Source organism: Abramis brama, assembly GCF_963993115.1.
Source record: "Abramis brama genome assembly, chromosome: 21".
In the NCBI taxonomy this organism is placed as follows: domain Eukaryota; kingdom Metazoa; phylum Chordata; class Actinopteri; order Cypriniformes; family Leuciscidae; genus Abramis; species Abramis brama.
Genome location: NC_139983.1, coordinates 8,690,781 through 8,979,138, shown reverse-complemented (window position 1 = coordinate 8,979,138; position 288,358 = coordinate 8,690,781). Strand labels below are relative to the sequence as shown.

At 36.8% G+C, this 288,358-nt stretch overlaps 6 protein-coding genes across 9 annotated transcripts; 3 read left to right on the top strand and 3 right to left on the bottom strand.

Annotated features, from left to right (window-relative positions):
• Nucleotides 1–1,682: 1,682 nt before the first annotated feature.
• Nucleotides 1,683–25,561, top strand: xkr6a (XK, Kell blood group complex subunit-related family, member 6a; the record flags this gene model as incomplete). Its single annotated transcript, XM_084097305.1, has 3 exons — nucleotides 1,683–2,395; nucleotides 20,626–20,822; nucleotides 24,594–25,561. Exons 1-3 carry the CDS (start codon nucleotides 1,812–1,814, stop codon nucleotides 25,559–25,561), a joined length of 1,749 nt encoding a protein of 582 aa, XP_083953431.1. The 5' UTR covers nucleotides 1,683–1,811.
• Nucleotides 25,562–41,685: 16,124 nt separating this feature from the next.
• Nucleotides 41,686–45,566, bottom strand: LOC311072017 (ras-related protein Rab-39B). Its single transcript, XM_084096709.1, has 2 exons — nucleotides 45,203–45,566; nucleotides 41,686–42,944 (listed from the first exon to the last, which is right to left on the bottom strand). The coding sequence occupies exons 1-2, from the start codon at nucleotides 45,421–45,423 to the stop codon at nucleotides 42,521–42,523; spliced, it is 645 nt and encodes a 214-aa protein (XP_083952835.1). The 5' UTR covers nucleotides 45,424–45,566; the 3' UTR covers nucleotides 41,686–42,520.
• A 168-nt stretch (nucleotides 45,567–45,734) lies between these two features.
• Nucleotides 45,735–53,437, bottom strand: fam167aa (family with sequence similarity 167 member Aa). Its single transcript, XM_084096711.1, has 5 exons — nucleotides 53,341–53,437; nucleotides 53,147–53,182; nucleotides 49,653–49,793; nucleotides 48,845–49,529; nucleotides 45,735–47,764 (listed from the first exon to the last, which is right to left on the bottom strand). The coding sequence occupies exons 4-5, from the start codon at nucleotides 49,235–49,237 to the stop codon at nucleotides 47,504–47,506; spliced, it is 654 nt and encodes a 217-aa protein (XP_083952837.1). The 5' UTR covers nucleotides 49,238–49,529; nucleotides 49,653–49,793; nucleotides 53,147–53,182; nucleotides 53,341–53,437; the 3' UTR covers nucleotides 45,735–47,503.
• A 682-nt stretch (nucleotides 53,438–54,119) lies between these two features.
• LOC311071883 (chloride intracellular channel protein 5-like) lies at nucleotides 54,120–78,072 on the top strand. 2 transcript variants are annotated; one of them, XM_084096460.1, is made up of 9 exons: nucleotides 54,120–54,261; nucleotides 56,124–56,983; nucleotides 59,165–59,335; nucleotides 61,132–61,355; nucleotides 71,177–71,286; nucleotides 75,795–75,920; nucleotides 76,005–76,111; nucleotides 76,335–76,513; nucleotides 77,301–77,611. In XM_084096460.1, the coding sequence occupies exons 2-9, from the start codon at nucleotides 56,158–56,160 to the stop codon at nucleotides 77,463–77,465; spliced, it is 1,908 nt and encodes a 635-aa protein (XP_083952586.1). In that variant the 5' UTR covers nucleotides 54,120–54,261; nucleotides 56,124–56,157; the 3' UTR covers nucleotides 77,466–77,611. The 2 variants fall into 2 exon arrangements, with proteins under 2 accessions (XP_083952586.1, XP_083952585.1); XM_084096459.1 differs by lacking the exons at nucleotides 54,120–54,261; nucleotides 56,124–56,983; nucleotides 59,165–59,335; nucleotides 61,132–61,355 and adding an exon at nucleotides 68,594–68,827 and having other exon boundaries at nucleotides 77,301–78,072.
• An 18,368-nt stretch (nucleotides 78,073–96,440) lies between these two features.
• runx2a (RUNX family transcription factor 2a) lies at nucleotides 96,441–164,453 on the bottom strand. 2 transcript variants are annotated; one of them, XM_084097642.1, is made up of 8 exons: nucleotides 164,345–164,453; nucleotides 164,074–164,188; nucleotides 140,518–140,765; nucleotides 138,757–138,913; nucleotides 131,476–131,580; nucleotides 113,318–113,494; nucleotides 110,578–110,739; nucleotides 96,444–101,134 (listed from the first exon to the last, which is right to left on the bottom strand). In XM_084097642.1, exons 2-8 carry the CDS (start codon nucleotides 164,129–164,131, stop codon nucleotides 100,638–100,640), a joined length of 1,404 nt encoding a protein of 467 aa, XP_083953768.1. In that variant the 5' UTR covers nucleotides 164,132–164,188; nucleotides 164,345–164,453; the 3' UTR covers nucleotides 96,444–100,637. The 2 variants fall into 2 exon arrangements, with proteins under 2 accessions (XP_083953769.1, XP_083953768.1); XM_084097643.1 differs by lacking the exons at nucleotides 113,318–113,494; nucleotides 164,345–164,453 and having other exon boundaries at nucleotides 96,441–101,134; nucleotides 164,074–164,342.
• On the top strand, nucleotides 140,660–264,840 carry supt3h (SPT3 homolog, SAGA and STAGA complex component). 2 transcript variants are annotated; one of them, XM_084097647.1, is made up of 12 exons: nucleotides 140,660–140,800; nucleotides 147,562–147,671; nucleotides 202,076–202,160; nucleotides 225,051–225,137; nucleotides 225,663–225,756; nucleotides 229,754–229,881; nucleotides 239,702–239,777; nucleotides 242,461–242,573; nucleotides 242,875–242,985; nucleotides 244,491–244,658; nucleotides 246,275–246,385; nucleotides 264,374–264,840. In XM_084097647.1, the coding sequence occupies exons 1-12, from the start codon at nucleotides 140,774–140,776 to the stop codon at nucleotides 264,413–264,415; spliced, it is 1,152 nt and encodes a 383-aa protein (XP_083953773.1). In that variant the 5' UTR covers nucleotides 140,660–140,773; the 3' UTR covers nucleotides 264,416–264,840. The 2 variants fall into 2 exon arrangements, with proteins under 2 accessions (XP_083953773.1, XP_083953774.1); XM_084097648.1 differs by lacking the exon at nucleotides 140,660–140,800 and adding an exon at nucleotides 142,357–142,467.
• Nucleotides 264,841–288,358: the final 23,518 nt, after the last annotated feature.

Here is a 288,358-nt window from a genome sequence, read left to right as displayed (position 1 = left end):
ATAAACATTTGTTCTGTTAATATTTTCTTTTCTTTTGTGGTTTAATAATTCATTAAATATAGTCATGCATCACACGTTTTGGTGCTTCTTCCTGTTACTGAAAATGAGGTTTCCACATCTACTCCTCTCATGTTATCATGACAGTTTAATTAGAGAAGAGCGGTTAAGCCGCCCAGTATCTCTGTCAGATGCGGCGCAGTGTCTGTTTGAAGATTTGGACTCTCTCCATTGGGAAGGAACTAAAGACGGGGGCTTTTGTCATATTCCTGTGGCAGAGGGTTTTGCATGTGCTGTGCTAATCTAGGAAATTCCCCATGCTGAAAGCAACTGCAGTGGATTTTATAGAGCTCACGGATTGTGTTCAAGGAGGCTGGTTTTTATCAGTGTTCTGTGTTTAACCTATATGGTTTAAAGGGATATTCACCCAAAAATTGTTCCAAACCTGTATGAATTTCTTTCTTTTGCTGAACACAAAAGAAGATATTTTTGAAGAATATGGGTAACCAAACAGCTGATGGGCTCCACTGACTTCTATAAAAAAAATACTATGGAAGTCAATGGGGTCCATCAACTGTCTGGTTCCCAACATTCTCCAAAATATATATATTTTTTTGTGTTCAACAGAAGAAATACATGTATACAGGTTTGAAACAACTTGAGGGTGAGTAAATGATAACAGCAGTTTTATTTTTGGGTGAACTATCCCTTCAAATACTGTATCAATACAAATGCACAGGAACTCTACAATATGCTGTGCAAAATATGTATACCAGGATCTGTCTTAAGATCAAAATAAACATTAAATGATTGCTTTGTGTTTCATACTTGTTTTACTGTTTAAATTTTCCTGAAAACCCAATAACAGGCAGTTTAATGGCATGTTTCCATTGACATAAAAGGTCAACATGTTAAATGAACGGTATGTTTTTTCAGTTATTTATTTATTTAATAAATAAATAAATACATAAACCCACCTTGAGAAATATTTATTGTGACAAATAAACTGTATGGCTTTTCCTGGACAATAATGGCGGAAACAAACTTCAATTATTTTATTGTATTTATGTTAATATATAAAATGGATACAATATTTATTTATTTAATTAGTTAGTTAGTAAGTATAAGATCCTTAAATGTTTGTGTACAGAAATTCAAAACATAAACTCACCTTGAGCAATATTCACAAAATGTTAAAAGTGTGACAAATGGCAACATTATACATTTGGTATTTGATATTGTCTTAAAATCATTATCTATTATTAAGTCACTACATAACATATAAATGGCTAGTGTATTTTTGTCACTACGTGACTACATATTTCCAACTACAATTGCAAAATGTGAAAGTAGCAATAACAATGCGTCCAGACCTTTAACTGGTAATTTATTCATGAGTCCTATAGACAATTCAGCATTGTCACACACACACACACACTTACGCACACATGTTCGCTATATTTGTGGGGACTCTCCATAGACGTAATGATTTTTATACTGAACAAACTGTATATTCTCTCCCCTTACACTAACCCTACCCCTAAACCTACCCATCACAGAAAACTTTCTGCATTGTACATTTTGAAAAAAACGAATTTATGATTTATAAGCTTGTTTCCTCATGGGGACCTCAATATAGGTCCCCACAGTGACCCCAGTCCCCATGAGTCAGTGTGCATCCAAGTTGATTTCCCAACGGGATAGAAAAAAAAGCACACACACACACACACACACACACACACACAGGTATCACGGAAGTGGCGTCACGGAGCACGGGAGGAGGGGGTTTGGGATGAAGCGTTTCAGAGAGCAAGATGGCAGCAAAATCCGATGGCGCGGGGGTCGTTACCGGTTTCGCGCAGCTGCACAACCTGGACGAGGCGCTCGGCGACGACGATGGGCTGGACAGCGCGGCCATACACATCTGCCACTGCTGCAACACCTCGTCGTGTTACTGGGGCTGCAGGAGCGCGTGTCTGCAGACGCTCCTGGGCGAACGCGACGCTGGAGAGCGCGGGCGGCCGACGCATCAGCAGCAGCCGCCGGAGGAGCGCCTGTGGCTGGACTGCCTCTGGATCGTCCTCGCGCTGCTCGTCTTCTTCTGGGACGTCGGGACGGACTTGTGGCTGGCTATTGACTACTACTCCAAACGGGACTATCTGTGGTTCGGGCTCACCCTGTTCTTCGTGCTGGTGCCATCGGTGCTGGTCCAGATTCTGAGCTTCAGGTGGTTCGTCCAGGACTGCACGGGCGGTGGGCTCGGGGCCGCGGAGGGGCTCAGCAGGAAAGCCACGGCCGATCTCAGCTCGCGCATCTACGGCAGGGACAGGTGCTGTGTGATCTCCATATGGATATGGCATGCCTGTGTGCACATCCTTCAGATGGGACAAGTGTGGAGGTAAGACGCTGACGTGATGATGATGATAGAAAGTCCATTGAAATGCTTTTAGGATGATGCACACACCCAGAAATATGAGATGATTTATACAGGGGATAACCTGCTTGTTTTGATCAGATGCACAGGATGGTTGTTTTGACTGGTGCATGACATCACATCACTGTGCACACACTCCAGAGATGATGCACATTGAACACACACATCAACAGAGCTATTGCATGCAGATGCATCAGATGATGCCTTTTAGCATCATCTCAGAGGCAGTGCTCGGTTGAAACACTAATGTTTTTCTTTCTCTTGCTTTATGGCTGGCTCTGTGTCCTCTAACCATCTGTGTAACGATGGCAAACAGTTCATTTCAGCAGAATGACGGGCTCACTTCGGGCTTGAGAGTGTGGAATCAATAGAGCTTGTAATTAATTTACTTGAATGACCTCTGCTGAGGAAAACAAACCTCGGTCTGGTTGGGTTGTTTCGGCTGCATCCCGTTTGGGCTTGATCGTTTAGGATGTTGCTTGTACATTCAGTCTTGTATAGCAGGCTTGTCTTCAGGATGTTGTTAATATTTTAGGTTCCAAGGTCACATTTTATGCTGATTGAGAAGCTTGTGTGTTCTGGTGAGGGGTTTGCATTAGCCTGATGTGGGGACACTGATGTGACACTGATCCATGAGAGGCTGTTTGTTCACTCTCGAGTTTGTGAGAAGCATGAAACTAAGATTTGCATTCAGATGCTTTTAAATGCAGAACAACTTTAACATGTCATCAAGACAGCATGAGGAGGGAAATAATATTGGTTGTTATTCTCTTAAAACAACTGTGTACTTACTTTTTTTTTTATTTTTTTATTTTTTTTTACAAAAGTAAAATATTCAACAACAACAAAAAAATCACAATTTACATTACTTTAGTTTATTTTACATTAATTTACAAATTGTCATTACTTATTCTCATTGCTTGTCCAAATTTTTCGGTAACACTTTACAATAAGGGTTCATTAACATTAGATAACTACATTAGTTAGCATGAACTAAGAATGAACAATACTTCTACAGCAATTATTGATCTTAGTTAATGTTAATTTCAATATTTACAAATACATTATTAAAATCAAATGTTGTGTTTTTTTAACATAAGTTAACAAACAAAGAACAACTGAATTTTTATTAACTAACATTAACAAAGATTAATAAATATTGTAACAAATGTATTGCTCATGTTACAGTAACTAAAGTTCACAAACAAGACCTTATTATAAAGTGTTGCCAATTATTCTTACTCTAATATGATCATTTTAAAGTACAATCAGATTCATGTAAATACAGTAAAATTATACTATCAAAATGTATAAATACTTTACAGTTTTACATTTTTATTTCTTGGAATAAAATAATGAGAATTAAATTATTGTGGGGATTTTATGTGCTTTATTTGTCATTAAATAAGTATCACAATGTTAATAATTATAATAACTATTAATACTAAATATAGGCTTCTGTTTATTTAATGAAGACTTTATGGTTTAACCATCCACATAAAGCAGTACATTCATTTTAAATAGCAATTTCATAGATATTTACTTATTCTCATTGCTTCTCTTTACATTTTTCGGTAACACTTTACAATAAAGTTTCATAACATTAGTTAACTAGGTATCATGAAATAAGAATGAACAATACTTCTACAGCATTTATTAATCTTAGTTCATGTTAATTTCAGCATTCACTAGTACATTATACAAATTTGTATTTGTTAACATTAGTTAATGCACTGTGAACTAACATGAACAAACAATGAACAGCTGTATTTTTTTAAACTAACATTAACAAAGATGAATAAATACAGTAACAAATGTATTGCTCATTGTTAGTTCATGTTTGTTAATACATTAACTAATTTTGACAAATTAAACCTTAAGGTAATAATTCATGCTGTTATGTTCAGTATCTATAAATGCCTGTGATGAGTTCCATACAGCGCTGTAACCTGTTTACTGAGAGTATCCAGTGGGAAGAATAGATTGTTGTTGATGCTTTGTTGCTTCAGCAGGGAGACAGAAAGGCAGTCAGTGTCTCCAGGCCTGAATAAGACAATTAGTTGACTGTCATGCCGGTTAAGATCATCTGTCGAGCTCAGGGGTGACCAGAAGCTGGCAAGCGCAGGCAGAAAATGTGTTTCCCGCCGCCAGCGCCCGCTCACACTCTCTGGATGCACATATGCTTCCCCTGGCAGAGATCTAACACTGATGAGGGCTGATTGCAGTGTTAAGAGTGTAAGACCCCAGCTTGACTCAGAGTTCTCACAGCATGGAAAACCTTTCAGCCCTTCCTTGCTTTTAGTTTACAAATGCAGATCATGTCCAGTTGTTATTCCGTGACATTTGGGCTTGTAGGATCAAGCAAATTACCAAGAGGTTTTTTGGACCCCATTGACAACATAAGACTTTTATAAAAATGTATAACATTATAGAAATAAATGTAGATGTTTTCATAGAGTTGTTGTTGATAAATGTGTGAGGGATAAGTATGCTGTCATGGTAATGAATCTCGTATCACCCTGAAGGGGGCTGTTTTGTGATTAATGACTGACTTTTTCCTAATATATTTTGGTGTTTTCATAGAGAATTTAATTGGTGCTGTTTTGTAAGGCATGATTATGGAAGCTTGTTTCTGCCACAGAATAAAAAATAAAAAAGGTAATGCGAGTTATGAAGTCAGAATTGCGTGTTATAAACTCCCGATTGCGAGAAATAAACTCTCAATTCTGCCTTTTTTTCTCAGAATTGCATATCTCGCAATTCTGACTTATAACACGCAACTGGGAGATATAAAGTCAGAATTGCATTATATAAAGTTGCAATTGCATGTTATTACGTCAGAATTGTGAGATATAAACTCGCAATCCTGAGGAATTTTTTTTTTCCCTTAGACTTTGACTTTATAACACTCAATTGCGAGTTTATATTTCTTAATTCTGACTTTATATCTCGCAATTCTGAGAAATTAAGCAATTGTGATATTAAAAGTTGCAATTATCTTTTAAAATGTTTTAGTCTTATTTTCTTGTAAAACATACTCCACTAATCTTTATTTTATTTACAACTTAGTGATAGTGTTAGTGATTTGAACAAACCTTGGGCCCAGAATTCGTCCTTTACTGAATTTTTTTTTTTTCTTACCCGGTATGTTTATCTTGTTTTCCAGTACAAATATGTAAACATTCTTAAATCAAAATTGCGAAGCAAAATTACATAAGATATGTCAATTTAAGAATTTTTTTTTTTTCTTAAAACAAGAAGATAATCTTGTTTTCCCTTTGCATTAGCAGATATTTTTTCTTGGTACATTGATAAAAATAAAATAAAAATTCTTTCAGAAAACAAGACTTTTTGCTTCTCAAGTTAATGTATCTTAATTTAAGAATGTTTACATATTTGTATCATATACAAAACAAGACTTGTGCAGTGAGATGCAGGCAGACCAGCAATGATTATGTCAGAGATCAAATTTAAATAAGGAATAACAAATTTATTAAGTAAAAAGTCAAATTATAAAGACAACAAATTAAATAAATCTGAAGTAAGGTATTTTCAGAATAAAAGGAGAGATAGAAGAGAAGAAGCAGAAGAAAATAAGAGCATAGAATATATATGCAGGAAACGTACAGAAAAACTCTGTACATCCTCCTACACTTGTGTTTTGGTCTGATAGGAAAAGGTCAAACAGACTTAGCCTGTCTATTATGTCATAGTTGGTGTAACCGGTTGGAGTGAACGATCAAATGCTATACGGTTGCAAAGATAGACGATTCAGATGGGTACATCACGTTATCAATTCTGATGTAAAATACACCCACTCGGTCTTACAGCACAGAAGAGACACCAAAGATCTCACATTTGGAAATAGTCAAACATATCAGAGCATATTGTAGAAAATAAATAAATGATTATTGTAATCAAGAACATGTAAAAGAATAATAACGCAACAAAGAATGTAACGATTTATTAATGATGATTAAATTAATACATAGCTATCAATGACTAGAATGCATGAGGAAGAGATTAATAAGATTCGTAAAAAGGAATAATTAATAAAAGAAATAAATAAAATACAATAATCAAAATAATAAATTTGAATACGGATAATTTCGTATACACCAAAGACAAAAATTCAGAGTAAGAAAATATATATATTTTTTGTGCGATTTTGTTGGACAGGCATGAATGTTTCCTCAAATCATGTGGCTTGTTATTGAGCGTTAACGCGACTCACTTAATCTGAATGGTGACGTTATGCTTTGCCGTACTGAATTGTGGGTTCCGTTGCGTCACTGGCATTGCTTGCGACAGAAGTTTTTCAACTTTCAAATGTTCAACTTTTCAAACACCAACGCAGGCGTCAGCCAATCAGGGGTGCGTTTCCCGTACAACGAACGTAACTCGCTGCTTAACTACCATAGTACGATGCATCGATGAAGAAATCAATTAGCTAGTCACGACTGTTTCCCCAAAACCATAGTCGAAAATGTATTGTTCAACCACGTTGGTTAATGATGTCACGCACGGGGTGGAGTAATAACTTCTTTTAATGAATCTGTTTGAGATCGAATTAATGCTAGATGTTTTGCTATAAATTACGGACATGGCATCTGCGGACTAATTCTAATTTTTAATTATTAATTTTTTTCTAATCATAGGCTCGTTCTTCCGTACTAGAGCATGTTCGCACATGTGCACTCTTCAAACAAACTAAAACTAAACAACGTAAATGACATTTGTATGTATTCCAAACATTGGAATACTTGCTTATTTTGCTCAAGATAAGGATTTATTGAGTCCACATGTCATGCAAACAAGAAACTATGCTTCTAACCACAGGTCGAGAGCTGTCGTTCCAAACACACAACTTTGCGATGCTGTTTGCGAAAAGTTCGTTGGGACTATGGTTTCGGGAAACACAGACTCGTTGAAGTATGCTGATAACAACAGAACTTGAGAGCATAGTTGGCTAACAATGCTTTTGGGAAACGCACACCTGATCGTCTTATGCAAATACCCTAGCGCATACGCAAGCCAATTGCGTTCATGCAACATCGGAAAGTAATGTGATTGGATGTTCTCACTATGATGGTCGCGTCAGCAGACTCAGCACCAAGCTCCAGACGCCGCGACGCCCCGTGTGAATGCAGCGTAAGAAACCACCTAGCAACCTTAAATTGACTTATTAAGAAAATGCAAAAATCTAATTTGCATTCAAGCATCTGTTATTAAAGCCGCTGGGCAACATCCTTATGAAAACAGTGAGCTCTGGGTTCATCCTGTTATGCAAGCATGATCTCTAAAGCGCAGCACAGACCAGGAGTTGGTGTGGCTGTAGATGTTGGCATTGACACACTGACCTGAATTCTCCTCTATCTGTTCAGTGCACTTTCAGTAACCCCGAGCCCCAGAGCTCACACCTTTCATCGGCACGTTACAGGGCTTTTACCGCCTCCACTTAACCGCAGCACCTGGGATGCGAATCCTTCTCTCAAGCCTCCACCCACTCATGCAAACTTAACCTTGTTTGTGTTTCGCATTTATTTAGCTTGAGCTCTGTCTGTAGAATGACTTGAGAAATACAACTCTCCAATATCAGTCCCAAATGGAAAATTGCATTGCTCTATTTTAGTTGATGTGTGTAATGTTTTCCTTGCCCTATCCCAGTTTACATTTACATTCATGCATTTAGCAGACACTTTTATCCAAAATAACTTACAATAGAGGAACATAAGCAACTCATCACTGATGCAAGCAATTTTCACAATATAGTGTAGTGTACAGTGTCAGGTTTATTAAGAAAGCTAGAGCAGAGGTCAAATCCAAAGAAGAGGAGGATTTTTTAATATGAAGTAACCATTTGTATTGTATTATTATTGGCATACTATTAAAGTTTTTTATTAATAGTTTGATTTAGGTGTTATTTTTTATAAATATATATATTTTTTGGTTTTATTTATATTTTTGTTATATATATTTATTTTTTTTCATTTTGTTGACATTGTTTATAGTTTTTTTTTTTTTAGATGTCTGTATAGTTTTTGTTCATTTTTATTTCAGTTTTAGTTTTACTTAGACTAAATGAAAATTAGAAATGTTGCCTTGGTAACTAGCTGAAATAAAATACGTTTAATTGGTTAGTTCACCCAAAAATGAAAATTATGTTATTATATACTTCAAAACACAAATGAAAATATTTTTAATCTGAATAAATCTGAAATCTGAGAGATCTCTGTCCCTCCATTGACAGCAACTACCACTTTGACTCTTCAAAAACATCATAAAGAGATTAAAACTAATCCATTTGTATTGAGTGGTTTAGTCCAAATTTTCTAAAGAGACCAGATTGCTTTATGTGATGAGCAGATTTAATTAAGTCTTTAATTCACAAATAAACATTCATGAACTCGCACATTAGTTGTGGTAAACATGTTCGCTTGACGTGCGAGAACCAATGTGGTTCATTCTTGTGTTACGCAGCATGTTTGAGCTTCTGCATGAACCAATGAGGTTCATTCTCGTGTTACGCTGCATGTTTGAGCTTCTGCATGAACCAATGAGGTTCATTCTCGTGTTACGCAGCACGTTTGAGCTTCTGCAAGAACCAATGAGGTTCATTCTGGTGTTATGCAGAACATTTGAGCTTCTGCATGAACCAATGAGGTTCATTCTCGTGTTACGCTGCACGTTTGAGCTTCCGCAAGAACCAATGAGGTTCATTCTGGTGTTATGCAGAACATTTGAGCTTCCGCATGAACCAATGAGGTTCATTCTCGTGTTACACTGCATGTTTGAGCTTCTGCAAGGACCAATGAGGTTAATTCTCGTGTTACGCAGCATGTTTGAGCTTCTGTTAAAAAACAATGATGTTCATTATCGTGTTACGCAGCACGTTTGAGCTTCTGCAAGAACCAATGAGGTTCATTCTCGTGTTATGCAGAACATTTGAGCTTCTGCATGAACCAATGAGGTTCATTCTCGTGTTACGCAGCACGTTTGAGCTTCCGCAAGAACCAATGAGGTTCATTCTGGTGTTATGCAGAACATTTGAGCTTCCGCATGAACCAATGAGGTTCATTCTCGTGTTACACTGCATGTTTGAGCTTCTGCAAGGACCAATGAGGTTAATTCTCGTGTTACGCAGCATGTTTGAGCTTCTGTTAAAAAACAATGATGTTCATTCTCGTGTTATGCAGCGCGTTTGAGCTTCAGCAAGAACCAATGAGGTTCATTCTGGTTTTACGCTGCATGTTTGAGCTTCCGCAAGAACCAATGAGGTTCATTCTTGTGTTACGCTGCATGTTTGAGCTTCCGCAAGCACCAATGAGGTTCATTCTTGTGTTACGCTGCATGTTTGAGCTTCAGCAAGAACCAATGAGGTTCATTCTTGTGTTTCGCAGAACATTTGAGCTTCCGCATGAACCAATGAGGTTCATTCTCGTGTTACGCTGCATGTTTGAGCTTCCGCAAGAACCATTGAGGTTCATTCCGGTGTTACGCAGCACGTTTGAGTTTCTGCATGAACCAATGAGGTTCATTCTGGTGTTACGCTGCATGTTTGAGCTTCAGAAAGAACCAATGAGGTTCATTCTTGTGTTACACAACACGTTTGAGCTTTAGCAAGAACCAATGTGGTTCATTCTGGTGTTCTGCTGCATGTTTGAGCTTCAGCAAGAACCAGTGGATTCATTCTGGTGTTACACAACACGTTTGAGCTTCCGCAAGAACCAATGAGGTTCATTCTTGTGTTACACAACACGTTTGAGCTTCCGCAAGAACCAATGAGGTTCATTCTGGTTTTACGCTGCATGTTTGAGCTTTAGCAAGAACCAATGAGGTTTATTCTGGTGTTACGCAGCACGTTTGAGCTTTAGCAAGAACCAGTGAGGTTCATTCTCGTGTTACGCAGCACGTTTGAGCTTCAGCAAGAACCACTGAGGTTCATTCTCGTGTTACGCTGCGTGTTTGAGCTTGTGTAAGATCCAATGAGGTTTGTTCTCGCACGTCAAGCAAGTAAGGTTGAGCTTCAGTTTATGAACGTTTCGAAGTCAAAGTGTCAGTTGTGCAGCTGTCAATGGAGAGACCGAAATTTTCTTTAAAATATCTTAATTTGTGAACGGATTTGGAACGACATAAGGGTGAGTAATTAATGTAGTACTCATAATGTTTTTTGTTTTTTTTTTACAAGCAACAAAAATGTTTCTTTTATGATTTGATATTTAGTTTTAGTTAAAGGGGGGGTGAAATGCTATTTCATGCATACTAAGTTTTTTACACTGTTAAAGAGTTGGATTCCCATGCTAAACATGGACAAAGTTTCAAAAATTAAGTTGTACGTTTGATGGAGTATTTCTGTACCAAAAATACTCCTTCCGGTTTGTCACAAGTTTTGGAAAGTTTTTTCCGAGTATGGGCATGTGTGACGTCAGATGGGGCGGAATTTCCTTATACGGGTCCTAAGGGCACTTCTCCTGGAAGGGCGCGCGCGCGCACCCGTAGACCAGAGCGAGAGAGCGAAAGCAGTACGCCCATCAAAGCGCTGTGCTCGACTTTAGGGAAGTATTTGCCGGATTTGCAGATCTAATGCTTAAGGATGGAGCAGTCCCAACGATAAAGGTTCACGGTCGTGCGTTACCGCAGGCGGTGAGTAAAACTGCTTCAAATGTCCGTAAGCACAGCAAGTAAACAACATGATCACGTATAGTTAATGTATCTATGGAGCATGCGATGTATGGTGTGTGTGTGTGTTTAAATACATTTGTTTAGCTGGCCACTGTAGGTGTCTGTTTGTTTATTGTAAAACCACTCCAAACAACAATACACAATCCCCCATTTCACTGCCCATCTCACGTTTTTCTAAGCAAAAGCGCGTTCTGTATATGTATGCTCGTGATTCTTTAGCTCCGCCCACACGGCATGCCTCCAGCCGCTCGTTTTTTTCCGGAAAGACTCGGTACAGCCTATCTTTCTTTTATAAATATAATAAAACTAAAGACTTTTTGGAGATATGAAGGATGCATTACTACTCTATAGGTACTCAAGATTAATATGAGATTGACTGAAACTGAGTGTTTCACCCCCCCTTTAACAATAATAACCCTGGCACTAACTAAGTAAACCGTATTTCCCTAAATAAGTTAAAATCTTGATGTTTATTTGAGTCTATTATCTGATTATGTTCTTATTCAGCAGACAGTTGTATCATGCAGCAGGAATTAATTCAGTGTGAACTGGTCAATATGTACAGGGATATTTCTTATTTAATAATGTATTTATCTTCTAAACCTGAGTAGCTCTTACCTCTACTTAGCCATATAATCCTCCAGGATCCGTTTAACCTTTCAGATAACTGACTACTGAATTAGCCTTAACTGTTGTTTCTTGTATTTTGGGAATTAGATTTATTTGACTTTCAGTGAAGATCCGCTGCTATAGTTTTCAGCCTTTGCATTTATCACTGTTAATAAGGATTATGATTTTTGAACAGCTGTGACTAAAATTTGAAATGGGATTTGCTGGATAGTGAATAACTTTCAGGGATTGACATAAGCTAGACAGAAAGTACTTTACATTGAGAATGATATAGTGAGGCTGTTTGCCCTTTTTAAAGCAGTCATATAATGCATTTTTTAAAAATGATATTTTGAGGTTTTTGTGTGTAAACTGTTGGAATTAAACAGGCTGTTTTTGTTTATATTGAGACTTTAATGTATTAATATGCTCTGAAATTTACTGTCGGTTTTCATAATACATCAAACTGCTTTGTGTCCATCCACTTTACCTAATCTTTTGATGTTTTTATGTTTGTGGCCCTGAGAAAAAAAAAAAAAGCAGTCTAAAGTCTGTTTTCACAGGTTTTAGTGCTAAGTGCTCAATATCTGTTCAGTTGTTAAAGCTTTTATGGAGTTAACCCCGACTATTTCCTTACAAAAGATTCTGCCTCAGTGTTAAAGTTGTGTTCAATTATTGATTGCAGGCACAATCTGTGAAAGTTTCAGGGTAAAAGCATAAAGGCTGTGAACTGAATCTATCCTCCCTGTGGGAGTTTCAGTAACGGCTGAGAGAGAAAGTTTACAGTGTCTCAGCAGGATCTTTCTCTTAGTCATGATGTACTTGCTAGAAATAGCACCTGAAATCTTCATCTAGGGGTCAAATGGAGGAGCAACCGTGAAAATTTTCTTCTTTCAAAAATTTCCAGACAGTTTATAGCATCAACCAGACTAAGATTAATATCTTAAAGTCGGCATGAAATCCGTGAAACGGCTTCTTGAACTAGAAAAAAATGTAGGGCAGGACTTGATTTTTTCCATCGGGAATTGATTGGATGGTTGTGGTTTGCTATTGGTGGAACTCATGTGAGTGACAGGTTGCCCCGCCCTCACGCAGTATACATGTCATCAGAGAAGAGAAGAGATGATGCTGCAAGAGGGAGGGGAAGTTATTTTGATTTAAGATTGATGGCACATGAATAAAAAAATGAGAAAGGATAAATCATGTATAATAAATGTGGCAATATTCCATAAAAAAATAATAAAAGAAGAAATGTCAGTATTAGGGGTGTAACAATATATCATGTCACAATATATCGCAATAGAAAAATGCATCAATATGTATCGTGGATAGTGACAATATGTATTGTATATAATAGTATATAGTTTTAGTGTCAGTACTACATTAAACTACTATATATAATGTTGAATATAATGTATAATAATGCAATGGGGGAATATTTGTGGGTCCTGATAATGCCAGTTGTCTTATGTTACCAGTAAAAAATGGCCTACATTATTTGAAATATATCTAGTCAGTGGCAGAGTGCAAGCATATTCGTCTAAAATAATTCTGTATTTTCAGCTTCAGAATCATCAATATTTTTATTCTGGTGTCACCATTGTCTTGTGCATTGGGTTACCAGCATCAAGTCCAAGCCTCACAGTAATTAAATCAACAGTAATTTTTTTGTTAACCTTTTACCATATGTCTTGGAGTATCGTAATAATATCGTATCGTGAGTTCAGTATCGTGATATGTATCGAATCGTGAAATGAGGGTATCGTGACTTTAAAGAAATGTTCTGGGTTGAAAATAGCTTCATTGTTGAAATACTTTCTTGTATGCATCCCAGTTTTAATGTGCAGAGTCAAACTGTAAGTTGCATTCCTGTAGTTTTTGCATTTTCTGGGATGCACCCGAGTGTAAGAAAAAGGAGTATGAAGGTGTTTTTTTTCCCGCTGACATTTACAGCACACACTCGTCTCTGTATGTGGGAAAACTCTCTGTTGTTTGTCAGCATACATAATTGAAATGTTACTTTCCTCTTTTTTAAATTTTGACTGTGACATACTAGAAGACAGATGAAATAAATATCCAACACAAAAGTGCCTTTAAATAATGTATGACATATCAGGACACAATAAATGCTCTGCTGGAATATATTTGATAAATAATTTGCTGGTCCCTGTGTTGAATTATGCAAGTCTCTACTGGAATCTGTCACCATGAATTTGAATGTATTTACGGTTTTCAAATGTCTTCTTTGTATTCAGTGTTTTTCCAGCTGATATTTTATGCAATATTTGTACAACTCTGTAGACCTAGATGATAATCCATTTGCAGGGGCATTTTTGTGTGTGCATTTTACATTCAGATAGATTTGTCACTTTCAGTGGGATTTTTTTCTTCATGATTTTTTTCTGCTTGCAATATTTGCTTTAGCGGAGTTCTTTTTTATCATATAAACTATATCAATTATATTATATCAATCATTTGATTCTTATTTTGTTGTTATGTACAGTCTCATATCTCATATCACCATAAATGGGTTTGTGTCGTGATTAATGACTGACTGTCATATTTTATGTGATATTCGTATAGCATAAGTCATTTGAATAGAGTTCAGCACATTGTTTGCCTTCCGGACTCATTGGAAAAACATGCCTGTGGCGACATTTCTGCAAAATTATATTATGTTGGTTCTTGCGAAATTAATGGAGCTAAAAGCATGTTCAGTTTTATCTAAAACACATTTGAATCTGGCAATGTTGTATGTATTGCGGTAGATTGGAAATTAAATGTCTGTTTCTTTTTAGCTTGCTTCTACAAGTCTTTATTAATCAATAATCTACCCCTGTAATCATAAATTATGTGAAAAGAATAAACATTGTTGGTGTTTTACTGCCACTAGTGTTCATTTCAGCTGGAAACTGCAGTGAATTTTATTTATAGGTTTTTGTGGAGTGCAAAAATGCATAAGGGCCTATGTTGCATTTTTTTCACTTTCAGAGCCCGGGTTATTTTCATGATGTTTATTTACTCCTGTGGAGCTCTATAGCCATTGTATCATCATATCAAACTATTCATATTTAGTTTTATGATGAATATATGCATACATGTATGCATATATTTACCTTCAGGTGTGCTAGTTGTTCATAAGAAACAGAACAGCCTAAAGATTTCAGGCTTAGTATTCAGGTTCAGAATTCAGTTATTTTTCCGTACAGCACGCCTGTCCTTCAGCTTTACAAGTTTCTAATTTATGCCTTTTTATCTTTGGAGTCATTTTACCCATTTTCATTTGATGTCTGCTCGATCCCATAATTCTGTTGCAGTCTGGTTGTTGTGTGTTCTACCCCTCACCCCATTCTCATTTCATGACTCCATTTTGTTCTGTTTGTTTTGCTTTAGTTTCCCTGATGGACTGATGATCTAGACAGAAGCAGTTTGGTTTGGGACAGGGAGGTTTACTCGCACACATAGCGGAGGGCAAGAGAGACAGAAAGAGGCTTCTGGAACGGGCCCAGACGATTGTAAGTCTACCTCTCTGTCTATACACTCCTCTGTATTTCCCTTTTCTCTTTCCATCTGTTTCCGTATTATTAGAGCGACAACATGTTTCACCGCTTCTAACAGCTTACTTTAAAAAATTGACTCTGGAAGTGCTGCGAAGTGAGACTAAATGAGAATAAATTCTCTTTTTTAGTTTTATATAGACTTCACAGACGCATGCGTAATGTTCCCAGTCATTTTCCCATTGTCTCTCTCCATATGTTTGTCGGGTGTTATGAAACAGTGGAAATCCTTTTTTTTCAAAGAAGGATTTTGCTGGAAAACTCCAGAGCTCCTCACAGGATTTTACAGGCGTGCAGATCTTTCATCTGAGATTTCACACATCTAGTTAGAGAATAGAGAGCAAATCTCTGTAACTCTATTTCAGTTATAATTCTGTTCTGGAAAAGATTGTGCCAACATGTTTATTTTCATTCATAGTTTTGTTGCCCGTATCATGGCGTCTGAGAGATTGTAGATCGATGCAGTGGAAGGTTGCATGAATATGGAACATCTGTATTCTCTCTCCATTCTAGAGCCGTTGCTGTGTTTATTCTAGTGTTTCTTTTTTCATGATGACTCCATCTTGAGCTTGGGGTCAGTGAGATTTTTTTTGAAAGAAATCTTTATCAATTTTTATTCAGCAAAGATGCACCAAATTGATCAAATATGACAGGAAAGACTAATTCAAATAAATGCTGTTAATTTTATTTCAGGATTCTTTGATGAAAAGATGAAAAGCAAATGTTTTTTGAGCATCAAATCATCATATTAGAATGATTTCTTAAGGATCACACTGAAGACTGGAGTGATGATGCTGAAAATCCAGCTTTGCAGGAATAAATTACATTTGAAAATATATTCAAATAGAAAATGGTTATTTTGAATTGTAATAATATTTTCACTGTATTTTTGATCAAATAAATTAAGCCTTGGTGAGCAGAAGAGACTTCTTTAAAAAAAACTGCAGAACACATGTATATACATCAATCATATATAGCTGAATATATTGTATACATTTTGGTTAAAATGACTTTGTCTGTCTTTTGAAGTCCCGGTGTTACTTAAACATTTAATTGTATGTCACAGTACATCTTCTGAATTTGTGTGGCTAAATTTATCAGATTTATTCTGGGGGATTTTTGTGCATGCACTCCATGCTTTTAAGGCGGTATTGATTAACAAGGGAAACAGCTTGGGTGACATGAAACCGAACATTACTGTAACCCGCACCCATTCCCATCCCATCCGGGTCGATATCTGTGGCACAGCTGCGTACAGTGACTCATTCAGCTGGAAACATAAAGCAAATAAAGGCCGCTCACTGAGTGACTTCCTGCGTTACTGTTAGAGAGATTTGAGATATGACTCTGTCTGACATATGAAGCCTACTGGATGGCACAGAATATCCCGGTTCAGGCAGTGCAGCTTCCACTGGTTATATATCAACATAAAGAGGGTTGTCCATGTGTTTGCACACAGTCAATATCGGCCATTAATCATTATATCGCAGAAACATCCTACACTGACTGTAAATGGATGCTGTGTTATTATGTAAACTGTGAAATATGAATGTGATATACTGTGATATCTCACGCCGCTTGTCTGTGTTCACAGCTTTCCACGGAGTATGTAAGCGCTGCAAGGCTTTTATGGTTACATAAATATAAAACCATTAAAAAGCATTTTTTTTACTTGAAATCAAATAAATGTTGACTGAAATTCAATTAAAAATTAAAAGATTAAATTAATTGTTTTTATTTTATTTGCAACTGTGCAAAGCAACATTTCTTCTATTCATTTAGTTTACTTGATGTACTAAAATAACAAAACAAAAAACACTTAAATAAAAATTAATAAAGGCTTTATAGACCTATTTAAAAAAATACAAAATAAAATTAAAATGGAAAATAAAAACTAATTCAGAATATTAAAATTAACTATAATTGTAGCATCTCAATGGTACTAAAATAACACTTGTGCAGTGATACTTTCTTGTCAACCATATTTTGTCACAATGTGATTATTGCATTTCTATATTTTATTGGGTTTGCAAAAAAGGAGTGCCGTTTTGGGGGTCCTCCAGAAACAGGTTTGAGAAACATTGATGTAATAAGTCTGCCCTTGATGGGAAACTCCTGCTGCCATGTGCTCGAGCTCATTTTATAGACATGAATAATTCACACTCACGTCCTCAGAGTTGCCGTGCCTCAGGCAGCCTGTGAAAATGATAGGCTACAATTTATTGCACATCTTTTTGAAATGAATGGGTTTCCAAAGTTGTTTTTGGCCTATTTGCATGAATGCATGCATTTATTTATGTATGTATGTATGTATGTATGTATCTGTCTGTCCCATCCATCCATCCATCCATCCATCCATCCATAGTTTTGAGGGACCTTTAATGCTTTATAACTGTGCCCATGGTGAAATGCATTGATGGGAAGTCAGATAATGATGCTCTTTTTTTCTCATTCCCAGTGCACAATTGGATAAATAGATGCTAAATTGCTTGTTACTGGGTGCAGCACCACATATAATGCAGATTTATTGGACATTAATCTAAATTAAATGCTAACCTAATGTACAATAATGCTAATGTACAATAATGCTAATGTACAATAATGTGACTTGATTTTTGAAATGGAAACCAGAGACATTTTCAAGTTCAGTTCAGTTGTCAAAATATCAATGAAATCTCACTTGTTGTTATCTATGAGTTTAATTACTATTAAAAGTAATAATTATTATGACGTTTGCGAGTCAAATGGACCCTTACTGATTTTAATACAATTCGCCAAAAAAATCACAGTTTGAAAAATAGTTGTAGATAACCATTGCAAACAGATCAAAACAGTATTTTAACACATTATAACATTATAAACAATTATGACTTTACAAAATAAATAAATATGATACATAAAAATACAATGTTCTGTCATGAAATTCTAGATGGCACAGGTTAATAGGTCCTAACTCAACCTGCTTGTAATCACATCATTATCTATAGGGCACGGCTGATTGGTCCCTATCAATAGCCAATGAGCTCTCTGCTCAACCCTGAAGTACTTGGGTAGCAAAACCCTCCACCTTCCCCAGCTCCACCTGTATAGATCTGCTACTGGTAATTAGTGCTGCACGATTAATCGTATCGCAATCGCAATCGCGATGTCAAGCCTACACGATTATATGACGCAAAATGCTGCGATTTTATATTAAATAAACAAATTAGCGCTGTTAACGCAATTAACGCAGCATCTGTTAATTTTTGGCATCCTTTGGCTAGTGTTACATGATCCCGCTCTTATTCATGCAAATGTTTTTAAACCATTCATTCGCGATAAGACAAAAAAGAACGCGCTGTCAGTGAATGTCCTCCTGACACACACACACATACACACGACCCACAAACAAATAGACGCGCGCCAGTATCAAGTTCTCTTTCGCTGTAGAACGAACAACACACATGTATGCCAAAATTAACGCACTGCTTGTGAATGTCCTGACTGTGACGCACAGAAAGACTCGCGCTAATATCGTGCGTGCGCACAAAACAGCATGCCAGAATACAGTTCTCTTTCGAGCTTGAACGAACAATAACACACACAATTATGCCAAAATGTCTTTTTGTCGAGTATCTTCATAACATAAGAGTAGTCTTATGATGAACGTGAAGAGTTGTGACTCTTGAATGAGGCGCGTGTGAGATCCGCGTCTCTGACAGCAGCGGCTGGTCTTAAAGGGACAGTACACAGTAGCCAGTAGCCACTAATTATATCTGTCGCTAAAGTTAATCAAAGAACAAAGGGAACAGAGAAAAACACTCACTGCTCTTGACTAAAGAACTTTATTCTTTAGGCAGATTATCACTAATTTGTGTGTGCATTTATTTTCCTTGAGAACCAAGCAAGTTGACTAATGAAACCATTTGTTTATTATATCGCATATCACAATCGCAATCGCAATATTGACCTCTATTATCGCAATATGACATTTTCCCCAAATCGTGCAGCCCTACTGGTAATTCATGTACGCTATATTGTACAGCAGCAGCATGTCTTACTTGCTCACAGCAGCGTGTCGTGTATGTAGCAGCAGCGTAGCAGATCTATTCCTCCAAGACCAAACATATCAACATTGTCATATCCATAACCATGCAAAACACTCCGAGAGTTGTCATGACAGAACTGTATTTAAAAAAAAAAGTTTTTTTTACATTTAATGTATATAATGTTTTCATTTTCACTAACTGAATATACAGCATACAATAGTTATAACTTAAAAAAAGGAAACGTTTTAAATGTTATTTTATAGTTGTGCTTTTGGAATATTTTCAATTGGAAAAGTATTTATACTAAATATATACCAATTTATACCAATATACCAGAAGTATTTGGATTACTTTTATTTTTTATTTTTCATACATATCAGGATGTACGGTCTCACCCACATCGTATATATAGTGAAGATATGTGTGTGGGTGTTACTGCATTGTGACAGTGGAACTTTTGGGAGTGTTTACAATACTGTCAAGTCAAGTCACATTTATTTATATAATGCTTTTTACAATACAGATTGTTTCAAAGCAGCTTTACAGAGATAACAGGAAAATGCAACAAAGTTTGTTTCCAGAAGAAAATAGCATCACAGTCCAGCTTAATTAAGTTCAGTGATGTTTCATTTTGTTGTAAAAAAGTTATTAATTTAGTTCATATATAGCCGTTCTGGAGAAAACTGTGATGTCATCGTCCAGCTCAGTTCAGTTCTCATATAATGGTGTCAATGCAGGCAGATCAATAATATTGTTGAATATTAAATTAAATGTTAAATTTAATGTCCCCTACTAAGCAAGCCAAAAGGCAATGGCAACAAAGGTGAAAAAAGGCGAAAAAGGCGACAGTGGCAAGGAACCAAAAGTCCATCAGGTGACAGAATGGAGAAAAAAACCTTGGGAGAACCCAGGCTCAGTCGGGGGCCAGTTCTCCTCTGGGCAACGAACGAACAGTGTATGATTATGATTCAGGCAGCATTACAGGTCAGAAGTCAGATTGGATTGTGAATTGTGATTGTGAATTGAATTGTGTGCAAATTAGGCTGTTTATGGTATCAGATTGTTTTGTGCATTACATTATGTATCCCTGTGATTTCTGTGTAACATGGGATCGTGACATTGAAATAAAACAAATTAATTTACAAGAACATTTTGTCCAGAGATGCATGTTTATTAGCTATGCGTCTCATAGATAAGAGTCATGGGAACATTTCAGATGAGATAATTCATTAAGCAAATAATAGTGCTGGCTTTTATAGCAGTAATTGCTGGTTTAGTATATATTTTTTTGTAGTAATGTTTATAATCTTCTGAACAGGTATATCCGCACGCTGTACCTGGGCATCCAGAGTCGGCGACAGAAGGAACACAGGCGGCGCTTCTACTGGGCGATGATGTACGAGTATGCTGACGTCAACATGCTCCGTCTGCTGGAGACGTTTTTGGAGAGTGCCCCCCAACTGGTGCTACAACTCTGTATAATGATCCAGAAGAACCAGGCCGAGACACTGCAGTGTGAGTGTGAACCATTCATTAGTGGAGTTAGTTAAATCAGCTAAACTTTCAGGATGCACCATAAATGCTAGCTAAATAGATTCCTGTAAGTCACCTAGACATCTATAGAGTGCTGCAGGATTGAGTCCTGAGATTTAGAAATGAGTTGGCATTTTTGCACATCATCCCAAAGTCAAAGGTCTTTTTGAATGGGAAACATTCTTCATTCTTTCAAGCAGATATATTTATTTGTATACATTAAATGTAAATTAATCCTTATTAAAGCTTTTAAAGTTATTCAGTCAAGAACATTGAGTGATTTTCTCTTTTTCTTTTGTTGTTTGATTATTGACGGACAGCAGCATGTTATTAGACCCTTATCATTTTAAGGCCGAATGCACGGATCCAATACACTGACACACATCCCATATTCTCCCAACTGTTTGCGTTCACTTAAGACATAACTCGACTGTATTTACGTGAATACTCGCCAAAACGGACATTTTTACATAATTTTGTGTGTATTTGTCCATTCCAGCGTGGAAAGACATGAGAGAACTCAATTCAGTACTCGTGCGTTGACGTCTGAGAGGCGGCTTTCTGTGTTTATCCAGATGTCTTCTCTTTCTCCCAGACAATTACTTGTTTGAACGTTTTATGCTGCAAGTGTATGGCAGCTTATGTCCCTCCGGGTAGATAAGCACGTTACAATTCAAATGTGCTCATCTACCGCGCAGGACGTCAATTCAGTTCTGACTGGATCTCTTCCCAAATCATCCCTCCCTAAGGTTTTCATCTCATTTTTATTTGTTGACGAAAATGTCAATAGGTTTTTGTCATAGTTTTTGTTATAAAAAACTTTTTTTAGTTATCCCTTTCATTTTCGTCAGTGAAAAAATGTTGTTGTCAAAAATTTACAAATTAACTCTCAAGCTTTTTTCTTATGCTGATTTTGTGTACGCTTCAATATTCATAAGTTGTGTTAATTTATTTTGATGAACAAAATGTGTAACACTGTGTCCTAACCAGACGCGATGCGATAAGATTCCAGCGACAAATAATTTGTCTGTCCACACTAGACGTGACGCGACTCTGACATGCGCCAAAATCAATCAAAACCCACAGCCAATCAGAACAGCGTGTGGGCGGAGTCTCGCGGCAAGAGAGTAATCTTGACGGCACTCGCAAGAAAATGGATAAGTAGGCTACATAATCAAATTCACAAATATTACACCATTTAAACATTATTAGAAATACATAGGCTACTGAGTTACAAAAACAATCTTTGTCAAAGAATACACTTGTTTGTTCACAGTTTGAACGTTCTTGTTTCCATTTGTTTAATTTCAAGATCTGAGGTGAATTATCCATTGTTGCTTTTACGGCTACAAAGCTGGGAGCACTAAATGATATTCAAAGTCACATTGCATGCTTTTAACATTAAAGGGACACTGTGGAGAAATTGTGTTTTTGTCAAACAGCGACCCCTAGAGTCGCTGTGGAATACTTGCACTGTCGTAAATACTAGACATATGTGGAAATTATTGGACTGGTCTAATTATCAGCAATGGATGAATGAACAGCATGTAAAAAAAAATGACATACTACAAGCAAGCGCAACAACATACAACATAGAATGCAAACAAGTTTACAAATAAGAGATTTATTTACTGGCCACTTCGTGCGTTTTCTCAGATCGGATAGCTATCAGATTTATCAAAACGATTCTATTTACACCTAGTCACATAAATGTGTTTTTGCGAAACGGATTTAAATCCGATCTTCAATTCTCGCGCTATATGCAGATTTAATGGAGTGCACGTCACCGAAAGCAACAGATATGAACTGCATTTTATTGATCATCAGCTAAAATTTCAAAATCAAAGACAGCAATAAGAGAGAGCAGCAACAGCCCTGGTAAGATCATTTTGTTTCTTTACTTTTAATGATGATGATGATTGTGTGTTAAGCATCTGCGACTTACTTTCACTTTGATTTGTGATAGTTTGCACGTTGGCTTGATGATCTGATGCTCAGCTTCTCATCTGCGGTGATGCGTGTTCCAGCGCGTCGTCATATCTGGCAATAACATATAGCCTATAACACGCTCTCACACGTTTTTTTTATTATTTATTTTTTAGCATTTTTGGGAGGAGTACAATTTACATATGTGGTTTAAACAACCAGATGCATTTACACTTGTTCAGTTTCGTCTGGAATGCGTCTCAGACCTCCTCCTGAAGTGGTTTGAGCGTCTTGAATGCGTTTCGGAGGGCATTTACACCTGGTTTTTTCACGATCGGATAGCTATCCGATCTGAGAAAACGCATGAAGTGGTCAGGTCTAAACACAACAGCCCCCATGACAAAAACATATGCACGAAAGCCGAAAACAAACGCTGGTTGGCATCTCACGTCCATAGACAGTATAAACGCTCACGTCCGAATTTGAGGAAGTGGTGGGGGAAGTGACGTATGCCGTAAAGCAGTCGAATTTTGTAGTTCTTTTTGTGCTCTGGTTACTACCCGAACCCCGAAGTTACATAGTGCCAGTAAAAGCGATACAGACCCCGTCAGGCTATGGCAGACGTGTCATTCAACCTATTGTAAGTCGATGTACCATCACAAGGGTCTTTGAAATATATTATGAAGGTTGAAAAGTTACACGGTGTGGCTTTAAATAAAGCACATAAACAGTAACTGAGATTATCATTGCCACACTTTGTGTTTGTTGTTCCAGCTGCGACGTCGCAGAAAAATAGAAACCGTTTCTAAAATAGAATCGTTGCGTGACGCCATTTTGTCCTAACCTGCAAATGGTGTACTTAGGACACGGGGTAAGAATCATAAACTTTTGTTGGTCACAGAGCTTATTTTCTGCCAGTTTACAAAAGCCAATGGAACAAACACTACTTAACTTTTTGCCGAGGGAACCAAGGTGATGTCAACTTACTGGTTGGCCTACAGAAATTACGTCATCCCTGCAGCACTCTATTGAATGTGTGTTTTAGGTAAAAGATGTCACTTTGAGAGTCCATCTGCAATATGTCTCTTAAACCTTTCCAGTAAACATTCTACATGTTTCTGTGATGTTTGTGATTTTAAAATGTACGTTATTAAAGCAATAAGTCACTAAAGGCCATGCTTTATGCTCATTGCATGTAAGGTATGATCTGAAATGGCTTGTAAAGATGTTTCCGGGTCCAAGCCTCTACTCCGTCAAGTTTGAATTCTCTATTTATAGCACACCTTTAAGCAAATTTTTCAAAAACTCAAGTGTACAATACAGTCTCCGGGCTCACGGTGTCCCATACACAAATTTATTAAATGATTCAGAAAAGATTAATTGCTGTCAGCTGAGCCAGCTGTGATTTCGGTTTGGAGCTAAAGTTAAGGATCATTTTTTTGGGTAGTTTTACAGCAAACCGTGACAGTATTTTAACACCTTTTAGTGCTTTTCACTCTTTTGACTTGTTAACCCTTGGTCATTCCAAACCCTGCATAAAAGCAGAGCTAACCCTGTTCTGGTTTCATAACCCTGGGTAAAATCAGTGCAAAACCCGCTTCTAAATTACAGGTGTGAAACAGTCCTCTAAAAGTGAGATTCAGAATGATGATAATCTGGGGTTAAATGCAGTGTGAAAATTGCCATTGTCTGCTTTTAGGATCTAATAGAGTGTTTGAACCTGGAAACTATGAGGCATTACCGACTTATCATATTGCTCTTGCCACCTTTTTACAAAGCAATCTGGTTAAGTCCTGAAGAACGTCTCTCGTCATGAATACCTCACAGGTGTCTCCTCCGTGGCCTCCCTGCTCTCGCTGGCCTGGGTCCTGGCTTCTTACCACAAGCTCTTGCGCGATTCCAGAGATGACAAAAAGAGCATGAGCTACAGGGGCGCGCTGATCCACATCTTCTGGAGGCTTTTCACAATAACCTCTCGGGTGCTCTCCTTCGCCCTCTTCGCTTCCATCTTCCACATCTACTTCGGCATCTTCGTGGTTGTGCACTGGTGCGCCATGGCGTTCTGGATTGTGCACGGAGGCACTGATTTTTGCATGTCCAAATGGGAAGAGGTGCTCTTCAACATGGTGGTGGGCATCGTCTACATCTTCTGCTGGTTCAACGTGAAGGAGGGCCGAACCCGGTACCGCATGGTGATCTACTACTTTGTGGTGCTTGCCGAAAATACGGTGCTTACTTGCCTGTGGTACGCCTACCGAGACCCAGTCAGCACTGACTCCTATGCAGTGCCGGTGCTCTGCGGAGTTTACCTAACCTTCGCCTCAGGGGTGGTTTTCATGGGCATCTACTATGGGTTCCTTCATCCGATGGGACCTAAAATAAGGGTGCTAGCTAGCTCCTGTTGTGCTGATCTTCTTTGGGGACTTCCGTTACCCCCGGAGGCCGAGCCCATGGCACCCACTCCTGGTCCGCGAGCGTCCCAGCCCACTCCCACTCGGGCTTCCACGGGGGCCTTTGGCCAACGGGATGATACCACGGCAGACACCTGCCTGCCCGTGTTTCAGGTGCGCTCGCCCGAGCCCACCACTCCCTTGGGCCGTTACAGGCCGGAGGGACCTCTGATCAAGATCGACATGCCCAGGAAACGCTACCCGGCCTGGGACGCGCACTTCGTGGACAGGCGCTTGAGAAGGACGATAAACATCCTGCAGTTCATCACGCCCGCGACCGTCGGGATCAGGTACAGGGACGGGCCGCTGCTGTACGAGCTCCTGCAGTACGAGTCGTCCCTGTGATGGCTGGCTCTCCCCTCCATTTAGTTTCAGATCTGCCACATTTCTCAAAATGCATGCCATTTTGGTTTCCGTATAAATTATATAAATGTGTGTAAAAGAGGAACTGCAAGTGTAAGCATCAAGCATTGCACTTTTTCTTTTACGTGAATAGCCTCCTGAAGATGTGTATATATTTTATATGTATATACTGTCTCTTTTTTACAATATCTGTGTCCCCATGAAGGGATATATATTTATGCGTCATGGTGTTTACAGCCAGCGGAAACCATTACATTGGAAAAATGGAGATCGATTGACCACATCAACACCGCCTTGTGTTTTTAACAACTTTTATCAATCTATACTAGCTTATCTGATATTTCAGAGCTTATTTTCACACTTACATTGATCAGAATACTCAAGTTGATGTTTATATACAGAAAGCACCTGCTATAACTTAGAATTTTCCTCTTGACAGTGATTTGCATCGACAATGCAAGAGAAAGTCGCCTACTAGCAAACTACAGATGAGCGGTTTGGCGACCTCTAGTGAAGTCTCTTTAGACTCTCTTTAGAGCACATGCCTCTTTAGACTGATCTCTGCAGGCAAGAATCTACTTCCTGTCAGACAAAATCCAAGTGGCATTCATTGTCTGTTTGCCTTAAAATCTGTATTTAGCTTGTTAAAGTGTCTTTATTTTTGGCTATTAAAGAAATACCTCATTGACTCTGTATAGCACAGTTCAGATCCATTTAACCCTTTGCACAATATGATTAATATGAACCTTGCACTGAGAATCATGTTAGATCTGTATAGTTTAGTGGGATTTAATAATTATTAAAGCACATAACTCGTGGTTTTGAAGGAACAGTTCTGTACAGCGAGTAGCACATTGAATTGGTGAGTTTTAAAATATTTGTTCTTGGTTATTGGGATGTTTTTGCTTTCTGGCTATGTTCTCACTGCAAGCCAAAATCCAAAATCAGCTCAAGCTCTTTTTATTTTTTTAAAAATAATATTTATTTTAAATAAATATTATTTTAAAAAAAAAGTTTGAGTTGAAATATAATTTATTTATTCTAATTCATTTATTTATTACAATTTGATATTATATTAACATTTATTTGTATTTATTTGTAATTTACTCTGTAAATTACTCTTGTAATTATACAATATGTATATATTCGATTGGTCGGCACTGTTCAAAAATCGGACTTGGCCTAGATTCAGCTGCGGTGTGAACGTAGCCCATGTTCCTTCTGTTTTATCTCAGCAGAAATAAGCACAGAAAACCCTCGACAAGGTGGCGTTGTATGAACGGTCCTCTCCATTATTTCAACCTCTTTTCTAGCATTTAGACTGCATAGTGTATACGGTTACTGCTCTCATCTGTTTGTCTAGTGTCGTCATCTAAAATTCCAAGTAATAAACTTGTGAGGTGCAGAAATGTGGCTGTGGTTCTCTGAGGAACCCTGGCACACATATTTTTCCTATGTGTAATGACTTAATTGACAGTTTTTTAACATTTATTTTATTCTAAGGTGCAAAAAGATGCTAAGCTAATGGCATTTGAAGTTATCTTTGCCTGAATATACCTGAGTGTATTTACACAAGTAACCGTGGCAGAGTCTCACCATAAGAGGATTTTTGCAGTTGTCTGAGAAGAGGATAATAATTGCCTCAACACACAGGGCTTGCTGCTGCCCGCAGCGCGAAACAAAGCCAAATCACATCCTCTACTGTAACAATCTCTGTCTGCTATTGGTGCACCCAGCCGCCTGTCACGGTCATCCTCCTTGCTGATTGGTGCTTGTAGGGAAGCATTTATTTCTTAATAACTAAGCATGCAGTTTGTTTTTTGGTGCTATATATTTTATTTTATTTTATTTTATTTTATTTTATTTTTTTGCCATGTGAAAACAGAAATGTCGAATTATTAAAGTTGCACTAAGTTTTTTTTTTTACTGAAACCTTTTACCCATAAATAAATAAACTGCACTAAACTGCATTTTAAACAGTTAAATGTTTAAAATGGTGCAAAGAAACAGTGCTCCTGTTGCAAAATGCATGGGATGTCAACTGATTTCACTAGATCTTGACATTGTTACATGTTGTAATTATGGAAGCGTGTTTTCACCACAGAATAAAACATTTTAAAAGATGACTGCAACTTTTTATCTCACAATTGCGAGTTTACATCTTGCAATTCTGACTCTATTTCTCAGAATTGCGAGATATAAAGTCAGAATTGCATGATATAGAGTCAGAATTGCGTGGTATAAAGTCGCGATTGTGTGTAATAAAGTCAGAATTGCGAGTTATAAAGTCACAATTGCGAGAAATAGACTTTATAACACGCAATTGCGACTTTATATTACGCAATTCTGAATTTACGAGTTTACATCTTGCAATTGTGAGAAAAAAAGTAAGAATTGTGAGATAAAAAGTCGCAATTAATGAATTTTTATTCTGTGGCGGAAACAAGCTACCATATGTAATAGCCTAATTTAAATATAAAAATAAATAGCTCTCTCAAATATTAGGTAAAATAGTACTCATTTTTAATGAGTCTGAACTTTTTTAACCAATGCATTTTGTTAGTGAATTAATTTTAAGTATATTTACAATCAGCATTTGCTGTCTTGAATGAATGTTTTCACTGAGCTTATTTGAGCTTATTAGTTGCAGTGCATCAAATGGCGCCTTTGAATTTGTTGAATTTTACCAAAAAAGACATTAGCTGTGTCCCAATTCAGAGGCTGCATCCTTCGAAGGAATACAAGTTTTGAAAGTTATATTCAACTATCTGAAATCAAATTGCTCACCTTGGTCCATTTATGTACATAATAAAGAGTATAAACTATTTACAAAATCACATATTGATATGTCAACATTTAAACCGCTTTAAAGTGTTTAAAAAAAAAAAAAAGCAGTTGTATTGTTAGATATTTGAGTAAGTTGAAACCCAACAATACTTACATGTACTTAATACAGTACAATTGTAACTTACAATACTTAAGTGTAATCCGGAATTTTTTCTCTCAAAAAAATCCAATTTTCACCAGTGAAATGGTTTGTAGGTCGCATTCAAAGGATCCTTTGAATTAGGACAGCTTTCGCCGCGCTGCTGTGGTGCAGTCAGCCTTCGAATGCAGACTTCAAATGATGCAGTCTCTGAATTTGGATGCAGCTATTATCTTAGAAGGCACCAAGATTTATATTCCAAATGACTTACATTTTGACGATTATGTTTTTGTCAATGCAGCATTAAAAAAATATATTGTATTATAGAGTTGTCAAAAAGTACCGACTTCAGAACCAAGTTGGTACTGAAATTTAAAAATGTGACGATACCAGCATTTCCCTTATGCATTTTGAGCGCTGTTGAACAGTTCCTTAAACTCCTCTGATTGGCTATTGTGTTCATGCACTCAACATAGATGTCTGTGATTGGCTACAATGATCAACAATGACATGTTGAGCACCTCAACACAATGGCCAATCAGAGGTATTTAAGAATCCGTTCAACAGCGCTCAAAATGCAAGAGAGAAATGAAAGCTTTAGCGTAAGTTCTGCCAGGAAGACTCAATCGTTTCGTCACTTATTACCTTCACATCTAACCAATAGTGTTCTAATACTTGTAGTATAAAAGATCGGTACTTGCACATGTTTTAGTTCGCAGATGCTGACGCCATCAATTACCTCCATCCTCCCCACCACCACCAGGACGGTCCCTGTCCATACCTTTGCCTTCAGGCAGGAAATGCAGATTCCGTTACCCTCGGCTTGCGAGCTACGGACGGGGCCTACGCCAAAGAACTTTATAAATGCTTGCTGGGCTGTTAATAAATGTATGCTTTGTTTTGCCTCTCGAGTCTTTCTGGTAGAAATGCTGGATTCGTCACATTTTTTAAATTTCAGTATCGACTTGGTACCGAAGTCGGTGCTTTTGACAACTCTATTGTATTATAGTAGATCAGCATCTGTTTTTGTGGCTGCATTGGCCTGTGAAACATAAACACACAAAAAAAATTACTTGGTGCAACTGTAAATTGTCTCCAATGTCATGGCACTTGCTTTTCACACTAATCCATTGCAATTCTGAGTTTCCAAATAAGAGCAAACCTAAAGCAGCGCTGGCTCGGTGCACCACATACATGCACAGGAGATCACTTATGTCCTTGACTCCATTGTGCCTGCTTTGATCCCAACAACCAGATGCCATACAGGTGCATCCAGCAGGTGAAAAGGGTTCTTGCCAGGTTGGAAAAAGAGCTTGAGAATAATCACTAATTGGCGTGCTTTTTCCCCTAAAGTTGTCATTGGATTGCTGATAGCTCTTTTTTACGCTGCTTCTCTAGACTCGGCTTCCTCCCTGGTTGCTGCTAGCCCTTCCCTCACATCAACGTGTGGCTCAGGTGTATTCTGGTGCAGATATTTATGTTTTAGATTTCTTATCAAGTATAAATCTATAGTAATAGGCCATTCTGAGGTATTCTAGGACAGTCCTCCTCCAGCGTTCATTTCATGATTGTGTGCGTGCATGTTTTGCTATGATTTCGCTCATCCTCAGCATTCTGGACCACTGTTGTTTGCTGGAGAAACCTGCATCTTTTCATGGTTAGTTTGTGGTTTTTTTTTTTTTTTTTTACGTTTTTGATGTGGCGTATGTCCATTGGTGCAGCTTCACTCACGCACATCTGTGCTGTAAATATTAGTCACCTATTGGCCTCCTCTGAGCGCTAATACACTGTGATTAGTTCTCCTTCTAACCAAGCAGTAAACATTCAAATGCATTCAGCTTGTTAATGTTGAGTCCACGGTTTAGAAACAAGCTTCCACTGCTGAGGACTGACTTTTGAAATATAACCACGCTGAAAACACCTCAAATATTACTGTTGTCCTGTTAAACAGTATCTGCAATGATATGAAGTCAAAATCAACTTTTTGTTTACTCAGGCTTTGTTTTTTCTTCCTCTGACAGACTGAAATATTCATCAGCTGTCGTCAGAAAATGCAAGGGCTTCCTTGATATGGACAGAAAATGAACAGCGTTGCAGCGTTCAGTTAATAATATAGATGTATATTATAATGAAAGATTCATTATTATACATCGTATTATTACAATGAAGCATTCGGTTAATACCGCCATGTTAAACTATAGCCTATGGGATTTTCACAGACATCTTAAAGATGGCATCCATAATGATGTTATCATTAGGATGTGATGTTGTTAGGAATAGAAATGTGCATTTGCCATTATTTCATTTCTCACCCATTTATTTTACCCTGTGGTGCCTTATCTAACCGCCAAGGCAACCAGTTCAGCAAACAACAATGCCAGTATATTTCTATTTTCTTTTCTTTCAAATGTGCCAATGCAGTAAATGGAACTGTACATAAACACATGTAACATTGCAACATGACAGAACGATGATGTAAACATTCCAGCGCGAGCGCTTCTGGTTCTGGGGTGTGACTGCATTGGAATAGACAGTTCACAGATGGCGGTGAAGCAATACTAGACGTCGGCCTTATGAAAAACGACAGAATAAACATAATTGTTGGTCCATTGTGAGAGGCAAATGTTAGGGCTAAAGTTGATTTCTGTATGTGATGTCCAGTACTGCTTCACCATTGTTGAGAACAATATCTTTCAAGGTGCTAAAACTGAACCATATTTTGTATATTATGTTTTAAATGTATAGATTTTTTCTTGTAAAGCCTTACCTTGTACTGATCGGCGTATCAGACTGTTCATCCAAAAAAATTACAGAAATGACTTGTACAGTAGAAATACCTTTTTGTTATGTACAGACAAAAGTTATTTTTAATCTGTATCGTTTTGTTTTCGTGATTTGGAGGGAACTGCTTGATGAATAAGACATTACAGTGTTGCTTTTGTATAGAATGTTTCTGGTAACCCTGTAATGCTACATTAGCAGTTAGAATAGGCATCAAAATGTTTGTTTTCTTTTCGTTTTCAACTCTCGTTGGCACTGAAATATTAGAGGATTTGTTGTTCACCTCATGTAAGACTTTGTATTAATTTGATCTTTTCTTTCTCAATTTGAAAGTGTTTCACAATGTGTTTTACAAACATGCTATACAAAACAGCATTTGAAAGCACATTTATGCGGTCAGATCGATATATACAGATTATATATATATATAAAACAGGTTCAATGCTCAACAATAGTAAATTAATACAAATTCAACAATCAAAATGCAGTTCCTCAATTCCAGACTATGCAATTTCAAAAGGATCTGAACTATTTTAAGTTTGATTTACTAACCTTTTGTTCTCGTTAGGCCAAGGCATTAAAATCTTGTTTGGCAGGTGATTTTAAGTTTCTGAATTTTTGAGTTTTGGATATTTCTGGTTTATGATTATTTCATTTTCTTTAGACATTAACACAATATGTTGAACAATTATAGTGCATTTTGAAAAGTTTCTTAAATGTTTTTATTAGTACAGCTGGTGGAACAGTAACAGTTTAACTCAAGCACAGAAGCTACAGTGTAGTTCTTATTTGATCCATTTTTATTAGATTAGTTGATCTTTATAGTTACTAGCAAACTAACATGTATTGTTTTCCTTTTTGTGAAACTTTTCAATGTAGAATGCAAAGCAAGCTAAGCTGTTCGGTATATACTCCGCTTCAGTATACGTTTGAACATTGATCCAGATATGAAACTCCTCCTGTAGTGTTATAAAGACCTCAGTTTTCACATCTGATGACAAACCAAAGTGTCAGATGATAAATATTACCCTTTTTGTGGTGATGAATTCACCTGTGGAAATGCTTTTCTACTAATCATGTCAAACACAAGAACGTATTCTTTGGTATCCAAACAGTACAAAGAGTGAAGTTGCTTTGAGAAATAATGTCACTTTTATTTTTATTCCACACAGTATGATTTATTCACGTAAAGTATAAAAACTTGTTATATATATATATAATCACAGTGCAATATATTTTGCCAATACTGAACATTTCTTATGACGGCAAATTTGTACATTCGGAATATCTCGTTCATGATAAACTTTTAGTTATGTACTGTACATTTCAAAATAATTCCATGTCAGTTTTGAGTATATAATGAAAATGCATAAACTGAATATTATGTTTGTCATAAAACTGATTCACTTGCATCAAAAGTTAGAATAGAAATTGATGGGACAAAAGAACGGCACAATAATGGCAGGTTCCTGCTATAGATTTGAAAATACAGCAGGCGAACTGCATGTTGAGTTCATTCCCACATATGGATTTGTTGAAATTTGTCATGATGAATGTTTATTTATTTAAATTGTTGATTGCCCTCGACAAACAGAAGTGTGATATACTGTAGTGCATGAACATCGCGATTTCATGGTAGCCTTTGAATTATATTGGGACTTGCGTAAATAATAAATTGTGTTTGTAATATCTAAATAGCGTCGAGCAGAACTACAGGTTATGTTTGGATATTGAATATAAAGTGTTTTAGCTCTCTTATGGCCTCAAACAATTATTCAGGTTCTTTGGTAAGACGTGGATTATTGTTTTCACGTTTTCACTCAGTAAAATCTCAACATACATCACAATGTAATATATAAGACTTTTATTTCATGCAACACGTGTAACTCGGACAGTGTAGTCGTTTCAAGAAGGAGTCTGAATTGTCTGTTGTCAAAAGTGTGGTGTGTAAAAGACATCTCTGTTGTATGTATTAATGAATCCTAGGTTTTGCTATTTGCATCCTTGTGGAATGTGAAATTGAATGTTTTGTGTGTTTATCAATCGGTCTGTATTGAAAGTGAAGCACATCTAAACTCCCGGCTGTTGACACATGCAGGGAATGCCGCTTGATAAATTTGCATCTGTTTCTTGTTGCATTTTTATTTTGCATCAAAAATCAAGAAACTTTGTCAAATATGTTAAGAGAGAAATATGTTAAGAGAAATTACACGTTCAAAACAATTTAATCTCTATGGAGAGGAAGTGTGGTATGTTGTCAATTAAAGAAAATGATTGAAACTCATCTCAGTTTGTAAAAACGACAATGCATTTACAATGGAAGTCAATGGGGCAAGACATTCTGGAGACTTTAAAATCAGTCATAAAGTTACAGTGAGGAAAATAAGTATTTGAACACCCTGCTATTTTGCAAGTTCTCCTACTTAGAAATCATGGAGGGGTCTGAAATTGTCATCGTAGGTGCATGTCCACTGTGAGAGACATAATCTAAAAAAAAAAATCCAGAAATCACAATGTATGATTTTTTAACTATTTATTTGTATGATACAGCTGCAAATAAGTATTTGAACACCTGAGAAAATCAATGTTAATATTTGGTACAGTAGCCTTTGTTTGCAATTACAGAGGTCAAACGTTTCCTGTAGTTTTTCACCAGGTTTGCACACACTGCAGGAGGGATTTTGGCCCACTCCTCCACACAGATCTTCTCTAGATCAGTCAGGTTTCTGGGCTGTCGCTGAGAAACACGGAGTTTGAGCTCCCTCCAAAGATTCTCTATTGGGTTTAGGTCTGGAGACTGGCTAGGCCACGCCAGAACCTTGATATGCTTCTTACAGAGCCACTCCTTGGTTATCCTGGCTGTGTGCTTCGGGTCATTGTCATGTTGGAAGACCCAGCCTCGACCCATCTTCAATGCTCTAACTGAGGGAAGGAGGTTGTTCCCCAAAATCTCGCAATACATGGCCCCGGTCATCCTCTCCTTAATACAGTGCAGTCGCCCTGTCCCATGTGCAGAAAAACACCCCCAAAGCATGATGCTACCACCCCCATGCTTCACAGTAGGGATGGTGTTCTTGGGATGGTACTCATCATTCTTCTTCCTCCAAACACGTTTAGTGGAATTATGACCAAAAAGTTCTATTTTGGTCTCATCTGACCACATGACTTTCTCCCATGACTCCTCTGGATCATCCAAATGGTCATTGGCAAACTTAAGACGGGCCTTGACATGTGCTGGTTTAAGCAGGGGAACCTTCCGTGCCATGCATGATTTCAAACCATGACGTCTTAGTGTATTACCAACAGTAACCTTGGAAACGGTGGTCCCAGCTCTTTTCAGGTCATTGACCAGCTCCTCCCGTGTAGTTCTGGGCTGATTTCTCACCTTTCTTAGGATCATTGAGACCCCACGAGGTGAGATCTTGCATGGAGCCCCAGTCCGAGGGAGATTGACAGTCATGTTTAGCTTCTTCCATTTTCTAATGATGTCTCCAACAGTGGACCTTTTTTCACCAAGCTGCTTGGCAATTTCCCCGTAGCCCTTTCCAGCCTTGTGGAGGTGTACAATTTTGTCTCTAGTGTCTTTGGACAGCTCTTTGGTCTTGGCCATGTTAGTAGTTGGATTCTTACTGATTGTATGGGGTGAACAGGTGTCTTTATGCAGCTAACGACCTCAAACAGGTGCATCTAATTTAGGATAATAAATGGAGTGGAGGTGGACATTACAGGAGACCTAACAGGTCTTTGAGGGTCAGAATTCTAGCTGATAGACAGGAGTTCAAATACTTATTTGCAGCTGTATCATACAAATAAATAGTTAAAAAATCATATATTGTGATTTCTGGATTTTTTTTTTTAGATTATGTCTCTCACAGTGGACACCTACGATGACAATTTCAGACCCCTCCATGATTTCCAAGTGGGAGAACTTGCAAAATAGCAGGGTGTTCAAATACTTATTTTCCTCACTGTATGTCATCAGATTACTTTTTTCGAGTAAAGTAACGAATTACTTTTAAATTACAACAAAATATCTGAGTTACTTTTTCAGATGAGTTACATTATTTTCCCATTTATCGACTGACACTTCATAAGTAAGGCGCAGAGGCGTTGTGTGAACATGATGGTTATTGTAGTTCTAAATGTGAGCAGGCATGCACTCATCGCACTTGCACAAAAACAGATTCAGTATTGCTCAGAATGAATAAAAACAGTGAAAGGCAAACTCAGAATTTTATACAAACCTGCAATAATTAAATGTTAAAGGGGTCCTTGATTATGATTTCACTTTTTTAACTTTAATTAGTGTGTAATGTTACTGTTTGAGCATAACCAACATCTGCAAAGTTACGACGCTCAAAGTTCAAAGCAAAGGGAGACTACAACGAGCTTCTTCCTGGGTTGGTGACATCACTAACCCTAAAATTTACATAAACCCCGCCCCCAGTAACACGCAATAAAGGGGTTGAGGCCATGTTAGGCTGCTTTAGAGAAGAGGAAGAGTTGTTGTTTCTCTTTTTTACACTCCGGAAAAAGTTTGTCCTAAGGCTGACAAACTTAGAGAGGTTAAAATATTTTTTTAACACTGTTCTTAAACATTATAACCTCAACGTTTGTCTGTGCGCTGCACATTTTAAAGAGAACAGCTTCCAGAAGAGAGTACAAGGCAGGCTATATGCACAAAAGCTTCTCCTGAAAGATGTAGCTATTCCCATTTTGTTGGGACAATCTGCTGTTTATGGATCACAACTTGTAAGTATGTCTTATTAATTTGTAGTTGTGTTTTCTATTAACAGTTCCAATTATAAGCTGTATGTAGTTGCTATGGTAGCTATGATGTAATTGAAGGGCAAAGCTTTGCCTCCGCTAGCCTGCTAACTAACATTACAGAATTGATGTAGTGTTTACTTTAGCTTTTGTAAGACTATTCAATGCCCCTTAGGAAAATTATCCATGATTTTGCGATTGATTAAATGGTGAAAAAAAAAACATGCCATTCTGAAACGTCCTGTGAAATACGTGCTTGAAATCTGTTCAGCACAATCCTCTTGTTCGTTAACATTGTCAGGGTCTGAATCGGGCTCGAAATGGTTTGAAATTGGTTTGACGCCATCGTTAATATTTACATCTGAGTAGAGCTTGCGGTTATGAAGTGACGGGACATTCCCCGCTTAAGTGCTGCCAATCACAACGAACTGGGCCAACTAACCAATCACAGCACATTCGTATTTCGAAAGGAGGGGCTTCATCGAAAACGACGCGGATTTGAATTTGCATTTATATATGTTTATATCTCACAATTATGACTTTTTTTTCCCTCAAAACTGGACTTTACTGCAAGTTATAAAGTCAGAATTGTAAGATATAAACAATCAATTGTGTGAAAAAAGTAAATGTTGCGAGATATAACCACGCAATAAAATAAACTTATGTGCACAGACAAGATTACTAAGCAGTTTTCTCAGACATAGTCTTGTTAACACAGGTAGTCTTGTGCTTTCCAAACAATGTGTAATTTAATCAGTGCAATGTGTCATCTCATTGACATCCATTCTAAGTGCATTACTGTACACATGATTTTTCTTGTGAATTCAAATCATTTTCTAATGAGTTTCTGATGCTGTCAGAAGGACTTCAACTTGTTTTGAACATGGAACATTCCTCAAAAATACGATGTAGTTGGTTTGGTTTTGTTCATAATGTGATTTGAAGTTTGTTAATTTGTCACCACTGAAATTATAAATACCTTCTAAGGACAAACAGTTTATCACTTTTGTGAGACCAAATATAAGACATTTTAATATATATATTTTTTAAACCATGTATTAACAAAGCTGTACAGGGCGACCCCAAGCAAAAGTACGTGTACGTACAGAAGACATTTGACCACATTTGATTTGTCAGTAAGGGGTGATTGTATTTACCCATAAATGTGTTTGTAAGAATATTCTCTTACTTGAAAGGTAGTTTAGAAATTAGTTGTCTGGTCAGGGTTTTTATTCTAAAGTATGTGTTTGGAAAGTTTTGTAGTTTATGTTTTTAGAGAAAAGGCTGTTTTTTACTTGTCAAACTGATTATAGTTTATTTTTGATTGGATCTATGGATTGTATTAATGTCATTGCATTTATTCGAATGTTAAAATGGATTCAAGAATCTAGGTATGAATTTATTTTTTAATTTTGTGATGTGTCGTCTAAACGTACTGAATCCGAAAAGGTATATTATGCTTTAGATATCTGACTGTTTCATTTGGCTGTATCTTTGATATGAAAAATGTCTGTGTTTCAGTAGCTTTTACGGTTTTATATTTAAAAAAAAAGAGAGAGAAGCCCAAAAAATGATATTAAAAAAACAAAAATTGTCTGTGTAATTTTGCATGGGTTTGCCATAGTTGATGATTTAGCAGCATATAGGGTATTATGAAGATTCGGGTATATTTCGTTTTGTTATCCATCCTTTTTTGTAATCAGGTGTTGGTCTTATTTTGTCTGGTGTTTTCGTAATTTAGATGATTTATTGTTTTGTTTATCATGTCAGATTGTGAATTATTTTCCGTGTTCTCGACTCCTCGTCGTCTCATATGGTGAAAGTATCTGGTTTCATGGCTGCTCTTCAATAATCACCAGCAAAACAAAATCGATGTAATTTTATTGTTTTCAATTTGACGCAGGTCTTCTGATACTGAAACTCAAATAGAGTTGAAAGATAACTGTTTTTGTTTTGTTTTGCAATATTCCTACATCTCAATCTTAACCTCAAACTGTATTTTAACGGACTAACATCAGCTGGCCGATACACACCGTGTTCATTGTGTGTACAAGGCAGATCAGGGTAAATAACAGCATAGTTCATGTGTTTTATTTTGTAACTCACATAAAATAGAGTACAGTTGTCTCAGGGGCAAATGTGTCCTGCAGTGAGATGTACAGATATTTATTTTTTACACCGTGTTTATGGATTAAGGGAATGTGCCAGATTTTCAAGCATTGCTTTTTCTTTTTGCTTTTTTTAGATACATGCCAATATGAGTTCAAATCTCTTTATCGCTGTTCTGTTGTTTAAAATGTTATGCAACATCTAAAGTTTTGTTATGAAAATGATACAAATCTTATATGTATTGTACAGATTCCACTGATGAACAAGATACAGATGTACACATGGACAGATGCTTAAATTTTGTATCTTTGTCATTTTAATACAATAAAATGTGACTGAAACGAAAACTGTCACTGTTTTCTACTTGCTTAGTTGCTTTATATGCTTTCTAAACAATTAAAGTTTATTACTTGAACACAGAATTTAGCCTAAATGGAACTGTAACTTTTTTGTTCAAAATTAACAAAATTTAAATGAGTCAGTACATCATCAATTCTTTTTCCATCGTCTGTCTTAAAAATCAAGTGGTGAAAATCAAGTTTTTAATGTTGTTTATATGTCTATGTGGTGTTTTTAATATGCTTTAAGACAAACCATGTGCAAATTCATAAGTCAACACCATTGCTGAGTATTTTCTCTTAAAAACTGCAGTGAACTAAAGACAGTCTCAAAAACACGGTTTGAATTCGCTGGTGTTTCTGACGTCACAAACTACATTGTAACCAATCACGTCAACGTGCCGGCGGGCTTTAGCATATCATTAACAGCCCAGTATTTTTTTCTTGTTGATCTGAAAAATCGGGTAGATTTAGTGGATTATAGTGATTAGTGTATAATGTATATTAAGATGTTATGATGAACTATATGCCTTTCTCCACTGACGTTCTGAGTTGTTCAAAGCGTTTCTGATGATTTTTAGAAGGCATCTGTCCGACTCTGAGATGCAAACAGGAACAGGTTTGTGTAACATTAGCAACACATTATTAGCTGTTCGATAATGTAGTTAAGCAAAAGGATAATCATATTAATTACCATTATGTGTCATTAAGATGACCGAGTAAATCTGTGAGCTGGTGTGAGTGAGTGGAGGCAGGGCTAATTAGCATATTCATGGATCCGCATATACTAAATGAAGCACGGGTGTTGAGTTACATTCAAGCTATTTTAAGGCATGAAGACATTTTTTACTACAGGGGACTTTAACCTGATTCACTATGGTAATTAGTGTTATTATAAGGGTTATTATAAGTGTTTATATTTTAGACCTGGCAGGATGGTTTTCGCTGCATGGAAATTGCGTACTTGCGTCACTCGCCCGTGCGTGTCTCGTCATATCAATAAATAGAGAAAAATTGCTCCGGTTACTTTAACACAAAATTATAATGAGGGAGTGGTACAGGTTAGTTGTCACAACGAGTGAGAAAGGTTGACATGGAGCAGCTAAATCTCCAACTTCCGGGGAATCACCCTTTTTGTAGAAAAAAACAACTCAGAGGAGCGTCTGCTGACAAAAAAAGAAACGACAGAGCTCGTAATAAAACAAGAATCAACATCGGCTTGGCTTTTCGGAGATGGCAAGAACTGAGGGATTTGAAATGTTGTAAAAGTGACCTGGAGATGGTGTTTTTATTTCTCAACAGGTGAGTAAGGTATTTTATAGAACAGATAAATTACCATAATTATGTAGATGTCTAACAGAGCTCATTTCATTATAGTTGTAGCTCTGTGCTGGAATTTATTTGCAAGGAAGTACACTCAAAAAATGTATTAATGACCCTTAATTTAATTGAAGAACGTTTTTACACAATTTGATTTAATTTATAAAAAAAAGAAAAAAAAGTTTAATTGAGTCAACAGAATTTAGTTGGTTTAGGTCATATTATTTTATTATAGTATGTTTAACTTAACTTTTGTTTATTAAATTTTACAAGATTTAATTTTCATACATTCATACATTATTATACCCAATGTATATATTGAATAAATAAGAAAAGATAGTTATCAATATTGACATTAGTATTGATCACTGAGTGTCCACAGCCTAATCAAAAGTGCCAGTCTTCTGCATAATGGTAACCACAACATTCAAAAACAGAAACTCCTCTAAATGTCCAACATAACTGCACATAAAACACTAATATAATCTACAACATCTTTCCCTTCACTGAAACATAAAACACATAAAATAACACTTACTCCTTACAATCACTCTCCTAATGTCCCCTGTTGTAAGTCCCCTTGCAAAGCATGCTGGGAACTACAGATCCACTGCCCAGTTAGTAGTCAACAAAAAAGATTCATGTAGTTTTAACCCAAATGAATTAAGTAAATTACATTTAGCACATTTTAATTGATTAACCTCAACAAAATAATTTTATGAGTGTACTGTTCTATTAATGGGTAATGCTACAGTAACGTCTTCAGCTAGTGGACTTGAGATCCTTTCCGTCAAGTAGTGAATATTTTATGAACAGTAGTGAAATCTCTCTCTCTCTCTCTCTAGTAATGAGAAAAAAACATATTCATCCGCACAGTCACAGCCGAAGCACAACCAAAACAATGTTCTTCTGCAAAATGCATGCAGTTTTGTTTTTCAACCACTAGAGGGCCCTAGTTACCTTGCTTTGAGAACCGTCATTCAATGGTCATTTAGTCATAGTTATATCAGTTTTATTATCACCAAATGCATCATAAAAAGAGTTAGTGCAAGTTAAAAACCACAATACAGTTCAAGGGGGGAACTGCTTAACAGTGCTGATAAAATACAAACAACTTTATTCAAACAAATTTGTCATTGCTATTTTGATTAATGTGAAAAGATAAATCGTTCTGTATGAAATTAAACTATTACAGTGTAAAAAAAATATTTTTTGGTTTAACTTTAAAAAGTAAGTAACCTGGTTGCCTTTATTTTAAGTTCATTGAAAAAAAAAAAGTTAATACAATGAAGCAGATTGATTTAATCAACAGAAACTCAAAATATTATGTTATCTGAACCACATAAATTATCGAAGTTGATTTGAAAAAGAAAAAATGTTGTGAAAACAAATCATGAATTTTTTTTTACAGTGTACAATTTAAAGTTGCTTATCATGACCTCCATAATGGTGCAATATTATTTGAGACCTTTTTCTATGGAAACAGTATTTGTGAAAAGCCATCATCAGTATACAAAGCATTAACATTGACATGTGGTTTTCTGAGCATGCTTTCGCCTGTGCAAATGAAAGCTGAAAACAACTGAAAACACATGATAATGTCTGCACCTGATGCTGTTTTGTCAAACCAAAATACTATAAAAATCTGACTGGAGTCAGTTTTAGTTCCTCTGAACAGGTTTGTAGTTGTCACTTCCTCTTTCTAAATCACAAACTGAACCACAAACACACACACATGCACAAAGAAAGAGCCTTGTGACATATTCACAGAAACTTAAAGGACTCAAATCATATTTTTAGAGTTTTATTTTATTTTTCACTATGCACATTTTTTTTTGCACCAAGAATAGTGTTCATTTTGCTTTTCATTTTGCTTAAAGGGATTGTTCACCCAAAAATGAAAATTAGCCCATGATTTACTCACCCTCAAGTCATCTGAGTTATATTAAAAAATGTCCTGGCTCTTCCAAGCTTTATAATGGGAGTCAGTGGGTATATTTTTTGGGAAGTCCATCAAAGCGCATCCATCCATGATAAAAGTGCTTGAAGCGTTAGTGTCAGCAAGTGTTACTCTTTTGGCGTAAGTCGACTTGCCTACCGCCGTCTGCCGGAAGCTAACTTATTTTAGTCGATAAAGTTTCAAATATGGATATTTTCCTTACACGGACACATCGTTTCACTTCAGAAGGCCTTCATTAACCCCCACAGAGCCGTTTCGAGCACTTTAATCATGGATGGATGCGCTTTGATAGACTTCCAAAAAAATATACCCATTGACTCCCATTGTAAAGCTTGGAAGAGCCAAGACATTTTTAATATAACTTCGATTGTATTCGTCTTAAAGAAGAATGTCATATACACATATGGCTTCAGGGTGAGTAAATCATGGGCTAATTTTCATTTTTGAGTGAACTATCCCTTTAAGCAAAATATAAAGTATTGTTTTCTGAAAAATATATCAAAATTAAGTTTATGCTTAAAACAAGAAAAATATCTGAAAAAATGAGTCTTATGCCATTTTGCTTCTCTAGTAAATGTATCTTGATTTCAGCATGTTTAGATATTTGTTCTGATAGATATATTCTAAGTAAAATTGTATTCCCCATGATATGAGCCCTTTGTGCAGTTCAGTGCTATTTTAGTATAACATTATTTTTAAATAAAATACTTCAGGTCAGTTGAGTCTTAAACACACTAAATTCATCCATAGTTGCAGCAGGCAGATTTTTTTGTCTCTGGTGTCTCTTTTTTAATGGGGGCCCCAACGACTAACCCATGCCAGTCATTTCGGGTGGGTATTTTTCCTTTCAGGAAGAGGTTATATATGCCTCTGGCCAAGGTCTCAAACGCTTCGCTGACATTTATATTCTCCTTTGTAGACACTTCAAGATAAGCCACCATGTTGAGTTTTTTAGCCAGCGCTTCTCCTTCACTCTTCCTGACCTGTCGTCCCACAGCCAGGTCACACTTATGACCCACAAGCAAGAAGAACATGGGGTTTGGTTTCACATAGTCCAGGACTTCCTGATGCCAGCTGCAAACACGATCAAACGTCTGTCGCTGCGAGACATCAAACATCAGAATGCAGCCCACAGAATTCCTCATGTAAGACTTACAGATGGACCTGCAGCAAAAAATGGTCAAAGTCATGTATGTTGAAGTTGCTGTCACTTGAACTCAAGGGAATATTTTTCAGGGCGGGTTTATTTTTTTATAGTTCAGTTTCCACATCGACACAAAATTTAAAATCTTCACTACAACAAACTATTGAACATGTTCACAGTTATTTGTAGGAAAAAAAGATATAGATAATTTAACCATGTAAAGCCTGACTTATTTAATAATAGTTCATAAAAAATAAATTCAGAAAAAAATATTGGCAACACTTAAATACAGTGATGGAGTTTTTGCTCTGATAAAATATGACAACAGACATGTTAGAAGGGTGTTTTTCTAACGTGATACTTCAGCAAAAGATGTAAAGATCTCCAATGGCAGCTGCAGAAAGTTTTTAATTTCATTTTGAAAAAATAAAATATAATATACAGTAAGTAAGGGATAATGTACATCCAGCCGGTTGTTATCTCAGAATAAACCCCTGACAGGGTGATGAGGTCTTGCATCAGCCTGCTGGATGTACATTATCCCGCTTATTACACGAATCCCGCCACATAAGTAAATATTGATCTGAGTTGAAATATTTTATTAGGTCTTTAAACGCAAAGATTTCACGGAGAGAGTAGTCGCAAGTTCAAACTAGGCAGACATTTAAGAGATACGGTATACAGTCATACAGCTTATTACAGCATTTCCCCACGTAAATAATTATGGAGATAAGAGATACTGATTTCAAATTAAACTCTTTTAAAATCGTACCTGTTTGTATCTTATAATCCAACAGTGTATAAAAAAAATATCTTGTATGAAACAAGAGAGAACGAGTCCACGATACTGGATGGCATAATTAAATAACTACACAAAATATTGATTTGATTGAGTTTTAATATTTTATTAGCTCGCCAAAAACAAAACTTCCACGAAGAAAAAACGTTCACAATGTAAACCCTAACTCTCAAAATAATTAATTGGTTTGAGTAGGACAAACTTAAATTAAACTAATCAGTTCAGTCAAATTAACTTTTATGAGTATGAGCAGTTTATTTTTCTTTTAAGTTCACAGAACTGATATATTTTAAGTAAACTGAACTGTTTAACTGTTTTGAGTTTTATGAAATTATTTATTTTAATTTGATGAACTTAAGTTTAACTGAAACGGCTGAGATTTCTATTTCCCAGCATGCTTTGCCCATGACACTCGAAAGGGAGAGTAAATGCTAAAATTAAGTGTAATAATGTTTTTTTTTTTGTGTGCAAGATTAATGTTAAGTGGGAGATTTTATTGATTAATGTTTTGTTATGCTAATTTAGAAGAATTTTTGTTAATGTTGGTTTTAGGATAGTTACCATCATGATGACAAGTGGTGCTTGGTTTGAGAGCAAGTATGATAAAAACTTTATTTTGCTGCACTCAATACAGCAAGTGCTATAACATTCTATTGTTAACATGTTAGCTAATCAGCGAGTTAGCATTTATTGAACTAGCTTGATATAGCTAGCTATGTTTATACTAATAAAAATGTTCACATTGCGGTTACATGAACATATTTAAATGTATGAATTAGTGTACTCAAACATTTCAAGTTGAGAACAAGTAAAATTTAGGCAACTGATTGCCTTAAAAAAATTTGAGCTTTGCCAACTTATTCGGGTTTACAGTGTAGCAAGCGTATAGCGCTGCTGACTTCAGTAACCAGGAGTGAGCCTGCGTTATCTGTTTTCAGAGGTTGTTATCTGTGAATAACACACCGCTGGATGGTGTGATTGACCAATCAGAATCAAGTATTCCACAGAGAGAGCCATGTAATTAACTTATAAATAAAATGAATGTAGCATGTATATATATATATAAACATATATGTTTTTATTTAAGGAAACCCTGAAAGGAAACAAAGTTATTAAACTAATAGAAAAGTTAAGAACTGCATAAAATATATTGACAACATATATTGACATGATTTCTCTCAACATGGGGACAGGAGATCTGTCAGTCAATACATAGGAAATGGGAAAACAAAGTAACTTGCGTTACTTAACTCAGATATTTTGTTGTAAATTTAAAAGTAATGCATTACTTTACTAGTTACTTAAAAAGTAATCTGATTACCTAACCTATAATGTGACCCCCAACACTTGTTCAGAGTGCACAGTTCACACTTTATTTTCTACTCTACCATGTCTTAAAAAAAAAAGTTAATTTAATTAGTGAGCAGAAATCAACTATCCCTGTATAATATTGGGTGCGTTTAGTTGACAAAAACTCACCGAAATCTTTCCTGGCCCGCAGTGTCCCACAGAAGGAGTTTGATCACAACTTCAGGGTCAAAGTTCATGTTATGCACCTTAAAATCAATTCCCAGAGGAGACTGAGAGGATTCGTCAAATGTTCCTTCAGTGAAGCGATGCAGAAGAGACGATTTCCCAACAGCTGAGTCTCCAAGAATGACTATCCCAAATCTCAAGTTCCACGGTATTGTTTCTTGCATTGTGAATGGCTTTGTTACGATGACAAGTAGCTCTGTTAGTGTTAGAACTAGTGCTAAAACTCTTTACTATAAGTCTTTACTAGAGGCCTTGCCCTCTGGTGACTGAACAAACAGGTTAAAAAGCACAAAGAGGGAGAGGTTTGCAGTATAATAGATACACACCCATTCCACAACAATAGTGGCCTGTGAAAACATGGCATTACAAACTGAAATCTCATACTGTTGCACAATAAGATAGCCTACAGTATATCAGTGAGAGAATTTGATATGTACATGGCAAAAAAGATTTTCTTACTAAACATTCTTAAGTCAAGACATCTTTATTTGAGAAGCAAACTGACATGATATTAAGTCTTGCTTTCTGAAAAAAATTATCAAACAGGGTAAGAAAAATAATCTTGTTTTCCCTTTGAATTAAGTTTATTCTTTTGACCCCATTGACATTTTTTTTCGTGTTTTAAGCATAAACTCACTAAATTGATTTCTGTTTTGAACTAATTGTTCTGTTTTATAGATTTAAAATCTACGTTTTCCCAAAAATTCTTAGGAGTATGTCATAATATCAAACACAAATTATAACTACATGATTAAAATGTTTTTAAAGTCAACTTGAAATCATGTTGGCTGTAAGGCAATAAAAGCACAACATCAGAAACATTTAAAAAATACCTTTATCCTAATAATGTTCTATGATCCATAAAAACACTCACAATTGTTCACTTAAAGGTGTCATAACATGAAAAATCTAATTTGCGTTGATCTTTTGACATCTTTGTCAAATCGATCTTTTTACCATTAAAACATCCTGCAACTTTAATAGCTTAAAATATCCTCCTCATTATAAACAAAGCATTTATTTGATCAAGCTGCAAAAATGTATTTACATATGCCTGCATCCAGAGCAAAACAAATATTTTTGCATCGTCGCACCAGAGTAAATTGAAGCGCAGAGGAACGTTCACTTTGAAGAGTCGTGTTTAAACAGCTCATTTGCTCATTTCTGCAGAGACTTCAGAAGGATACCAGTGTCAGGAACAAGTAAATGGTTTATTTTTAATGGCGTACCAGATTGCCTCAGAGGATTATATGCAGGGCTTGACATCAACACCCGCCAACTCGCAAAATGTGGGTGGATTTCAGCAGTGGCGTGTAATGCAGTCACCTAACCACTTTGGCGGGTTGAATTTTATATATAATATACACATTTTTCAATTGTAGTCTTTTATAAAAACCATCTTAAATAAACTAGTGCAATGTAGTGTTGTCAAAAATATAGATTTTTCGATAGATACCGATACTGAATTATCTGAAATGCTTCCAATAATAATTTTCTGCAGAATAGATACACGATACCAGCGTCTCTTTCTCGCTCTCTCATCTCTCCGACAGCGAGCTGATGAGATGTTTTAAGTGAACGTAAACAGTTGAGAAAGAAAACGCATGTGTAACAGTATAATGGATCTGTGCGTCAGGTCTTAAAGTGACAGTAGCCTAATTTATCTGCTGCCAAATTAAGAGATAATATTAAAAATATCTATATGGCAGTTTTTCCCCATGTTATCAATGTCAAAATAGCAATCAGTGAAAATGCTGAGTGGCTAGTAACTGGAAAACCAAAAGCCACAGTGGCTGGTGAGCAAAAAAGTTAATGTCAAGCCCTGATTATATGTTTGTCCGGAGCATTTGACTGCGAGGCACAGTGTAATGGAGTTTGCAAAGAAACTTATTAAAAGATGAAGCAGCAAACTGTATTGGATCTGCATCACAAACCGTAAGTAAATGATTTAATAATGCTTTGTCTGTAAATGACGGTTTTATATGGATAATGTTTTCAAAACACTTACGTGCAATAGCGAGTGGGCGTTGATACTGTTTCCTATGCAATGACGTTTGACAATCATAACAGTGGCTGTTTACTTAAAAGCCTTAAAGTAGCCGTCCCTTAAAAGGTCAGAATGAAGGTTGAAAATAATAATTTTTTTGTGCCTAAAAAATTAACATTATAAGTGAACCTCAATTCATGTCATGATTCATGTCATGACCCCTTTAAGTTAAAAAGACTGTCCCGTGTGTCCTGCTGTTAGCACAGGGAGAACCGCCGGGAGTTGATGTTCATCTTGGTGACCCCGATGACCTTGAGTGTCGAGGACAGGCCTAATCCAGGAGACATGGGAACGTCACATAAATCTGACATGTCGTCTCGCTCCTCCAGCTCAAACGTGGCATCGTTCAGCATCTTGCGATGTTGGCTGCACGTCTGCACGATTCTCTGGTTGTTAATATCAGTGCGCAGGTGCATCAGCTGACGTGCGAGCTGCTGGTCCTGTAAACGCATCTCTGCCTGCAATAAAAGGGATAAAAAAGGTAAACAGTTACTTAAGCTTGAATACACATTAGAGAAACACTGTTAAAACATTCCCTGGCGCTTTAAGTCAAGTCACCTTTATTTATATAGCGCTTTTTACAATACAGATTGTTTCAAAGCATCTTTACAGAGATTACAGGAAAATAATGCAACAAAGTTTGTTTCTGCTGTACAGCAGATCTATATTGATCTTTACATTGTTTACACCAGTTGGTGGCAACAAAAGTCTATAAATCAGTGATTCCCTCACCGAACTGATTAATCCAGACTAACAGCAATGAAACTAAAAGTTGTGAAAACAGTAAATCAAAAAGAATGCTTCAGATTTATGATATGTATAAATTATGTCCTTTGAATTGCTGATTTGGTGCTCAAGAAACATTTTTTATTGTGCTGCTTAATATTTTTGTGTGTATATTATATATATATATATATATATATATATATATATATATATATATATATATATATATATATACATATATAGAGAGAGACATTACATTGATTATTTACATAAAGTGGCAGTAAAGGCATTTATAATGTTACATTTTTTTTCTATTTCAAATAAATGATGTTCTTTTGAACTTTCTATTTATCAAAGAATCCTGAAAGAATGTATCATCGTTTCCACAGCACAACTGGTTTCAACATTGATAATAAGAAATGTTTCTTCAGCAGCAAATCATGATTTCTGAAGGATCATGTGACACTGAAGACTGGAGTAATGATGCTGAAAATTCAGCTTTGCCATTAAGAATAAATTATACTTTAAAATATATTCAAATAGAAAACAGTTCTGTTGAATTGTAATAATATTTCACTATATTACTGTTCCACTTTATTTTTGATCAAATATATGTAAACCTTGGTGAGCAGAAGAGACTTCTCAATTAACTTTTGACTGGTAATGTACTGTATATACACACACTTTTATGTATTTGTTTTATATGTTTATATATTGTTTAATATGTTTTTTTTCCTGCCACAAATACAACAAAGCAGTTTTATTTACCCGTTTATAATTCATTTAAACAAAAACCAAGGTGAAAAACTCACCAGCTCTTTCTTGAGCCACTCCAATGCTTGGTCTATACTTCCAAATCCCAGTCTGTTCCCTGATGGTTGCCTCCCTTCCCGGATCACACCAGCTTCCAGTGACGGCTTGGCCCACTTAAGAGGACCTGATGGTTTTTGTTTGTCTGTGTTACCCGGTGTCTCTGAGACTCTGTGGCTCTGGGAGAGCATCTCCTCCAGCTGAGCTCTCCAGTCCAGGGTGGACGGCTTTCTGGTCTCGAGCTTCAGCTTCTCAGTCAAAGCCTTCAGACTGGAGAGGTGGTCGTCCTGCGCTGCAGCAAGGCTTTCTGGGCTTTTTAAGGGCTTATCTGCATGTGACACTGCCATTGGCTTTAGGGACATTTCCTCTACACTTGCAGGGAAACTAAAAATCATTCACTGGAAAAGTGGGAAGAGTTGGCAGACCAACATCACTGTTGGATTGTTCAAGAGACCTGGATGGCTCCAGCAATTGTCCCGGATTTAAAGCCAAAATATGCACAGATTTCATGGAAGTTCAAAAATGCAAATATCTTTTGTTTCAGAGAACTTTCATAACACACACATTAGTTATGATTTATTATTAAAGACGATATGTTTAAAAAATGCTGTCGATGTTCTTTAGCAGCTCTCCAAACAAGAACTGCAGATGTTTCAGTCCCGAGACTCTTGAAATTTTGATTATGATCTGAAATATAATAGAAAAACAAATTCATCATACCATGCAAAAAGTGAATACTGAAATCTACCGCATGCTTAAATGTGATAAACTATCTTATAATCTACAAATCGTCTTGTAAAAGAAACATACCTGTGCAGTTCTGTAATGAGGACAGTTTATCAACAAGTTCACTCACACTTGTTTTACTAGTTAGTCTTCTTTCATTATATCTACTTCCTTGTAACATTGTTCTTGATTCATCATCGACTTGAGAAATGACAAGCACTAATCCTGGATCAGAGAAAGCAAACAGACACCAAGAAAATGGGTCGATATATCTTAGAAACAAACAGTTGTGTAAAGTATTTGAGTAAATGTAATCAGTGTTGATACTGGAGTATATTTTTGGCTGCTTTGTAGTTTGACTGAGTATCAAGGATATTAACAACTTGTACTCTTAAGTTGACTACATTTTTGAATATTAAAGCAATTACTGGTAACATTTTGCATGGCACTTAACTTTCTGCAGCAGTTTATTTCTGCCACAAAAGAAGTGATATCGCCATCTTCAGGGCATTGAGGGTACTATATCTTGTGCGTTTTGCCCTCACTCACCCAAACTTGTCAACAAGGGTCCTTTAAGTGAACGCGAGTGCATTATTATCAGGTAGTTGAGAATCACAGGTGTTTTATATATGAGATGAGGACATGACCACAGCCACTGATGAGGCCGAAACCAGCATGTACAGTGCAAGAAGACTTTGACTTTAATTTTTCCTAACATTATTTTATTTATTTGTTATATTGAAGAGACCTTTTTGAATGACATTGATATATTTAAGCCCTTTTGAGCACTTGAGCTTTACTGAGTGTTTGTAGACGTTTAAGAGGCTGTTCTGTCAACCTTGATTTATTGCAGTTTTGAGGTGTTCAGTTTTATTTTGACTTTATCCACTGGCATGTCTCTTAGGTGTTGAGGACTAGTGCATCTTTAAACCTACGTTCAGTACAAGCAAGATTTTACTCAAGTGGTATTGAAATTGGTGACTTGTAACTTGCAATGGAGTAAATTTCACTGTAAGGTGTCTGTACTTTTCCAAAAGAATGGTTTTCTGGTGCTCTTTACACTTCTACAAACAAACATGCATTTGTTCTAGATGCATTGGACAGAAGAAACCCAAATTGCCATCATATGACGCAACATGAATGAACAGCTTTTTGTATAAGTAGATGAACCGATTCATTGTAAACTGCACAAAATATTTCATATGTATTGATTGAATATATGTGTTGAAAAATTTGCTTTTTACACAGGTGATTTGAACAATTATATTGTGCAATCACTTCATTATGATCAGGAGATTCCAACATACACTAATATATATCTTACTCAGTATTTTTTGTCTTGTTTTCCAGTACAAGCATCTTCATTCTAAAATCAAGGGATAGTTCACCCAAATATTAAAATTCTGTCATCATTTACTTACCCCTAAGTTGTTCCAAACCTCTATGAGTTTCTTTCTTCTGTTGAGCATAAAAAATATATGTTTTGAAGAACGTGGGTAACCAAAGAGTTGATGGACCTCCATTGACTTCCATAGTACGGGGGAAAACAAATACTATAGAAGTCCATCAACTGTTTGGTTTGGTAATCATAGAGATTTGAAACAACTTGAGGGTGAGTAAATGATGACAGAATTTTCATTTTTGGGTGAACAATCTCTTTAACTTGAGAAGCAAAATTACATATTAAGTCTTGTTTTCTGAAATAATCTTGTTTTTCCTTTGAATTAAGTTTAGTTTTCAGATATTTCTTCTTGATTTAAGAAAAAAAAATTTTTTTTTCAGAAAAACAAGACTTAATATCTCAAGTAATTTTTCTTCTAAATATATCTTGCCATTTGTTTGTAATTATTTGTAAAAATGTACTAATTTCTGAGTGAAAATTGTTTCGAAGTAAATCCTACCATTTTTATTCAGTGCACTTCTAGTGACAGTATCACTTAAGGGTCATTTTAGGATTGGTTCCAAATAATGATTTTTAAAAAAAAAAATTTAAAAAAATTTTAATTAATTTTTATTTTATTTTTATTAAATCTAAATAAGATTTAATTTTCAAATTAAATAAGCATTTTTTGACAAGCAAAATGGTTTGTCCTAGATTTAGGGACTGAAGTTTTAATTATCACATCATAAAAGATCTAATACTTCACATATGTCATGTATAAGCAGATTGTTTACGTGTGATATCAGTCTGAGTCTGCTGGACTCCATATTCCTGTGGTTGAGGTTGAGCAGTGGAACTAGGACACAGCAGCTGATGCCTGCTAAACTGGGAACCCCTCGAGTCCGGCCGTCTCTGTGCAGTTCTAGTTCTCGTCATCAACCAGAGCACGCAGACTTCACCAAACAAACTCCTAATCTGGCCCTTAAGCTTTTATCATATCATATTATCACATTGTGTACATTCTGTCCTGGTCCTTTAATAGTGACAGACTGTTCACAAAGCTGTGTGAGTTTATGGAACTCACTATATTAGGAATTCATGAAGCTTGGAGGAACAACTGGTGAAAAAGTTGGCTAACTAAATGTGGAAAATGTAATGGACGGAATGGCCACAGAACGTTTCCCGCTGCTCAGTGTTTTTCCGATGTCCTGATTCATTGAAAAGTCACCATTACACTGAGCAACGGGATGCTGTCCATCAAAAAGAAGATCTGTGTTTTGGCGTGAATATAATGAGAACATGCTGAGTATGTGTTGACACTTTTCATGATGCCAAAACACTCAGATGAGGGAATCTCACAGAAACTGCCAAGGACATGTCTAGTTCACAATTCATACCAAATTATTATTTTTTTATATAAATATTAAAATATTATTTGTATATAATACATACATTTATACAATAAATAAATTATTAATTCGGTAACACTTTATTTTACAGTGTCATTGTTACATGTTACATTTAGTTACTATAGTAATAACTATAAATTATGCATAATTACATGCAACTAACCCTAAACCAAACCAGTACATTTAGTTACTAAATATTACTCAGTACCTGAATGTATAAATTCAGTGTAACAAAGACACCTTAAAACAAAGTGTAACCATTATTTTTTTTTAAAGGTAAATTTGAATATTTAAAATATAAAAATAACTTAATAGTACTATTTTATAATATTTTAATAATTATTTCACTAATATTTTATTAAAAAAAAATTATTTTCATAAAAATACGTCAATCCAGAGTATGACAGTGGCATTATAAATGGAAAAAATATTTTAAATATCATAAGTGTGCTATGTAAATATTATTTATGTTTAAATATTAACATTTCATTTTAATAATATTGTATTATTCATATAATTTTAATAATAAAACATTTTTTAAAACAATATTTTTCATTTAAAAAAAACACAAATAATACGGAGTGCATATGACTGACATTATATGGAAGACTGTTTCTCGCTCTGTCTGGGTTCCTTTGATCCAAGCCAGGTGGAAAGAATAACTAACCTGCACCTGATCTCTATGTGCGTAGTTCAGGAAGACATTTCACGAAAGATCATTTTAGTTCAAAAAGCAGCCTTAATTCATACACAGATCTCTCTAAAAACTTAAACCCATATTTACTTACAGGTTGAAAAGCTCAAATGCAGCCGTGACGACATTTCTACAAATCCAGTAACAGAGGAAATATTGAGGGGAGAAAAAAAACAAGACAAAATTAGAACTGCGTTTCAATAACAGAGCTCGTGAAGACCACCTAGTGATCCCTCGTTAGATTATTATGGAGATATGAGTAACAAAAATGTTTGAATAACAACCTACCTTCACCAAACCGCGTTTAGTGAGTGAGTCAAACCCCATCTACTGCAAATGAACGCGAACGCGCCGCGTCGCGTAAACGAGATCTTTCATTGGTCCACAGGGTGCTGATGTCAGTTCAGACAGACGCGTCGCGCTTCGTTTATTATAATACGAGCGCTCTGATTGGTCGACGTCGGGTTTCCATAGCTTGCAGTGTGAGCGTCGCGTCACACAGGAACGTTTTGTGCGTCAAACGCAGGGCGTTCATACAGATAAGAAATTAATGTTCCTATGTTTTTGCGTCCTGAAACACAATGTAAACGCAATCACCACTTTAAAGCGGTTCAACACGAATTTCTGTCTGCGAACGCGGCTTATGTTTTTACCATAGACAGTAGTGCTACAGTTTTTACAGGACGCGTTTTTAAAAAAGTGCGCAATTGTCAGATCTAGAGTAACACAAGTTGCCAATAAAGCGCTAGATTTGTTTTGAAAGTCAAATGTTGCTTAGACACAAACTTTTAAGATTTCAGTGTGTTTTTTTATTGTGTTACCGTTATCCAAAAGCTAAAAATATGACAATTTTACTTTTGAAGGAGAAAAATGATTATGAATTGTTCCAATTTAAGACCGTTCTGAAATGGATGCATAATGTTCACGTTATTTGTGCTCAAAACAGTGTCGTATGTAAAAAACAAAACAAAACAAAACAAAAAACACCCAAGGTACCGAGAGCGAAGAGCACCTGCAGTGGGACGTCCCTCGCTCTCATTGGCTGATGGATCTGTCAGTCATGCAATGACGTCATGTGGGCATTGTGTTTGAGGAAGCGCAAGAAAGAAACTGCATCAAGTCCAGAATATATAAAACACCTCGACATCATCGAAAAGTTTAATGTGACTGGAGTTAATATAAACGCTTTCCAACGTCCCGAGTCGAAAGGTACGTTATTGTTTCGTCCTTTTCGGCTTTTCTGAATTCCTTGATGGCTAAGTTTGGCCAAAAAAACGTAATGTGGCCAAAAATCAGTAATGTGATCAGCGGTATTCAGTGCTAGACTCAATTTTTTTCCTTGTTGTTTGCTCTTTTTGTAGTTTATTTTTTACTATTTTCCATCGAAAGGACCGATAGACGTTATACAGATTTTCATTATAATATAAATGAGTTTTAATCCTGTATTGATTATTGATCAGCTCCAGTAAGTGTGATCCAGGACTCTGTATGTATGTTAAGCACCTGCTCAACATTAATATATTTATTTTTAGAACCACGTTTTGTCCTCTGGCGCTTCCTGTATCACTTCCTTGTTACATAAAACACATCTTTAACACTGAAATTATCTAGAAGTTCTACATATACTCTCATGATTTACATAAGCGTCTGCACTTTTACATATTTGCACACCTATCATATATAACGTTATACACTAATATATTTCTCATACATGTAAATATTGTGAATTTATTCTTATTTTATTTTATGCTTTTAATTTACTCTTTGTATGTGTACCTGCATTTGGATTTACTGCTGTAGAATGCCTGAGCCTCACAATAAGCATTTCTATGTACAAACTGTCACTGACATATGGTGCATGTTACAAATAAACTTGAAACTTGTAAACTTATTATATATTCATTTATTTTACTTATAATTATAATTTATATGTTATTTATTCTTTTTTAAAGTCCCCCTGTGGTGAAAATCAAGTTTTTAATGTGGTTCATATGTCTATGTGGTGTTTTTAATATGCTTTAAGACAATCCATGTACAAATTCACAAGTCAACACCATTGCTGAGTATTTTCTCCTTTAAAACTGCAGTGAACCAAAGACAGTCTCAAAAACACGGTTGGTGTAGAGTTACATTCAAGCTATTTTAATGCATGACAAAAAAATGTCAAGGAAAAAACATTTAAATATGTCATTTTGGTGATCAAATGTTAGTTTTAAGGGATAAACTGATTGACAACAGGGGGACTTTAAGTTAAAGTATGGAAAGTGTTATTAACATAACATTTATTAGGTGAAAAATCCACTGAACAACCCAGTATTGACTAACAAGTGTAGTTCCTTGTGTTTAGAGCTGATTTCTGATTCTTATATATATTTTTTTCAAATAAAAGCACTTTTGACTGCTGGAAATTGTGAAAAGTGAAATCACACGTCCAGAAATAAAGTAGGTTTTAATATAGATTGTGTGATGGTTTGACAACACTAGACTTGAACACAACTGTAGGCTAGTCAATTAACTTTGGATGTAAAAAAGAAAAAAAAGAAATGGTTTAATTATGATTATTTTGTTAATCGATTAATATGTTGGTTATTTCTTCGATTAATCAATAAATCAGATGAAAAATAAAAATGTATTAAAAATAATATTTTTTGAAAATAACTAATTTGAATAAATGTACGAAATTATACCAAAACCTGTCCTTTGTTGTCCTCCAAACAGCGTGCAATTTAAAGGCAACAAATATAGTGAATGTATCTATGTAGGCTAGACTATGCGCAATTAAACATGATGTTCAATTATTTTCATTATCAATTTTATTGATTAGTTGTTGCAGCACTATTACTAACCCTAACATGCTTTTTTTTTTTGGAGATTATGTGCACGTGTTGCATGCGCTGTATATGTGCAGTCAGTAAAGTTCAGGGTGGGTTGGTAATGGTTTGTAACAGCACTGTAGGACCGCTGAAAAGAGCGTTTGTTGGAGGGAGGGCTTGTGGGGAAAAATTCATGTAATTATGAGACTTTCACAAAAGACAGTCTGTCTGTTATAACTTCCTTTTGTATTTTCACAGTGCCGAAAGTGACTTCCACATTCACTGCCACAGGATGCAGATCAGCGTTTATCTGTGCGCTCTCATCGCCTGTAGTGGATTAACCCTTTCAGCACTAGAGCATGGCAGTGATGCGCCGGCACTCCTCCTGGTGTCTTTTGATGGCTTTCGAGCAGACTATCTAAACAAGTACTCATTTCCCAATCTCGAAAGGTTCTTCTCCGATGGTGTCCTTGTACGTGAGCTAACCAATGTGTTCACGACCAAAACCTTTCCCAATCATTACAGTCTCGTCACAGGGCTGTACGCGGAGAGCCATGGGATGCTTGCCAGTATTATGTATGACCCAGTGTCGAAAAAGCATTTCTCTATTCAAAATGACAGTGACCCTTTCTGGTGGGACGAAGCCATTCCCATCTGGGTGTCGGTGGAGGAGAATGGCTACAGGGCGGCATCTGCTATGTGGCCGGGAACAGATGTACGTATTCATAACCACACATTAAAATACACATTTAAATACGACTCAAAGGTGAGCTTCCAAGCAAGGCTGGGAAACCTCACACAGTGGATGACGGAGGACAGATCTGTCAAGTTTGCCGCTCTGTACTGGGAAGAACCCGACAGGAGCGGCCACAAGTATGGCCCGGAGAACACCACTGAGATGGCCAAGGCTTTGAAGGAGGTGGATAGTCACATAGGTTTTCTGATGGAGCAGCTCAACAAAACGGGATTATGGGGGAAAATAAATGTTATCATCACTAGCGATCATGGTATGACCCAGTGTTCTCAAGAGCGTCTTATTGAACTGGATAAATGCATCAGTCCGAGCAGCTATATAGTAGTGGATCTCACTCCTGTGGCTGCCATCATTCCTTTGGAAGGTAATGTTTGTCATTGATACTGCATTTAAATACATTTTTAATTAAAAAAGTCTGACACCATGAACTGTGATGTATATAAATATGCACTGCCCAGTCAAAAAAATCTGTTTAAATAGGCAAATGCTTCTTAAGAGTCTATGACTGGATCATTATTGCAGTGATTATTATGTTTCTATCATGTTATATGTTTGGCAGCAGTTCTTCTAGCCCTAATTGATGGAGTTTGTAGCTTTTCATTTCTTAAACAACCATGTAGGAAGACACATCATGACCATATTCCAGGATGATAATGTCAAGATTCATCAGACTCAAACTGTGAAAGAATGGTTGGGAGGAGCATGAAGAATCATTTTCACACATGAATTGGTGGAAATAAATGTTGTGAAAATTACGTTGTCAAAACAATTCCAGTTCACATGGCTACGCGGAAGCGATAAATAATTCTGTATAATACACTTTTAAGGCCAGACAAGTAATTTGTTGAGGTCAATTTGTAAAGAAAGACTACACGCCTGCCCACATATATATTCAAACATGCATATCTATAGACTAAACATGTAATATGCATTTGCACGCCATCAGCGTTTTCAGAGGTTTGCGTTTTTGAAGTTTGCGCAGAGAGAACTATTTTTTTTTTTCTTCTTTTTCAAGATTTGCGTTCTCGAGCCACCAGGCACTGTTGTTGTGCGAATGAGCGGCCGGATCATGTCAAGGGTTTTCTGGTGTAGCGGCCCCTAAATTAATAACTGATGATCTTTGCAACGGAAGTGAGTCAATCAAAACTAACTTTAGCTGGACAATAGCTTTATTCTAGAGCTGCTGTAAAGCCAAAACAATCTCTTTTACTGTAATTTCCTATTATCACTGTAAAGCTGCTTTGAAACCATCTGTAATGTTAAAAGCGCTATATAAATGAAGGTGACTTTACTTGATATTTTTCCATCAGGATTTTTGGTCAAGATCTTGTATTGAGAATGCAAGAGTCCAGGACTCTGTAAAGTCTCCTCCAGCACATCCCAAAGACTTTCAATGAATTTAAGGTCTGGACTAAGAGGTGCCGATTCATGTGTGAAAATGATTCTTCATGCTCCTCCCAACCATTCTTTCACAGTTTGAGCCTGATGAATCTTCGCTTTGTCAGCTACACACTTCATTAATCTTGACATTGTTATCCTGGAATTTGGCCATGATTTGTCTTCCTACATGGTTGTTTAAGAAATTAAAAGCGACACACTCCATGTCTACAAAAAACCTTCCTTCCTTCTGTATGGAGGTCAATCCGTGTCAAATCAACCAAATTTTTGAAAACTTCCTTGGCTCAAATTTTTGACGTTGTTAATATTTTTTTCTCTGAAGAAAGGCAAACATAATTAGTGGTTAAAGTCAAAATACTAAATGTTACGGATGGATATTTACTTTAAAAAAAATGGCAGCATCATTATTCAATTTTTACACAGAGATTGGTAGGTCTACTAGTACTGTTGACTAGCTATCCTTGTTGCATTATATGCCAATGTTGATTGTGTTTTTTCCCCCCCAAAGTTTGCATGCCTGTAACCCAAGAAGAATTAAAGATATCTTAATACCATTTTAGATTTTGCTTCCTAAACTTTTATTTTGGTACAGTATCTAAGGCCCTATATGGTTCAATCCCAGAGATATGGGAATTTCTGTGTGGCTGTAAGAGTAAATTGTGCACATTTTCAGTGGTCAAAAAACAAATGTGGGCCACTTTGCACACAGCTGATACTTTTTCTCTTAAAGGGGAATGCCTGAGGAACAGATAATGTTGAAACTAGAAATGTATCTCATTTCCTTGTCAAAACAATTGCAGAACATACCAGTCTGAGTTCCAAAAATACTCTTTTTTTTTTTTTTTCAAAGTTTGCGTTTAAAAAAAAGGGAACAAAATTAATGTTTAAGCCGGGGACCTCTATAGGAATACCACTTTATTTTAATTTAATTTAATTTTAACTTTTTTATTTATGCTAATTGGATTACTTTTGCTATTCATTTTCCCATTCATACACACACACACACACACACACACACACACACCCACCCATCCATCCATCCTCAGAATCCTCCCTTCCAAAATCAGCACAGAAAATGTGAAAAGGTCTACAGATTCCACCTGGATTTGCATTTTTCCCTCTTATTTATTTTTTCATTTATTTACAGATAATTCCACCGTATACAAAAACCTGTCCCTTTGTCACGATCACATGAAGGTGTACCTGAAGGATGATGTTCCTGACAGGTTGCACTATAAAAACAACGAAAGGATTCAGCCAATCATTTTGGTGGCAGATGAAGGCTGGACGATTGTCAAAGATGGCAAACTCCCACGACGTAAGTGTTCCTTGAAAGCAGTTAGTAATTTTTAAGGTTACATCTGCCTTGAAAGTCGATTTAATTCTTTAAAAAATAATGAATTAATGTGTTTTGCAAAGGCAAGCATCACTTATTGCATTGTTATTGTGGCAAGTTTGCGTTGACACCCTAATATGCCTTTTTTTTTTTTAAATGTTTCTAATTTTGTTTCGGAGGTCTCCTACAATAGGTTTCCAAGGTAAAAAAAACACTTTCATTTGCAAAAATACTGGGCATCACCTCTTTTCTCACAGTGTCTGAAACGGTCGATAGGATCCAGAAACCTGAAAAGGATCCAGTCTCTCTAAACCCCTCCTTTCCGAGAGCCTCCTCTGCTCTGATTGGTCAGACGGCCCAGTCTGTTGTGACTGGTCTACCGCTTACCGGACGTGTCGGAAATGAAAAACACTTTACCTTATCTGAATTTTAGCTCTTCCTCAGCACTTGTATCCACAATGATATGAAAAGTAACAAAGGTGTCGGTTTTAACGTATAAATTTGAGCGCGAGTCCTCATCCTTTGGAAGTGCATCAAAGTGGATTTGCTTTCGCAGGCCAGAACACAGCGTGGTGTAGTCGACAACACAAAACAAACTCTTCCAGTTTCAGCTACAACTCAAAATAGACATTGTTCGAGGGCAGCCACTGAATACCATAGACTGGCATTATGCAAATTTGTTACAATCCTATGTAGGTTCGAGCAGGAAGCAAGACTATAATTGCTGACGACTCGTTTCAGACAGTTCAGAATCGGTTCTTTCTTTTGAGAGACAATGGCTGTGTTGTTAATCACCCCCTATACTCTCACTCTCAATTCCCTACATTACTCCACTAATATAGTGCACTTGAAGGAGGGAATGAAAACAAGTGATCGATTTCGGACACTGAGTGCGCCGGAAGGACTGCCGCTTTTGCATAGTTTGTGCTGTTTAATACTGTAATCATTTGAAACTTAGCAAACTGGCAGCTCCAGTATTAATGAAAAGATCTATCTTGAACTCTGTCATGGAAACTAGCATGTTTAAACCTTAAGTAAACAATTTAATAATCAATTTCAGAGGAATTTTTACCTGAATGATATTACGCTGTAGCCACATTGGACCAGCGGTTTGGAAAGTGGGTAACACTTTACAGTAAGTTTCATTAGTTAACTACCTTAGTTAACAATACATCTACAGCATTTATTAATCTTAGTTAATATTAATGTGAACATTAGTTAATGCACTGTGAACTAACATGAAAAAAACAATGAACAGCTGTATTTTTATTAACTAACATTAACAAAGATTAATAAATACTATAACAAATGTTTTGCTCATTGTTAGTTCATGTTAGTTAATGCATTAACTAATGTTAACTAATGAACCTTATTGTAAAGTGTTACCGGAAATTGGATGGATAGATGATTCAGGGAATTTATTCTGTGCGACCATCACATTGCATTATGGGTATTCTCTAGACGTTGAGCGTACATCAGTTGTACACTCGTTATTGCGGTGCATTGTGGGATTGAATGAGTGCACTCGATAATGTCCACTATGGCTTCGGACACCACTACAAATGGCCGTCCCCTCAAATAGTGCCGGTATTTAAGGGTATGGGGCTGATTTCGGACACAGCCAATAACTCCATTTATTGTGCACTCTGATCTTTGAAACTTTGCAGACCTTTTACATTCACAAACTGCTATATTACACACTAGATAAAAGTTAATATCTGAAAAAAGCACAATAGGGGCACTTTAAGTGTTTTTCATCTGTTTCTTGTCTTTTGCAGTGGGCGATCATGGCTATGACAATACGCTTCCCAGCATGCACCCCTTCCTGGCCGCCCATGGGCCCGCGTTCCGTAAAGGCTACAAGATGTCGAGCTTTAACAGCGTGGATCTCTACCCACTCATGTGCCACCTCGTTGGCATCTCTCCAAAGGCCAACAACGGCAGCTTCGCTCACGTGCGCTGTGCGCTAGTCAACGAGCAGTGCGGGGAGCTAGCATTAGCGGTGGGCATCGTCATTGGTGTTTTAATAATCCTGACCATCTTCACCTGCCTATTCAAGCTGATGAAGAACAGAGATGCCTCGTCTTCACGTCCATTCGCCCGCTTGGAGTTAGATGACGACGACGCTGATGATGAACCTTTACTTGAATGAAGTGCTAAATGCAAAATGTTAAAGGAACAGTTCACCCAAACATGGAAAAAGTCTGACAGGTTTAGGAAAACATGAGGTTGAGTAAATGATGACTGCCTTTTTTATTTTCAGGTGAACTGTTCCTTTAAATGCTGAAATTGTGCAGAGATGACAATCATATCGAAACTGTAGGGAGAAATGTAACTCTTGTAGAACCTGTAAAATACACTGTAGGCACAATGAGTAGTCATCATTAGTACTAAACAACATGACAAAACATGTCTTTAACATCAGCTGTTGAGCTAGAAATACTTTAGTTTTAAAGTGTTTAGTGCTTCATTCTTAACCAGGTTATGAGATCTCTGGCCAACACCAATATTTACAAAAAAACAAATCAACTAAATATATTTCGAATGTGTTAGATCATTTCCTAACCTAACACGCACAAGCATGCTGTCGTCACGTTTAACACAGATTTCGGAATGATTCAATAGTGCAACTTCCAATAATGCTTTTTTTGCATTATCTTAAGCATATAAATGTTGCTTTATAACTATGCATATTATATGTTACCAGTCAGGTTACTGAGGTACACCATGGTTTATACTCTTGAACTGGTCTGCACTTCCCAAAAGCATCGTAAGCCTACAGTAAGTAGACCATAGGGTGTAATGCAGTGGTTTCTGTGATCTCCTTAGGCTTACCATGCTTTTAAGAAACGCAGAACATAAGCAATAATAATTATGAACTAGCTATGGTCTGTCTATGTTTTTTTGTGTGTGTTTAAAGGGATAGTTCACCCAAAAATGTACTCACCCTCAAGTTGTCCCAAATCTGCACAAGTTTCTATCTTCTGTTGAACACAAAAGAAGATATTTTGAAGAATGATGGTGACCAGACAGTTGACGGTAGCAAGTCAAAGGAGTCCATCAACTGTCCGGTCACCAACGTTCTTTAAAATATCTTCTTTTGTGTTCAACAGAAGAAAGAAACTCATAAAGGTTTGGAACAACATAAGGGTGAGTAAATGATGACAGAATTGTCATTTTTGGGTGAACTATCCTTTTAAGGTTTGTAAACAAGATACTGAGGTTACTTGAAAATGCCCGTACTGATATTGCTGATATTGAAACTTTATTTATTAAGTCAAGTAAGTTACATCTGTTTTCGCATGCCAGGGATTACACAACCAGCTCAATTTGAATATTTATTTCTTTTTTTTAGAGGTTGCTTTGTGTTTTTTTCTTTGCATAAGAGACACATATAGTCAAATGCAACTAGATCTCAGTGTTGCTCCGTCTATAAAGGAATGATCAGTCTCACATTTGTTCATGAATCCCTACTGAGGAATATTTCTGTAGGGTTTAAGAGGGCTTTTTACCTGAAGATCGAATGTTTTCTTGTAATGTAGAATAATCTTGAGCGTTGTTGAATCTTTCTCAGAGATTGTTGTATGTGTAAATACACTGTAAAGTTAGTTTTGCTTGTTGCACTATAATCTGTGTGTTCAGATTTGGGGGAAGGGAATCTGCTGCTGATGGGAAAAAACTAAAAATGAAAAATTATTTCATGCTTCAAATTGAGTGAGTTTATTTAAGAGATTTTATTTTTCCTGTTTAGGTAGTTGTTCCTTTTTAAATGGCGTTGCTCATCTTAGTGGAAAATAGCAAAAGGATATTGCTTTTTAATTTGTGATTTTGACTTTTAATGCTGGCTTTAATACTGTTGTCTTAAAATTACATTGAAAAGCTGCACAAATCAGAGTTTTTTTTGTTTTGTTTTTCAAGGCTTGTCATTTCATAAAAGTATTTTGTGCTGTTTTGTCTGTACAAAAAATTATTTTGCACCAGTCTTTAGTTACTGAAAAGGAAGGTTACTGAAACAAAGGAAATCAACATTGCTTGTGCTGTATTTGGCTGTCAAATATGTGTGGTCATATGTTCAGAGTTTTCTGAATCTTTGTGAATCTATGCAAAGCAAGAACTAAATGGAACCTTTTCTCACTCTCACAATGACGACATTTGTCATCAACATCAAATAAAATATCTATTTCAGATATTTAAAGAGTGTTTTAGTGTGACTTATGGTGATCAGGTATGAGCAATTCTTTGTAGATGTCAAGCAACCACTAGAGGTCTCACTTCATGTTATTGTACAACTACAGGATACTGTACTCACTGTATATCATGACACTATTGTGAAGACAATCAGTTGACGTTTCAAGGTTTTTATGTACAGATTTGACAATTAATCAGCTGATACTTGCCTATTGGTAGATTATCAGCAATAATTATCAGTAATGCACTATCACCCTATATACTATATATAAACACTACCATTCACAACTTTGGGGTCTGTTTTAAAAAAAAAAAATGTTTTTGAAGGAATCTGTTATGCTCATCAAGGCTACATTGATTTTTTTTTTTAAATCAAAAATACAGTAAAAACTGTAATATTGTGAAATATTATTATGGTTTAAAAGAACTGTTTTTTCTACATCTAGCAAACTGTTTGCAGGCTTTCTTGTAAGCCAGCTTCAGAAGAGGCTTCATTCTGGGACAACGGCCATGCGACGGCCGTTGCAGTGTGTGGCGTATGGTCTGAGCACTGACAAGCCGACCTTCCGCTTCTGCAACCTCTAAAGCAATGCTGGCAGGACTCATGAGTCTGTTTTTTGAAGCCAGCTTCTGCACCTGACGCACAGCACAAGGACTCAACTTCTTTGATTGACCCTTTGCGAGGCCTGTTCAGAGTGGAACCCGTCTTGGAAAACCTCTGTGTGACCCTGGCCACTGTAACTCAGTTTCAGGGTGTTACCAATCTTATAGCCTAGGCCATCTTTGTGGAGAGCAACCATTCTAATTCTCAAATCCTTAGAGAGTTCTTTGCCATGTTGAACATCCAGTGGTCAATATGAGAGAATTGTACTCAAAGCACAAATTTTAACTGCTCTAATACAAGATACACAAATTTGTATGGTCCTGTCAAGCAGACAAAAACATGAACATGATGAATAGGACATGTGGCTTTGCATGGTTAAATGACGAACAGCTATTATCACTTAGGGTGTACTCACTTTTGTTGCCAGCTATTGGCAGTAATGGCTGTATGTTGAGTTATTACAGAGGACAGTAAATATATACTGCTATACTATGGGGCGCCGTTTGTAAAGCGGCTCACGCTGAAAATAACAGCAACATTTTGTCACATTTAGCTTCAAACAATGTTTAAAAAACTGGTATGAATTTTTGACGGTTACTTTTTACCACATTTACAATAATATTTGTCAACTTAGAAATATTTTAAATAGTTAAATCTAAATATTAAATGTTACACCTAAATGTTAAATAAATGTTAAATATAAATATAAATGTTAAATCTAAATCTAAATGTTTCGGGTGAAACTAAATATTTAACTAATATGCAAATTCCAAATGCCGGTAACCGGAAGTGCCAAAATAAAAGCTCGAGGAAGTCAGTGTGTGTTTATAGCATGGTTTATAGTGTCAAATAACGAATAAAAACCATCTCATAATAATAACTATAATATAATGATAATAACTACCTAAAATAATAAACACGTTTGGAGAAACTGTAGAGTTTCGTGATGAGAGTGATGACAGAGTGATGACATGATATTCAGTCAAAGTGAGCCCCCTCGTGGCTATTATGGCTACAGGTCATAAGTCCCGCACTTTTCATAAAAGTGACACTAGCCTACTCTTCAAATACAGTTTCTCCAAACGTGTTTATTATTTTAGGTAGTTATTATCACGATAATCCATGTCCAAAAGTCCATTTCCTCGGATGAGATGTTTTTTTATTCGTTATTTGACACTATAAACCATGCTATAAACCACTATTAACACACAGGCCCTGTCCCAAATGGCGCAATTCATGCGGACTTTCGGTCTCGTGGACTTGAATTGCGCGTGCTCGCTGAGTCTACGAGACCGTAGGCCGTCCCATTCAGCATTTTACCGCTATGAAGTGTGCTCAGCAGCGCCCCCTTTGTACCCTTGAAGCGGTCTTCCGCGAAGCCCGCATAGAAGCAGGCTCCACGCACTTTAACTACCCAGGAATCCTTGCGAAAGGCCAATCAGACAACGGATGGGAGGAGATTTCACTCACGGATAATTGTTGACATGGCTGAGAAGAAAATATTACGGTTTTTATTACCTAAATGTACATTTTACCAGTTGTTACCTACAGTTTATACAAACATTATGGTCATCGACCAGTGGTTGATGTCTCAAACATAATAATAGCACGTTTAATAATACGATCGCATTATGATTCATTAAATAAATAGAACCGAATGTCAGGGCTTTACTGAGTCATAAATATGTAAACATAGTATGAATATTGAAACCTGTAAATTGAAAAAATTATGTTTAAATTATGTTTTAAAATTGTAATCTTAGTTCAAATGGAACATTATGTAGCCTATTATTATATACAACTACATCATTTAAATAAGCATGATATATCTATTGTTTAATGCCCAGGTGATATGCACAATATCAAAATATAGAACTGTAAAATTAGGATGTATAGTTGACATGCAGATAAGACGTAGGAGCGCAAAAATGTGATTTCTCCTGGCCAACAACAACCAGGCCGTTATTTCCGGCGTGCCGATCGAGTCTGTCCCAAAAATACCTCTCAATGCGCCCTCGTGGACTCGCGCCAAGGGCCCTATAGGTCTGCACTACATGACGTCACCAAAGTGTGGACTCTGAGGAAGTCCACAAGTCCGGAGTGTGCCATTTGGGACAGGGCCACACTGACCTCCTCGAGCTTTTATTTTGACACTTCCGGTTACTGGCATTTTTAATTTGCATATTAGTTAAATATTTAGTTTCACTCGAAACATTTAGATTCAACATTTAGATTTAGATTTAACATTTAGATTTAGATTCAACATTTAGATTTAGATTTAGATTTAACATTTAGATTTAACATTTAGATTTAACATTTAGATTTAACATTTAGATTTAGATTTAATATTTATATTTAACATTTATATTTAGATTTAGATTTAACATTTAGATTTAACATTTAGATTTAGATTTAGATTTAAGATTTAGATTTAGCATTTAGATTTAACATTTAACATTTTAGGTGTAACATTTAATATTTAGATTTAACTATTTAAAATATCTCTAAGTTGACAAATATTGTTGTAAATGTGGTAAAAAGTGACCGTCAAAAATTCATACCAGTTTTTTAAACATTGTTTGAAGCTAAATGTGACAAAATGTTGCTGTTATTTTCAGCGTGAGCCGCTTTACAAACGGCGCCCCATACTATACAAGCAGCGCATTGACTACTCTAAAATATATCCAAGTTTCATTTCTATAGTATTGTCCCTTGAGAAGATATACTAAAATGGTTGCTTTTGTTAGATCCTGTAACATAATAATCACTGCAATAACTATCCAATCATAGACTCTTAAGCATTTAAATCCAAACAGCAACTTTTTTTTATTTTTGGCCAGGCAGTGTATGTAGTGTGTAATAGTGTGTATATATAGTCTTGTTAGAATTTTATAATCTGCGTAGTCTAATATGATGACCACAAATACTTATCTGGTTAGTTGGTGTTGAATACAGAGCAACAGTTTAGTGTGTGACTGTTACTGTACAGTCCTGAGGTCAGTAATCATGTGTAAATGAGTGTTCAGGGAGGTTACAGCTCTATATTTAGAGAGAACTTACTGGAATGTTTTACCCATAACCCAGCCACACTAAACACCATCCGTTAAGAACCGCCAGTTGATTATGAGCATTACTGGGGTCTGAGAGACAGGGACTGACCCCTTAAAAATTACTAGGACACTTGTATGCCACAGTTAAAAATTTAAGAATGCCATTGCAGTGTGTTTGTCACCTAAACACCAGCTGATTCAAAGACACTGAGAAAAAAGTTATAAGGAACAAAAAAAATTGTGTGGAGAAAACATTTTGTCTTAAAAGTATTGGGTTTTCCCACAGAATTGGGCCTCTTTGCTGAGGGTTGATTTTTACCCCCACGAGTAAAAGGTTTGACATTGCAGAAATGATATTTCACTAAAATGCTTGTATTGATATTTTACATTCTACCAGTGATAAAACTGTGCTAGATGTTAAGTTTTGTGAAGGAGGGTCGCTGGGAGGGAGCCTTTAAGCTCTGTTTATGATCAGTGGTTTTCAATGTGCATAACAGTCACTGTAAAATATGTATTTTAGGAATGGGAGTGCCATATTTTGAGTTTTGATATTTGCTCTATGTGCGATTGGTCAATTTTTGGGCTATTTTTGATTGGCCATTGGGCTAGTTTTGTTACACAAACCTGGCAACCCTAACCAGAGGTCCCTAAAATTAACATTAAAATTTAACAATGTATTCACGGAGTCTCATTGAGATCCTCATTTCTCTGGAATTGAACAGGGTCATAAAAATGCAGACTCCAAAAGAAAATCTAAAAAGGTACTTCTTGAGTTACAGGCATACAAACTTGAGGAAAAAGTGCTTTTTCCAATTTTTGAACTGTCTCCATGCATACCCAATGCAACAAGGATGGCTAAAGTCAACAGATTTTACCAACAGACCGACCAATCTCTGTGTAAAAATAAAGTGGTGATGCTGCCATCTTGCTAAAGTCATTTTCTTCCACCTGTAATCTGGTTCCAGATCACATATGAAAATAGGCCTAGTCATTTTGATCCCTCTACACAATAGTTTATTACCAAGTAAATATTCATCCATGGCATTTAATATATTGGCTTTCATCGCTATTTATATTTGTCTTTCATCAGAAAAAAACGCAACAAAATCAAACATTTTAAAAGTTCCTGAAATGTGGTTGATTTGACAGAATGTTCTGAAGCCCTGTTTGGATTTTCACACCAGCGCTGCGAGAGGTCAGCATTTCGTGACTCAAGTTTTGAAAGGAAGGTGCGGAATATGATTCATCATATTTCTATAAAGGACCCGAGCTACAGTGAGTTGGAAACCAGATGATGGTGTAGGTGACACTGAACTCCTCCCCTTTTGCTCCTACACCGCGTGGAGGCTATTTTTGTCCCTCCTGTGACCGTTGGAGCGTCTCTCACTGACAGCTGACCACAGGGGCCAAATCAAAACAACGACAGCACAGCCACCAACCTGTTACAGCGCTGAGACCATATCACAACACCCTGCTGGACACATACAAGACTCTTTCCTGAAAGCAAACTCACATCCAAGGAAAAGGAGGTTTCATATTCACCATTCTGTCAGACTCTGAATCTGAGTGAGCTTAAGCGATATGACCTCAAATGAGGAGGACAAAGATCCTGATATTGAGCTTTTTGTGAAGGTAAGCATGAAGATAACCTTTAATGAGCTCTCTTACTGTGTTTTGTGCACTTAATCAATAGTCAGATGTCAGGAATCAATGGCAGCATTACCTTTGAAAACCAGTTGTAAGCAATCTGACAAGTTTCTTGGCAACGGTTGAGGTTAAGATGGGCGTTTGGCCCCGGATAGGACTCAAAAAGGGGGCAGGTAACATTTCAAAGCAGAAACTCTGGGCTCTTCTTGAATTATTTCTTTCTTTCTATCAACACCTCATGCTCTTATTCCTCTGAAGGGCTGAAGGGAACTTCTGCTGCTTGATTTGTTTTGCATTACGTTTTGCAGATGTGGTGACATTCAGAGAACATTTGAAATTGCTGAAAGAGTGAAAAGAATACAAAAGTTGAGAAAGACATTATTAAAAGCATTTATAAATATAAATCAAAGAACCATCATAAGGTCAGATACTGTATTTATTCCATGTGGCGTCTCATTGCATGAGTCAAAGTTATAAATAGAGCTAATAGTGACAGAAAAACTTTGACTGGCATGTGTTTACTGCTTGATTGAGTTGCTGAATATTGTCCTTATTTGTGATGTTTGCCAAGTTGCTTATTTGCTTAGTGAATTGACAAACCCCCTAACTCTTAGTTTTAAACTTTCACATACTGTGTTACAGAAATTAATGATTCCTTAAATCATGTGTCTTTTTGTTGTGTCCTGTTACTTTACTGTGATCTAGACAATAAATCAAGCACAAAAATGTTACTGATCACAGAGATTTAGAAGTGCTCTTTTTAACTGAGCCAGTAAGTAACCACCTAGAACATTCTTTTAACAACATATAGCAACATGCAAACAAGCACTCTAAACACCATAGCAACAGCATAGAAATGCCCTGGTAACCAGCTTTAACTACGGACACATTAAAATGTTCATAGAAGAGCCAGGCCAATCAGAAATTCAATAACTTATTTTAATATTAAAATTATATTTAGTCCTTGCAGACGATCTTTTATCTAAGGGGAAGTTATAAAGTTGGGTGGATTGAGTAATGTCAGAATCAAAAAAAAAACTTCCCAGTCACATACAGTAAATGTCTCGTGTGTGAGCATAACCACAGGTACATCAGCAATACGTTGGATATTCGATCTGAGCCATTCAAGCGTTGAGCGTTTAACTCAGAAGGGTGTTTGAAAACTAATCTCTTTGCATTTTATCCTAGCAAGTGATAAACACATTAATTTAGGCGGCTAGGACGATGTCTAACCAACTTCTGTTGACAGGTACAGTATGACCCAAAACCCCTTTGCTGTGGGCTAATGGGGCAGGTAATGGAATTTCCATGTATAATTCAGCTCGAGCACCGATCTGATGTCCGGCTCAGGTTACTGGCCCAGTTTAAGGACGCTATTGGATAGCTTGATCTTCTAATTTCAGATATGGAAAATTGGCACCGAATCGCATTGGTTCTTTGTATTGTGTACTATTGTTTTGAAGATTACAAATCATGTACTGAAAGGTGAATGACTTTCAGGGGTTTAATAATCTCACACTTGCCCTAATTATTGAAGTATAAATAGAATTTTCCAGTTCAATATATTCTTCCATATTTTTGTGACTTGGAAATATCCACTATTCGCTCCTTTCTTCCTTTATTCTGCTACAAGAAACTGGAACCTTCCAAAAATGTAAAGATTCTTCTAAACTAAAGGCACACTTCTACACTTCTTCTCCTTGTATGTGATTGCTGAAATCTCACTAGGTTATTGGTCCAGCCTTGTTCTTCTGTAAGGTTGTATCACTTATCTTGTGCGACATTATAAACTGCTACTGAAAAAAATATAAAAAAGTATCAAGTTGAGTTGTTTGCTCAAACAGCTTCCCCCTCTCTCTGTCCCTCATACCAAGATGTGGATTGTTCTAGTAAACAGTTCTAGAAAGTTCTAGAAAGTTCCAGAAAGTTCTAAACAGTTCTAGAAAGTGCTACTTATAAGCAGTAACGTTTGTTATATGGTTGTTCCAATTTTTTATCTGTGGTGACCTTTTTTAAACTTAGAGGAATTAGGGCCTTTTTCATTGTTTTTAAGCAAAAGTTCATCGATTTATAGTAAATATTTTATTTTAAAAATAACTTATAACCCTAATATATACATTTAAAAATGTATATTTTATACACAATTTTTAGACATAAATCATTGCAAGAATTTTTATATTGCTGATTTGCAAAAAAAACTTTTTTCAAAAATGTATCCTGCCTGCAAAAATACTGGTACAGGACTATTGTTCTTTGTTATGTGTCGTGATTATTATATTCATACATCTTACTGTATATGATGTGAATGTATTGAGTCTGGTTTGTGTTCCTCAGGCTGGCAGTGATGGTGAAAGTATCGGAAACTGTCCTTTCTCTCAAAGGCTTTTTATGATCCTGTGGCTAAAGGGAGTCGTGTTTAACGTCACCACTGTCGATCTGAAAAGGTAATGAAATATCAATTGTTTTTTAAAATAGTTTTTTTAGTGCTGGGCAAAAAAAAAGATTTGTTCAATTATACGTTTTTTAAAATGCAGTCGATTCGATATCCTCAAAAGCCTTGAATAGATATTTTTTCCGTATTTATTTGTGCAAACACTGAACATAATATATCAGATTAATGTGAATCTATTTACTAGTCTTCTCCACAAGATGTCACCCTCTTTTACAATGTCATTTACATTGTGCGATGTTACAGTGGGGAGCCTTCATTCAGTGCTTAACATGACAGATGCAGGTGCGCCTTTCAGCGTGACAGACGTTCCGGACAGATGGAACTGTCACTGTCCCGATCAGTGACAGATTATCATTTGCACCATGTTTTAAGCCTTGCCAATCTGAACAATGCGCCCAGAAAGCAGCTTCGTTCTCAGACAGTGCGTGAATACCTATTGTCTTTCTCGTCTTCTTGCACTTGAACGGACAAATTCATGCAAAATGATATCAAAATAAAATTAATTTATTCAGAATATGCAGCGTTGTCTTACATTTGATTACTTTATTAAATTTCTGTAGGCCTACCTGAAAACTACTGTTAGATCTAGTAAAACCTGAAAAGCACTGTTTATTTAATTTGTATCTTTGTTCTATTGTATTTTTGTGTGTGTGTGTGTGTGTGTGTGTGTGTGCATTTGCTTGCAGTTTGATTATTTGTTCTTATTTTATTAATGACGGTTTACTTGTCTTTAATATTTCAAATTTATATTAGTTAGATACAGTGGTGTAACTTTGTTTTAATATATTATATATATATATTTTTACAAAATAACGTGCTCTTGTAACAAATTAATACATTTCTGTCACAATATCGCTTCTATCACAAAACAATCAACAAATATTGAATCTTAAATAATATACACTCGATATGTGTTTTGTCAAGATTAAAAAACATTAAAATCAATTTTGACACATTATGACACTGCCCACTAGGGGGAGGGGCCCATTAAAAGTATAATTTCCATGGTAACACAATCTCCTATATTCATGATTTAAAAAAGTTTGACGTTGTCAGGTTTCCAGTAACGAAGGACCCAAAAGTACAGAGATGCTCAGTAAAAACAATCTTTATTAATTAAGCTCAAAAACTGGTACCGAACAGTAGAGCTCAGGGCCGGGCTCAACCCAATAGAAGAGAGAATAAATCGCAGACCAGGCAATAGTCAAAAACAAGATAATCAGTCCATAAAGCATCTGTTCCAAGGGAGGAGAAGGAGAATCAGGCCGGCGAGAAGTCAACCCCAGGCGAACGGCGAGCAAACAAAGAATGAATCCAGGTCTGTGATAAGTGACAGGCAGTGGTAGTTAACAAAGATCAGCAACCAAAGCAGGGGAGAATTCCAGAAGTACAAGTCACTAATTGATTCTTAAAGTCGAGACTGGGATGGGCAGTCCGTTGATCAAGGAGTTCAAACAGTCCGAGAATCCTAAAGGAACAACTGGGTAAATGACAGAGACACAAAAGAGAAAGCTCTCGTGAAAGAAACTCATGAGCAGGATAGAGTGAGCTGATTGCAGAGCGCGATCAGCTGAGAACAGCCGCCACGTGCAGGAAGAAAACAAAAACAAAGAGTAGTGCCAGAGAAAAGGGACTGATCAAACCCGAGTCCTGACAGTTCCCACCTCCTAGGGATGCCACTAGACGCACCCCTGGTCAGAGGAGAATGCTGGTGATAGAATTCTGTGATGAGCGAGCGGTCCAGAATGTCTCGAGCTGGGACCCAACATCTCTTTCGGGCCGTATTCCTCCCAGTCCACTAGATACTGGAAGCCCCGTCCACGGCATCTGGAATCGAGAATCCGCCTGACAATGAGAAAACATTGTCTTTACACAAGAAACATAAAAGACAGGGTGGACACGACAGAGAGGGTGCACTGAAGCTGCACTGTCACCAGACTCATGACCTTAAAGATGGGGTATGGCCCAATGAACCTGGGTGGCAGCTTAAGTGCTTGGTGAAAAGCCACACCTTCTGCCCACAGATATACCTGAGTGCTACAGTTTCGGCAGTGGTCGGCAGCTCTTTTAGTAGCCCCTTGGACTGGACCAACTGGTCCTCCTCCAGGTATGACACACTGCTGGATAAATGCCCGGACCAAGTGGACAGCAGCATCTGCACCCTGGGAAGGAAACAGAGGAGGCTGATAACTGAGACAAGACATGAATGGGGGAAACCCAGTAGAGGACACCGGCAAGGAGTTATGGGCACGCTCAGCCCAAGTAAGCTGCTGACTCCAGGTAGAGGGGTTTTGGGTGGCCAGACATCGGAGCATCTGCTTGAGATCCTGGTTTGCACGTTTGGTCTGGCCGTTCATCTGTGGATGGAACCCTGAGGACAGACTGGCGGAGGCAACCAGCTGCTGACAGAACTCCCTCCAAAAGTGGGACACGAACTGGGCCTCCGGAAGGCAGTGAATCCGGAAGACATGGTCAGCGACCACCCGGGCTGTCTCCCTAGCCGAGGGGAGTTTGGGAAGGGGAATGAAGTGGACCGTTTTAGAAAAGCGATCAATCACGGTAAGGATCATAGTACTGCTGCTGGATGGAGACTGGTATCAAAATCCAGGGCAATATGTGACCGGGGCGGGAAGGAATGGGAAGGGTGCAGCAGACCAATGGTAGGTTGATGGGAAGACTTGTTTTGAGCACAAAACTTTGCAAGCACCCACGAACCGATGGATGTCCTCAGGCATGGCCTGGCACCAAAACGGATGGCTACCAGCGATCTCCTCACACCAGGGTGGCACGTTCGTTTGGAGTAGTGATCCCACTGCAAGACGACACAAAAAACAGACCCGCCGGACACCCCTCAGGCACCTTGACTCCAGCTAGGGACCTGACCTGGCCCTCGACAACCCAGGCGACGGCCCCCACCACTCGCCCTGAAGGCAGAATAGTATCGGGAAGAGCCACATCACTTTTGAGTTAAGTAGCCGACTAAAAAAATTTCCGCGGGTTGATTTACACCCCTGTAAGTATGATAAGAGGCGTGGGGTATCTGTTCTTAATGTCCGTTCAGGAGCAGACAAGGAGAAAAGGTGTCCGTGAGGAGGAGAGGTGCTGGGAAGGAGGTAAATAGCGCAGTCATACGGCCGATGAGGAGGAAGAGAGGCAGCTCAATACCCACTGAAGACTGCTCCGTGGAGCAGAGATCCATCTGACATGCTCTATACAATCTTTATTAATTAAGCTAAAATAACTGGCGACGAGCCGTAGAGCTCAGGGCCGGGCTAAACCCAATAGAAGAGAGAATAGACCGCAGGCCATGCAATAGTCAAAAACCAGATAAGTCTGTAAAGCGTCTGGTCCAAGGGGAACTCAAGGAGGAGAATCAGGCAGGCGAGAAGTCGAAACCCAGGCGAACAGCGAGCAAGTGATAGTGTCCATATTTTAAAGCTTTATACTCTGCGTCTAAATGTTGCTCCTCTCATCTTTTCCTCACTCTACATATTAAATAGGTCGTATACCTTCCTTTCTGCTCTTTCTTTAATTCCTTCCATCTATGACTTTAATAGTGTGACTACACACTCATTTCTGTTTCTAAAAAAGAAATTATACTAACTATAAAATAACCAGTGAATGTAAATGTATTTGATGAATTTTAGTATAATAACTGAAGGTTGAAGGTCACCCACTTTACCCGAATCACACTGCCCCACTTTATCTAACACATTCAGCCAAAGAGGGCCAGCATTATTTATACACCTTTCAAGAAAACTAAAACAATTTCTTTCTTTGCATTTCATTCCTTGTTAACTGTAGCAACAAACAAAAACAGAAACTGTCACAATCATATTTGATTACATTTAGTGAGCAACCTTATAAGTTAGAAATGAAAATCTTATGTCAAAGGGTTTTCTGTTTCACCTTGGCCACACCCAAAAGTGTCATATTGTATCAACCAAAACTATTTTATCAAATCAAATCAAATCAAGTATATTTGTATAGCGCTTTTCACAATACAGATTGTATCAAAGCAGCTTCACAGTATTAAATTAAAATAAAATAATACAACAAGGTTTGTTTCTAGTGGAATTTATTGATTGATAAAATAAAATTAAATATCCCCAAAATATCCCCATTTTATCATTTAAAGAAGTAGTGTCTCTTTAATGAAAGACCATTGTATGTGTAAACCTATACGTTATATTGAGCACAGTACAATATCTTGAATTTAGTTATTTTATAGCTTATATTATTTGCTTGTTTTATCTTATTTTAAATCGTTATAAGTCATCTTGAGGCCCCCATGGAAGTTTGTTGAGGCCCGCTTGTGGGCCCTGGGTGAGAACCTTTGCTTTACATGTTTGTCCAACCAAAATATCCTGTTTTAATGAGAAATACATTAACATTGTGAAAAAAAGTGTTTTTTTAGTTGGTCTGCAGAAATGACATTCTTTTCTACATTGTGTAATGATCAAAATCAGAAAAATCTAAAGTTTTTCATTATTCTTCAAGGAAACCAGCTGATCTTCATAATCTCGCTCCTGGAACTCCCCCACCATTCCTTACCTTCAATGGAGAGGTGCGGACAGACATCAACAAAATCGAGGAATACTTGGAAGAGATGCTAGCACCTCCCAAGTAGGTTGACAGGATGCTGATAGATGGATTGATTGTTTATGTAATGTGAACAGCGTTGTTATTTATTTTCTTTCTCTTCCAAAGGTATCCAAAACTGGTTGCAAAGAACAAGGAGTCAAATACAGCAGGAAATGACATCTTTGCAAAGTTCTCAGCCTACATCAAGAACACAAAGCCAGAAGCCAACGCAAGTGAGTTTAACGTCTGCTCTGTAACTTATTAGACAGGTTGAAGGAATATCTACAGCTCTTTATGCATGCTCTGCTGTCAACGGAAAAATATGGAGCCACATGTTATCCAAAGCTCATTCACATTCCGCTAGGCCTTTACAGGGATTGTCTTGACTTAAAGTCACTATATTTCTTCAGATAAAAACATTCAGCTCAAGCACATATCAAACTTTTGGCTGTGTAGGTCTGGAGAAGGCGCTACTGAAAGCTCTGAAGAAACTGGACAACTTCCTTAACTCCCCTCTTCCGGATGAGATTGATGCCGATGGTACGGGGGAGAAGTTCTCCAACCGAAAGTACTTGGACGGCAATGAATTAACGCTCTCAGACTGCAACCTCCTCCCTAAACTGCACGTAGTGAAGGTGACGTACCGCTGGGACATCTGGTGTAATTGATCACTTAGTGCAAGATAAAATACTGGTGATTCCTGAAACGTTCTAGGAGTGTATTTTTATTGAACTGAATCCAATTTTTTGAAAGTTAAAAGTCTTTTGAACATTCCCACCATTATTGACAGGAATAAAAGATACAGTGGGGCAAGCTGTCACACATTTCGTATACTGTATGGGGTAAGTTGTCACAATGGGATCCTTACCGTCTAAATTAAAGCAGTCATCTTCCACACTGTATTTTTGACAATAAAATATCTAAAGATTCTTAAATCAAGATAGAAGCGAAATAAAGTTGTGTTTTCTATCTGCCAATGAAGTAAGAAAAATGTACTTAATTCTTAGGGAAAACAATTTTATTTTTCTGACCCCATCTGGCAGACATTGTTTTCTTGTTTTAAGCATAAACTCACTTAATTTTCATACTTTCTCAGAAAACAAGACTTAATATATCTTAAGTTATTTTGCTCCACAAGTAAATGTATCTTGATTTAAGAATGTTTAGGTATTTGTAGAAAGTAGAAAATTCATATCTACACATAAAATTCTATTTAATGGATAAATTAAAACAATTCGTGAAGCAAAGCAACATGCAAAGATATACAGCAATTGATGATTTCCATAAAATTACAACATATAACTTAAACACATGTGACAACTTGCCCAAACCTGATATTTATTAAAATACTTTTAGGATGAATATAAACTAGCAGTGTCAGTTGTTTGGTTTCATCATTATTTTCTTCCCACATTCATGCAGGTGGTTTCTAAGAAATTCCGTAACTTTGAGATTCCATCAGAGTTGACTGGATTTTGGAGGTACATGCAGAACGCCTATGCACGTGATGAATTCACCAACACCTGTGCGGCAGACAGAGAGATTGAACTGGCCTATCAGGACGTGGCCAAGCGGCCTGGCAAATGAACACGCACCAAGCAATGACTCTAATAATCATATGCAAAACTAGTGAAAGAGAAAATGTTTTTCCTTCAGCAGTTCTTGAGCAGAATTTGCCATATTGGCTCAGTCCTGTGATATTCTAAACTGTTACTTGCCCTCGTTATGCTTGTGAGTACTTCCAATGCTATCTCACGGCCAATTCGTACGAGTGAGGTCGTATGAATTCGTACGAATTAGCCACCTCGTAATAATACGTACGAATTGCCGTGAGATCGGGTTGGTACTTCCATTACTTTTGCCATTATGTTTACTGACTGTAAGTGACATAAACTGCTCTATTAGTGTCGCTATCTATGACGGTCTAGAAAAAACACTGTGCCACTGTTTCTACAACTTTTCAGGGTGGGATGGTGATTCTGTTCATTTAAAGCCCTTTGCGTTTTTGTGTTGCATAAATTATTTTTGCTAGCTTTTGAAACAGTAGCCTGATATAAATTTGTGCTTTATCTGAGAGTACTATATGTAACCTTAGTATTTATTATCAAGTCAAGTCACCTTTATTTATATAGTGCTTTTTACAATTCAGATTGTTTCAAAGCTGCATATTGTGGTTTGTAAATTTCTGAAGGAGAAAAAAAGTGAACATGAAAGAATTACATTTCTTTAGAATTGGCTTGAAAACAATTCTATTTAGGCACACAGCCCCACCTAGTGGTGAAATTAATTAAACTGAGCTATTTAAATTGGCCTAATTCTGCAGATGATATACTGTACACTGCTCGGCCAAAAAAAAGTTGTTGTTTGGTTTTAAATAGGCAAATGCTTCATTATTGCAGTGGATATTATGTTTCTAGCATGTTATATGTTTGGCAGCAGTTCTTCTAAACCTAACTGATGGAGTGTGTAGCTTTTCATTTCTCAAGCAACCCTGTAGGAAGACACATCATGGCCATATTCCAGGATGATAATGTCAAGATTCATCAGACTCAAACTGTGAAAGAATGGTTGGGAGGAGCATGAAGAATCATTTTCACACATGAATCGGCACCTCTGAATCCAGACCTTAAATTCATTGAAATTCTTTGGGATGTGCTGGAGGAGTCTTTACAGAGTCCTGGACTCTTGTATTCTCAATACAAGATCTTGGCCAAAGATTGATGCACCTCTTGACGGAAACAACATTTATTTCCATCAAGAGGTTCCATCAACATTATTTCCACTAATTCATTTGTGAAAATGATTCTTCATGCTCTGTCTTCCTGGAATATGGTCATGATGTGTCTTCCTACAGGGTTGTTTAAGAAATGAAAAGCTACACACTCCAACAATTAGGTTTAGAAGAACTGCTGCCAAACATATAACATGATAGAAACATACGATTAATCTGTTTCTATTATCAAATTAAAGCCATCACACAAAATAGGCACATGTTTAGGCCCTGCCTGGAATTGTCATATATTTGAACTCATGGTCTCTTATAAGAAATATATATATATTTTTATAAAGCTTGTGAAGCCTCTTTTGTTTGGTCACACACGTGTTTTACTGCAATATTTCAAGGTGAAAAAAACTCAAGACATGTCGTCGATTACCACAGGCATTCGACTACGATGGAATTCAAATAAGAAAATAGTTTCTATTTTCAATACAAAAAAATGTGTATCATGTGATCTGTAAAGTTAACCGAACTCGTCCTTGTAGCTGCGGAACTGCTTTTCTAGTCGGATATTCGCGTTTAATGAAGCTCCTGTCTTTGTATCCTCCCCCGTTTTGTGAGACAGTTACCATGTTTATCGACAGGAAATACAGCTTAGCAAATCATTCTAGAGGTGCATTTTTATTGTTGTGTAGCTCTACGTTCAAAACCATTTTTGTGCTTTGTGTATTGCCCCATAGACTTTCATTGTAAGAAAACGTGATTTTTTTTGTTTTATCTGAGTTAGTCACCATTTATCTTCAGTGGCATGGATATGTTACATGTTCTGTAGAGTTTATTTTGTATTGAACCAGCCTAAAACCTGTTGTTCTGTCAAGATGACTGTTTTTAGAGATGTTTTGGCCACTTGTCAGGCTGGGCGATCATATAACTAGCTAAACCAGTCGAACACAAGCCTTGCCAGGTTAAAACTAAACCACATAAAAACATGTTAAGTTGATTTAAGGTTTTTGTTGTTGCTGTTGGGATTTTCCCCCAGCTGGATAAAAAATAATATTAATTAATATTCATTTACACACCTTACCTTGAATAACGCTGCAGTTGGTAACATATACATATGGCATAAATAACTTGGCGTGGTTACAACCGAACATCTGCTGAGTTCCAACAACTGGATACAATATGAGACGCTTAAGATAATATTTCATGAAAACCAAATGGTCACCCTCTATCAAACTGTCAAATACGTGTGAAAAAAGCTGTCATTCCATCTGATTTCCAGCACATGCGATGTCTGGATGTCAGGTTTAGCTGGCAGCAGTATAATATTGCTTCAGTATTAAACAAGCATGGAGATCAGATTGGAACCCATGCCGAAACAGGAGAGGTTTTCCTCTGGTAGCTCAGGGCTGCTCGGCCTCATGGGTTTTAATTACCCTACGTCCTGTTGTGAAAGCCCTTTCACCATCTTCGAGCCGTCCAACACATTTCTTTCACTGCAAATTTAAACCATCTGCATTAATGTCTGCAGTCTTTATTTGGGCAGTGGGGCAAAGGGCCGGTCAAACATGCGCTTTGCTCCTTAAATGCTTCATTAAATTTTGCACCTATCTCGATGAAATGTCCTGCAGTCATAAAGGTCGGGTCGACTCGCTCACATCCCAAGCATCAACGCACCAAACACCCAATCATCTGTCCTCAGATGGAAATCCTTCTCCAACACACTTTTATTTCCCCAAAAAACAGTATTCTCTGTGAGGAAAACAACATACGTTTCAAAATCGGTGTTTTTCCAAATTTATTTTTCATTTTTCTGACTTGCAGTTTCCAATAGACTTGCATTGGCTTATTTTTAGTCACTTCGTTCAACTTGATTGATGAGATTGCATTCAACCGGGTATCCTTATTACATGTACTCATGGCTACAGTATACATCTGTATATATATAGCCAGAAAAATTGACTTTACCATGATGATGCTCATGCCAATTTACAATTAATGTTGGAGTTTTGCAGTTTTTCCATCCAAATATCTCATTCATGATTGCTTTTCCATGTGTAGATTGAGGTTTCCAAACTTCTGCATGTTAAAGTGACTACTATTTTTATTTATTTTTTTAAATGGACAAAATTTAAAGAGGTCATGAATTGAGAAATCAAATATTTCCATTGATCATTTGACATAACACGTCAATGTACTCTAAAAAATATCCTGTAAGTTTCAGAACTCAAGAATTCCTTGTTAGTCCAAAAACACCTATTATTGAAATCAATCTGCCCAAATGTCTCGTTTTGGATTGTGTCACATTATGACGTAATAGTGCGACAAAAGACAGCCTCTGCAGAAGAAAATCTATGCCTACATCTACATCGTCTCTTTAGCCCCACCCACCGATGTGTGCATGTCATGTAGTAGTAAATACGAGAGAGATGCAAACACAGGATTACTTAAGCAACAAGAGCATAGAGATGCCTCTGAGGATTACAAGATGCTTTGAAAAGCCTTGTTGTGGAAAAACACAGTCTTTGCATTGGCTTACTAGTGATCCTAACATTAAGAAAGCGTGGATGAACTTTATTTTTTAACGCAGTTCCAGATCACGTCAGTTAGACACTTTTCGATTGTTCAATTGACTGTGGATTCATTTTTAAACAAGACACCATTTGGCCCAGGCTTTTTAGGGTGTATTCACACTTGGCACATTTGGTTTGATTAAAACGTACTCAGGGGTGATTGCTCTATTAGTGCGGTTCATTTGAATAAGTGTGAACGCTGCCACCAAACCCTGATATAAGCCACCAAATAAGTGGGCCGAGACCGCTAAAAAGATGGGTCTCGCTCCGCTTCCCAACGAATTCTGGTGTGGTTCGGATGAAATATGAATGCAACACGGACCAATGACGTATACGAACCAAAAAAGGGACTAAAAAGGACATAATGCTCAAGCATACCTATTTTTCTCGTCATAGTCGCGATGTCATCAGAACTCAGAACTCTCCTCGCAGCAGATCTTACTTTGTGTGTGTGACGGAGGGATTCTTTCCGCTGTTTTGACTCCTTTACACATTTTATAAGCTCATCACGAGTTCTCAGCTCCATCATATGCCATCATATGTAGGCTACGCACATAAAACGAGTGCATTTAGCCCGGCACACAGCATTGTTTTGGATGTTCGGTAAGTTCCGCCGTGAAATATAGGTAGTAAAAGCCAACCAACCAGGTAGTGAACATATCCCTATGCCTTTAGGTTCGGTGTTAAAATGCGCTAAGGTCCTGACCAAGTGAACCGAACTACAAGTGTGATCACACCCTTAGAGAGAGTGAAAATAAAAGATGATGCAGAGCTGACTATATTGGATCCAACAGTTATGTTTCAACACAAGTGTGAGGAACAATGTTTTTACTATGTGTCACTATTGCTTTGTTTGTTACAGATCGTTTGATATGTATTGATTATTCATACTGTTGCTCCCCAGTCAAACTGTGAATATCCTAGTTGTGAATGTGATAGTTGTGATTTGCTGTTCTTTCTTTTGCTTCTGCATTAATGTGGTTAATGCATTGGATTGATCAGATACGGATGAAAGCACATAGAGAATGCTGCTTTTGTTATTGTTTCCATCTAAGCCTTTCTCTGTTATCCTGAATAAAAGCTTCAGTGAGCAACATCTTCTGTTTTTTCATAAGTAAGACATTACAACATGTTTCATTTTATTTAAAACACAACACTGCAAATCACAATGTATACTTTTTTCACTTTATCAAAAAGGATGGACGATGAATAGCCTATAAGAACGACAGTGAGTGCGACAAACGATGGTATATTCATTCATAATTCATTTTACACAAAACACTGTAAGTATCATGTAAACTATACTTCCAAGTACTACTCATAAAGAATGTGTGGTGTGTAACAAGATATTTTTCAACATTAGAAATGTTCAAAACAATTCTACACGTGTAATGGCGGGGAAGATGAAAATTATTTTAAAATGCAACTTACCCAATCATAGCAGTCTTGAATGCAGCATGTCTATCAAAACAGAGTGTATGAAAAAAGAGGGTCAAAAACAGAATAGAAAATAGCCTATTACTTCTAAAGTAGGATGTTTTTTTAATATAAAAATCTTGACAACATTATAATTGGACCTCAGAAAGCATTATAAAAAGGCAGTTTATAACCCCTTTAAACAAATAAGTGAGTTTATCATAAATCAATCTTCCAAACTGTGGTTTTGCCTTACCCTAAATTACAATGGTAAGCCTATAATAATTATTTATAATTTGGGATGAATTTTTCCCGGGAAACTGCACACTTTTGTCATTCGGTTGAGAGTCAGAGTTTGTCATACCCATCAATAAAGGAATGAAGATCAGGTAATACTATATTCTGTGGAAGGTGTCGCAATACTGTAGCTCAAAACTACAACAGATGAACCTTGTTTGCAAGCGAGTTTGCAAGAAAAAAGGGAAAGCGGCAGTAAACAAAATAAAACACAAATTAGCATTGTTTACATATAGCATCACTTTAAATAGCCTAGCCAAGCTATAACAGTTTACACCATTAGAGGGGTGTTTGATTATGATTTCACTTTTTTAACTTTAGTTAGTGTGTAATGTTGCTGTTTGAGCATAAACAACATCTGCAAAGTTACAATACTCAAAGTTCAAAGCAAAGGGAGATATTTGCTTTTGCAGAAGTTGCTTTTTAAGGACTACAACAAATCATGACACAATCGTGTCACAATCTTCACGAGTTAGTGACATCACTAACCCTAAAATTTACATAAACCCTGACTCCGGGAACACGATTTATTGATTATCATGACAGAATATGCTAATCAATGACTAGAAGATAGTTAACTCCACATCAGCTACATAAATTCATCAACTAACCATTTAGAAATGTCCTGTTGCTTCTACATGTTGTCACTTCTTCCTGAATCTCGCCATCTTTGCCCAGCTAAAAGTTTTTGAAATTTTCAGTGCGGGTCTGTGTGAGGTAATCAAAGATGCTAACATATGAGCATTTGAAGCTCCGCCCTCTGTGCCGGGATTAGCAGCTCATTTGCATTTAAAGGGTCACACACAAAACCGTTTCCCCTCAAAAAATGACCATTTTAACATGCTATAAAAATATCTGTGGGGTATTTTGAGCTAAAACTTCACATACACACTCTGGGGACATCAGAGACTTATTTTACATCTTGTGAAAAGGGCAGTATAGGACCCCTTTAACTTATCAGATATAAATAGCAATAGGGAGAGTAAGGTTTAATATGTGGCCTGAATAAAGTGTGCATTTAAATTTGGCCGAGAACATTTCATCTCACATTTACACTTGGTCCAGGTGTAGATAATTGTCTGATATGTTAAATGCATGAAGTGTATGCTTAAATACCACCATAGAGACTTTTGGGTGGGCTCTTTTACCTCGGACTAGTAAGCAACCACCTAGCAACCGCACAGCAACGTGCTGACAACCACTCAGAACACCTCTGCAACCACATTGCGAAGCCCTGGCAGATGCTCTAGCATCACATAAGTGAGTTTATCCCTCACATGTTCTTCAGGAAATATAAAAAAATCAAAATTTTAAAATGATTTTACAGTGTTTACAATAACTGGAGTATATTTTATTTTGACAGAAACTCCAGTAACTGTGTTTGGTTGGAAGAAAGCAAGAATGATACCATTACAGTACTGGAAGAATCACATTATATGTCCTAAAACCGGCAATTACGTGTGAGAAAATGAGTCTTTTCCTGAATGCTTCTACCTTTCTTGAAGGGTGTCAAAGCAGCGGTAGACGCCGACCTCATTACTCACTTCCCACCTGATTTAACTTACGCTGAAGTGGCAATTGCATTTTCATAGCTCAAAACCAAAAAGTAATCTAAAGCAGAGCCCACTCCATGGACACTGCCAACACGCCACGCAAGAGGCATGCGATTCCTCCACAACTCGGCTTGGATCGCCAACATCAGAGGATTTCAGGGCAGTAAAGTCAAGGCAACCTGTAGTTCACTCAGACCGTTTTATCAAAACAAGCGTTTGCTTGAGTCTTATAATTATAGGTTAACGCACAGAGTTGGATTCAAGCATCGCTGCGCAGTAATATCCTTTGAGATCTTGTTGGATTTGTGACTGTGAATCGGTCTTGCATCAGTGACATCGCCTGGGCTCTAAATGATACCAAATGTTGAAGTTTGCCCCTATTTCAAACAGCAGGGTAATTGTGGGTATGCATCAGTCAGATCTTGATTTAGACTTCAATGCTGTCTGTCTGCACCTCATGAAGAGATCCAAGAGGTTTCACATTTTATGGTGGAAAATTAAAAAGTCTGCATGCTGAGAGTGTATGAAATGCTGTTTGGTATTGTTTGCTTTGGTAGAAATATGTTTTTTGTCCATCGCCAACTTGCCTTTGGGATTTTGGGATACGAAATTGCTGCATACCCATTCTTCTGTCTACTTAAAGTTTCCATCTCGCTTTATATACAGTATATACGTTATGCTTTCATGTGTTCCCCATCTGTCCATCTCAGTGTTTAGATCTGCATCCCAATATAATTCTTTTTTTTTTTTTTCAGTGGAAAGCTTGAAAGGCATGGTTCACCCCAAAATTTAAATTCTGTCAACATTTACTTTAGTCTAATGTTGAGCCAAACTTGTATGACTTTCTGATTTCTATATAGGAATGCAAAAGGAGATATTTTGTGAAATGTTCAAGCCTCTGTTTTCTTTATCAGTTAACACTAAAATCATATAAAAAGTTACTTGAAATAAAAAAAAATATATATATATAGCCTATTTAAAAATTTATAAAATGTGTAAAAAAAGACTAAAACTAATGGTAACACTTTACAATAAAGTTTTATTTGTCAACATTAGTTGATGTATTAACTAACATGAACTAACAATGAGCTAAAATGATAATGAATTCAAAATACTAATAAAAAATATATAACAATGACACAAAAAACCGAAAGCATATAGTAAACGAGACAAAAAGCTCAATAACAGTAGTTCATACAATTTGTGTGCTATATTTCTAGTCATTAGATAGCATTGCTTAAGAAATCGACTGACATATAAGTAAATTTCCCTTATAAGGAGTCAGAAGACTTGAAATAAAGCACAAATATACTTTTATGGTGCTTTTTATGTCCTTTCTGATGTGAAACCAAAACATTCCATCAATGTTTGTGATATCATCTTAACACCTCGATCTTCATCATCTTTTTCAGTTAGTGTAAACAGCTGCCACCTACTCTCAGTACGTCACTGTATCGCTGTGAAGAGCGTGGATGACCCCTCTGTGGTTTTAATCTGAGCCGTCCTGCTCTGAGCGCAGGGTTCCAGCGGTGTCAGGCCCCGCTGCATGCTGGGAAGATTGAGAGGGTGAGAGTGATGAGGTGGAACAGCGTCACTCACACACGTGTGTTTGTTTAGGGTTTGGCACTCTGCAGCTTCTAGCCAAGGTGTCAGAATGAGCCTCACTTCTGTTTCACACGTCCTTTTTCTGAAACTAGAGTCCATGTCAAGCAGGGCTCGAGAATAATGATGAAAGTGTTGATGCAGGTTCTTACGTTAAACTTTAGTCAATAGTCAATACCAGTAAAATGTCATTATTCCAACTAATATGACCACGATAAAGGTAATGATCATGGTTTTTTTAAATAGAAAATGTACACAAAAAAAACAAACAATATATATATATATATATATATATATATATATATATATATATATATGAAGAGTTCAGATGCAAAGCCTCTAAGTGCCATCTGAAATTTTCTTCTAGAATGATCATTTTTATCAAGCTTGTATATTTAAGTTCAGTAATTTCACTTAAATGACAATTAATAGGTAATCTTCATTGCCATTTAAGTGAAATTACTGAACTTAAATATACAAGCTTGATAAAAATTATCATTCTAGAAGAAAATTTCAGATGGCACTTAGAGGCTTTTGCATCTGAACTCTTCATATATATATAAAAAATGTGTCAAAGTAAATAATATTTGCTATCGTCCACCAGACCGGTATCGGCCTATATATGATTATTTTTAATACTATCGTTATCGGCCTGAAAATTTGACTGATATATTAAAGCCGATAAATAATGTATTTTTCCTTCAGCTGAGACACTTCAGATGCGCACCTTTCGTTATGATGGTTTTAAATTGTTTGAAAGATGATTGAAAATCACTTCAAAAAGGAAAATACAGTTCAGTGCAACATGCAGCGCAAGTCTGTCATACATAAAATGATAATGAGGACATTATAATTGTGTTTTGGTTATGGCTTTTAATGGTGAGACTTGTAATCACGCTCTCAAAAAATATATAAAAATTTGGATTTAGATTTATCGGCCAATATATCGGTTATCAGCTTTTAAATATAAAGAATTATCGGCTATGGGTAGGCCAAAATTTTCATATCCGTGCATATTTGCGTTGAATTTGTTTCAATTAAAAGGACGTATTGCTCAATTTCATGTTTGAAATTAAGAGGGATGTGCAAAGCATGCACATTAGTTGTGAAATTGATTCTATAATTAATTAGAATTATAATGTACGCTTTATATGATAGTTTTGTCCTAAACCCGTTGCTTCATATACCAACCGACTAGATGATTCTCGAGTGAATTAAGCAAAGTGAGTTCATATTGAGATCTTAGACTTTTGTTTCTGACTTGAGATAAATAATTAAGATAATAAATCTAATTTGTGTCTCTCTTCTTCAGAAGTTTACTTCATTCTCCAAATGACTGATTTAGAAACCAGAGACTGTGATTAAAGACATCCATAACCAGACACAGATTAAGATTTATGCCTGCGCATCAGAAAATTGCTATTTCATGGTTTCTGAGGGCTTCTGTCCACCGTCTCTGACTCATGGCAGTATTTATGGAGACTGAATGACTGAGCTTTGGCTCCTTGCACTCATATCTCCTCTTCACCTCCTCTATCCATCCTTGCCTCTCCTTAGCTGAAGGGAATCCCAAGTCTACCATGGCGTATGGTTTCCATCTAAACACCATATACAGGGTGGCCACCACGAACACCATTGCAACTTCATGTCAACTTCTTTTATTTATCTTTATTTTTCATGCTTACTACTGTTGTAATGCAAGTTTTAGTGAAATATTTTCTTAAAGGAGCTCAAAATTGCGATGCTGCAACTCTTTTAATTTTTATGCTGTGTTTTTGTTGCGGTCCCAGTGTTATCTGCTGTTTAAACATGTTTTTAACAGGAAGTTGGAAGGAAGATTACCCACAGGAGGGCAGTGTTTCTTAAAATTTGCCCATGGCTCGGCACAGACATGACCTTAAAAGAGGACTGGGAATGAGGTGATGCTGCATTTGAGGTCTTCACACACACAAACACGCACACACACGCACACACATATACTGTATATATATATATATATATATATATATATATATATATATGATAATGCCAAATGTCTTATGCATTAGGTTAAGACATTTGCATAAGGTTAAGACTTATGCATTAGGTTTCCAGCACCAAGTCCAATCGTATTAATTTATGTCATATTATGATATGTATCGAATCATGACATGAGAATCGTTACACCCCATATATATATATATATATATATATATATATATATATATATATATATATATGGGGTGTAACGATCCTCATGTCATGATTCGATACATATCATAATACTGAACTCACGATACAATATTATTGCTATACTCCAAGACTTATGGCATATGACATAAGTTAATACGATTGGACTTGGTGCTGGAAACCTAATGCACAGAACAATGGTGACACCAGAATAAAAATGTTCATGACTCTGAAGCTGAAAATACAGATTTACTTGCACTCTGTGAGAAATATACTCTGACTAAATATATTTAAAATAATGTAGGCCACTTTTTACTGGTAAAATAAGACATTTGGCATTATCAGGACCACAAATATTCCCCCATTGTGTTATTATACATTATATTCAACATTTTATATAGTAGTTGTAGTACTCTGTAAACTTGATTTTTTACTCATACATACCTGTATTGTCACTATCCACGATACATATTGTTGAATTTTTTATTGCAATATATTGTGACACGATTTATTGTTACACCCCTAATTTATATATATATATATAAATTAGGGGTGTAACAATAAATCGTGTCACAATATATTGCAATACAAAATGTGTGTGCATGTGTGTTTTTGTTTGTTATACCACTTAATTGTGTATGAATGTATTATTTTTCCCCCTCTAATAAATTCAATTTGGGTTAGGGTTATGCTTAACACTGTTTGTTTGACAGCATTTGTTGATCATGACCAAAAGACGCTGATCCAAGAGCACAACCCACTTGGCAACTTCACGGTCACATATTTTTTTAACAAAGAACAGAGGATGAATCATGATCTTACAGGTGTGATCAGCTTTAGATAACATCTCTATACATCAGTTCCACCTTCCTCTTATAAAGTGTCTCGTTGACTGGAGGTGTTTAAAGATTGCGTGTTCCTGTGAGCTTCACACTTCATTTGTACGGAAACCTCCCAGCGGCAGCAAATACTTCACGAGCGCTGCCAGCATAAATCATCAGGCCCGACAAGCCAGTCTGCAACCTTCAGACAGCCATGGGACACTAAGGGTCTCTATTTTCAGATGTCCCGCAGGTTTCACCCTGTTAAAGGCGTCGGGGCATTGTCCTTGGCACACCTCCAGCCAAACTGGGACAGCACTATGCAGATTTGATTGCTTGTGAAGTGATTTGGAGCAACCAGGGGCTTAACTGTATGAGAAATGAGTGACCCTTACAACACGCTGTGAAACCAGAAGCCTCCTATTTCATCCAAAGAGGACTATAGGAAATGATGCGTAAATCAGTGTTCCTCAAAGAAAGACTTCTGTTCAGTTCTTGCATTAAAAAAAAAAAAAAAAGTTCAATAAACTTAATTCAATTAAATTGATGAAAAGGTTTACCTAATGAAATTATGTTGTTTTTTTTGTTTTTTTTCAACTCTGGTGCTTTTCGCGTGTCAGTCAAAAATTACCTTTTTTTTTTTTTTTTTTTTTTCAATGAAATGAATGTAGTATATTTTAGTTCAATATTATTTTTTATTTAATATTTTGTATTTTTAGGGGATTTTATGGTACTGAATTATATTTACGCTGTATTTATAATCCATTTATTCACATTTTGAGCATAGACCTGAAAATTAAATTTCCAATTTAAACTGTCATGAATTTTGAATGCTTCAGAGCACAGACTTAAGTTTGATCTCTTTTCAAACACTTGTCAGATTATTTGCTGAAGCGAAAAAAAGTTGTAAAAACTTTTTAAAAGTGAAAAATGTTACAGAATTTTACGTTTATTGTTATGAAAAATTTGCAAAAATACTATTTTCAATTTTTATATGAACACTGTAAACCCGAAGTTGGCAAAACTCCAAATATTTAAGGCAATCAGTTTCCTCAAATTTTTTTAAGTTAAAAAATGCAAAGTTTAAGTAAGCAGAACTGGCAGATTTTTATTTTGTACTTACACATTTTTAAATTTTCTTAACTTGAAATGTTTATACATTAGTACACTAATTCATGCATTTAACTTAAAACTTTCATGTAATCTCAATGTGAACACTTTTATTAGTATAAACTTAGCTAGCTTTAACAAGCTAGCTTGCTAACATCATTTGTTAACATGTTAACATTATACAGTAGCACTTGCTGTTTGAGTGCAGCAATATAAAGTGTTATTTGCTCTCAAATCAAGCTGCATGCACCACTTGTCACCATGATGGTAACTATCCTAAAACCAACATTAACAGAAATTCTTCTAAATAAGCATAACAAAAAAATTAATCACTACTAAATCTCCCACTTAACATTAATCTTGCACACACACACACACACACAAAACCCCCCCCATTATATTACACTTAATTTTAGCATTTACTCTCCCTTTCGAGTGCCATCGGCAAAGCATGCTGGGAAATAGACATCCCAGCCGTTTCAGTTAAACTTAAGCTCGTCTAAATTAAAAGAAATAATTTTACAAAACTCAAAACAATGAAACAGTTCAGTTTACTTAAAATATATCAGTTCTGTGAACTTGAAAGAAAAAGAAAGGGCTAAATACTCATAAAAGTTAATTTGACTGAACTAATTAGTTTAATTTAAGTTTGTAGGTTGACAATGTAGGTTGTCTACAAACCGGAAGGTTGGTGGTTCAATCCCCGGTTCCACCTGACCAAGTGTCGAGGTGTCCATGAGCAAGACACCTAACCCCAGCTGCTCCCGACGAGCTGGATGGCGCCTTGCATGGCTGACACCGCCGTTGGTGTATGAATGAGTGAGTGAATGGGTGAATGTGAGGCTATATGTAAAGCGCTTTGGTGGCCATAGGTCTGTGAAAGCGCTATATAAATGCAGTCTATTTACCATTTACCAAACCAATTAATTATTTTGAGCGTTAGGGTTTACAGTGAAATATATATTTTCAAAAACATGTTTTACTCCAAAACTGTGAGATCAAGATGTGATGAGCTTTCAGTAAGATTGCGTTTGGCCACAGTACCAAAAGTTTCCACTAGATGAAATTCGTCTCCCATTCATTTCCTATGCGGTCATTCAAAAAAGTGTGACTATTTTTTTCAGGACCATTTAACCTGTTCTAATCATGTCCATGATGTGTGTGTGTGTGTGTGTGTGTGTGTGTGTGTGTGTGTGTGTTCACATAGAAAGTGCCAAAACCTTTACCAAGTTTTGTACCATTCCGATGAAGAAAAAAAATTCTAAAAACAAAAACAAATGTAAAACAAAGTCTTGAATGAACATTAAAAATAAAAAAATTAAATGATTTTGCTGCCTACCTCAATGAAATTGAAACCCATTTCAAAACTATTTTAACTTGAAGTTCTGGGGTTTTTTTTAACTTGAAGTTCTGGTTTTATTCATGCAAATTGATTCAGTAAACATCAATGTTACAAATTAAAATACAATGAAATTATGTTCATTTCAGTAACATTCACGCCTCAGTGTAAAAAAAACAATGAGATAATTGTATGTCATGTGACTTTATTTCTTATTTTAAACTTGATCTCACATTTACCTGTTTTAGTTTTTACTCTGAGGTTGAAAATTGTGTTACAACAAGAAACTGTAAGTTCCATTTATCAGTATCCACTCTCGAGTTTTGTCTTAAAAAGGCCAGAGATGATTCCTTATTCTTAGATCTTCTCAGTGTTTGGCTTATGCACTATCACGACTTATTTATTTGAACTCAAAACCATCAGGCAACATGCCAACCCACAAATGAAAACAGAATCAGAGAACTTTTATCAATTAGCCTTGATAAAGATGACAGAACATTGAGTACGATGTTCATTTTCAAAAGGAAACACACGTGTTTTGTCTTAAAACAATGTAATAGTGTCGAGCCCGCTCTAAGTAGCGCTAAATAAGCCCATTGAGTCGTTTCCTGGCTGAGGTGATCCAAACCAAACATTGATCCAAGCTGAACTCATGGATGTTTGCGTTCATTGATAGGGCCGTTTAAAGACCCTCAGTGCAGGTTTAGACAAACAGTTGGCATCGTGTTTGAACAGCTCACAGCATTAAGCGATCTGTTTCATCTGACACATTAACGTGCATTAATCATCACATGCTGAATAATAGAGCATTTGTCTGTCTTGAAGTGTATGTTATGAAAGTCTTTGGCGGAAATTTAGAGTATAGTCAGGAAAAGTGACAGGAAATCATATAAAATCTCATGGAGATTTGGAACTACATATTCTGGCAAGATATGCACAGATAAGGCCCGTTCAACAAACTGACTCGAAGAAGTTTAAACATTGCTATGCTCTTCAAGTTAAAGTGCCATTGCACAATGCACCAGGGACGAAAACCTCTCGTGGATTATCTCAGGTTTTCATCAGAGCTGTTCAGAAAGCCCTATTTGTTTTCAGCGTGTATGGCGGGGAAGTGTAAAATGCAGACCAGCTATTATCTTTCATTCTTTGCAAAGATTGAGTGCAAACTCATAGAACCCAGACAACCACAGTACAACCGTAGTCCTTTTTAGTGTCAGTCCAGTTAACTAATTAGGGCTAAATTTAAAAAGAATTCTTCTTATATATTTATATTTACATCAGTTCAATTCAGCTACAGTTCAATTCTGTTTGGTTCAATGTAGTTAAGTTCAACAAAACTGTTGGCAAATGTCATTTCTTACTGAAGCAGATGTTCCATTGTGTTTTCATCGATTAGATTCACTTCAACACAGTTCAGTTATGGTGTGTTCATACTTGTAGATCAGTTTGCATGGTTATTTGGTCCGGACCAAAAAAAAAAAAGCATTTAGTCCCGGTCCACTTAAAAGCATTCACACTGACTTTTTAACACCGAACCTAAAGGCGTAGGGATATGTTCACAACCTGATTGGTCAGCTTTTATGACGTATATTTCGTGACAGAACTTACCAATCTTCCAAAACAGTGCTGTGTGCCGGGCTAACTGTACCGAACTTTGACGAGAAAAAACAGGTATGCTTGAGCATTCTGTCCTTTTTAGGGTCGCATCTTGTGACATCATGTCCCGTTTTGGTTCGTTTGTTGTGTTCATATTTCATTCGAATTGCACCAGAGTTCGTTTGGGAGCGGAGCGAGTATGTTTGGTTCGATTAAAACGGACCCTGGTGCGATTGCTTTGTTGGCGCGGTTTGAATGATATATTAGTCCAGTCATTTTATGAAAAAAGGTTGAACAAATTGCAACAGAAGCAAACTCAACTGATTTTGTATCCTCAATATGTCCTGAGTAAGGGAAAAAAAGTCCAGAAGAATCCCATTAGGGGAAAGTTTAGAAAAAGACCCAAATATAGCCTATTCATACGCCTATTCATTCTTTTTCTCACGTGAATAGGGTAACAATTTTAACCTTTAGATATCACCATGAAAATGACTGAGTTGATTACTTACATCAAGACAAACAAAAAATGTATTACAAGTTTTTTGAAATTGTTTGTTAACATGGACAAACGGTGCATAATCTAATTATGTATGTGCTAATTTGCATAAATAAAGAAGTATGAAGTCCGCACACTGAAAATTGCTGCTCCAAAAGAGTTTATTTAAGCTAAGCAACGTTTCGACCTTATTTTGTCTATATTATTTAGTTGTCCTGCACCTGCACCCAATCTGGGTGTTTGGGATGTGCACACCATTTTTGTGTTTTCTAATTTGCATAAATACCACAACAGATCTAAAACATTGGGTCTAGCCAGGTGAAAATGTCTTGTTGAATCTTGTTGACATATAATATTAAAATACTTCAGGTCTGTTCAGGTCTGAATGGAACCCATTACGGCTACCCATGAGCATTAATACATAGAGGCAGGAAGAAGTACTTTAGAAACCAGACTTTATTCGTTTTTAAGAGATTGGGTTTGGGGCTGGGTCTGTGGGACTGTTTCTAGAGGACGAGTCTGAGGGAAGAACAGGAGACAATGGTAAGGAGAATGCAGAAGACAAAAGGTAAATAAAATAAAAAGTAAATCCCCAGAAACAGTCCCACGGACCCAGCCCCAAACCCCATCTCTGCAATAATAATTAATAAAGTCTGGTTTCTAAAGTACTTCTTCCTGCCTCTATGTATTAATGTTCATGGGTAGCCTAAATAGGTTCCATTCAGACCTTAACATCAAGTATTTTACTGTTATGTGTCAACAAGATTCAACAAGACATTTTCACCTGGCTATACCCAATGTTTAGATCTGTTGTGGTATTTATGCAAATTAGCACATACATAATTAGATTATGCACCATTTGTCCATGTTAACAAACAATTTTAAAAAACTTGTAATACGTCTTGATGTAAGTAATCAACTCAGTAATTTTCATGGTGATATCTAAAGGTTAAAAATTTTACCCTATCCACGTGAGAAAAAGAATGAATAGGCGTATGAATAGGCTATATTTGGGTCTTTTTCGAAACTTTCCCCTAATGGGATTCTTCAGGACTTTTTTTTCCTTACTCAGGACATATTGAGGATACAAAATCAGTTGAGTTTGCTTCTGTTGCAATTTGTTCAAGGTTGACCCCCATTTTGGCTTAAAATGACTGGACTAATATGTATGAATGCAACACGAACCAAAAACAGGAAGTTGAGACACTAAAAAGGACAGAATGCTTAACGCATATCGTTTTTTCTCGTCATAGTCGCAAATTTGCCCTTCACAGTTCAGTACAGGCATCCCAGACAGCAACATAGTGTCGGCCAGATCAACCAGATCTGGCCCACATGTGTACCAGAACTCGTTTGTGTGTGTGATGGAGGGATTCCTGCCGTTGTTTTGACTCCTTTACACATTTTATAAGCTCAGCTTGTTTTCAGCTGTCAAAATAGTATACCATCATATATCGACTATGCTCATACAATGAGTGCATTTAGCCGGCACACAGCATAGTTTTGGATGTTCAAAATAGGCAATACGTCATATAATCTGACCAGTCAGGTTGCGAACATATCCCTATGCCTTTAGGTTCGGTATCTTTTGGTTTGGGGATAAAAATGCTAATCTGAACACTTATCGAACCAGGACTAATTGATTATTTTTTGGTCCGGACCAAAACGAACCAGGCGAACCGAACTACATGTGAACACAACCATTTAAATGAACCGCACTAACAAAGCAATCGCAGCAGAGTTTGTTTTAATTGAACCAAACATGACAAGTGTGAACACAGCACGCAGTTCAGTTAAGTTCAGTTCAGTTCATTTTAGTAAACTGAAGGCCAAATGTAATTTCTTTCCTGTTTTATTTAGTTCAGCAATGTTAAGTTAAATTCAGTTTAAGTTAAGTTCAGTTAATTTTAACTCAGCTAAGTTTAAATAAATTCAGTTCGGTTAAGCATGGTTCTAATGATAATACTAAACAAATGTAAGTTAGTCATTTTTTACTGAAGCAGTTGTTTTCATTTCCAGTCAGTTCAGCTATATGTGAAGTTCAATTTTGTTCAGCTAAATTCAGTTCAGTTCATATGGTCAGTTCACTTCAACAAAACTGCTCATGTATAGCTGGTTTTCTCTATTTTTATATATTTAGTTCATTTCAGCTATGTTCAGTTCAATTTGATTCAATTCGAAGTTCAATTAATTTCAATTCCACTCAGTTTGGTTAAGACAATTTCAGTTTACCTCAGCTAAGTTTAGTTCCCTTAAACTGAATTAAAACATTCTGCTCAGTTTAATTCAATTCAGTATGGTTGAGTTGAGTTCAGCTCAGTTTAATTTAGTTCTATGAAAGTGTTGGCTGCCGAACAGCATTTTTAAATGTAACAGATTGTGAACATGTTTCAGTGACTCAGATACAGACGTTTAATGAAGTACTTCCTTGATGATTAGCTCTCCTTGGTCGAGGGGGTTTTCCATTGCAGCCATATAATACAGAGAACTGTCAAACCAGCAGTGCCTCGGGTTGTTTTTTAACTTCAGCGTAGTGAAAGAAGTTTTTCTTGCTCCCCTTGGTGCTTCCAACACAAGTTCAAGTTTTCTAGGAAGCACCTGCTCTCGTGTGTTTTTAATAAAGTCAATCATGATGGCAAGACTTTTTATTATTTAAAAGGGGTGGAAAGTAAATTTACATTAACTTTTATGCATAATAAAATATTTGGCTTATATCATTAACTTTTTCATGCATAATGTCTCGAGAATAGGACACATTTGATGTATTCCTTCAAACTTCATAAATGCATAAAGTTTCAAAACTGCACATTTGTGTTTATCAAACTCTTCATTCCATTAATGAAATGGAAAAAAGAAGGAAAGCGACAAGTTATAACAAAAAGCCATTTTTATTCTCGAAGACAAATGATACAATCATCAGAAACGCTCAAAAATCTCACAATATTTTTTACTGGATTGTTTGTCCCATACAAACAGGTTAAAGTTTCACAAACAGAACTGTTGAAACTGAAACATCTGTACAGTATGTGCAAGGAAGTCGTTTACAAACAAAGCATTGTGATGAATCAAAATAATGCATATTTCAATAGTATTGTGTTTCCAGGGTCCAGAAACGAAAATAACAAAGCGCAAAAAATATGTTGCAGAAGCATTTGGTTTTCTTCATATTTAAAATTGACCTTGCGTACTGGCAATATAAATGAAATTTGCAAATAGATATTCCATATGAGGATCCCAAAACTCTCTGAATGTCTGTAAAAATGACAAAACGTTTGTAAATGAAATCTCAATGCTTGTTTTAATATATAGAACAGATATAAATAGTCTTATGGAAGGAATCTCAGCTACTTGACCCAGAAGTTGTAAGACTCTTGCAAGGGTATACATAAAAAAAGGGTGAATGAAAAACATAGTAAAACGCCCAAAAGCATATCAATATTTTGGCCCTGTGACATGTTTGATTAAGACAGACCAATGTTGTTCTTGTGTTATCAGGCATGTTGAAGCAATTAAACATGGATTCATAAAAAGTTAACAGTGCAGAGGTTCTTTACATTAGCAGTTCCCTGCTTGCAGTTTTTGTAAACATTCTGTAAACATAAACGCTCTCCTCACTACCAGAAGACACCATGGTAAAGAAAAGGCAAACTCAAATAGTGGGGCAGTCAAGGACAGCAGTGTAAGTGAACTCAAAGAAATGCTGTTTAATACTGTACAGAACAAATAGCCGGGGGTGACAAACACATACAGGCTTGTTTTAAGCTCAGATTAGTTGTTTCTACAAATATGCATATTAATATTTATTAAAAAGTATTTTGTGGTTAACATTGTACTGGATTTAATTGAAGCTGATTTACTGTGTCCAAACAGAAAGGTTAGTCTGGGGAGAACATTTTCTTAATTGTCATAATGCAAACTTTTCTTCATGCAAAATATAACTTCTTGAGTAAAATATAACCCAGACACTGATTGATGTTCTTTATATCTGGCATTTAGGCTTCATTTGTTTTTACATCCCTTTAAAAGAAGTGCTTTGTTCTACACAAAAACAGAAATAAAAAAGACAAGTGACATTTGTTTCAGAAGGGCGCTGCCAGCAGCCTGTTAACTTACATTTGGACAAACATTTTATCAAGTACCACTTGTTGTTGAATCAAGATATACATTAATCATGAAAGATGCCAACTACAAAATGTAAAGAAAAATCACATCATTACAGATATAATCGTTTCAAAATTGGTAATGTGTTCTCGTCAGTGATGATTTTATCCCATCTCGTTATGGTTTGTTGACCAATAAATAAATTCTAGAAATTGAGATGATGAGCTTTTCCGGTAAATAATTACATTTGATTGTCTGTTCAGTATAATGTTTGCCGATCTCATCTTAAACAGTTCGTTTGCCAGCTATCAGAGATTTCCTTGTTTGCATGTGTTGTCTAAAATGCAAGTAATATTAAAGTATTTCGATTATATTGTACCTCAAGAACATTAGCACACAGCAGAGACATTTCAGAGTTTGATTGTTGTAGTACAGTTTGCATAGTGTTTAACCAACCTACAAAGTGCAGATAACCATCCAGTTATAGAAGAGAAGGCTGATGATTGTATTGATTATGATTTCATATCTGCACAAGGAAACTGACTGTTTTGCAAGTGCATGCGTGAGATTTTATCATGTCTGTATCTGAAGATGCAGAGATTTAGGCCGCTGCTGCAAGAGTTTGGTCGTTCTTGTAGTCACCAAAAACATTAAATAAAAATTACATCTAAAATAAATTAACTTGCTAAACATTGGATACCAAAATAAAACAAGTGGAGAGTGCAGGACCTCTCGTAACATATCTTTGTACATTTATTGATTGTTTTTGTTATAGATGTTACTCAGATTTACTCAGTCTAGAACATTTCTGGATGCCTTAATGCTCGCTACTTCATGTTATTAATATGAAACATTTCAGACTGAGATATTATTCTGAGAAAAATAATCTTACAATGAAATATCCTTCCTTCATTGCTTTGCGTACCATTGGATTTTCTTTTTGGTTGCTTTACAATTATAACAATAATAATAACAAAACATTTAAATTACAAAACGAGTAAATATTTCATTAAGTTATTAATAGATGTCCCAAAAATAATATTCAAACATCTTAAATTTTGTCCCTCTAAACACATTGCATAATTTAAAGTTTGTATGGCTTATATTGCTTCTCAATCAGTACCGTTTGCTACCATTTCATACATAAATTAAAATAATCAGAGGGAATTTCAATAAGCTGACTTCTAACACGCATAAATAAAAAAAAATTGCTTTCAGTGTTAAGAAATGCTAAATTAGACCGAGTTAGTATAAAAATATTCTGAGCCAAAAGTGTGTATGCATTCCCATTGCAATGAAAGTTTACTCTAGGACAGGCAGAGGGATAGTTCATCCAAAAATGTATGTTCTGCCAACATTTACTCTTAAATATTGGTCTGTTCTTTACACAAAGCTACTGAATGCCTTCAGAGTAATTAGAATATATAGCGCAAAATCTGCCATTTTTTGGTGGTGAAAGCCCCATGATCAGCTGTCAAGCTTCAAAAACCATATCAAATAGGATTTTAGAGCTTTGTTTTGGAGCTTTATGCTTTCATTGTGTTTAAATGTGCAGCATTAACATTGTGCTAAACATCTAATTTTGTGATCGTCAAAAGAAAGAATGTCAAAACTTTCTTAAATCAAGATACATTTACTTGAGAAGCAAAATGACATGATAATATAGTCTTATTGATCTGAAAAATTCATACAATTAAGTGACTGATCATATACCTATATATATATATATCCCTCCCTATTCCTATAACTCACTTAATTTTGATAATTTTTAAGGAAATAAGACATTATACCTCAAGTAATTTAGCTTCTCAAGTAAATGTATCTTTATTTACAGGGTTAGTTCACCCAAAAGTGAAAAATGTCATAATTTACTCACCCTAATGTCGTTCCAAACCCGCAAGACTTTCGTTCATCTTCGGAACACAAATGAAGATCTTCTTGATGAAATCTGAGAGCTTTCTGACCCTCCATTGACCTCTCTGACGCTTCAAAAAGTTCATAAAGAGATTGTAAATCTAATCCAAATGAATTGAGCATGAGAAGAAACATGAGAATGAACCTCATTGGTTCTTACAGAAGCTCAAACGTGCTGCGTAACCCGAGAATGAACCTCATTGGTTCTTACAGAAGCTCAAACGTGCTGCGTAACACGAGAATGAACCTCATTGGTTCTTACAGAAGCTCAAACGTGCTGCGTAACACGAGAATGAACCTCATTGGTTCTTACAGAAGCTCAAACGTGCTGCGTAACCCGAGAATGAACCTCATTGGTTCTTACAGAAGCTCAAACGTGCTGCGTAACACGAGAATGAACTGTTGTGTGAGTTGATGAATGTTTATATGTGAATAAAAGTCTAAATTCAATCTGTTCAACATATATAAAGCGATCGTGTCTCTTCTTGGAGTCAAATTTGGACTAAACCGCTCAATTCATATGGATTAGTTTTATGATCTCTTTATTAACTCTTTGAAGGGACAAAGTAGTAGTTGCGTAGCTGACAACGGAGGGACAGGAATTTCATCAAAAAGATCATGAGGGTGAGTAATTAATGACAGGATTTAAAATTTTGGGTGAACAATCTCTTTAAGAACTTTGTATTATCTAAAGTTGTACTAAAAATCCTTTTAAAACGATATGAGGCAGTACATTTTCATTTTTTTGAGTGAACTATTCCTTTTATTTTCAGTGACCGGCGTTTGTTATATCACCGATAGCCGATGTGGAATGTCAGATGAATCAGACTAATGCCATAAATCGTCATCTGTATTAGAAAATCAAAACAACATCAGTGTAGTCATAAAATACACTGCAACCATTCAACAATGAGTACCAACGAGTTTGTGCTTCAAATCCGATCATGCCTAAATGCAACTATCTCTCGCACTCTGTCTTTAAGGCTAACAGTGCTGCGTTGAGGTCTCTATTGGACCCTATTGAGCCTATTGAGACGGTTCGACCAGGCCGCCTCAATAGGGTCGCCAAACGGACTCGTCCATCCTGCCACTGGAGTTGAGCACGGTGGGCGAGCTGCTGTGACTGCCGTCCGCTTCGCCCCCGTCCGCCTGGTTGGGCAGGTTTGGGTTGATGAGGGAGCTGCCGGTGGACGCGCTAGTGCAAGGCGGAAGCATCCTGGAAGGGGACCGGTCTCCCCCCGGCACCATGGAGAACTGGTACGACCCGGACGAGGCGCCGTAGTAGAGATAGGGCGTGCTGCTGGTCTGGAAGGGCCCGCTCTGGTTCTGGGTGGAGCCGGGGTACGGTGGAGGCAAGTAGGTGTGGTAGTGGGTGTTGGTGGAGATGCCCAAAGACATGCCGGAGGTGACCGGAGTGGGGGTGTACGTGAACGTCGTAGGATAGTGCATTCTGGGACTGGGGAAACGGCTTTCTGTGAGCGTGGACAGACCGGGAAACTGACGTTCAAACTGCCGAGGGTCGGCCGAGAACGGACTGAGATCCGACGTACCTGGTGGAGAGAAAAGGACAGTTTTTCAGTGACTTTTAATTCGGAAATTGTGTTCTCTCAGTGGGGTGCAAAAATCTGGGGGCACTAGGGAAAATGCTATTATTGTAATTATTATACTTTTTTCAATACAATTTCCATTATATTCATTGTAGTGTGCTTTTTAACTTAATTTTACAAATTTATGTACTAGATACAGTCAAACTGTATCTAAAATTTATTCAGACACCTGCAACATTTCTCACATTATCACAGTTTATTTGCTATAAATTAGAAAATGGTAATAAAATATGACAAGAACTCAGTTGATATTTCACTGGTTTTGGCCATTCTTCTGTCTCACGAATGAATTAGGTTGAATATCTGTCAGCTGTTAAATTTAACTACACAATTAGATAATACCAATTTCGGTCAACCAATTACCAACAATGCTTAATTTTGATCAGTCTGTGGTGTAAAACGGTCACATTAGCAATTAAAGAAAAAACACTTCAGAAAAACATGGTCAGGTCAAAGTGTCTGAATCATTTTTGGTCCCACATTTTTATAAATTTTACTGTAGTCACTGTATGAAGAATTGTTGGGTTTAATATGTCACAGTTTACTTTATTTTGCTATCCTCACTTACATAAATGAATTAATGAATTTGACTGTAAATACTCTGATTATAAAAGTAAATAAAACAATCTGATATTTATAGATTTGTATACATTTTTCATCAAAGTTTCCATAATTTTTATTATATTGTGCCTTTAAAAAAAACGATTTTACTCATCTGATTGTCACATAGGAAAAGTGCAGAATCTGAAATATTTTCTTCTTATTTTGTTTAATTTTTTTAATCCTAAAAAAAAAATCCAGATTTTTGATGTGATGTCTGACTTTTAGACCCCATTGCGTGTAGAAGTCATTTCTATTCATTTTGGCAGTTCAGGAAATAGATCAGTTCCAAAACGTATTCACTAATTTCTTTCAGTTTCTGTGGGTCATTTAATACTTTTTCTTTTTTTCTTGTCTTTTTTTTTTTGCAGCTAAATAAATAATTCTACTATGCGTAACTTTAACTCTTTTCAACTATTTAGTGTAAATTCATTAGCTCACCTTTGACATCCTATTTTAAGTATTCGTCTTTGTACCAGATAAATATCCTGATTACAAAACAAATTATATACTTTTATATTTGTAGATTTGTAAAGATACAGCCCCTTTAAATAGTTAGCTTCTTTTTGTTTGTAGTTTGTATCAGACTATTTTAACTGTAACCACTTTGAAACTCAGGATTAAAGCTACTCATAATTTAAGATTCACCCACACCAATTTAGACTGAAATGAACAAAGGGACATTGTTAAAACAGACAGAAGAGGGCGCTGTCAAACTTAATTTACACACAACTCAAAGTAACTAGCCTAACACAAAACTCCCCTTTATAAACTGGATTTCTCTTTCCTTCAAAATGATGAAACAGTCAATAATTAATGGAAGTAATAATGCAGAGGCTTTCCCAAACAATTTGAATAGAGTGAAACAACTTTGTCTTTGTTATTATAAATAACCAGATTCAGTGTTTGAGAAATGCTAAGGTATGAAAGTGTCATATCTTTGTAAAATGACTCTTCACAGAGCAAGAAAAAAGTTCACATAGGCCACGTGCACACAGTAAACCGTATTTAAATACGGGAGCGAATCCCCTAAATTATTGTTCCGTGTTTGTACGGACGACGACTCCATCCTGAAATTGCAATTGACAAAAGCCACTTAAAGCAAATCCTCCAAGGTTAGCAAACAAAACGTAACTGCCCCCCCACCCCCCACAACCTAATGGCTAATGTTTGCCATTAAGCATTATTTTTGGATTGATCCATTTTTAAAGCTTACATTGAAAAAATATATATATTTTATAAAATAAGTCAAGGACAGTTTTTGCCTCAGGTAGGAGTCAGTTTACAGCACTTCTCCTTCATTTCTATTGTATCAGCAAACAGCGATTGACTGTTGTGCAATTCTGAAAGAAACTCAATGACACCAGGCTGTAATGTGATTGGTTATCAAGGCACACGTGATCAAAGTTAGACGTTACGCTTTCGACCCTCGTATCTCCCAATAATAAGTTAATATTACAGAAACCAAAGACTCAACATGTTCTGCGGTTTTAAACCCTCTTCTACAGAGGCGTCGTGTTTTGTTTCGGTTAAAGTATAAAGTAAAATAAAGTTGCAATATTTTGGTCGTTTTCAATATAAATCATTTGGATTCATCTCAGTTTATTATGGGCTTGTTCTTGTTCACTGGTTTTCAAGGCTCGTACCTCTTTCTCAGTGATTTTTTTCTTTTTTTGCACAACACATACACAGACACGGGTAAGTGTAGATATAGCCTACATCCCTAATGCATATTTCAGTTCGTCATTAACAACTAGTTGTACCTGCATTTTTTGGGAGTTAATTTGGTTGTACTAAAATGTGTGTGAACAGAACAGGATTAAACACTAAAAGGTGAACTGATTTGTAACTGCACATTTGCACAACTGCACTGGATTCTCTGAACAAGTGCTCAGTCTTAGGAATTGTAATCAAGGAAAAGACATATTGACCAACAGACCAATATAACTGACCAACAGAAGAAACTGGCCCATCTTGTTTGTCAGGCTTTTAATTACCTTAGCAAAACATAAACATGAATTAAATGTTTAGTTGCAACCTGAATTACACAATGCTTGGGTTGATTCAAGGTCAAGGTGAAGACTAATGCTGCAAAAATGTCACCGGGCCAATAACATCAATATGCAAACTAACTGTCAACCGGTGCTGACATGCTTCTTAAATGCTTTGAGTTTCACTGTTGGCTGTTTGTTTCTTCACTGAAGGTTGTCTAGGGGTTTGTATGTGAATGCGTCGTGTGCGCTCACGCTCACATGCACAAACACACGCATCCTCGCATTTATATGAATATCAAAGAGAAATGTCGGAATAAACTGGGAGCGCACATGGAAACGCTTAGAGGAAAAAACAGTTTCCACAGGATGCATAATGAGCAGTCTCAGATGTGGTGGCATGTCTGCGATTAGCCAAAGAGAAGGGCCGATCTTCTCTCTTAGAACCACAAGATGTTTTTAAATTATAAACCACTAATGGGCTGTGACTCCCAGAACCCCAGGAGAGAGAATCCCAGAGGAACATCTTATCATCTCCTCATCTCCACATCTGTCTATTTCTGCACTGTGGACTCATCATGATCTGCTTTTCAAATGGAGCCGCCTGCTAAATTAAAGGGTATAAATAAACAATCCTAAACTCCTCTCCTATTTTCTTTCCACTCCATTTCCCCTTTCTTTTATTTTCCTTTCCTTTCCTTTCCTTTCCTTTCCTTTCCTTTCCTTTCCTTTCCTTTCCTTTCCTTTCCTTTCCTTTCCTTTCCTTCCTTATTTCAATTTCACCTTTTCTTACCTTTCTATTTTCCATTTCTTTCCCCATTTCCCCTTTCCTTTACACATTAAAATATTTTCCTTTGTTTCCCTTTTTTTTCAAACAAACTAAAATATAAAGCTTTATATTTCACATTTGCATTCCCATTTCCTTTTATTTCCTTTACTTAAAACAATCCAAAATCTTTTCCTTTCAGTTTCCCATTTCACCATTTCCCTTTTCCCTTTTTTCCATTTACTTCAAACAAACCTAAAAATATTTTCCATTTCCCCTTTCCTTTCCTTTCCTTTCCTTTCCTTTCCTTTCCTTTCCTTTCCTTTCCTTTCCTTTCCTTTCCTTTCCTTTCCCATTTCAGTTTCCCCTTTTCTTACCTTTCTATTTTCCATTTCTTTTACCATTTCCCCTTTCCTTTACACATTCAAATATTTCCTTTGTTTCCCTTTTTCTTTGCTTTATTTCAAACAAACTAAAATATAATATTCCAATATCAGTTTCCCCTTTTTTCCTTTACTTCAAAAGCAAACCGAAATCCTTTCCTTTCCTTTCCTTTCCTTTCCTTTCCTTTCCTTTCCTTTCCTTTCCTTTCCTTTCCTTTCCTTTCCTTTCCTTTCCCATTTAAAAAAAACAAGATATTTTACTTTCATTTTCCTCTGCAAAACTCTTTTTACCAAAATGTTTTTCTTTCCGTTTCTCCCTGTCTTTCCTGTTATTTCCCCTTTCCAATTTCCCCTTTTCATTCCCATTTCCATTGCTAGCTAATTTTCTTTCCGTCAAACACTCTCTCATCTAATCTAATCTAATCTCATCTCTCCTCTCAGCGTGTTGCTGAGGTAAAGTACTCTATTATGGCGATAAATCCAGCGGCGTCTTTCGCGTCAGAGGATCTGCTGGATTAGGAGCAGTCGCATGTCCTTTATGAGTGACAGCTCGGCAAACTTTATAGAACATGTGTGGCCAATTATGAGCAGATTGCCCCTCCACATTATCAACTCTTGACATTTCAAACCAAACAAAAAAGACACTTCAGGCAGACAGTGCAGAAGAGAGGAGACCCTAGTCACTTTTCCAAAACAATGACAGAAATTCACATATACAACCTTCAATCACCATTACAGTCCCTCTTCGCTGCAGACATTCACGAGAATGAACCCATTATGCTATCAGCTCTTGCCAGACCCTTTTTGGCTAAACTTAATACAACATCAATCACTTTGTATTACAGGGATGGTGTGGTCTAGCTGAAGCTCAAGGCTGGTAACCAAGAGGACCATGTGGGTTCAAACTGTGAACTATCACCAGTGCGATCTTCTGACCTATGACCTCAGGTTGCTTCAGGGTTGCCTGCTTACTTTGAGAAGACACATTAAGGGGCCATTCACACAGAACGTGTTTTTCCACTTTTCCACTTTTCCATTGTTTTTCTATGCAAACGCGCTAGACATGTACAACCGCTGCGCTCGCGTCTTGTGTCTTTAGCAGCGTCTCGCACATGACACAGTGTTCTAAAAACGCGGAGCTCAAGTTAAAATCTGGGGCCGGTTGCTTAAACTGCTTAGACTGGTCTTAAAAGTTAGTCATTAAGTTAGATCCTAACTTAAGTTACATAAAAGGTAGATCGTTCTAATTTGAATGGGAAAAGTAACTATCTGCTAGTTGGTCAAACTAGTTCTTAAGACATGGTCTTAACATAGTGGCTAAGTTTATGCAACTGGCCCCCAGTCTCGAGACCTTGCGTTTTTTGCCCATTCCACAGCCATTCGCGTTTTTCAAAGCAAAAGCACATTCTGTGTGAACGAGCCCTAAGAAGCCACTAACAAAAATGTATATGGTATTTTGTTTGTTTTTGTACATGTACACTACTGTTCAATAGTTTATGGTCAATAATACTTTTTTTAAAAGAAATTAATTCTTTAATTTAGCAAGGATGCATTAAATTGATCAAAAGTGGCAATATAATGTTAAAAAAAGATTTCCATTTAAGATAAATGCTTTTGAACTTTCTATTCATCAAAGATTCCTGAAAAAAAGTATCGGCTTCCACAAAAATATTAAACTGTTCTCAACATAATATTCATAATAATCAGAAATGTTTCTTGAGCAGCAAATCAGCATATTAGAATGATTTCTGAAGGATCATGTGACACTGAAGACTGGAGTAATGATGCTGAAAAATCAGCTTTGCATCACAGGAATAAATTATTTTAAAAAATATATATTCGAATAGAAAACAGATATTTTAAATGTTAATAATATTTCACAATATTACTGTTTTTACTGTATTTTTGATTCAATAAATTCAACCTTGGTGAGCAATAGAGATATCTTTCTAAATACTTTTATATTCAGATGCTTTTATCCAAAGCCACTTTCTTTTTTAATCAAGGTATATATTTGATCTGTATATGCATTCTGTGTCATTGCATATTTCAAAGTACTGTACTTTTAAATCACCCTCCTTAAACATACTTTCACAACTGGGGAATATCAAAGTTCTTTACGGTCCTCCAGTGTCCTGTGATCCCAATCTGATAATTCATCGCTTCATCTGCGTCCTTATCAGTCACCAGTTCTCTCTGGCTGAAAGGTGTAACACGAGCCCACGATAGAGAAGAATAGCCCCGCAGAGCAGCTGCAGAGGGTGCGATGCGTTCGGGACGTGTCTTCTCCAAGCTGAGCCATTCAGCGGCGCTCAGAGGAAGAATAGGGGGCGTTAGGACCAAGAGGTGCGTGTGTCTCTTTGAGGAAAGAACAAAGGCCGACATCTCCAAGATGAAAGCCGGGTGAAATCTAAACTAATCAAACCCAACGAGGCAGCTGGCCGGGGTTCAAAAAGCAGCCACACCAAGAAGTCATTTAAACTTTCACATTCGCTTCAGGCTCAAAGAAATCAGTTAGGGTGGGGAGCCAAAAAAAAGAGTTCAAAAACCAACCTGGCTTAGAGTCAAACAGGTGTATTAAAGAAAACGTCCACGCTGTGTGTTTGTTTCAAAATGAACCCCCAAAGGGTGGGTGGACCACAATCTGGTGCCTATTTCATTAATAAAGGCACAGTCACAGCAAACTCTTCCAAAGGTTTGGACTCAAGAGCGTTTGTGGAGCTGACGTGAAATATTTTCCCCATCTAAAACTGTTATGAACTCATATGTATTGAAATGCAATTTTGAAACAATGAAACAAAATTTTTTGGCTTTCCTAGATCTTTTAACCCTCTGGTGCTCTTCACGTGGCGGTCAAAAATGACAGAATTATTATTATTTTTATTTCAATGAAAGAAATTGACTATATTTTAGATTGATAATGTTTTTATTTAATATTTTGTATTTTTAGGGGATTTTATGGCACTACATTATATTTACGCAGTAGCTATAATCCATTTATTCACGCATAGACCTGAAAATTAAAATTCCAACTTAAACTGTCATAAATCTTGAATGTTTTAAAGCACAGACTTAAGATTGATCTCTTTTTAAAGACGGCACTTGGCAAATTATTGCCAAGTCAAAGCCATAAATCTAAACAAGTCGTGTTACAAATTTGAGCTTGATATCTCAAAATATTCGCTTTCAGTAAGATTTTGTTTGGCCGTAGTACCAAAAGATTTCACTAGATGAAATTAGTCATTTTTGACCCCGAGGAGCACAAGTGTGACTATTTTTTTCAGGACCATTTAACCTTTTCAAATCATGTCAATGATTTTTTTGTGTGTTCACTTAGAAAGTGCCAAAACATTTACCAAGTTTCGTACCATTCCGATGAAGTAAAAAATAATAATAATAAAAAACGTAAAATCTTTCGGTCAAAAATGACTGAAGAGCACCATAATCCTGAAAAAGCATTTTTTTTAAAGCATTTCACCACAGGATCAGAGAATTTATGACATACGCTTTCCCTGCATTCATATAAATTTGAACCTAAAATCCCAAAGTCCATGGACACATTATGTATACACACTTACCTTTTGAGTTCCATGAGTCAGAAACTCTTGTTCCTTTTAAAGGCATTTCAAAAGGGAGTTGAGTTCAAAGACTCCATTGGAGAGGACGGGGGTTAGAGGAGATATTCTTTCAAATGCTCTCTATTTTTAAAGGTGCTATTGCTTGGAAGACATTTGCCCACAGGCGACGTAACAACCGCTTACAAAGCAGAAAGTTAACGCTGGAAAAATGCTTTGATTTGACTTCAGTGGAGAAAGAAGCGAATGAGTGTTTGGACAAATGTTCACGGCTAACACGATCAGCTGAGAAAGTAAATACAGACACATTGAGACACTATTTCCCACATTTCTCAAATGAGAGGTTGGCTGAGAAAGTGATAAGGCCCTCAGGAGAATTATATTTTTCCGAGGGTGCTCTTTATCAGTTATGATTCATGTAGCGTCAACAAGTGAAACGCCATTTCACTTCACTACTGTCATCTGACGTGTATCTGTGTGAAACAGGATATTCAATGCTAAAAAGGTAGGGTTGGGGCTTGTTTTTTATCCTATCTGATAAAAATCTCTAGCTGATTGGGTAATAAAAATGAGTCTATATTATATTGATGTTCGCAGGTACAGGCTGAAAAACTACATTTTGACTTTAAATATCAATTTGGACTCAAATGTTTGTCATACAATACCTTTATAAGGAACAAAAATTGACACTCTTGTAATACCCTAAGAGTGTATATAAAGAGAGCTATAAAGTATGGAAGCCTGTTCCCACCACAGAATAAAACATTTTAAAAGATAATTGCGACTTTTTATCTCACAATTGCGAGATATAAAATCAGAATTGCATGATGTAAAGTCGCAATTGTGTGTTATAAAGTCGGATTTGCGAGATATAAACATAAACTCGCAATTCTGACTTTATAACACGCAATTGCGAGTTTATATCATGCAATTCTGACATCTTTTCTCAGAATTATGAGATATAAAGTCGCAATTGCGAGTTATAAAGTCCAATTGTAATGAAAAAAGACTGACTCAAAATTCTGACATCATAACACGCAATTGCTACTTTATATCATGCAATTCTGACTTTATATCTCCCAATTGCGTGTTATAAAGTCAGAATTGTGAGATATAAACATGCAATTCTGAGAAAAAAAGTCAGAATTCCGAGTTTATTTCTCGCAATTGCGAATTTATATCTCACAATTCTGACTTTATAACACATAATTGTGACTTTATATCACGCAATTCTGACTTTATAACACGCAATTGCGAGTTTATATCATGCAATTCTGACATCTTTTCTCAGAATTATGAGATATAAAGTCGTAATTGCGAGTTAGACTGACTCAAAATTCTGACATCATAACACGCAATTGCTACTTTATATCATGCCATTCTGACTTTATATCTCCCAATTGCGTGTTATAAAGTCAGAATTGCGAGATATAAACATGCAATTCTGAGAAAAAAATTTCGAGTTTATTTCTCGCAATTGCGAATTTATATCTCACAATTCTGACTTTATAACACGCAATTGCGTCTTTTTAATATCAATTCTGACTTTATAACACATAATTGTGACTTTATATCACGCAATTCTGACTTTATAACACGCAATTGCGAGTTTATATCTCACAATTCTGACTTTATAACACACTATTGTGACTTTATATAATCAGTTCTGACTTTATAACACAATTGCGACTTTATATCACGCGATTCAGAGATAAAAAGTCAGAATTGCGAGATGTAAACTCGCAATTGTGAGGAAAAAAAGTCAGAATTGTGAGATAAAAAGTCGTAATTACATTTTTTATTTTTATTTTGAGGCTAAAACAAGCTTCCATAATAAAGTCTATGTCAAGCAGCTCAGATTATTTGATCTTGTTGAGAAATGCTTGAGTTTATAGCTGACTTTGACAGGCTTTGGCATCTGAGCACAGTTTGAGACATTGTTGAGATCTGTTCTGAAATTCAGGTGGAAACTTAAGCAGAAGTCTCCATTTGTTCTGCTATTAATCTCACTGCCGTCTAAAAGAAGCAGTTGAGATAATGAAGGTCTTATTAGTGATTTATGTTTGTGTACCTGAGAGGCGTCTTGGCACGTCGCTGATGGTGGGCAGGCCCGTGGCGCGGGTGGAGGACAGCGGGGTGGTGGAGTGGATGGAGGGAGATGTCATTTGGCTCAGGTAAGGAGTGTACGGCTGCTCGTAGGACCAGGGCGGAGAGGATTGTGCCTGCCGCGGATCTGTGAAGATGATAAATGAGACGACACCAGTCAGAGACAGAGCCACGATCTGCATGCACTAGCATCAAAGATGCTGTTTTGTGTGAGTGTGATTAATATGGCTGTCGATTTAACGCGTTCATTTAATTAATTAGCTGAGGGGGAAAATAACATTAAAATTATGCTTTTAACGCACCCAGGACCATCAGACAGTTGATTGGTGACAACCATGAAGCAGGCCAACAACTCATGCCCCTGCATATTTATATCATCATATAGTTAAGCAATATGACACGAGTAACAAGCGTGCACAAGTTCAAATGTCATATTGATTTTATACAACAGTTCAATAAATAAGAAGATAATATTGTGTCATATTTTAGACACAATATTGTCTGCTTTTGCATTCTTTTGCCAGCGAAAATATTACCTATAAAGCCAGGGCAGAACTTTTGTGAGTCTCCGAGCAACACACAACAGTGCTTCCTTTCTGAATGAATCCGCGGTTTGAGCGAATCAATCGGGTGAACCAATGATTCAATGGCCCATTCATAAAGAGAGACATTGGGTGTTTCTCAAACGGTAGGCTGCATCCTATGAAGTCATCAAACGTCGCTGAAGGCCGTCTCAGTTTGAAGGATCCTTGGAAGGCAGCCTTCGTTTCGGGTCCTTCATTCAGCTCATTTTGAAGGATGCATCGGATGTATCCTTCGCGGCTTTAAATCGCCCACAATCCTTTTCACATATTCCAATTCACGAAAGTAAACTGACGGAAAATGAGTTGGTACTGAGCTTGTCTGAGTTTATGATGAAATGCAAGACAAAAATAATCTTTTCGGACATGAAATAATAGATGTAATCTTTTGTTGTGCTATAAATTAATCGCTAACACTAAACTGAGAATAATGTAAGCCACTGGGAGACGCCGACGGATGTCATTCACTGTATTGCATTAATAAAAAATAAGTTTATAAAGATTTGTAATACAAAGTATTTTTCCAAAATTAAGCTTTAATAGTATTTTCATGCTGTGACTGCGGGGATGGGAACATGTGTGATGTAGTATATATATATATATATATTAAATTAATAAATAAATAATTAAAAGCAGTATATATATATATATATATATATATATATATACTGCTTTTAATTATTTATTTATTAATTTAATTAATCAATTCATAATTAATTATTAATACATTTTATTATAATTTGCTTATTAAATATAGAATATATAATTTTTTATATAATAATGTAATATAATATAGCATATTCATCATTCAAAACAATTGAAATTCAATACATATTATTTAAATTATAATGTAATTTTACTGCATATTTTTATTGACTTTAATGTTTTATATATACTTTAATTTACATATAATTAATACATTTCTTATATTTTGGGGTAACTAGGACATGTTTTTGAGGTTCACCCTTAGAAGAGTCCTTCTTTATGAGCCACATTTAAAAAGACTCATTGTGCACACAAAGTGGGTGACCTTTCTTTTTATAACAATATGAAGACCAAGACCGAGCTGACTAGTATAAAAGGCCATGGTATGTAAATAGCTTAATCACATTCAGAGCCAAGAACGGTTTCCTGTTTGCTTTCTACAGTATTCTAGTAAACACAGCGTCTGCTCCGACAGGAGTGGGACTGGAGACCATCCAAGAGAATGGCAAACATTATGCAAACTCTAAAGCTGAGCGCATATGTGAAATAAAAATAAAAAAATACCCCAAGCTCCAATATGCCAAAAGTGAAGCAGGAACTAATGAAAATATTTGGACAAATGTAATGGAATTAAAGCAATAGTTCACCCAAAAAAGAAAACCTGTCATTATTTACTCACTCTCATGTCGTTCCAAACCCGTAAGCTGTTATTTTTTCCGTGGAACAAAAAAAAAAGAAAAAAAAGGAGAGGAATCTTCATTAATCTTCGCCAGAACCTGTTGTGTGTGATTTGAGAGCTACAACGGAGGGGAAGATTTAAAATTGGTTCTGTTCCTCACTTAAAACTGTCATGTGATTTCTGAAGCCTTGAAATATGTTGTAAATATCATTCTTTTATGCTGCTTTGTTGTTGTCTGGCCAAGAGAAGCATAAAAAATCTTCAAAACATCTTTTGTGTTCCATGGAAGAAAGAAACTCGGGTTTTGGGATGACATGAGGGTGAGTAAATAATGACTTTTCGTTTCTGGGTGAACTATCCCTTTAAGGTGATGTAAGCAGCCAATCCCAAACAAAGATAATGCCTCGTTCCAGTAAAAGTAGACAAAGGGATCTGAGACTGTCAGGCCTGGCACGTCCATCAGTATCTCCTGTTTAAATCTGATTCACTCTGAAAACAACTGTATGACATTTCTATTTCTTGCATCATGTAGCTTGTCTCTCACCCACTCTTTTTTTATCTCTGCAGGCTTATCTTCGGTAAATCCCTTGAATAAACCTACCTGTTCTCCAAATACAGATGTTTGTACAGTACACAAACCAAGCGACTCGCCATTAAAGATCACGCCAGAGGAAGGCCGACGGCCAGACAGACTAAAATATCTGCGTTAAAGGGAAAGGAAAATGTCTGGGCCGGTTTACCTGAGATCTGAGTTTGCCCCTGTGGATTGAAGGAGTTCGGCGTGGCGTTGAGAGACGACCGGGGACTCTGGGTTTGCACGGCAACTCTCATGGTGGTCTGGCGTAAACGCTCTAACTCGCTCAGGCGCTCGGAGAACAGCGGCGGTTTTGGGGGGTCTTCCATTTTCTGTCTGTGTCCTACCGAACAATATCAGACAGAAATTGCAGTTAATACACCTACTGCTCGATTCTGACCAACTTTAAAGGGATGTTTTGCCCAAGAATGAAAAGCCTATCATCATTTACACACCCTCGTGTCGTTCCAAACCTGTATGTTTTTCTTGTTATCTTTTTTTCAAGAAACTCAAAAAGAGATGTTATGCAAAATGTTCACGCTGCTCTTTAATATACAGTGAAAGTGAATGGGGATGTAGAATTAAAAAAAAGCACTGTAAAAGTACTGTAAAACTAGTCCATGCTCCATTTTTAAAGTCTTTTTGAAGTGATATGAACGTTTTGTGTGACGGACAGATATAAACTCAAATAAAAACGTACATTTTGGAAAAGAGCAAGTTTGTAGATTCCCCAAAATATCCTACAATGACGTTAGAGTGAATAAATGATGACAGAACTATCATTTTGGAGCAAGTTTCATTTTTAAAGGGATAGTTTATCAAATTTTGAACATTCTGTCATCATTTACTCACCCTCATGTTGTTGCAAACATATGTTTTTTCTTTTTTTATACAATGAAAGTGAATGTGGATACTGGTGTCACAAAAAGGCACCGTAAAAGCACTGTAAAACTAGTTCATGCTCTATATTTCTTAAGTCTTCTGAAGTCATACAATAGTTTTGTGTGACGAACAGATGCAAATGAACCAATGAGATTTCAGAGCTCAAATAAGAACAAACATTTTGATACATCTATTGTATTATTGAGTATTTTTATGGTAGTTTTATGGTGTTTGATCACTGTTTACTTTCATTGTATGGAAAAGTGAAGTTTAAAGATTCTCCAAAATGTCTTGGAATGGCATTAGGATGAATAAATGTTATATTATTATGCTTATGTTATATATATTAAGTCTTTGAAGAGATGCAAATGAGTCATTGAGATTTCAGAAGTCAAATAACAGCTTAAATTTCCAACATAAAGCAATCGTGTGGCTTCATATGTGAAGTATGGACTATTTCTGTGGTACTTTTATTAGTTTTGTACACTGTTTACATTCATTGTCTGAAAAAGATCAGTTTGTGGATTACCCAAAATATATTAAGAGAATAAATGATGACAGAACCGTCATTTTTGGGTGAACTACACTCTTAAAGGGACAGTTCACCAAATAATGAACATTCAGTCATCATCTACACAACCTCAAATTCATTAAACCTGATAGATTTGTGAAAGGAACAGACCAAAAATTCATTAGAAATCAATATTTACTCTTCTGCCTTTTGAAGTGTAAGTGAGATCTGAGATCTACAGCCGAAGGCAAGATTAAAATTGTATTGTATGACATCAGAAGACATGACATAAAGCACACAAGTTGAATAAAAGACATTATTATGCTTTTATCATAAATGTTATGGTACATCCATAGAAGAAAATGTTTAGAACGACATGAGGGTGAGTAAATGTTTCCCATTTTGGTTAACTGTCCCTTTAATGGAAAACCAACAATTAAACTTCATTGTTTACCAAACAACACAGCAAAAGAAATGTGCAGATCAGTGTGTGGGTCAGATGCATCAGCGATCTCTGCATCTCTAATCACAGAGATCTCAGTTTTCACAATAGCGACCAGCACACAAAAGGAGGGGAAGTAAATCGACTTTCTACCTGCCCGTACATGTTGTTGTTTTACACCGTGGCATCCATCCAAAAGAATTCACAGTCAAATTACAAAACTGCTTTATTTCCCTATTATACCTATCATGCTTGAAAGTATGTCTGTGAGTCACGACAAAAGAATGACCTGCCAATGTTTATTCATTCATTTCCCATAAAAGAGGACAGACTCAATCCTCTATCCTGCAATAAAGAGTACGAGTCACGCCATGCCCCCACGTCCACCCCCTTCCCGGCTCGGACCGATCACACATGAACCACCCTTTCCAGTCCGTACCGAGCTCAACATCCCTACTAATTTCATTGGAACCTCACTGTTGTGTCAATACCTGAGATGAATATGTGTTAAAGAGGGACTTTGTGAGTCTTTTTTTCCGTGCTTGTCTGTCTAGGCCTGGTTGGTTGCCCTGAATAGCTTGTAAAGTAAATATCGCACAGAAGAAAAGAGCAACTCCTGCAAAAGCTTGGCCGCTCTCCAGTTGGTTCGAGACAGAGCTACCTCCGATCTCGCAAAACCTGATTGTGCTCTGGAGTTCAGTTGAGCAAACACAGCTCCTCATTCACAGGCCAATGTTAGCTGCACTCAAGAGCACTTTGCGTCGGGAGTGTGATTAATTCCCTGAAAGTATTCCCTCTCACTACGCTATAAAAGAAACAATCAATAAAAGGGAACCGGTTTCATTTAGTTTAAGGGGCCGACATGAATCTGGCCTCTGTGTGTGTGTGTGTGTGCATGAAGGTGAGCTGCTCGCACATTATTTATGTTATTATGAGTGACCAGATCTGCCAATATTTTCCCCAAATTAAAATGTACGAGAGATATGAAGGCGCGGTTTCACAGACGAGGCTTATGGTGCTTTTCCACTTCATGGTTGCTCGGTACGGCTCACTTTAATAGAACCACCTCGGTTGAGGTACCGATACTAAAATGTGACATGTAAACACATGTAAAATCTGCAGCAGTCAGGTGGTACAACTAGAGCTCTTTAAGTTGTTCATCATTACTGTAATGTTATGTGCTTTGAGACATGAGGTAATTCTTTAAATTAACATTTTAAAGTCTTTCCAACACATTCTCATACCCAACTCGTCACTTTCTGACATTCGTCAATATCTGACGCACAAAGCACCCTTTAGCGTCCATATGAGACGCTTCGGTTATGGGTAGGTTTAGGCGTCATGTAACTGACGCTTTCGAAAGTTCGTCAATATTCAACGCACAAAGCACCCTTGGCGTCAATATGAGACGCTTTGGTTATGGGTAGGTTTAGGTCTGTGGTAGGGTTATGCGTCTCATATGGACGCTAAAGGGTGCTTTGTGCGTCGGATATTGACGAATGTCAGAAAGTGACGAGAAAGTGATGATTTGGGTATGAGAATGCACTGGTCTTTCGTGACGCTTTGCAGACTCTGCTGTGTGAGTTCATGTGTTTTGAAGGAGGCTTGGCTTTGGAGATGCTTTGAAGAAAAGGGTGGGATCACATGCTTTCAAAGCTAGCTTGCTATTGCTAGCCTCTCTGAAATTGCCTACCCTACCTTTAAGTAGCTTTTATAAACGTGCCTTAGAAAAACATTACTGGTGTGCATCTTGAGACAAAACAATGGCAGTGACATATAAGATATAAGATTTGAGTTAAGACAGCTCAAACATGCATTTTAGTCTGGGACTACTGTCTGTGAAACTGGGAAAAGGTCATGTTGCTGTGGCTGTAAAATTCAGCAAGGCTTACATAATGCAAACCGCTGATGTAAATACATCAGTACTTAATGAAAAGGTATTTGTGAGTCTACACACTCAAGTCAAGTCATGTCATCTTTTTCTACAGCGCTTTATACTGACTGTGGTTCTCAACTCTGGTCCTGGTGGCCCTCCAACACTGTACAATTTGGGTGTCTCCTTTGTCTGACAGACCCATCTCAGGTCTTGGATTGAGCCGATGACCTGAGTCAGGTGTGTGTCATTATTTGGGGGCAGGACCAGGGTTTAGAACCATTGCAATACTGTTTGGCTGCATTCAAAATCACATACTCTCTTGAGTAGGTAAGAAATTACTTCCTGACCACTAATAAAAAGTATGTTCTATTACTACATCAGCCCTGTTGCCCTTATCATGTGACCTATCAGCGTCAGATACGTCATTTCATTGTCATTCATAAATCCTCTCCTGTGGCCTCATGGGATAGTAAAGTGTCTGTATCATATCCATGTGCTTTTTGCCTACTCTTTTATGAGGACTGTGAATACGGACATACTTCTTTTGTCACTGTTTTTCGGCTGCAAATTCTGCTGTAAAACAGCCCTAAAAAGACAATATTGTCATTATTCAGCTCAAGTCAGTTCAATTCAGAGTGTATTGCTCTTTAATAACCTAATGCAGACCACTGAAGATGATTTATTGGGAAAAGACATTGTCATACAGTAAGAGCATGGAATTTTTTAAGAGAGCTCTTTTTAAGATTTAATGAGAAATGTCCATCATGAGATTTCGGTAACACTTTACAATTAGGCCTCATTTGTTAATATTAGTTAATGTATTAACTAACATTAACTAACATTGGGCAATATATTTGTTAGAGTATTTATTAATCTTTCTTAACATATGTTAATAAAAATACAGTTCTTCATTGTTTGTTCATGTCAGTTCAAAGTGACTAATTAACTAATTTTAACAAATACAACTTTTGATTTTAATAATGTATTAGTAAATGATGAAATTAACATTCACATTAACAAGATTAATAAATGTTGTATCTTAGTTCATGTAAACTAATGTAACCATATTGTAAAGCGTTATCGAGATTTCTGACATTGGTTATTCTGAAACTCTGGGGACACATATAGAAATGTTTGATAACCCAAATATTTACATTTATGGCATTTATCAGACGCTTTTATCCAACACAGCTTACAGAAATGGAAATCACTTTCATCACTGTCTAGTGTGTCTTATGAACATGTTCTGAGCACCGTTGAAGAGGACAGAAGCAAAAGACTTTAGGATTTGAAGTCCAATGCAAAATTTCCAGGATGAAAAAAAAGGGATGTGAATGATTCAGCTTGAACGAGAGGAAAATCCCTAATGCTCATATCCTATGAGACATGCAGAATCCCCTTATGTTTACATCAGTGCTAAAACATCTCTCAACGGTAGAGCTCAAATATTCAAATAAACACATCTCCATTAAAGTAAAAAGATCCTGTTATGGCAAAAATGTTGAATATTTCATTTAAGGCTGAGAAACAAAACTGCTTCGGGAGGGGAAAAAAATAAAGTAGTCTCATTTCTTTGTTTTCATGCACAAAAACGCCTTGATAAATAATACGGGTATAGACACCGTGTGCCAGCTATGCTATGTTAAATTGGCATATGATAGTGGCGTGACTCACAATAACACCCTGTGCTCATTAAACACCAGCACGCTTTCAACATCAAATATCAGTCAGAGAGCATCAATCACGCCTCGGCGACACAGGGAATAAAACGCATGGAAGAAGAAAGGGAAACATACATCCGTCTAGATTTCATTTCTTTAATTGCTGTGCCGCGGAGGGCCGACTCCTCTGAAGAGTGAAACAATGGGTTATTTCACATGGCAGATCTCGCGAAATTAGCAAAGGGGGGAAAAAGGATTTTTAAGGACAGGACGAGGCCGAACGCCCGCTCAGTCGAAGGATCAGAAGTAGACGGAGAGGGGGAGAGAAATGGAGAAAGCTGACGGCAGCCAAGCAGAGCTGGAGTTTTGCCAGTCGCCTGTGTGGTCCGTGTGTTTCGAGCTCCAGGAAGTGAACTACGCCAAGAAGGGGCACACATGCTACTAGAGCTTTAGAAATCGATGGGCCGACTGCAACAATCAGACACCATGCAACCGTACTACTCCCAAACAACCAAACTTTTATTTCAGGGCCAACACGTATTTGTTTGAGGGGTGATCCGGGGCCAGAACGGCTCAGTGCGTAATGTAATTGGATGCAAACTAACAAAAAAATCCTCTATTTGCCTCATGTGTCTCATAAATACAACATGCGCATTAGGGCCAGAATCCTGGCGTGGCTCTACTACTGAAGATGATCTATGCATCTATCTAGTCAGATTAGTTGCTATGGTCCCTAAAAATCACATTTTAGAGGAGATCAGAGTGCTTCTGTTTTGTTGTGATGACACAACTGGAGTTAATGCACAAGGGTCGGTATGTGTGTGTGTGTGTGTGTGAGCTACTGTTGAAAAGTTTGTTTTTTTAAAGAAATTAACTCTTCAGCAAGGATGCATTAAATTGACTAAATTCACCAAGGAATCCTGATTTTTTTTTTTTTATCATGGTTTCTACAAAAATATAAAGCAGCAAAACTGTTCTCAACACTGATCAAATATAATGTTTCTTGAGTAGAAAATGCTTATTAGAATGATTTCTGAAGAATCATGTGACACTAAAGTCTGGATTAATGATGCTGAAAATTCAGCTTTCATCACGGGAATAAATTACATTTTAAAGTATATTCAAATAAAAAACATTTTTCTTAAATTGTAATAATATTTCACATTTTTACTATTTAACTATTTTTGTCTGGAGGGGATATATGTTTTCAATGACTCTAAGTTTGATTAAACCATCAAACTGTTAGGAAAATATTGGTAACACTTTATTTTAAGGTTACACGTTACTACATGTACTTACTATAGTAATAACAGTAAATGATGTATGATTACAAGTAACTAACCATAAACCAAACCATAACCATAACTCTATAGTAAGTACATGTAAATTATCACTCAGTACTTATTTGAGTAAGTACAATGTAACTACATCACCTTAAATTAAAATGTAATCAAAATATTTTATATATTTTTTTAAATACAAGGGAAGAACAAATTATATTTTATTTTAATTTAAAAAAGGTTTTTTATTTGACAAAACTAAAGCTAAAGATTTTCTTTTACTATGCAGAAAAAAATACAAGCTCACAGGAAAAAGCAAATGACTACAACATAATCAGTTATTAATATTTTGTTGGTTCCCTCATTTTTTTTTGCATGTGTTCATAATTTCTTTGTATGACTGCCTGGCCAAAAATGATGTTAGCACAATTTGGCATGTTTCATTGCTTAATCACAAATAAAACAGTTGACTACAAGTACAACTATGCAATATGCATACAAAATCTACACAAAGGTGAGTAAATGATGACAAATAATTTTCATTCTTGGGCGAACTGTTCCTTTAAAGGTGGGGTAGGTAATTTCAGAGAGGCTACCAATAGCAAGCTAGCTTTGAAAGCATGAGATCCCACCCTCCCTTCAGAGCGTCTCCAAAGCCACGCCTCCTTCAAAACACATGAACGCGTACAGCCAGAGAAAACAAAAACGTCACGAGAGACGGCGTTAAAATACCTCATGTCTCAAAGCACATAACATTACAATAATAATGAACATAAACAGCTTAAAGAGCTTTAGTTGTACCACCTGACTGCTGCAGATTCATTTCGGCGTTGATAGAAACATAGACATAGAAACGCATATATCCGAGTCTGAGGATGTGAACAGCTCCGGGTAGAACGTCACGGGTTGTAATCTTGTAATTACGGTTATGATACGGCGTGAACGCAGCATATGCTCATTGTTTTGGCTCAGGAGGAACTGTAAAAGGCGACTGCTGTTTGTTTGTCTGCCATTTTTGTTTGGAACCAATGCAGTGATTGGACGAACATTTTTTGGTCTTGAGACTTCCAGAGAAGATATATGTGCATATTTTGATATTTAGACCAGTTTCAACCAGTATGACAGAAAGTGTTTATAAAAATATTGCCTACCCTACCTTTAATGCTTGCTTAGAGACATCGTTTGAGGCTCTGTCCCTAAAAATGTTGATATTCATCATCTAGTGATAAATGCAGCATATTGCTGTTGGTAGAAACACTTTATGGCTTCTATCAAAAACACTGGTTTATACAGAAGTTTCTTTTCACTTCAAAGGCTAGGCAGTAGACAGCATGGCTGTTCTGGAACAGAGCAAAAACTGTTGTAATTACAGTTTGATATTAGCACAAAATTCCTTAAAAATAGCTGAGCATGTTTAATCCTAAAACAGCCAATTATATTGTTAGTCATGTGTAACCATCTATTGCTGATAGAGAACATCAAGATTCTGTGCCAACACTAACAGTCACATACTTGTCTTATATCACTTCATTTGAAAGTGTTCTTGAGGAAAGTACAAGCAGATCTTTCTTATGCAAGCCATCCTTATATAGGTTTATTTTCAATGGCCTGTGTTGGCTTTTGTCTGAGAGGCCTACCGTATGTGTTTTGTGTGCATTTACCTGTATGGGCTCGCAGAGCGACGTTCAAAGAGAGAGAGAAACATCACAGGTTCACGGCTAATGCTCATTTCAGCATCGAGCAATTAGAGCGGCTCCGCGCAAACCGCAACGTAAACAATCTGGCTCAATGGAAGATTTTATGTGCAACATATTGATTGTCAGAAGCTGTTGTGCAAACAATACACTGAAACATGTGTCGGCACAACACTGAGGCTGCAAAAGGAAGATTTCTTACAGTATAGGGGAAAACAGTGCTACAAACCTGCATAAGCGAAATGTTACTTATTTATTTATTTATTTATAAAAATTAGTAGTATTTTGTGGTATTAAAGTGTTTTTTTTGGTTGTTATGTGAGTAAAAGTGCAATCAAAAGTGCCTTTTACCACAGGATCCTTTAGCCTAGTACCACAAAGTAAATGAGGAAAAAAAAAGTGTGAGATAAAATGAAAACGAAGTGTGAAAATTAGATTGTGGCGGACAGACTCCATCTGAAGAACATTTACACCGTTTACCGTCCTGCTCTATGAAACGTGTTTGGCTGAGTTCTGCATGAGACAATAGCTCTTTTCCAGCCGTCTTCATGGCAGTCAAAACACAGCGTCACGGATCATCTTGGCAAATACCTTTTTAAAAACAAGCCATGTTTTCCATCTCCCCAATGCGAGGTGGCATTAATTAACAGAGCCAACTCAGGCAAAGCAGGGAACTTTAGTGTGCACTTTTCACATGCACTAACTGCATGGATTTACCTTTATAAATACAGTCTAGATTGTGCGACTTAAAATGCTTTCTTATTTTTCAGTGACGTTCCAGTGACACCACATCACAGCACTGGAACAAAAGATCTTCAATACAGTCTAAAGAATGATTCTGTATATATTTTTGAAGAAAATTGTTTTATAATTAAGAAAAAAATTGTGGGTGTGGGTTGCTATGCTGTTCTAATCATTTTTGGCACATTTGTAGGTGGTTGCTTAATTTGTTATTTTTTTTTAATATTTCATATTTAATATTCTGGTGTCTAGATAACTATGCTGTTCTAATCATTTTTGGCACATTTCTAGGTGGTTGATTAATTTTTTTTTTATTTTTTATATTTCATATTTAATATTCTGGTGTCTAGATAACTATGTGTAACAACATCATGTTAACACTAAAATGTCTATAAAACACGTCAAAACTCCACAAAGTACAACAAGCGTATGGGTGAGAAGAACACTTGTTTAAACAGCATTCACACTGGGACATTTGACTGCAAATCACATTTCTAACATTATTGATTCTGCTTGCAATCGTAATGCAAAGGATCGGTATGGCGCATTAATTAAGCCTTTAAATAAAAGGGTTATTGAGCTATTTACACTGTAATATACACTAAAAAAGCTTGCACAGCGACACTACCTTACTCAACACCAATGATGCACGGACTTGAGCGCTCAGGAGTAGAGCGGATTAATTCTTTAACAGTCACAATATGAAGTCACACTCTGCGCGTATGTTTAAAAAAACAAAACAATTTAACATATAAATAAAAAAATGTAATAGCACACTTAAAGTGTTTATTACAAATAAATGACTAAATGCTAAAAATGAATGTATGTAAATGAACAAAATTTGCACTGCATTTACAATTCTGTGAAAACAGGGGGGCTGCAGCACCCCTGATAAAGAGTGTAGAAAGAGAGATGGCAGAGAGACACTACAAAAGAGAAAATGTCAGAGGAATATCACTGGAAAAAGAAGGGTTATGATCAGGCAACAGCTTTAGGACCCGTGATAATATTATAAAATATTAAATATTAGTGTTGTTGGATTTGCTATGTTTCACAGAACCAAGATATGCTGTTGTTGTAATGTTAGCTATAGTAACAGGACAGGTTTGAGAGTCATTGTTTGTCTGGAGCTGATGTGCTGCTGGCGACTAACAAACAACTCTTGCTTTTATATACTTTTGTGTCCTGTGTTCATTTTTTGTTCTTCCTTTCTCGCAACGCTTTGTTTTGCTTCGCTTCTGCTATGATAAAGGGACATTTACTCTTGCATTGTGTGTTCGTGCATTTTGGAGGCGGAGCCCTGAAGGGAAGGGTGTGTTTGTTTGGGTTGATTTCAAATGTCAACAGTGTTTCTCAGAAATCGCTTACTGACCTTTAACATTAAAAAAAATAAAAAAAATAAATAACAATGAATAACAACTAAATAGGCATCTAAACTTGAACTCAAATTAAAACAGAAAATATAAAAAATAATTCAAAATATTAATAAAAACTATATTAGTATCGCATTTATACTACAATAACACTTCATAGCACAAACTCTGCAAGATAAGTTATTTTTTCACTCTATTTTTTTTACATTTAGGCTTTAGCGCTTGTTTAAATGATTTGTAAGTATATGCCATAGTAAAAGAAATGGTTTATAAACCAACCGAGTGAAGCCAACATTCCATAAACAGTTTAAAGATGAAGTCCATGTGTCTCACAGTGTGCTACTGTTCTTAGTTGCATCTATCTGCTTTTTAAAAATGCAAACTTTTGTAATAACTCATTTTGTTTTATATGACATAACAAGAATCAATTGACATGAATGTATATTGATTTTGCTCTTTTCCCTCTCACAGGCTTATAGAGACTGTCTTTCACGTGTCAAGCCCACCAACAACCCAGCACTAAAGGATCAGATATCGGCGTAAGAATGCTGCTATTATGATGGTGTGCGAGGAACACTGGCAGTCATGGTGGTAAAAGTAACACAGGGCCCTCTCTGAACAGTCTGAGCCGCCCCTCCCAGTCTATTAGTCCAAATTGCTCTTAATAACCACAGTTACATGAGACCCGCCAAATGATTACAGCAGCGTGCGGTTCACACTCACGGCCCTGTGCGACCAGACCAGTCAAGAGCTGCTGTGTAGAGTAGAATCGACATAAAACGAATGCCATAAATCTGATCAATTCATAAAGCAACAGCAAGAACAAACATGATTTGACGCAGCATTCGCTTGAGTTACGCGCTTAGTTTGAGCAACAATATTGATGCTTGTCTTCTTGTGTGTCTTGGCTCCCATTGGCTAAAGACCATTGGATTGAATCTCGCAAGGAATATTTTCTTTACAAATGAGTACACGTTTCTGGGGAATTTCATGCTAGACATAAATATATCTGCACTTTCTCAATGGCTTAAACGGTTAGGGCAAGGTGTAGACCACCTTAGTAACAATGAAAACAGACAGTGAGCCAGATTTACTAAACAGGGCAAATTAGCGCCGAAGGGAGTGGAAAGTTCTGCGAGTGATCTACTGACGACATGCAAATTGAAGAACACAGCCGGATCATTTCCATAATGACCAACGCAACCTACCAAAACCAGCACAAATTAGCGTCTGGTTTAAGACATGCTGTTTTTGGGGGGTAAATAAAAATGCAAATAACAGTAAACTGACTAGCGCAAAACTTAGGAAATCACCTTGCATTATTCATTTAAATACTCTTCTCTAAATTTTACGTCTGAAAGGGAAACCCTGCAAAAATAACCCTTTTCACGCCTTTTCAGTGCTAATTTTTCATGACGTGTCTTTAGTAAATCCTGACAGGAGTTTGTTTACACCAAAAGAGGATTTGCGCAGGCGCAAGCTGTTAGTAACACATCAGTCAGTTTTTTTGGGTAACGCATTACAAGTAACACGAATTACGTAATCAGATTACTTTTTACAAGTAATGAGTAATGTAACACATTACTTTTAAATTTACAACTAAGTATTACTTTTTCAAATAAGTAATTCAAGCTACTTTGTTTTCCCATGTATTGACTGACACCTCTCCTGTCCCCATGTTAAAGTATTAGTTCACTTTCAAAATATTTTTTGCTGATAATTTACTCATCCCGATGTCATCCAAGATATCCATGTCTTTCCTTCTTCAGTCGAAAAGAAATTAAGGTTTTTGAGGAAAACATTCCAGGATTTTTCTGCACAGGATGGACTTCAATTGCAACCAACTATACCAATGTTCAAAGAAGGTTCAAATGGTCTCTACACGATCTCAGTTGAGAAATAAGGGTCTTATCTGGCGAAACGATCGGTCATTTTCTAAAAAAAAAAAAAATGTATATATACTTTTTAACCACAAATGCTCGTCGTGTACCATCTCTGAGATGTGCCACGCATTGCATCATCACGTTGGTTGCCATTGAAGTCCATTCTGTGTAGAAAAATCCTGGAATGTTTTCCTCAAAAACCTTAATTTCTTTTCGACTGAAGAAAGAAAGACATGGATATCTTGGCTGACATCGGGGTGAGTAAATTATCAGCAAACATTTTTTTGAAAGTGAACTAATCCTTTAAGAGAAACCATGAGTAAATGCAGAAGCATTGTGTGCGCTTTGTAAGCATGATTATAGTTCTAGACTAAATGTGAGTGTGCATTTACTCATTTCACTTACAAAAAAACAGATTCAGTAACATGCAATCTGAACAAGAAGTAAACGAGAAAGTAAGAATTTTCTTTTTTTAAAAGTGTGAACACTTATAGTGATGAAGGAACATATACACCGTTTACCCTCGTCTCAATTGTGTTGGAATTTCAGGAGAAACATCCCAGACAAATTTGATACATCAACCTAACGGCGAACTCAATTAAATCTTATGCATGAGCAATGAAAGAGCAACCTCTGAGCAATAAAACTGTCCTTTGGAAAAGAACTGTATGACGTTGAAACTTAATTAAAGGCCTGAATGTCTGTCTGTCTCTCTGAATGAGAGTTTTTGTGTCTCTCTCTCTCAGTTTTTCTCTCTTAAGCGCAGGAGGAATGTGTAAACAGGCAGGCAGAGGCAGCTTCACGACACACTCACAGGACGTTGCTCAACTCTAAATGCCTCTGAATGTGTCATGTCCTGCATGGCCACCTGCCTTCCGCTACAGCAGATGAGGATAGAAATAGACCTCCAGATAGATAAGATTGGGGAGAAGATTGACCTGAACCATTATTTGCCTAAATAAAAGCTGTTAAATTGCATAAAAGACCCCAGCAAACCTCAGAGAGGCTAATATGGGTTTTAAGGTCAACATTACACTCTTAAAAATAAAGGTCTACACATCTATGGTTCCGTGAAGAACCTTTAAAGGGATAGTTCACCCTAAAATGAAAATTATCCCATCATTTACTCACTCTCAAGCCATCCTAGGCCAAACACGATCTGAGTTACATTAAAAAATATCCTGGCTCTTCCAAGCTTTATAATTGGAGTGAATAACTGAGATTTTGAAGCGTAAAAAAGCGCATCCATTCATCATAAAAGTAATCAATACGGCTCCAGAGGGTTAATAAAGGCCATCTGAAGCGAAGCGATGCGTTTATGTAAGAAAAATTACCATAATTATAACTTTATAAACTGTAATCACTAGCTCCCGGTTCCGGCCGTACGCACTTTAACGAGAGAGTCGAGTTCCGGCAGAAGAGTGACCTCTGACCCGACGCATGACCTAGGATGTAGGTGTAGCGTAAGCTTCGGTGACAATAAGGCTGGGCAACAAACTCAAGATCCTCTGACATTTCTCTTTTAATATTCTAATTTTAGAGAATTCTCTTTTAATTCATGACCGGTGTTTTGTTTAGCTATGTTTTGCTGTGCTTTCGCGTTCGTCAATACGTCACGCGTCGGGTCAGAGGTCACTCTTCTGCCGGAATTCGACTCTCGTACGGCCATAACCGGAAGCCAGTGATTATAGTTTAAGTTTTAAAAATGGACATTTTTCTTATAAAAACGCATTGGTTCACTTCAGAAGGCCTTTATTACATTTATGATGGATGGATGAACTTTTTTGGGATTCAAAATCTTAGTTACCATTCACTGACATTATAAAGATTGGAAGAGCCAGGGTATTTTTTATATAACTCAGATTGTATTCGTCTGAAAGAAGAAAGTCATATACACCTATGATGGCTTGAGGGTGAGTAAATTATGGGATAATTTTCATTTTTGGGTGAACTATCCCTTTAACATCCATTGAACTTTTTCAATGGAAAAAGGTTCTTTAGATTTTAAAAATGTTCTTCACACTGAGCAAAATGGTTCTTTTGTAACTTTATTTTTAAGAATGTAAAATCAAAATTGATTTCATTCACTAAAATTGTCCTGGTCTTATTTGTGATTCATTGTTGCATGTTATTATTACAAAGAAAAAAAGTGTATGTGTTTATATGAAGAGTTCAGATGCAAAAGCCTCTAAGTGCCATCTGAAATTTTCTTCTAGAATGATCATTTTTATCAAGCTCGTATATTTAAGTTAAATAATTTCACTTAAATGGCAATGCAAATTACCTATTAATTGTCATTTAAGTGAAATTACTTAACTTAAATATACAAGCTTTATAAAAATGATCATTCTAGAAGAAAATGTCAGATGGCACTTAGAGGCTTTCGCATCTGAACTCTTCATATATATATATATGTTATATATATTATTTCAGTTAATGTTTACTTTATTTTAAGTAATGGAAAAGTTTTTTGTGGTGTTAGTCAACAATATTTACACTGGTTTATACTAATTAACTAAATAAAAAGACATCAACCAACTATATAATTATGTAATTACGCAACATCTGAAAGAAAAAACTAGTCTGTGTTTACACCAACAGAAGCCATGTCATCGACTGGTCTTTTCCTTGATAAACACACGCACACAAAGCCAGAAAGAAAAACTGAAGATGAATGAGCTGCGTGAGATGAAAGGCCCGTCACATCAGAGATGCCCGAGGGCACGATTAATCCGCTAATGAATGAAGATCACACACTGGCATAAAGTGGCTCCAAAACGCTGCTGCCAGATGTGTTAATTGAGATGAGGAGGTAAAGAGGGAAAAAACGAGACTTTAAGAAGTGATATTGTTGGTTTAGCCGCCAGAAAGTTATCTCTGAATACGGGGCCAGTGGCGACAGCTGTGTGCCAGGCAGGTTGGCGTGTTCTTTTTACAAATGTGCCAGGAAATTGCGCCAAGGCTGGATCTACAGCAGCGCTCATCAGACATGTGTGTTTCTGTGTATGATGGCGTGTGACGATGTGAGATGAAATGATGATGCTTCAGATGTTCTGGGTTGGTAACCAGGGCATTGCTAAGGGGTTGCTAAGGTGTTCTGATAGGAGTGCAGTTCCAGGTGTTAAAAACTCCATGGACACTTTTCACAGACTGAAGATGCGTTGTAGCGGTCATCGGCATCATACGTTTTTTATATTTACTTTTTTTTATTTATGTATGTACACTTATAACACTATGCTTAGTATTTTATTACCTTTGCATCAAATTACAAATAACTAGTTAACGCTGCTGTGAGGGTGTTTCTAATACAGTGGCTATGGGACGGCCGTTATCAATCTTTTTGTACTCTTCTTTGTGAAAGCACTTTTGTGAAGTTTTTCTTGTGCTATTTGAGCAAACTGGAATGCAAAAAATGTATATTTTTAATGTAGTCGCTCATTCACCGCTATTTAAGTTTACCCAACTATGATGACTGCCACTTCTGAGAAACCCGGAAATGTGAAAAGGGTCAATTCATTTTTCACCATAGGGAATTTTTAGCAGTAACTGATTCGTTGAACAGACCTTTTGTTAATTGATGGTATATGCTTTTTTTTAAGGCATCAGCCTGCATTATTTCATCTTATTTTTGTAAAGAATCATGTTTAACAGTGGAATTCATGGTGAAAAACCAATAATGATGCTGTGAAGAAAATTCCACCAATCAGACGTTGCAAGGAAGAGCTCTTTAGCTCCGCCCACGTAATCGAGACGGTCTCCCTACGCTGTCTAAATACTTACATATTACTGCAAAAAACGAAAACAGAAAATGTACATGTAATTTTCTGCCAGGATATTATCCAGTAATTTTATAGAAATTTCCATTAACCCAAAAGCACAACACAATGCATATATATATAGCCTATATATACTCTATCATCAACAACTTTAAATGACTAATTTCAATTCAGTTATGTCATTCGCAGTGTTTCATGGGTTTGTAGTTCTTTCTCTCATGTTGAGTTCCCAGGTTTGTACCTTTATCTTTTTGTCTGATTTTTAAATATTTAAATAATGTAAAAACCCACTTCCGGATGGGCACTGTTGCACTTCATTAACACATTGCTATGTGGTTTCTTACTAATCCAAATCAGTTTTTATGATATTCTGGTCTTTAAATATATCTCAGCTCCCTCTTTGAAAGTTAAAGGGATTTTTTGTGCAATCATTTAGAAACGTATAGTAACAGCACATTGTCACGTCATGAACGCCTTGAGTAATTTCACGACCGAAAACGGAAAAGGTTTGCATAAAACGTAAGCGTAAGAAACATCTGCCAGTCACCGTTAACGGTTGACAGAATCCGATCTACTTTTATACGATTATTGCAAAGAACTTTGGCCGTAATGTCAGATTGCAGCCGACTTTAATATAAACATGTACTAAAGAAAGTCAAGCACTGTGTGTTCCTGGTGCCATTCTCTGCCACATGAAAGTAATTCATGACAGCTTGTGTGTGTTTACGGGTCCTGGGGCTCAGTGTGAAAAATGAAATTTGGCAGCGTCTTCTAACAGTTGGCTTTTTTCAGGTAGTGAGAGCAACTGAGAAGTTTAGGCACGAGAACGGCGAGGACTGCACACAACTCACAAGTTCAGACATCAACTCCGATGAAATGGCTTTTTCATAATTGAAGCATAACTGGAGCTTTTTGCCAGATCAGGTTCCTCTGAGAGAGAGAACATGGGCTGTGTCTCTTTTCCGTGACAAGTATCTGTTCAGTGTATCGGTGAAACAAAGCATCAAAGTTTATTTTCTGTCTGAGAAATGTCACAATGCTTCCTATAAATCCAGCTGATCCTGTAATGACCCAATATTGATGGATAAAATGGATTTTGTTTTTTCTTTTCTGGAAATACATCCTGACCTTCTTTTGTAACCCAACAAAAGGATGGATTATTCTTTCAATGCTTCATATTCAAAACTATGAGCATGGCTCTGTTCAGAATAATATACTAGTATATTCTTAAAGGGATAGTTCACCCAAAAAAAAAAATCCCATGATTTACTCACCCTTAAGCCATCCTAGGTGTCTATGACTTTCTTCTTTCAGCCGAACACAAGTGGAGTTATATTAAATCATATCCTGGAAGGTCACTCTTCCGCCAGAACTCGACTTATAAAGTTTTAAATATGGATATTTTTCTTACAAAAACCCATCGCTTCACTTCAGAAGGCCTTTATTAACCCATTGTCATTTGGATTACTTTTATGATGGATGGATGGAGCTTCACAAACTCGGGCACTCAACTCCCATTATAAAGCTTGGAAGAGCCAGGATATTTTTTAATATAACTCTGATTGTGTTTGGTTGAAAGAAGAAAGTCATATACACCTAGGATGGCTTGAGGCAGAGTAAATAATAGGATCATTTTCATTTTTGGAAGAAAATGTAAAAAAAATGAATTTTTCTAATAAAAAAGATAATTGGTGTACATTTTACAAGAAAATCCTATCGAAATTTCCCGTTTTAAATCAACGTGTTGCTTGCCATTTCAATAGCAATTTCTGAGTGAAAACTGTGAAAAAGCAGATTGTACACTTCGCATTACGCAGTGCACTATTATTCCATTCAGAACAGAGCCAGAGCACAGGTCAAAGGTCAAGCGGCTCGCTCTTAAGAGCACGTTGATGGACAGGCGCAAGAGGGCAATACAGTAAACATTTTCACAAGTCAAGCGGCCTTGACAGCACGTGTTTGTATTTGCCTCTCGCTGATCGAGCCTGCAGCTCCTCAAAGGCCGTCTTTGTGCATTGAGGCGTGCTGAATCCATTTTTTAAAACAGTACCGTAACACAATCTATGCATCAATTCATGCATCGGGCCACACGTCTCGTCCCACTGGCTGGGCGTTATGCCACGATGCTGCACAAAATCATTCATCTCTGGATTCGGGCGCTCTTTGCACGTGCTGATCACATGACGTGTGATATTTGGTACTCACTTCGCGGCTCCCGCGGTCCGTCCACTGTGACCTTTATGGCTCGATGGTAAGTCGCCACTTGCGGTGGGTTCGTGAATACTGTGATTGTCAGCGTGAAGCTCTTTCCTGCAAAACACAAAAAAAGGTTCAAACCCGATTAATCCGCCGGACAATGTGTCGCATTCATTGCGCAGCGGTCATTTGCATTTCTCTGCTGGTCACGGTGATGACTGTGGGATTTTAACTGCGAGGAACTCGAGCCATTGAAAAGGCCTGGGCGCAACGGACAATAATGGAATTGGTTTGGAGAGTGAGCCTTGCTGAGATTTGAATTTGTAATATTCAGTTTTTGGACATGACAAATCAGAAATGCATAAAACAGGCCATATTAGGTTTTATATAATGTACAGTACATGCAAGTGGAATGACTGCGCTAGGCCTCTGTCATTACTGTTACTGGTTGAGTAGGACCAGTAAGCAACCACCAACCACTCAGAACACCTGCATAGCAACACCCTGGCAACCATCCACATCATGCAAACATTGTAGAGGTTATGCAAATGTTCTTTATAAAATGAAAATAGTCCAATTTTCGAATATTAAGTGAACAAATAACTCATTAAACAGTATAGAATAAACACTCATACAGGGCTTGTTGGGCTTGCTTGTACAGTATTTGTAGAATGGTAGGTTAGGGTTAGGGTTAGAATAAGTTGACATGTACTTGCAAAGTTACTTAAAGTAAGTAGAATGTCTCTTGGAGGAGCATCACAATAAAGAGATAGCAGATATTAAGCAGACAGTCTACTAATACACTAATATGAATTATTTGACATGTTGTGCAAAGTTACAAAAGAGACCATCAAAATAAAGTGATACCCTTTCATTAAAAAAATTAAAAAATAATTAAAACCTAAGCAATGTTAAGAATCTAAAAAAACAAATAAAGTTTGGGGAGGAGTCAATTGTATGCTCAAGTATTAGCGAATGGTGATCATATTGAGCAACAGGAAAAAGATTGTGGAATTCAGACACATCTCGGAATAGCTCAGAAGACGTGTTGTGTTGTCCTCTTGTAATCTGCTATTGGTGAGTTGCTATCTTTTTGAAGATTCACTCACGTTATAAATGTCAAATAATACAGATTTTAATTTAAATTCTTGTACTTGATGAAAAAGAGCAAATGTTGTTTTCGATCTTAACATACAGGCTAATTTATTCTTTTGCGCATGGTCTGCTTTTTCGGTTTCTCGCTCTGTGTCAAAAAAGTTCAAAAACTCTTTTGTTCGCATTTTAAAAAACGAAACCACAAGCACGTTCCTTCATTTTGCTCGCTCATCATTATCTGTTATCTCATCATTATGATTGATGAGGTTATCCCTAGGTTATCCCCCTCCACCCATACAGATACAGAGCTTAATAACTGGGCACACTTTTACAATGTGACCTTGTAAATGTATAATTTAAGGTAAAATGGAAAATTAAATAAGTAAATAATTAAATAATATGCATTTCATTAATATAACTGCTTAATGATATTATATAAATATAAAAGCATATGATAATCAGAAAATTATTATATATTTTAAATGATTAAATATATATTCTTAGTTTTTTTTAAATAAATATTTTATTAATATGTAAATATGTAAATGTATTAACATTTAATTTGATGCATATTAGATTAATAAATATTTATTACTATTATCAATTGAATATTTTTTTATTATTTTTCTATATTTAAATATATATATATATATATATATATATATATGTGTGTGTGTGTGTTTAATATTTAAATTAAATATAATATGATAATTTACAGAATACTTCCAGGATTTCTTAATGAAGAAAATGTCTAGTATTTTTACTTTTAGACCTCAACTGTTGCAAAAAAATAAAAAATAAAATACAGAAGCTTGCAAACATTCGCAAGCATGGTCTCATGCAGTGGCATTTGGATTTTCCTCTTTAAAATGCAGCCACGGATAAACTTCTGCAGCAGTGCTAGTATTAGTAATAATTCTTTTATGTGTGATTCAAAACAAGGGTTGGGTGTCAAGGTGGGATCCTGCGGTCACTGATCTTTCATCTTACGTGACCTTTTACTGAGCAACTTCTCTCTTTTTTCAGATTAAACGTTCATGAATGTGTGAGCTCTTACTTCCAATTAACTTCGACATAAAAACGTGCTATAGAGGCGAACCTTTCTGTCGGTAGAGCACAGGAAATACTAAGATTCTTCTAATGAGGCAGACTCAGCAGTAATGTGTAATGTGTGAAGCATGCTGTGAAGTCAAGCATGACACATTCTCAGAGATGCAATCTGCAAGTAAGACCGGAAGAAGTGGGTGGAAAGGCACTGACACAATACAACAGGCAGCTACACTTCTTATGTAGCTTGTGCATCAGACAGCATGTCTTCTAAACTAAGTTAAATTGACAAACTCTTGGAATGGGAAGAGCTTTCAAACAAATAATCTAAGGTCACCAAGCCTGTTGTTTTGATTCAGCTTCATCACTGTAAAAAAAAAAAAGTGTAATTTTAACTGTAAAATATTGTAACACTACAGAAAAAAACTGTATGAAGCTTTAATATAGCTCATACACTGTGAAGCTGCTTTGATACAATCAGTATTGTGAAAAGCGCTATATAAATAAACTTGACTTGACTTGACTTGACTGAAAATATTGGTTTTACTTGAAACAATTTTCGGTTATACTTTATTTCGATGGGCCGCTTTAGACATTCTACTAACTATAAGTAACTTTGTAATTGCACGTCAACTAACTCTCATTAGACTGTTAGTGGACTGTTAGGTTTAGTAGGTTTGAGTTAGTAGAATAAGTTGACATGTAGTTGCAAAGTTACTTATATTAAGTAGAATGTCTGTTGAGGGAGCATCAAAATAAAGTGTTAGCAGATATTAAGCAGACAGTCTACTAATACTCTAATGAGAGTTATTTGACATGTAGTTGGACAGTTACTAATAGTTAGTAGAATGTCTAAAGTGGACCATCGAAAAAAAGTGTTACCCTACTTTCACTCAGAAATTGCTAGTAAATTGCACAAATAATTACAAAGAAGTAGAGTTAAACATCACATTTTGAAGAAGAAAGACTGAAATTGAATTTTCTTGTAATACTCCAACTCCAAGTATAACAAGCTTTTGAGTAGGACCAGTTAGCAACCACTCAGAACACCTTAGCAACTGCATAGCAACACCCTGGCAACCTTCCACATCATGCAAACATTGTAGAGGTGAGGCAAATTTTCTTCATAAAATGAAAATAGTCCAGTTTTCAAATATTAAGTGAACATATATCTCATTCAACAATATATTTCATAGAATAAACACTCATGCATGCATTTTTTAGAATTGCAACATTTCAATTAATCATGCATTTTCTGGAATTGCAACATTTCAATTCATCATGCATTTTCTGGAATTGCAACATGTATTGCTAAAGTATTTACACTTTCTACCATTAATTAGAAAGAGTAAAACATTTGTTATTGTAAAAAGCAGTTGTTAGAACTGCCAGATTTTTGATTTACCAACATTTTTGTACGTTACGCAATGTCTTGCTAATGTAATTACTTTTCCCACACAGGAATCTGTCCATACGCCCCCAAAAGGACGTTCTTGGACCCACCCGAGCCCTTCCCAGCGAGCTGATACCCAACACACACCACGGCCCAGCCCAGCGTCTAACCGCTCCACCAACCCTGGCATCTGCCATCCATCCAACGCTTGGTGTCCAGCTACTAAAAATATCCTAAACGCATGGCTTATCCAGCAGTGTTTTTCTGTTCCAAATGATTTCCTAAACAGAAAGAGACATGTGAAATGCATAACTCCTGATCAACAACAAACATCCCGCCCTGACCTAACCAACCCAGCGTGGCAAAATCCATTCATAAATAATGGCACAGCGCTTCTGAAAACAGAAATGTGTTCCTGCGTAAATGAAATGTTAAACACATCATGTCTCGTCTCAGGAAATGGCGTTGCTTACGGTAATTCAAGGAGCGCTATTTTTCTGGTGTCATTTGTTTGATTGCGGTCGATGTTATTTTAATCTTCCACACAGTGCATCGTATCGTTTTCCATATTTAATTTCCTTATGCTGTGCTATCTCCTCCCTGACTTCCTCTTCCAGATCCCGTGTCATAGATAGAGGAAACTCTAGCCTGAGAAGGTGTGGGTCTCCATGCGGGCCAAGCCCTGTTCCCTGTGACAGCTGTGAGGAGATAACACGGATGCGCACCCATGGCGTGGGGGGTGTGTGAGGACATTCGGTGACCAGCCGAATGCTCCACAAACTACTGTTTGCACGTCCGTGTCCTCTTGGACTGATTGTGGGTCGATCTGGTGTCTTCAACACACATGCAAATGCCACTGATTTACCCACCACAGACATAAAGAGTAGCAATCGATTACTGCCTTTGATATTTGGCCGATTAACACAAGCGTTATCCATCTTTATCCATCCCATTTGTGTCACTTCCAGAATCTACCAACAACCTTGCACTGGATAATATTCAAATATTTTGTGCATGTGTTTTGCAAAGTAAGATTGTCCTTTTTTAATGTCAAGATTTTTTTTAAAGAAATTCTTCTATTTAGAAAGGATGCACTCAATTGATCAAAAGTGACGGTTGAAACTATTTCTTTTGAACTATCTGTTCATCAAATAATCCTGAAAAAAAAAAAAAAATATATATATATATATATATATATATATATACATATATATATACAGTACAGGCCAAAAGTTTGGAAACATTACTATTTTTAATGTTTTTGAAAGAAGTTTCTTCTGCTCATCAAGCCTGCATTTATTTGATCACAAATACAGAAAAAAAAATTAATATTGTGATATATTATTACAATTTAAAATAATTGGTTTTCAATTTATTATACTTTAAATTATCATTTATTTCTGTGATGCAAAGCTGAATTTTCAGGATCATTACTCCAGTCTTCAGTGTCACATGTGACATCCAGTCTATCACATGATCCTTTAGAAATCATTCTAATATTCTGATTTATTATGAGTGTTGGAAACAGTTCTGCTGCCTAATATATTTGATGAATAAAAGGTTAAAAAGAACTGCATTTATTCAAAAAAAAAAAAAAAAATTCTAATAATATAAATCTTCTTTACTATCACTTTTTATCAATGTAACACATCCTTGCTGAATAAAAGTATTGATTTATTTCAAAAAAAGAAAAAAAAAAAATTACTGACCCCAAATTACTGACCAGTAGTGTATATTGTTGTTACAAAAGATTTCTATTTTTTAAAACATTTGCTTCTTTTTTCTTTTTTTTTACTTTTTATTCATCAAAGTATCCTAAAAAAGTATCACAGGTTATGAAAAAATATTAAGCAGCAGAACTGTTTCCAACTTTGATAATGAATCATCATATTAGAATGATTTCTAAAGGATCATGTGATAGACTGGAGTAATGATCCTGAAAATTCAGCTTTGCATCACAGAAATAAATTGCATTTATAAAATATATTGACAGAAAATAGTGAACTAAAATTGTAATAATATTTCACAATATTGCAGTTTTTACTGTATTGATCTAATAAATGCAGCATTGGTGAGCAGAATAGACTTCTTTCAAAAACAATTTTAAAAAATCTGACTGACATGAACTAAACGGTGTGTGCATGTGTGCGTGTGTGGGTGTGTGGGTGTGGGTGTGTGTCTATATTTAAAAAAAAGGTACAAAAGCTGTAACTGGGGCAGTACTTTTTCACAATGTACTGCCCCAGTGAGATATATATATATATATATATATATATATATATACAGGTATATATATATATATATATATATATATATATATATATATATATATATATATATATATATATATATATATATATATATAGAGAGAGAGAGAGAGAGAGAGAGAGAGAGAGAGAGAGAGAGAGAGAGAGAGAGAGAGAGATGTGTGTGTGTGTGTGTGTGTGTGTGTGTGCAATAGAATTTAGTGACAGCAAATATGATGTATAAATAATTGTTTTTTTTTTAAATAATTATAATTCATAATTATAATAATTTTTTATAATTAACACTATTTACTCAAAATTATATATTGTATATTTATACATATTTATATAATTTCTTTTTAGATTTTTTAATTGACACGGGCAGTGCAACCACTTCTATCCTTTTAAATCTCAAAAGTAACCAAATATCAGACAAAACCAGTTTATCACAACATACATCAGCCATCGGCTACACCCTACGCTCTCTATATATCTTGGCATCAGCCACTGAAAAAACCCAAATAAGTCGAGCGGCGCTTCCCCAAAACACCTGGAGTTGTTTTCATCCAGATTCAGTCTGTAGTTTGTGGGCGCCATGCGAGGGATTCCCTGCTGCACACGTTCGTGCTTCACTTTAAGTGCCCGAGTGGATTAGTAGGGCAAGTCTAGACCTCGGATACGCAGCCTCCAGCAGCAGACGGGCGCTCCTGTGATCTCCTGTCCCGTTCCCTTCAAAGCCCTGCGCTCTCAATGCCTTCTTCCGACAGGATCACAAGAGCAGGATTTTGTCTTTGACAATAATTGCAAGCATATCAAAAGCAGCATTCATCCACACATAAGCAGTCTGTGAGCACTTTGAGCCTGCATTCATGTGCTAAATTAGGGGGGGGGGGGGGGGGGGGGGGGGTTGCAGGGTGTGTAGGGTGGATGTAACAGAAAAATATTAAATGGAAATACCATTTTTACTTTGCAACAGATACATGCTGCTGTAAGTTTTTTTAAAACGTTTTAAGCTTCGGGAATACTTAAATGACAGTTATTTTTTTTGGGAGCACACCCTTTTTCTTTATTCTCAACGTGGAAGCACTCAAAATGTTGGACGCTCGTGGAAAATAATAATGCTGAGGCCTCTCTGTGATTCGGTTCCAGTTCTGCAGTTCTTTTCTTTTCAGTGTTATCCGTAAGTGGGGAATCTTGGACAGTATCCTATTGTGTTTATGTAAAATATGCTATGTATAATTTGCATCATATTTAATTTTTTTTTTTACAAGTTACACAGATGCCATCTATACACCCTTAAATAGCAATAAATCCATTTTATCTGGGTATTTGCGGTAAAACTTGACTTTTCCTGTCAATTTGGATTGTGCACCGCATGCCAAACTTTTATTTCCAACATGTCATTTATTGTAAACGAATGTCTTACGTGATTTGACCCTTTTTATGATTCAGCCAAAGCAAACGAAGCGGCCAGCGAAGAATAAATAAAATTAAAGTGGAAGTACCAACCTCTTCCACTCCTGCCAACAAATCTCAGGTCGTTGAAACGCGCCACCTGATTCTTCATGACAGCTGAGGCGTTTCGCAGTTCTGCCGAGTAGTTCTCGTCATTCCCTGCCATAACTGTCACCACGGTCCCGTCAGGAACATCTCCCAGAGCAACAACCTGAGCAGAAAACACAACATTTACCCTCATATTCACTGTTTACACCACTGTTGATTCCTATACTGTCTCAATCCTGATCAAAACAGGCCCGTGATCCAGATTATAGGTGACATTTTGAAACTAAACTGTTGTATAACACAATAATAACACAATAAATCAATTCAAACATGCAAATGTATCATTAGACAAAAAAGCTAGATTGTCCTTTAAGGTCAGCTTTCAAATTGTCTATGTAAAAAAATCACCTTAAACTGGTTGGAAAACATCAGGAGATATCAGTGAGTCCACAGTATAAATGAGTTACACCAAGACTTTAACATTACTATTGATTCAGCAATAAACAATGAGCATAATGTCTAAAGCAAATTTGAATATTTACATTTACATTTATGCATTTGGCAGACGCTTTTATCCAAAGCGACTTACATTGCATTTCAAGGTACACACTATATATAAATGTATATATATATATATATATATAAATGTATATATATATATATATATATATATATATATATATATATATATATATATATATATATATATATATACACACACACATATTACCCTTTTGTTTAAAAGTTAGTCCATTGTCCACACTTAAAAAATTCAATAAATAAAAACACACATTTATGGCAAAATTACTATATTTACCTTTTCTTCCCTAAAATAACAAACTGTAAAAATGATTTAATTCAGATGAATGTTTTGATGTTATTGTTCAATGTGAGCAGGAGCAGCTGGTTCAGTTCTACAAGCTCATATAAATGAACAAAGGTTTCCAGAACACAATGACTCTGAAATCATCCTGTCACATACACTTTAGATGCATTTGAAATACTCTATCTTTGGTGAAAGTATTAATAGTTGTGTGTAATTTATGCCGCGTGATTAAACATGCATGTGTTTGTGTCTATGAATAGCTTCAGATCTCTCAGATTTCACTTCTCTCCAGTATACGGCAGGATTTCTCATTTTAAACATCACCCACAAATAACGCGAACAATAATTAAAACAACAACAACTACATACTATTATTAACATTAAAGCACATGAAGTGTTGATGTGGAAAAGAAACATCATAAATCATGTTCACCAATAAGTCTTTAAAGAACTGGATTACAATAGGAAAACTCCAACAATGCTGCACAGATTTTTAGTTCATTTACATTTAAATAAAAGTTTGATTAGATATGAAGCATGTATAACCGTATATGTAACGTCAAGACCTGTGAGTGTACATTTACATAAAATGAACTTAAATAGAATAATTTTATTGTAACTGTATAGGCTATGTAATGCTATGTATTTTAATGTTGTCTGGATCTTGGCCAGGTCTCTAAAGGAGATTTAAATCTCAACGAGACCAGCCTGGTTAAATAATTAAATTAATAAATTAAATTAATAAATATATTCATTTATGAATGTAAACGATCTACTGATCTACTGGTCATGTCTAAAATGCTAAACACATCACGAGCTAATGTGCATCTAAATAGTTAGAAGGAAAAAAAAGAAGAAAAAAAACCCCCCATAAATGTAGTTTAATGTAGCCTAAATACTAATATTTGTAAATCACTATTAAATCCGTAAGTGTTTCTGACCTTAAACGCCACCGGGAGAGTTTTGTTGCACCTCCAGTGAGACGGCAGCACTGAGCACAGAAAGTTGGGGCTGTCCGTGCGCACGAGCTCGGCGGGGTGGTCCGCGATGATTTCCACCATGGTTCGGTTGTCGTGCTGTCGGAGTCTCGGCACCGCCGCGTTCGGCTCCTGCTGCACATCGCTCATCTTCCCCGCCACCGGCTGAAGGCTGCTGGACGGCGGACTGAACCTGCGGCTGGTGTTCGGGTCTACCGGAATGCGCATCACAACAATGTCAGCAAAGGTAAGGACACTTCAAACCAGCACTAAAGTCAGTGTTTTCGATCACAAATAGCCAGGATCTATATAAAGTCCGTTAGGCTGAGTAACGCGCCTTCCAGAAACCGAAAAAGTTGGATGAGATCGGTTCCTCTCAGGCTTTACGCGCAAGCTTTACGCGCTCCTACAGGTGAATCGCGTTGAAATTAACGCGCGCGAGCTCATGGTTACACGCAGAAGAAACGCAGACATAATTTACGAGGCGATTTTTTGCTTCTCCAATGTTGAACGTTGCTGTAATAAACTTCAAAATCCGGAATAAGAGCGAGTCACTTCGCGTTACGCGCAGCGCTCGATCGGAGAGTTCACTTTACCGCGCTTCTTAAAACGTGCCACCATGTAAGTAGTAAAAAGAAAGTTTACGGCTTTGCAAAAGTCCCCAAGACCTTTCTTGGTCCATGCACGGTCTTTGTGAAGGGTTAAAAAGGTGATTCCAAAGGTTGTGGTTAGAAAGATGAAGGCGCTGCAAAGCCGCAGTGTTTTTGTCTCGTTGTGTGGTTTGTCTTAGGAGGCAGGGACTTGGGTGAGCTCAGGTTTTTTGTGGTTTATATATATATGCAGAAGCAGGAGGATTATTATGCTGATGAGTCTTGAGCACGTCATGTCTCCAAGCACCATTTCACGGCATCAAAATAAATCAGCAATTCAGAGGATTGATATCAGTTTTTTAGAGCTCTTTTTCCTCTTATACCAAAAAGCAATCCATAAAATATTACATAGAGACCCTGTTGCTATAAATAAACTGCAGAACAGTTGTGATTTATCTCGAAATGTAAGAAAAAAGTAAGGAAAGACCTGTATTAAGCAACTAACAGTGAAATATTCATCAGTGAATTCTCATGGCAACAGCAAGTTTTCTTTCACTGTTCACTCACGTGAGACACAAAGAGCTCATAAAGAGACATAAACACAACTCATTGAAACCAGACAGAAAGCAAACAAGCAAAGAAGAGAAGAAGAGAAGTGACTCAGTTCCTATTTCTAAAGACAGATAAAGAGCCCGGCTAAAGTTAATATTATACAATAGCAGCACAGAGGCCATGGCAACAACATTGAAGAAGTGTATATATACATATATATGTGTTATATATATATATATATGAGTCTATGTTAATGCATAGGCCTATATTATGTTCATATTTTCGGGCTAATTAGTATTTTTTAATCTGAAAAAGATTGGGGAAGCAATTATACAAGGTCAAAGAATAACATTCGAAGGTAATATTAAGTATAACATCATTATTTTATAATAATTCTTTGTTGAAAAGTAGCTACAATGCAAATGTTATATTAATTTTTAGGCTATTGATTTGTATTTTATTATTATTAGCCTATTGATAATATTTTTTTTTTTTTTTTTTTTTTTTACCGGATAAATCAGAAAAGCTCTTTAACGTTTAAATTCGTCTTTTATTATGCGACGAGATTAAATTCAGATCTACAGCAGTTTTCGCTTACCACTGCGGGCTATTGCGTTAGATAACCATTAAAAACTACATTACCCACAATCCCTGGCAGACCGAGTGACGTCAAATAGACACGCGCTGAACAGTGTGTTTACATCAGAGTCAAGTGCCTTGCAGTTTGAAAGAGCACATGTGGATGGATTGAATAGATCTTAACATACATAAGGTAAAGATAATCAGTTACTTTAATGTGTAAGGTTAAAATTCGGTTATTTATTTAGTCTGAAAGTCACTGATATTGATACGAGACTCGAAATGTTCTGTTTGTTCAGTTCAGTCCAGTCCAGTCCACTGTATGTTCACAAAGTGTGTTACAACACTTTTACAAGCTTCATTATGTCTTTATAATGTTGACAAGCATGTTATTTGATATAGTTTTAACTGTTTGGATTCTCTGAAATCTAGTGAAAGTTGTTAGTTATAGTTAGAGTTATAGTAAATAGCTTTTTGACAAGTCACGTTATTTCAGCATCTTTAAGTCATACATTAGCATTAAATAATATACTGAGCCAAAATGAGCTTGCTTTAATGTCGAAATGCAAATTAAATATGCACATTATATATGCAAAAATCACAATTAGATTGAAAAATCCCAGTGCTGATCCCGTTTTCTTATTCCAGACTCCAGTTGTGAGCCTGTGGTTAGTTGAGGTTTCATACTCTGTTCTTCCTTCACAGTCAGTTCTGTGTTTTATTCTGGAAAAAATCACATCCTCACTCTTGTGTCTAGCCTGACTTTCCCCCCATGTGTATTGTTTGTAAAACCTTGGCTGTTTGAAAGACCGTAGGAAGAGTGATGTCAGCACTCGACAAGAAGTCTGACTCTGTGGAAACTTGCACACACACGGATGATGGAGATTTGAACGTGCGACTCGTTTCTTCTCCTCCTCCTTCCTGTCCAAGTACACGTCCATGAGCCTTTAATCTACACGTTTTGGTGTGAGAGAAATGGATTTTGCATGATTGCAGGTCTCGTGGAGACGCTGGGAACTGTGTGTGGCGGCCCAGCGAGGATGTAGGAGGGAAATAAAACATCCAATGGCTCTGAATCGCATTTGCCACTTCATTAGGGCCTCGAGAAAGACGCGCTATTAAGTTACATTTCCTTCTTCGGCGACTGCGAGCGCCAAATATGTTTCTGATTTTCCCCCTGTTATGTTGATCGTCTGAAAATTTATGAGACAGCTGAGTTGGGGTAATTGTAATTAATGAAAAATATAGTTGAATATATATTGAAACAGCATGTGGCGGAAGGTTGGATTGGGATGTCTTGGATAAAGAAGAAATAAATATGTTGGAGGTCTTTGAATGCTGATATTTGTGGGCTTTCTTAGAGCCGTAGTAGTAAAAGTGCCCTTCCTCGAAATCATTTTATGTCACCAAGAGTCATCCGTATTTTTGTCTTTACACGCTGTAGGACTACTGCTCTTGGCAAAATCGACCAAAACACAGATCGAACGCCCACGACTAAATGAGGAAATTAACTAGGCGTCTGTAGAAAAAAACAAAACAAACACAAAAAAGACGTGGAAGCTACATAAAAGTCCTGACTATTTAATTACATAGAGGAAAAATGCAATAAATAGAATGGCTCCCTTTTCTGTTCTTTCAAAGCCTTTTGCATGTTGAAGTAATCTTGATTCATTTGCCACATCTGAATTCATTTTGCCCAGTATGGCGACCATCTGCCTTCACAAGTCAAAGCAAAAGCTTTATCTTTCATCCAACAGAGGGGGCGAAAACAGAAGGAAATGTTATGCCGCGATGTGTTTATTGAAGAAAAGGGCCCTGCGTTTGCTTTGGTGACACTTTAGGAACATTTAGTTTCGTGTCCCTCGGAGACAGAATTAAGATTTATGTTGGCTCTGATTAAAGGAGAAGGTCGCTGAAAAATGACAATTCTGCCTTTATTTGTTCACCTTCATGTCGTTCCAAACCCAAATGCTGTTGTTATTCTTGTGGAACATGAAAATAAGAAATTTTGAAAAATATCCTGGGTGCTCTTTGAAGCCATTCGGGACGTGCGCTGTCAAACCCCAGAATGATTAAAGCTAGTCCGTGTGATTTGTGCTGTATTTTGAGTCTTTTAAAGCCATGTGACAAGACTGTCTGTGCTTTGTCATAGCTCTGAAATGATCTCACACTCCATTCTCTGTATTGAAACTGCTGTCACTTTTTTTATTTACAGTAATTGAATGTGAGCATGAATTAGATTTGAGAGCTGCAGATTATCTGTGATTAATGGCTTAAAGTCGGCATGAAACGGAAGTTGCGATAGTCTTTTCTGCCCTATAGTGTTGTCAAAAGTACAGACTTCGGTACCAAGTCGGTACTTACATTTTAAATTTCAGTAACTTTTTGACAACTAGTGACACATCTGAGTGATACGGCTTCTCGAACAAGAAAAAATGTAGGGCTGGACTTGATTTTGTCAATGGGGTATTGATTGGATGGTTGTGGTTTGCTATTGGTCGATCTCTTGTGAAATGAGTGACAGGTTTTCCCGCCCTTGTGCCAGTAAACCAAGGCCGTAACCATGTCATGTCTAAGAAATACTCCAATATTCTATATAAAAACAGAAAACAGTTGTCAATTTCATGGCAACTTTAATAGTGTGTTCACACTTGGCATGTTTGGTTGGATTAAAATGAACTCTGGTGCGATTGCTCTGTTAGTGGGGTTCATTTGAATAAGTGTGAACGCTGCCACCATTCCCTGGTGCGCACCAAACAAGAGAACTCAAACCAACTCTGGTGCGGTTCCGGTTCGACTGAAATATGAACGCAACACGGACCAAAAACATGTAAACGAACCAAAAACATGCAACATCTTTTACTGTTTTTACTCCTTTACACATTTTATAAGTTCTTCACAAGTTGTCCGCTTTATCATACGAGCTAGCTACTACCATCATATATACGCACACACACTGAACGCGTTTATCTGAGCACACAGCATTGGTTTGGATGTTTCAAAAGTTCTGTCGCAAAATTTACATCATAAAGCCCAATTTTTTTGGGGTATCTTTAGTTTCAGTATTAAAAGTGACAGTGTGAACGCTAATCGAACCAGGACTAAATGTATTATTTTCTTTTTTGGTCCAGGCCAAAAGAACCAAACTAAATGTGAGCACACCCTAAATTTCATACTGTTTTTTTAATGAGGGTGAGCAAGTAATAATGATGTCTTTACTGATGAAGTTTGTCAGACTACACCAGCATTAATGGGGATTATATCTCATCTACGTGAGAAAAGGGCCGTCCGCTTGTGAGATTTGATAGTCTGATGCCGTAGGAAGGCTGTGGTTTCAGCTTCAGGTTCAAACAGACCAAGGTTTGCTCAAATAATCCTGGTGGGCCGTGACGAGGCCGACAATGAGCGCATTTGAATTCGACAAGCTCCATTTCTGGGGTTGTATCAGCATCCTGTTAATTTGTTTTCTTTGTATTAGAGGAAGTCTAACTGCAAACTGTGGAGGTAGCTGTGTGATGAATGTTAACTGCTCGACGGCACGTGCTCAGATAATTCAGATGCATTAGCAAATAATGAGGTTCTGAGTCTGATAGTAATGTTAACTGTTTCTGGAGAGTGGCAGACAGATGCAGTCAGAACCACCATGATGTTAAAGGAATAGTTCACTTCAAAATTAAAAATACTGTCATCATTTACTCACCCTCAAGTTGTTTCAAACCTTTATGAGTTTCTCTCTTCTGCTGAACACAAAAAAATATAGTTTGAAGAATGTCGGTAATCAGACAGTTAATGGACACAATTGACTTCCATAGTATTTTTTTTTCCTACCATGGAAGTCAATGGGGTCCATCAACTGTTTGGTTACCGACATTCTTCAAAATATCTTTTTTGTGTTCAGCAGAAGAGAGAAACTCATACAGGTTTGAAACAACTTGACGGTGAGTAAGTGAAACTAGTAAACTATTCCTTTAAAGGTGTAGTATATTTGAGTGACAGACCGATATATGAACCATATAAAATGCAGATTCTCATTATGGCAATATATCAGCTGATTAATAAGCCAGGCCTCATAGTTTCTAAAAACAGCCTGATCAGTGCTAGTGCACATTTTACGTTTTCAAATTATTATTATGATTAGTATTAGTATAATGTTTTTGTGAATTGAGTATAAATTGAATACTCAATTTATGTATATATATGTGTATATATATATATATATATATATATATATATATATATATATATATATATATATATATATAGCCTATATAAAAGTATAAATATTTGGTATTATTATTATTGGAGTTGTTGTTGTTACTCGGAGTATAAATTATATACTCAATTTATACTGAAAAATTTAAACATCGTATATTTTAATTATTAGATATTTATATTTTAATATTTTTTGTGTATTAATGTGTAAATTGTTCAATCAATAAATACTGAATATTTTATGTCATTAGGATAATTTATTTTTTATGAATTATGTGTAAAATGTACACAATTTATACTGTAAATTCATAAAAGGTATATATATTTGAAATTATTATTATTTATAAATGTCTGATTCAAAATGAAATTTAAACCGAAGGATGTCAGGATTTTAAGATTTCAAAACAAACAAACAAATAAATAAGACTTTTGACATGCAGTTAATAAATACTTCAAGAGAGAGGCACAGAGAGATAGAAATGGCATGAGCATTTTAAATATACATATTGGTAGACCACTACTTTAAATGTTTTTTGTCGGTCATTTTATATATTGGCCCCTATATGTATAATTTAAATGCTTTTTGCAGAGATCGTTGGTTCATTTTGATTTCAGGGATTTAGTGCCAAACGAGCACAACACTAAAATGTTATATGAAATTAAATATGCACTTTTTATCATGCCATGTAATGCTGGCAAGATCAAACGTTTAGTAAACATTAGAACAAAAAGAGACTTTAAACATGTCTGCCGTTCCCTTTGAACTAGAAGATCATTTATCAGCTCTCATTGCCTACAGAAGTTTAAGCAGCCTGGCTTTGGTCATTAAAAATAGTTCAGTCTCACTTGCTGAAAAAAAGCATCCTGCGCCCGTCTCTTTGACATCTCTTTGTGAGTGCCGTTTGTCATTGACTCCGGTTGAACGTGTCCTGCTCTGAACATGTGGCGTGTTTCCTCTCCTGTCGGTGGATGCATCAGGAAGCGTTTTCCATGTGAAGTGGCTTTATAATTGCTCAGGCTTTGAGTGGGCGTTGTATAAAGCGTGTGTGTGTGTGTGTGTGTGTGTGTGTTACAGATGAGCAGCAGTGCTGCGAGCCCCATGGCAGCCAGCAGCAGCAGCAGCACCGGGGCCGGACGCGGATCCGGAAAGGCCACCAGCTTCATCCCTGAGCTCCAGAGCATGATGTAAGTGGATGAAAGTTTTCCTGTCTAAAATCATTCGGAAAACTCTGATGTGTTCCAGCCCTTACAACAAGCACTGTGGAGTTGCGTTGATGATGATGCCCAGATATGGTGATGACTGTAACATATTCATATGTCATTTACGTGATACTCCAAGATAATTCAGAGAAGAATATGGTTGATACCTTGGTACATGGTTTTTCCCATAGGTTAAAGTCCCCCTGTAGTCAATCATTGTCTCCCTTAAAACTCATCTTTGATCACCAAAATGACATATTTAAAGGTTTTTTTTTTTTTTTTTTAACTTTCACAAAAAACTTCATGCCTTAAAATAGCTTGAATATAACTATACACCCTTGCCTCATTTAGTAGCCTATACGCGGTTCTGTGAATATGCAAACTCACACCAGCTCACAGATTCGCTCATTGATGATCACATGTTGACGTGATTGGTTACAAGGCAGTTTGTGACGTCAGAAACACCAGCGACTTCAAACCGTGTTTTTGAGACTGTCTTTGGTTCACTGCAGTTTTAAAGGAGAAAATACTCAGCAATACTGTCGACTTATGAATTTGCACATGGTTTGTCTTAAAGCATATTAAAAACACCACATAGACATATAAACAACATTAAAAACTTGATTTTCACCACAGGGCGACTTTAATACAATACTCATTGCTAATTTTATAAAGCTCCAATAAGGGCTATCACGAATCCTCGATTAAATTCGAATGCTCGTCTATAAAAGATACTCAATTGCAATTTACCCGTGTCGATTAACCGGCAAAATGCTGGAAGTTGCGGGTTCCACGGACGAGAATCCATGAACCGCATGATCAGGCCATTTTCTAAGGCTGCACGATATATTAAAACCATTTAAATATCATAATATAGCAGAGTGCTGTTGTGAAATAACAAAAGCTGCGATAAATATATATGCGCTGTGGGATTCAGAGTGAAGCGTGGCGCTTTATTTACATGCGTTCTTCCAGCATCTCAGAGCAGCTTCATTCACAATAAATGCTGCTCCACACAAACTCAGTCTCTGCATAGTTGATTGTTTATTTTATGTATATTACATTATGTATTTTAACAGTGTTGTTCAATAAAACCAAATGATTACTTTCTTTTGATACTTTATTTGAACCAATTATTATTGCCAAGTCATTTTAAAGGCTATTGTTCACTTAGGTCTATTTTTATTACCACAAAAAATATCAAATTACTCGATTAAACGTCAAAATAACCGTTAATGACGGCCCTAGCGCCAATGATGGAAGCCGTTGCCTTCAGAAGAGCCCGTCTGGATTTCCATCACCGAGACCACTTTACGGTTTACCGAAGTATCAATTAATGCTTATTATTTCATCTGTCAGAAATAAGGAGGGTTTTCTTATTGGAAACCACATCGGTGTTTGCGGTTCTGTGGATGTACTCCGGCACACGACAGTATTTTTGTCAGAAGCCCTGTTTTTCCGTCAAAAACCTTAAGTGTAGTTGATCTTGGAATGAATAATATTTAGCTCAATCTATAAAGCAAGCGTCCAGGTCTACAAAACTGCTTCACCGAAAGCAGAAAGGAGTCATAAAGTAAATTTACATGCCGATCCATTTACTTCCCTCCAACAGAGCGCTTGCGGTTTGACCTAGTGAGAGATATTCTTTAGGAAAGCCACAGTGAAATTCATCCTGTCGTTCTGCTTTGAATCCCACCTGAGGAGACCTTCAAACTCATGCAAATCACAACACCACTGTTTTACCGCGTGTTTACCGCGTGTGGGGCGACAAATCTGAGGGCAGACAGAGAAATACACAACAGCTTGTCGAGAAACGTAAAAACACCTCCCCTTTTTGTTTAGTCAAAACTGGAGGCAATAGCTGGTCAACAAAGGTTTTTGTAAAGTTATGTTTTGCATAAATAAAATGAAACATTTTAAAGACTATTTTAACTTGTTTTTCTTTGAAAATTAAGCACATTTTCATCCCAATTTTTTATTACTATGTAATAAGAATGTAATAAACTATGCAATGCAGTCCACATTATTATATAACAATAAATATTATATTTGTTTTAACATTTATAATAAGTGTTTATGAATAGTGTATGATCAGTACAAAAATAGTAAAGAGTTATGTATAGGCTACTTAAATTTTGTATACAATTAAACAAAAAACAGCATTTTTTATTGTGGAATATGCATAATTGTCTTTAAAATAATGTTACATAGCAAAAAAACTAAAAATCAAGCTTAATTTTCTGCATGCAAGATATAGTAGTATTTTTTTTCTTTGGATTTTACAGTGAAATATGACCCTGACATTTCTTGATGATTTTCATTTTGACTGTTTTTCTTACACAAACTTTTCTCGTGTAATGAAATCATCCCTGCCAAGATTAAAAATATTACTGTGGGATGTATTGTTTTTAATAGCTTGTTTGGTCTGTACAGCAGCCTAAAATGATACCCGTCTCCTACATCTGCCGTGATGAGTAACATCATGTTGATTTTCTCCAGGTCCGATTATTATTTTTTTTTAGCCGTTGTTGTTTCGAGTCATAAATACGAAATGCTCACTTCACGTCTTAAACTGCACACGGTCATATCATTTTAGAACATTTCCTTTTGTTGAAAAAAGAAAATCACATGACCCTGCGACTCCATAAAGGGCTCCGGATTGCAGTCTTATATTTTTTTTGAAAGACATTTAATTATAGCTTGCAGTCAAAGGCATTTTTGATGGAGACTAAATGGCCTCCAATTGCAAAGATTTTCTCCCTCTTTTGGCAGGCGCTTGCACTGAGTGATGATTTGGAGATATTCTATTCCAGCGTCTAACAATCTGTTGCATTCATCTGTGTCACACTGTGCAATTGTTGTCAGCGCATTTGCCTCATGCTTCCTTCTTTTTTTTTCTTTTTTTTAATTTGCATCTGAAACCGATGTGTAAAAATCGCGAAGAAGAGAAATAAGGTTTGTAAAAAGTCAGCTGGGACTTGGCATCTGCGCTGTACTGTAAAACAGACTCTGGGGTGTTTTTGACGCTGTCTGCTCTGGGCACGCCGGCTGTCTGGAAAAGTGAGGGAGGAAAATGTAAAGACAGTTTCCTCTGCCGCCTCTTGCCGTGACTGTCTGCCGCCCCGTGCCTTCACGGAGGTCTCTAATTGAGATCACTTGTACTTATAAATCGTAGGAAGTTTTGTGGTTCAATGAGAGAAGCATTAGAACCATAGTGTGTGCCTCTTAAAATTAAAATGAGGCTACCGTTTAACTTTCTTAATCAGCTAAATGCGTCTCTCTCCAGGCGTTTTTGGGCTTTTTCATCTTAACTGAGTCGTTTTTAATAGTGGCGGACCAATATGGGGTTTTTAGTGGCAGATACTGATATCTAAAGGGCAGAACATATAAAAACAGGAAAAAAGTGGATTATCAGTTGTTAAATCGAAATCAGATCAAGAGTTTTGGAAGTGTTAAAAATGTATCTTCATCGTAATTACTGGCTGATAAAATAATATTGTAGGTTAATAGCCTTGCCGATACATCCCTCGACAGTCTAACACTATTTTTGTCATGTTTATGAGCAGATCTTTTTGAAATGACAACATGACCATGATTATAGTGTGGTCAGGTAAAGGTGATGTCTACAATACTAAATTACATCTTTGCTCGGATTGTTTTCATGAAACCATCTCATTACAAAAACAGTAGTGACTCTACAGGTTTTTAGTGCACTAACATGTTGCTAATTTGCTATTTGACAGCAAAAGATATCTCTGACGACTGCCCGCATTTGACTTCTCTCTGAAGCGTTGTATGGTGAAATTCAGTCATTCAGTCGTGTTATAATCCGGTGCGCTCTAAAGAGTGCTTGCTTTGGCCAGGAATCTCAATGATACATGCATAAGGTGCTAAAGATAACACAGACGGTTTAATATGGCCAACGTCCTGCTATTCTGTTCTCTGTGGATTTCGACCAGCCTTCATCCTTCTCTCTGAAAGCCCTGTCCAATTAAAACACATTTATTGTACTTCAGTAAGGTAAGCAGTGTCTGTAATGATGGATGGTTTTATAGCGAGACGACGAGAAAATATCGGACACTGAACACCACAGCTGAGCTTCGCACGTCTAGAATCTCAAAAGTAGCCTGAAACTTCATTATTGCGAGTTACCAAATTCCAGTGGATAGTCATTATTTCCCACTGATTATTCAGATTTGATTAGAATGACATTGTGAAAGCTGTTTAAACGTGTATTTATAGCGTGTTTACTCGATCCATTGCCATCAGATGCTAATTTGCTGTCAACTTCAATCAAACGAAAAAACAGAAATGGCAAATTAAACAAACAAGTGAAAACAAATCATATGCTTCTGGTGGGATTCATTCAGGACAGATTTGTCTATCTCTCCACTGTGATGCTTCAGTCGACAGATGAGCGTCTTGTGTTTTATCACGACAGAAGTCGTTCCCGAGGCGATGCACTTCGACTGCTTCTCTTTAACTGTCGACTTCAAGTGTATCATGGCCTGTGGTTGTAACCTGATCAAAGTGGGTTTTTAAGCGAGTCCTCTGTGAACTCCAGGGTTCATCACTGCCGCTGTGCCAATTGCATGAACTTCTTCTGTTTAAGTGATTTGAAATAGCATTTTTGTGGCATCAGAAGTTTCAGACTAACCCAGTGTACGTATTATCATGTTGGCAAACGGTGTTTAAAAATACCTGAAGTCATTATTTAGTTCCAGTCCATTTTTGATGATAAATTTTAGCACCTATTTTATATCGCCACAATTATTTGTGGCACGGTGTTAGTACTACTGTCCTCAGACGAAACCCACACCAGCATTTTTGTGGGTTGCAAGTCCTGCATGTTTTTTCTTTTATACTGCAAGAACGATACAGCATGAGCACGAAAAAGCTACTAGATCTGAAATGCATTGTTGAAATATGGAAATATTAGAGCAAACTGTGGCTTTTATATTGCTTTTTTTTTGGGTTGCCTTGAGGGAAATTTCCTGACTATTTATACAACCATTAACATTTTTTTTTTTTTTTTACATTGCAGAACACTAATGACGCAAACGCATAAGTGAGACTTGAGAGCTTTTAATGCCTCTAAAACCCGTTGCATGTCAATATGCTGTGTTTGAGAGACGTATTGTTATTCAATTAAATGTGACGTATTTTGTGTTTTTGCCTCACTATCAGTAATTAGTGGCTATGAGCAAAGAACCATACGGCCCCTGTGCCTTGAGCTGTTTGTAATGTCAGTCCCTTTATTATCATACACTATGTAATTGCTTTTTTTTGTTGCCATTTGCCATCTTCCAGTGTGTGCAGTGCAGTTGTTATTTCTGAAATGTTTTGCTTGTTTACTTAATGGTTAGCAAGTTAATATAGTGTTTCAGAACTCAATACTGTTGAGCTGTTGAACAGCAAGAAGTTTGGGTCAGTAAGAGATATATATATATATATTTTAAGAAATGAATGCTTTTAATCAGCAAAGATGCATTAAATTGATCAAAAGTGACAGTACATACATTTATAATGTTACAAAAGATTTCTATTTCAAATAAATGCTATTCTTTTCATCAAAGAATCTTGAAAACAACAAAAATATGAAGCAGCAGAACAGTTTTCAACATCATGTGACTGAAAACTGGAGAAATGATGCTGAAAATTCAGCTTTGCATCACAGGAATACATTTAATTTGAAAATATATCCAATAAATAGATTCACAATAGTATTGTTTTTACTGTATTTGTAATCAAATAAATGAAGCCTTAATTGGTGAGCATAAGGCACTTCTTCCAAAAACGTTTAAATGTCTTACAGTGTAGATATAGCCTAACATAGCCTGTTTTTTCTAAAGTTGTAATGTTTCCAACAGCTTTTTTGGACATGGACCATGCTAGTACTATAATATTCTTTGAAGTTATCTTGAGTACACTGCATGTACACTCTGAAATACTTTACCATTTGTACCATGGGCTGATTTTCTTTTTCTTTTTTTTTTCTTTTTTTGAGTTTGCAGTAGGATTTCATTTTCCCACAATGTTCTTTCGTTTGTGTAATCGGTATTGTGAAATAAATCTTCATTGAAAGGGTCATATAATATCTGGGAGAAAAACACAATCATATTTTATATTCAGGAAAAAGTTGCTGATGGAAAAGCCATTTATGTGTCTTTGTGGGAACGTAATGAGACTGAGTGAATGTAGCACTTTAATTTACTCCCAACAATTAGGTGAACGTCAGCCACTTACTGTAATTAAATAAGGCATTAAGATTCAGAGTTGTCGGGAAGCATCGAGTGGCATTCCCAGGCAGGACGGCCCACTGTCCTCTCGTGGCATTGCTTTCAGCCGCCTAACCGCATTTACAGCGATCTGCTACAGGACCTGGGTGAAACCATGGCCCGTTGACTAGCAACGTGTAGGCATTTGTCTAATTCGGGCTTCTGTCTCCTGGGCTACAGCCTGTATAAAACCCTCTGTGCTTTCAAGGCCCCTCGAATGTTTTCGTAAACTTGGATGGAGACGAGTCGCATTGGAAGCAAACATCAGTAATGAGCTGGCACACAGACTCTCTGGTTAACCAGACTGTAATTTGGGGACTGAAAAGAACCTCTCATCACTATTGAGTATTTGTTTACCACAGTTTAACTCTAGTGTTTCTGCACAGAGACTCTCTCTGAAAGACGCTTTAACTGTTGCTGTTCTGATCTTTGTCACATTGGACGTGTTTTCTGTCACTGATTCTTTAAATTAAACGCACGTATTGTTACTTATGTTATCGTATAGGCTCCGTTGTAAAACCTAGTGAGTGGTCTTGCCCACACAGCCAAAGTCAGCATTCTTTCTGAAATGGAATATTTTAAGTGATTGATTTAGAACATTATACGTAGTATGCACCATTTGTGCAAAGCATACTGGAGAATCAAGTTATGTTGCTAAACTATTGACATGATACTGCAATAAGAGTAAAAAACTAATATTGGGTAAAGTAATACATTTTTAAGTCGATCAATTCGTCAACTCCACTACTCTCTAAATATACACTACGTTTTATTTTATTTTTTAGTATTATTCAGCAAAGGATGTTGATCAAAAGTGACAATTAAGACATTTATAATGTTACAAAAGATTATTATTTTTTTCAAGTAACAATTCTGACCCAAAACTTAACGTATATACATGATTTCCACAAAAATTAAGAATATCAATGTTGAACTGTTTTAATAATAATAAGAAATGTTTCTTGAGCAGCAAATCAGAATATTAGAATGATTTCTGAAGAATCATGTGACACTGAAGACTGGAGTAATGATGCTGATAATTCAGCTTTGATCACAAGAATAAATTCAAATATATTCAAATAGAAAGCAGGTATTTTAAATTGTAGTAATATTGCACAATATTACTGTTATTACTGTATTTTTGATCAAATAAGTGCATTCTTGGTGAGCATAAGAGACTTCTTTCAAAAACAATAAAATCTTACCAACACCGAAAAATGTTTAATCAACTTTTTTCCCTCTACTTTGTCTGGATTTTTTCCTTTTCTATACTTTAAGATACTTTTTTTGGCCAAATATAAAGGCAACATTACATTTATCCTTCATAGAGTTTTTGCTTGTCACAATACATGTGCTCTATGCATGATGAATACATTTGTACCCTAAAATTTGTTCAAAAGGGCATCTTAATATTAATGCTGCCTATACCTGGGATGCCTTAAAGCGCTGCCTGTGTAGTTGGCTTACTAGATTTTGGAACAGAGCCATTGCATTTATTCTGACTGAATTTGTAACATGATGGTAATATCAACAAATAAGACTTCTTGGTCTTATGGTGCATGTTTTCAACATTCGTTTTGTCTTTCGAAGCAGCTGTCAGCAGTAAAATTAAAGAACAATATGCTCTGGAAGCCTTTATTTACTTCATAATGAACTCCCTACATCACAATGCCAGTAAAGCCGACTGCAGTCTCGCCCATCACATCTCGCAATACTTCTGGGAAAAGGCTCGGGAACAATGGAGAGATTCCTGTGCATATGAATCTCGTGTTTTGAAGTCGAAACAGAATAAGTAGGTGCTATAGATTCTTTATGTTCTTCTTGGTTGAGGTTTTTCTGAATGCTAGACTGCCAGAGCGATAATGATCGATGGCTTGAAGTGCGCAAAACAAAAATCAGAGAAGAAAGTTTTGCAACTTTCTTATTAAAAGCATACATTGAGGATCTGCTTATTTAAAGCATGCTTTCTATAGAAAGAAGTTTTGAATTGATTTACGATGCATTCAAATCTCTTCAAACTAGGACGGGACTCCAACCTTGTTTTGATATAAACGTAGAAACTCTTCACTCGAAATCCCAGTCGTAGCATCAATATTTAAGCGTCTTCAAATTACCTTAGCCGAGTATTGTTTGTGCATTTACATGTCTTTTTCTGTTTCCTCTCACATTAATTGTAGCGCCATTTACCCCGATCCAGACGGATCATGTTTATTAATAAGATGCCTTGTTAATATTTAGACGTCTTGAGAATGTCGAGAGAGATCTCTTGTTGTCTTTGTCAGCAAAAAGACAGTCCATGGAAAGCTCCGGGTTTTTCACGTTGCTTTCAAACCTCTCCAAGTGTATCAAACTCCAGCGTTACTCTTCTTTTTTTCAGTGGAAAACAACTTCTTTGGAGATTCTTCTTTGGACGTCTAATGCATATTTAACAGCAAGGAGGAACGTTTTAATAGACAGTGTCAACCTCGGTGAGGGAGTCTTTCTGATTAATTTTACATAAGGCCTGGCCTTTATACTCCACTGAGTGGCTGTTATTTCCCCAAAGGATTCAGTGATATACTGAAACACCTTTACAAGTAGTTTTGTGCTCGCAGTGAACACATGAGACAATGAAACCGGAGCCATGATGTCTAGTTCAGTAACTATAGCAGCCTGCCGAATGCCGTCAGAGGATGAGTCAACAGCCGTTCCAATCAGAAAAACAGTGTTGTTGACAACATGCTCAGTGGGGTTAATTCTTAATGACTGTTTTTCTCCTCTGAGCTTTAACATGCCTCGTGTTTGGAGTCTCAACTTCTCCAAAAGTCGTTTCGCGGCCCATTTGCGGCACGCTGATAATCGCTAATTGATTTCATTTAGACCGCGTCCCGTTGTCAGGGAGGTTGAAGAAGGCATCCGTTAAACTGTCGGGTCTCAGGGAAAAACTGTGCTGAACGCAAACAATCAAACGCAACTAACCATGTAATAGTGCTTAATTAGGATAGAAAAATTGATTATTTTGATATTGCTCTAATTTGAATTTATCATTGCTGAACTAATACTACATTATCCCAGTTTTCTGTGGTTGTTTTGCATATACAAAAAAGTCAATTTCCGTAATTCAGTCATGTTAATGATTTTGGATATTATTAGGTATACATGCAGTCAATGTCAGTTTGACGTTTTTGTTACTTTTGTACAATACACAATTGTGGTCACTGTTTGATGTTCAATGTAAAATCTGTGACCTGAAGCAAAACCAGTTGAGAAGCACTTGATTAACCCACATGAATTATTTAGTCCTAATGGCACATGGTGATTATGTTCTGGTTAGTGTGTTCTTGTATTCTGCTAATTATAAGTAATGCAATTAAAGAGAGAGTTCACCCAAAAAAGAAAATTTTATCATCACTTACTCACCCTCATGTTGTTCCAAACCTGTAGGAGTTTCTTTCTTCTGTTGAACGCAAAAGAAGATATTTTGAAGAATGCTGGTGACCAGACAGTTGAAGGTAGCCATTGACTTCCATAGTATTTTTTTTCCTAGCATGGAAGTCAGTGGCTGCCGTCAACTGTTTGATTATCAACATTCTTCAAAATATTTTATTTTGTGCTCAACAGAAGAAACTCATACAGGTTTGGAACAACATGAGGGTGAGTAAGTGATTTTTGGTTGAACTATCCATTTACATGAGAAAATAAGCATACATTCTTTATAGTGGAATGGTCCAGGTTCCTTGTTTTAAATGCGAGATTCATTTGGATTCACAAGAATCTCTTAAAAGTACTGGAAGATTTTATTGCTGAATTCCAAATTCTTCAGTTCCAAACAGCTCGAGATGTTCGACACAGTGCTATAGCATTATCCTTAAGTGCAGTGGACGTGGCCTAAAGACCTTTAAAATCTGTGAGATGACAAAGTGTTTCTTTTGTGGTTTCAAAACACTTGTAACAGAAGACAAGAACTGGATACTATAGAATCAAACCCGGCATGTAAAGAGCCGCTGGATATCCGATACGTGCAGGTGTGCGCGACGGCTTCTGTAGCGAGTGATTGCTGCGGTCAGATTACCATGCCAGTTAGAGAGGGGTATTTTGTCCTTTAAAGCTAATGTTTGGATTTCCACGTGTTCTGCGCGCTGCTCACACTCACGCGACGGCTTCCGTAACCAGCCCTGACGTGTTTGCTGGTACGAAAGCACGATTGGCAGGCGCATGATGTCATTTCATCCCTGTTTTTTTTTGCATGTTTGAGCATTTCTCTGTGTTTTCATGGACTTGTTTACATCAGCCTACTCAAATTTGAATGTTTAAAACCGTAATCACAAAATGCATGCCTGTTTTTTCCAGTTAGCTGTTGGGATGGTGCTTTCGGAGCCAGGTCGGAGACAGACAGTTTGACTCCCAGCTTCTTCGCTTATTGTTTACATATCAGAAATGTACATTTTTAAGGGGAAATAAAGCATTACAAGGGCTTATTGGAAAACACTCCATTTCTCCTGCGGTGAGCTGCGGAGCCACAGTTGGAAAAGGAAGCCAAGGTTGAGGAAGAACGCCAATGCAGCGCGTCCAGTTTTCCTGCTCTCATTCCGGGCATTTTTACGTTCTGTTTTCCCTTATAGCCCTTGTGCGTATCATGTTATAAATATTTTAAAGTAATGTTCTGGCTTATGGAAATGTTGCATTCCTGTCGAGGTTAAATCAATACGCCGGGCCGGTTTTGCCTGTGGCGAACAGGTAAAGCCTTGTTAAATGCAGTTGCTGGAATCACTTCATTACGGCACAATCAAAACAGCAAAGTAGTCGACGTCCACTTATCTGAACATTTCATATTTTTTACCCTTGAGTCCGCCTGAGGCTGCAGACTGCAGAAAGCGGGTCACGTGAATCGCCTGATAAATATAGCAATATTAGAGCATGAAGAAGGATTTTTTTTGTTTTCTTTTTGAAAGAAATAGCTGCTTTGGATTGTTAGTCTGTTTATACAGTATATTTTTTTCTGCAATATTCTTCCTATGCTTTGCCAATTGCTCTAAAAAAGCAAATACGAAATGTAGGAGGCATTTTAACATACTTCTACATCAAAATGTGCCAGTGTCTGCAGGCGAACGAGTGTTTCTGATGTAAAGGTTGGAGTTGAATGCAACTTTGGTGTTATTGATTGATATTTTTTATTTAGTCCTCCAAAACTTAAACTTTGTATGACCACAATGCCACATTTGTGCCAATGGAGCCTAAACATATAGTCAAACATAGTGGAATATTGAATATATACAGTGGTCTTTTAAAAAAAAATGTTTTTAATGTATTTTGAAATATAAACAAATATAAAGTTGAGGTATGTTAAATAAGATTCAGCACCATTTTTAATGTAATTAAATTAGTGACATTTTTCATGTGACTTTTCTTATGTGCAGAAGGTCTCAAATCAAGCTGTACGACATGGATCATTAGGTTTTGTCCATGCCAGCTCATCTTTTCATGTAAATTTTCATGCAAAAATTTTCATTTGTAAAGAAAATATTGTAAAAATAACAGCATTCTCACTATTGCTCTCAGATTTTTTTTTAGTTTTATTATTACTATTTGAAATATATATTTGTAAAGCACTGTTCTCTGAATCTGAAATGTCTTTATTATGATTTCTTTTCATTGCTGAGGTGGTCTGAAAGGCGTCTCGAGCTCATGGTATGAGGGGGCCATTCATTATCGGAGCTGTTTGTCTGGATTCCAGCTCCATAATCCTCCTCTTTAAATACACTTACATCAACCATTGGCTCCGTCCCTCGTACACAATCCGCTGCCTATGAATTCTGTATTTTCATGTATATTTCCATCAGCGACGGCTTCAAACGGTGATATATCAGAGGCGCTGGGTTGGCTGGCTATGATTTAAAGATGGTTTGTGGCGACTCTGATGGTTTGTTGACTGGGTTTCCACGTTACAGAAGTCGGGTCTCTTCGTGTTATGGGACTATTTATTGTTTCCCACTTTTAATGTTATGTTTGGCTGACTGAGACTCCATGGTTAAGTGTTTGATTATTTTCTAAGAAGCTCCCTCCAAGTTTGTATGAGACATCAATGCCCCTCTTTGTCATGTAGAGAAGCATATTGGATACGGTGTGTGGCACAGGAGCTCCATGGGAGAAGTGGCACCTTTTTTTTTTTTTTTTTTTACTATGGAACATCAACAAATGTCGTCCGTGGCGTTTTGTCTAGCAGATCCTGAGATTTTGAGCCAATTAAATTGAAAAGAAATTTGTTAATTTCAAATTAAATGCATTTTCTGAATCTTTTAAAAAGTACAAAATGGATTCCAGCAACACTTGTGGTAAGGGGAACTTTAATAGTTTCTAATTAGTAAAATGTTTCACTTTTTATATCGTCTGCTTCCATGCACCTGGTAAAGTCATGCCAGATCGAACCTCACTATGAATGTCTTTTAAAGAAGTAAATGCTTCGACAATGCTTTTAAATGGTCAAAGTATTTTTCAGGTTGCATAGAAATGAATGCAGTCGAAATTCAGCTTCGAGACTATAAAATTCATCCTGTGTGATCTAAAAAAAAAAGTAGTATTTAGTTTGAGATCACTATAAAAAAATAAAAATAAATTCAGGGCAAATTATTATGAGCATAACAATTTTTTGTTTTAAAAATTGCATTGAAAAATGCACACGATTTTGAAGTTTATTAACATCAGCACTAAACAAAACCTGATGATCATGATTTAAGATGTTCCAAAGAGCTTTACTCAATTACTCAAGTAAAGTTTGTCACCTAGGAATAGGGTGCAATTTAAAATATCTGTTTTTCATTGTACACTGTAACATTTCTTTGTTTGTAAAGTCAAGATTTGCTCTCAGACTTTGAGGAAAGCGTAACAAAAAAGCAGCATGATTATAATTTGTTCTCGTTTCTCTGTTTGCTTTGAGCAGCTCCAGCAGAATTGAACTTCTGCATCACTTTGTCTCATATCACATTACAGCCTCGTCCTCTGAGGAATCAAGGCTAATTTTTCTTCACCATTCAGTCTGTAATATGTCTAATTATGTTTCCTTGACTTGTTCATGTCTTTTTTTTTTCTGACACACCGTCCGTTATCACTGATTTTGGTCTCTTGAAGCTGACCGGTCTTGAACGGGGTAATTATAGTTTTTAAGACAGATTATCGCACGCATCACGTTTGTGACAAACTCACGTTAAGGAAATGCACATGTTCTGAGAGATGCGGTGATTTGGTCCTAACGTGTCACACATGGCGTAAATTATTTCAAGCCTTCTGCTGCCAATACGCCCGTATAAAAACGCGTCCGGCTGATAGATGTCCTTGATGTTGAAGCCAAGATAATGCTAACTCCCCCCTACCCTCACAAATTAAGTTTTGATGATATAAAACAATGCAGATATGAAAGCAAAAAAGCATAAACCACTCACCAAACTGATCATTTCATTTGTCAGTCAGTGCATATTACTTCAGACTGTTAGATGCCTTTTAATTTGAGAATTTTCTTGACTTGAAAATGGGTGATTTTAATTTCTCAATAAAAAAAAAGCCCTCAGCCTGGCTGTAGATATTGCATTTCATTAACGTTTAGCTTTCTTTTGAATAGGCTGGACGTCTCTGACTGCTCACTCTCTGGGGTTTGGTTACCCTGGTCGTGTTTCGTCCATTAATGTTGTTTTTCTAGCGTAAACGAGAGATGTGATTATCAATTAGCTGAATGAAGCCGCTCAATCCAGGCCAGGATATCAGCGCTGGCTGTAAATGAGAAGCACATGTCACCTCTGAGCCGAACAACACGCTGCTAATTGATTAGCGACGCTCTACGAAATTTGCCAAGAGCTTGTTTAACATCTGTACGTGTTGCATGTGACGGCCGTTTGTCACCTGAAGGAGTTTGAGCGTTTCTGCTCGTAAAATGATGTTTGTGTTTGTGTAAACGTGGAAATGTGACAGGATGTTTGTGCTGCTGCAGTGCTCTCTGGTTTTTCAGGGTCATGCTGGGTGCTACATTGAATTGTGACCGTTAATGTGATTTTAATAACCATTGTAGGAGGTTTTTCAGCTTCCTATTATCTAGACCACCACTGCGCAAAGGCAAGCATCGCTATTAATGCATCCTACTTTAAGTTAAAGGGTTAATTCCAATGCTGAATCCTGTTAACCCTGTTTAACTATTTACCCTATCCTTAACCAAATATAATATTCCATTATGAATGTAAAATTGTATTAATAAAGTTAATCATTAATCAGAATTTTGCTGGCTATCCGTCCCCATTCAGTGTCTTTGTAAATTACTGTCCTCTTTATTTTAAAAGTCTTTATACATTAGATGCTTTCTACTTTGATATATTTATTTGCTTAAAGGGAATCAAGAAATTACTTCTTCTTTTTTTTTTTTTGCTAGAGCTACAAACTTTTATAGACCCCTTCTGCAGTGCATTTTGTCAAAAAGCTCCATTGAATTGGCATTTAATTTTATTTTGCATGTTTGAAAAAGCCTAAACTAAGCTGAACACAAATAAAGAGAACAATCGGTAACACTTTACAATAAGGTTCATTGGTTAACATTAGTTAATGTATTAACGAACATAAACTAACAATGAGCAATACATTTGTTTCTGTATTAGTTAATCTTTGTTAATGTTTGTTAATAAAAATACAGCTATTCATTGTTTGTTCATGTTAGTTTACAGTGCATTAACCAATGTTAACAAATTTAGATTTTAATAATGTATTAGTAAATGTTGAAATGAACATTTAACTAAGATTAATAAATGCTGTAGAAGTGCAGTTCATGTTAACTAAGGTAGTTAACTAATGAACCTTATTGTAAAGTGTCACCGAAAAGTTAAAGCATTTGCATGTTTAAGTGCTTTTTAGCTTATGTCAAGATATTATTTTTTCCATTTTGATGCTGTAACATCATGTAGTGGCAGTTTGTGCTTTAAATCAATGCAAGACACTTGAAATATAAATGTTTCCAGATTATGAAAGGTTTATAAAGTTTCTAGAAGGTATTTGCATGTACTGTAAGCTGAAAGTGTGAATAATTTTCTTTTATTATTATTGTTAGTACGCTATAATATAAAGCCGTATATTCTGATGTGCTTTCGGGGCGTTCAAGGTATAACACTCCTCTGCGGCCTCGTGTTTTGGGAGACGCCACCTTGAACGCCTTTATGTGTGCCGACAGTGATGACAAAACCATGTAGCTCACGCTGTCTGGCTCCAACTCAATATCATGCCTCCATATGTTTGTCTAGAAAGGCCTCCGATTACGTCGACATGAGACACTTGATGAGGAAAATACTGTAAGTACATTCTGTGATTGCTTTGTCAACAGTGTTTTGTATTTTTATTTCCATACGTACTGTGTGATAAGATCAGGATTTGTTTGGATTTTACATGTTAGTATATTTTGAATAGCTGAGGTATTCAAATAGGTTTTGCATAGATTGATTTTTACATGTGGTTTTTTTTGTGTGCTGCATAATGCTGGACTCAATTTTCACTCCCGGTTTTGCTCTCACAGTGTGTGAAGACCAAAAACTTTTCTTTTTTTTTTATATATATATAACCCTTCTGCAGTGCATAAAAAAAAAAAAAAAACTCCATTCAATTGGCATTTTATTTCCTTTTGCATGTTTGAAAAAGCCTAAACTAAGCTGAACTCAAATAAAGAGCGTTTGCATGTTTGTCTAAGCGCTTTTCATTCATAAGGATTAATGTAATCTCCCTCGTTAACCAGGTTTGTGCATTTATCAATTACCATTAACCCCTGCAAATCCTACACATAATATCCAGCCATCCCATTTTTGAGCTGAAGTTTTCCACATCTTGTTCTAATGTACCTCTGTAAATTGAAACAGAGCGTATGTTTATACATCCAGAAGGGTTTTTCTCTTTCTTCGGTCTCGTCGTCCCACATAAGTGTTTTTAAGTTACACAAACATGTCAGCAACTTAGCATGCAACGCAAACGTAAACACGGCAACTTTTAACGTTCCCGAAGCATTGTGCGCGCGCGCGTGCGCCGTTGGTTATCGACCCGCTCGTGGAGCTTGACTCCTGTGTGACCCGACGCTGAACCACAGTGAAATGAAAATAATTTTTCACAGCACTCACCCCAGAAAAAGTTCTGCTGACATGGAGTCACCGAGCTGAAAAGACTGTTAGACGCCATAGCCACACGTCGGCTCTCTCCTCTTCTGGAGGTCGTGGTGACCCTCGAAGTCCTAAACTGGGAGCACAAATCATATCAAGGCATCTGAAGGGGAAAACACACAGCTACAAACAAACTAAAGCAGTCCGCACGGTCCCCTGCAAGTCTGCAGCCGAGGAGAGCGTTCAGGCACAGATATCAACGCATATACGAGTGTGGTTAGAGCATACTTACTGACTTGTTGGGTCTCTGTGACTGGGGTTGACCCACTCCGATTAACCATTTACGCCCCAGTGGCTCCCTCCTATCGTCCTGGGGAAATCTCGTGCACCGCACTTGTGGTTCTGTGGTTGTTTGTGAGGGGAATGAGACATTCTCACAATCCAAAAACGTGTAAGCTTTAAAACACACTTTTTTTTCCCCCTCCTGATGGGCTGTTACTGGAGAGGCTGGGTCATGTGTTTGGTGACATCAGAGGAGTGAAGAGGGCTCAGCCCTCTTGTCAGTGGTCCTGCGTTTCCTACTCTCATCCAGCGGGATGCAACCTCAGCTCCTGTGAATCCGAAAGGAAGGGGCTGGGATTTTCAGCACTTCTTCACTCTTTTAACTCCTTTTCTGCAGTGCATTTTGTCTAAAAAAGCTCCAATTGAATTGGCATTTTGCATGTAGATACACAGATAAAGAGGACAATTAAAGGGTTTGCATGTTTAAGTGCTTTTTAGCTCAGTGGGATGCAAGAAATGAAATGATTTTTCCATTTTGATGCCAGTTTGTGCAATTTCAACTCCTCTTGTGTGGTTTTGAAGCGAGTCTCTACGTTGCTGTCACGCTCTCACAAATCTTCCTGTACATTTCTGTATTTATTATTTCTCTGTCCTGCATTCTTCCCGCATGGGTGGTGTTTAGTCTCCAGGTGTGTCTCCGCATAAGTTGCATAATCGTCTCTTTGAGAAATGACAGTCTGGAAGGGGAACCTGCGTTCACTCTTGGATCACGTCTGCCTCTCGTAACGACTGCGTTAGCAGCCGTGATTCATCCGTCTGTTTTGCGCGCCTCACAGGTTTGGATTTTGGCACGCGGTCAGCGCTCTGCGCGGAGTGTGCGGCTCAGGTGTTTGTGTAAGCGTGGAGAAAAATGTGGCGAGATATTTGTGCTTCTGCAGTGCTCTCGCTCTCTCTCCTGTTTTGGGGTCATGTTAGGTGCTACGTTGAATCTTGAGCGTATTACACTTCTAGTATCTAGACCAACTACTAAGTTGAAGGAGGGACTGAGCGCCAGCTACTGACCAGAATATTACTCGAGGGTGGACCAGTAAGTAGGCACCTAGCAACCACTCATAACAGCCTAAAGCACTCAGAACAGCCGAGGAACTGGTGGCAAGTTTGCCTAGACTGCTGTATTATGAAATGGTGGTGCGTATGAAAATAATGAAAATCTCAGCTCAGAGGATGTGGTGCGGTTATAACAGGAAATGGTTCGCCCACAGCTGGCCATTCCCTAAACGTCTTCTCTCGAGGGGGGCGTCTGAGAACAAGGGTGATGAGGGACAACAAATGAAAGCACGATCTGTGCTTTTATTGCAATTAGTAAGTCAACCCGACACATTTTTACTTAAACAGTGAGTCATATTGCATCATACATATTAAAATGTTATTGTCATTCCTTTGTATGATAATGAGGCTCATTATAGAGTGGACTAGATTCTCAAACTTCAGTGCTTATTATTGATTTCCTGACACAATTAACACAACGCTATTACCGCCCACATGATGGGATGTTTGTGTATATTACCTAATGATAATGACATTAAAGTGCCCCATTTATGCTTTTTCGTATATTGCCTTTCATAACTTTAACTTTTGTGTGGAAGTCATGTCACCTTCATTTATATAGCACTTTTAACAATACAGATTGTTTCAAGGCAGCTTTACAGTGATAACAGGAAATTACAGTAACAGAGATTGTTTTGGCTTTACAGCAGCTCTAGAATAAAGCTATTGTCCAGCTAAAGTTAGTTTTGATTGATTCACTTCCGTTGCAAAGATCATTAGTTATTAACTTAGGGGCCGCTTGCATGCCACCGTTTTAACTGAGAACAGAAAACTTTTAATGCGTTCTGGCTGTTAAATTGCACGATAACAGTGTTTGGTGGCTCGAGAACGCAAACTTTGAAATGGGTTCCAAGTTTTTAATTTTTTTTAAACGTTATCATCTCCGTGTAAACTTCAAAAACGTGAATCTGTGAAAACGGTGATGGCGTGCACATGCATGTTACATGTTTAGTCTATAGGTATGCGCATTCGAATATATATGTGCGCAGGCACGTAGTCTTTCTTTACAAAGTGACATCGCCAAATTACTTGTCTGGCCTGCATAATACAGAATTTCTAGTCGCTTCCGCGGATCCATGGAAGAACTTCTTGATCTAGAAAGGTTGCGGCTCACTGTCTTTTAGCTGTATTCAGCACGCTTCTGTGAACAAGACACACGTTACTATCAGTTATGTGATTTGTGTAGTTCCTTTAGTGCCTCAGATGCTAAAACAACAGAGACAGCATGTGCAAATAAATGCTAGCAGGGAGCGCAGTTCATTCTTGGTGAATGTATTTGAATGATTTTTCACACTTGAAGATCACGAGAAACTCCTGACTGCACATTCTGCTAATTATAGACTGTATTTTCATTCATGCCGTTGAGTTTCTGCTGTCTCTGAACACGTCAGCGTCGCAGCGAATATCTGCTCTTTGTCGGGCGAGCCCTGGTGGTCTTCCTGCGGGCATGGTTTCACTGTGGTCCGTGTGTGTGTGTGTGTGCCCTTCTAAGGCCCGGCTTTAGCTTGGCCGGCTTCAGTACGGACCACACAGGCATAAACCGGGCATTAGATGCTAGAACATTATTCCTGGCTGCCGGAGGAAGTGCGCACTAATGCTTCCATGAGACATTACACCCTGCACGATTTCACACGTTCATAAATTAAAGCTGTTATGAGTTTATCGTTGAAAGCCATGCTCTATTGCTTTAAACAGCATTAGAGGTTACGTTTGTTAGTTTGAATTCAATCATTGCCGTCAATTGGGCTTGTCCTGGAGGGCATGAATTGTTAATCGGGAACTGTCGTTCAGTGTGAATACAATTGTGCATCGTGCAGTTCACTAGTGTTGACATGCATGCCCCCCCCCCCCCCCCCCAGTAACTTTTTTTTCCTTAAACTTTTGCATCTTTTTTTTCCCTGTCACAAGTTGAATGTCCTAAATGTATAATATTCTTCACTGCAGTTCTCCTCTGCTATAACTTTCTTCCTAATCTAGTTGTCTAATAAACCTTGCATTGTATATTATGATTATTGTTGATGAATTGCTTTTGTTTTTTGTTCTTTTTTTTAAATCACGTTTGAAAGGATAAATGGAGAAATGCAAATAATATGCTTTTTTTAAGTGAGACAGGTTACAACAAACTCTTGATTTGAAACTTAAATATGAAATTGAATATGATCTTTAAGAAGCTTAGATAAGACTATACTAAATGAATTTCCTTGTATTATTTGCAATTAATGCAAATATTTTATTTAATAATCTATTTAATAATCAAATATTTTGTTAATGCAATTTTTTTTTATCCATTGAAATTTTATTGCTTTCATTGTAGTAATGACATATAATTTATAGTTATGATGTTATTTGTTAATTTTTCCATTCTCTTTTAACCCTGGTTACATCATCAGAAAAGACATTTCTGGGAGAGGAAAAAGTCATTAATTTATTCGTTCACTTACTAGTTCACTCACTCACTCACTCACTCACTCACTCACTCACTCACTACTCACTCACTCGTTCACTCACTCAATCACTCACTCACTCACTCGTTCACTCACTCACTCACTCACTCACTCACTCACTCGTTCACTCACTCACTCACTCACTCACTCGTTCACTCACTCACTCACTACTCACTCACTCGTTCACTCACTCACTCACTCACTCGTTCACTCACTCACTCACTCACTCACTCGTTCACTCACTCACTCACTACTCACTCACTCGTTCACTCACTCACTCACTCACTCACTACTCACTCACTCACTCACTACTCGTTCACTCGTTCACTCGTTCACTCATTCACTCACACTGATTTTTTACATAACATGCACTGGTATATTGTGCACAATAGGATAAGGAATTAAAATAATCAATAGTGATCATGTCTGTAATATTTTTTTCATCTTTTCTTTTTTGCAACCCAAGCAGATTGTTTTTTAGTGCGCAGGCGTCTTTTACTAGCCTGACGTTGTCATACTCAGATCCTAGTCAGAATATGAGTCTGATACTGCTCCGTTGGGCTGTGATTATGAGGCGTGTTTCAACCGAACCAGGAAAGAAATTGCCTCTGCACTCAATTGGATAGACCTACAACCAATCAGAGCAATGGAGTAAGTGACGTATGTTCTTCATTCATCTTTCCGATTGACAGATGACTTGATAGCGGTTCTCTGTTCTACTTTTAAAATTAATGCGCTGTCGATATCTTCTATAACAGACGCGATGGCGGAATCTACACATCTCAATTCTCCAGCGGCAGCCGTCTTTGTTGTAAACGAATTCAACCCAAGCGCTCTTTGGTGACGTGGATGATTACATTACTGTTGATCATCTGTCCATCATCGTATAAAGCCCGCCCTGACCATTTGATTGGTCCGAACAGCTCTGGTTCGAGCATAATTGCTCCACAACGGATCAAGTCCAGACCGTACTTCCCGACCTCAAATGTTGTAGGCGGAGCTAAGTTCGACTGGCATCCAGGCTAGTCTTTTACAGTCTCACAAAATATAATTTATAATAATTTACGGTCCCAAGGACCTTTTTTGCGAGTGTTGACGGCCAAAATTGACCTGGTGATGCAAAACACTATAGAATTGATGCTGGCAAAGGTCAGGACGAGTTTAACCACAGCTGTGATCTGCTCTGCTGTTTACGCATTCAGCACATTGCAGAACTCTGGGACATGACAAGATCACGCTCGGCAGGGCTCGCCAACCCCAGTGGCTTTCGCTTGCGGCATGGGCACATCGTGAGAATGGCAATTAAAGGAGAAGAACCTGTTATTTCTGACAATTATCACAAGTCTGGAACTGGCACTTTTGAGTGCTGAGTGACGTTTGAAGAGGCTTCAACGGCCCATGACTCATCACTGTCACACATGCATGACGTCGCATGTGGCGGAACGTCACAATGTCATTTAAACCTTTGTTTGAGAACTAGTTATTTTTTTTTAGTTTAAGGGTAGAAAAGGTTGACTAATGACACTTGCTTATCTTTAACTCATTTCAAGCAAGAATCCATCAAATATAATAGTTTTTTTCTTCTTTTAACCCTGATAAAGTCATGTGTGTCAAAGCATATATAAAAGTTTAATATAAATCTCCAATCAGGAATTGTTGCTGGTTAAGTGTCTGCAACTGTTTTGCTGCTGTTTGATAGAAAAGCTGCTCAACAATAATACAGTTATGGATTTATGATATATGTAGTATCTGCAATTGAGACTGAAGCATACGTGGGCTTCATGTTTAGTACCTTCAGTGTTACATATTTAAGATAAACATATTTAAGATAAACCATCTTATTCTGATGCTGTGATCAGATTCTGTCACTGTAAAAAGTGATTAGTTGACTTAACTTAAAAAAATTGAGGAAACCCATTGCCTTAAAATTAAGTAAATAAACTTCATGCTTAATTGAAAAAATTATGTGGAACTTTCAAGTTCACATAACTTAATTTTTTCAATTAAGCATAAATTTTATGTACTTAATAATTTTAAGGCAACGGGTTTCCTAAAAGTGAACTGAACACTTTTTACAGTGTACACACTTGTGGCTCATAGACAAAACAGCCTTAAAACTCTCTTTATTAATGTGCTTTTGTTCCTCTATTCTTTCACTGTAAAATCCATAAAATACTGCATTTTGGTGAATTGGAGTTTATAAAGCTTCAAAAATTGTAGAGAATGTGAAAAAAGTATACCAGCCAGATTGCATTTGTATTTATTTATTCTTTAATTCATGCTTTTATTTATTTGTCTGTTTTTGTGCAGCTTCACAAGCTGTTTATTGCAATTTGTGTCAAGCATGCATTTAGTTTATACATCTTTTGAAAATCTTACCATACTTAGAATTAACGTCATTCTTAATTATGAAACCGCTTTTTTTTTCATTCATTTCATTCATTGATCTTAGAGACAAATGCATGTTTAACACAAACAAAATGTTTTTGATGTCTAATGAGCTTCCCAGTGTTTCCTCCGCTCAGTTGTGGTAATGAGCTTAAAAAGGATGAAGGGAAATGATGCAAATCACATCAGCCTCAAAAATATTTAAGAAAGCATTACAGTGTTCATGCTGTTTATATATGAGTTAGATCACTAGCTTTGCTGTTGTAGTCTGGTGCCGTTTGTCTGTTTTAGTGCTTATTTCAGTTTATGATGAACAGTTTCTTCATAACTGTCTAAAATGACCAAGCGTTTCATTGTTGTCCAATATCTTGGCGTTGAAGAACAACAGATCTGAGACATCATTTTTTAATTCAATGAATTTAAACAGATTTCCCGGATAGTTAAAAAAATTAATTTCTAAAGAAAACGACGAAATAAAAGTTTGCTTTTATTTCATCCTCATTCTGATTTCAACAGACACCTTGTGGAGTTTTACGGCAGTTTGTGTAGTCTAATATCAGGAATCTGGTTTATTTTCCTGTCCTCTATTAATAGGCGTTTGTGTTATTTTGACACCTCTGCTGTGCGCTCTTGGAACGGTTTTAACCCCGGTGGCTTGTGTGTTTTGTCTTTGTAAAGCGTGATAACATTATTGCAGTGTTTTCCCCGTGCGGTCCTGTAAGGTCATGAAACACAGCCGCAAATAAAGATTGGTCACAGTAGAAGAGTTACTCCTTTGAGAGAAATGTTTCATCTCAAGCATTTTCTCAAATCAGACTTGACAGAGAGAAGCTCTCCGGATTAGACTACAGTGCACAACATTCTGTTCCTATCTTCTGGGTAGATGTACCTCAGTTTGACGTCCAATTCATACATTCATGCTGGAAGGCAACATGAAACGCTGTTTGTGACCCATTTTACCTCCGCAATGACTATTTATGAAAATAAACCCAGGATATTTAATGAGGAAGAATTTTTTTTTCTGTTTATTTTTATTTATTTTTTAAATTCAGTTTATTTTATTGTATTTAATTTTTTTATTTTTTTTATTTTATGTTTTTTATTTAATTTAATTTCAATTGATTTCAGTTTATTTTATTTTTTAAATTCAGTTGTTGTTTTATTTTATTATTATTTTATTTTTATTTATTTTTATTTCATTTCATTTCATTATTTCATTTCATTATTTCATTTCATTATTTCATTTCATCATTTCATTTCATTTCATTTCATTATTTCATTTCATTTCATTTCATTTCATTTCATTTCATTTCATTTCATTTCATTTCATTTCATTAGTTCAGTTCAGTTCAGTTCCATGCACTGATTAATCATTTCATTTCATTTCATTTCATTTCATTTCATTTCATTATTTCATTATTTCATTATTTCAGTTCAGTTCAGTTCAGTTCAGTTCCATGCACTGATTAATCATTTCATTTCATCATTTCATTTCATTTCATTTCATTTCATTTCATTTCATTTCATTTCATTTCATTTCATTTGTTCAGTTCATTTCATTTCATTATTTCATTTCATTTCATTTGTTCAGTTCAGTTCAGTTCCATGCACTGATTAATCATTTCCATTTAATTTGATTTAATTTGATTTAATTTGATTTCTTTTCAGTTCAGTTCAGTATATGCACTGATGAATAATTTACAGTTCAGGTCAATTTTGATTTCATGTTGACTTTAAACAGATCTAGCCATCAGAGCCGTAAACGCAGGACTTTATATAGACGTACTTTCCGATTTGAGGTCAAATTCTGTCCTTATTATGATCTTTTTCCTCAAACTCTGGTCATAAGAGTTCACTGCTTTAGGCGAATCACAATTGTCTTCCAGTAAGAAGAAAAATCCTCCCAACCCGTTATTTAGCGAGCCCATGTGCTGTTGGTGAAGCGAGTTTTGCTTTATGAGGTTTCGAGACGTTGCTCTGAATGTGCGCTCTTGAGTTCAGTAGATCTGCTCTATTTGCCGTGTCTCTATACCAGTGGTTTGAGCTAATACGATACAGAGGCTTGTGTTAACATGTGGTAGTGTTCAGAGGGACCACACTTCAGTGTAATTCAGGTCTCCCTTCCTCTTACAGCGGGGTCTGGGAGTACTTCAAGGTTTTTGGCAGGTCTCTCATCATTTTCAGAGACTGTGTTTCTGGCAGCTCTTCCTCATGTGTGATGCCAAAAACATTCGTTTCTAAATGAGAGTGGATAGTGGGTTTGCAGATAGTGGGTAAACACTGGACAACCAGGTACCGTCACTGATATGACGTCGATGGGCTTTTTGGAGATTGTTTCATATTAAGCATAGGCCGACTTTTGCATTTCAGTTGTTTTAATATATGGACTATATATCTATAGTGTGTGTTTATATAAAAAGTCAAAATCAGCTTTCATGGGTTTAAATAAAATATTTTTGATATAAGAGACAATTAAAACAACTGCGTGCATCAAAACCACTTGTTTCCTGGTAACCACTTGTTTCCTGGTAAAGTTGATTTTCAAAGGTCAATAAATCTGCGACAGCTGAATGTAACGTTTTTGACAAGCCAAACATATCAGTTTCTTGAATAACATGTAATTTATTTAAGCCAGAAATTAACCGAAGTTAAAAAAGTATAGTGAACTACACAAAAAGGATTTAGAACATCTTCAGCACAAATTATAATTATCCAAAAATCAAACAGGTCACCCCTCACGCATGTTATCATGCCTGTCAAAAACGTAGGCTGGCTTTCTATAATATTAGAACAAAAAAAAATTAAATACCACATTTTTTATTTATTTAAACAGTGTAGAGCTATTATTTTCCGATGTCTTTTTCTACTGCAAGTTATTATTATTAATTTATTAAATAATTTATATAATAATTGTCATATTGTCATGTTCTAAACCGTGTAGTGCTGTTCTCTTTTAAAGTAATAAAACAGTTTTTACTGCTGATTTTCCTTGTGATATATAGCAGTGTTTCCCTACCCTGCTCCTGGAGTACTCCCAACACTGCACGTTTTCTTTGTCTCCCTAATCAAACACACCTGATTCAACTCATCAGCTCATTAACCCATGTGATAATGAGCTGATGAGTTGAATCAGGTGTGTTTGATTAGGGAGACAAAGAAAACGTGCAGTGTTGGGGGTACTCCAGGAGCAGGGTTGGGAACCACTGATATATAGGATTGCAGTTCCGTGCATTAGTATAAATTCTGTAAAAAATAATAATAATAAAAAATAATGGCCAAAATGTTGTATCTGATCAAATTTCTTCATCAGTGTATATGTACTCGCAGTATTTGTAACAGACGCAACGGCCAAACTGCCCAGTGTGACTTTGGTCAAAATCTGGGCAGGCAGGGTGTGTAAATTCATGACTTTCCACACTAGTCATATTTGCATATTGTGAGTGGTTAGCAGAATTCAAATCAGCGGTGCAACTGGTCATCGCTAAGGCCAAAATTCAATATGAATTGTATTCAAACAAGCATTTAAATGACATGAAACACAACGCCACTGTTAAGACTGAACATTAACAACAGTGACGAGATAAATAATCTTCACAACAGAACAAATGCACAATGGGAGTCATTGTCACTCACATCTTTCTCACTGTGATGTTTCCAAACATACTTATGAAATATATTGATGTTATGATTAAAGTACTCAGGAACTAGAATAAATATGGCTGCACATGATACTCGGTTACTTAAACATGTATCGAGTGTCAAAAGTCAAAAAGACGGGTGTATTTGATTTGGAATAATGGAGGTATTTTGAATGGACACGGAGTGAATGTTTGGGACTGTAGGGAGAGTTGCTGGCACACACTAATGCCATTTAGTCTCTTTACTGATTTCTAGAAGTGTGGAATTAATCGCATGGAAGCTGACAAGTCATGTCAAGTTACTTTTATTTACATAGCGCTTTTTACAATACATATTGTTTCAAAGCAGCTTTACAGTGATAACTGGAAAATAATGCAGCAAAGTTTATTTCTAGAAGAAAATAGCATCATAGTCCAGCTTAAGCAAGTTCAATGATGGTTCTTTTTTGTTGTAAAAAGTTATTAATTTAGTTCATTTATATATAAAGCCGCTCTGGAGAAAATCGTGATGTCATTGTCAAGCTCAGTTCAGTTCTCTTATAATGGTGTCAATGCAGCAGATCAATAATATTGTTGAATATTAAATTAAATGTTGCGTGTTGGACGTTCGAGAATGCGTTTAATTGAAGAGAGCTTATTTAGTACGAATGTTCAAAGCACTGAACACATGAGCGGAGGACTCTTTCTTCTGCATATCTGATGGGTTGATGTTTTTTTACATCACTGTTATGTCTGGACTGATGTCTTGTTTGAGTTTAGTATGATGTTTTATGGAAACATTTGCTCTTTTGTCTTGATATCACCTCTGTATTCTGCTCCTGCCAGTGAGGTGTTCCTGTTTTCCTGAGCGTTAGATCTCTAATCACTGTTTTTATGAGCATATTGAGTCCTGCGTGCGTGGCATGACTTACAAGAACTCAGTCCTCTTGCCTCCTCAGAAAGACAGTTCCCATTTCAGTTCCTATCCAGTGATATCCAGTTTTATCAGATTTATCAGATGCATGCTTGGGGTTCTTTGGCTGTGTGACCGATAGAGTTGTTATTCGTGTCTCAGTGGGGTGTATCTCATTGTCTTATCGAGCATTGAGTTCTGTTGATGTAATGAAGACGTTTGCACATTATTCAGCTAAACTGCCAATATGAATTAGATTTTTACATTTTTGAAGAGAGTGTATCTGGCTGGTTTTCAGGGCATTGCTATGCAGTTGATTGGTTTTAGTTATTTCCATATTATTTGTGTTTTGTACGTATAAACACACATCAGGCTGTACGATTAAGCGAAATGAAACCGCGTGCGATTTGGCAAAGGCTGCGATTATTTTATGCGCAGCTTGTCAGTGCAGCACGGCTCTGTGATCAGTAGTAAATGCTGCTCCATCTGAAAGATAGAGGGCGCTCTCACGCAGAAACTAATTCTGACGACTCATACTCACTGCTCTAGATTGAATAGCTTTTGTAACTTTAATAAGCATTCATCTTTAATTTATACAGTCTATGCAGTGTTATTTCACAATTTAGTAGTATAGTTTAGTAGTAACAATGTAGTTAGATTATTTGTTCATATTTTCTTTATTTTATTTTACAGTAGTCCGTTTTTCCCTAAACATAGAACATACCGAATCGTCCCGAAACCGTGATCCTAAAACCATGATATAAACCGAACCGTGAGTAATTTGAACTGTTGTGTGTGTGTGTGTGTGTGTGTGTGTGTATGTGTGTATATATATATACAGTGAGGAAAATAAGTATTTGAACACCCTGCTATTTTGCAAGTTCTCCCACTTGGAAATCATGGAGGGGTCTGAAATTGTCATCGTAGGTGCATGTCCACTGTGAGAGACATAATCTAAAAAAAAAAATCCAGAAATCACAATATATGATTTTTTAACTATTTATTTGTATGATACAGCTGCAAATAAGTATTTGAACACCTGTCTATCAGCTAGAATTCTGACCCTCAAAGACCTGTTAGTCTGCCTTTAAAATGTCCACCTCCACTCCATTTATTATCCTAAATTAGATGCACCTGTTTGAGGTCGTTAGCTGCATAAAGACACCTGTCCACCCCATACAATCAGTAAGAATCCAACTACTAACATGGCCAAGACCAAAGAGCTGTCCAAAGACACTAGAGACAAAATTGTACACCTCCACAAGGCTGGAAAGGGCTACGGGGAAATTGCCAAGCAGCTTGGTGAAAAAAGGTCCACTGTGGGAGCAATCATTAGAAAATGGAAGAAGCTAAACATGACTGTCAATCTCCCTCGGACTGGGGCTCCATGCAAGATCTCACCTCGTGGGGTCTCAATGATCCTAAGAAAGGTGAGAAATCAGCCCAGAACTACACGGGAGGAGCTGGTCAATGACCTGAAAAGAGCTGGGACCACCGTTTCCAAGGTTACTGTTGGTAATACACTAAGACGTCATGGTTTGAAATCATGCATGGCACGGAAGGTTCCCCTGCTTAAACCAGCACATGTCAAGGCCCGTCTTAAGTTTGCCAATGACCATTTGGATGATCCAGAGGAGTCATGGGAGAAAGTCATGTGGTCAGATGAGACCAAAATAGAACTTTTTGGTCATAATTCCACTAAACGTGTTTGGAGGAAGAAGAATGATGAGTACCATCCCAAGAACACCATCCCTACTGTGAAGCATGGGGGTGGTAGCATCATGCTTTGGGGGTGTTTTTCTGCACACGGGACAGGGCGACTGCACTGTATTAAGGAGAGGATGACCGGGGCCATGTATTGCGAGATTTTGGGGAACAACCTCCTTCCCTCAGTTAGAGCATTGAAGATGGGTCGAGGCTGGGTCTTCCAACATGACAATGACCCGAAGCACACAGCCAGGATAACCAAGGAGTGGCTCTGTAAGAAGCATATCAAGGTTCTGGCGTGGCCTAGCCAGTCTCCAGACCTAAACCCAATAGAGAATCTTTGGAGGGAGCTCAAACTCTGTGTTTCTCAGCGACAGCCCAGAAACCTGACTGATCTAGAGAAGATCTGTGTGGAGGAGTGGGCCAAAATCCCTCCTGTAGTGTGTGCAAACCTGGTGAAAAACTACAGGAAACGTTTGACCTCTGTAATTGCAAACAAAGGCTACTGTACCAAATATTAACATTGATTTTCTCAGGTGTTCAAATACTTATTTGCAGCTGTATCATACAAATAAATAGTTAAAAAATCATACATTGTGATTTCTGGATTTTTTTTTTTAGATTATGTCTCTCACAGTGGACATGCACCTACGATGACAATTTCAGACCCCTCCATGATTTCTAAGTGGGAGAACTTGCAACATAGCAGGGTGTTCAAATACTTATTTTCCTCACTGTATATATATATATATATATATATATATATATATATATATATATATATATATATATATATATACATACATACATACATACATACATACACACACACACACACACACACACACACACACACACACACACACACACACACACACACACACACACATACATACATACACACATACACACATATACCACATATACACACACACACACACACATATCCTGTCAAAACTTTGGAAACATTGCAAATTTTATTTAAAGTGTCTTATGCTCCTCAAGGCTGCATTTATTTAATCAAAAATACACACGCACGCACACACGCTAATACATACACACACTATTATTATTGTATTTTTCTTGAATCATGCACAATAAGACAAGGAACATTTATTAATATAAATAAAATAGTCTAAGTTTTGATTTAATGTTGTCTTTTAAAAAGACAAGAACAAGCACAAAAACAAGTAGACCAGAGGGAAGTAACAAATAAACGTTCAGTTTCATTGTAAATTAGAGAATGTTCTGTAGTTTTTAAGTGTTTTCTATTAGGAAACAAGCTTCTAAAGTAAAAATTGGACACCAGAGAGATTAATTTAATTTAATATCAACCTTTGTAATCAAATGCAGCTCCAGAAAGGCAAAAACCACAAACCCTGATGGTAGAAGCATGCTTTGGGAGATAATCCGACAGTTCAGTGACCGTTGTGGGGGTAATGGGGGGAGATTTACTCAGGAAGATCAGAGAAAACCACAAGCCCACAGAACTGGCCAAAGAAGCGTGCCGGCTTTCAGCAGCGAGACAGCATCTTTGTTTCCTAACCTCTGCTTCTGCCTTGTTACTGCAATTAGCCAATGTCTTTAGGGGCTTGAGGATTTGATTGGTTCTTTTCATCAGCGATGGACCAGCTTGTCATCATATGTGCTGAAACGTCTGTGTCTTGCACAACGGTAACAGAAGCATGGCTCACCAGGAATCATCTCATATGAAACTCAAATTATTTAGGGAATCGGCGTTAAAAAGCCCTGATGGATGCTTGCCAGACAATGTTCAATGGAGTTAATTTACCAAATAATGAATTTAAGCTCCTGGATTTAATAGTAAGATCCAACAGATGAAACCTTGTTAATATCCAGCAACCGCAGGATTTAATCAGATTTTGGTTTAATCTGGGTTGTGTTCTGTATGTGACTAAATATGTGCAAACAGTCCATTAAATTACTTTTATTAAATGTATAGTTCCAAACACTAAAATCTGATTGGATGAACCACTTCAAAGCCTTTGTACAATGGCTTAATCTGAATAGCTCATCATTGAATTCTGTTATTTTCACCCAACAGCTACAGACCAGTTAGATCATTAAATATTACTATTTATCTGTATGCTGTTTTTGCCAAAAATGGATCATATGCTGATCTTTTGGGCAGGAATATTAAAACTAGCTGAAGTCAAATTATTCAGGGAATAGAGGTTAAAAAATAGTTCTAATAAATTAGGTTCAGCAGACTGTCTTGAAGATTCCTCAATCTGAAAAATGTAATTAATTGAGCAAATCAGCGTATTCATGATTTCTGAAGTATCATGTGACACTGAAGACTGGAGTAATGATGTTGAAAATTAATCCAGCCGTTTTGATGTAATCATTCTGTGAAAATCTTCTTTTAATAATACCTGATAAATAATCAAAAGCTTATTTGTTCAAAAAATAATGAAAGGAAACAAGTTTATTTAACTTTTGTTTAGTATTTTAAATGAGTTAAGTGAGTATATCAACCCCTCACCCTTCAACATTACAGACACAGACACAGTCACATGAAAAAAAGAAGGAAAAAAAAGACAAAGGGAAAATTGAACAGTGCATTCAAATGAGGACAGCAAAGTCCAAGTGAACAAACAGATTGGTAAGCTTAATTTATATATATATTTTTCATTGTGAGTCATGAAGTCAATCAATTGTCTGAGAGGGCGAATTGATTAATGTTAATATAAATTCATTACCATTTACCAAAAAAAAAAAAAAAAAGTCAGCATTACATTCCTGACAAACTGATGAAATTGTTAACAGGGATGCAAACTAGTCACCTTTCATTGAAATTCATTCGTTTTAATTTTAAAATTTTAATTTTAACATGGAACATTGGATTTTTGAAAACTTTTGCTACTCCATAATTCAGTACAAAACAGTGCTGAACTTTAATAGTGATTTTATAATATCTAAATATAAATCCAAAAGCAAAACATATGAAAAGGAAAATATTAGAGAGTGGTAATGGGAAATGAGCCAATCTACTGGTTATAGTGGTAATATCGTGTCATTTTCATTTTAAAAGTGGTTGTTTTCCACCAGGTGGCAGAAATATTTCACTTAAAGGGACAGTTCACCTAGAAGAATGTCGGTAACCGAACATTGACTTTCACAGCAAATGTGCAGTTGTGCCCCTGCATAAGAGCCTTCTTTCGAAAACTTTTTTTGTTTAATATTACCAGACTCAATTCATTATGACTGTATGCTGTACTGTACGTTACTGCTGCTTTGAGATCTTAAAGGGGTCATATAATGGTGCATGCACTTTTACAAGTTGATTGTACTGAAATGTGTGTTGGCAGTGCCTGTACACAACCATCATAAAATGATAAAAATCCATCCAGTGTTTTTTTTTAAATCTTCTTATATGTTTCCTCCTGTCTCAAATCAAGCTGTTCGATATTGTGACGTCACAATATCGACGCCCCTCCCACGATGGTTGATTGACAGCAGCGTTTCAACACAGACCCGCCCTCGCGCCCTCGTGAGCGAGCTGTCAATCATAGCACGCGCCGACGCGCGTTCATTGTTGATAGCTGGAGTGCTGAGTAGAATGGCGTCTAACGATTGTGGTGTTCTGTTCTTGGGTGTAATAACGAACACAGCAGTCATATTGATGATGTTTCTAAATCCGAACCGCTGAAGACGCAGTGGCTGAGTTTGTTTTCGAAGGGAATATTCCCCACGATCAACGTCAATGCTGTCATGTTTGCGCGAATCATTTCACCAGACTGCTTTACAAACGAGGGTCAGTATGAAGCTGTTTTTGCTAAGAAGCTGCTCCTGAAAAAAGGATCAGTACCAACTATTCGTGTTCCTGCTGCGCCTCCAGAAGAACAAGTGAGTGTAACGTTTTATTGACCTTTATATTAATCTTTAATCTTTGCAAATAGCTTGCTGCACGCTTCACGATGAATGTGGCTATTTTTACACTCAGGGTACATTATGGCATGTTTTCTATGTACAACGTTTTCAATATAATTCATAATCCCACGTTTATAATGAACGAAGCGTTATTGTGTTACAAACGGTGTACGCACAGAACAGAGGGGCGGGGTAAGCAAAGCTCATTATCATTTAAAGACACATGCACTGAAACGGCGTGCTGAAAACAGAGCTGTTTTTGACCAGGTAAAATGAGTGTTTTCTTACAATACTAATGAGAATTTTTAATTAAAGTATATTACAAACTTTTAATTTAGACCCTAAAGAATCATATTAGCTTGTGCAAAAATGACATTATATGACCCCTTTAACTAGTGGTACACTTGTAAAAAATAATGGTTCCAAAACGGGATTTCCTAAGATCTTTTCAGTAAACCGTTCTTAAAAGAACCATTTTTTTGTGAATATAACTTTTTAACTATAAAGAACCTTGTGTGCAGTGGAATGTTTCCATAGATGTTAAAGATTCTTAATGGAACTATAGATACCAAAAAAGAACTTTTCTGTGTCCAAAAAATACTTGCATTGATATTAATTATGATGTAATGGTGACATGAATAAAGGATACAGATTTTTTGTGGCGTTTACCAAATCAAGCATCACTATTACTATTGCTCACACTGAGGGTTAGCGATTTGAACAAACCCTAATGTTAAAATGTAAAACTTTCACTCATACAAATTAGTCCAGATTTCTTTCAGTACAATTGCAGAAGTAGTCGACTGTTTTGATTGATTCCACTTATAGTCCATAAGGTTCTCCGTTCCTCATGATTGGAAACTTCCCTGGCTGTTTTACGATATTATGGTTGTGAGAAGTCGTGAATTTACCTTTGACAAACATTTCACTTTCTACCCCCACACGGTCCTTAAAAGTGCTGAAGCATGCATGCGCTATTTACGTCTGCCGTATTCTCTGTGCGTTTTACTATCTGCGGTTTTTAGAAATTGGAAACAACCAAACATTGTTGCTATGGCCTAGAAAATAAATTTCAACCAGCTGTGCCATAGTATTTTTAGATATGCTTTTAGGCACAGAGGGACTTTTTTTGGGGGGGTTTGTGAAGATCTGCGATTTCACACAGTACCATGAAGTTCCAGTTCGACATAATTACAGCTTACTATTCGGGGCTAATCTGAAGGAGTCTATATGGGCAAAAAATAAAAATATGTAGCAGATGCATCATGCAAAATAATAACATTTTCTCAAACGAAGCATGCATTTTCTCGGCTCCACTGGAAGGTACCAGGAATCCCTCAAAGTGTCCTTCACGCCTCATCCTCTGAACTGGCAATGATTCTGCTTTTTGTCCGGATGAGACGCCTGTCCTTGGCAGTTTGGAGTTCACTAGGAGTGCCGATGAAATGTATGGGACATGTAATATGTTTGAGTCGTTAGAGCAGGGGAACAGAAGCCGTTTTGGTGGGGACTGTGATTGGAGTGAATCATGTTGGCTAACTCGGTGTGGGCATCACACATATGGAAACACTCTGAGGACTCAGAAACTCAAGAACGGCAGACTTGGACAGAAGCTTTTATAAACAGGACTAAGCTGGTATTAGAGATGGTATCGGCTTTCTGCTGTTGTCATCTTGCGTAGACGGAGGGATATAATTAACTTTGGACTGATAGTGATTGTTGTACATGACTCCCTATCATTTTCCTAAATTCAATATGTATTTTAAAAAAATGGCATTTAAAAGTAATTCTTCTGATACATTTACCGGAATAAGATTGCTTTGACATACTGTAGCAATTGTTCCTTTTAGAACGCTGAGAAAACTCTTGAGATCTGGGCTGCTATTCAGATATATTTAACTCTTATTGTCAGAATAAAACGCGTCCAATTTTTATTATAGAAGCTTGTTTCCCCAGCACATTATTTTATTTACAGTGCAACCGTTTATTAATTCCTTCCCTCTGGTCTGCTTGTTTACTGCCTTTTTAATAACAAAATTAAATCAAAATTGACCTAATTTATTACATACTATGTATGTGTGTGTATTAATTTATAATTCTCCTGAAAACCTTCTGTCATCATTTAGTCTCCCTCATGTCATTCTAAACCCATGTGACATGAAATATGAAATAATGCATATAATCAGAGGCGTGAATAAATGTGATTTTTAGTGACGTTTAAGATGTTAAACAATGTGATTTTTAGAGTTAAGTGAATTATTATTATTTATTTTTTTTAGATTTGTTTGTCATGTTTTTGTACCCAGCAACATACAGTATGGTATAGTGGTGTATGGATATCTTATGGTCATGCATATGTATGTATTTCCATATGTATATTGTTTAACTTGTTCACATTACGTGTCCTGTATGTATTGCACCTTCAAGAATAAAAATAAAAAATTAATAAAAAATAAATAAATAAACCCACGTGACATTCTTACATGGAGCACAGACGGAGTTTGAGATTGAATAATTACTGTGATTGGAGTTGTCAAGCCTCAAAAAGCGCCATAAAAGTGTCATAAAAGTAATCCATACAGCTTGTGTTCTGATATATCAAACTCTTCAGAAGTCATATGACAGCTTTGAGTGAGGACCAGATTGAAATCGAACTCTAATGGATCGTAAACCATTTCAGATCACTAAATCAGTGAGCTGAATTAGTGGTCGGTCGATTCATTTATAAAGATCAGCTTCAAAAGAATGATTGGTTCACAAATCTGAAATATACTGCATGGAAATGTATGATGCTTAGATCTTCTGAGTTTTGAATGTAATGTAATTTTCCTCAGTGGAAACGCTGAAGTCATGTTGGTTATGTTGGAGACTCTCGCGTGCTTGTGTGTGTTCTCCCTGACCCCATGTTTGTTAGTGAAAAACCAGTACTCAAATGAAATGGGATGTGACCCTGATGGTCTGTGAGCGGGACGCAGCAGCAGGTGCTTTGGGGATCTGTGGCTTAGGATGTGGCTTTCGCTGGAGCGATTGTTCTGAACAAGAGAGACAGGTGGCCTATGACACAGGAAGCTCGTATTGTGTTGTCGCTGTTTGACTTTGGACCGTTCCTCTCATCAATAACCCAGTGAGTCTCTTTGCTCTTTAGAACGACAGGCTGGAGTTTGTTGTCATTGTTGTGAGGCTTTTCCCATGTCATTGTCACAGTGATTTACATTCATATGTTCTTATATTCTTATTAGAGGCGTGCTTTAATGCACATCACTATTGTACAATTGTTCTCGCTGGTTTGATTGAATACTAGACATTCGTGAACCTTTCTTTCCAATTAATGCAAAATAAATTGATATGCTCATTGTGGGACCATACGTTACAGTGATTTTACTATGGTTAAGGGGTTTTGTTAGACTCACGGTGAAGCACAATGATCACCGGCATGTGCTTCTTCAAATGGCTTATTGCATTTATAGCAACATCAATATAATGAAATAAATAGCCTTTATGGTTTTTGCCGTTATTTTGATTACTGTTAAGTAATTTAAACTGTTTCCCCTTTTGTCATTATCTTTGAAGGAGCTCATTCCCATGGTGATGTTCAAAGTATACTAATGGTAGTATTTATTTTAGTAATTATATATAATTATTATATTATATATATATATATATATATATATATATATATATATATATATATATATATATATATATATATATATATATATATATATATTCTTTTTAGCAGTTCAATTTGCTAATTCATCATGGAACTTTGTCTTTGACATTGACATTATTCAAATTACTGCAATTATTATGGCACAAAGGATCTTTTGTATACGCAATTTTCTGGCCATTTTCTGGAATTTTCTGTTTACTTACAAGTAAAGTCAAGTCACCTTTATTTATATAGTGCTTTTTACAATACAGATTGTTTCAAAGCAGCTTTACAGTGATAACAGGAGAATAATGCAACAAAGTTGGTTTCTGCTGTACAGATGGAAGCATCTGAAATGCGAAATGGAGAGAATCTGTGAACTCCTTATAGATCTGAATTTACACAAATTGGTAAAAATGTGTCCTGGACCGTGAGTTAGTCCAGTGATCTTACTGGCCTGATTTATGACCAGTGACAGTTTGCTGTTGTTGTTTCTTCTCATTCTTTCATTATTACCCCTAAAACAATGCTAAATGTAAAAATCCTTTCAGCTTTTACTCATTGTTTCATTCTTACCCTAAAACAATGCAACATGTGAAAATCCTTTCAGCTTTTACTCATTCTTTCATTCTTACCATGAAACAATGGTAAATGTGAAAATCCTTTCAGTCAGTGATCTGTAAGCTTTGGTTAGCATGCACATACTGGTGTTGAAACTAATCAGTTTCTTGTAGAATTCAATTAATGTTTGGTTAAAGCTTTCTGTAAACTGGCTTTGAATGACATCTTTTTATAATACAAATGAACTGCTATTGGTATTTACTTATTCTCTCACCAAATTATTTATTCTTTGTAGAAATGCTAGTTTTCGCCTAGATTTCACACGGACTACCGTGTCAAACAGATGTTTGCAGTATGTTTGGCTTTGCCGGGTGTGGTTGTGTTACTGTGTTTTTAAATTCACTTGTTAAAGCTCTAATGACCGCGGTGAACGCAGAAGCGCTCGCTTTGTCGTTGTAGCTGGGACATTTTCGTCTGAAATCGTTTTAAATGGCCATTTTTCACATTTACGATCCACTCATTTACCTAAGCACATTCTTGAGATTTACAAGTTCAATTTTAAGCAACCCAAACTTCATAACAGGAAAATAGTTAAACAAGCAGCTAAACATCTGCGAATTCCCCACGAGGTGGGCGGTTTTAAACAAGCACTTGAGAACGCTGCACCAACAGAAGCTGTGGTTGTTTTTTAAGCCTTGTTTTTCTGTATTTCAAAATGACCAATATCAACCATATCCTGTTATTGAAGCTGATTGATATGAGTAACACAAAGATTTCCTCTTCCTCACGGTGGGCAGAGCGCTCGTCATTCTCAAAGCATGACTGGACACATTCAAACGCAACAGTCCACTGTGTCACCCTATTAGTGGGATTGTATTTTTGACATGGCGGTTGAGTGGGTGTGGCTCGAATCCTAATTTTACCATTTGCTGCGGTCTGTTGTTGGTGCAATTTTGCTTAAATAACGGTTTGGATTCAATGTGTTTTTTCTTTTTCTTTTTTCTTTTTTTTTAATAGCCCGAGCACCCTGCAGGACGTCTTGCAGTTCTTGGCCGTTTTCCCTCACACAAAATGCACATCACATCTGAGACAGCTATGCCCAGATGCTCTAATGTAAATGTTGATTCACAACCAGCAGTCTGACCAACCGGAAAGAGCCAAGACATTGTGCGTGCCAAGAGCAAAATAGATCGCAGCTGAAGACTGGCATGTTGAGTTTGTCCAGGGCCTTCACTTGATTCACAGAGCAGGCATCAGTAACCCGTCTGATGTCAAACGTGTCAAACGATCAGTGGCCCAGCTGTCAGAGCAGGAAAGACTGGGGTTGGCCGGATGAAGCTGTATATACTGGTAGTGATAGAAATGTGTCCACCGATAGACATTTTACTAAACCGTTTATATACAGCAAGTTACAGCTACACATTTCAACACTATTCACTGTCTGGTTTCTAGCTCTGCTCACTATGGACATTCATAAGGTCCATAACCATCTTCATTAGGTGCACAAAAGTATAATTATTATAAAGTATGATTTTATTTTATTATAGAGCTGAACTCAAAGATCTAAGACTTTTTCTATGTTCACAAAAGGCCTATTTCTCTCAAATTTTGTTCACAAATCTGTCTAAATCTGTGTTAGTGAGCACTTCTCCTTTGCCGAGATAATCCATCCACCTCACTGGTGTGGCATATCAAGATGCTGATTAGACAGCATGATTATTGCACAGGTGTGCCTTAGGATGAAAACCAGTCAGTATCTTGTGTGACCACCATTTGCCTCACGCAGTGGAACACACCTCCTTCGCATACCATACCATAACCCCACCGCCACCATGGGCCACTCGATCTCTAACGTTGACATCAGCAAACCGCTCACCCACACGACGCCATACACGCTGTCTGCCATCTGCCCTGTACATTGAAAACCGGGATTCATCCGTGAAGAGAACGCCTCTCCAAAGTGCCAGACGCCATCGAATGTGAGCATTTGCCCACTCAAGCCGGTTACGACGACGAACTGCAGTCAGGTCGAGACCCCGATAAGGACGACGATCATGCAGATGAGCTTCCCTGAGACGGTTCTGACAGTTTGAGCAGAAATTCTTTGGTTATGCAAACCGATTGTTGCAGCAGCTGTCCGGGTGGCTGGTCTCCGACGATCGTGGAGATGAAGATGCTGGATGTGGAGGTCCTGGGCTGGTGTGGTTACACGTGATCTATGGTTGTGAGGCCGGTTGGATGTACTGACAAATTCTCTGAAACGCCTTTGGAGACGGCTTATGGTAGAGAAATGAACATTCAATTCACGGGCAACAGCTATGGTGGACATTCCTGCAGTCAGCATACCAATTGCACGTTCCCTCAAAACTTGCGACATCTGTGGCATTGTGCTGTGCGATAAAACTGCACATTTTAGAGTGGCCTTTTATTGTGGCCAGCCTAAGGCACACCTGTGTTCTTTTCACTCCTCTATCAGAAATCTTGCGAGGAGCACCTGGTCGAGGCAAATTTATGGTGAAATTATTGTCTTTCCACTTCCGTATTATGGCCCCAAAAGTGCTCACTGGACCATTCAGAAGCTTATAATGGTGCCTATAACCAATGCCATCAATATGTTTTGCAACAATTAGGTTGCGAAGGTCTTGAGACAGCTCTTTGCTTTTACCCATCATGAGATGTGTCTTGTGTGACACCTTGGCAATGAGACCTTTTTGTAGGCCATCATTTGGGACTGAACCAGCTGTTATTAATTTCCACTGACAGGGGGCTGGATTGCTTTTTAATTACTGTACGTTTTCAGCAGTTGTCTTGGCTTTCAATGCCTTTTTGCGCCTCCCTTTCTTCATGTGTTCAATACTTTTTCCCTGTGTCATTTCACATTATTACACATAACTTAATTTCTGAACTTATTTTTGTTTGTTTCTTTGTATGTATGGCTTACTTGGGTTGGTACCAACATCTGGTGAAAATTTCATGTCAATAGCACCTTTGGAAATATATTTACTGAGAAAAATGATGACGTGTTCAATACTTATTTCCCCCGCTATCTATCTATATATATATATATATATATATATATATATATATATATATATATATATATATATATATATATATATATATATATATATATATATATATATATTCCTCACAGGTGTGGCATATCAAGATGCTGTTTAGACAGCATGATTATTATATAAAAGCAGAAGCCGTCAAGCCACCTTTATTTATATAGCGCTTTTTACAATACAGATTGTATCAAAGCAGCTTCACAGTGATGACATGAAAATAATACAACAAAGTTTGTTTCTTGAAGAAAATTGCATCATCGTCTACCTTAAGTAAGGCAGATCAATAATATTGTTGAATATTAAATGTCCCCAACTAAGCAAGCCAAAAGCCAAGGCAACAGTGGCAAGGAACCAAAACTCCATCAGGTGACAGAATGGAGAAAAAAAACCTTGGGAGAACCCAGGCTCAGTCGGGGGCCAGTTCTCCTCTGGGCAACGAGCGAACAGTGTGTGATTATGATTCAGGCAGCATTACAGGTCAGAAGTCAGATTGGATCAGAACATTCAGAATATTATCATTAGATCATTAGATTAGATTTACCCCCTGAAATCAAAATGTAAGTGTTTTAGCCTTTAGTATGAATTTGTTAGCCTTAAGGTTATGAATAAGCTGATGTGTTCCAAAACAATGAAAAAATTCACATTTAGGAGATATAAGCATTCAAAACTTACAGTCTCTCACTTCCGCTAAAATGGATCACGGATTTTATGACATCACCGCGTACTTCAGTTTCTCATCACATCTTCTGTCCAATCAAATGCTCTCTAGAATCTGAAGCGTCCTGGCCAAAGCGACCGTTGACACGTCACGGATCAATATGGGTTGGAGATGTGTGTTCTGTTGCTCAAACACTCGAGTTTTATTCAGTTTTCCAACTGTACTCTGGTTAAGAATGAAATGGCTAGAATTTATTCACTCCTCTACTATTAAATCCAACGTATCACCAGCGCTCGGATTCGCTTCCATGGTGCTGTCAAGTACGACTTGTGAGGTAAACTAAACGCTATTGGCTATTTGAAAAGGGGAGGAGCCATTCAATATGTCCCATATGTTCCAATCTTTGACTGGTGGTGTATTTTTCTAATATATTTTTAATATAGCATACAATGCAAGGAATAGAAACAAAGCAACAACAATGTAAATAGCAAAATAAACAGACAAAATAAAACAAATTAAACAAAAGTGTTCTAACATAAGCAAAGCATAGAGGAAAAAGTTGTAACAAAATTTGTTACATTACATTATGCTAACTTAAGGAGCTTGGTTGTGTATTTTTGAGGATATTATTTAAGTCCTGTTTATAATGTTTCTTTAAATTTTTTCAGTAAAACGGTTTTGTTTTATCTCAGGTGTTATATAATGCAAGACCAAACAATTCTGATTCAACCAATGGTGTGAGTATCTGGTATGGTATGGTATGGTATAGTACCATAGTATGGTATGTATACTATATGCTATAAGCATACATACTCTATGCTATAGTATTGAATGGACTATCTGTTTGGCTGACCAATGACAGAGTTTGGGAAACCAGTTTGAAATCATAATTATTTTCTTGCAAATCTGGTCACTCTTGGAGCACAGAAATGAGTTGCCTCACCTTTCCAGTCATTATTTCTAGTGAATTTCGAGGTAATTGAGACTATTCTTTGTAAATCAGACTATTCACTGTCTCCTCTCTACCAATAAGCTGGTGTGTGGTGGGCGTTCTGGCGCAATATGGCTGCCGTCGCATCATCCAGGTGGATGCTGCACATTGGTGGTGGTTGAGGAGATTCCCCCCTTCTATGTAAAGCGCTTTGAGGTCTCAGAAAAAGCGCTATATAAATGTAACAAATTATTATTATTATTATTATTATTCTTTGGAATACTGTACTTCCCTCAGCGTTTCCTCACCTGATTTTAGGGTTGTATTGTTATTTTGTAGTTGACTGCTGGTTAAACTCTCTTGTTATTTTGTGTTTTGCATGTGGGCCGACAGCAAACATCATGAGCTCATGCTGTCTGCTGTTGAATTTTATTGGTGCCATCTTCAGACACGTCTGTCACTGAGTTAGTGTGAGTGTGTGTCAGTGTCTCCTCTCAGTATTTACAGTAGTTTAGTCAGCAGTGCATTTGAATTATATTGCAGATGTTGGTTTACAGTGCAATTTTGACATCGCTGCACCAGAATGTAAGCAAACAGATGAGATCCAGAGCTTTCACTGAGGTTGACATTTCCAATAGGTATGATTCTATTTGTTTAATTGGCATTGCACACAAAGAAGTTTAGCTTTTTGACATGTCGGAAAACAAACACATTACATGTGCTAGGAGCCAAAAAATACTTAAAGCCAACGGAAACTCATGATCACATGTGCTCTATGTGTGCTTAATAAGTTCTCTTATGAAGATTACTTTTTCATTCAGTTATTTATTCACTCATTCATTCATTTTTTATTTTTTTATTATTATTTTTTAAAGTTAAAAGTTTTTTCTCACTCTCTCACTTCACAGGAAAATACAGGATGGCATTTGTCAATGCAGCCAAAACTAAAAAGGTAATATCTCAGGAGAGTACCTTAAACACAAAGTCAACAGTCGCTTATCTTACTCCACAGGACCAGAAATCCAAAAACACAGGAAAGTCCTTCTTGGAGTACATTCATAGAGTACATAACTTCCAACATAAACAAACAAGGCTAGACAATGACTGTGTAAAACGGAGAAGTTTTTGCTTTTTAGTTTTCCGTTTCAAAACCATCTCCATTCACATGATGGAACCCACCGAAAACGGCTAAAAACGCTGCATTCTTCTGCCAGGCCATTAGATGACGATGAAACACTATAGATTGAAACATAAAACGCACAAGCCGACTCAATAGACCGAATGAGTCGGCTCATTCTATTTGTCTGACCTATGAAAAGACAAATGAAAAGACAAACTGTTTTTATTATATGTCAGCATAAACGAACATCGCTAGACAGGTAGTCAACACATCTGGTTAACACTTGTAATTAATATTCGGCTAAAATGTTGTAAAGATATGTAACAGAACAATATGTAAAACAGCTTAAAAAATAACACCAACGGGAACGTTCTACAACATTGCACGTTTACGTAATCACGTCTCCGGAAATTGAGTAATCCGTGTCCCAATGTGTAGTGAACCAGGTTCCTTACCAGTGCCTGGAATCATGTACACGATACACTGATTTACAAGCTCGGGAGCTATAGGGAGCTGGTTAAGACGCACCCGCAGTGTCCATTCATTCATTCATTCATTCATTCATTCATTCATTCATTCATTCATTCATTCATTCATTCGTTCATTCTTAGTTGTTTTGTTATTCATTCATTCATTCATTCATTCATATGTTAGTTGTTTTGTCCATTCATTCATTCATTCATTCATTCATTCATTCATTTTCATTTTCAGCAGTTTATTTATTTATTTAAAGTACCCTTGTTATGCTATTTTACAGATTTCTAATTTTGTTTTGTTTCTCCTAAAACTGGTTTACATTCATCCAAGGTCAAAAAACACTTTAATTTTCTCATAATATACGTTGCACATCACTTCATTTCTCAAAGAGTCTGAAAACGGTTTGTTCGAAGATTCAGTCCCTCTAAATCCCTCTGTTCCCCGAGCCTCCTCTGCTCTGATTGGTGGGATGGCCGAGTCTGTTGTGACTGGTTACTGCTTACAGCGCGTGTCGGAAACTAATATATCTGAATTTCAGCTCTGGAGGCTTCTTCAGCGTTGTATATACACGGTTATGTGAACAGTAACAATGGCACTAGTTTTTCCCTTATCAATTCCAGCGCGAGTCCTCATCCTTTTGAAGTTCATGGAAAGTGGATTTGTAGCGCAGAAAACGACAAATTTTCAAATTTCGCCAACGTGAATAAAAAGTCTTCCAGCCTCAGCTATAGTGTTTGAGGGCAGGTCAAAGTAGACATTGTTCGTGTGCATCCAATGAAGACCAAAGCCTGGCATTATGGAATTTTTTTACATTAGGTATTTAACAGGAAGTGAAACTGGAAATAATGACGACTCGTTTCGGCAGTTTAGAATCGATTTGTTCTTTTAGGAGACAACAACTCGTGCAGTTTGATCTTTGATACATTCACAAACAGCTTTATTACACACTACATCATGTCTTTGTGCTATTGTATTTTTTGAAATGTAAAGAAATGTTTAAATGTTAGGTTTGTTATGTATGCTATTAATTGATTAATGACTTAACTCTGCAATATGCTCCTATGTTTCCTTTCTTCCTGCCCAAGAACTGCAGATGAAATTTAGCTCTGTAGATATAATTCTGGGGCAGCCATGGACTGTCCATCGTCTCCATTGTTAAATAATTATTACAAAGTTTTTAGTTGTTCAAAAATAAACCTGTCATACCGAGCATCTCTCTAGAGTAACAAAGCCTAATGGGATCCAAAAAATGTCCATGACACTCTCTCAGTTTTAGCACAAACCCCTTTCAACTTCTTAGACTCCTGCTCCTATCTCTCCCCAAACCTAAGAGGTTTAAATGTGATTAGGAGCGAGGGAAAAGGCACACGTCAATAATCACTCACTTATCTTCATTACGTGGTGGCAGCAGAAACTGTGATTTGCGGGTCGCATGTGTTTGTGATAAAGGAACTCTCCGGGGCTTTGTGCCGAGTGCAGCGGGGTTCACGTGTTGTCCAGCACTCAGCTCCAGGTGCTTTTCAGCAACTTTTACCTCAAATGAAAGTGTCCTGCCAGTTTCTTTTGGCCTTGGGTTTCTTAGGATGAATGATCTGTGTTCTTGATCACTCAGACCTCAACACAGGAATCGTAGACTGTGCCATTTGTTCTGTTCAATTGCTGTTTTCAGTCTTTCTAGGGCATGTTGAATGGCATTAAATCTGCAGAATTGAGTTTAACAATACAAAATATTGTTCAATCAATATGCATAGGACATTTAACCCTGGTCTCTTTTTATACTGTCATCATTGCACATTTTATTTTTCATTATTAAATGCGTTTGATTCAAAATGATTTAAAAGAAGTGGATCATTTTTGTACTCAAACATTGTGACTACTTCAGAATTGTGCTTCGAAGAAATAGCTGTACATTATTTCGCTTTTTTTTTTCTTACTAAACGTCTATACAAAGCTTTTTGCGATTTTGAACTTGTTTGATGGTTAATGAAGGATCTAAAGTAACATTTGAGTGATTCTAGAACATTCCACTTTTGTCTATTTGACCTGTGTTTGAAACATGTCCACTGTGAATATTTCAGAAACGTGTTCCTCGATCGTACATGAAATGGCTGTATTTGTTTGGACGAAGTCAAATAAGCGGTCGGTAATAAGTGTTGAAGGTCTCAATAACGCTTGCCAATGCATTGAACAAAATAACAAACTGTGCTTTCACTTACGACTGGAGCTGCCACAACTGTTTATTTTACCAGACAGTGTCTGCCAGCAACTTCACAGATTTTTAAACAAACATTCAGAGCTTTTGTGTCATTTGACGGGTAGAAACAGAGCACGGAGTGTGTCCATTAGAGTGATGTGTGTACGGCCATAAAGAAGCAGTCAGCGAGGTTTCACTTAAATGTGAGATGAGATGAAAGGTCACATAGACTTTGCTCTCCATTCACCTCCATTCAAATCTAAGCATGTTCAGAGATGTTTTGTCTCTCTGTGTCCCGATGGTTGAGTTTAGAATTTGTGTGATCGGTGTGTGTGTGTGTGTGTGTGTGTGTGTGTGTGTGTATATATATATATATATATATATATATATATATATATATATATATACACACACACTATATTGCCAAAAGTATTGGGACACCCCTCCAAATCATTGACTTCGGCTGTTCCAATCACTTCCATGGCCACAGTTATATAAAATCAAGCACCTAGGCATGCAGACTGCTTCTACAAACATCTGTGAAAGAATGGGTCACTCTCGGGAGCTCAGTGAATTCAAGCATTCAAGCGTGGTACCGTGATAGGTTGCCACCTGTGCAATAAGTCCATTCCTGAAATTTCCTCACTACGAAATATTCCACGGTCAACTGTTAGTGGTATTATAACAAAGGGGAAGCAATTGGGAACAACAGCAACTCGGCCACGAAGTGGTAGGCCACATAAAATCACAGAGTGGGGTCAGCGCATGCTGAGGAGCATACCTCCAAACTTTGTGTGGTCTTCAGATTAGCTCAAGAACAGTGTGTAGAGCTTCATGGAATGGGTTTCCATGGCCAGGCAGCTTCATCCAAGCCCTACATCACCAAGTGCAATGCGTGGATGCAGTGGTGTAAAGCACGCCGCCACTCTAGAGCAGTGGAGACGAGTTCTCTGGAGTGATGAATCACGCTTCTCTGTCTGGCAATCCGATGGACGAGTCTGGGTTTGGCGTTTGCCAGGAGAAAGGTACTTGCCTGATTGCATTGTGCCAAGTGTAAAGTTTGGTGGAGGGGGGTTATGGTGTGGGGTTGTTAGTTCCAGTTAAAGGAACTCTTAATGCTTCAGCACACCAAGACAAATTTTGGACAATTTCATGCTCCCAACTTTGTGGGAACAGTTTGGGGATGGCCCGATTCCTGTTCCAACATGACTGCTCACCAGTGCACAAAGCAAGGTCCATAAAGACAATGGATGTTCATTAATATGTTCATTTTGTCATAATTTGCTATATCCAGCAAAGTAAACCGTCAGATTGAAAAGGTGATTATCACAAAACTGCAAGCTTTTTTAAAGGTAAATTTAGGTGTCTTTCCAAAAAAGGACACTTGGAGACTCCAAAAGGACACCAAATTACCAAATGATATAAGGAGTCCATATAATTCATACATTAATGCACACTGCTGGTCATACAGCGGTGGGATGTTTTGATGTTTAGTCTGTTTTTCACACACCGTGCAATGCGTGAGGGCTGGTGCTCTTCGGTAACCATCACAGAATATGACAGAGCTCGAAACAGACACTGGAATGAATAATTCACTGAAAAGGCAATGTGAGTCTCTGTTCTCTTTTTACATTAGCACTGATTTGAATGCATTCACTTACTGGATTATTGGACTGAAAACTTTCCCGGAGTTTAGCGGCTTAAAATGATCTGATCGCAAATAGAGAAGATAAATCGAGTTAAAGGGTTTGATTGAATAGGAATTTCCACCTACCAGGGTTACAGGTGCATTGTAGATGCTCTCGACTTTGAAGATCATCTAACTGCGTGATTTCAATTTCGCGTGTTTCAGTAATTTATTTGTCATCTTCTCAGTTCTTGCGCACGAGTCGTGGCGCTCTGGTGAACTCGCGTCAGAGGCCATACAGAAGAAAATTAATAGTTGAATAAAGTCGTTATTTTTTTTATTTATTTTTTTCGCACACAAAAAGTATTCTCGTCGCTTGATAAACTTAAGGTTGAGCCACTGTAGTCACTTGGACTATTTTAACGATGTCTTTACTAACTTTTCTGGGATGTGAGGAGTGAGACAGCTCTCAGATTTCATCAAAAATATCTTAATTTGTGTTCTGAAGATGAACGAAAGTCTTACGGGGTTGGATCAACATGAGGGTGAGTAATTACTGACAGAATTTCATTTTTGGGTGAACTAACCCTTTAACACGTTAACATAGACCGCTCTAGTCACAGTGCTAATAATAATAATACAAGCCTCAAATCTCAAATCTGAAAAAAAAAAGAAGCTGAGTAGATCATGTTAACATTATGTTTAAAAAAAAAAAAAAAAAAATATATATATATATAATTTTTTTTTTTTTTTTTTTTTTAAAGCTTTAGAGAAAGACATCATACCCTGCTGCACATACTCGTTTGTGTGTCGGGAATGATTTAGCAAAAATATTATTTAACTTTGAGTAATTTATTTATGCATCATTACTGTATTTTTTATTTATTTAATTAAATTATAAGTGTAAAAAATAAATTAAAATAAATTTTAGTCCATTTTATTTCTGTAATTGGATGGTTTTCTAAGTGAAGCAGGGTGTTTATATGGGAAAAAAAGACTAAAGAGGCTACCTTTATCCAATAGGATTGTGAAAAGTGGCTGTTACATCGCAGAATAATGCCAGGTGATTAAAGGGAAGTTGAAAAGTAAGAGGGATGATGATTTCAGAATCAGAACAGAATAACGTGCACTGATGAAGTCATTATGTCGATTTTGCCTTCCTGTTAATTTTAAAGCGTGTCCCTTTTATGCTTCATGCAGATAATCTGGACTTTCTCATTGCTCTAATTCAGAGCTCATAAAACTCGCTGTCTGTGCACTCCAATTCCCTCATATCAAACTTGACGTCTGTTTTGCCGTCTCCTCTGTCTGAAAATAGCCCAGGTCCAGCACAACCCCACCCTATCACTATAAACGCCTCTGAGCCTGGAAAACTCCACGGCAGACACACACGCTGTAAATACATTTCAAAGTGGAAAAATCCTGCATAAAGTGTTATGGAACGGTCCGGAGAAGGACTAAAAGGTTTCTAAGGCCAAAATTAGACACACACACACAAACACACAGGAAATATTCACTTTTTCCGGTTTATACTGTAGCTAAACACTGGCTTTTTTTTTTTTTCATTCAGTGTCTTTAAAGTGACCCACAATATTTAGATGCTTTCCTTGTGCTGTGATCTCATGTGAAAGCCACCCAATGTTGAAGTCATTGATGAAAATTGCAGATACTGTTGAAACTGTCAGTTGGAAGTCAAATTCTAGACGTAGATTTCTTGTATATCTTATGAGTGAATCTCAGTACATTTCCAGACCACAATTCACCCTGGATCAAAAGAAATTATATTTAGCACAAGGAAAATTAGGCCTACTTTTCAGACCATTAAGAATGTGACAAATTATCCTCTGTAATGCAAAAATATAATATTTAAATACATGTATTTATTTACCGTATTTAATTTATGCATGACTACAATTTTTTATAATAGTAAATAATTTTTTAATTAATTATAATTAATAATTAATAATTATAATTTTTTTCTTCTATTCTATTTTTTTTTCTTCTATTTTATTTTATTTTATTATTTTTATTTTATTTGATTTAATGTTATGTATTATTTTATTTTATATTAATTTTATTTTATTCTGTTCTATTTTTTATTTTATTCTATTATTCTTTTTATTTTATTATTTTATTCTATTTCATTTTATTCTATATTAGTCAATTCTATTTTATTTTATTCTATTCTATTCATTTTATTTTATTTTATTCTGTTTCATTCTGTTTCATTCTATTCTATTCTATTCTATTCTATTCTATTCTATTCTATTCTATTCTATTCTTTTTATTTTATTCCATTTTTTCTTGTTTTGCAGAAGAATAAGGCTGTGGTTAGTTTGAGTCAATGGTCTGGACATCTATAAAAAGTGTATTATTTTCTGAAGTTCTGAAGTTGTTTCCAGGATACGCGGATGTTTTCTCACGGTGTTGTGATGTCAGAGCCCAGGTGAGACAGCCAGACTGCGTGACAGTGTTTAAGGACGGCACGTTACAGTCTAGAAACTTCCTCCATCCTCAGTTTCTCCTTCCTCCCCATGCAGATCTTGCACTCGTCTCCACGGCCCACGAGAGAGCCTGAAATATAAACAGAGTTTGCCGTTCTGCAGTTTATCTTGGGCTTAAAACTGCCTCATTGACTTGATTCAGTGCTTTGGTTCGGATAACAGTAGTTGCTGATTGAACAGGGATAAAGCCACTCTCTTTATCTACCTAAGTAAGACACACTCTAACGTTGTGAAATGAAAATATTATCCTAAAACCCTGCCCACGTTAGTGAAGTCAGCGTGTGCTGCCCGAGGGCTGAGCACATGCAACTAAGAGAGCACAAATTGTTTTTATATAAAACAAGTCATACTTTGGTTACAACCCTAATTTGATTTATCCAGCCGTCTGCTGAATGAATTCACAATCATAATTGTGTCGGTTAACCATGTAACAATAACTTTGGGGATTTTGTGATGTTTCAAATTTAGAATCATTACATGTAAACCTGATGCCACCATGAAGTGAGTACAAGCGAATAGTTCTGTTGTTTTAATTATTGGTGCTATAACTATCATTGTTTTTCATACTAGAGTTAGTTATTGATTCAAAACCCTAAACCCAAGTATTAAAGTTGGCAGGAAATATATATTAAAAAAGTCTCTTATGCTCACCAAGGCTACATTTGTTTGATCAAAAATGTGGTAAAAACAGTAATATTGTGAAATATTATTTAAACTGAGTTTTCTATTTGAATACATTTTGATCAAAGCTGAATTTTCAGCATCATTACTTCAGTTTTTAGTGTCATATGAAACTCTAAAAATCATTCTCATATGCTGATTTGCAGCTCAAGAAACATTCATTATTATTATTATCAGTTGAAAACAGTTGTGCTGCTTGATACAATTTTTTCCGGATTCTTGATTGAATCAGATTGATGTGCTGTCGCCTTTACTCTCGTTTGTTGTTTGTTTATTTTACCATTATTAAAGTTTGTGAACCTTCGCCGGTTCCCGCCTCATTTTTCCCATCACAACAAACCTCGTTACAGTAATATTTAAATACAAAAATGAAAATTCTGTCAGTAATTACTCACCCTTGTGTCGTTCCAAACCCGTAAGACTTTCGTTCCTCTTTGGAACACAAATAAAGATATTTTTAATGAATTCTGAGAGCTTTTTTGTCCCTGCATTGCAGCTAGCCTACACAACTACCACTTTGATACTTCAAAAGTTTCATAAAGAGATCGTAAAACTAATCCATATGAATCTGTGCATCATATAAAATGATTGTGTCTCTTCGGAAAATTGGACTAAACTGGATTATGGATTAGTTTTATGATCTCTTTATGAACTTGTTTCGCGTAGCTGTCAATGGAGGGTCAGAAAGTTCTCAGATTTCATCAAAAAGATCTTCATTTGTGTTCTGAAGATTGACAAAAGTCTTACGGGTTTGGAACGACATGAGGGTTTGTAATTAATTGCAGAATTTATTTTTGGTGAACTATCCCTTTAAATATAATAATTTAAATAAATAATTATATTATTTAAATCATTTAAATATAGCCCATTTTTATAATATTGGGTAGCGAAACCAAAAGAATATGAATCATATTAGTTGGCTTAATTCGTTTAACAAAAAGATGTTTCCTTCAGTTATTACATGCTTAATTATGCGTATTAAAATATATTGTTACTGATGTGTGCTCAACAAGCTTGGACGTGTATATGACTGCACGCTCAATCCACTCTGTGTACTTTACTCATCAGCTACTACATACATTAGATACATTTATTACATCTTAAATCTCTGATATGGTGGTGGTTGAGGAGAGACCCCTGATATGATTGTAAAGCGCTTTGGATTTACAGTAGTACGTATTATAAAGCGCAATATAAACGCCTCATTTCATATCTCCATATCTCTGTTTGTTATGTTGTTGTCTTTCTTTGTCTGGACACAAACACTACATGATGTGTGGTATCGTTTTATGGTAACAGAACATTTTATCGAGTACGAGACGGGTACACAAGCGCAGTATCGGTGCAATATTTTCACACGAATAATGATCAGTGACGTTGCACAGGATCTGGTGTACGTATAGTTTTACAAATCTGAAAATTTTTGTGTGTACGTGAAATCTGCCTACACTTTAAGGATGAAATCTGTGCAAAGTTTTATACATGATGCCCCAGGAATGTGTATTGAGAAAGTAAACTGGTTCAACTTTTTTTTAATCTTTCAAGCTAGTCCCGCTGTTCCTTTTAGTTTCCTCTGTTGACACACTGTATCGCGTCGGTCACAGAGTGTAAGAGACGTCTGGCCCCCGGGTCCCTGTGGACAAGATGTTTACTGTAACCATCTCTGATCTCTGCACTGTATTTAAACATTGATTGTTTTCTGGAATCAGGACTGTCAAATCAATGTGTTTACATCAGTCACATTGCTCTTTCTGTTTCTAAGCAAATCCGGGCAGCTGGCGAGATGGAAAGAGGCGGAGGAGGCCGTCAGCGCACCGCAGGCGTGTAAACATCGGCGGCGCACTCTGAACACAAAATCTCTATCCAAACATTCAGCTTATTTTAGCAAAACTGATGATGCTGTCTGGCATCATGTGTGCACACTTAGAGAAAGGACTCGATTCTTATCGTGAGGCTGGGCTCGGTTTAAGCGCTTGTGATGTTAGTTACAGTACTAGGGGGTCAAAGGTATTTCAAATGCAGGGGGAAGTTTCATTGAAATCCAGCTTGCATTATCATGGCTGCGCAACTCATTTTGGAGATATTGAGTAATATTAGCATTTCTATAAAAGTTATCAAACTGTAAAAGCTTCATCTGTGCTTTATCTTTATCATTCTGTGCTTATCATTCCTTTTAACTGAGTGGAAAAATTCTAAACTGTGTAAGAAATAATAATGTACAAGGCTGCGTTTCCCAAAAGCATCATGAGCCCAAGTTGATTGTGAAGACCATTGCATCCAATGCTCTCTGTCATTAACTTAGCTCACGATGCTTTTGGGAAACGCATCCCAGGTCATCTAAACCAACGGGTTTATTTTGTAATAATGACCGACCGATTGACCAATTGGCACACAAACTTTTAATATTAGAAGATCCACCAACATGTTTTTGTTGTCAAAATCCTTTAGAAAAAGCAAACCTTTTTTTATTCAATTAACACTTTGGATTTTTTATTTTTTTAACAAAGTTAAAACCAAATAGCTTTAGAGCTTTTAGCAAAATCAGATTTTATCAGGTCATGAAAATAAATAGCCGTAGAAGCTGGCATGGAGAAACAAATAAAAAACAAGGAAACAAACAAACTCATTGATGAATCAGAATTAAACATACCAGAGAGATGTATGATAAATACTGTATATATGATGTCAAAATCCATATTAATGTCCATTAATGGTGACATTAGAAACATATCAAATTTATCTGTGTATCAAATGTATTTGTAAAATACCAATATTGGGAAGAAGTCATTGGGATGACAGAAACTTCCCTTCTTATTTCGTTTTAGGCTAAAGCATTTATTATTTTACATTAACATGCATTATTTTATTTATTTTATTTTTTAATTAGTTTTCTTATTTTCTTAATTTATTTATTTATTTTATTTATACATTTTAAAGTGTTTTTAAGCTTCTGTCCAGATCGGAGTTTTATTTTATTTTATTTTATTTTATTTATTTATTTTATTTTATTTGTTTGTTTTTTTATTGTTTTTTTTTGTTTTTTTTTGTTTTTTTATTTGTTTTTTTTTTATTTTATTTTTTTATTATTTAAAAAAAAATATATATTTTATTTATTTATTTATTTATTTTATTCTGTCTGAAGTATCTAAATGCTCTCAATATTGTCTTACTAGTGTCCTGTTTTGAGCTGAAATGCTTTGTAACTAAACAAATGGAATAAATTACAACTCTGCAGTAAATTACAGTTTTTCCTCTGGGAGGCATTTGGATTAAAATACATTTAGAAAAAAAGAAAGAGAAATGCAATCAAATTTAATTGAGACGGTTATGGTTGAGATATCTATTAACCAGACACATGGAGCCAGAGTTTGAGCAGTAGGTGACTCTATACAGTAAGTGTCTCCCAACCATATAAAGTAAATGAAAATGTAATTAGCCACTAGTTTTAGCATTTTTAATCTTGCCAATGTTGCATATACTCTTAAAATTTGGCAAGTGTAATTTGTAGAGGGAAATCAATCAGCTAGATAGATAAAAGCCAATGATAAAACTCTCTTAGACATAACTTGTGTGGTTTTCGACCAGAATTATGTCACTTCTTAAAGAAAATTGGCTTTTTTCTTCTTCTAATGAAATAAGCGTAAATCATTTGTCATGGATTTTTGTGAAATGCTGTTGTTTCTAGCCAGACATGTTGGTTGATGAAGCCTCTTCCATCGAAGTGTTGAGCTTCTCATGGAAGTTCCCATCTTCTCGTCTTTTAAAGGCAAGAGTCTGTGGCCATCCGGTGGTTTGCGCTACTATTGGATGAAACCGTTGTGTCGATATTAAGCACAATGTGGGAAGCTTTGGCAGCTGCAGTGTGGGAAAAGCTGTGAATAAAGGCCTTCAGATTTTGTAAATAGCTCTCTTGTATTGGACACTCAAGCCATCTGTAATGAATGTCAGCTTTTGCTATGAATGAGTGATGCCTTTTTATTACCCAATTGAGGGCTTAACTGTGTGTTAATTGCCATTTTATGAACATTTACTCGCTGGGATGGCAATAACAGAATCTATTTTAGATTATTCATCTAAAGATTTTGAGGTTTCACTTATAGTGACTGCGAAACATGTTGGTCAAGAGCTTAAAATGTGCTATCCGTAGCATGAAAGGTAAAGTGGGTTATAATTTTTCTGAAATGTTTTTGACTTGCAGGTTTGCCCTTGGTGACGCTCGAAGACCCTTGCACGAGACCGCCGCCCTGGTGGAAGACATCGTGCACACTCAGCTCATCAACCTCGTAAGTGTGAACATCAGGCTTCTTGTACTTCCACAATGTGACAGATATTTTGGGATTTGATTGGCTTCTGAAAAGTAGGCAAAAATAATATTAATTTTCCCTGCTATGCAGTTCTATTTTATTTAGAACTTTTTTTTTTTCTGTAGAAGAATGCGGTGTGCTCTATTTTAATGAAATGTAAATATGCAGACCATTGAAGCAATGAAGTGAATTTATTTTGGTTTCATGTTGTTCATAATTTCAATATAAACTTTATGGTTGAGCACATTAGCTTGTGGGTACACTCATTGGCGCGTAACTTGACAACCGCATCACCGGTAGCACCGGCGGTGGTCCGCCAAAACACATTTTTTTTGTACGTGAATACTGTATTACGTAAATATTATGACATGAGTTTAGCACAAAGCTTTGTTTACAAAATAAACAATACGTTAGCAATTAAATGTTACTTTGCAGCCATGGAAACATTTGGATTTGTGCCGAATGAGAGAAGTACCCATAAATGCTAGTTATTTTAGTCGATAAAGTTTTAAATATGGATATTTTTCTTACACAAACACATCAGAAGGCCTTTATTAACCCGCGAGAGCCGTGTGGAGCACTTTTATCATGGATGGCTGCACTTTGATTGACTTCCAAAAAAAAACATACCCATTGACACCCATTATAAAGCTTGGAAGAGCCAGGACAACTCCGATTGTATTCGTCTGAAAGAAGAATGCCATATACACGTAGGATGGCTTCAGGGTGAATAAACGATGGATAATTTTCACCGCTAGTAGTTGGTCCATTACCAAAGCGGTGGTAAAAAACTGCCACCGTAACAGCCCTAATTGGCGAGAATAATAATGATTCAGAAAACACCTAATTGGTCCTATAGGGTTAACCAGAGTCCTTTAGCAGGTCATTTGGGGTCAAACATGAGTGCTGATAAGAGCTTAAGGTAACTAGCATAACTAGCTCGAGACATTTGCATCTGGAAAACGGTTTTACTGAAATCTGTAATTAAGTATAAATAGCATCATCATAGGCAGCCTGTTTTCCCTCCAAAGGGAACACCACCTTCTTCAAATGCTTCCTCTGCTTTTCCAGCCTTCTGAAATGGATCACATTCAGTCCGACCGCTGCAATGTGATATGAGAATTGCGCCGAGTTAAGTAAATAACTGTGCTTACAAAGCCAATTGCTTTCACTGCTTGGATAAACACCGTTCCTCCCCGGCTTACACCTTGTCATGCCGTTACCACAAGCAAATCAAAACACTGACTGTAACAGACCAGAATTCCCCTGAACGGAGCCCAACAAATATCACCGGGAAGCAGCCTGCGCTTTACTGGCACGCTGACTCCAGATATAATTGGTTACGCTCAGAGGGCGCCTTGAGTTTGGAAACTCACTCGGAGAATTATCTTGTAGGGGTCACGTAGCAAACTCTGACACGTTGCGGTGGTTTTAACCTTTCACCCTGTAGCTGCACGGTGCCCTCTCTCGCCTAAAGGAGTAAAGCAGCTTTTAACATTCATTGTTTTAACCTTTAGCCCGTTGAGTTGGAGAGCTCTTAAATCAGGCAAGCTGGTGGTCTGCAGGTTCTGCTTGGATTTATTTTGTATGCTCAAATTAAACGTGGTACATTTGTTTCTCTTCTCGGAGCCAAACCATCACAGTGGCTGAATCTGTCATATAGAAGCGGAATATGAATGCGAACACAAGCCGAATCAAACTAAATATTTGCGCAGCGCTGGTACGCTTTTGGCAACAAAAGATTTCAGACCCTGTTATTACCAGAATGTTAAAATCAACCCATTTTCTTTGACACTGATTTGGGGTCTTGCAGTTTGCAGAGTAAAAGGCCCCACATTTTATTGTGAAGATTAATGGAGTTTGTTCTGACGCTTTCTTCAGTACGAGGGCCCTCATATGTTCCCCTTCTCGCTGAGGAAAGCTCTAGTAGCCTAATCAACTAAGATACATATACATTTTCTACTACTATCTCTTTTAATGTTTTAAACTTTGTATGAAATGATAAGCTACATGTTATTTCTTTGTCTCACTCTCTCTTGGAGATGGCATTTATGCAGGTATATACTTTATAATTTGTTCAGCTTTGCATTTTTGTCTTTTATTTATCATTTAGCATTATTGTTTTAATTAGAAGATACCTGAATATTTATTTATCGGATCACGAAAGGTCCTCCAGCCGGGACTCGAACTCATGTTGCCCGAAGCACAACCGCATTACACCTCAATTACAACTCATTGCACTGCTTATATGAGGCTAATGGCTAACAGTTAAAAGATATTTAAATATTTTAACCGTAATAAAAAAAAAAAATCAGCTATACAAGGCATTTTTGTTCAGTGATAACTACGAAGAAAACAGCTAGGCTGTAAAACCATAGACATAATGGTCTTTTCAAGTAATTGTACGAACTTCCCGGTGAAGCCCCGCCCACTTCCGGTTTTATTCGAACACAGATACAAATAATTTTGCGATTGTTACAGATATATTCCCATCTGCACACCCCTACTATATTCACTGGCTTCCAGTTACGCCCGTACGAGAGTCTAGTTCTGACGGAAGAGTGAACTATGATCCGACGCATGACGTATTGACAAACTCAGAAGCGCAGAGGATAGAGCAACACAAAACACCATTCACGAATTAGAAGTCTAAAATGAGAATATTTAAAGCGAAATGTCAGAGGAGCTTGAGTTTGTTGCCCATCCCTGTTTGTTTGAACCGCGAGAGGCATCTACTCTCACCGAAGCTTACGCTACACCTACATCCACCTACGTCATGCGTCGGGTCAGAGGTCACTCTTCTGCCGGAACTCAACTCTCTTGTTAATGCGCGTACGGCCGGAACCGGGAGCTAGTGATTACAGTTTTTAAAGTTATAATTAGAAGGCCTTTATCAACCCCCTTGAGCCGTATTGATTAATTTTATGATGGATGGATGTACTTTTTTGGGCTTAAAAAAAATGGTACCATTCACTGCCATTATAAAAAGTTTGGAAGAGCCAGGATATTTTTTTAAATAACTCTGATTGTGTTTGGCTGAAAGAAGAAAGTCATATACACCTAGGATGGCCTGAGGGTCATCTATTATGGGATAATTTATTTCTTGGTTGAACTAATCCTTTAAGAGTGTTTAACTTTCTTCTCCTGTGTTCTATTCTTCTGTAATCCAGAATGGCAGCACAGCTGAAAGGTTTGTTTGAGTGGTGCCCTTTACTCTACTGGTGTGCATTTGCATTTCCTTCAGCCTGAGGCTTATTCATTTTACTTTTGGTGTGAAAGGGCCTTTCCATTTGGCAAAAATATGACTTTTGTTTCTTTTTTGTTGTTAAAATCAAATAAGCAAGCCCAGCCCAGGGTGTGAAAGAATAACGCAAAAGTAACTCAATGCATTACTTTCCATAAAAAGTAACTAAGTAATGCAATTAGTTACTTTTTTTAGGGAGTAACGTAATATTGTAACACATTGCTTTTAAAGGTAACTTTCCCCAACACTGAGGATCAGTGTACAAACAACAAACTGAATGAAATTATCTCTAATGTGGGTTAAAGTTGCATCTTTAACAATTGCTGGAATCAGATAATAAGTAAATGATGCTGAATAGGACATCCCAGAATCAATCGCTCACTTCTTAATATTAAATGAAGATCCTCCGCTATTTTCCTCATGCCATCTCTTAAGCATATTTTATGAAATTGTTCTGACTTTTGTATAACAAAGTTCACCCTGAGACCATTTCAGAGTTTTTAGTCCAAAGCAAATTATATAGGTTTATAAATTGCTCCTTTATAGCATTTTAACTTGTTACTCGCCATGAATATAGCCAAGGAAGCTGGCAAGATGTTAAGGCACAATAAATAACCAACCAAATCAGTTAGTTGTATTATAAATCACATTATTAAAATCTAAATCGAGCCCACATGCCATCATCTAAAACTACAGATTTACATGATAAAGCTGTGACATGCATTGTGTTGCATGTAATTTACAGCATATTTTCAATTTAATGAACCCAAGCAAGTATTGATTAATGTTTCAGATCACCAGACATCGAGCTTTGAAGAACGTCTCGCGGATATCCGCCTTTCAGCACCTTGTAATTTCCTCGAAGTGGCCGATCTACTTGTGCTTTCTTCATCTGACAATCCCAGAATGACACGGTCTGTTTGGCATTACGGCCCTATTTTCGTGTTTATTTTCTCAGCACTATAAATAACCCGCTCGTCTCAGCAGTGAGCACTAAACAGGGCATGATGGTGATAACCTTTCATTAATTTTGGGTTTCCTCCCTCGTGGATTTATTATTGTTAGGAGAGGCCAGGTGTTGCGCTGCTCGGACTGTAATTGTGAGCAAGCTACTTAGTCGAAGACCACAGCGGTAATAAACCAAATTGCACAATAAATCCTTCCCAGATGGCCTGCAAAACAGTGCACACCACTCTGTCAGTCTGTGTGTGTGTGTGTGTGGTGTGTGTGACAGAAGACATGAAGTTACATTTTTACACCTCACATACTCTCTCGGGTGTCTGTGACTTACTGCCTCATGATTTGTGGTGTCTCGGGTCAGTTTGCTGCCTGAAACAGTTAGAAACTGTATTTTTTTATGCTTTATGTGTATGAATTTTGAATCATATTAATCATAATTCCTGTTACTCAAACAGTAGAGCATGGCGCTAGCAACGTCAAGGTGACTCACCTTCAACTCACCAATCAAACTCAAAAGAAATTTGTTCTAGACGATTCATTCTTATCTGACAAGAACTTAAAGGATTAGTTAAAAAAAACAATTGTCATCAATTACTCACCCTCATGTCATTCCAAACCCGTAAGACTTTTAGTTTGTCCTTGAAACATAAATGAAGATATTTTAAATAAAATCTGAGAGATTCATGTCCCTCCATTGACTGTCCATGCAACTACCTCTTTGTCACTTCAAAAAGTTCATAAAGAGATCGTAAAATTAGTCCATTTGAATCGAGCGATTTATTCTAAATTTTACGAAGAGACATAATCACTTTATATGATTAACCGATTGTATTTATGCTTTTATACGAAACAAAAAAAGGTATTTTGAAAAATGCCTCGTTTTTTACTTGTTTGTCTGTACAATAAAAGTAAATGCCGTCCAATGTTGTTCAAAATATGTTTTGTCGAATTTGAATCGAATTTGAGGTTCTCACAAAAAAAATCATTAAGCCCTCGACTAGCGATCCCTATGCTCCAAATTACAAATAAACATCTAAAATTATCTTTATTTGTAAGTTTTCTGAGGTGTACCCTCCTAAATATTTTTTTTGGTTTGTTTTAATCCATGAAAAAATGACATTTTTCTCAGCTCGCTTCTCGGCGACTGTGCTTCCCCTAAGCACAGGTTTGGTATCGTTGTTTGGTAAGTTTGGTATCGTTGTAAAGCAAAGCATTCCAACTTTGTGAATATTCATAGTGAATTCTCAATGGACCAATGAACCAATGAAATGTGATTTTGAAATTCATGCTGATGTAAAAAAATCCAGCTTGTTGCTAAGCAGTCACAATAATCCCTTCTGTGATTAATCAAAACACCCCATGCTGTGGCGCATTGTGGTATCATGGGATATCCATCCTCTGAAAGCACGAAAAAGAAACTTTTCAAGTACTTGATTTCTTGGAGCAAAACCAGTTGAGAAACACTGATCTGAAATGTTCCATCTTTAGGAGCTTGAGTTGGGACAGGATATGAACTGAGTGACGGTGATTCAGCAAAATCTTTGGGTTGTTGCTGAGTCACAGTCTGCTGTGATGTCAGTCATGCATGTGTGAAGGTTTCTGTGAACAGAAAGGACGGCCGCTAGTTGAAAACAGATTGGCCAGGACCTTTTGTTTAACTCACTAAAGGACTTTGAGTGCTTGTACATTGACAGACGGTCAGGAATGATGACGCTGACCATGACTCAGTCTTTTGTGGAGCATCTCTCCATTGTGTGCCATACAAGCTGATGTTTACGGGATCCTTACAGTGACCTCTAGTGCTCGACTCCATACTGTATTTGAGATACTGTCATTTTACCTCTAAAATAGCTGTCATTCACATTCTTCAGTTGTTTTTAAAATACAAATATGATTGTGTTGTAATTTAAGGTTTAAGATGATCAAGGTGTTTTGAGCTTATATGATTACCTTTAAAAATGATGAGTTGTAAAAATTATTGTACTAGGGGTATCGGGTTTGTATATTTCCATTTATTTCTTCCATTTCCTAGCGTTCTTTAAATTATCTTCTTTTGTGTTCCGTAGAAGAACTAAAGTTCCATTTCTTTTTCCATTGAAGCTTCAGCTACTTTTAAAGATGTTCTTCAGTTAAAGATTGTGTATGACTCTTGCAGAGACAGATGATGGAGTTTTATTAGTTTAGGTTCTGTAATCTGTGTGGGAAATTGTTAATCCAGCATCAGACTTCCTCCTACTGGAATGACTGGTTGGAGAATAACCAAACATGCCTGTGAAAAGCCTTCACGTTTCTCCTGACATGTGAAACAGAGTTCACTTGGCGTTTTCCTGTAGCACCAGGTGCAGATGTTGGCAAGCTTTATTCCCAAGGAGTTTTTCCTGATTCCAGTCTTTCTATCAGTCTCAAGGGTCTTGTTTTTTTGCAATGACAGCAATTTTGCTATACAACTCTTTCAGTACGGACCACCATTGTAAATTTGATTAGTGCATGTGAAAATTGCACTAGTCTGTACTTCTGATGAATATATTTATGAGTCCAATGTACCAATCAATTTAATTACCAGTAGCCAGCTGGTGAAGTCAAGTTCAGGGATTTATTTTGGTCTCCCAGAAGATGGAAATATTTTCCCTTGATGTCCCTGTAGGTACTTTAGAAGACTCTTATATATATATCACACCTATAACATTTAAAGTTTTTTTTATGTATATTTTGATATTGTAATAATTTCAAATTTAATCTCCAAATTAAGAAATTCTCCAAATTAACAAAATCAGGGCTCAATTTTTCTATTGGCCCAGTCAGACATGCTCAGATTTGTACATGCCCTGTCAAAATGAACAAAAGTTTTTGGGCCCTATTTTCGATCTAAGCGCATAGTCTAAAGCGCATGGCACACAAGTGCACTTAGGACGTGTCCGATTCGGACAGTGGATTCCACTTTAGTTAGTTAGTTAGTTCAAGTTTATTTCGGTCAACTTCAAAAGAAAGAAAGAAAAACAATTTACAAGCAAACATAGAAACAAAAATTCAATTAAAATGTAAACAATATTTTTTTTAAAAGAAAGAAAAAAAAAGAAGTTGCTTGACCCGAAAAGGTGTCGGCTGAAGCTTATGCTTATTGTGCCGATCCTTTTTACATTTCATTTATTTTACACACAACACCAAAAAACCCCAAGGCATCTTGCGTACATAAAGAATGACTAAAAGAAAAATAAGCTAATTTTATTCAGCTTTGTATAATGTAATCATCTTTTTTTAAAATAATTTCTTAAAGCTACCAATGGATTTACATGTTTTCAGTTCATCATCGAGACTATTCCACAGTTTAACTTTTGCTAGTTTAACGACGGGAAAAATGGTCCGTGCACCCAGCGCATGGTCTAAAGGGTTGTCCCTATTCTCTTAATGAGTAATGGGTGTGTTTTGGGCGTAACGTGCAATAAACCAATCAGAGTCTCATCTCCCATTCCCTTTAAATGTCAGTTGCACTCATGCCATGGCAGATTTGCTATTGGAATTTGAAAGTGGAAAGACTGAACGCGTCTCCAGAGTGCAAACGGATCTGCTCGTGTGCGAGGTTAAAATGCGCAAGCAGACCATCTATGGGACAAGCCGGTCTCCACCATATCTTTATGTACACAATAATAATCTTTTACATTGTAATCCATTTATTTTTATTTGGCATGTTTGTGTGCTGCTGCTGCCTGTGTTTAATAAAGTTAAGTAAGTAAAATGTATTTATATAGCACTTTTCACAGATAAAAATCACAAAGTGCTTCACAATAAAATATAATACAGTAACAAATTCAAAATACAAGAATATTAAATACAAATAGAGAACATAACAAACAACCAGAGGCAAAGCATTCCACAGCCTAGGAGCCACTGCCTGGAATGATTGGTCCCCTCTAGTTTTAAAATGAGTGCGGGGAACCAGCAGTCCCGGCGCCATGGGCGGGCATTAGGGGGCCTGGCCCGCCCTGTGAGTCACTAGTGCCCACCCTGGACGAGTCTGTCTCCCTTCACCAACTCCACGTCAAGTCCCACCAGTCCTTGCTTGTTTGCACAATATATATATATTTTTTTTATCAATAGGCTACTGTTCTCAAAAGTTATCGTTTTGAATATACATAACTTCTGAATAAAAATGTGTTTGGTCTGATTTTTTATTTATTTTTTAATGGTAAATGGATTTGATTGGTTTGTCGATAGTGAGCGCAGAAATGCATGTGATAAGCGGTCTTATTAAGCTAGTCATTGAATCTTTGACTCAACCGATTCGTTCAAAACACTGAATCATTCAGTGATGAAAACACGATTGTGAGTGTTGCTGTGAGACGCGTTATGGTTCTGCTGTGATCTTTGTTTGGATTGGAACTATTTTCGCTGCTAAAATAGAACAAAAACAGTCAATATTTAGTCTAAAATGTAAGTGACGATATTAATTACTTGTTTATTGAACTGTCATATGAAATCAGTGTCACATTTTCAATCGTGATGGTATTCAGCACTCTTGGTCGTGTGATGTTGCTTAACTGTATCATATTATAAATATAAAAACTCCACATTTTGAATTTTTACGGCAGTACAGTGAGGAAAATAAGTATTTGAACACCCTGCTATTTTGCAAGTTCTCCCACTTGGAAATCATGGAGGGGTCTGAAATTGTCATCGTAGGTGCATGTCCACTGTGAGAGACATAATCTAAAAAAAAAAATCCAGAAATCACAATATATGATTTTTTAACTATTTATTTGTATGATACAGCTGCAAATAAGTATTTGAACACCTGTCTATCAGCTAGAATTCTGACCCTCAAAGACCTGTTAGTCTGCCTTTAAAATGTCCACCTCCACTCCATTTATTATCCTAAATTAGATGCACCTGTTTGAGGTCGTTAGCTGCATAAAGACACCTGTCCACCCCATACAATCAGTAAGAATCCAACTACTAACATGGCCAAGACCAAAGAGCTGTCCAAAGACACTAGAGACAAAATTGTACACCTCCACAAGGCTGGAAAGGGCTACGGGGAAATTGCCAAGCAGCTTGGTGAAAAAAGGTCCACTGTTGGAGCAATCATTAGAAAATGGAAGAAGCTAAACATGACTGTCAATCTCCCTCGGACTGGGGCTCCATGCAAGATCTCACCTCGTGGGGTCTCAATGATCCTAAGAAAGGTGAGAAATCAGCCCAGAACTACACGGGAGGAGCTGGTCAATGACCTGAAAAGAGCTGGGACCACCGTTTCCAAGGTTACTGTTGGTAATACACTAAGACGTCATGGTTTGAAATCATGCATGGCACGGAAGGTTCCCCTGCTTAAACCAGCACATGTCAAGGCCCGTCTTAAGTTTGCCAATGACCATTTGGATGATCCAGAGGAGTCATGGGAGAAAGTCATGTGGTCAGATGAGACCAAAATAGAACTTTTTGGTCATAATTCCACTAAACGTGTTTGGAGGAAGAAGAATGATGAGTACCATCCCAAGAACACCATCCCTACTGTGAAGCATGGGGGTGGTAGCATCATGCTTTGGGGGTGTTTTTCTGCACATGGGACAGGGCGACTGCACTGTATTAAGGAGAGGATGACCGGGGCCATGTATTGCGAGATTTTGGGGAACAACCTCCTTCCCTCAGTTAGAGCATTGAAGATGGGTCGAGGCTGGGTCTTCCAATATGACAATGACCCGAAGCACACAGCCAGGATAACCAAGGAGTGGCTCTGTAAGAAGCATATCAAGGTTCTGGCGTGGCCTAGCCAGTCTCCAGACCTAAACCCAATAGAGAATCTTTGGAGGGAGCTCAAACTCCGTGTTTCTCAGCGACAGCCCAGAAACCTGACTGATCTAGAGAAGATCTGTGTGGAGGAGTGGGCCAAAATCCCTCCTGCAGTGTGTGCAAACCTGGTGAAAACCTACAGGAAATGTTTGACCTCTGTAATTGCAAACAAAGGCTACTGTACCAAATATTAACATTGATTTTCTCAGGTGTTCAAATACTTATTTGCAGCTGTATCATACAAATAAATAGTTAAAAAATCATACATTGTGATTTCTGATTTTTTTTTTTAGATTATGTCTCTCACAGTGGACATGCACCTATGATGACAATTTCAGAACCCTCCATGATTTCTAAGTGGGAGAACTTGCAAAATAGCAGGGTGTTCAAATACTTACTTTCCTCACTGTATGTTAACTGAGTTTCTTTTTTGTGAGCTGTGCTCATTTGTTTCGATTGAGTTTTAAACATTCGTATCCATTTTTTCGCATTGGTCATTCGGTTGCTGTGAATTAGAGCTTTAATTCTCTGCCCGAGCCCGAGCCCGGACTCGACCCGACCCGACCCGCGGGCCGGGTCGGGCCGATATTTCCCGCCACTGTCCTCGGGCCGGGTCGGGTCGGGCCCTTGATAAAGCACGTCACGTGTCATGCGCAGCGTCTAGTCCACTCGCACTCGCAGTCTCGCACGCGTGACGCATCACACCTGCTGTGCGTGCTGTAGGCTATTCTGTTGCTATTCTAAGTGCGACATGGATCTTTAAGAAGCAAAGAAAAAAATTAAAACAGGAGAATTAACTTTGAGCAAGTTTGGAGGAAAATCGGAGGTATGGACACATTTTAAACTAGTCGTGGGGAGTGACAACATAATGTGTTGGCTTTGTCTCGTGCATTAAATGCGCACCTATGACAGCAAACAAAAAAACAAAAAAAACGGGGACTTCCACGATGAACAGACAAGCAGTCTTGCCATGACAGAAATGATTATAGTCAGCCTCAGGCCTCAATATCCGCTTTTGTTACTTTGTTTTCCGATCCATTCAACTATTTCTGAATAAACAAACAACGCAGTTTGCATGCTTCTTCCTTGTCGCATTAGGTCTATTCATTAAGATAATAATTAATGAATGCACGCACAATTATGAACTTGATAAATGTTACAGATATGTTTTACTACAAACAAATGCCTTTCAACTTACATGTGCAAAATTCAGAATTCAATGAATGTGCTGCAATTTGTACAAAAAGAGAGTCTGTAGTAGCCTACGTGTTTTAGCCATTAAATAAGCACATAGTTTCAAGTTTGTTAAATTTTGTTTTGAAGAAAGCTTTTCTTTAAAGTGAATTTCGTTTAGTATAAATTGTGTCTTAATTTTAATACATTTTCCATCAACCAATTGCCTGGTTTTAATACATAAAAAGCAATATAGCAGATATTATAATCATGACATGAAGTCGCCGGCGCGCCACGGTCACACCATTTGAAACTCGTAAAACACGCTGTCACCGAATTTACAAATGCACATCTTGCTTGTTGCTCACACATTATGTTGAAATAACAATATGTTGAAGTAAGATTATTAATAATAATGAATATTTAAGAATATTTGATTGAATGCTGAATGTTGTGCTTGTTCAATTTAATAAAATTAAAACTTTAATTGTGATAATTAAAATAATTGAATATTGAATAGCCTATTGCGTGGCCAATTTTTGCTCATTTATTAATAGTATTTATAATATATATATAACTGCGCAGCTCCCTCCTGTAGCCTTAATGAGCACAGCAGCACCTGCTTAAAAAAAATTCTGGCGCCGCCCCTGGTTATAACGGCCCACATATTAAAAATGGTCGGGTTTAAATCGGGCTCGGGCTCATAATTACAGTGAACGTGTCGGGTCGGGCCGGGCTCGGACACAACGTGCTCGGGCTCGGGTTGGGTCGGGCTTGATTTTTTGGGCCCGATTTAAGCTCTACTGTGAATTGTAAAAACACCTCTTAAATACTTGCGACAGATGCGAAAATCGATTTTTCCCCCCAAATCTTTTTACATATTTTTTATGATGGATGAAAGTTTCGGAGGCATTGTGTAAACGTGATTGACACAACGTGAGGTTGTATTTATATACAAGAATTTCGGACTCAGTCTGCAAGAAACTTTAGCGTCGGTACATTATACATTATATAATATCATGCTCTATCGATCATTATCACTGTATCATAATCGATTAATGTTATTATGCAAGAAAGTTGATCTCATTTGTGCCCCCCTGAAAAAATGTAATGCCCGTCCGTGAATTTGTGTCTGGCGCCGGGTCTGGGAACCAGTAATAGCCTCTGATCTAACCTCTGATCTCTGACTCCGGGTGGGAGTGTGAAGCTGTATCAAGTCAGAGATGTAGGTAGGAACTTGAAAGTAAGGACTTGGGCTCTGAAAGTAAGGACCAGGATTTTAAATTCTGTACTGGACTGGTAACCAGTGAAGTGCTGCTAAAACAGGTGTGATGTGTGCTATTTTCTTAATGTGAGTTAAAAGCCTTGCAGCAGAATTCTGAACAGCCTGGAGACAATAAAGCTCCTTCTTACTCAAACAGGTAAAAAGACTGTTGCAGTAATCTAAACGAGAGGAAATGAACGCATGAATGATCATCTCCAACTCACCTTTAGTCAAAAATGATCTTAATTTGGAAATATTCCTCAGTTGAAAGAAACAGTTTCTAACTAATTGTTTAGAGTGGAGCTCCAAGGACATAGCATAACACCTAAGCTCCTGAGGCTCGGTTGGACAGACGAGCCTAAGTTACTAATATGCCATATTATCTTTGGGATTTTACTTTCAGGGGTGATAATTAGTGTTTCTGTTTTGTCTGAGTTCAGAAGCAGCAAAAAGTTGTCACATAACCACTGTTTGATACTAGTCAGACAGTTGATTAGAGAAGACAGTTTAGAGAACTCAGTTTCCTTAAAGGGACACTCCACCCATTAGCATTAAGCTTTGCATTGTTAGAAACCCAGTCATACTGTTGAATGGTCGTGCAACACTCTCTCATTTTCCCCTGAGACGGGAGAAATCCGTTATTTACCTCTTACACTTCCTCCTACAATGACGCAAAAATCGTCATTTTGCGTCATTGTAGGAGGAAGTGTAAGAGGGGGGGATCTCTGTTGAGACTACAGACACTCATTCCTCATCTTTCCCAGGGGGCGGGAACCGCTCACGCTACAGATCAGTGGGTGGGACTTTACTCTCTGAAACTGAAAGCAATATCCTCCATCTTGTTTGAAGCTAAGCTAACAGGCGCTGTGGAGACAGATGTAAAGTTATGACAATAGCGGAGGAGAGCGCTCAATATGATATAGAAGAAGAGGATTTCGGAAGTCTGATGCTTGAATCAGGTGTTTGTGGCTACCTTTACAAGCCGCATTATAGCGAAGAGCTGCCGAGGCAGAGGACCTGCCTGCCGCGGACGAGGAGCCCAGACTGGCTCGAGTTAGGGCGGACTGGTGGCGCCGGTGATCTCACTATGCAACTACGAACCGCTACGAACACAGAGATAGAGTCCGTCTGCGGCAAAGAATTTCAACGATGACAATTTCTCCTGGACGAAATCTCTGAATCAGACGAGGACACGGACGTTTGTGTTGTGAACTATCCTAGTTTCGCACCGCATATGTTCTGACTGAACATCCAGGTACCATGCAATAATTCACCTTTTCGAAAGAAATACAAACGAGGAGTAATGCACTAATGAGTTCGCCAACTAACTAGACATTTTGTGTGAAATGAATTTCAAGCTCTGGTGGTAGCTAGCCTTGTAGACGGAAGAGTGATTTCTCTTATAGGCAGATATGCGCTTTCTGGATTAGTGGGAGTGGCTTGCGGAGCTGTGCAATGTGGTGCATTGTGGGAGTTGTTGTCTTTCATACAAATGCGTCCTGAAGTTATTTTTTGTCTTTCCTCGGTCACGAAATTTCGAAGGCACCAAATTCAAAATTTATTTTACATTTCGACTACATATATGACCCACTTTAAATAAAAAACAATGTTCAAATGGGTGGAATGCCCCTTTAAAGGAGCAGTACAGTTGTATATCATCCGCAGATAAGCAGAGTGTACGCGCGCTGTGGACCCATATATAGGCGCACATTACTAACGCGCTCTTTAAATAACAAAAAAAATATTGCGCCATTGACTTTAGACCAGGTTTCAGTTGGTCAATGGCGCAGTCTATGTCAGTTGCATCAAAAAGCAACGCGCCATCAGTGCGCCTGAACACGCCTCGTTTTCAGACTAGCACACCCATGGGCGCACAGATGGGCGCAAATGCATTTGCTATTTAAACAATGTGGCGCAGGACGTGAAAATGATAACTGCGTCAGGCTGAAACTAGCAAAAAACACTTGTCGCGCCTGGCGATGCATTGTGCAGGGTTTATGATAGGGCCCATAGTTTTCTGGCTGTTTTTGACCCATGTAACCTTAAAATCTGTGCTTTAAGATTTTTAGGTAGGTCTAACAGGTAGGATATGAAATTTAATAAAGTTATCAAACACTTCACAGACGTCACTGCATAAGTTATAAATTAAATATAGTTTAAAGCTACAACAGTTATTTAGTCAAGAGCAGTGAGGGATTATCACTTTTTTTCTTCTTTTCTTTATATTTATCCTTAATGACAAACAGAAGCAGGTTTATTAGGCTGCACATGATGTGGATCTGACATGCGTCCCATTTTCTCACAACTACGTTAAATAATTGCAAAGAGTTTTGTGCTTTGTTACTTCTAATAGTAAGGGATCATTGTCAAAGTTGCATTAAATTATTGAAAGTGAATGCATGATAATGTTACATATGCATTAATTTATTTATACATATAATAAAATTAAATTAAATAAAAACTATGAGTTATGTTCCTGTGACACTGTTTAAATCTGCACAGAAAGCATTCAAGCCACAGCTACATAACACAGCTCAACATAAGCTCAAAAGTGGCACTTTAGACAGTTTCTGTGTGTGTGTGTGTGTGTGTGTGTGTGTGTGTGTGTGTGTGTGTGTGTGTGTGTGTGTGTGTGTGTGTGTGTGTGTGTGAGAGAGATAGAGAGAGTCTGGTGCTTAGTCATACGATACTGCAGTCATATAAATTATTTCGTGAATAATGCCACTGTAGAATTTTATGTTTCTCTTAATACTACTAATAAAAATGTTTTAAAAACCTTTTGTAAGGTTAGCTACGAGAGCACTGTTCCTCACCCTCACTTTTGAAGTTTCTTTACAATTTGTCCTCTGAATACAAGTTATAGCACAAAAAAAAATGCATGAACATCAAAGGGTATGTTGAGATACAGTACAACTTATCAAAATTCATCATGTCTCATGTAATCACTCAATCACTGTTTCAACCGCGTAAAGATGCCAATAAACCAGCTCGTGAACTGTCACTTAATGTTGTATTTACCTCAGTTTGTTAGTTAACTATAGAAAAAACACTAGAGAGGAGCTTATTTACTGTTAATTATGTGTGTATGTTTGAAGAAATAAAGACAAGTGTTTATGAAACTACCTTATGTGCAAATGAGTTGTATACTATAAATGAAACTGAGTTTAATTATTATTTCTGAAAATAAAATGCAGTTGAATATAATAGTTTGGGCTCTATTGATCATTTTAACCTTTAATATTATAGTAATGCACAACGTGAGAGGGTTCCCTATAGAGTTTATAGCACTAGTTGGTAGAGAATTTTTTATTTTATTTTTTCTTAAGAAAATTCTGAATCATCTATTGGTTTTTGTGGAGATGATAGATGGATGGATGGATGGATGGATGGATGGATGGATGGATGGATGGATGGATGGATGGATGGATGGATGGATGGATGGATAGATCTATGTGCTCAAATGCTGAATACTATGCAAAATAATTATCATAATTATCTATTTTTTTTACGTTTTGTGAGATGCAAACCGTCTGTTCAGGAGTGTTTTATATGTAGACAGATAAGTCTAACAGTCAATTTTATTTTCTTTTTAAAGTAAAATTATTTCCTTTTTCAAGTTGCATTACTGAATATTTCAACTTGAAATACTAAAATAACCTGCTAAAAAAATAAAACTAATACATACAAATGAATAAAACTATAGACATGTTTTTTTAAATGACAAAAACTGTAAAATTACTAAACATTTTAACTAATATTTAAGTGAATTTTTTTTAATTCAATTCAAAATATTAACAAAACCTATAATAGTATATCAGTGAAACTAAAATAACACTCCTATTTACTGAATATAATATAATGTTTTTGCGTTTGACTTAAGCACATTTCCCGTCTTTCTCATTTTATGTGTGTGTGTGTGTGTGTGTGTGTGTGTGTGTGTGTGTGTGTGTGTGTGTGTGTGTATGTATATATGTATGTATGTATGTGTATATATATATATATATATATATTATATATAATATACAAATCACACACATTACTGTCTACGGCCATCCACTTCAGTCAAACGTCGTTGAAGAACGTCTAAAGTTCATGTTTTTCTGTTCGTTCATGAGAGGTCTAGAACCTAATCTTACCAGATCAGTGTGTTCTGCCAGAAAACCCTCAGCAAACTCAACTTCCCAGACCTGTTTTTGTTTTTATAAATATTATATTTTGTTTACACTGTTTGCTTTGCGGACTCTGCCGTGATAGGTGGTCTCTGTTAATAATGAGTGAGATAAATGTCACCGTTCACTTCTTTTCAAGCCATTGAAGAAGTGTCAGTGCTCGGCCTGGTTTTAATGTAAGAGACGTCCATTCATCCGCAGTGAGTCTGGCTAGAAGACGTCTTCCAGAGCCAGACTCAAACCTGTCCCGAAGCCCAGACGCCTGCAGGATGTTTGGGCTTGAAATGGGTTGGGATGTGGAAGTACGGCTGCCACCTCCAGTCCAGGTGCTCACGTTGATATATGTCAGAAGCGTTCGGGTGCCCGAATCAATTAGCTTCTGTCGTGTCGAGCAGGGAGGACAAATTGGCAAAGTGTTTTGTTTAAATAAATGGCCTTGGTCTAGTTTTTCCACGGGGAGCGAGGCTTGAAGGAATGTGTGGTCTCATCGTTCTTAGAAATAAGTCGTTGCAGCATCGTCCGTTGACAACATGTTTACTTATTCACACCGTAGCAAAACCATAAACTGAGACCTCCTGGCTGTCGCCGCACTGTTGGAGATTGTGTAACGTGGAATATTGATTGAGTTTTAATCCATCATAATGGGTTTTTTATATTGTAAGTTCATGTTTTGCTTTAAGAGGCATCTGTTTAATTGTCATTTGGGACCATTTTGGAACAAAGAAGAGATGCAGTTTGAATAAACCCTTTAACCTAAGCATTAAACTTTGGCACAAAACTCGTCCCGTTCGATTACTTTTCTAAGGCCTCAGATTTTCACCTGCTGGACGATAAAACGGGCGAAAAACTCCCTCAGACATACACTGAATGGCCCGAGCCATATCTAGAGACCAGACATTGTTTTTGATGTAAATGGGAAACACTTATTTTATTTATCGAACTGCCCGTCTCACAGGGAATCTGAGTTTCGGTAAACATTGATAAAGTCCGCTGCCAAACATCACCATTTAACCGCAGAACACAAGCAACACATTCCATCTTGTTGAGCCGGACGAGTTTATGTTCTGGCGATAATGCTGTTGTGTTACTGTGTTTCACTAATTGTTTTTGACAAATGTTTTTCCTCTGATTTCTCATTGTTATGAAGCAAGACACAAGGTTGCTTGGAGACCAACACTGAAGGGTTGTTTTGGTAATTGGGCGAATCACAAGAAAACATGAGCAGGTCACATTTCACCACAAAAAAAAAAAAAAAGATACAAGTAATTATATGTTAGAGTAAATAATATACAGTTTTTAGGACTATTTATTAGGGCTATTCACAAGGATTATTATGGTTAACTAAAACTGGAAAGAAAAAAAAAACATTACTTGAAACAAAATAAACATTAACTGAAAAAAAAAAAAAAACATAACTTGTTTAAAATCAGCTAGTTGCAAAGGCAACATTTCTCATTATTGTCTCATTTCAACTTGAAATAGTAAAATAACAAACTAAAAAAATAAAACTAATAAATACAAATGAATAAAATTATAGAGATTTTTTTTAAATGACAAAAACTATAATATTACTAAACATTTTAACTAATATTTAAGTGAAAAAATTAAATTAAATTCAAAATATTAACAAAACCTATAATAGTATATCAGTGAAACTAAAATAACACTCCTATTTACTGAATATAATATAACATAATATAATATAATATAATATAATATAATATAATATAATATAATATAATATAATATGTTTTTGCGTTTGACTTAAGCACATTCCCCTCTTTATTCTCATGATATATATATATATATATATATATATATATATATATATATATATACATATCAACAGTAAATACATTACATATTTTCATGATATATAAAATATCTGTTCTGTTGCAGAACAGGTCATAAAATTATGCAGAATTGTCATAAAAAATATTCTTTATTCAAAATGTATTTTCTTATTTCACTCTCTTAATTCTTGATAAAATATGACCCAAGAGTGTTTTTGACAGGTGTTGTGTGATTACCCATGTCACTTACTTCTAAAACATCGCCCTTAGACTTGTGTTGAAAGTATAATGAAGTTTTCATCATCACATTAGATTTTCAGGTGACGCGATCAAGCCGCCCGCGAGTGAGCTTTCCAGCTTAAGTAACCTAAAATTTGCCCGTCTGGTATAGGTGAGTTTTGAAAACATCGGCGCTTGTTTTATTTTGTCGTCTTTCAAAAGGAAATGGTGTAATTGATCTTTACAAGGACGCTGTGAGTGGAATTCTCCCCGGTCTTCCTGTTACCTTTTCCAGTGTAATCAAATAATGGATTTGGTTTCAGAGCGCCGCAGTAGCAGAGGAGAGGAAATTATCTTCAGCAGGCTTGTTTATTTGACTTCTGCCATTCTGTTGCATGAAAGCTCTGCACTGTAACATGACATGAACCAGAGACCCGCGGAGGCCAGTGTCGCTTGGAAACGTGTTGTAATTAAAATTGATCTGTCTAATTAAGGAACAAGACCTGTGTGCTTTCCACAGGCCAGGAATCTGTCTCTGAAGTCATTGGCACTGAATTCATAGTCGTGTTGAGCTCTTTCAGTGTACTGCTCTTATATGCAACACTTTTTTTACCAAGTTTTTGGGGGTTTTGTATACTCTAGCATAAAGATGCATCATATTTCTGGGCTGATCTTCATTTACTCACCTTTGTATTATATGCATGTAAGTTTGAGACATTTTGTTTGAGTGCTGATTCCCTTCCAGCGATTGAAAATCACTTACATTTGGGTGACTTAATGATAACAAACTTTGATTTTGCCCACAAGAATATCATTAGGGTAACACTTTACAATAAGGTTCATTAGTTAACATTAGTTAACTACCTTAGTTAACATGAACTAAGAATGAACAATACTTCTTCAGCATTTATTAATCTTAGTTAATATTCATTTCAACATTTACTAATACCTTATTAACATCAAAAGTTGTATTTGTTAACATTAGTTAATACACTGTGAATTGACATTAACAAACAGTGAACAGCTGGATTTTTATTAACTAACATTAACAGAGATTAATAAATACTGTAACAAATGTATTGCTCATGGTTAGTTCATGTTAGAAAATACATTAACTAATGTTAACTAATGAACCTTATTGTAAAGTGTTACTGATTTTAGTGTTTTTCAGCTGTCAATCAAACCATCACTGGCCCCTCCCTCCACTCCTGTGTTTACATATCGGATTCAGCCATCTGTGTTTTCAGCGAAACCATAAACGCTAATATCGAGATGGGTAAAAACACCCTTGATCTTATGAATACCTCTGTAGAATGATAACTCAGGCATTTCAGAAATGGTAAAACAGTCCTTCGCCGCTCAAGTAAACTGTCAACAGCCTGGAAAAAGTCCACAGAGATCCCAGTGTTCGTGGAGTCTCTGAGCCATCCCGAATGGAACAACCGGACCGACTTCATTTAGCCTCGCGGCTTTGATCAACCTGTAAAATTAGAGCAATTACTAAAATTAATCTGATATTTTGCAGAAGACCGTTTTATGAGCCAGGAATTGCAAATGGTACGGAAAAACCTTCCTTAAGCCTGAAAAGAGCCATACTGTGAGACTTTTAAGGGATCATGTTTTTTTTGCTTTTTTTTCCAGTTTGGGCCAAACTCAATGAAAACTTTTCCTTAAAAATGGATTTGTGTGCATTTAAGGAAATAAATGATTATTAAAATGCGTTTTTATTCCTGGTTTTCTATTGCAGATTAAGTCGAACAGGTCATACAAGTTAATGTACAACGAGTCAAAATGCAGAGTATATCAGAATACCGTCCTTTATAAATATAATTCCTCAGGAAAGTGGTTCTGGTTTCCGAGGATGATGGGAATTTTGGCTCGGATGCGTGCGGAGAGTGAGGGATGAGATTTTGCATACTTACGGCCATTTTTGTCTATTAAAAACTATTCCGCTGTGAAACGGTGGGACAGACATGGCAGTCGGTATGTCAACCTTGGTGTGATGCCAGGCCAGAGAGATCTATATTAAACTCTTCTGGCGCGGGGCGGTAAATGCTCCCCCTGTGTGTGCATGTGTGGGGTCCGTTCTGCTCGCAGACTTCACGCTCACATGTACGCTCGCGAGCAAATATATTTATGACCAGCAAATGTTTACAGACGCTGAGAATTGCTTGTGTGTATTCCAGGACTCAAGGTGGATTAAGTTTTTACCTCTTCATGAAGAATAGCATCTTTTTCTTTTTTGGACGAGTTGTAGTCAGTTCTGTGAGTTTAATTGGCCCCACACTCCAGAGTCAAGGATATTTCAAGGGCCCTTCAGTGGCTTTACCAACAAGAGCTCTTTATTGAGGATAGCATGTCGATAGGTTTTTTCCATTGCCTTTTCAGTTTAAATTTAAAGTGATTTAAATAAATAAAAAAGTTTTATTTAGTTCAAGTCCAAATAGGTGGATCTCACTAATTTCTCCAAATTAAAAGGGAATGAACCTTATTTTTAGGTGCAGTTAAGCACATTTTCAAATATAAACCAAAGCATATAAATCCTATAAATAATCAATCACAATTCGATTTTTTTAAATGGAAAAAAGTCTTAACAGTGCTTTAAATAGGCTTCATGTTTTTGTAAGATTCATCCAGATATTTCTTGATGCTTAATGTCATCTTTTAAGTTATTTTACTCTTTGAAGTAAGGCTGTGCAACAATTAATCGCGATTAATCGCATCCAAAATAAAAGTTTGTGTTTTACATAATATATGTGTGTGTACTGTCTATAATTATTTTGGATGTATAAATACACACACATGCATGTATATATTTAAGAAAAATGTGTTATTTATATATAACATATATATAATATAAATATATAGATATATAAATATATCTACAGTATATACATGCAATACATACATGTGTGTGACGTACAAAATAATTATACACAGTACATACACATATATTATGTAAAATATTATGCACTGTAAAAAAAAATGTTGGTTAAACTTAAATTAAGTAACCTGGTTGTCTTAAAATTTTAAGTTCATTGAAATTGAAAAATTGAGTTAATACAATGGAGATTGATTTAATCATCAGAAACTCAAAATATTATGTTATCTGAACCACATAAACTAAGTTGATTTGACAAAAGAAAAAATGTTGTGATTACAAATCATGACAATATTTTTTTTTACAGTGTGTAAGTACACAAACTTTTATTTTGGATGCGATTAATCGCAATTAATCGTTGCACAGCCCTACTTTGCAGGTATTTGCTTTACATTTTCCAGATTGCATTTTAATTTATTTTCATATATAAGTGCGTCCTCAACATGAAATCAACTTTTTAACTAAGGAAGCCATGTGCACAAGTAATCAAATCTTGCTCTTTTTGTGTGTTTGTTATTATATACGTCACAGATCATTAGTTGTGGTTTAGTTCAGTTCAGTTCAGTATATTTATATAGCACTTTTCATATACGGTTCCAAAGCAGTTTTACAAAGAATAGTTTTGTTAAACTCAATCCTCCTTTTTTTTAAAATCCTTTTGTAAGAACGGGTTTAAAAATATCAGTAAGTTAACACTACAGTCCTTCCATGAGATTTGCCATAATTCTAGAGCATTCATGGGATATGTTGATTTACATAAGAACAGCTATCATTTCCACCATGATGGATGAGCTGTTTTTCCTCTTTTGGCAACAAAGTGAAATTATAGCACTTCACCAGACATATTTCATTACAGGTTTTTTTGTCCTTCTCAAGCTTAAAGATTTATTTTCATGTGATTTAGACATTCCTCTGTAAACCTCTCATGCACTGGCTGATAAAAAGGTAGAGATGATTATGTCTTTTTAATCTTTACATTAAACCAGGACACATAAAACAACTGTTAAAAACACTACAAGTAATTAATCCTATTGCTAGGCTGTTTATCTTGTTTCCATATCCAGTCCACCATCACGTGGTATTTTGCTGTGGTCTGTTCATTTTTATCAGTTGTTTTGATGCGTTTCTCTCTGTTTAAATTGCAGACAAGGACATTTTCTGTCACATTTGAGTGAAATAGTCTTGCATAAGACCTGAAGCTCACATCACGCCATAAGTCCTGCTCTCAAAATAAACCTTATCAGTTTCCTCAAGGTCTTTAGACTGCACATGCAGTGAGTCAGTTGCCTACAATGCGCTGATTTTAAAAACATATTTCGGTAGATGTCAGCGAGCGCTGATTGTTTCTTTGCTGATTGAATTGCCTTTCTTTCCTCCCTCAGCTCCATCAGGCCGCTGAAGTGGCCCTCCTGAGAGGGGCCAGGGTCATTTCACCAGAGGATATCATCTTTCTAATGAGGAAAGACAAGGTAAAAGCGCACAAATATGAGACATTACCGCAACATAAATCATTACCCTTCCTTTTTATGAACTACTGGTTTGGTTATTGCTTTTGTAGTTCTGTTGCTTTACAATCACATGTTGAAAGCAAGAATCAGGGCTGGGTGATTATAATAAAACATCTTTCATAATCTTTTCTAACCCTATGTCTTGATAGGTATGTGATTTCAGTCAATAAGGCAAGTAGATTCAATAAGTTTAATGCAAAAACTAAAACACAAGCATTTATAAATGTAATGAATCCATCAATCAAATAAAGGTTTTTCACTGGATGAACTTGCTTGAATGGTTAAGCACAGGAATTTTGATTTGATTCATTGAAATGGACAATCTGAACTCATTCACAGAAATTAATCCAACTTAGCACTATTAACTAATTTTTTTTTTGTTCTACTGAGGTTTATTCATTTTTGCAATATTTCGATATTCAAAATTGTTTTAGTTTAAAAACTGAGCCTGTTTCTTTCTTTCTTCTTTTTTTTTTATTCTCTAAGAAAAAACTACGGCGGCTCATCAAGTACATGCAGTTCAGAGACTACAAATCCAAAGTCCTAAAAACCATCGATGATGAGGACCCGCTGGATTCAGGTATGAGAGTATGAGACGTATTTTCTTTTTCATCCGCTAATTTTTTACAAATATTTTAAACCTGACTTTTTGATAACAACTAACAATGAATCATGCACTTTAATGTTAAATCACGTGTATTGCTGAGAGAAAATAAGATCACCATCACTGCATATTTTATTACGCCAATTTGGAAGAATTCAAATCTTTTAGAACCGTTGAAGGATCCAAACATCATGAAAATGACTCGCTTCCAAAAACGGTTAAAAATGGAACCATTTCTGAATGAGAACCAGTTTGCGACTCCCAACCCAAGTCCCAACCCAAGTTAATGTATGGTACTTTCATATATATTGCAGCTTAGCATGTTTTCCTTTTGAATGATTTTCTCCATAAGATATTCAAAACGTTTTCCCCCCCATCAACGGCCGTTGCCTTAAACGACGAAGCCGTGCATAATGAGCAGAGTCGAGCGAGGTCATTTTGTACGCCACAGTCAATCAGCGAGAGTCATTAACCAAAATGCAGACAGAAGCTTTGGCATCAATCTGCTTTGAACAGCGCTCCACCGCCCTCATCAATACCACCGAAAACTGAGCACGAGGGAGGAAAACCATCCGCAGAAGCAGCGGACGTCCCGTGTAATGTCATGCGGAGTATCATTAGGACTCTTGCTCCTCATCTAGAGTGTAACTTGAGAGATGGAAGAACATTGAAATGCAGCGTTCTGAGAGTCTCTGTGTCTGAACGCAGATGCTTTTCCATGGCTCACTCTTTTTAACGTGTGGCGGCTCTTGCCTGTTTTTTTGGCTCTGAGAGTTTCGTGACCCTATCCGTGACGCTTTCAATCGGGAGATTATTGTTCCCTGACTATTATCTGTGTTATTGTATGCGATATAAAATATAAGAGGGAATTGTTTCATTGTGAGGAGAGAACAGCCTCTTTCTGTCCTGGGAGGCCTGCGGTGGGAGCCGGCCTGTGTTAGGACGTGGTTTTACTCTGGTGTGGTGTGTTCGGAGGGTTGCAAAAGAGGGCAATGTAGAGCAGTTGGGTTTTGATATCTTTCCATACAATACAGTGTTCGTGCAGTGACCCCACAACAAAACTACACTGCAAAATGAGGAACTTCTGTTCAACCGCTATTGTCTTTTTTTTAGGTTGCTCAGCAGATTTGGGGTGAGATATAGTGTAGGGTGAGATTATCATTGTGAAATCCTGTTTATTGTCTTACTATGTGTTCCTACATGGTCTTATTGTGAGCAGTGCATGTTAAAATTTGAAATGATTTCCCTTTTATTTTCCATTTAGAGACACTTTTCACCATGTGTTGAATTCTCAGTGTAAAAAATTGGTCTTGCATGTTTTTTCCCCCATTGAATATCCCGTATCGGAAATGCTCATAGTTACGGAAGTAAATTGGGAGGCAAGCTCTGTTGGTTGAGTGGTTGGTCGTGTTTAGACATTTAGACACATTGCTCTGTAAACAGACACTCAGTTAAATTAAGCTACTAGTATTCACTAGTATTTATTTAGTTCGATTTTAATGCGCCATTTCATCATTATTAGATTACCGAATTGTCCAGTTGAACACTTCTCACCGTTTTTTCAATTCTCTGTGTAAAATATTAGGTCTCGCCCATTTTTTCGAGTTGAATATCCTGTTTCACTTGGAAATACGAGTAGTTATGGAAGTAAATTGCAAGCGCTGTTGGTTGAGTGATTGGTCATGTTTAGACATTTAGACATATTGTTCTGTAAACATATGTTCAGTTAAATTAAGGTAGGTAAGTCAAGTAAAAAAATGCGTGATATGAAAAGCTTTATGTATTTTTATTCACAGTTTTATCTTTTGATCTGCTGTGTTCGAAACACTTCTGCTCACCCTGTTACAGTCACATTTAAAAAGCCATTTTTTACTTGTGCTTCTTAATTTTGAAGGATGAATCCACTAGATCAAATATGTTTTTACTAGTGTTTATTTAATTCGATTTTAATGCACCATTTCATCATTATTAGATTAACTATACGTCCAAACCAAGATTTTTCAAGGCCTGTTATTCATCCAAATATTGTATCAAATGTCAAATTAAGGTTTCTTTAAAGCCAGAATGCACTACTAATTATGTGCGTCGACATATTTGCATCATTTAAAAAGTGAGTTTATACAAAGTGACTTTTTTACCTTTTGATTGAATTGCCCCGTTTACAGAGGAACTCCACAATTACAGTCTGTTCAAGGTTGTGCCGTGCCAGGACCAGCGAACCTGAAGCCCATAAAACAAGCTGTTATTTAGGTGTCATAAATTCAGTAACCTTGATTAAACATTTTCTGGGGCTATTTCTGTCATTCACAACCAGACATTACTTCACAGAAGTGTGTTTAATCAGTGTATTTCCTTTCATTTAATTAACATTTTCCTTATTTTTTTCATTTTCCCACCCTGGAGCTTTATGCCTGTAATGCCCACTGACGCTGAACCACATGAACATGCTGGAAAAAGTGAAAGTCGTTCGCTGTGGTAGAGCTTGAAATAATGCTGCTGTGGGAATTATGTACAAAACATGTGACACAAATGAAAACTCACTCATATTCGAGGTTTGTCTTTGAGCTTCTATATTTCAGCTCTGTTATATACTGTATATATTGCCAAAAGTTTTGGGATGTCTGCCTTTACATCCACATCAACTTTTATGATATCCCATTATTAATACGTAGGGTTTAATATGGAGTTGGCCCATCCTTTGCAGCTATAACAGCTTCAACTCTTCTGGGAAGGCTTTCCACAAGGCTTAGGAGTGTGTTTATGGGAATTTTTGACCATTCTTCTAGAAGAGCATTTGTGAGGTCAGGCACTGATGTTGGACGAGAAGGCCTGGCTTGCAGTGTCCGCTCTAATTCATCCCAAAGGTGTTCTATTGGGTTGAGGTCAGGACTCTGTGCAGGCCAGTCAAGTTCCTCCTCACCAAACTCGCTCATCCATGTCTTTATGGACCTTGCTTTGTGCACTGGTGAGCAGTCATGTTGGAACAGGAATCGGGCCATCCCCAAACTGTTCCCACAAAGTTGGGAGCATGAAATTGTCCAAAATGTCTTGGTGTGCTGAAGCATTAACAGTTCCTTTCACTGGAACCAAGGGGCCAAGCCCAAACCCTGAAAAACAACCCCACACCATAATCCCCCCTCCACCAAACTTTACACTTGGCGCAATGCAATCAGGCAAGTACCGTTCTCCTGGCAACCGCCAAACCCAGACTCGTCCATCGGATTGCCAGACAGAGAAGTGTGATTCGTCACTCCAGAGAACTCGTCTCCACTGCTCTAGAGTCCAGTAGCGGCGTGCTTTACACCACTGCATATGATGCTTTGCATTGCACTCGGTGATTTAAGGCTTGGATGACGCTGCTCAGCCATGGAAACCCATTCCATGAAGCTCTACACACTGTTCTTGAGCTAATCTGAAGACCACACGAAGTTTGGAGGTCTGTAGCTATTGACTCTGCAGAAAGTTGGCAACTTCTGCGCTCCTCAGCATGCGCTGACCCCTGTGGCTCTGTGGTTTTACATGGCCAGTTGCTGTTGTTCCCAATTGCTTCCACTTTATTATAATACCACTAACAGTTGACCATGGAATATTTCATAGTGAGGAAATTTCAGGAATGGACTTATTGCGTAGGTGGCAACCTATCACGGTACCACGCTTGAGTTCACTGAGCTCCTGAGAGCGACCCATTCTTTCACAGATGTTTGTAGAAGCAGTCTGTGATTCATTCAAACAGTGTGTATACTTTTGTTCTATAGCAGATTTCAAAGAACTTTTTTTTCCTATATTTTTAAGAGTTACAAGGCTTTGGCTTTCAGAGGTCTGGCTTGCTTCTGAGCCGAGATGACTCAGAACAGAAAGCACTATAGGTGAGTGGGCCGCTGCATCTCGAGTCAGGTGTTAACAAGCCCAGCTGGCCTGCAGATGTGTTCAGGACAGAGAGTCAGCAAATGTGCCTGTTTCTGTCCTCTTACAGACAAATACAGCAGCAACAAGAGGCAGCGTCTGGCGCAGGACTTCCTGGGCTCCATCGACCAGACGGGGGAATTCTTGTCTCTGGTGGAGGAAGAGGAGGTGGATGAAGTCAAGCAGGAACGGCTGGAGGTGAGTAGGAGGCTCCCAGAAATGTGCTTCAGCCTGAACACCCTGAGCTCGCACACCAGCGAGGGAGGATGGCATTGAAACTCAAGGGGATTATCCTGCGGTCACAGAAAGAGGGGAATCGGTTTATTATTTTATGATAAAGACTGCCAAACTAACTTAAATCCTGCAGTTCAGTTAGCACTGTGTCAAGTACATTTAAAATTATATTTTAAGCGTGCTCACATGCACAGCAACGCAATAACTCTCAAAAATCAGTTTATTATACAAATAATCAATAAAATCAATAAACTGGGAATGCAAGAATTCTCTGATAGTGACGTCAAAACCTAAACATTCACGTGTTTTTTTTTTTTTTTTTTTTTTGTCTAACTAAAACTTAATATACAGTTATTTGTGGATGGCTAAGGATATCAGAAACATGTTTTTTTTTTTTTGTATTTTTTATTTTATTTTATTTTTTTCTAAATTGGATACTTATTTTTGGTTACACTTTATTTTGATGGTCCACTTTAGACATTCCACTAACTATAAGTCACTTTGCAACTACATGTCATCCAACTCTCATTAGAGTATTAATAGACTGTTAGAAACATGTAATTAATAGACTGTTAGTTGACATGTAGTTACTATTCATGGGGGACCATCAAAATAAAGTGTTAGCAGATATTAAGCAGACAGTCTTAATATTTTAATCAGAGTTAGTTCACATGTAGTTGCAAAGTTACTTATAGTTAGTAGAATGTCTAAAGTGGACCGTCAAAATAAAGTGTAATCTTTTTTATCATTGTGCATAATAACCTTATGTTTTTTCTGTATAGAGCGTAGTCATCCATGGAAATACTGATCAGTACTAATTTCCAGTATAATTTCTTTAGTGAATCAGGTGCTAAAACTACACAGACAGCATGTGCACTTAAATAACGCTATGAACAGGCGCAGTTTATTCTTGTAGTCATTGTGGAACAGAAGTTTGACTTAAACGAGGTGTTTAAACATGTTGAATATAGTCGTGAACCATAGGAGCACCTGATTTTGAGACGACACTGAAAAATGTGGTTTTGAGACTCGTGTTCCATGAAAAACAAGAAGCCGAGGACCAAACTCCTGTCAGAAGGTCCGACTGGGTTTCATCCCCTCCACTGGTCTTAACATCTCATCTGAGTTTCCATTGTGATGTCAAATAAGCCACGAGTGAATCTAGAGAGCGGTAATTTGACCTGGCAAACGTCATCATGAGGTCAACAGGAGCGTTTTCAGTCTGATGAGGTGAAGCGATTCTTTATCAGTCCAAATCAGACATTGATGAGTCTCTTTCGATATGAACGTGAACTCTTGTGGCATACACACAAGGTGTCTTTATAACATCCTTTTGTTCTCACTGTGCCAAGGGAAATAAATGGCCATAAATAAATAAATTACAGCTGAAAGATGTAATTAAAGGTCTGAAGCAAGAACCGTGGACAAGGGGGTATTACCATGAGACTTTATACGTCCCGTCTCAATTAAAAACCAAGCACCAGTCTGTTCTGGATGTGGCCAAGAAAGCCTGCGGTTTCCCCCAAAACTTTGTTCCTACTGAGTGTTTTAATGGGTATGTTTTAGCTATCAGGACAACCTTTTGAGAATAAGGAACCATATCCTTCTGGGCCTCCCACTTTGCCCCACTCATGAAGTCCTCGAGAGAGGAGCTTTATGGTTTAACCACACGGCACTGTGCTGCTTTATCTAGTGCCCTGTTCGCCCCGCCACCACCCCCTTGTCTTCTTTAACTAGCTCTTTTAGTGGCTAAGAGCACATGTCTGGTTTTCCTGTGCTCTTCCATCTGCTCGCCTTACCGTTTGCATATAGACATTGTGGGGTGATCGTGTAGTTGTCAGATTTCATAGGGTTTTTTAAATCTCAAATTTATGTTTGACTTTTCATATTTCTTTGCTAGTAGCTAGCTAGTGGCCGCCCAATTTTTCAATATCCAGTGTTGAAGCATCTGTCTGTCTGTCACAAGTTTACTTTTTGTAAATGTACATTTGATGAGTGCATAATGTTAAACTGTTCTTTCATTCTTCATTTTGCACAACTTTTTCCAAACATAACTTTTTCGTAATTCGAAAGCTTTATTAAAACAAATTTTTAAATGGTTAGTATATTGTGGCAAGCAGGGCGGGGCCGAGAGCCGTGGGAGCGGAGCAAGTCCGATGGTGCAAGTGTTAATGAGCGGAAATAATCAATCTATTAATAATCAATCTGTTAATAAACAATCCGGAAGGATAAAAGGAGGAGTGATGACAGTGAGAGATGAGAGAGGGCCTGTCCGTCAGGGGTTGCTGCTTCACTTTCGTTTAATTGTTTTTGCTTATTTTGTCATTAAATTTACGTTCACCATTTGCCAGTTCCCACCGCCGCCTTCCCTGAGCTTTTAACAGTGTTACATATATGTATGTCAAACTTAACGTTTTAACGCATGCAATTGATTTTTTCAGTTAACACGTTAAAATATTTAAAGCAACTAGAATGCATTTCCGGGGGAACTGCAAAGTGTGCTTGCTCGGGTGCGGTTCACTAACGTTAGCAGGTAGTGGATAAGGGTGCGTTGAAGTTTGCTTGATCTGAGAATTGGCTCTGTGAAATGTAATACAACAGTGCCACCTACTGTCTAAATGCATTAACATTAAAAGTGTGAGGTGAAACTCTTTTGCATAGACATAAGTAAATGGGTTTGTCAATTAGCCTGAAATAAAAAAAAATAATAAAAAAATCAGATATTGTGCATCCTCACATTGGAGTCCCGAGTTCATGTACAAAGTTTGGTTTCGATACGTGACAGAGTTCCTGAGATATGGACGACTTCCTGGTTGGCGACTACGCCGCCGATTTCGTTTGGCTGTGACGGGCAAACGCTTCCGAAAATCAAACCTCCTTCTAGTAACTTTTGTGAGGCTTGGTCCAAGGATCATGTACGTCCAGTTTCGTGAAGTTCGGACCAAATTTGTGACCTTTGAAAATTTAGTTTCGCTTTCTGTTCAATCCAATATGGCGGACAAACGACATGGACTCGTGATGTCATCTTCGCGAGCAACTTACACCGGTACTGACCGGACGTTTTAAAGTTGGAACGGTGTCTCTGTCTCAAAGGGCCTAGGCGCAGGAGCTGGCCAAAATTTATCTCCCAGGAATAATAATAATAAGAAGAAGAAAACTTAAGAAGAACAATAAGTGTGCTGCTTTCAGCAAGCACACTTAATTAAAGCAGCATCCGTTTTTTCCATTATCCCTTGGCTAACGTTACATTATGGGATCACGCAGATACTTTTAACCCTCTATGGTACGCATTGTGTTCTAACCATGATATATATGTTTTTTTCAAAAATATTTTTATTACATGAAATAGCTTCAATCATACAAGTCAAAAAAGATTTTAAAAAATATAATTATAATTGGGGGGTGGGGTTGGGTACTTGGCACCACAATGGAAAATGGACAAAAAAGTAGTTTTTTAAACTTATGATTTTATTTTTTATTTAATTGCACATTTCTTTTAGAAATTGATAGATTTATAAAGTTGAAACACTAAAAATAAGTAGATCCCTATCATTTAATCCCTATCATTCCCAATCATTTGGCTAACTCATCCTCATTCTCATCACATGGAAGAGCTAACTCTGCACTCTTACTATTGCCCTTTCCCTAAAATATTGCTGTGTTCATTTTTGGAAAAGAAGAAATCAATTTGGTATTTATACATAAATACAACTATACTACAATAAACACTTCAAATAAATAAATAACTGCAACATACCTACGGCAACATACCTATTTTTCCATAGTGGTACAGCGTTGCCATATGGAAGCATTGATATTTTCTCAATTTACAGTAAAACTATGTTGATTTGTCAATGAAAATATCTAATTTACTTATAAAAGATGCTGCAAAAAATCCACTGTGAGAAGAGATTTTAGAAGTTTAGAAATGAAGTTAATAGAGCAATTTCTGGAGCACTTGAACAGGTGTCTTGACAGTGGAAAGAGAGTTTTGGAGAGACGTTCAAATGTCATGTGACTTAAAAACAGCTCATCATTGGCTACCTTGAGGCCTGCCCTTTTAATTTTCTGAATAAAAATGAAATGAGTAGAAATTAATTGTTGCAATATGCCAACTCCGTACCATAAAGGGTTAAAACATTCAAGCATGATAAGACACAAAAGAGAATGCGGTGCAGAACTGCCATGTGTCTGTGAATCTCCTGTCTGTGTGACACACACTCATGCGCACAGAAAGCAGCTTCAGACAGCGCTTGAACTTGAAATAGATAGCTTTTGATTATACTGTAATGCTGAAAGGCTATAATGGCTAAAATTGAGAAAACAGACATCTGTAGTAGTATTGTGATCTGTGATACTGGCCTTCTTTCATAAAAAGATGCCATTAAACAAATATTTTAAATATAGGCTAATGTCTTTGTTATTTCTACATTCATTTAAAGATTAAATGTGAAATTATTACAGTGTAAAAATATATTAAACACTTCAATGTTAGGTGCGATCAATCGGGATTAATTACAGAAAAAAATATTTAAAAAATGTAAACGATTGACAGCACTAATATATACTTGAACATATTTTATAATTGATGAACTTTACACAGAGTTATTAAACTGAACTGAATCAATACTGAACTGACTTCAGCTGAACAATGAGACTTTTTTTCTTTTCTTTTAGTGCTGCTTTACAGCAGAATTGAGTTCTGTTTGCATCATCGAATCATTATTTTCCTGTTTATCACCATAAAGCTGCTTTGAAACAATCTGTATTGTATAAAGCATTAAAGGATGAAATGAATAAAAAAAAACACGACAGTAGAGACATTTATAATGTTACAAAAAATATATATTCATATTGATGCTGTTCTTTCTGTTATTTTTTTTATTTATTAAAGGATCCTTAAAGAAATGCATCCCGTTTCCACAAAAATATGATGTTTTCAACATTTAAAATAATAAATAATAATAAATGTTTATTGAGCAGCAAATCAGCATATTAGAATGATTTCTGAAGGATCATGTGACACTGAAGACTGGAGTAATGATGCTGAAAACTCAGCTTTGCATCGGGAGTAAATTACACTTTAAAATATGTACACATAGAAAACAGCTATTTTAAATTGTAATAATATTTCACAATATTATATATATTTTTACTGTGTTTTTGATCTGTGAAATAAATGAAGCCTTGGTGAGCATAAGAAACTTCTTTTTTGAAAGGTAGCGCATTCAATATTTATATAAATTAATATAATATTCTATTTGTTATATTAATTATTTATTATTTTGTAAAGTAGTATTTAATTATATACATACAATGATATATATCATATCATATATAATATAATATTTTTATTTACATAATATATATACAATTTTACCAGATAAAAAAAATTGTAAGTAATTGTGTTTGAAAACAATAGCCAAAATAGCGCAAAGTACCCAAATATCATCTGCTTTGTTGGCCCGGTCAGTATATCAGTCTAGCACTATACTAGTAGCTCTCTTTTACAGTAAATCTGACTACTTCAATGACCTCATTTGCATCGTCCATTTACTTGCTACTAGATTTTCTCGCTGCTGTGAATAAACTACAACACTTGTGTAAATACTCAGGCCATTATTTCATAGGATTTCCAAAGCCACAGCTTACGGGTCAAACATTTGTCAGATGTCCAGTCCTCTAACTGCACGTGTGAACAGCCAGGGCAGCCGCGATCGGGTCGGACGGGTATAATTCACTTGATCAGCCGGCGATGGCTTCTCTGTTGTCAGTGGTGTGTGGATTGTATTTCCTCAGGCAGATCATCCATCTTCCCAAGGACCCTCTAAGATCTCTTGACAATCTGTTATTTTCTCGGCCACATTCAGATGGGAATGCTTAAAAGTGTTTTTGTCATGATGTGTGGGATCCGCATTGTTTTGCCTTAATGCCATGATGACAGCAGGATGCTATTCTGGGACACTGGTGATCTGTCTTTTGCAAATTCCCTAGGAAATCGTAAATGCTGAAAATGGCCATGTAAACTCTTGCACTTTTGCTTGCTTGGGTTTTCATAAAACTTTAGTTTTTTTTTTTTTCTTTAAAGGAAAGTAATGCCATCAGTAAACTAATGTTTTTTGGGTCTGAAGACAATGTAAAAGCATCTCTGATGTTATTCTCTGTTTAAAAACACGCCTTTTAGTGAACTTGAGTGAAATAGATTTTTTTTGCATGAATTCACAGTGTGCCTGGCTTTAAAAGTGAATGTCTTTTTTGTACGTTTGTTTGTTAATTCATTTATTTACTAGCTTTTTACTTACTATACTCATTTAATTATTATAAGACCACTTACCTTACATGTCATACTTATATTAAATATAATATATATCATAAATCAATGCCTCTGAATTTGAAAGTGCTTTAGTTCATTTGATCCAGTATTTATTTATTTTTATTGTTTGTTTGTTTCGAGCAATGTCACTTTTAGCATATCATAGCAAATTACTTGTAAAATAAATCTCTGATGTCCCCAGAGTGTGTATGTGAAGTTTTAGCTCAAAATACCCCACAGATATTTTTTATAGCCTGTTAAAATTGTCACTTTTTGAGGGTGTGCAAAAACGCACCGTTTTTGTGTGTGTCCCTTTAAATGCAAATGAGCTGCTTCTCCCGTCTCTCACAGAGGGCGGAGCTTCAAGAGCTCATGTATGTTAGCATCTTCAATTACCTCACACATACACGCACTGAAAATTTCATAAACTTTTAGCCTTTTATGTTCATACTGGAGTCAAACAAAGATGGAGAGACTCAAGAAGAAGTGACAACATGTAGACAACATTTCTGAATGGTTAGTTGATAAATTTCTGTAGCTTATGTGTAGTTATCTTCTAGTCATGGATTAGCATATTCTGTCTTGATAATCTATAAATCGTGTTCCCGGGCCAGGGTTTATGCAAATTTTTGAGTTTGTGATGTCACTAACCCGTAATGAAGCTCACTGTAGTCCCTACCAGCCGTTTGTTGTAGTCCTTAAAAAGCAATTTCTTTAAAAGAAAAACCCTAACCCTTTGCTTTGAACTTTGAGCGTCGTAACTTTGCAGATGTTATTTATGCTCAAACAGCAACATTACACACTAAATAAAGTTAGAAAAGTGAATTCATAATCAACCACCCCTTTAATATATAATATATTTAATCTAAATTCCACTTGGGTCTGAAAAAAAGAAAACATTTAAGTTTCTTTCTTTTTTTATGGTAACATGTAGTGGTGAAAAATATTTGAAGTGACATGCATGGGGAAATTAAAGTGAACCTGGTGCACTCCATTAACAATGCATTTTATAGTTGAATCGTTCACAGAGATTGTCTGTGTTCAGTTCACTTCAGTGTGGTCTGAGATTGTCGGAGCGTTCACATTTACACCAAAATTAACGCAATCCGATCTCAGACCAAATGAACTGCACCAGCATTTGTGTTTTGCATTAGAAAATCCCTGTTAATTCTTTGTTTAGACTTTTTAATGTAAAATGTATTTTGTATTTATGTACATTTTCTATTTATCTATTGATTAGGTATTTCACTTTTTACTTTTTCCACTGCAATGTCCTGCAATTAATATTAATGAATTAATATAAGTCTACCTGGGGGGTGGATGTGGCCACACTCTAAATGTTGTATCTTTTCTATATTGACCTGACTACTGAATAAAAACAATTGTTCGCAAAGAAAGAAAAAAGCCTAGCCCTTTACGCAGGACAATCGAACATGAACTGAGAATGCTTTATTATTGATTATGACCCTTTAAAGGTTCAGGAAGTTAATAGTTTGCTCTTTGTGAGTGGCATCAGGTGTCATATACAGTTCTCTTCGACCTGAAAGTAATTGTCACAGTTTGTTTAAACCAGCGCGTATGACTGCACAGAGATCACTGACTCTCTTTCAAGCAGCTTTAGACTTTTATGAGCAAAAACAGTGGCACTTTAAATTCATTTCTGTCTGATCGTCTAAACTTAGCCATGTGTCTGAATGAAATGCCCCACAAATTTAATTATAGCCTGCCTCGGGCTGTTAATCACCGATGCGCGGGTTGACGCACATTGAAATATACTAGATAGCCAAAATATATCTTGGGCCTCAGCCTATGGAAATCTCATCGCTAGCAGTGCTACAAATTGAGATTCCCTTTATCCAGACCACACTGGCATGAAATGAAAGTCGCGAGCGGGCCAAATCAAATATTTGCCAACGTCCTCCTATACGGCCGCCGCGTCAGTTGTGGGTATAATTTGGCTATTAGCAGGTGGGTCAACGTTTTGATTTAATCAGCAGCTATACATAGCATTCAAACATCGAATCCCCCCGCTGCTCTTTTCAGTCAATAAGCCACAGTCAAAACATTTCTCCTGTCTCTGGCCGACCCGGTTGACAAGAGTTATTTAAAAGTGCAGCGGCTCCAGTCTCGTATCGCTCGCGGCCCAATTTGGAGCGGGACCCAGACACCGAGGCTGCTGCGAATTCCCCCTCCGAGCTGCAAAACGAGACCTCCGTTCGGCTCTTAACGACACTAATAGAAATCACAGTTCCAGCGCTGTGTAACGAGAAGGCGCTCGGCATCATTAATATGTATTTTCAAAGATGGAATTTCCAATGACTGCCAGCTAACTAAATAAAAAGACTCCGGTTGGTTTGGGTGGCCTGAAAACGAATCCAGGCTGCCTCGCATCGGGCCCCGGAGCCCCGAGCGTCATGTCAGACTGTCCTCAGTCTCCAACTTGACGCTTCCCGCTTACCAGTCTCTCTCTAGACTGTAAAACAGATTCTTTGCGGCAGGAGGGGGGGGGGGGGGGTGGTGGTCATAAACCTTGAACCTTTTTTTATGACACGCAGCCTGGTAGAGAGCTCAAATTGACTGTTATGTGAAGGTATGAAATTGGTCCAGGATGAGGAAATGTCTAATTATAGGTTCTGACCTGCAACTTAACACGCTCAGCTGTAAATCCAAGTGAAACCTGTTGGGTTGCTATTAAGAGGCTTCATTACTGCGCGTGGCTCTCTTAAAGTTTACGGAGACCGTCCTTCTCTTATGTTATGCCATTTTATCTTGTGTAGCGTAAAATAAAATTGATATTTAATCCTTAGAGTAGCTGATAAAACTGTGGTTTAAACCATGACATCAAACAGGAGCTCAACAATATCTTAACTGAAGAGATTATTATGGGATCCAAAAAATTGCTATCAGCAAATCCCTTACCCTAACCCGACACTTCACTTTCAAACGCTTATGACGGGTGATCTTTTAAAGAAATTTTAACTTTTAGTCAGCTAGGATGAATTGATCAAAAGTTATTTTGAACTTTCTATTCATTAAATAGTCCTGAATAAATGTCTTCAACATTGATAATAATAATAAATGTTTCTTGAGCAGCAAATCAACATATTAGAAGGATTTCTGAAGGATCATGTGACACTGAAGACTGGAGTAATGATGCAGAAAATTCAGATTTGCATCAAAGGAATAAAATACACTTTAAGATTTATCCACACACAAAAAAAGTTGTAATATTATTTCACAATATTACTGTTTTTACTGTGTTTTTAATCAAATAAATGCAGCCTTGGTAAGTCTTTTTTCAAAAACACTTTAAAAATCTTACTGACCCCAAACTTTCTAGAAACCAGAATATCACAGACAGGAAAACCCTAGCAAAGTGGCAGCGAGTTTTGCACAGGCGTGTATTTCTTGACTTTTCATGATGTTGATACATGAAAATAGTTCATATTCTTCTTTTTATTTTTTATACAGAGAATTGAGAAGATGACAAGAAACATGGATTCCAGTCTGTACAGTGATTTCTGTGAAAGTCGACAGCTGAGTTTCTGTGAGTAATCGTTCACATACTGTACATGATTGTTTTCATTTAATTTTTGCTTTTCCAAAGTGACTTACTTTGCATTGAAGGGACACATTTTATCAGTTCATGCATTACCTGGGGATTGAACCCATGACATTGGCTTTCCTAGTGACATGCTATAGTGTTAGAGCTACAATAATTCTTTTCTCTGGGGTTTACTGTATGAAAGCATCCGTTTTGTTGCTCCATGAGCAGGTCAGGTATGGTTTGTAGTATCAATGTAAACCAGATCACTCCTCAGAAGAACTCCTGCATCAGATATCGTCTCCGATGAGTTGTTCGGTTGGCATTTGTGCGCCCGAGGGCTTGTAAGAATGCAGCTGTGGGATTGTGAACACCACTACTGGCTTCTGAAGGCCACATTTCAGCACTAATAACATGTTCACTGGCTTTGTGCCGCTCCAGTAGCTGTGATGTCTTACTGGCATTGAGCTGCAGGTTGGGACAACAGCGCAGTAAATGTGCATGAATAACCCTGTTGCATAACACTGATGCTGAGTAAACACAACAAAGGGTTTTTGGTTTAATAGTATATGTTTGGAATTAATTATTGTTCTTATGTGAATTGTGCAGTGTACACAGTATTCTGTCTGCTGTTTTTAGTTATAGTATGTGGAAAAAGCATTCGATGTGCAGTGCTGGACATTTCAAACAATTATGTGAGTAAGCTAGATTGTCACATTGTGTGTATGTTTCATTCAGCAATTGGCATTCTTCATTCACAAGTAAAAACAGTTTGCATTTTAATCCAGTTTTATGATAAAATGTCTTGTGAGTCTGAACAAATAATGAGTCAAATTAAGAAATCGTTGATTTTGTGGTGTTTTGGAAAGTCAAGTGTATTGCTTAGTAGGTTATAGCATCTCACGTTCTGTGCTGCACATTTTGGAAAGAAAACTTGCCATTGTGTACTACAAATATAGTTGCTCTTAGGACAAACTGCTTGTTATTTCCTCACTTTGGTACATCATGTTCTTACGGAGCCCCTAAAGCAGTGGTTCTCAACCTTTTTGGGCCAGTGCCCCCCTATCCATTACCCAGGTCCCTTACCCCCATTATTATCATAGTTTCCCAGGGAGCAAAAAAGTCATCTGAAGTAGAAGTTAGCCTATATATCAGTGTATATCAGTGTTAACGAAATGTAACGGTTACAAATTTGACATTCAAAATTTAATTATGTGGCTCATCGCAAATACATGTAGCAGCCAATCAGCGAGGAGCAGCCAAAAAATGCAACGGTTACAAATTTGACATTCAAAATTGAATTAACAGCAGCTTTACCGCGAAACAGCCAGTCAGCAAACAAGTAGCATTCTTATAAATTATTTTCATTGGAGAACATTAACAGCGAAAAAGCAGAATGATTTTTAATTTGAACTTTCAAAACTGATTTGAAAATTAGTGTGACCCCTGTGCTTGATGTTTTTCTACTAATTTCTTTTCTGTGGGTTGCAGAGACGAAATCCAAGCGATTGCGGTACTAAGACTGCATGTGGATGTGACGAGAACAATTGACACGACACATATGAACAATTAAATTATTATTGTATTATTAATTATTTTTGACTATCTTGAAACTATCCAAGCAGCGTTTCGTGCTCAGATGTGACGACGGAATTAATACATTACCAAAATGTGATTACAGTATATATTTATATTATTCATCAAATTGTCATTTTCTCCTTACAGTCTTGCGAGTTAACAAAAATGCCTGACCTGTAAATTACTTGGTGAACAAAGAAAACATTTTGGCATTAGGCATTGGCATTAGTTAATGCCTAAACTTTTTAAAGTTTTACCTTATAAATAGAATTTAGTTTAATTAATTTTAAAATTTGTCGCCAGAGTGAATGGGAACATGATTTATTGAAAATATTTGAAAATATACAAGTGGTTCTTAACTCAATACTTTTTTAATGGCTTGTCAACTTTCCATTCCTCCGATTCGTGTGTATTAAAAAGTTTGTCGAGACAAACTTTGTTATCTTGAGAAAGCCGGACCAGATAGTTTGAAGAAGTTTGAAGAAGTGATTCTAGTCAGCGCTGGATTCTAGCCACTACCGGATTGTTGTCAGCGCGAAACACATTTTTGAGCATGTGAATGCTGATTCTTGTCAGTGCTTGAGCGCTGGTCTATGACTGGAATGAGTCTATGATGAGTCGTTGCAAAAGAAACGATACATAGCTTACATGTCGCATTACACTGGCAGATTTTAGAATGTTGTAGGCAATTATTTTGCAAGTGATTACATTTTTAATCTGGTCTTGCCTGGATCATTGGTGTTAACTCGTGAACGTCCCCCATGAACATCTGACCCCCCCCCCTCCCCCCCCCCCCCCCCCTTTGAAAAATCTTGCTTCCAACGCCGGGGGGAACACGTTTCATGAGCGAACTCAAAGTTGGGAGGAATGCAAAGGTTTCGCTAGCAAACGCAAAGTTTCTCGGGGGAACGCAAAGTTTCTTGAGGGAATGCAAAGTTTCTTGAGGGAATGCAAAGATTTTGAGGGGAAACGCAAAGTTTCTTGGGGGAACACAAAGGTTTCGCGAGCAAAAGCATTGACTTCCCATGTCATTTTTTTTTTTTTTTTCACCACCATGTCCCTTTAGGAGCTCTCACTCAAAATGATTCAAATGATTTGCTCTGTTTAGCTAAAAAGGCCTCGAAATTCCGCGAGTGGCTGGACTGCAGCAGTCTGGATGTGAAGCCCAACGCCATGTCCATGGAGATCCTGTCGTATCTGGCCTACGAGACGGTGGCCCAGGTGAGCTGCCATCACACTGTTTTTTTCTGAGATCGCATTGTATCTCAGATAAACTAAAACTGTCTCATTTCAGGAAATCACTCTAACATTTGCTAAATTGGAACTTTACTTTCACTCCATCTCTGTTTCCAATGCAATAAACCCAGAAAGCCAACATGAAATTAGACCCCTGAAAATAACCTCTTTTGAAGCGTTTCAGTGCTTTGATTGTTTAATATGATGTTTCCTGGAAAAAAAAATATCATCTTGTTTTTCATATCAAGTGACATTGCTCATAAGCTGATATGGTTTTATATTTTAGGTTGTCGACCTTGCCCTGTTGGTTAAACAAGATATGACTCCCAAAACGGGCGATCCGTTTCAACATGCCATATCAGCAACTTTCATCCAGTACTGCAACTCCTCGGCTGAGGTAAACAAAACCATTTTTAGTTTACTCTTTGTTAGTCACTGTTGTTATTGTTAACTAAAATTAAATCTTAAAAAAAATTACATTTTTGTTAATTGAAATAAATCTGAAATAAAATAAGATATAAATATTAGATTAAAAAAAGAAAGAAACTTCTACACTTTTTAAACGAGAATTAAAAAACGTTCTAAATGAAAATGAGAAATGTTGGCTTGGCAACTAACTGAAATAAATAAGTTTTAATACTAAAATGACTATATGAAAATAAATTAAAGCTAAATATTAATATATAAAAAGCAAAAACTAATAAAAATGACAACAAAATTATTAAAATATAAAATAACATTAAAAAGAAAACTGAAAATATAAAAATAAAAGCTCATTTAAAATAAGTTTTTCTCTAAATAATATAATAGTATATACACATAAGATTAAAATAACACTGTTGTTAGTGAATGATATTTGGAAATTATAAGCTGTTGTTTAAGATTCAGTTCCCTCCAAAAATGAAAATGTACTCGCCCTCATGACGTTCCTGTATGACTTTCTTTTGTGGAGAAGTTTAGCAGAAAACAATGAAAGTGAATTGGAACGGATGCGGTAAAGCTGCTAAAATCGCAAAAGAACCATAAATGTGCCATAAAAGTAAAGACCACCATGAACATTTTTCAAAACATCTTTTGTTTGTAACAGTAAATGATGACAGAATGACAGTCAATCATTGTTTTCTAGTTCTTCTCAGGCCAGTTATTGTGCCAGTAATGTGTTTTTTATTTGGTTTAAGCTGCATGCAAGTGATATTCTTCACCAATGCATTTGTATGTTGAAATCCACTAATAAAATGTGTTTTATCAAATTAATTGCAGTTTGGTGAGTCTATAGAATACTTTAAGTGGCTTTACTGGCGTAAATGTATGAGTAGGGATGTGTCAACAGCTTTCTCCAAGCGCTTGTCCATTGGAAAAGAAAACCAAACAAGACTGTCCCGCTCCATGGGTTTGACCTCTCGCCAAGTAGGGCCGCCAAGTTTGTCCAAGGTGGTTTTGAGCTGCGGGATCCGTTCCATGGATGGACTTCTCTGTCACTGAAACCACAAAAACCTCATCTGTCTCTCTTACACTCTTTTTTCGGACTCGGCCAAGGCCACTCCGGGTCTGGAAGCGCACATGGTATTTTTTAAGCCTGAATTCCAGTATTGTTTTTCTCCTAAACCTTGGGGGTCGATGGTGTTCCCATGTGGCGAGAGTGACAGAATGACCCTGTGGTTTGAGCGATAGGACTGAGACGTGTCGTAAGACTGCAGGTGATGTTTTTCAGGGTTGTGTTGAAATGTTTTGTAGCCGTGACCTTTTTCTAGTCATTGTTACTTTTTTGTTGCCTAAAAGGAGTGTTGTGTTGTGAGAAGGTTGAGCACATTGTGATCTTCATATGAGTTGCAGTCGTCTAACGTCACTCTAATCAATAATTTGTTCACGTACATGTAAGTGATTTTTCTGGTCTAATTTAAGGTTGCAAGCACCAAAAAGGAAACGGACTCTCCAGAAAACACCCCTCCGTCCACTCCCAGCGGCCCACTGACGGCGGGACACCAGGGGAAGATGCACTCCATGGCCCAGGGCAACGGTGGGCCAAACCAAGATGGCAGCAGTAAGGTTAAACAGAGGAAAAGGAAGAAGGTACACAAATATTTTAGCATCAATATTATATTATTGTTATTTATGTTAATATTTTCCTAGCAATATGTTACAGATAAGTGTGATTACTGCACCTCTAGTGGTTTTTAAATGGAATTGCAGACTGTTCATTTGAAAAGTCTAACTGGGCTGGACATAACAAGAGTGGCTCAACCATTATTATTATAATATTTTTAATTATTCCCTTATTTATTTATTTTTTATATTATACATATACTATATATATATATATATATATATATATATATATATATATATATATATATATATATATATATATATATATATATATATACATATATATATATATATATATACATATATACATATATACATACACACATACTACCAGTCAAAAGTTTTGGATTGGTAAGATTTTTTATGTTTTTAAAAGAAGTCTCCACTCACCATTTATTGATAAAAAAAAAAACTGTAATATTGTGAAATATTAATACAATTTAAAACGGCTGTTTTCTATGTGAATATATAGTAAAGTGTAATTTATTCCTGTGATCATAGCTGAATTTTCAGCATCATTACTCCAGTCTTCAGTCACATCCTTCAGAAATCATTGTAATATGATGATTTGATGCTCAAGTATTGATGAAATCAATATTTTTACTCATCAAGGATGAATTAAATTGATCAAAAGTTACAGTAAAGACATTTATAAAGTTACAATAGATTCTATTTCAAATAAATGCTATTCTTTTGAACTTTCTATTCATCAAAGAATCCTGAAAAAATTGACACAACTGTTTTCAACTGTTTCATATATATATATATATATATAAATAAATCATAAATAATAATATAATATATTATACATTTTATAATATTAATAATAACATTAATAATAAATTGTAAATAAATAAATGTATAGAGTGTGTGTGTGTTACATACACTATGTATTATTATTGTTATTATTAATATTAAATTCGTTCACTTTCATGTGCCAATTTAAGCTGGTCCAATACAGCTGGACTGTATTTTAAAAATCCCTTGACTTCCATTGGTCAGACGAACAGATAGTCCTGCCCCAACCCACAACATTGGGCCACTCAGAAAACACCCTAACACTGTTTATTTTACACTAAAGAAACCCTGAGGTTATTCTAATATTTGTCATAGATTCCAGCCTCTTCATAAGCAATAGAAACATTAGCGAGGAATAAGTCTTAATATGTTCCTATTCACCCTGTTTTACTGACTCCAGTTTCTCTGATCTTTATTGCAAACATCCAAACAGGGAAGTTGTTTTTCCATCCGACTTGATACCGAGTTGAAATTGTTCCCTTCCCTCCAAGTGACTTCAGAGACACTGCAATTACAGCCAATCACACGCAGCACTAACGTTTACTGTCAAACCTCTATATTTCAGTGCTGACAGTTCATAAAGCATCAAATGACACATAGCATTTATATCTCTCCGGAGGTAAAGCTCTGGCCCATCCTCCGATTTTGATTCCGAAAAGCGTGCGATTGTGTGTGTGCCGTGTCCTCGAGTCCTGTGTTTGTGCATTAAACTGCAGGACTCCCACAGTGTTTTTGAATTAGCAATAATACGAGCTGTATTTTCTCTGTCTTCTTCGTTGCAGAGCGCGGCGGCCTGTGGCGCGGAGGCTCAGAGCAGTGCCATCCAACCAGCCCACATCAGAGAGGCCATCAGGCGCTACAGCCACAAGATTGGCCCGCTCTCCCCCTTCTCAGTACGTAATAACAGAGCCGTAAAAGAGTTATATTTATAATCGCAGCGCAGCCCCATTTTAAAGTGGTCAAGCCCTAAAGTATTGGAATTGTTTAGCGCAATTTGTGGTTAGTGTAATTTTCCTCATAAAAGTCACATAATTCTACTGGAGAATTAAATAAGCGGAATTTCGATCCTTTTTGGAAATACAAAGGAGATTTAATTTTGTTTTGTTTTCCGTAAGTTCTGTTTACAGCTGAGAAATGCCTGCTTATTCCGCGCACTTACGTATGCGACTCTGCAGCTCGCCGACTGCGAGTTATAATTTTCCATCAGGCGCAGAAGTGTGGGAGTCTAAGTGCTAGTCTGCATTTGAGAAATGGCTTTTGGAGGCTTTCTCACAGCCAATTTGGAGGCTTTTGCTATTGTGGTCAATCTGCAATTCACAGGTAATGAGCAATTTACCACTGACGGCCTACTTGATCATTCCCGAGCCAACAGCCCGCCAGAAGACCTGGCAAAATCTGTTCTGCATGGCTGTTTTGTGTTTAAAATACTGATATTTGTTACTTTTCATTATGACGTAATACAGTTATCAAATAGCAAAGCACTAGATCATGGGCTGTTCTGCTTTTAATGCAAGTAGGCAACGATTTTTTCAATAAGATCCTTCAAGAACACGCAAAACCTTTTGCGTTTAATTTGTTGTATTATTCAATTTTATTTTATTTGGTTTTATTGTATTGTATTCATACAACTGTGCAAATGGTAGAAAATGTACAACACAGCTCTTGGCATGGAAATACCATCAGCTGCTGGCATGGCATTCCAGTTTTATTTCATTTTACAGCAGATTTAACTCGTGTTTTACCAAAGGACCTCCATGGAAATCCACAACATCCTGGGATATTTCCGTCATGTCTCTTCCATGTTTTTTGGCCAAATATTCAGTAAGAATTGCTCTGCTGTTGAAGAGGCCTTTGCAAACCAAAGTGTGATCGAAGCACTTTCTTATTACATCTCTAAATTAACTTAAAAGTCTTACAGTTTCAGTGTCACCAAGCAACGCAGGACAACTGTGACTGGATAGGGTCATTTCCATGGCATAAACACGAAGCCGACATGTATAACTGTAGGAAACTGGGAGTTGCTCAGGGACACCGTGTATTGTTTAATATATAAAACAGGTGTTATATGGTTTTCCAGGGTATGATGCTGAGTGAAGACTTCCAGATGTTCTCTAGTGCCACTTGCGTTCGCCTTTGATGAGTAAATCTCAGCTCCTTACTGGGAATGGCACTGGAATAATTAGACGGGGGGATGCGAGTGACTGAGTGAGTGCCGTCAGAATGGAGTTATCATGTAATTGGCTTGGTTTTATTGCGACTGGAGCCAGTTTAAACCCATGATTAATTGCACCAATAAGCAATTTTCACTCTGGTCTTTAAAAAAAAACAAAGGTAGAAGTAAGGCCTTGTTTGGAAGGTTGGGCATATATGTGGTCGCTGACAGACGTGAGGCAATTTCTCATTAACGTGTACGGTTATCTATTGGGCCGTTTGGTGGTGCGTTTACGTTCCAGATTGCGCTGTGCATATGAGCCAACCGTTAAGTCGACGTATTAACTTCAAATGCATATGAGATTCTCAACACTCCCCCAGCTTGAAACGAAGAGAAATAGCCAATCTGGAAACGGTTCGCTTTCACTCAAGTTTCACCATCGTGAATGTGTAGCATTATGTAATTTAAATGTCTGCCCCAGTGACTGTTGTTGGAGGCTTTATCGGCCTCAAATTACCAAAATCAAGTCATTGTGAGATTATTAACTTTGAAATTGAATTAAGAGGGTAACGCAAGACCTAGAATCATTCAGAGATCATTAGATTACACTCACGCACAGGGCAACGCGATTACCTCCCCCGTCCGCAAGGACAGTAAGTCACCGGCCAAGAAGAAGTATAATTTTATTTGAGTCCAGAGTCTCCTGTTGTGGAAAATCGGCTCATCAGATGGAATTGTTTTTCCTTTTGTGTTTGTTTCTGCCAGTTTTGAAGATGCCTGGCGAAAACATCCTTTTCTGATGCTTAAAGGGTTAGTTCACCCAAAAATGAAAATTCTGTCAGTAATTACTCACCCTCATGTTAATACAACCCCGTAAGACTTTTGTTCATCTTCAGAACACAAATTAAGATGTTTTTTATGAAATCTGAGAGCTGGCTCACTGCTTCATACTCTTCTATGTAATTAAATTTTGCCTGCCCAGAAAAGTTAGTAAAGACATCGTTAAAATAGTCCAAGTGACTACAGTGGCTCAACCTTAAGTTTATCAAGCGACTAGAATCCTTTTTGTGCAAAAAAACCCCTAAAATAACGACTTTATTCAACTATCCATTTTTTTCCGTGTCAGCCTCTGACGCGAGTTCACGAGAGCGCCACGACGCATGCGCGATAACTGAGAACACATTGGTATCTAGGGTGTTACTATGTGGTCGCTAATGTGTTCTTTGTGGTTTTTGAGTACATTGCTTTGCATTTGCTATGTGTTCTAACTAGTTGTTAGAGCATTGTTATGCTGATGCTGTGGTGTTTTGAGTGTTTTTATTTAGCATGTTGTTTGGGTGTTTCTATGTTGTTGCTAATGTGTTCTGGGTGGCTTTTAGTTTGTTGCTATATGGTTGCTAGGCTGTTCTGACTGGTTTTTACAGTGTCTCTATGCCACTGCTGAGGAGGTTTGAGGGTTTTTTAGTGCATTTGCTATGGTGTTGCTATGCAGTTGCAATTGTGTTTTGAGTAATTCTTTAGCACAATGCTATGTGGTTTCTAAGGTGTTGCTATGCAAGGGGTTCTGGGTGGTCACTAGGTGGTTGCTAAGGTGTTCATGGTGGTTTTAAGTACATTGTTATGTGGTTGCTAGGTGTTCTAATTGGTTGTTAGAGCATTGTTGCTTTGGTGTTTTGAGTGTTTTTACTTAGCACATTGCTATGTGGTTGCTGGGTGTTCTGGGTGGTTTTTAGAGTGTAAGTATGCGGTTACTTGGAAGTTCTAGTTGATTTTTGGGGCGTTGTTATGCCATTACTAAGGTAGTTTGATGGGCAGTTTTTCCCAGTGCATTGCCTAGGATGTTACTGGGGGTTCTGGGTGGTTACTAAGGTTTTCTAAGTGATTTAGCATGTTGCTATGTGGTTGCATGGTTGTTTTAGGTTGATAGTGATAGAAAGAGTAAATATTGCTTTAACAAAAGCTTCAGACAAGCACAAAAGTGTATCCTGAAGAGCTAGAGATACGTTCATCGTTGCTAGATCTGTTCAAATTTCATTGGCCCTTATGCATGTTTCGAAATTGCTGTGACAGCAATATTTTGTGCCTTACTTACAGTTTCCACCGGTCTTGCTTTACGTAAGTCTTTTTGCCAGAGACAACAAATGGGGGAGTGATACGTCTCCTCTCTTGTTTATTGCCCCATCGTCTCTATATCTGAGGATGGACATCTTGTACTGGGCTGCTGACATCCACAGAACTCTCTGTTTCTGTGCCCTTTTCAATGCCTCATAAATGCTGCATTATAAACGGCCCATTGGACCAGGTTTTACATCCCTGAATTCCAGTTGTGTCCCTCGTGTTGGCATCAGACGCCAGTTCCTGTGCTCAGTGTCTACAGATCCATTGAAAACCTTCCCTAACAATTACACATTTACAAGTAGAGACATTCTTCCCTGTGGTTTGAATAGCTTGTTATTACTCCATGAAATTGCTTTGTGGACGTCAAGTGAACGGTCAGACTGGCAGAGTCATACAGAAGTGGGTCAGTTGGAATGGGAAAACGGCATACGGTAGTCTTCCAAAGAGGCAATATTTTATCGAAATGATATTCAAACCTCCCAGTGCAGAAATACAGCCCAAGTACTGGCGCCATTTGAAGTAAAGCGTAATATTTGTCTTTGAAATACGTTTATCAGAGAAAGAACAGCACTCTTCAGTAATGTCCAACTTCCTGGATTATGAGCCTTGAACACAAAGAACTGTATTTGTTTTTATTTTACGCCAAAGTGTTGGCAATGGCGGCCTATCTTTTCTTATTTGTTGAAGCATTGATATAAAAATACTATGCCATTAGAAGCATGAAGCCGAGCGTTTGGTGCCAGAAAATGCTTTGCTATTTCTCTCTCTAGATTTATGGAGTCGGGTTTTTTTTTTTTCTCCCCCCTCTCCTTCAGTATAATTTCTGTTGAGCCGCATCTGGAAGTATTTATTTCAGTGCCATGTAATCCATCTCGTGGCGCAGTAAACAGACTGGCTATTATTTTTTGAATAAAGTCTCATCTTCAGGCTTCGAGAGAGCGGAGTGCTGCCTGCGAGTCCTCCTGGCTGTTTCAGATGCTATTGATTTACGGTGGGTTTTTCCACATGCTGACCCCCAAATCCCACTTCACAGCGAGGTGGTGTACAGTACGGCCCATTAAGTCAGAGTTCTGGGGATGCACTTCCCCGCTGGAGTGCGCTGGATCTGGCTGCGTTTCGACTCCCCAAATAACGGGGCTACGCAGCACAATAACAACTCTAATCCTTTGCCCAGAACTCTCGAAGGTGCCGCTTTACTCTAAATCACGCCGCTTTTAGCATTTCTTCGGTTCAGACTTGAGGATAAAGCTCAAATTCTGATTATAATAGAGCTGTTTACAACATACTCTCATTGGGTATTTCCAAAAGAAATTAAGCAATATCAAGATCTATTGGGTTTTCTGATGCCATCACTTTTATTTACTTATTGGGACTATGCCATGACTTGGATCAGGGATTCCCAAACTTTTTTTGGTCAGCTGAACCCCTTTGACCTAAAAGATTTACTTCTGTTGGTCTACCTTCTGTTCTTTCTTAAACATAATATTGATGTTATACACACATACATATTTAAGAAAGAACAGACAGAAATACAGACAGTTGATGTGCTGTAAGTAAATATACAATCACACATATACACACCAAAAAAAAAAAAAAACGTGTTTGGGTGGGGTGGGCGGGTGTGTACATGTGTACTTCTGTGAACCAGTTTAGACCATTGAATTGAGGACAAAGTGGGTAAATTGAGGACCTTTTGAACTCACTATATCTTAAGCCTTAGTTTTAGGTTTATTTATTCATTTATTTTTATTTATAACCTTTATTTGACCTGGAAAAACTCTTGAGATTTAAAATCTATTTTACAAGAGGGTCCTGGCCAAGACAGGCAGCACACTAGCTAAACATGAAAAAACATTTAAACATGAAAACAAATAATTAATTACATATACGAAAAAGGTATACAATATCAGTGAAAACAATTACAATCAGGTAAATCCGTGACAGAGTCATTTAAAATGCTCTTAAATTCATTTAGAGAGACCAACTCTTTAAAGCACAATTTATCTTCTAACTGATTCCAATCAGACAGAGCAGCATAACTAATTGCCCTTTTCCCATATTTGTACGGACTTTCTGGATGTTTAAAGGATAATGTTCCTGTTAAACGAAGACCAAAAATATTTACACCTTTTTGAATGATTAACTGTTGTAAATAAAGGGGAAAACCCGTTATATAGTTATATAAAGAAGTACCCGTGCTTGTGTCTATGAATTGACAGCGTAGGCCATCCAACCAAAAAGTACAGTAAACAATGATGGGTAATGGCTTTTGAATTGGTAATAAACCTTAAAGTTCCATGATAAACTGAATCCAATGCCTATAAACAATGCTTAGGTGCCTGTAGATAAATAATATCACAATAATCTAACACTGACAAAAAAAGTAGCAGCTACTAATCTCATCCTTGCTTCAAATGAAAGACATGACTTAACTCTAAAGAAAAAGCCCAATTTCAACTTTAATTTCTTTACAAGATGCTGAACATAGGGCCCAAATGAGAGAGTCATCAATTAAAAATCCCAAACATTTATATTGAGAAACTATTTCAATCACTGAACCTCAGTAATTCAACATGGACTTGAGAGTGTAGGCTTTCTATTTGAAAACATCATTAGTTTAGTTTTAAATCCCTCAATGTATGCTGAACTATACATTAAAACGGATTGAAGATAATTCAGGGCCTGATCTAGTGTTGTTGCAGAGGAATAAATCACCATATCGTCAGCATATAAATTAAAATATGAATGTGTAATGTTAATCCCAATATTATTAATATATAAAATAAATAATAGTGGCCCAAGGACCCATACCTGTGGTACGCCTTAAGTCGCAATCAAGGTTTCCAAAGGGACCCCCCCCCCCCCCCCCCCCACCCCCAAATTGTATACATAGAGTGCTACCCAATAAATAGTTCACAAATCATCCAACAGCTTTCACTGATAAACCTACACTGATAAGCCTCTGCTTCAGTATTTCATGATTTAAAGTTTCAAAAGCGTTAGATTAGTTAGAATAGTGATTAAAAAAGAGTGACGCAGTGTTTCTTATTGTCTAGTGAAACCATTAGTTAATTTAATACTTTTAAATTTGCTTTGGTTGTACTATATTTTTTCCTCAAACCTTATTTGAGGATAAACTCTTTTAATTGATCATTCACAATTAATTCCAAAACCTTAGTTAAAATAGATCATTTTGAGATAGTCCTTGTAGTTATTTAGTACAGTTGGATCACCCCTTTTGAATAATGGCACACCATAAGCTTCTATCTCTAGATAGAAGATTTCATTTCTAGATAAAGAAAGATTAAAAAGATATGTTAATGGTGGAGCAATCACATCAGCTGCCAACTTTAAAAAAAAATATGATATATTAACTAAATATATAAATAAATATTAACTTCTAAAACTGTTACTGGACTAATGACTTTCATCAGAATAAACATTTAAAGTGTTGTCAAGGGTCAAATTATTAGGTGTTTAAGGTTAGGGTTAGGCACTAATAAGGCACTTGTGATGGTCAAGGTTATAGGGTCCTCAAAAAGAGAAATCATGTGTTTGTAAAAATGTATATATATATCACTATTTTTATTTGACATAAAAATATGAAGGCAGAAGATTATATATAATTATTGTTCTTTTTTTATTTGTGTTAAATTAGAACCCTACTAGTAATCGGTATCCACACCATCCTGCTCATTCTACCCATGAATCCTGGACCTGATGATTTTACAGACACCGATACGCGCGCGGAGAGAGAGAGAGAGAGAGAGAGAGAGAGAGAGAGAGAGAGAGAGAGAGAGAGAGAGCGGGAAGACGGTCTGAAATTCGTTATTGCATTAAAACCCACACTTAGCCTTGTCTATTTTCCTAAGCCCTCTGGATTTCAGATCGAAGGCGTTTGAAGGAGGTTCTGACCCGGGACGACTGTACATTGATACAGTTGAACTTGCAGGCAGACTTGAGCGCTGGCAGTCTGACGATGGGGAAGTCCCGGTCATACGCCATCTCGTATGGACCGCAGCCTTGATCCAATTCAGTCGGCTCCAAGCAGACAGGACCACTGCGCGTATCCCTGTCCTCTCCCTCCTCCCGGAGCTCTCGGCGCCAGCACACACACACACCAGAGCTCGCACACATTCCCACATCTGTCTTATGCTGCTCATGAATATGCACAAGCAGGAGTTACACTTATGGTAACGTCTCATTACGGTCGGTGAAATGCACAATCATGCATCTTTCTGCTATCTTGTCTTTACATGCCTCTCAGACCTTTCATTCACACGTTTGTAAAAGGTTTGTCCACCCAAAAATTAAAGTCCTGTCATTCATCATCATTTACTCACCCTCATATTGTTCCAAGGTGTGAAAGTCGTTTGTTGGAAATCTTGCCTTTTGCCACAACTCTCAAATCCCTTTTGCTCTCACTTTCAAGTTTAAAAAAACGAAAGTGTGAATGAGATTTAAGAGCTAAGGTTGAGGGAAATTTTCAACAGCCTTTTCCTCGCAAAGCTATCGTTTGATTTCAGAGGACATAAAATATAGCGTACAATTTGCATGGCTGTGTTATTTTCTTTCAGAATCATCATTGGCTGGTAGAAAGGATAAGTTAAAAACTGTAGCATTCAATTTTAAATTCATTTTAAATGGTTAAGGAAAATAAGATTAAGAACCAAATCATTCAGAGGCGTGTTTAAAATGTGTTTAAGAATAATGCACTGAGCTTTCAATCACCAGTGAAGACAGAAAGAAAACAAAGAGGGCTTTTTTTTATTATTCTGTGAAGAAAAGTTAGTTTAGGATTAGTTAGGGAAGCGCCTGATATTCTAGAGTAGTCTGTCCATGGAAGCATTGTATGTGTTCATGCTTATGGAACACTTTAATAAAATTGTGTAGCCTATACATTAACACTATCCTACACACAGGTTAACATGAACTAACAATACTTTCTAAGCCTTTTTAAATCTTTTTATAAATATCTACATATACCAAATTGTATAGGCTATTAAAGGGTTAGTTCACCCAAAAAATGAAAAGGGTCAGAAAGCTCTCAGAAACCCTTGCGGCTTTGGAACAACATGAAGTTGAGTAATAGATGACAGAATTTTCATTTTAGGGTGAACTAACCCTTCAAAATAAAGTGATATGACATCATTAAGGACTAACATGAACTAACTTTGGGCTTTAGGGGAAGCATTTAAATAATTATATGAATTCCAGAATCAAATGTGAATCGTTTCAAATAGAAGCTTTCTGCGTTTGTGAAAATCGAATCGTAAGGCTATGAATTGTGAATCGAATCGATTCACTGTCTACCCAAAGATTCACAGCCCTAGTGTTCCACAGAAGAAAGAAGTTCATACAGTTTGGAACGACATTGGTGTGAGTAAATGATGACAGACCGTTCGTTTTTGGGGTGAACTATCCCTCTCTTTTTCTCATCCAGTCTTTTGGGTGAAGTTCCTGCCCAAGGCTTAGTCTGTGACAGATCTTTGTTTTTCTTTGCTGGTATTTATGTTCTTTTTGTACTGAAGTGTTTAAATGTATTCCTGAACCTTTTGTCTAATGTGTGTCTTGGCCTGAGAACTTTGTGTAAAAATGACAAGAAGCGAACTATTGGAGGTGTTCGAGGCTGAAATATGCACCCCACTCGGTTTTATGGTGCATGCGATGGACTTGGTTTTGTTTATTGACACTAACAATGTTTCTGTGTTCATCAAACCGGCCGGGCACCGTAAAACAATGACTGTCTGAAACGGTCACACGAGAACCGTGGCACATTGTTTATGACAAGAGGTAAACAATGCCTGATGGCCACCATTTTTTTATTTGGCATAAAAATAAGAGGAACGCAGAATGAGATTCTAGCTAATGAGTTACATATGCGAGTTCTCAGTGCAGGACTGATAATTGGAGTGTCATCTCTCGGCGGAGAGGAGACTGTTTGTCTCTCACATTTACGCGTCCGCCTGAGACTCGACGGCCAACGAGAGGACACAGCGGTGCTGATCAAAGATAAACCTCCTCTCTCCAGGGGTCATCCTTCTTTTTTCTGCACAATCCTGGCAATGATGCAGCTTAACAGGCTTGAAAAGAGAAGTGCAAACAGTTTCCTTCCTCACGCAAACAAGACGACTAAAGAAGCTTCTCTTTCAACTTGGCTCGGTTTTTGCCTGCCAAAACGACCAAAGCACTAGAGAGTTATTTTATGAGTTGAGCTGTTCTCTCCCTGTAATGGCGATTAGATCACGCTGGGTTTAATATTAGAGTAATTCACCTCTTATAACTAATGTGTGTGTGTATGTGTATATATATACATACACATACACATATACATATACATATATACTGTATGTATACACATACTGTATATATGTATAGATACTGTATGTATACACAATATAAATACACATTTTCTTACATAATAGGTTGTCCTTTTTGGTCCCCATGAGAAATACAGCTTATTAAACATACTGAGTGATGTTTTTTTGAAAATGTAAAAATGCTGAAAGTTTTCTGTGATGGGTAGGGTTAGTGTAAGAAGATAGAATGTAGTTTGTACAGTATAAATCCCCATAAAACATGAAAACACAACGTGTTTCCAGTACACGCATATAAATATAACAAGACACATAGTAACATTTAAGAAAACCATGAATAAGTAGAACTAATAGTTATTCTTAATGTTGAGAACATTTTTTGCATTTGTGGTAAGATTAAAAAAGATAGAGAAATTAATACTTTTATTCAGCAAGGATGCAATAATTGATCAAAGATGACAATTTGTAATGTTACAAAAGATTTCTCTTTAATAAATGCTTAAATAAATGTACTAAATAAATGTAATAAATACTGTTCATTGAACTTTCCATTCATCAAAGAATCCTGAAAAAAGTATCACCATTTCCACAAAAATGTTAAACAGCACAACTGTTTTCAACATTGATAATAAGAAATGTTTCTTGAGCAGCAAATCATCATATTAGAATGATTTGTGAAGGATCATGTGACACTGAAGACTGGAGTAATGATGCTGAAAATTCAGCTTTGATCACAGGAATAAATTACACTTTAATATAAACTCAAATAGAAAACCATTCTTTAAGTTTGTAATAATATTTCGCAATTTTACTGTTTTTACTGTATTTTTGATTAAATAAATGCAGCCTTGGTGAGCAGAAAATACTTTTTTTTTTTTTCAAAAACAGTGTAATAGCAACTTTTGAATAGGTTTATTTATATATTATTTAATATGTATATACTTATATCAGTACAATATGGTAATTTGTCACGCTGCTGTCTAAATATTGGTATCGGGCATGGATAAACCTACATCACTCGACCACTCTTCAAACAACATGACAGCGAGTAAATCATATAGTTTTTTTTGTTCTGTGACAGTGGGCTGTCTGTAATGAGCCATTGTAAATAAATAAAGCAATTAATGTGTTTGTGTGAGCCTTTTGACCTTTGTGTACACAACTGCAATCCAAGAGCAAATAATCTTGCTCATGAATATAAAATCCACACTATTATTTCTCTTTAGATTTTGTGTCAGGCTCACACGGTTGGAGAAAATCATTAATTCACATCATGCCACCAATGCAAATTTAACAGCTTGCGCGGATAACCGCCAACATGTGTTGACCATTCATTCACAGAAGTGAAGGACACGAGTGCGCGTCCAATAAAGCCTTCCAGACCCCTGCCAGTCTTCCGTATCCACCGATCCCAGATTTCTGATCCATACGCTCTGGATTTCAGCAGAGCCCGTAATATATCCAGGCAATAAAAGCAGCGAGGGTCAGTTGCTGGGCTACTGGAATGCGTTTTTACAGCGGCGCTTCTGTACGAGGACTCTGAAACCGCACGCTCTCTTCCTTCTTGTACTGTCAGCAGGCGATATTTCATCAGAAAGCCTCTCTCCACACAGATGCTTCCTCTGCCCATGTTGCAGATATTTTCTCCTGGAGTTGTTCTTGGACCCCGTGGGCTGGGTTTCGCCCCGGCAGAGGTGCCACCCACTGCCAAGGCCACGGGCCTGGGTGAGCCCGGTCTGAACCCGGAGACCTCCGTGGAGTGTTTCCATAAGGGGGGAGCGGAGGTCTTACTTAGCACTATTTATCTGCAAAAATGGAGATTTATGAATGGTCGAGCAGAGGCATCGCGAGGCAGTTTGCAAAAAGCACAAAGGCGGAATGTTTCGCCCGCGTTTGAATTTGCCCTGTGTTTATATATTGCAGTTAATGGAATTTAGAATGAGCTCAGAAGCGCTCTCAGATTCAGCCTCCGTTTCATCAGTGTCCTTTTAAATTTGACTCTGTCATTTATATTTGCTCTTTGCACTGCACAATTTCCCAGCTTGAATAAGTTGCAGGTGCTAAAATGCATTGTGCAAGTGTGTTTAGCGAATTCACTTCTTGATTTTCTCTTTCACAGCATTATTTCTGTTCACAGAAACAGATGTGTGACTTTTTAGGTGGGTAAAAAGTTGTGAGATATCTTCCTCAACAGAAATTCAGTAGCACAAAAATGCCACTAAAAGTCACCGCTGTTTCAGTTTGTGTTGTTAAATGTGGGGCTAATATAATGGGATATTTGATTGACCTAAAATGAGCTCTGAAAACACTGAAACATGAAGAAAACACTCCTAAGTCTTGAAACAGCAATCTACTCTGACATTAGGCAAAATTATATATATATAAAAAAAAAAAAAAATCAAGGCTTTTTTCTAAATTAGTACAATCGGGGTTTTTTTTATAATTTAAAAAATAATAATTTTCCATTTTAATACGTTTCTGGTCTCTATGTTAGATGAAATAGCTGTTTCGAAGTGTATTTATAAATGTGTATATATACAGTCAAACCAAAATTTATTCATACACCTTATATCATTTGTGATATTTTTTTTACTAGTGGGTGCAGGACACTATAGTTCATTTATGTAAGTGAGGATAGCAAAATAAAGTAAACTGTGACATATTATACCAAAAAATTCTTCATACAGTGACTACCAGTAAAATTTATAAAAATTTGGGACCAAAAATTATTCAAACACTTTGACCTGACCATGTTTTGCTTAAGTGTTTTTTCTTTAATTGCTAATGTGACCGTTTTACACCACAGACTGAACAAAATTAAGCATTGTTGGTAAATCCAGGTGGATGCTGCACATTGGTGGTGGTTGAGGAGATTCCCCCTTCCATGTAAAACACTTTGAGTACCTAAAAAAGCGCTATATATAAATGTAACAAATTAAATGGTTGACCTAAATTGGTATTATCTAATTGTATACTTAAATTTAACAGCTGACAGATATTTTATCTGTACAGAGTCCCACGTGGCTATGCAGAAGCGATCAATAATTCTGTATTATAAATTTTTAAGGCCAGACAAGAAGTTTATTGAGGGTTGGTTTGTAAAGAAGGACTAAACGCCTGCACGCATATTCAAACGCGCTTACCTATAGACTAAACACCTTGGAACCTATTTCCGGGAGTGCGTTCTCGAGACACCAGGCACTGTTTTGTGTGGATGGGCGGCCGGAGCACGTTAAGGGTTTTCCTGTTAGAATGGTGTTGTGTTAGCGGCCCCTAAGTTAATAACTAATGATCTTCGCAACGGAAGTGAATCAATCAATCAAACTAACTTTAGCTGGACAATAACTTTATCCTAGAGCTGTTGTAAAGCCAAAACAATCTCTGTTACTGTAATTTCCTATTATCACTGTAAAGCTGCTTTGAAACAGTCTATATTGTTAAAAGCGCTATATACTGTAACTGAAGGTGACTTGACTTGACTTGACTTGACAGTCTATCAGAAGAATGGTTAAAACCAGTGAAATATCAACTGATTTGATAACTCTTGAGTTCTTGTCATATTTTATTACCATTTTCTAAACTATAGCGAATAAACTGTGATAATGTGAGAAATGTTGAAGGTGTCTGAATACATTTTGGTTTGACTTTTTGAAATATTTGAGAAAAACAAATAACTGCATATGTTTGGTTAAAAAATAAAAAATGTAAAAAATACATCTCTCAAATACATCTCTCATTTCAGACACTGTCCCACACTGTACGAGTAGTCGAATTTGTGCTGTTTTCCCTTCTTTTCCGTTCGCAAAGTATAAATAATTAGCAGAGGGGAGGACAAGGCTTGAGACGCCGCGACAGGTCTCATGTGCAGACGTCAGGATGAAAATATATTCCATACAGGAAGGAACTCTTCCCTGAGATATATCTCAATTGCTTCCCCTTGAAACATGCACATTATATACATATATCAGGGTGGATTTCATGGCTATTTATTTTTCAGGATCTTTAGGGAACTCCTCTTGGTCAGCTTCCTTGAGGATGTGTATTTTTATGTTGGAAAATAAGCCTGCGATGTTGTGCAAGGCCGAATGTAACTGAGAATTTTGCTGTGCTGGAAAAATCCAGCTTTTAATAAAGCACCATTCATTCTCGATCTGTCGAGCTGAGGGAAACAGAATCAGATCAGAATTCACTGAAATTTAAATCGATCAGTTCAGTCAGCCAAAACTTTTATATTGCATCCGTTTTTCATTCAAACATTTGCAGTTTGAAATGCTTGTTCATATATGTTATGTTTTAAATGGTTATTACGGCATTGTCGATGTATCAAGTTAAATTTGAATGCAGTTTTTCCCACATCCAGTGTAACGGATACAGGTGTAAACGCAAGAGCGTTCCTGATGCAGTCGATTCTTGACCGGAGGATCGTATGTTCTCCTTTTCCTCGTTCTTCCTGATTAGCAATCCGCTTCCCAGTGTGCTGATCCTATAATTTGACTCCAAGATAATGACCCAAAGAAACAGAAGTCGCGAGCAAATCAAGCCTCGACCTTTGAGCTTTGATATGCGGGAATCTCGCTTTATAAGTTCCAGGTTGTCCGATGTGGAATGAGAGCTTTCACATTCATCCTTTCTCTTTTTTGTGTGTTTTTTTTTTTTTTAAGTCAGTTCATGTTTCTAGGCCTGTATCCAGTTTGAGTCGTCTGTTTTCCTCTAACGTCTGGGACCTGTCTCCATTTCGCTTTTGTGTCCCGTTAAAATGCCAGCCAAATGAAGAGAGTACGCCATAATACGAATGCAAAAACACACGCATCAAAAAAACAAATTGTATCGCATGGAGGACGAGGCCAAACAGCACACATCTGGTTTGAGTTCTCCATTTCTTTTATGATGAGGAAATTAAATGACATATATAATAATCTACCACCCAGAGTGGGTTTGGATTCTGTCGGCTCCTTCCTTTTTTACCCACAATGCAGCTGTATGTGCTGTATTGTCCTGTTCCTGCAATGGTTTCTCCCTGTGGTTGAATAATCATAATTAATAGTGCTATAACAGGCTGTCAGAGGAGTTTGCCGTGTTGAGTTCATAAAGACACTTGTTATTTTTATATGTTGCCCGTGACTGCATCCGCCTTTCACCCCGGGATTGTGGTTATCTGATGGTTTTGTTCATAAAATACAGATCTCTGTTGGCAGAAACATGTCTTAAATAATTAAAATTATGTTTGTGTGTGACCACTTGTTACCATCCAACCAAGTGCTTATGGTAACTCGAATGACAGATGATGTTAAACATTAAACGCCTCATATGAAGGTTACGCAACTAACTGAGAACATCACATTCATGTTGGTTTATACCGTTTTTTAACAAAAGTTTTGTTTTGGTGGCTCTAAAAATGACCTGTGGTTATCCAGATAATGATTAATCGCATCCAAAATAAAAGTTTGTGTTTACATAATATATGTGTGTACTGTGTCTGAAATTGTCATCGTAGGTGCATGTCCACTGTGAGAGACATAATCTAAAAAAAAATCCAGAAATCACAATGTATGATTTTTTAACTATTTATTTGTATGATACAGCTGCAAATAAGTATTTGAACACCTGAGAAAATCAATGTTAATATTTGGTACAGTAGCCTTTGTTTGCAATTACAGAGGTCAAACGTTTCCTGTAGTTTTTCACCAGGTTTGCACACACTGCAGGAGGGATTTTGGCCCACTCCTCCACACAGATCTTCTCTAGATCAGTCAGGTTTCTGGGCTGTCGCTGAGAAACACGGAGTTTGAGCTCCCTCCAAAGATTCTCTATTGGGTTTAGGTCTGGAGACTGGCTAGGCCACGCCAGAACCTTGATATGCTTCTTACAGAGCCACTCCTTGGTTATCCTGGCTGTGTGCTTCAGGTCATTGTCATGTTGGAAGACCCAGTCTCGACCCATCTTCAATGCTCTAACTGAGGGAAGGAGGTTGTTCCCCAAAATCTCGCAATACATGGCCCCGGTCATCCTCTCCTTAATACAGTGCAGTCGCCCTGTCCCATGTGCAGAAAAACACCCCCAAAGCATGATGCTACCACCCCCATGCTTCACAGTAGGGATGGTGTTCTTGGGATGGTACTCATCATTCTTCTTCCTCCAAACACGTTTAGTGGAATTATGACCAAAAAGTTCTATTTTGGTCTCATCTGACCACATGACTTTCTCCCATGACTCCTCTGGATCATCCAAATGGTCATTGGCAAACTTAAGACGGGCCTTGACATGTGCTGGTTTAAGCAGGGGAACCTTCCGTGCCATGCATGATTTCAAACCATGACGTCTGACGTCTGTATTACCAACAGTAACCTTGGAAACGGTGGTCCCAGCTCTTTTCAGGTCATTGACCAGCTCCTCCCGTGTAGTTCTGGGCTGATTTCTCACCTTTCTTAGGATCATTGAGACCCCACGAGGTGAGATCTTGCATGGAGCCCCAGTCCGAGGGAGATTGACAGTCATGTTTAGCTTCTTCCATTTTCTAATGATTGCTCCCACAGTGGACCTTTTTTCACCAAGCTGCTTGGCAATTTCCCCGTAGCCCTTTCCAGCCTTGTGGAGGTGTACAATTTTGTCTCTAGTGTCTTTGGACAGCTCTTTGGTCTTGGCCATGTTAGTAGTTGGATTCTTACTGATTGTATGGGGTGGACAGGTGTCTTTATGCAGCTAACGACCTCAAACAGGTGCATCTAATTTAGAATAATAAATGGAGTGGAGGTGGACATTTTAAAGGCAGACTAACAGGTCTTTGAGGGTCAGAATTCTAGCTGATAGACAGGTGTTCAAATACTTATTTGCAGCTGTATCATACAAATAAATAGTTAAAAAATCATATATTGTGATTTCTGGATTATTTTTTTTTAGATTATGTCTCTCACAGTGGACATGCACCTACGATGACAATTTCAGACCCCTCCATGATTTCCAAGTGGGAGAACTTGCAAAATAGCAGGGTGTTCAAATACTTATTTTCCTCACTGTATATGTATATATATGTGTGTGTGTGTGTGTGTGTGTGTGTGTGTGTGTGTGTGTGTGTGTGTTTATATATACAATATAATTATACACAGTACACACACATACATTATGTAAACACAAACTTTTATTTTGGATGTGATTAATCGCGATTAGGGCGAAAGCCCTAATATTTTTAAATTAGATAATATTAAAAATGGTCATGAGCAATTTATTGTTTAACTATTTCAAGTATTTTGTAAAATTGAATAGAATTATAATAGATAATTCAACACAAAAGAAATGAAGCCACGTCATTGACCCATACAGTACTTTTGCCATCCTTCACAACCAATTTTCATTCCTTCAAAAGCTTGGAGTCAGTAAGATTTTTTTATTTTATTTTTATAAATTAATGCTTTTATTTACCAAGGACACATTCAATCGAGTGATAAAAAAAGTGACAGCAAAAGTATTTATAATGTTACAAAATATTTAGATTTAAAATAAATGCTTTTTTAATCCTGGAAATGTTTTTTTATTACAGTTTCCACAAAAATATGAAGCAGCACAACTGTTTTCAGTATTGAAAATAATAAAAATGTTTCTTGAGCAGCAAATTAGCATATTAGAATGATTTCTGAAAGATCTTGTGAGTAATGATGCTGAATATGTAGCTTTTGCATCACAGGAATAAATTACATTTTACAGTATATTCACATAAAAAAACAGCTATTATAAATTGTAATAATATTTCTAAATCTTTCTGTTTTTACAGCCTTGGTGAGCATAAAAGATTTATAAAAAAAAAATAAAAAAATCCCAAACCTTTGAATGGTAGTGTATATTTCTACATGATGATTTTAATATTTCAGTCTCTTTTAAACATTCAGGCCAAAATATTTAAATCATAAAACATATTTGCAACCTAGTTGTTTTACGGTTCAGAAATAAAATATGTGAAGCATATAACAACTACTTTGCAGTTCTGTGGACCCTCACAGTTACACCCCTGTGACATTTTTAAAGTCAAGCCTTCAACAGATCAGAATGCCGTTTCCCCAAATAGATTCATAAACCACTTGTTAACCACATTTGTTTTGTATCTGCGTTTCTAATAGACGAGGACGGTGTCTCGTAACCCACAGAACCAGAAATACTTCGATTAAACATTAAAGAGGAAAAAAAGGCTGCACATTCCAGCCCGTGTCGTCTACGAAACCGGAAAACAAGAGCCGGCCTTCTGCCTCTGTGGAACTCCAGTGTAATTCATAACACATTTCCTCTTCTCTGCTGTTCCCCGACAGAGTGCCTACCGCAGGAACGGGATGACTTTCCTGGCCTGCTGAGGTGAAGAACGCGAAGGAGTGTGTCTGTCACGGAGTGTGTCTGTGTGTTTGCATGGGAAACACTGTGGACTAGCAGGAATCTGGATTGGACTTATGTTTTGTTGGTGTTCATGTAAACTCGAGCAGTGAAAGTTCTCTTTTGTAAACAAGGTTAATTTTTTATTTTTTTAGTCGGTCATAACAATTTTTTTTTTTTTTTTTTTTTTTAGATGATGTGTAGAAGCTCAGGAAGTTCTGTTCCTGATGTTTAATTGTCTTTCTTTATCTGGAATGTTGGATAATGAAACCCATCATCAATGATGCTGTAAAACTTTTTTTTTCAACTGTAATATCTTGCTTTTGTATTCATCTTTGTTTGGATTTAGAGGTTTTAATTTCTTTTTTTATGTTCCAAATCTTAAAATAAAGTATGGTCTGTGTTTAAACTTTTATGTATTTACTTTATATTTTAAAAAAAAATAAGAACAGAACCATGGTGAATACCATGGTATTTTTTTGTTTTGTCAAGAAGGAAGAACGCTTAATAGAGTCCCTTTTTCAATCTATTAGCTGATAGATTACTTTATCACAAAAAAAATAAAAACTATATATATATATATATATATATATATATATATATATATGTATATGTATATATATATATATACATGTGTGTGTGTGTGTGTGTGTATATATATATATATATATATATATATACATGTATATGCATGTATATGTATATATATGTATATATGTGTAATGTATAATATATATGTGTAATATATATTTTTTTGTGATAAAGTATTATAAATTCATAATGTAATAGTACAATATTATAAATTATATTATAAATAATAGTTATATTATATTTTTGTTTCTTTTAAGAATATTTTTAATGAATAATAAATACTGTCTCTCTTATTTTCTACAAGAAAAATTCATGGGATTCAATTGTTTTCTAACACACACACACACACATATATATAAAAAATAAAAAAAATCTTGCCAATCTAAACCTTTTGAACGGTAGTGTGTATATATATATAAACATATATGTATGTATATGTATATAACCACACTCTGCAGTCCACACACACAGAACTAGGAGAGTCACAGAAAGGTCATGAAACTTATTAGATCAGTAGGTGTGGAAGCCCTGCATAGTATTACCATAGTACATCTGTCCAAAAAAAAAATGCAAACACCAGAATACATTTTGTTTCTTTTTTGTTAGTAAGAAAGTCAGTTTTGAGATGCCAGCTTCAGGTGGGCGTCACGCGTTACCCTGCGTTTTTGACTCAAAAAGATCAGAGCTCCAGCTTCTTAGAAGACCGCAACATAAATAAAGCACACGAGCACATGACCTCATTTTCCAGCAGTTCCTCGAGTGAGACGCACTGACTTTGAGGTTTACCCAGCATAGGTATCAAATAAACACCAGTCATATTGTTTCTAAAGTGAACGTGTGGGCTGAAGTGTGTTTCTCCAGTTCCCGCTGACAGTTATGAACGAGCGGACTGCAGATTACTGTCGTGACCTCAGGGGTCAGTGTCCCGCCACAGGTCAGCGAGGGTTTGATGGTAATGCCCTCTGGGGGATCACAGCTGTAATGTTCACCAGAAAACTGATCTAATCACATGGCCAATTGGAAAGGGTTTGCCTATCTGAGGATTGTCAGCTTCTCTTAGCCTTGATTTGTGCACTGCTATTTTCTTCAGAATGTCTTGCTGCGTACAGCAGTTTTTGAAAGAAACTAGTATGCATCGCATTCTTTATTATGTGTATATAATCATTTGTGTTGCTAAATAATGTGCAGCACCACATGTCATGCCTAGCAATGCATCCCAGCATGCAATACTTGACCTTCCATGTGCAATGTGACAAATGACCCAACGATGATGACTCCCTTCATTAAGCATGCAATGTGACGAGGCCATGTGACAACAATGCATCAAAGCACTAGTTTTATAATGTATTGTTTATTGCATATTAGTGGTATAATGTTTCATTATGTTAATTTTCTTGATGCATCGATTTAAAATCCTAGCAATGCAACTATATCAATCTTATTTATGACTTTTAAAATTGTTGAGTGTGTTTGTTAATTGGCCTAAAATGCTAAAATACATACAGTAAATTCATTTATACAGTATACATTGATATATACGATGGTATTACTTTTAAGGAAATCATTTGTGTTGGTCAAAACTGCAGTCAGCTTTACCATATTTAAACTTTTATAGATTTGAATATTTAAATGAGCTATTTTTGCCTAAAGATTAGAAGCATTTTAATTATTTTTAAATGACTTTTTATAAGATTTACTCAAATTGTTAATGAATTAAAACTGTTTATTGAATTATTCATTTTAATTATATAATTATAAATAAATATAAATAATTATATTAATTATAATAAATTAATAATATTAATCATATGATGTTTAATAGAAAAGTTTGACTATGTATGTAGTTTCAATGTGAATCCATTGATTTGAATCATTCCATTCATTCATTCATTTTTTATTTATTTTTTAATGATCTTATTGAAGTATGCAGTATATAGTATGCTAGTATTCCACTGTGAACATCGTCATAGGCAATACAAAAAGTAGAAAAGGTTGCTGTTGAGGTTTGACTTTCCTACAGGCCTGTTAACTCGTCTGTCATCGACTCTGCTTTAGTTTAATCCAGTTTGATGTCTTCATGTATTGACCTGTTGCGTTTAAGCAGATAATACTGATGTCCCATCCCAAATGCCTTTAATGTGTGCACATTTTTCTGTCAGCACCTTATAAACGTCCCACGGTAAAAATCCTCTATGATATTTCAAGGTGTCCGGCGTAAGCTCGACGTATTGATGTGTAGATCCTCGTAAATTCGGCCATGTGAAACCCCAGAGCTTTTCTCACAGGAGATGGACAGAGATTTATGGGAGCTGAAGCGATCTGAAAGCCTGCTTTTTATTTCATTTTATTATTCACACACTCGCTTCACGTCTGCTGACTGAGTTAACGTTCCTCCACTTCAGGGGCCGTTACAGGAACATCCCGACTCCAGGATCCGGTCCTGTCTGTTTACATATGTTCTGTTTAGCTTGTCAGATCTTCATTTAATACGGCTATATACGACTTGCCGTTAATTATGACAGGTTTTAAATGCTGAAAACCTTTTCATTTATACTGCCTAGATCAAACTTGCTCAATATTTTAACACGATTATTAATCAATATTAATAGCTATTGACACGTTTGACACATTGCAGCTGCGGTTCTTATAGGGTTAATGCACTTAAAATAATTTCCCATTCCCCTTATTATTATTAATAGTAGTAGTGGATATAGTAGTGACAACCACAATATGCTGCAAGACACCAATGTTCAGTAGTTAGTTAATAATAATTAATTATTATTATCATCATTAACAATAATAATAATGATGATACCCAAAATATGTATTGCTTTTACACAGTGGAAACTACCACAATATGTAGTTATGTAAAAATATTATTATTATTAACTATAATAATAATACCCAAGATTGATTGTTTTTATACGATGGAAACAACCACAATATGCTGCAAGACACCAATGTTAAATAGTTAGTTTATTATATATATGTGATTTTTTATTATTATTATTATTCCTACTACTATTATTATTAATAATGATGATGATGCCTAAGATTGATTGATTGATTTTATACAGTGTAAACAATTGCAAGACACCAAATTATTTATGGAACATATGTGACTTTTAACACGTTGTATAAAGCAGTTTTTAGTAAGTTACTGGCCGCATGCTTTTACTCAGGCTAAATAAAATGACTGTAACAAGCCTCCTGTGGATTATTGTTTTATTAAAGCAATTTTTTTCCCACTTGTGGCACTGAAATCTCCTTTTTGGTTCAGTCCTCTTTTTTTAACCATGAAAGTACCTGTTCCCCAGCAGTGTGTGCTCTCGCTGTGACCCCGGACCCCTGCCACACGCGGGTCGTCCTTCACGAGCGGAACCCCACGGGGGCGTCCTGTCACAGCACGTGCTTCACGGGCCGGATACGGGCCGGATACGGGGCTTGTCAGGTCACCGCTGCTTTGAGTTATGGGACACCAGAGTCTGCTTATCTGTAAAAGCAATGCAATGATTCCCATTCCAGATCGCTGTGAAAGCCATACAATAGTGCAGTCAGTCTCGCGCACATTCAGTCGGATTATTGCAAATAATCAGCTATAATGTTACTGTGAATGTTTTGTTTACAGTCAAGCTTAATAAATGTGATGAATATATATATTAAGAAAATATAAAAACCTTAGCCATGCCCATGGCAGTGAGTTTTGCATGTGCAAAAGAAAATGTAAAAATCTAGTCTAGTATTTGTTGTGTCTGTGGTTGCAATCATTTAAGATAACATCTGATTATGATACATTATAAATATTGTTTTGTTATAATGCATTATATATACAGGCTTCACAGAACATTAAAGATGTAATGAGCAAATGTGTTTAGTGTTGTAATGCAATCTTTTCAGGAAGCTCCGCTGGAGAATTTAGACTGAAGAAATATTGCTTGTTTATGAATATGAAATCATAAGCACCTGCTTTACATCATGTTCCCCCGTTCCCAAATTACATTTCTTCTGTAAACCTTTCAACCATTCAAGCAGATCCTTTTTATCCCAAACCTGAAGCGTTTATGGTTATCAACCGCAAGTAAAGCGAAGTTTAAGCTCAATAAAGCATGGCACTGCCGTATTGTGTGTTTGCAGTGTTCAACAACTGTTTATTATTCATACGCTTCTGCCAGATGTATTATATTAACAGACATTCGGACCTGTTTTCTAGCATCCACAGTTTGAGCTTTTACTGTCAAATGTGAATAAACATGAAATTACAGCTGTCATGTTTCATTGGAACGTCAAAGTTCATTTATGGCCTAGTTATAGACAGTTATGCCTTTAATAATTATAATGCATTTACATGCACGCTCAACACTGCATCAAGCATTCACGGAAAAGTTCTTTCAGAGGCTTTTCCTGCATAGTGGGATCTGGAAGTTTTTGTTTTGGTTTCTTGTTGATGCCCATGAGTATTGTAATGTGTTGTACGCGTGAATACAGTTATTTAGGAAAAGCTGCAGGCCTCTTAGAAAGTGTTAACCTGAACGTTCATGATCTTCAATGAACATGTCCGACCTGCATGAGCTGTGAGGTTTGTCCCGTGTGAAGGGGAACATGAGTGTTATGTAAACTGTGCAATCTGAGCGCTGCATGCATGCGCACACACAAACGAAGCATTGAGCAGCCGAGAGTGATAAAAGACATGCATCGCTGGATCTCTGTTGGCCTGATGGGTTTACAGTGGCAGAGCCCGCGCTCTAATGAGAGCTGACAGATGGGACAGGACAGAAGGAAACTGTGAAAATAAACAGCTGAACATGAGACACAAGCTCTCTGACTCAGGTACATTTAATCACCTTTAATCCCATTACCTTCATGACCAAACACTGACAACTGAGGGGATCTGTTTGATATGCAAGATATATATGCAAGATATATATATATATATTTTTTTTTTTTTTACACTGCAAAAAAAACATTTTTTGTCTTGTCTTATGTTATAAATAGCTAAACATTTTTAAATCAAGATACATTTATCTGAGAAGGAAAATGACTTAAGATGATAATCTTGTTTTCTGAAGAAAAAAAAAAATCTAAATTAATTGTTTATGCTTAAAACAAGAAAATATGACTGTCTCCCGATGTATTGGGTCAGAAAAATAAACTCGTTTTTCCTTTGAATTGCTTATTGTTCTTGTTTTTAAGCATTAATTCGCCTCTTTTAAATACTTTTTCCACCCAGAAAACAAGACTCAATATTCTAATTTTCCTTCTCAAGTAAATGCATCTTGATTTAAGAATGTTTAAATATTTGTACTGGGACAAAAAGACCCCCCAAAAAAGAGTTGTATGCAAACGTGTTTTTAAACGCATCTTGTGTGTCTCAAACATCCCGTTTATCCATTCAGGTCTTACAACCCCAGTTCTGGATACATCTAACAGACATCTGAACACCACTTTAATCACTTTACTTTAGTTACTTGCAATGTCACACAGAGGTCTTTATATCTAAAGAATCTTTCCCTTTAAAGAATGTGTTCTTGTTCCTCATACAATAGCTTAAAATCTTTGCTCAAAATGTATCTCATTTCCTCAGTAACCCCATATTATCATTTTAGCATTTAAAGGAATAGTTTACTTCAGAATGAAAATTCTGTCATCATTTACTCACCCTCAAGTTGTTTCAAACCTGTATGAGTTCTTTCTTCTGTTGAACACAAAAGAAGATATTTTGAAGAATGTTGGTGACCCGACAGTTGATGGACCCTGATGGAAGTCAATGGGGTCCATCAACTGTTCGGTCACCAACGTTCTTCAAAGTATCTTCTTTTGTGTTCAGAAATAACAAATAATAATCATACACTCTGCCAGTTCATGTTTGAAAGCATCTCAACAGTGTATCAGATAATGTGCAATTTCCTCATTATGTTATTAAATGTCACGTTAGATTTTTGTTCCTCTGATCTGGATGATGTTGTGATAATTGAACGCAGTCTTGAGTTACTGATCAGTTTAATTTCATCTGGAAGGATCTTTGTGTTCCGTCATCCTCAGAATACAAGGCATTAAACAGACACTGATTGGCTGCTGTATGGTAATTACATTAATCTCTTTTAATGGCATTTTTCTCATTCCATGAATATCTGCTCTATTCAGATGAGGGTCTGTCATAAGCGCTCAGTGTGTGTCTGATCGGGACTGTGTTGTCATACAGACGGCAGTGGCTATAAAATTGGAGACAGTCATTTTTTGGGGAGCGCCGACGCTCATCAAAAGCCCAGTGTCTGTGTTTCTGAGCCGGAAAGGGTCGTGATCGCAGCGATTGGGCGTTTGATTTATTGGTCGCTATGTGAAAAGAGGAATGTTGCCTGTGTCCTGCAGCAAACAGACTGAATTTCACATGGAAATCTTTAACTGGCTACAGAACAGCACGACTCCAGTAGAGACAGTGTAATTGTTGTTTTGAAATGTGAAAGAATGTAGAAAGCATCTCTCTTCTGCTCTCTACATCTTTTATTCATTTTAAAAAACATTTTTATCCAGCTATCCCTCCCAGAATTTGGAGTAGCAAAACTGAAAAATCCACCCAAGTAATGGTTTTCAGATGTTTGTAATTACTTAGAATAAACTATTATTTGATGATTTTTCAATATTGTACATATATAAAGGTTTTGAGAGAATTCTCTTATGCTATTTGATAAAAATTTCAGTAAAACCGTAATATTGTGAAATATGTATATATAAAGTTCAAAAGAACGGCATTTATTTGAAATATATTTTGTAACGTAATCATCTGTCACTTTTGAGAATTTATGTATGTGTGTGTGTGTGTGTGTGTGTGCATGTGTGTGTGTGTGTTTGTGTGTGTGTGTGTGTGTGTGAGATTGTGTATTTACAGTGCTGGTCATAATGATTTGGTAAATATGATCAAAGATTGCTGTAAAAAAATAAATCTGCATTGTTTATCCTTTTGATTTTTTTTTTTTTAATGCAAAAATCTAACCTTTCATTGAAGTAAAATAATTGAAAGTGGGGGAAAAACAAATTAAGAAATAAATGTTTTTCTTCAAAACACATTTGGAACAATTATTTGCCCCCTTTTATTAAATACTTTTTGCAACCTCCTTTTTCCAAGATAACAGCTCTGAGTCTTCTCCTATAATGCCTGATGAGTTTGGAGAACAACTGACAAGAGATCAGAGACCATTCCTCCATAGAGAATCTCTCCAGATCCTTCAGATTCCCAGATCCATGTTAGCGCTTCTTCTCTTCAGTTCAGCCCACTCATTTTCTATAGGGTTCAGGTCAGGGACTGGGATGGCCATAGCAGAAGCTTGGTTTTGTGCTCAGTGACCCATTTTTGTTTTGATTTTGATGTTTGTTTTTGGATCACTGTCCTGTTGGAAGATCCAAACATGGCCCGTTATAAGATTTCTAGCACAGGCTGTCAGGTTTTGATTTTTTATCTGTTGGTATTTGATCAAATCCACAATGCCATGTATCTGAATAAGATGTCCAGGACCTCTGGCAGAAAATTAGGCCCACAGCATTAAGGATACAGCAGAGTTTTTCATTTTACACATGGGGTACTTTTTTATCCCTGTATGAACCAAACCCATATTAAGTGTTTGCTGCCAAAAAGCTCTTTTGTTTCATCTGTCCATAGAATGTTTGAAATGTAACTGACACTACTGGAACTTCTAACGGGACTGGTTCTATGGTCAGATGAAACCCATTATTTTTTCACATTTTGTTATGTTGCTGCCTTGTTAAACTATTTTTTGCATCTACATGATGAGCTCAGAGACATGATTGTGTCAAGACACAGACTGGGGATGACTACAAAAATTAAATTATAAAAAAAAAAAAAAAATACGGCAATGGAAGAAGTTTGGAACAACCAGGACTCTTCCTAGAGCTGAGCAAATCAACATATTGCAAACTGAGCAATTGATGGAAAAGGGCTTTGTTTAGAGTGGTGACCAAGAAGATGATGGTCACTCTGGTTGAGCTCCATGATCTATGCAGATGATAGAAACTTACAGAAGGATAAACTTCACTACAACACTCTATTTATATGGGCTTTATGGCAGAGTGGCCAGACTCAAGCCTCTACTCAGTGAAGACACATGAAAACACACTTGGAATTTGCACAAAAAAAAGGGAAAAAAACCAGGATGTTCTCTGGTCTGCTGAAGCTCAGTTCCATCATGTATGGAGGAAACCAGGCACTGCTCATCACCAGCACAACACCATCCCGACAGTAAAGTGGTGGTAGCAGCATCATGTGTGTTTTTCAGCGGCAGGTACTGGGGGGTTTGTCAGGGTAGAAGGAAAGCTCAACACAGCAAACTATAGAGATATCCTAAATGAAAACCTGGTCCAGAGCATTCAGAGCCTCGGACTGGGCAGAAGGTTCACCTTCCAACAGGACAATGACCCTAAGCACACAGCTAAGACAATGCTAGGCTTATGGACAACTCTGTTAATGTCCTTGAGTGACCCAGCCAGAGTCTGGGCCTGAACCCAAACGAACATCTCTGGAGAAACCTGAAAATGACCGTCCCCATCCAACCTGAAAGAGCTTGAGAGGATCTGTAGAAGAATGGCAGAAAATCCCCAAATGCAGATGTGCAAAGCTTGTCGCATCATACCAAAAAAAGACTTGAGGCTTTAAAAGTACTTTAACTAAGTACTGAGTTAAGGGTTTGAATACTTATGCAATATACTGTTTTCAGTTTTTCAGTTGGAACAGATCTGGGGGGTTTTAACAAACAAAATGCGAAGGAAAAAATTATAAAAAATGAAGGGTTTTGAATACTTTCACAAGGCACTGTATGTATACATAAAGTTATCTGCCATGTGTCAAATTAAGTCCTCAACAAGCTGCACAGTTTAAGATATTGTAAATACTTCAGGATAAAAGTTTGTTCAAACCAAGGAAATATTATTTGGCCATTTAGAAAGAATATCATTGCCAAAATGGTTTTTAATGGATGTGTGTGTGTTTCATTTTTTCTGTTCTTTTTCAAGGACGTCAGCTCAGAGTGGTTGGACTGCAGAGACGAGCTGAAATCCCAGATTTGGATGAGCTCCATCAGGGACCCAATAAAGGTTTTGAGTAATGAACGGAGCACTTCCTGCACCCGACTTTTATTAGGTTGCGCTCAAATGCACCAAGTCTCACCATGACTTTCCTGCGAACTTCATCCGTTTCCATGTTCAGTAGACTCCGTGGCTCCCGTCAGCCCGGGACATCACGACTACTTCAGCCTGCCAGATATTAACCGCACGGTTTGCACGGGTCAGTTTCCATTCTGATTACGAATTAGTTGTTGTTTTAAGACATCTTATGCACTTCTGTATGACTACAGATGTGAGAAGCTGGGGAAGAAATGATGATGAACGTTGTCTCCAGTTGCGTCTGGCCCCTTGAATCGGGAGCGTCACGATGCCATGAAGTCATAGCAATCATCTGGGCAACAGTTAGTGCTCTTTCTCAAAGCGAAGTGAGCAATATAATTTCTTGAACATTCCCATTTGATGTTGTTGAGGTCATGATTATGACTAGTGTCTTTAAATTCCGGCTCAGCTTTGAAACACAAAGCAGATTCCTGCAACAACCCTCATAAATCATTGGGAAAGGTATTGACTAATATGGAGTCTCAAAGGGGGGTGGAAAGCTGTTTGGGAAAAGCTGCAAAGACTTTAATTATGGGCTCATAAAATGAGTAAGTTCTTGAAAAGGGGCGGTCTTTCCCTTTCTTCACTGCCTGGTTCTGCACAATCACTTTTACCCGAGCACTTCTTCCCAATGTGGGTGCGAGTTTCCCATAAGTGACTCACGTAGACGAACGCAGCAACAGCAGACAACTGGAGCTTCACACCTCAGTGGCTAAATCAACTGGCTTGTGCGACTGGCAGACTGGGAGAAGGACAGACTTCCTGAGCAGGTGTCTGGATTTTCACGTTTCCAGCACGTCGTGTCCCAAAAGAGTTCACGATCTGCAGGTTCCAGGCTCGCTGTCACATATCAAATCCGAACAAACACAACCAGAGCTCTGTGTAAGGTCATGTTGTCTGTTCCTAAGAATAACTGGCTGAATTGAGCATTGTGCAGGGAAAAGTGAAAAGGTTTTTGACATCTCCTTCCTCACAGTTCTACATGATTCCTGTAAGCAGCGGTTGGCAGAGAAGAAGGTAAACTCTATTAGGGCCCCTATTCAGTGGTTCTCAACTTAAAAAATATGACCCTGAGTACATTAAATTAAGTGTGCATGATCAACCTGATCTCACAGCAATTAGGTGGCTAATTTGTGCAAATTCATTCAACCTCATTCATACAACCTCACTCGTATGAATACGTACGATTTTTGGTAAATTGTACATGTTTTACGAGTTGCCCAATTCGTATGAGTTCGTACGAATGACCTACCCCTGACCCTGTCCCTAAACCTACCCATCACTGGGGTTTAGACAAATCGTAAGGATTCATAAGAGTGAGGGTGTACAAATTAGCCACCTTTTACTCACTCGTACGAATTCGTACGAATTGGTCGTGAGATAGCGTTGGCATGATCGGTACCATATCAGTTGTTGGCCAGTATTAGAGCATTTTTGGTCAAGCTTTACATCAAAAAATAAGTACAGTGGTCTTATTGTGTTCATGTTGTATTGCAAACCACTTCTGGTGCTACTGAGGTGGGATACAGGTACAGTAAGGTTCGGGACAGGTTTAATGATACAACCGTATCATATGGTTACCGTATGGTTTAAGGGTGGGTTAAAAGGTAAAGGAAGGGTCAACAATGTAATTACATGCAGGTATAATTATAATAATAAGTACAATGCAGAAACATGTCTGTACATAATGAGTGCATTGTAACAAATTATTAATTTAAATGTTAAAGACACCTAACATAAAGTGGGACCCACTTTTTTATTCATGAGCATCGGTCGGTATTGTATATTTATTCGTATGATTTCAGAAATCTTGTCATTTTGCTTCATAAGTAAATGTGGTAACACTTTACCAATAATTAACAACTTTAGTTAACATGAACTAATAATGAACTGCACTTCTAAAGCATTTATTAATCTTTGTTAATGTTAATTTCAACATTTACTAATATTTTTAAAAATCAAAAGGTTTTTGTATTGTGTTGTATTTGTTAACATTAGTTAACGCACTGTAAAGTAACATGAACAAACAATGAACAGCTGTATTTTTATTAACTAGTATTAAAGCTCCAATATGTAGGAATTTTGTAATAAAATTTCCGAAAATAACTTGCACAGTGTGATATATTTCCTCCAGTTGTGTACTTACAATATCTCAAAAGTCTCCAAAGATTTTTTATTTCAGAGAAATTCCGATTTTAAATAACTGGCCGTCCCGGAAAAGAAATGTCGCGCCTCAGTGACGCAATGTCCGCTCTATCCTTTTTTCCGGTGTGGACCATGTGATAGGATATTCCACCACACCGGATTTTTTTTTGATTTTTTTACAACAACTTTATTGAGGTTTTTTTTCTTATCACAATAAACAATAAAGACGTCTGACAAAGAATAAAAAAAGAATAAATAAAAAATATGACCCACCACACCGGAATATCGCATGGTCAAATGCGGAAGTGGTGGTTAAAGCGTTATAGCCATAGACTGTATGGTTATAGCTGTTATGGATCACGAACTCTTTGGCGAGTATTGAAGTGCCAACAAAACGAAAGCGTCCATATTCGGATACACACGGAGTCGCGGACTGTGTGACAAACGGAGGAATAAAACCCGGATAAATATCGGCAGGCGATTTCGAGATGGAGAGAGCTGCGCGACTATCTTGGACTTGACAGAGACTCTCTCGCGAGTGTATTGAGACAGGTAGCTGCTAAGACATGCAACTGTCAATAATAGCACTTATAAACAAAGTTATATTGCTCTTTGTACTTTGGTAAGGCTTTTTATCACGTGTGGTGACCGAGATTATGGCAGTACAATTAAATACAATCGGATATGATGTTAAAAAAATATATTTAGTCATTACTTGCAAATGTTCGTTCAAATTTACTTTTAGATATTGGTTTGAACACGTTAAACAACACGGCATTAACCATAAAAACGTAAAACTGCACAACATTAACCAAACAAATCATTTGACAAATAGCTGTATGTTGTAACGGGATAATATAGCATAACATTTCACGTTCCTTGCAGTTCATTAATTATGATGACATAAAATAATACGATCAGACATACAGGTAATACAAAAACGAATAAATTACCTCATCCGTGATCATGATTCATTAATTCCATGTAGATATATCGCTAGATGGTGAAAACGCATTAAAAACGACATCTCCCATCGTCACCTCCTTCATAGCGTCATCAAGCTTCGCCTTTGTTATTGTTGGAAACTGCGCCCTCTTGTGGTCAAATACCAAAGTTGCATACTGGAGCTTTAACAAAGATGAACAAATACCGTAACAAATGTATTGCTCATGGTAAGTTCATGTTAGTTAATACATTAACTAATGTTACCAAATGAAAACTTATTGTAAAGTATTACCGTAAATGTATAGGCCTATTCATTTAAAAATGTTAGATAGTTGCACTGGAAAACAAGGCAAAAAAAAAAAAAAAAATACTAAGAAAGACATTTTCTGCAGTGTAGTATAACATTTAGCACATTTTCGGACAGTTTTCTCTTAGTAACCATAGCATTAAACTATTATGACTTATTGGTATTGGCCAGAATTTTAAAATCTGTTCATCCCTAAATCAAATGCATGCTGTAAAATCTGGATTATGGAGCAAAACCCGTAGAAAACGACTTATGTAAGTACATGAACACTGTTTTAAGCAATGCTAGTTTGATGTAATGTGTTGTTGCATTGCAAAAGAATGTACAACAGGACTGTGAGAATTTGCTTACTGTATGTTTCTGTCTTAGTTAAGGAACAGGCCAGGAGAGACTCCCTTCGGAGGATTCCTCCACTCTTTAGCCAAACGCAGTGGGATGGAGGGTCATGTGACCGTCTAATAAACATGTCCAAACATGTCTCAATGGGTCACAGATGAGAACGGGCTTTTAAAATACTTTCTCTCTGTTTTGAAGTGATGTGGCCGATAGTGGAGTGATTTACACAGAAATTATTGAATAAAGCCGTCTTTCTCAGAGCTCGGATTGATAAGGATCTCGAAGCAGAACGGACTGTGCTGATATAAACACTGAGAACAGTCCAAGAGCGTGGAGCCCCAGTGCATGATGGGATATGTGAGTATATGGCCATCTGTGTCAGGCACAAATCTACAATGACCAATATACATTGATGCCATTGAAATTTTTAATGACCATCTAGATTGATGTCTTTGGAAAAGCTTTATTTTGATTATGCATGAGGGGAATTAAATGTTTAATATTTTGGTTGTAATCAGAGTCCACATATAGGTATCCCATGTATAACTTACGGTTTGATCTAACTTACGATTAACACATAATTGAATTCCAGGGAATTCTCGGGGAGTCTTCATATTGATATATTACGTTTCCATAACATGCATTATGCTGCCAGTTATTTAACATGGTACACCTGGATGAGTGTAATTTGATTATTAGTGGTGTTTGCAAAGTCAAGCATGCTTGTATTTATAAATCCAGTTTTGCGTGACTGAAATATTACGTCAAGTAGCTACAGCTTGAACAGTGTTTATTATGAACATTAAAAATTGGATAAATAGCAAGCTTATCCTGGTGTTTAACCATCGTTTATAAAGCTTTTAGAAACTAACAAAGAAAATGATTTAGTACTGATTTCATTTTAAGGATCAGTGATTTGTAAAAATATGCGAATGTGAACACGGCTAATTGCAAACTGAACAAAGAGGTGATGCGTATAGTGATACAGCGCCGTTCTCACGCTAATGAACGGACCCTGGAGGTAGCCAGTACTATCAAAGCATGTGGGGCAAAGAATATGTTTTTTCATCCACAGCCTGACTAATTATACGAAAATAACAGCCAAGATGGAACAGCATACCTTTTCTTCAGAAAGAAGGAGGATTTTTGCTTAGCTTGGCATTTGAAACGGCTTCTCGATATTTGACACCTCTGAGAAGTAGTTTGCCAAACTGAACCGTAGCCGCGTCCAAAAGCCCAGAGCACAAATACAGCACTGAGCACCTGGGTGTCTTAATGCTTGACAAGAAACAGACCACAGCCTAAAAAAAAAAACCTCAGCAACCCTCTGTTTCTTTAAACAGGTGGTCTCGGGGCAGGCCGTGTTTAAAGTGATGTTGAGAACTCCTTCAGTAGATTAACTAGTCGGTGAGAGCCGGCACACAACTGTTAATCGGCACATCATGTAATTAATTAGATTAAAATTTTACATAGGCCTATATCTAACACTCTCTATGTAAATGTAATTATGTATGTATAGATATAGGCCTATGCAAACTGCAAAATATATATGAGAAATATCACACTCGTATACGAGTATAAGAGAGAGAGAGAGAGAGAGAGAGAGAGAGAGAGAGAGAGAGAGAGAGAGAGAGAGAGAGAGAGAGCATGTGAATACCTGCATCTGGAATAGTTTTTATTTTCTAGGTCAAATTTGTAAAACTTATAAATCAGTTTGCCATATCCGTGTGTGCTGATGAAAGCGATATATATATTTGTCGTAGCATCCTTTCAAGGGTTAAAGGTGCAGTATGCGATTTCTGAGCAACACTATTGATATTTGAAATCAACCCAAACAAAAACGCCCCTTCCTTTATTGTTCTGCCTCCAAAATGCACGAACACGCAATGCAAGTTTGGATGCCTCTTTATCATAGCTGAAACGACGCTACATAAAGTTTCGCGAAAAATAAAGCAAAGACGACAAATGAACGACAAGGAAGAACAAAAAATGAACACAGGACACAAGAGTATATAAAAGTAAGAGTGGTTTGTTAGTCGCCAGCAGCATGCCAGCTCCAGACAAACAATGACACTCAAAACTGTCCTGTTACTATAACTAACATTACAACAACATCATATCTTGATTCTGTGTAACAGCAAAACCAATGTTACTCACATATGGAGCAGAAACAACGCAACCTCTGCATCCATTTTCAGGCCTTCTTGCTTAGGTCTCTCCAGCGCTGAAAAACTTTTGTAATGTCAGTGTGGGTCTTAAAGCTCTTGCCTGATCATAACCCTTCTTTTTCCTGTGATTTTCCTCTGACATTTTCTCTTTTGTAATGTCACTCAGCCATCTCTCTTTCTACAGTCTTTCTTCAAATCTCCCTCTTGCTCACTTTCTCTCCTCTCCCATCATGAGTGACACGCCCCCTACTGCTGATTGGCTCACTTCCTCCTCCCCCATCATGAGTGACACGTCCCCTACTGCTGATTGGCTCACTCTCTCTCCTCCCCCATCATTAGTGACACGTCCCCCACTGCTGATTGGCTCACTCTCTCTCCTCCCCCATCATTAGTGACACGCCCCCCACTGCTGATTGGCTCACTCTCTCTCCTCCCCCATCATTAGTGACACGCCCCCTACTGCTGATTGGCTACAAGTGTGTTGTGGTGCTCAATCCAATCCACTTTCAGTGTTACCCCTGCGCCGCGTGGTTTGTCGGTTAGGCCTCGCTAATGTTGGTGTGCAAAGTTCAAATTACCTCCATGTTTCAAACCATTTTTTATTCCTAAAAAGCAGCATTTTTGAATTGACTGAATGGTCTACTAACTCACTAATGAAGACAGTCCCTTGCCACCACCTAATGCATAACAATATAACCTGTCGCTGAAAAAAAAAACATTTTTCAATACTAACCAGGTATTTAGATAAAATATTATTTATTGAACGATAATATTTATGAACAATGATAGCCATTATAAGAAGCTTGTACAATGGGATATAGACAAGCAAATAAGTAAGTAAATCGAGTCCTAACAGTTTACAAGCGGTAAACAATTAAGGTCACAATTCCAATAACTTAGGACACTATGAGACCTTTCTACTGACTCTGAAATTCACCAGGAGACAGACCCAGGGTCCGGGACAACCTGTGTGAAAGTGCCAACGTCCTGCTGCAGGATCATGAGGACTGCAGATGTGAACAGTGAAATAAACTGCATGTCCTTGATGTAAGACGACAGTGCTATACAGGGAGACAAGGAGGACAGCGGATCGTTCCTGAACTGCCAAACCACGTGTTACCATGCGTCCCTCCAGTGTTTGAGAACTTGCAAGTGCCTTGGTAGAGGAGTGGAGTAACATCATAAATCTGACTATGGGTTATCAGCTCACTTGTAATGACTTAAAAGGTTTTACTAAATCCTTCAGAAGGAATTATTAATTATTTGGAGGAGTATTCTAAATTGAAAGTATGATAACTCCCTAATAACGACAGAAGTCACTGTAAACTATTTGGATCAGAATTCTAAAGTGAAGATCATGGTAACACACTAGTAATGACTCAAGTGTTACCAAATCCTTCAAAGGGAATTACTATCCAAATCTTACAAAAAAACTCAAATGCTTGCAATCACCATTATTAGGTAGTTATCAAGCTTGTCTCTTTAGAATACTCATCCAAATAATTCAGGTCATGAATGTTGCATATTAAAATTCTACAAGTTACAGTTTATGAATTAGAATTCCATAACTCTAATTTGTTAATAAGCAAATGCAATTATATTTTTGTCAGTTTATGCTGATGTTTATTTGTATTTTTCCCTACCACATCTGAAATGGATATTAATAGGTTTTTTTATTATTCATGTTGTTTTCACAGAACAGTGTTCATTAAAGTGATTCTTCTTAAGCACGTGTGATATGATAGTTTCTCAACTCTGAACATCAAAGAAATGCACAACACACTGCATTAATTATACTGAAATGTTCCTCATTAAAATCGGTATAAAATGAAATTACTCATCTGTAGATGTTTAAAAAATTAACAGTAACATGAATCAGAGAAAGTAACGTGAATCATTTGGGAGATTTCTCCTGATCTCTCCCGGTCTTCAGACTGCATGTGTTCCTTCATAAGATTAACAGCTTCTTTACCGATTGAAGTCGCATCCGTTTGGGACACAGCCTGATTCAACACAGTTAAGGCCCGTTCACACCAAAGACCATAACTGTAACATTACCTACAAAGTTGTAATAATCTTTCTAATCCATATATGATGACAGGGGAGTCCACACTAAAGCCTAACGATAATGATGACACAGGAACCATATCGTAATTACTTTCAGAATGATTTTTTTTCCAGCTGATGAGCAATAAAAACATAGATTTATAGGCTACAGTGTCTGTTTCTATGGGCTGCTATAAGCCACCCGCTGGTTCATGGTGTGAACGGCCGTTTACTCATAAACGGAACAAAAAAAGATGGAATAGTATCTTCATCATCATTGTAGTTTTAAAACAGCAGTTGTTAATGAGATTATCTGATGACAGTCCTAATGTGGAAAAATATCCCGCCACCTCAACAACATTACTATTGGATGGTTGCTATGGAGTGTTTCCCATTATCATGTCTGTGTCCCTCATTCACCAATGACTGTTCTTTGCTTAAAGCATCTACCTCGATGTACTGGAGCTTATTCTCAGACAGGGTGACGGTTTGATGTCCTCTGTGTCTCTAGCTGTTGTAATGACAGGCGGGTGTTTGCTCTGGCTAAACTCAGACTCTTCAGCGGTGTTTAGATCAGCCAGGCTCACACTCCACCCCACTCATCCCCACCCATTAACATCAAAACCTCTCATCAGCTGATACGTGATGGATGTGAACCACATGTTTGAACTGTCTCTGCTGGGAGCTTATATACTTAATTCAATATATATATATATATATATATATATATATATAGATGGTTGTAAATGCTATTCATACACACACACACACACACACACACACACACACACACACATATATATATGGGGATATATATATATATATATATATTACTTTTTTGATAAATTTGTAATCTTTTTAAATGTAATTATTGATCCATTAGCTGATGGTTGTAAATGCTATTCATTATTGGAACAAAATATTAAATGAAGCAATATGCATTCAATTTGTATTTTTTTTCTCAGATTTTTAAACAGTTGCTTTTATAAAAATGAATATATTAATATATTATCATATATATTATCAGATAAAGGTTTTCTTAGAATACTAATAAAACATATTAAATTAAATGTATTATTTATAAAATATAAATAAGTGTATATTAATTCTAGTAAATAAGTATTGTTCAAATAATATAAAATGTAAAAACATATTAAAAAAACTAAATGTAATAAAGATATCATCTCTGTCTGTCATTAATGCATTTTTATAATAATTATATTCAATAATTATTATTCAATAATATAAAACTATAAAAATATTTATAATATTCAATATACCATATATAATACATTATTATATAATATAATATACAATAAATATTATTTATTAAATATAAAAATACTAAATTTGCCTCAGTAATATATATATATATATATATATATATATATATATATATATATATATATATATATATATATGTACACACATATTGCCTACTTTTTTCTAAATAATAATAATAATAATAATAGTAATACATTTCTTAATAATTATTATAAATACATCTGACATTCTTATGTTAATTGAATAATAATTATTTAGTAGAATTATTATATGATTAAATGTATTTGATAAATATTAAATGCATTTACAGGCTGACCAATAGATAGATAAATGGATAGGTTTTATTTATTTTAAATGTGAATATCTGCTTAAAGTGAATGGTTATGATTATACAAGCATATATGAGTCCAAAGCTAATAGTCATAAACAAAACGTAAGTTCTGATTTATTAGGTCTTACCAACTAAAAAGGAGTTGGGTTGACAATATCTATCAAATGTAAAAGTAAAAAAAAAAAATCTGGTTTCCAGTGGACATATTTTGGCTTTTGACATTTTGTTAAATACAGTTACATTGATTGTTGCAGATAAATTTTATTAGATTTACATCTTAGTAATTATAAATGGCAAGTGAAACTCGCGCTTTCCCAGCGATGATGACTTAAGCAGAAACAGAGAGCGTGTATTTTAAGACGCTGTTTTCTTAAATACCCACAATGAGAGTTCAAGCCATGTAGACTCAGCATATTTCATATCAGAACAAATATATGTTTTCACGTGTTTACATTCGAACACAGTGTGTTTTTCACATCTTGGAGTCTACATGTCCCGTGAATGAGTTGTATTCATTTCATCTACCTAATACATCAAGACACTTCCAGCAAAAAAACGCGCGCGCTTTCCAAATGCAGCCATAAAATAGTGTGAACATATTGAAGATCCATTACGACGCAGACAATATTTTCAGATATTCAAATCAGGGGAGTGTGATGAAGGTGATTTACATGATTAAAGCTGGTAAATCTGCCAGTGCTGGCGGAGGAGGACGCGCGTACAGACAGACTCAAATCTATGCGTGCGTGCGTGTGCGCGTGTGCGTACGTGTGTGTGTATGTGTAACGGAGCACGTTTCCATTGCAGTTCTGACCAGCATTCGCCACAGACCCTCTCAACTAACCCAAATGTTGCCCTGCAAGGGCTCAGGAAGCAAAGACCACACAGCTCAACGACAAGTAGCCTATGTTATTCCCAAAATGGGGAATGTCATTTTGAGGCTAACACTTCCATTAAGTAGTTTTAAGTCTATTTTACAGCTGTGTTGAGGGTTTAACTGTGTTTTCACTGCCTGTGCTGGCTTGTGGTTGGTTATATCAGAATGCTGATTATTGCTTGTTTGTATATATGCTCTTGTGGCCGTCTGGGTTGGTTAACCAGTCCAGCGATTCTGGATGTGCTGATCTTTTAGAGTCCTTCAAAATGATTGGAGTTCATAGTGTTTATTTAATGCAGGAACTATTGCCCACAATGTAGCAAATTGTATTTGGCTTCACAACAGAGAACACTTCATAATACAGACTCCAGATGTAGATTAAAACGGTAACATTTTACAATAAGGTTTCATTAGTTAACATAAGTTAACTACATTAGTTAACATGGACTAATAATGAACTGCATTTATTAATCTTTGTTAATGTGAATTTCAACATCTACTAATACATTATTAAAATCAAAAGTTGTATTTGTTAATATTAGGAAAAGGAATTGTTCACCCAAAAATGAAAACTCTGTCAATCATTTACTCACCCTTAAGTTGTTTCAAACCTGTAGGAGTTTCTTTTTTTCTGTTGAACACAAAAGAAGATATTTTGAAGAATGTTGGTGACCAGACAGTTGACTTCCATAGTATATTTTTTCCTACTATGGAAGTCAGTGGCTTCTGTCAACTGTCTGTTCACCAACATTCTTCAAAATATCCTATTTTCTGTTCAACAAAGAAAGAAATTCATACAGGTTTGGAACAACTAGAGGGTGAGTAAATTATGACAGAATTTTCATTTTTGGGTGAACTAATCCTTTAACAAAGATTAACAAATACAGTAACAAATGTATTGCTCATGGTTAGTTCAAGTTAATAGCCTACATTAACTAATGTTACCAAATTTGTAAAGTGTTACCATGAAAACGTATTGGACTGATTATTTAAGTCTTGTTCCAGGAATATGATTTTTTGATTCAGAAATACCTTTAACATGAAATTATTGCATTGAGAATGTTAAAAGCTTTTTAAATGATCTGTATATTCCCTAAAAGACCGTTTGACTTACTACTGAAGCGTCTAGTGGTGCAGTCACTTTCATTTGTGTTTATGAGATCAAAATCAAACCAGCAGCAGAGCTGACTTGGAAAACATTCAGAATTTGTCTTCAAAAGCAACTAAACTGCTTGTTGAAAGTTTAATTAATACTCGTAAAAACACTGCATGGCTGTTGAAACGTTGCCCATCAGTTTTCTTTTGTTCAGAATTAACATAATACATTGCTGACACGGTGAAATAATATTTTCATGAGATATTTTTCACACAGATAAAGTTTAAGAGCTTGGCTGAACCCAGTTACCACATGCATTGAAGGACAATGTCAGGATGTTCTGACTAGGACAATAGCGCCACCTATTGGACACACTGGGCTAAACTTGATGGTGCTTTATTAGTGCATGGCACTTTTTTATGAGGAAAGCATCATAATGCATATAGCTCATATTTTTTTGTTTTTTATTTCTCAAATCATGCTGCCGGTTAAAGAGAGGTGTGATGTTACTTTTCTAAGTGATCAAACGTACAATTTTCACCTTGTGGAAAATGTAAAAAATCTAGTTTAACAAATGCAATTCATCACTATTGAATGGCATTAGGTTTCAGCATCATCAAAGCGTGTCTCGTGATTATAACAGGCAGATATTATTTACTGGCAGCGGTCTGAGGTGAGGCGGGCCAGGCTCTGGCGGTCATGAGAGGAACCCAATAGTTCTGGACTCGTTCCACAGACCACAGAGACCACAAATGAGAGGCGGTTCAAGTCCCCAGACGCGGACCACTGACCCTCTCCGGCACGTGTCCCAGGCCAGGTACAGGCCAAAGACAGGTCGAGCTGTCACTGCACAACAGCACTCGAGGGCTTATGGGTTCATGTCACGGGCACACAGTTCACAGTCAAAGTGCTCATGAAATGGCTATATGAGGCGGTGTGTGTTCAGAATACACTAATACCTCTGTACAAAACATGCACTCTGCTGCTGAAAATGACATTTGAGTTGACTGCACTAGACTTATTTCCAGAACATATATTTTGATATATGTCATGCATCTGGAAATAAGAAAAAAAATATATACGTCTATAGTAATAAAATAAGTAATTATAATATTATTTTACGATGATGATGATTATCATTTTTTATTTGTTTGCTTCCATTTATGGAAGGTAATTTACTCCAGATAAGAAGAAATGAATATTACAACAAATAAAGTCGAAATTATTACATACTAAGTCCCAATTATATAAAAAAGTCAAAATAAAATAAGTCAAAATGATGACTTATAATTATGATCTCTTAATTTACATTTATAAATTATTAAATTAAAATTTCAAAAATTTTGACTTTTTTCGACTCATAATTTTGACATCTCATAATTACAACTTTGCGTGTCATTGTCAATTTGGACTATTGTCAAACTTATGACTGTTTGTCATAATTTAGATTTTAATCTCTTTTTTGTCACAATTTGAACGTTTGACTTCTTATCTGATAATTTTGACTTTTTATATTACAAGTATGATTGACCAAAACATGATTTTTTTGCCTTATGTGGCAAAAATGGGCTTTTATTTTTATTTTATTTTTTTTGTCGTAATTTTTCATCACAATGAAATAACTTATTTTTGGCAGACATCACCAAAACTGTGTGGGTTAATTTACCAATAGTCAAATATCTATAGCAGGTGATGCAAATCTTGGTACTTGTTGACATACAGTAGTAATTTAAAGCTGGTCAACATTAATGTAATAAAGGTTACAGCAACAAAAATACAAAAATAAAAAAATAAATAATAATCCATTTATAATACTGGGACATGTGGAGATTGTTCTGCAGTAAATGGGTTTTGAACAGTGTTGTCTGTTGATTTCAGTCAATTTCATCTATTGCATTTTGCATCTAAATGCATTGTTATAGATCTTATTGTGAATGATTCATCCATAGGTTTTTAATTATATATATAATTAAATATATTATTTATATATATAATATCTATCTTATATATATAGTAAAATAATATCATCCACATTTTTAATCAAAATGTCATAACTGGATCCTCCGGTGAAAACCACAGACTCTGGTGACGTATGCAAGATTTCTCCAATCAATTAGTCTGTTTAAATCCTGCCAAAGCACTAAAATCATCCAAGAAAGCACAGTATAGACAGTACAAATTGAAACAGATGTGATATAACCTTCTTGACCAGACTCAAGCCTCCTGCAATATTGAACATGAAGGATCGGATGAAATAACTGAGCATTACATTCAGCAAACCCTTGATCAGTTCAGTAACCCCGGCCCTCGCTTTTATAAAACACACTGAAACTACACTGTAATTTAACAGTACAAAATCAGATGCAGGACTTAAATGACATTTGGATCTGATAAACGGTGTTGCCTGCGGGTCAGTCTTACACTGGCACAGAGGGGAGCTGGCAGCGCCCGGCCCGACACACTGCCGGCCCGAAAAAGCTGCTTCTCATTCAGCTGTGACATATTTGGAAGTTTGGAAGTGGAGCAGCAAAACGAGCCTTTAAATCCATCTCACTCTCCTGTAAATTACAACCCTGCATTTTTAATTTCCTATGCATCATACAATGCTATTCAGCAGAGTCCAAACCAAACAC

Bases quoted from the DNA above. Each gene is read 5' to 3' on its own strand.
- supt3h (XM_084097647.1), top strand. From the start codon at position 140,774: ATGCGCATCACAACAATGTCAGCAAAG. The intron at 140,801-147,561 runs GTAAGGACACTT...TGTGTGTTACAG, and splicing joins TCACAACAATGTCAGCAAAG to ATGAGCAGCAGTGCTGCGAG. The intron at 244,659-246,274 runs GTACACAAATAT...TCTTCGTTGCAG, and splicing joins AACAGAGGAAAAGGAAGAAG to AGCGCGGCGGCCTGTGGCGC.
- LOC311072017 (XM_084096709.1), bottom strand. From the start codon at position 45,423: ATGCAAGAAACAATACCGTGGAACTTGAGATTTGGGATAGTCATTCTT. The intron at 42,945-45,202 runs GTGAGTTTTTGT...TTTTTGCTGCAG, and splicing joins GCGGGCCAGGAAAGATTTCG to GTCCATCTGTAAGTCTTACA.
- runx2a (XM_084097642.1), bottom strand. From the start codon at position 164,131: ATGGCGTCTAACAGTCTTTTCAGCTCGGTGACTCCATGTCAGCAGAAC. The intron at 138,914-140,517 runs GTCAGAAACACT...TTTTCTGCTCAG, and splicing joins CTCTCCCGGTGGCGTTTAAG to GTTGTTGCTCTGGGAGATGT. The intron at 131,581-138,756 runs GTTGGTACTTCC...TGTGTTTTGCAG, and splicing joins TGTTGGCAGGAGTGGAAGAG to GAAAGAGCTTCACGCTGACA.
- LOC311071883 (XM_084096460.1), top strand. From the start codon at position 56,158: ATGCAGATCAGCGTTTATCTGTGCGCTCTCATCGCCTGTAGTGGATTA. The intron at 56,984-59,164 runs GTAATGTTTGTC...ATTTATTTACAG, and splicing joins TGCCATCATTCCTTTGGAAG to ATAATTCCACCGTATACAAA. The intron at 76,514-77,300 runs GTGACGTACCGC...ACATTCATGCAG, and splicing joins CTAAACTGCACGTAGTGAAG to GTGGTTTCTAAGAAATTCCG.
- fam167aa (XM_084096711.1), bottom strand. From the start codon at position 49,237: ATGATTTTTAGTTTCCCTGCAAGTGTAGAGGAAATGTCCCTAAAGCCA. The intron at 47,765-48,844 runs GTGAGTTTTTCA...CTTTTATTGCAG, and splicing joins AGTGGCTCAAGAAAGAGCTG to GCAGAGATGCGTTTACAGGA.